At 37.4% G+C, this 246,085-nt stretch overlaps 1 protein-coding gene across 1 annotated transcript; it reads right to left on the bottom strand.

Annotated features, from left to right (window-relative positions):
- Positions 1-4,676: 4,676 nt before the first annotated feature.
- On the bottom strand, positions 4,677-184,902 carry FBN2 (fibrillin 2). The gene is made up of 65 exons (XM_062599002.1): positions 184,670-184,902; positions 183,617-183,699; positions 179,778-179,876; positions 179,332-179,427; positions 176,635-176,730; positions 145,066-145,263; positions 135,574-135,699; positions 121,380-121,505; positions 117,237-117,389; positions 116,240-116,473; positions 114,265-114,402; positions 106,768-106,887; positions 106,024-106,149; positions 105,262-105,384; positions 104,068-104,190; positions 97,585-97,737; positions 96,674-96,727; positions 93,650-93,775; positions 90,393-90,518; positions 81,094-81,213; positions 76,474-76,611; positions 75,219-75,269; positions 74,583-74,708; positions 69,785-70,012; positions 68,254-68,379; positions 65,926-66,054; positions 62,023-62,148; positions 61,165-61,290; positions 60,202-60,324; positions 59,942-60,067; positions 55,934-56,059; positions 55,020-55,142; positions 53,779-53,901; positions 51,625-51,750; positions 48,641-48,763; positions 48,168-48,290; positions 43,354-43,515; positions 42,243-42,311; positions 41,496-41,621; positions 40,197-40,322; positions 39,417-39,569; positions 34,835-34,903; positions 34,174-34,299; positions 33,088-33,213; positions 32,562-32,687; positions 30,739-30,855; positions 28,597-28,725; positions 28,161-28,280; positions 25,008-25,133; positions 24,470-24,622; positions 23,719-23,784; positions 23,297-23,422; positions 23,071-23,190; positions 22,130-22,252; positions 21,572-21,703; positions 20,037-20,162; positions 16,506-16,712; positions 15,575-15,700; positions 14,842-14,964; positions 14,564-14,680; positions 13,801-13,929; positions 12,028-12,147; positions 8,262-8,493; positions 7,402-7,573; positions 4,677-5,051 (listed from the first exon to the last, which is right to left on the bottom strand). Exons 1-65 carry the CDS (start codon positions 184,900-184,902, stop codon positions 4,677-4,679), a joined length of 8,718 nt encoding a protein of 2,905 aa, XP_062454986.1.
- Positions 184,903-246,085: the final 61,183 nt, after the last annotated feature.

Genomic DNA, 246,085 nt, shown 5'->3' with positions numbered 1-246,085 from the left:
TAAAGGTTTTCTAGCTCTTAGTTGTATCCAAGCTCAATTGTGGATGCCATCTGTGGTAGCAGCAATTAGAAGAGAAGGTGAAGATAGCACCTTGCCCAGTGAAACACAAAAGGTAATTTGGGATAATGCAACCAAGTTTGAAAAGGAATTCAAATACTGGTAGTATTTAGTCAATTTTACTTATGACCCCATCAACAATGCTATATATATATGTATGTATATATTTTTTTTTTTAAGAAAACACTATGTAATGCTTTGGTACTTGCTATATAGACCTAGTCATTGTGCTGAGACTGAATCATAGTGGAACAATGTTCTATCTGTTAGAACACAGAGTGTGGGCCCAGCTAACGGAAGCAAATGGCAAATCATTGATATTAATGCGTGTGTTGTATGGGAACAACAAGGATTTATTTGTGAAAATAATACCACCAAAGCTCAAGATACTGGTCTTGACATTGAACAAAGTATTTGTCATTTTGAAATACATCCTAATGAAACTCCTGAAACTGCACTTGTATATAGTGGAAAAGGATGTGTTTATATGAGAAACAATCTGTGATCTTGTATTCATAAATAACATTACTGTAGGCATAAGTAATCGCTCAAATATTTGTGTTTGCAACTTCACTAAAATTATTGAATGTGACTTTAATTATTCAGCTCCTATTATGTCTTATCAATGACTCCAAGATATACGTTGAATCAAGACTTATTGTCTACCCCCACTGGAATGAATCTAGCATTGGTGAAAAAAACTACTGCAATGTGATAACCTAGCAGTATCAACTGCTAGAACGCATCTGGAATAATGGACAAAAAACTGACCAAGGTTCATCATGCTACAGAAGAGATACACCGTGTCTTGGAAAGAGTGAAGAAACGTGGAGAACATCATTGGTAGAAAACTTCTTGAATGGTCACCAACTTCAACAAAGATTTATAATCGCATGTTGCATCTAGTAGTAGTTGTATTAACTATGTTATGCCTCTTTCTTACAATCATATTATATGTAAGATTATGGAGAATGTTAGCATGCCTCAAAAAACTTTGAGAACTCTGGTTCAAATAATAACAGGAATGTTTAATAAAAACAAAGGGAGGACTGTTAAAGAATATAGAACTGAAGCTGTCTAGAGTCAGTCAGTCAGCGTTAGTAGCTAAATTTGCTGAAGCTTTTGGCTGCAAGCTGTGAACTTTTCACCTACTTAAGTAAGAGGAGGGGCCTAAAGGCAGTTAAAGCTGGAAAGATGAGGAAGTCACAACCAACAAGGGAACCTGCAGCTGCACAGATAAGGGAAGAAACAGCCTGCCTAGAGACAATGAAGGGACCCAGTGAAACACAAGAAGACCCCAGACCTAAATTTTACAATTGGTCTGAACCATCTCATGAGGGGCAGGGAACTTAAATTGTAAGGGTATAATTGCCTAGGAATTTCTTTGGAGCCTCTCTTCAGAGGCATCCAGCTTGAGTGGTAATTACCATGTGTGTGCCATTAAAATTTAACCTCACTCTAATTTGGTTTTTATCCTCTGTTTCAGCAGGAACCTGGGGTTGGACCCTGTTATGGTGGTTGGCAAGCCTAATTTTCCAGAATGCTTCAATCCTTTTACCAGAGGCAAGTTTGAACCTTAATGAAGGCACTCAAATGACAGTATCTGAAGGCAGTGTTAGTAACTTGGATTTCAGGTAACTTCATATGGTGTTGTTTAAACTGCTTAAATGTCAGACAAATCTGAATACACGTGTAGGCTTCAAGGAATACCCAAGGCATACAAGTCCATCATTCTGGATGGATAATGTCTAATTGGCAGTCAGTAGTTATGAGAATCATTATAGTGCCATAATTCCTGATTTGTTATTTATTTTCTTTTTGGAATAAAATTTTAAGTGTTATGAGTCCTTAAAAACTTGAGATTATTTTATTTCTTCATGACTATTTTAGGGAAGAGGAGAGAGTGGCAGGCAAATTGTGTTAGTTGTTCTTTGAAAATACAGGGAAGATCAGTTTTATGCTGATACTGATTTAGTTTAAGGTAGTTATTTTGGTGTCACTATGAACACATGCGTTATGAACAGGGACTTTTGGGGTTTTTATGGCTGGTCCTCTAGACCTGATGTTAATGCAAATATACTGTATCCAGTTATTAGACCCTTAGACTTAGAACTTGACTTTTAATGCAATTAAGTTTTAAAGTGCCACCTCTTCAAAAGAGCTGCAGTATGTAGGGCTAATTCTGGCTGGTGCAAAATGTTTTTCTTTTTATTATATTCACTTACAAAGTTAGAAACTAAGGAGTACATTTGAAATGAGACGATTCAGATATTTTGCGTTTTAGTTCAATGCTCTGATGTTTCTGGTTTCCCTTTATCTGGCTATTATTGCTGTGACAAAAATACATATTCAGTAGCAGCTGTTAATTAAACAAACACAACAAAACCCCAGCTTAACCTAGAATGGAACAAAAAGGCTGTGTAACCTTCCCTACTAAGGTCTTTGTGGCAACCCTGAGTGCTTAAGAAGCATTCTTGAAGCATTTCTGCTTTACTAGGCTTGACTGTGTATCTGATGAAGGGCACTCAAACAGCAGACTGCAAGCTAGCAAAAATACCCCCTTTTAAGTCTTTAGGACTTAATTCTATTGTTAGCACTTTCTTCAGTGTTTAGTTAGGATGGAAGTCTTACAGGCTTACACCTAAATGTATGCAGTGACTTTAGAGCTGAAATACTAAGCTTAAATTGAGATGGTGCTACTGCTTATGTTACATGGATGAGCAAAAGCTTTTTGTAAGGTCAAGGCACTTGAACCTAATGTATGATGGCTTTTGATGGAATTGAGGCAGAATGCATAAGGACAGTTCAACACCTATTTTCTCAGCTCTGTGTTGAGGGAGGAAGTAGGTCAGTAAGTGCTGAATAACCTTATTTTTAAGTGGCTGAAGAAAAGTTTGTGCAATACAGCTCCGTTTTCTACAGCTGGATGCTGATTTTTGTGGTTAAAAAAAAAAAAAAAGAAAAAAAGAAAAACGCAAACACAAAACCAAATAATCAATCCCCACTACCCCAAAATAAGCTTTATTGCAAGAAAAGTGTGGTTGTACCTACAAAGTTTTGTTGACCTACAAACAAAACTTTTTCTTTTTTCTTACAAACATTTGATTAAAAATTTACAATGTTTCTTTTTTCCAAAAAACCCAAACTGAACAAAATAAAATAAAAGAAGAACCACTGAGTATAACTTGGTACTAATCTTTGGTCAGCATTGATATGTGACTGAAACAAACCTGGAGTCAGCATGTGCTTTGGCTGTTTTCACATATGAGATTCTGTTGTATGACTAGTTACAGGCACCAGCTGTCAAAAAAGCACCATTGAGACATACACTTAAGACACAACGGTATAACATCTTTTAAAAAAATTACTAAAGTAAACTAAATGTCAACTCATTGTACAAACATCTTTCTTACAAAATAAGCTATGATAAAATGAGGCGTACGGTGTATAACTACAGTATTAATGAAACTTCTAACAAATGGATTTCAAATACACATTTTCTTTGTTTTTGCTGCATAATTAGTTTGCACATATGGCAGTCCTGATACAGCTCTCAATTTTTAGTAAATGCACCATTAATTCAAACCAGCACCAAACAGTATGAAACATCAGGCGTTCCCTTCAAAGAGAGACTTGTTTCTTCAGCTGCCTACAGTAATGCAAGTATGTAGAGCACCTTTTTTGAGAATGAGGTGTTGTGGTGGTGTGTGTGGTTCCTTGAGGTTATTGGAAAGAAGTACAGTACAGTTTGGTTCTGCAATTCTAATGGTATTAAAAGCAGTCAAGGTATTTTGCTACAGTGGTTGTGCCTCAGCTTCCAGTTCATTGTGGCTGATGCAGAATACAATCCTAGTGACTTGCTGTGAAATATGATCTTTGCAGAGATTAATATTGTAATTCTTGTCCTTTAAGACTTTTTTTTTTTTCTGGGAATACTCAAAAGTTTTGCAAGAGCACTTTATCCAGAGGATGAATTACAGTGCTCTTTCAGTTCTGATACCTTTTTAAATTACTTGTACGGTATTTGGATGACTGGCACAATACGAAAGGAAACGTCTTTCAAATCTACTGGAATTTCTCTCTTTTTTTTTTTTTAGAAAGCACCTCTAAAATGTTACAGCTCAAATTTTATAAATCTAAAGAAAAACAACCTAGTTTCCCTTTTGTTTACATAATTTGTTACTTTCTCCATATATTACTGCATTAAAAATAAATAAACATCTATATTTTTTAATTAGGAACTATAGCAAAATACCCAAAGTGTTACAGACTGCTAACAGGAAAGAATAGCTCACATTTTTTTTTGTGCCATTTAGTGCTATATGATGACCCCTTGAACTTTTAGCTTTTTAATATACTTTTAAATTGAGGTTATATAAAAGATACAGTAACCATGGTCGTCATTGTACTCAAACTTTTGGCCATGGCGGAGTCTAAGTTACCCCCTCCTGCAAGGGTGGTTCTGCAGTCTCGGCAGGATGGAAAGAAAGAGGCCTTCCCCTCTTCCCCCTCCCCCCAAAGTCAGTGACTTTCTCAAAGCTTTTGGAAAGCAGACATGCTCAGATGGATAAATAGGTGTACAGAAGGGACTGAAGAAGTGGGCTAAGGCTGGAAGAGGGCTAGTAGAGTTCTATCCACAGCCTCATTCTGAGAGCTTCTCCGAGCTCTCCTAGGAGGTAGTTGTCCTCATTGCTATCTTCCAGTTTCTTTAGCTCCTTTTTCTTATATAGAGGAATGCTAGTGACTTCCAGTGTGTAAGTTCCAGGCACTGACTTTTTCTTGGCTGTGTGCAAATAACTGAGTCCCTCCCTCTGATGGATTCGAAAGACACCATCCTCGTTGCCGTGTGAGATCGTGTAGCGCACGTGGTTGGTAAGGGGCTCTATGGCTGGCATGAGTTCTAGGATGTGCTCTTTGTTATCAAGCTCAGAGATGTTGACTCTCATCTTCAAAGGACTATCCATGTCTAGGCTTTCCAAGCTAATTTGCTCGATCTGAAGGAAAGAAGAAAGCATGTTTAGAGCAAGAGAGAAACACATATTCGCTTGCATTGAGAAAGAAATAATAAATGATTATTAACAGTTTCTGCATTTCTCAAAGACTAGCTGTGAAAGAAGCTGTTGTAAATCCTTTCCAGCTGGGAGAACTGCTTGATCCCATGTAACACAGCCTGTAAATCTTAAAGATTTCTCACAAAGGCTTAACAGGATAATTATAGTATCAAGTCCATGGAGCAGCTCAGATTTCAGTTTCTTCTCAGATTCTGTTTAACTTCATGCTTGCAAAAAGTCTGTGTAAAGAAGAGGCGTATGTTTAGTTGTGCCTCTCTGTAGTCTTTACTGCACTATCTAATTTTAATGAGTAAGTTATGTGCTGCACTGTGGACTAGTACAGAATGGGTCCCTCCCCCCAATACTCTATTGGAATTCCCTGAAACTTCTGGTAAAACCATCTTTGTGAATCATGGCTTCTGCAAACAATTAGGCTCTGCGTTTGGTCATGGCGAGTGCAGTGATTAAAAAGGAAACTGAAGGAAGAAGAGAACTGCTGTACCCTTGCCTCCTATGGCAAGTATGTCCTATTGTCCGGTTGCATCCTATATTGACCACTGAGAGAAGTGCAGAAAAACTTCTTGCAGTTGTTTTGCTGGCAGATCAGTATGTGTTGTCTCTTTATTTATCTTTTTTTATTTAATGGGCACCTCAAAAGAGTTGTGCTGCAGGTGTGAGTCTGTCCTGACATGTTGGCTGTGAACATAGTTGGGGGCCAGGGGCAAGAATGAGTGCATTCCTATGAAAGCCCTAACAAGGAACAGCTTTTGGAGGTGCTTCTGCAGAAAAAAACATAGGCTGAGGCCTTCTTTAGGAGGTTGGACACTATGAGGGCTGTCTATCTAGCTTATTTGTCCAGATCTGTTTGCAGCTGTAAAGATGGGAAAGGATTTCTCTCTAAGGGAATTCCAGTCACATGAGTACGTATGGGTACAGCTATGTAGTATAATTACAAATGCATGGTAAAAGCAGGGAAAATATGCTTTGGTAGCTGCTCCCATCCACAGGTTAAATACTGCACCCCATAGACATTACGGTCACGGGACCTTCTTCATGAGGCTTTTTGGACATGAAAATGTTTGTGAGTTTTGTTTGTTTTAAACTGCTCTGCACTAGAGTGAACAGCTGAATGCTGATGCTTAATGCTACAATTCAAAGTACGTAACAGTTTCTGACTCGTACTTCTTTCCTCTCTCCCAGCCTCTAGCCACATCTATTAAAATACTGTGTGGAATTCAAGCTCTTGCCCTGCTCAGGGGAGGGCTGTAACTACCATGTTCAGGTAAGGTGTGTGAAATACTTAAATTCAGTGTGGAACAGGTCCAGTAGGAGTGAGGGAGAGGAAAGAAAAGAGATGTTTGTGTGGACTGCGGATATGTATGAGGAAATCAAACATTTAGATTCCAAGTGCCAAGACTATATCCTTCAGAGCAGGAATTACAGGATGGCTGGCCTCTTTAGAAATTTTGCCAAGACAAAAACTGTTTTGTTGGCAGCAGCTGTGCATAATAGGTACTGAGGTGGTAACTCTGGATTGTTGCAAGTCCTTATCTTTTCAGAAAGGAGACTTGTTTGCCTGTTTCTTGAATGCAGATCTTGTGGTCAGCGCACCTTGCTATTTTAGCTGATGGTTTGCATGTTTGCCTGAAGAAACTTGATCAATGGTATGATCTGGTAAGAAACAGAATCCTCTTGCTATGTTCTTTAGGCACAGTCTGAAGTCTAATTCTCAAACACCTTCAGCAGTCTTGCAAATATAGGACTTAACTGGAGTCCATGATAACCAATAAACTTCCCTCAGTTGTGAGTAAGCACGGAACAGATGTTAGACTAAAATAGTCTGCTACAAAAAGATCTATTTAGCTGTCTCAGACCATAAGATACTTTCCAACCTCCTAGAAAATAAAACTCAAGATCTAAGGTATCATAAATATGATGCATCACAGGCCAACAGCAGAACAGACTGCAGATATCACCAGTGTCCTGGCCTCTGTTATTACAGGAAACCTATTTCCCTGAATTTGAGATATTTCCAGGAACTAGCCCACATCTCACACTACAAAGGATTCATACAAGCTTTAAAAAGTGCAGTTGTTCCTAACTGTTTATGTCTTTCTGATTGTTTCACTATTCCTGCCAACAGAACGTAAGTGTGAAAATATCAGGAGGACAGGCGAGAAAAAAAGCTTTGTCATTCATTGTGGCCTGTAATAAAACTCCCTCCACTTTCTGACAGTGTTGAGCATGATATCTCTGAACATACACCTCCAAGTACATTATAGTGTTTATCTACCCCAGTACGTACAGTGTCATTAATGCTTCTCTTCTTCCTGTTGTCCTTTTTGGAGTAGCCATTGATTTTGCACTCATAACATGCTTCAGGGGACAAAGCATTCTCTTCATCAGCATTTCCATCCAGGGGCAGGTACTGGCCTTTGTTAAATCCCATCCCTGAGACACAGTGGCTGTGGATTAAATATAACTGTTTTAGTGACTTTTTTTCAGTTTTAAGAACTCATTAGATGGAAAGTGAGTGTGCGTAACCTGTCCCGCAAGATCTGTTTCCCCTCTGTTTCCCTTCCCTCATAAGGAGGTCTGTGAATGAATTTTCTTCTCAGTAGTGTGACATGCTGAACTAAGTACAGCTGTTTGTTAGGCTGAAAGCCTCTCGGCTTTTCTGATTTTCAATTTACAGATATTGTGAAGGAACACCGAAACCAGCTTCCCCCTGACTTCTGAAATACAAGGTATTGGAAGAATCTTGATTTAACTTTTTAGGTTGATCAGTATTGTTTAGAACTAGATATTTGAATGAAGGTTATACCTTTCCTTATGTAGTAACAGTCCTCACTTAGCATAACAACACCTCCTTTACAGATCTGCTAATATTGGAGGGGGGAACAGAAAATTGTTTAGTTTTGGTTGTAGGCTAGATGTAAAATGAGGGCGCTGTGCTGCTTGTACAAACACACTGAAGTTTTTACTACTACAGATACTTCTAGGCGGCTTTTGTAAATTGTGCACAAAAGGAATGGAAAGGATGACTTAGTAGCCTGTCCTTCATTGGCATCTCTGCTCTTCAGTCTGACTACTGCCCAAACTTTGTGGCCCTCTTGTGTAGTCCTCAAAAGAGGTACATTTTAAAATACTCACCCTTGCCCAACTCTGTAATAGCCAGGTGGACAGCCACAAAGATAACCACCTTCAGTGTTGGAACAACCGTAATTGCAGGGGTTCTTGGCAGAAGAACACTCGTTGACGTCATGGCATGCGCTTGAGAACTGGTCATAAGAAAATCCAGATGGGCAGGCACACTTGTAACTTCCAAGTGTGTTGTAGCAAGAAGCAGAGCCACACGCATTAGGATTGGAACATTCATTTTCATCTAGTAAGCAAACAAAAGTATGTTAATTAATATCTTCTGATCTGGACAGACATTAGGAAGGCATAATGTTGCAAAGCGTAAGTTTAACCTGTAAGTAAGTGTAAGCTCTAAGTTCTACAGCTTTAGCACAAATCTTGAGCAGGGCTTGGCCTGTGTGCGCTAAACGTGACTCATCTTAACATGTTAATGTCTTGCGTTTCCTCCCCAGCCCTGTGTGTAGTTTGCAGGAATTCAGGGGAGAATGGCGTGGAAATGGAAAGCTTGCCTCATCTTTGACCTTATCCAGCCTTCACAGCCATATCCCCTGAAGGGAAGGTACATTGCCAGAGGTCCCAAAGACACATAGCTGGGCTGAAGATGTGTTGGAAGTTGCTCAATGCCTCCCCTTCCTCTAGGGCATGTCTCATGTTCTGCTGCTTGGGGCTCCTCGTCAGTAGACTTTTTCCTGGCAGGGTATGCTCCCAGATGAGATCCACAGAGGAGAAACAAGCTAGCACCCCAATCATATTTTGACTGTAAGAGTATTTATAGACATTTAACATGACAGGGTGAAGTTAATACATGCTTGCAGTAGAAAATTACATGCCTTGTGAGGAGGAGGATGATCTAAATAGTCAACCCAAATGATAGAAGAGGAAAAAAGCAAGTGTTATCTTCATCTTATAGGTATTGTACAGAGATGATGACTTTTTCCAGACATCTGGCAAGGAGAAGAAACCAGAGTTCCTGAATATTACTTGGAAGCATTACCTGCAAGGTTACTCAGCTTAATGTGGAAACAGTAGCTGCCAAGGCTACCACCAGATTTGAAATGGGCATTATGGAAGTCTGTTACGCTTCTCTGTTTGAAATGTAGTTTCTTCATTTCCTTTTCCCCCCCCAACCCCGCCCCAACCTCATTTTAGCCATGTTTTTCAGTTACCGCTGCTTACACTGTTCTGACGACTTGCGTTTTATTTCTGTACCATCATAGGACACTTCCAGTCTGCCTCAAAGCTTCAGTCCTTAATGACTGCAGTCTAATGCCCTCCTCAATTTTTTTCAGTGTGTGTGTGTGTGTCTGTGTGTCCCCTGCCTTTAGAAGAGCCTTACCCAGGTACTTGGAAGCTGTACTGATGTCTGTTGTCGCCATCATACTTTCTATGGTATCGTTTTCAAGTGTTTTCTGAAGTTAACAGTTTGTCTAAAGCTGATTATGCTGGACAGTTAAGGATCAAATTCTCCTACCTTTAAGTAAGTGCAGAGAATCTTATAAAAATATACAGAAGTTAACTGAAAAGCAAGATTTAATTTACTTACAAAAGTGATTTCCCTCCCCATCCTTCAAGAATGCTTACAGATACTCGCAGTACTCAGCCTCTTCTAATGTCAGTTGAATAACTTGTGAATTTTGGGAGGGAGTGCTTTATTTTATTTATTTATTTATTTATTTTGTATCTTACAGATCTGTGCTTTGGTCTGAAGGCTTCTGATGGTGGTAGGTATCATTTGCAAAAGCATGATGTCCTGTTGTTCATGAGAGCCATCATCATCTCTCTTAATTGCTACTTGGTATTCTCCCATTGTCATGCTCCTACTGTTACTAAGATCATAGGTGGCATGAGGCTTGTAACTTTGCTCAGTGCAGTCAATCTGCTATTTAGTACCTTCCTGTTTTTAATTTCAAAAAGGGTTTGTGTGCTACTTACAAATTCATATATCATGTAAGGATGTGGCAGCTTACATAGGACTTGGATGCAGTAGACCTCTTATAGGGGAAAGCTGTAAGCGTTCTTCTGTGCATTATTACTTCTTGGGCTGCCATTTTATAACAAATTTCATCAAAATAACTGCAGTATTCATCAAGCCTGCTGTAAAGACTCCAGATGTCTGAACCAGGGGGACTATATTATTCCTAATTTAATGCTAGATCCCAGTGTGAGTCCAGATAATACTTATTTTATGTCTGATGCTATCTGTTTTGCTGGAACTATTGTTCTTGCTTTGATACTAGTTTTGTTTAGCTTCTCTTCTTGTATGTTCTGTCAAATAGTCTGACAGACTAGCATACTTTGAGGATTTTTTTCTTTGAATTCTTGCATTTCTTTAGCTTTTGATGAAAGCTTTTTATGTTTCTACTTGCCTTTAGCTGTTACATGATAATCATCTGCAAATGTTCAAGTCTTAATACTATACTGAGTTTTTTTTGTGTGTCTGTTGTACCATGATGATATATAAAACTTACTTTTTTGAAATGTTATAGTTAATTCCTAGTCTTCAGTTCTCATTTGTACATATTCTGGCATTCCTTCTGTGTGAACTGCAGTGTGACTGGTTTGGGTCCAGGTTTTATTGTGAAAAATGAGTGAGTTTCTTGTACAAAAAATCATACACATTTGGTAACTAGCACGTAAGTTTAATTAATCCCAGCAAGGATGTGTTTCCCTATAGCTGTTTTCCTCACCAATCTCATTAGAGCATGTTTTACCATTCTTGCCTTCAGTTATTAGACGATACATTCTGCTGAAGATTGTCTAGTACGTTCAGAGACTTCAGCTGTTGTGGAATTGTGAGAGCTGAGTGTCGCGTAGCTCCTCACCTCCTGCTGAAATTCTTTTGCTTCCTTTGCTGGAGAGCAGCATTAAGTGAGGAGTGGTGGTAATGGTTGGGACTTCTGGAAATACTGCCTGTTTTAATATAAAATGGTTGTAAGATTGTCCATACATCCTGTAAAGGATCTATGGCAGTGTCTACAGCCATCCTCTGGTGATGACAATGCTAAGAACAAACTGCTAAAAACAAAATTGAAAAGGTAAATATGTTGCTATGGTGCTTAGTGAACAGTATAGGGTAGGGTATTAGTAAGGGGTTTGTTTTAATTTTCCACGTTTGATTTGGTAACTAAGTTAGCTAAGAATTTGAAATGCAGAAATGATAAATTAATCAGCTCAGTAGATTTCTTGCAGGTTTAGCTCATTCATTTTGTTTTTCTTGTAGTCTGCTTAGAGAAAACTAGTATTGAACTTAAGACTGTCTTTTGAAAGTAAGAAGTCCTTCACGTTCATGCTGATATTTTTTCCTTCCCTCTGTTCTGAAGGAAACTGAAAGCAGAATAACTGAAGCTATTCTGTAGTGTTCTAAAAGTGTTAATGGTGGCAGGGGTGATTTTTGCTGAAGGAAGGCGAGATTTTGTGTGTGTTTTCTCCAACAGAAGTGTTTGTATTAATGCTTGTCAGGAACTCAGGAACTTTTCATCTTTCTAAGAAGGGGATTTTTCTGAGAAGTGAGTCAGAACGTAGGGCAGACTAGGAGAAACACCTGGTCACACAGTATTAACAGTAGGAGTGTGTTGCCTTATCTTGTATCATTCATAGGTGATAGGAGTAGTAAGGGAGTGAGGTGGGGCGGGGAGGGCAATTTCTGTGTCCTAACACCTGTAAAAACTTTGCATCATCTTATTCTTGTCCATAGTTGGTATTTGTCACTGACTAGGTCACTGACATGACTATGACACCTTTGCTGTTTTAATGTATTCTAAGCACTTCGTTTCCTTACCAACACATTGATTCCACTGGTAATGCTGAATATATCCCTGTGGGCATCCGCATCTGTATCCACCCAGAATGTTTTGACAGCCGTGCTGGCACCTGTGGTTTCCATCACATTCATCCACATCTTTGCATTGGGAGAGAAGTAGAATGTGAATGAAAACGTGATTATACATGTTGCCAAATATATTACTCTACTGTGATCATAATAATCTAAATAACAGTATTTATGACAGAGAAGTACTGTTCTAAGATGGACATATCATCCAGGTTAGTCTTTTGGAAGGCCTGGAGCTTTTGAACCTTAACTACCTTAGTCAGATTTGGAGAAGAAACACTATTCCTAGTAACTATGTAGGATGTTGCTCTGATACAATATTAAAAATCTGAATGTTTTTAGATCTCTGTTTTCAAATCAACTATGGTGGAAGGTCTTCAGGAACACTTAAAAAGTGTTTGAATGTGAGGAACACATAACTCTGGAGCTGTGCATTTGTTTAATTTGCCAATTAAAAAGAAAAAGCTATTTAAATCAGTACAAATACCCCCCCCCCAAAAAAAAAACCCTCAAACATTACTAAAAACAGTCATCTGAAACAACTTCTGTTATAAGAAATATATACCTACTGTAGGCAGTCTAATGCACCAGGTACAATATGTAGTGCTAGTAGAAAACTAAAAAAATCATGCAGGATGTCACAAATTCCAAGTTACAGTCTGTCTGTCTGTAACTTGAATTCTATGGAATTGGCCTGTCTAAAAGGCTGAGGTCCAGAAAGCCGTGCTGCCAGGAACTGGAAGCTGTCCTTTCATCAGTAATGACAGAGCAGTTGTGATGTTTTACTTGCATATGTGCCTTGGCTTGAGTAATTTAGTATTTTCTTCCACAGGTATTGGGTGAAGTACACAAGAAGGATGAATGTGCTCTACGAAAAACAAGTAACTTGACAGATTATACTATTTTCTAAAGCCTGCTTGTGTTTATTCTGCACTGTTAGTCTAGAAATAGGCTTCAAATATCAACTCTTGCTTTAAATGGTTTGTCAAGGTAGTTAATATTGAGATGCCATACGTTTATACAAATAAACCTTTGCATTTATAAATCTCAGCAGCCAAATGGCCTAACACTGTTTTTTTTTACTTCTTCTTTGTTCAAAATCTGAGACCCACTAAAGATGCTGGAACTTTCACACAGAGCTTTTCTGATTTGGGCTCCCTTTTTTGGCCAGTAAAGAGAGAGAAAAGTATAAGAATACAATTTGTATTTTTAACTATACTGAACTGCCCTTCTCTATGTGTATCTCTATAGTAGAAGGCTTACAGTAGAGAATTTGTTTTTTTTTTTATTTTTAGGTGCCTCAGGTGAATGATAACAATTGGCTGAAATAAAAATTTTAGGGAGAGTCTGTTTAATGCTAGAATATGAGAATGAAAGAGAAAAATAAAAAACAGCTGGACTTCTGGATGCTTAAAACTTCTGTGAAGTTGAAACAACTCTGGAAACAGTTGTTTGAGACGTCAGCTAAATAATCATTTTGTATACTAACCCAGGTTTTAAAAAAATTACTTGGGCAGTCTGTTCTTTATATATATGTGTGTGTGTGGGTGTATATACACATTTATGTTTAAATTTCTGAAGTACATCACTTTTTTTTTGATATTCACTCTTACTATGTCTGCCACTGTTTTATTACTCTAATTTGTCTTTGATATCATAGGATGCACTAGACACAGAAGCAAGGATTTGCACAGTGAAAAGAATTTGACCTTCACTAGTTACCTTCACAGTTTAATCCAGTAGAATCCAGAGAAAATCCCCTTTGACATTCACAGGTAAAACTTCCAGGAGTGTTTTGACAAATTCCTTTTGATCCACAAAGTGATGGTTGAGAACCACATTCATTGTTATCTTAAAAATGTAGAGGACAGAGAAGAAAGTTGGTAGACCTTGGGGTAAGACATTAGGCATGTTCATATAACATTTGTTTAGAGGCTGAAAGCCACAGAGGTGTAAAAGTGTATTTTGAAAATGTAATTACTCAAATGTCAGTTAACTTGATGGCTCATGCAGAGCTATGAACACTTAATGAATTGGAAGTGCAAGTTGTAATTCAGTTGAGTGAGTGCAAAAGACCCAGGTATGCAATTCCTGAAAGGGGGAAGGTTGCACTTCTGTATTAGGTGAACTAGAATGGTTTCAGTTGCTAAGATTCATATATATGCTCAAGGGCTAAAGACATATGTATCTATTAAAGAAGCAACAGTCTGTTTTTGTTTAACTACATTCTAAATCAGATTTTAATTCTTTACCTGTCTCCATATGATTATACTTAGAATATAATAACATACATTAACTATATACAACTATGATGGATAAACTTTTTTTTTGCTATAATTGCTGCTTTCCAAAATTAGTTTTTTTGGACTGCTGATATTTACTGTTCTGTATTAATGCTGTTTATATAATGCAAAAGAAAGGGATGACAATTGAGAATGTCCTTCTTACAGAAAAAGTGATGCAAAATATACCGTGTTTTCCTTACCAATGCAAGCTGTGTGATGTTGAGTAAAACCAGGTGGACATTTGCATGTGAAGCCTCCAAGGGTATTGACACAGAGAAACTGGCAATTGTGTTGTTTGGTTTGACATTCATCAAGATCTGAAAGTAAGAGATGTTGTCATCTTAGGAGAAATCAACAACAAAAGACTTAATCGCATTTAGTTTAACTTGCAAAAATTACTGCATTTTGAAATTATCTCCTGTTAAGCCAAAGCACAACAAAATTAAAGTTTTATAACTGTGTATAACTTTCTTTACACCTTTACATGTCTTCCCATCTTCCTGAAGGATGTAGCCCCGGGGACATGAGCACTGGTAGCTCCCTTCTGAGTTCTTGCAGATAAAATTGCATGGTTTAGGAGATTGGGAACACTCATCAAGATCTAAGGAGAGAAAGTGGTAAGTATTTACTATACTGACTGTCTTTAAAAGAAGTCTCCTAAACAGCACTATTTTCGAGAAAGATTTTAGCAGGAAAAGTCCCTCATCTGATCTTGTGTGTGTGTGTGGTTTCTCTTTCCTTCTGTACAGACCAATACAATTACAGTGGAAAACTGAGTCTCTTCACTGAAGCAATAACATATCAGAAAGAATGATGATGATATTTTTTCTAAGGATTATGCCTTTCTTTTCAGGCATACCATGGTATATTTGTGATAACCAACAGGAAAGTGGCAAATGTAGCTTACGAAGCAATGAAAAAGTTTATCAGTCAAAACAGTTACACATCTAAAAATGTATTTTCTGTCATAATGATACCAATGCTCATTCTGCTGCAGGAATATTGCTAGTATAGCTTGTTTCTGGACTTTGCAAAATTGTATATAAAAGCAGAAAGGTATAGTAGCAGGGAGAGAAGAAGGGGAAGAAAGGGAAAGAGACAAAAAAATTGCTATGACATAAAAGCTTGAAGAGGTTGTCTGAGAGCTGCACTGCATAATTATATACTAATCAAAAAAAAAAAAAATTGAGGATTATGGTGATGAATCTTACCCACGCAAGATGTTCCGCTTATGTCAGTGGTATACCCAACTTTACAAAAGCATCGAAAGGAGCCCATGGTGTTGATACACTGTCCATTTCTACATAAGTTTGGCATGACCTTACATTCATCAATATCTGTACAGAAAATATTAAATGTATCATTTTTAAAAAACAGGCAGAAGTTCATTAGTGTTGGTTTTGAATATGACAGTGAGGTTGAATTCTTCTGAATAAGAAAGTGAATGAAAAAGCAAGTTTAATGCTACAGAAGTGGTACGGGGGTGGGAGAGAGGGTGGGAAGTCCTGCTCTTCAGTTCATCACTGTCATGATTCTGACAGAAACTTGTACCTCTTTTTGAAAAAGGGCCAAACCCAAAAGTCAGACATCCTTCAAATTTTCATGATTGTTTTCTGCACCAAAAGAATTTTCCTGCTACTCTACTGGGTAATCGGGTTTCAGTTTTGCTAACTCAAAATGCAAAACCTGCATAAGTGAATTTTTTTCTGACTTGATTAGATGATGTTTAAAAAGCTGTCACCACAATTAAAAACACATGTTAGCTTCTGCTACCTCTATGGAAATAGTAACTGCAAAGCATTCGGTAAGATTGTTGTCAGACTGACTGATTTTGCCTTTTGCCACGTGTGTAACTTTTCAACATGCAAAAGCTTTGGGATGGCTTCTAGCAGTTGGTTTTTTGTTGATGCCTCCTGTTATAGATCCCACCCCTAAAAATTCTGCATAGCTGTGACTATTTCTGTTGTAGCTACTGTTCAAAGGTGGTGTTAATTTCTCATCATTGAGCAACATTTGAAAAATCAAACTCTGTCATTTTGCAGGAAATTCTTCCAGTATGCTTCAAAGAGGAAAACTGCATTTTCTTAAATATGTGAGAGTATTCTTTTCTCCTTTTCTGCCTCCTTTCATCCCTGCAAATACCTCTTCCATCTGTAGTATAGCCTGGTCCATGTGGACAGAGTTTCTTGTATTGGGTGGTTCCTGGAAGTGGACAGAGCTCACACTGGTTACCCCAGCCTCGGCCTCCATCACAGCAGCACTCGGATTTAGTGACGAGATTTCGGCTGCTTGAAGCCATCTGACACATTGTCTGTAAAACTTCAGCAAAGCAAAACCCTTGGCGATTATCTGCAAAGAAGTGGAGAGGTCAAGAAAGAGTAGAAGTTAAACATCTGATCTATTAAACGTCTAATCAGTTATTCTGGCTCTGTCTCAACATGTGCAAGTACTAGAAGATTATAGCAAACAAGCTGTGAGGTGTATTTTAACTTAGACTTTCAAAAAAAATGTTGTGTTTTTGGATAACTTGTAGTGCTTCTGAGTTTATTCCAGATATCTCAAAAGTTCAAAAACTGCCTAAGTCTGATGGGAGTTTCGCATCTAGGAAGGATGTGCCCTCGGGTATCCCTGGCTAGGTTGCTTGATGGGCAGCTTAAGTGGGAGCTCAGTTTGGCTTGCTATTTACTACGTTTGGTTTGCATTTAAGAGATTTACTTACAGTGGGGTTGGGGTTTTTGTTTGTTTGTTCTACTGGCCAAAACAGCATGTCTGTTCAGCAGTATAATTACACGGTGTGGTTTAAATGACAAAATCCTTAGTGCTCAAGTTTCTGCACAATTCAGTGCCTTTCTAGTGGCACTCCCAGTTTTGGCTATTAAAAAGAAAAATTAGATTTGTATTGTCACAATGTTATCTAACCCTTTTTTATTTCACTTTCTTTAACTTTTGAATCTCTTGTTTAATACCCACCAAACATTAAAGAGGACTGAAACTTCAGAGTCATTAAGGTCCTGTAAGTTTCCTTCAAACAGACAGCTGAAGAAAGGAGAGATGCCAGCTTCTAGTGGATATGGAAACTCTTTGCAGAGACAGTGTCCTCCACCTAAGTAGACCTGTCATCTTTGTTAATTTTAATTGACACAGTGTCAACTATGGGATGACAGAGGTTTGTGTTTACATGGAAAATCTTAGGCTTTTTCTCTTAAAGCCTTCAGAAGCCTCAGATGATGTCTTAGATAAATGATGTTAAAATCTTTTTGCATCCCTCACAACGTGAACATACCTCCACAGCCAGCTGACCTTGTGTTTTAAAAGTGTGAGGGTAGTAAAACCAGTAGATTCCTTAACATGAATCAGGTAAAAATGAGGTCTTTGCCTTTATGCAAAACGTACTTTGCATAGCCAAGTAACAAGAAGGCTGTCTTCGCTGAAGGCGTTGCTTGTGTGAGACCGCATATTTGTGATTGTAGTGATTTGCAAGAGTTGGTGAGATCTGTTTAGTTTATTTGGAAATCTGTTTTACTTCCTGAGGAAATATTCCTGAGTACTTAAAAGCTTTTCACATTTTTTTTTTTAGAAGTCTAGCTAATTCCTATCAGAAGTTACGTAACTAATTTGCTTTAAAATAACTGTAGCAATGCCTGGCTGACTGTATCCATGGTGATAGGACATTTGCATTTATCTCACAGCTAACATAAAAATTTATAAAGAATTTTGAAGTTACCACAATGAATGAGACTTTAGCCACAGTTCCCATGAAGCTACTAGGCTGTAGGATATGGTAAAATGGCAAGGGGCAGGTTTATAATGCAGTATATATAGCTAGAATGTGGGATAGTATGTTGCTGTTTTGTTTTTATTTTTCTCAAAAGTTGTTTATATCCATTGCTTAGCTAAAGGGATCTTTATAAGTAGTTTTTTTTATTATTATTACTATTATTTTAATTTGGCTTTAACAACTTTAAGTATAGGCATAACTTTTCAAAGCTGTTTTAGAAATGCAGTAGCTCTTAGTCTAAATCACTTAAGCACTTCTGAACCTATTTAATTCTGTCTTCTATTTAGAGTTAAGATGTTGACCATTATGTTTGCAGTTGAGTTTCTTTAATTCCTACTATAATGGAGTTTCTCTGCTTCTGAGGATTAACTGTTGTATAAGAGGCATTACACTTGAATGAAACTTACCTGCGTAAGCCTTGAACATCCAAGTTTATTACAGGCAGGTAAGTGATCTTAATTCTGTCAAGCTTTTTTAAGTATCAAAGTATCAACTTAAGTATCAACTGTCACAGGAATTTTGCTCTTATCCTACATGCTAACACTTAGATTTTTTTTCATCTTTTTAAAAGTAATGAATGGAGATCAATTTCTGTTCTCTTAAATAGTGTACTGTGCAGGTCCTCATGTATGTTTTGATCTGAAGACCATAAAATGCTTTGCTCCCCATTTGAGATGTGAAATATATTTTAAGCTAAATAGAATGTAAAGCTTTGCACAATATGTTTAAAACGGTGTGATCTGATGAGACTTTATGCTTCTGCTTTAGTTCTGAAGAAAGACTTTCAGGCAAACTTGATTTCCAGGGTCATTTCTGCCCTGAAGGACCTAAAGGAAAAGCAGAAATCAGCAAACTCCCCCAGAGCATCGGTTTTCTGTTTTTTCCTTTTTTTTTTTTTTTTTTTCTTCTTCATATACTCAATATAAGCAAGCAATAACGAACTCCAAGCAGGGTATTTCCTTGGCATTAATGACAAGCTTGCATTAATGGCCTGTAGCATCCTCTTCCCATCTGGTCATTAATCCTCAGGAAATGCCCTGAACTTTGAATGTTATTGCTTTGCCATGGAATCAGCATGCTACTGATGACAATTTATGAGAAGCTGATTACACAGTACATAGACGAGATAATATCTAAGTATTTTTAATGCAAGAATGCTAACAAATACTCCTACAGTTTCATACGTTGGCATTTTAAAGTTATCTATACTTTAACAATAATTGTGAAAACGTAAGATTCTGCAGCTGCATTCTGTTTGATTTAAAAGGGGAACAAACAGTTTTGTGGTACAAATGGCATTTGGAACATACTGAAAAGGAATTACAGGCGGATGAATACAAAGGCAGGCCTTTGTCAGTGTTTAATGTGTAGGCTTGCCTCAGTAACTTCTTAACATCTCTTACAGTGGGTTTTTTTTTGGGGGGGGGGGGGGGGGAAAGGGGGGCAAATTCCTAGTATTCTGCATTCATATTTGCTGCCTGCATTAAAGGTCCAAAAAATTCAGATGCCCGCTTCCAGTACTGTGATGTTTAAAATGATGTTCTGAATCTGGAAGCCCCTTAGTTTGTCATGCACCTCAGTTTATGATTTACCTAGGGTACCTGAATTCTGCTGCTTCTGCAAAAACACCTGTATTTTGTTTAGATGATGTTGCTCAGCACCATGTTTATGCTTAAACCTCTTTGGGATTAGATGCCCCTAGGTGAGGCACCTGATTGCTAGACCCAGTGGACATTCTCAAGATGCTTCTCATTCCTGTAGAGGATCATTATTTGATTTCTGTAGATAAGAGAACTGTTAGGTACTCAGAAGCCTAATTTATGCTCTGCATCCTTGTATGGGGTTTATACTCTTCTATTTTGCATGGATTACATGTATGCCAAAGAAGCACTTACCGAGACACTCGGTGCCTGATGGGCTTGACTGAAATCCTTCATTACATTCACATCGATAACTCCCAATAATGTTCACGCAGCGACCATTTTCACAGATCCCTGGCTTGGTACGACATTCATTTTCATCTTTGCAAAAATACAGGATGCACAGATGCGTGTCAGGTTATTGTTGCAAGAAAGTGTATGAAACTCCTAGGTATATATTCTGAATATATACCTAATACTTGCATCAAGTGGAAAAAAAAATCTACAGCTGAGTAATTCCTAATAAATGCCTTATATACTATATCCTAGGAAGAAAGTTTTAATCCTTACGCACTTTATGGAAGTATAACAAGAAGCAGAAAAACATTTGCAGAGGAGCAAGTTCTATTTATAACCTTTATGTGATGAGTAAGTTTTTATTTACTTATTTTCCACTCAAACATCTAATCCAGTCTTATTTAACGTAGTAATAATTAAGAAAATGTCTCTGAACGCATTTAACCACTTTTGCATTCGGTCATGTTTCAGTCAATGAACTGTATATAATCCCAGGTTATTTCTCCCATAGCTAATGGAGTAGAAACTCTAAGCAATTACACACCTCCATAGATGCTTAAAATAAAACTGGAAAAAAACTCAGTTGCTTTAAAGGTAGCCCGACATGGGTAAAAAGGTAAAGTTCTTGTTACACAAGCTATTTCCCCTGAGTGAATTAACGAGGATTTGTAAAAGTCATTCTCCTGCTGAGGGAACACTGTTTTTAAAATGTTCTAATTTAAAACATTCAGGAAAGTGGATGATTGATTGATTGATTTATTTTTAAGCTGATGATAGCCTCAATGACTACTGTCCCCAATAACTTTGGAATGTTCATGCGTTTGTTTCTTACTCTGCAGAGAAATGTTTCATTTGCCAAAATGTGGCTACTCACCTCCCCCCATTTAATTGTAGTAACAATATATAACAGCTTCCCTTTTGAATAAGAGAATTATTTTGAACTGTGGCAGTTTTCTACACTGCTTGCTGTTGATGGCCATCATAAGTTGTTTCAGAATCTTGCAGTTTTAATTCTTTAAAGACCTGCCACATTACTTACAAATAGTGTTAATGCTAGAGGAAATTTAACTGTTTTTATTTACTATAATTTTGCTTCTTGCTTAACTCTTATCAAATGAAGTCTCTTTTACTAGATTTAAAGTATTAGGTAACCAGACAAGTTTCTGAACAGCTTTTTGACTTTTTGTTGTACAACAGAAACAGAGTTTTTGCTTTGAAACATTACTATGGACTACTTAATATATTACGATAAGATTCAAACCTTAGAACAAAGAAACACAATTTGATGTCCTGGGCACCATCACCTATCTATCTGATGTGGACTTTATGAATTGCAGTTTTCTTGTTGTACTGCATAGCTATGTAAAAATACACATATGTACTATTTGTATGTGTATATACATATTTCTGTGTGTGTGTGTATATATTTACATATATAATTTTTTTTTCTTTTTGCATTACAGTAGGTGTTGTCCTTCTTTTGTAAGCTTTACCTGTGCAGCCTTCTCCATCAGGTCTGCGAGTCATTCCAGGAGGACAGATGCACATGAAGGTACCAATCAAATTTTTGCACATCATGCCTCTTGATTCACAGTCATGGAGGCCTTCAGCACATTCATCTAGATCTGGAAAAAAAATGTATGTTTTGTTTGAAATCCATTCCAGTAGCTTCAGTTACTGAAGACAACTAGCACTTCCTCAAAAAAAAGTATATCTGGACTGTCCTAACAAGCACGAACAAGTAACCTGTGAACTATGCCTAGTAACAGTTGTCTTAATCTCCGTGAGCTGTAGCATCTCATCATGTTAAAGATGAACTTCAGCATGTTGGCCCACCTTGTCCTTACACTCTCCAGCAAGGGATACTCAGGGCACTAGCTTGCGGTCATTTTCAGGGGAGTTCTGAAAGAGTAAATTCTCATCTGCTTGACTGTTCGCTACTTTTCACTGGGAGGATGAATGCAAGAAAGATGCACAGGAAAACTCCAGATTATGCTTTGACCAGTATAGGGTGACACACATTGGGGAAAAGTTTACATTTCAGTCATTACCTTTGCACATCTTTTGGTCTTCTCTCAGTTCATAGCCAGCTGGGCACGTGCACTCATAGAAACCGTAAGTGTTGATACAGCGAAAAGCACACAGCAAGGGGTTCTGAGCACATTCATTTATATCTGAACAGGAAGGAACAAAAACATTTATGCTCTACTAAATTTTAAAACCATCACCAGGAAATGTTTTAATACCTGCACTTCTCCTGTCAGCTAAAAAGTATCAGAAATGTAGTAATTTAAACCAAACACTTTCCTATGTGTTTTTTGAGCTGCTACAGGAGGCTGGAGGCAGATGGTACCAGCAAATTCAAGACTGAACTAGACAGACCCTTTGACAGCACATCCATAAACAGATACTAAACCCACTCTGCAGCGATGTACCCTCCAGTTTACCTCATATTTCCCCTACATCCACAACTCTTCTGGGAGAGGAGTGAACAGCAGAGAACAGTCATGATTGTGTGCTGTCCTGAAATAGCAGCACTTTGACTGGAGAGGATGTAATACCAATGGACCAGTGGGCTGACTCTGGTTTCTTATGTTAATTAAAATTTGCTTGTTATTAACTTGTGATGAGGGGGGCAGTGTGTAACTGAGTTACTGTATATGGAGCACTCTATAAATTCAGATGTTTTTGCATTGGTTAGCTGTATTATTTATATGGATATTCTGGGGACCTAACAATTATTGTCATCTTTTTCTCTTCAGCAAGCAGCTGAATAGTTTAACATGGTTTACCACAATACATGCAGTTTGGGAAAAAATATGATAAACTAAAAATACTGCTGCTGCCTAAATAAATTCAGGACATTGTTTCACAGTAACACATTTCAGGCAGAGAATTTTTTCTTCTTCCTAGCTATATATTTTAACACCAGCAGTCTGGTTAATAAAATAATGCCTGTACTCAAGATAAAAAGAAACTTGTTACAAGTTACCTTCACAATTCATCATTGGGCCTGGCTCAAATCCATCGTGGCAGTTGCATTCAAAACTGCCGATCACATTAGTGCACGTACCATTTCCACATGGGTTGCCAATTGAACATTCATCAGTATCTGTGAGTAAGTAAGTAAATGAAAACTGAAGAGAACTGGAACACATGCTAATTGTGTTTTATATTCAAGCATTACAGTTCTTAGCATTTATGAAATACGGACATACCGACACAGTGAACTCCAGTGTAATCTAAATTGTATCCCATGGGGCACTCGCAGCGGAATGATCCGTCAGTATTGATGCAGTGACCATTTGAACAAATTCCTGGGCTTTCAAGGCATTCATTAACATCTAAAGAGCGGAAAGTTATTGGCAACCACATCTTATCTCATGCGCATCTGTATCAAGTCTTAGTAAGGCATTTATTAAGAACAAAGAAAGAAAAACCTCGTCCCTAGTCATGCAATTTCAAAGATAATCTAGTCTGTCTATCATTTTTAATAGTTCCACGTTTATTAAAAGTCAGTCTTTTGGCACCTTTTGGCTGCAGGGAATGAGTCATCATAAACACACTGTAATATCCAGGCCTAGTTTTAGGTATAAATAAAAGAAGCAAGGAAATTTCTAATTATCAGGAAAAAGAATACCTTCACGCGTATCATCAATGCCAGGAATAGTTCCATGACCGTATGGACACAAGTCCTGAAAAGCAACTGTAGAAGTACATTAAAAAAGAAAAAAACAAAAACACACACACAGGAAAGAGAGCAAGAACTTTAAATAAATGGTTGAAAATAATTATCCAAAATCAAACATTCTCTGTATCACATTTTTTCTTTTAGCCATAGTTAGTCAGTTGAAACCAATAAATCAGGGTCATATGCCATCATCTTCCCTAATCCAGAAGCAACATTAATTCTAAGCCTGGGTAACAAACGGACAGTGTTGAGCTGCTGTTCTGCAATGTATTTGCTTGATGCTTTCCCCTTTGTTTACTTGGAACTTACTTACTTTTACTTACTTACTTACAGCTAACTACGGACTGACGACTACTGATGACAATTTTAGTGCTTCTGGGCACTGACCCATGTTTCTTTTCTGCTTTGCCTAAAGTGGGATAGATCTACAGCTGGAAGCTACTAGTTTGCTTCCATACTAGGCCAAAAGAATAATTTAGGATTTCCATTTTTCTGTCATTATTTCTTCTATTAATCTTTAATTTATTTTCCTTTTGTTAACTTGTATGGCATTTTGACCTCAAAATGATGCTAAGCTAGCTGTAAGACATAATGCCAAGCAGATCTAGCCTTCTGATGAGCAAAAACGTACAGCACAAAGGTGCTCCTCTTTCTTTTCCCCCACTTAAAAAATAGTTTTATTTTAAATCTTGATCTGTACCTTCTTCTTCCTTTGGACAGAGCTCACAGGGATCACCCCATCCCTCTCCTGGCATCTTACTGCAGCAACACTTTGCCTTGGTGGTGTTAAAAGCCTTTGGCACTGAGCATTTCCCATTCTCAAAGTTTGTGAAACAGAAGCTCTGGCGGGTATCTAAAAAAGAAAATACAGTTATACAGAACTAGCACCTCCTAACCGACTAGACAATGAGTGTCTAATCCTGAAAGAAATGGTGATACAGACCTGTATTTTTTAAATATTTTGAAAGTATTTTCCAGCCCTTGTAAGGACAAAGTTTGGAAGGAATCCCCTAGAGATCCCATACTGCTGCAAGTGGGGGCAGCTACGAGGGCAGATCAAGTTACTACTCAGGGCTTTATCCTGTCTGGCCTTGAAAGCCAGAAACATCTCTACATACTCGCAAGTTTGTCTGCAGAACTGCACTGCCCTTGCGGTCTAGTACAGCTGCAGTGCCACAGCGAACTGCTGCTTTCTTACAGAGCGGCTGTTAGTTAGCATCAGTAACTCGCTCACTCACCAAAGCATCTCCGGCCATTGTCAGACAGCACAAAACCTGTGGGACAGATGCACTGGAAACCACCTGGGGTGTTAGTACAGGAGCCGAAGAGGCAGATGTTGGGATCCTCATTACACTCATTAATATCTGTGCAATAAAGGAGAAAAACATCATCATAATCCCATCTGCTGTGAATTCCTCAGCTAAGAAAGAAAGATTATTCTTCAATTTTACTTCAAACAGAGGAACTCCTCCAATATAAAGGAGCAAAGAAATATGCTTGAAGACACCTTTTTGAAATAGCAATTAAGAGTGTTCCACTGATACTTTACCTTTTTTTCCCCAAACTGATTTTTTTCCAAATTAGTTCTTTGTTGTATTGTTTATAATATAAATGTTAAACAAATGTGTTCAAATTATTGAAACACGAGAAGACACATTCATGAGAAGAAAAATATTTCTCTGTCAAAGAATAATTTTTTAAAAAATTGTATGTTGGTAGCTCTTAGTAATTAAAGGTATGATTTTTCATGCTGATTGACTGTCTGTGAACTGGAACTGTAGATAGTAGAGGGTGGCCTACAAGACACACATTTATATTTACCAAAGTTTTCAACAGCTACTGTTGATACATTATTTTTAAATAATTAATTCCTGTTCTGTCACATAATTTAGAAAATGTTGCTATGACTAAGTGTGAGATTAGTTTTTTTATTACAGTCTTTTTATAATTATTAAAAACATCAAAAGCAAAAATTAAGATTATTTAATATAAATAACAAATGCCTATAAAATTGTGCCTACATGTCCTGCATCTACATAAACAGAGTAAAAAAAGTAATACATTAAATAGACAATTTTTTAATCTACTATTTTAAGCCATTCTTATTCTATTAATTCTACAAATCCTGACAAAAAATACACAGCTTTGCTAAAATAATTCTTAAAGTTTAATAATTTCTAAAGAGTACCCTAAAATCTTTAGAGCTACACCTGCAGTACAAAACTCCTCAAATATTTTAGTAAAGGATATTAAAAGAGACAGCACAGAAGCCTGGGTGTCTCTGTATATTCTGTCAAGAGCATCTACATTGATAATAATGAAATTGTAGGCAGCAACTGACGTTCTCCATGAAAGCAAGCTTCACGGATGTTGAGTTGCAAACTGGTAGCGTCGCCTTTCCTGGTATTTATCAGACTTCAGATTTGTCCATTTAGTGTCCCATCAGTTTTCTAGGATTCAGTATTGCACTTTATAGACCTATATTTAGCAGATACGGAAACAATGGAAATAATAATAAAATCTTCTCACTAGGAAAAGCTAAGTAGAATGAGGAGTCAGGTTGGAGTAGAATTCTGTGACATCATTAGTTTTGAAAAATGTTATCTGCAGTCCCATTTTCAGAAGCTACTGCCCAATATAGTACATAAAGCACAGTAGCTTCCCGTGGACAAGCTCTTACGAAGTGGTAAATCTGAAGCATTCAATTTATTCCAGTAAAAGAAAGGTTATTACTTTCCTAGTTACTGGCAGTTGCTAATATGCAAAGCTTAGCAATTCAGCTGCGTTAAGAGGATGGAAAAACCTGCTCTTTTGAAGTACTGATTATTACTGTAATGAACGGTTTGGGACTAGTGGTAGTAACCAATCCTGTAGCTGTGACAGATCGGCTACTAACCAGATGACAGAAAGGAAACTAGGAGGCCTCTCCTCTCCATACCCTGTAAAACAGAAGGTAATCTGTTAAATGGTAGCTGAAACCTAAGAATTCTTTCCTGGCTCCCAAATGTTTTAGTTTTCTCTTGTATCTAAGTAACCTGAGCTCAAAAAGCAATCTACCTAGTGCACGTCATCCCACTACAGACTTAAGAAATAGCGTCTTACAAAGGTGTTAGCACACAGAAGTAATAGAAAGGGACAAAACAGGTTGCAAAGACTGCAATAATCACGTGTGATTGTACTAATATTTTGATTAATATTACCTAGGCATTTGGGGGGAATTTTATCTACTAATGTTCTGGACACATGGCAGAATGAAGAAAGAAAGAATGTAATTCAGTTCCTTTTCTTCAGTTCTGGCAAAAATCTATTTGGCAGTCACTGAAGTGCTGTCCTCAGTGAGGACAGTGGTACCTCAAGAGATAATGTCAGGACATTGAAAGTGGCTGTAAACAGTGACATTCTTGGAGAACCAAAAGCTTTCATTGTCATTTTACAACTGTAGGTGATTTGGATTAATCTCAAACGCAGCTGCTAATACAAGAACAGCAGTTGCCAAAAGAAACCATAAAGTTGGCAAGCAAGCTGAGTATTGTGGTATGATATACAGGAATGAGAACTTCCAGGCTTGGAAAATACCATTCAAGAAAAAAATCAAAATGATTCCTGAGATCCAGTCTTTGCTGGATTGATTTGGCTTTATTGATTGATACAGATTTGGCAGCTATAGGCCAAATCTTTAAATCCACACTAGTGCTTTCTGGAGTCCATACAGGGACAGACTGTTTCTTTATTACCAGGAGCTTTGGGTACAAGCGTGGGGCAGGGAGCAAAGCGGGGGAGGTATTCACACTAGCTAACTTAAGTCATTTAAGCTGAGAACCAGGTTTCTTCATATAGTCAGTGGAGAGAGACAGGTTCTTACTCCGTCCACTGACCACACAGGAACCTAAGGCTCCTAGGTCAGCTGCCTAAAACCAGTTGCGCGTAGCTTCCTTGCCAAGTGCCCCGCAGAGTTGATTTAAACATAAACTATCTAAGTTCACAGTAAAGCTCTGCTTTGCTCTGCTGAAAAGAGGGTTGTAATTTTGATCTTTTTTCATTATTCCCTGCCACACTGAAGCTTAACTCATTCTTATGCCCCCGATGCAAACAACAGAAAGATCTGTGACATTTAGCTCCTGAACAATATATGCCAGGCTTTAAAAGATACCTCCATGAAAAAAACAAGAACGTGCAAACCAACAAAAGGTCTGCTGTACTCTTCCCCCCGCCCCAGGAATCTCAGTACTTGAGACACATTATACAAAACTCCAAATCAGAAGACGACTGTTACAAGAAACCTATTTAAGCAATTCTTCCCATAAGCTCAATAGCTTTATCAACATTTCTAAAGGTCGTATTTTTCTCTTGTTGATAAATTGTCCAGAAGCAAAAATTACAACTCGCCTTACCAATACAACTTTCACTTTTCACTTCGTATCCTGGTGGACAGATGCATCTGAATGATCCTTCCAAATTTTGACAGGTGCCAGGAGAGCAAGAGCCGGGTAGCGCCACACACTCGTTAGTATCTTAGAAAAGTAGAGGGAATCGGGAAAGGTTCAGAATTACAAAATTCTCATGGCATTGTTCTTGCAGAACATAACAGTGCTGTTCACGAAAAAGATGTTACGGTTCTTTCCTAACTTTCTTTCTCTAAGGCATTTAACTTCATAAGGATCAATAGCAGCATTCTAAAAGCCAGATACTTCTACTGTGTTTTCCTTCAAGTCGCTGACAATTTTTTAAACTCGGAAACGGAGACTGTGATCGTTTCCTTTTAGATAGAGGCTAGCAGTCACATTATTTCAGCTCGGCTTTAGCATCTCCAAGTGGCATCATACATACCAATGCAATTCTTGCCATCTAGAGTAAGTTCATATCCTTCATTACATAAGCATTTGAAGGAACCAATTTCATTGAAACACCGTCCATTTCTGCACACCTGGCCAAAGAAGGAACTGCACTCATCAATATCTGTAAAAAACAAAAAATGAAACTGCAGAAGTGAGAGTCCCTCCAAGAGTTTAACCATTAGAATGTGTAAGCAGGCTCAGTATATACAGTGTGCTATAAACACGCTCAAGTTGCAATTTATATTTCCATGGAAAAGGTAAATCTTGTAGCAACAAGGGAACAGTTGACAGCTTGTGGAAAGTAACTCTCACTCAAGTGCATTAAGGTATATGTTCTATTTAAACAACACTTTTTTATAGGGTATTACAATTTTTAAACTTGCAGCATTACCTCAGCTACTGCATCTGGAGACATTCACTTGCTGCCAAGTGACTGTGTGATACTAACTCCAGACACAGAAAACAAAATGCTACGTAGGGTGTCCTGGATTTTCTCTGCATTTTATATGCGCTCGAATTTCCCCTAGAAGTTGCTTTGTCATTTTTCAAATTTTGGAATGTCATTTGCTTTCCACAGAATGATTTTCTCACTCACAACTGTTCTACAGATGAGGTCTGAAAATGCTTACTAGTTTACAGAGTTAGTCTAATAATGCAAACGGAAAGCAAGACTGTGCAAGCAAAATTCGTATGAGAAAGTGTCAGGACAGATGAACATCAAGAAGGTTGGATGAGTATCATGGCATAAGGACAACTTACACTTTAGTGTTTTGCACTGTTTGAATTTGAAGGTTAACATCGTTTTAACTACAAAGGTTTTTAGTTCTTCATGGAAGCCTTAAGTAACAGCTACTGAACAAGACGTACCTCCTGCCTCAGCCAATACAGCAGTTCCTGTGTTACTGGTTTATTCCATAGTGCATTTCTTCTGTGCTACAGTTACACAACTACAAGTACCTCGAGAGAGTATTACACTGGGATGGGCTGCACTGCCTCTGAGTGACTGGGGTCGCTTGGAAGAAAGCTCTCCAGACTGTCAGGAGCAAGTCTGTGAGCCAGCTTGGCAAGTCTGTGGCCTCCTTGAAGGCAGAGCCTGGAGCACTGAGGTACTAGATGCTCCCAAGATAGACTGGCAGCTGTACTGCTGCACAGAGGAAACCACCCCTTTGGCAAACAGTGCATTCGTTGGGTGCAGCTTGTTTTCCTTCTTGAGCAAGTTTTGCATTTTCTCTTTCCTGGACAAGGAAAGGTCTTAAAATACTTAAGATAATGTTTTAGTTCTCTCCTGAATCAGAAAGAATCGGTGGACTGAATCAGTAGACTTTATTTTGTGTCTCTTTCTGTACCAGAAAGGAATATAATGTCTTTTTTCCTTTTGGCTGAGGCTTCACACAAAGGAGCATGAATCTCCAGAGACTTACAAGTCTGTTCTTCAGTCCAGGAAGATTTTAGTTTTCTTTATTACATGTATCCTGGAATTTAAGTTGTCCAAAACCATCAGTAGTTCTGTTGTTCTCTGCTTTAGGGGAATAGGAAATAGCAACGCCGCTCTGTAAGCAAAGTTCATCTTACGAGAGCAGGAGATTAAGGAGTTTAGTTGAGCCAGCTCTTTTGTTGCCAGTCTGCTTTCTCTGTCGTGCTGTGCATGAATCTCAAGTGATGAGGCGAAATAAATGACTTGGAATGCAGGAGGTGACACTGGCTGGGTGATACAAGGTTATGCTTATTGCCAGTGGCCTCTACAGACCACGCCAGTAGCCAGGGACTGACGGAGCTAATAGTGAGGAGATGCAGCAGTGTCAGAGGGCTCTACTGCTGCATGCTAGAATTCCCCAGGAAATCTGACACGGGTGAGGGCTGCATTAAACCATCAGGGAACAGTAAGGCTGCCCCTGTCACTGAGAGATTTAGGGTTGATACCTTTGCAAGTTGCCCAATCACAAGTATTCTGAAATGTCTACAAAAATTATAAAAATGATTAATCCCTAGGATAGGTAGCTGTATCAGTTAGTGTGCTCAATTACCTTTCTTAGTACCCTGAACTATCTTCTGTTTGAGTTTCAACTTTATATGCATCCTCCCTTGCACACCAAGACAGCAGCAATGAAAGAGAAGTTTAGATTACATCACCTACCCATACAGTCATTATTATGAGTTAATTCAAATCCTGGGTAACACAGACAGTTATATGATCCAACCGTGTTTTTACACGTTCCATTTCCACATGGATGGCGTTCACATTCATCAACATCTGCAAAGAGAAACAAAACTGTATGCTGGATCTGATTTTCCCAGGTGTGTGTTAATGTGATACCTGTGCACATGCAGACAATACTGTAAACCTCCGTCTCTCCTTTCATCTGTCACATTTTAATGCCGACTTTTACAATATTTGTGCATAAGCTCTTAAGTAAGCATAGGAAAACACTGCATATAATATTAATTTTTATCTGTATTTTAATAAAAGGTACTGCTATGTACAAAGATCAAAATAAGTGCAATGTGCAATACTGTGAGGCATTATTTCTTTTCTTTTTATTTTTCCTGCAAACACTCTTTCCCTTTTAAAGGGTGCCATGCAAGGAGTGAGTTAGTAGCAACAAGACTTGCAAATGCGCTATCAGACAACTGAAACCTGAGGGACGTATCTATGATACAGTGGTTAGTACAATGGATTGAGCATCACAGACAGGCTCGGAACTGTCTTGCGTTTTATATACACCTTTTACAATTATGCACATGAAAACCTGTTGAAAATGCATCTGTCAAGGAGTTACATGTCCCTGGTCACAGGTCAGTTCACACATGTAAATACAGTATTTTGTCAGGAGTGTATCCACAAATACAGAAACCACTAACAAGCTCTTGGATTAATCCATTTTTTTAAAAGCACTAGAATTCAGTGTTGTTTCCTGCTGTGTGTTCTAGGAATTTCTGGAGTTTCACAGGGATCTGAAAGGTATTTAGATCCCCTTTTTCCTAATTCTTGTGAACTTCCTGAAATATCTATCTATATTTATTTACAGAAAGTAAATACTTTGTTGCATGGACTGTTTTTCATAACCTATCAAGATTTGTATTTCAGACTAGAAAAACTCAATTTAGAATTATTAGAGATACTATTTTAAGTGACCATGGTCTGGAAATTTTGTACTATTAACACAAGTCACTTTTCCAAGTGTCCTCCTCAGGCAGGATGATGAGTATGATTAAGTTCAAATATGAGAACAACGAAGGCACATATAAATATGTAACAGGATGTGAAGAGGTTTTCAATGTCTGTTTAAAAAGGAAATCGAAACACACCTATATTTCTAGAGAACACTGGACTCCTCTACAGTTTAGAGCTGACATTTGTATGATTGTTATTTCAAAAAGCAAAAACATTTTTTGACTGTTTTGCTCAAACACTATTCAAAGACATTAAGAAAACTGAATTCATATATGCACCACCTTTTCCTTTTTTAAAAAAGCCTTTATAATTAAACATGAAACAGTGAAAGAAAATAACAGTGTCTGCACTTATTTCTCAGTATCATATTTACCATATCATCACTTGACTACAAAATGAGCTTATATTTAAGTTATACGTGGGACTGTTTTCTAAAATGAAAGATGAACTCAGTAAAGCTCTAAATAATTGAAAATTAGTCTTTTCTCTCCAAACTCATCCCTCCATGGTATCACCTATAAATCTCTCCTTCAAATAAGTCACTATCACTTTTTTTGTGAAAACGGAGTTAACATACTCTTTGGTAATTCGGAGCTATTCCCCAGAACACCGTGATTTTTTTCCCCCAACTGACATACTTTCCTCTAAGGACAACTTCACACACTTTCTTCATGGAAGTTCAAGAATGTACAAATCAGCCTCTTAATATCAGTATAGTCTCCTCATAAATTAATAAATTCAGATTCCTTCCACCTTTTTAGCAGAAAAGTTTTTTCTTTCCATACCCATGCACATGGTCTGATCTTGGGATGCCTTAAAACCGTTGTGACATATGCACTGATAACTTCCTTGCATGTCCACACATAAACCATGACTGCAAACATTAGGAATTTCCAGACATTCATTGCGATCTATAAGAAAAATATAAAACAGATGGTACACATTATTGACTTTTATTATTCATTTATTTTACACAAACATGTTTTTACAATCTGTTATTATTATTAAAGCCAGACTCAAAATTATCTGCAGCTAAACCTGAATCATAACAAAACTTCATTTTATAGGAACTTCTTGCCTACACACCTTGAGGTCAAAACTACTGTTAGTATTTGGTTGATACCCTCTCTTTTCTTCCCTTGAACAGAGAAACACAGCTATTAAAAAAAGCTGGTACATAAAACACACAGAAAAATGTGCAAAGCAACAGCAAATAAATGATTCTTTTGCACTTTTAAGAGAGTGAAGTATGTACTGTTGCTTATGTACAAACCAATTCAAACAGACTAGAAAAATCCACTGATTTCTTACCAACACAGGCACCATTGGGTGAAAGCTTGAAACCAGCAGCACATTCACAGCGGTAACTACCAGGACTGTTGATGCAGTCTGCATTTCTCTGACAGAGGTTATCGCCGTTACTGCACTCATCAATATCTGAAATATCCGGAGTCACACATGAATCAGAAACCACAAGATAGCTATTCCTGCCTAGAATTTTGACTGTATTTTCAGTCCTGCGTAGGACTAATCTTTGTGGGCTGTGCTCAACAAAATGAAAAGATTCTGACCTTGAGTTTCCTCTATCACAAGTGCAAACTGAAGCAAAATCAACACAATTTCATCAAAAAACATATTGTTGTTTAGGGTGAAGGAGGAAATCAAATCTTATGAATTCAACCTCCTATGCATAGTAGTCATAAAAACTTTAAAGGTCTGCCTAAAAAAAAATTTTTTTTTAATAAATTCTGTTTCCCTATGCTCTTATATATTTTAAAGAAAATAATGTTTTAAACTAAAATAGTAAGTGCACAACTTGTTAGTGTTCGCACAACTTGTTAGTGTTCTATAGCACAAATGTCAGCGCAGGACCCTTGAATACCAGTGACAAAACTTCTATTAGCTTCAGAGAAGATAAACTACTACCTTGAAATAAATTCAAGATTAGGTCATAAACAGAAAGCTGTATCGGTCAAATTCCAATTCCCCCCCGGAGTATCAAAACAGAAACACAGCACATCTCTGAATATCTGGCAATTCTTTACTTACAAAACCCAGAAGAAGACACAAGAGGCAAAAATCGAAAAAACTTTTTCCTAAAAATCTAAAAATTAAAACCGCCCCCTAAAGTAAATTTGGAGCATAAAATGGGTCCTATTTAAGGTTACCTGAAAGCAAAAGCAGTAACAATACAAAACTTTTCAAAAATCTTGTAATTATGTGTGTACACATATTAAAGATAACATCCCAAACTCATTTATAGACTTGAGCACTTGTAAGAAAACATACAGCCGCTATCTTAGGAGTCTGAAAAACAAGTGAATTAAATGTTCCTGTTCCCTTTAAGATGAACATGCTTATGGGGACTCGATAGAAAATAATGTCACTTTGAATCACCTTCACAGACCAAGAGCAGGTCATTGTAGCTGAATCCCGTGGGGCATTCACAGCGGAAGCTGCCAATCTGATTGATGCAAACACCGTTTGCACAGATTCCTGGGATTTCCTTACACTCGTCGATATCTGAAAGTGAGACGAGTTAGACAAATACACGCCTTTTTGTACTGCCTGGATGCTCAATTTCACAGTACTTAGAACCGAGTTGGAGAAGTTCCATATAACTTACTTAAATTACTTACAGGATATAAAACTAAACATATTCCCGCTATGAGAGAAAATAAATTATGTGCAGTTCAGGAGGTGATCAAAACAGAGTGATACTATATGTTAGACAAGATACAGAACTGTGTCAAGTATGCAGATAATTTCTGCAAAATTGCTAAAGCCAGAATCTTTTATATTATCCATTAAAACTCAATCCCCTGAACGAGAATGGCGGGAGAGCAAAAGTTCATAACAAGATACGGAAATCAAAAAACAAAAATCAGAGAGATTTTGAACAACGTATATTAACTTCGTTCTCACAATGTATGTCATCAATGTTTCTCCACAATGAAGTTAGAATTTTATTATATGAAATATTCATTTTAGCATTATCATACTGCAGCAAAAACTTGGGCAAAATACTTTTTTGGTGAAAATATTTAGCTAAACTTACCAACAGCTTTTCCAGTATGAATGTCAAAAGTAAAGCCAGGAATATTCCCACATATGTTCTTGAATTCCGCTAGAGCGAAACAGAGAAAAATGCATTTTTAATGATCTCCCAAGAATTGCTTGTAAGATTCCTCAGCTTTTCAACATCTACTACAAGCCGAATCTACTCAGAGGAGAAAAGCCACTGCCTCTTGCACAGATGTATTGAAAATTCAGGTTGCCAACAAATGAATGCAAATTGGAACACTAATTTGTACTCTTCTCAAATCTCTGCAGAATTTGACACAAGAGCAAATGTTTTATTTGAAAAGGCAGAACTTGAGTTTTTGTTTTAAACGGGACCCTGTAACTTCTCTTTTAATGTTTATTACTGCTTTCTAGACATCCATAAGGAGAATCTGCTGTGGCAGCTTCAGAACGGAGAACTAAATGTAACTTAACTGTACCCAGCCGCCTTTGGCAACACCGGCTCTGTTCCTGTCTGCCAAGGGCACGGCAGTTCGGGTCTTCTGACACGGGGAGCAGAAGGGAAGCTCAGCTTTAAAAAAGAGGCCTTCAGAAGAGCATTCTGCTTTAGTATCCTCATCTTAATTCTCTTTTCAAGGAAAGGTGTACAACTTCTGCTGCATTATGCGCATGGATTTACAGCACATGGAGAAGAAATCGGCTACTTTTGCACAGGTACCTTTTTCCAGCTATTACGAAATCCATTAATTATTGCAGGTTGTAAGAAATGAATAGCTACTTCTAACTAAACTAAATTGCTACAATATTTCTCATAAAGCATCTCTGTCAGTCTGAGATTTTTCTGGTAGGACAGCGTTTGCAGGAAATGAAAAAAGTGTAACACATTTGAAATACATTGAGAAATTCTGATCCAGGCAGAAATCTGAAAAATAACAGGACTATAATTATTTTTCCCTATGCTGAATTTGCAAAAATATGACTTTTGATAGCATTGTGAATTGAAATCTCACTTGTCTGAGAAGGCAAAATAATTCCAGTATATATGCAGCACCCATATGAACGAGTGGTTTAAGTATGTGCCTGCTAACATTAAACACTAAGTTGCTGTTTAACTTTTTTTTTTTTTTTTTAAAAAAAAAAAAACATACTGGCATTCAAAATCTCCAGAAAAAGTAAGTAAGTAAGTTTCTTCCAATACCAAGTTTCCATACTCTTATTAATGAAAAATTCCAAAGGTATGTGGTAGATATTTTTACCTGCAGGGCACTAAGCCAAGGTAAAATCTCCTTCTAAAGGATACTGATAGAACTTACAGAAACATCCCATTGAGCTACAGTTCCAGAAGGGCTCTGGAAGCGCAGCACCCGGACACTTCTGTGAGTGGCCTGGGTCCACTACCTGGGCTGATGAAGAGCCTGCTGAAAGTCTATATTCTGAGAGCTGCTATCCAGGGGGATGAAGTGTACGGAATCTACACCTTAACCTCACCTCTAAACTTGAAATGTAGACTAATTATTTGGCATCGTTTCCAACGCCAGAAAAAGGGAAAGAAGTTCCTTCTGTCCTCTTGCGAGTAGTTAGGGATCTTGATTAGAGCGGAGATAGCTTATTTCGCTGCTGGCTGTAGTTATGGTTTCTTGATGCTCTGCATTTTAAGGGCAGCTCTTTCAGTAGCTTGTAATTTTGTGAAGCTTAATCACTGGGGTTATAACTTAAGTAATTCTTGTCTCTCTGATACCAAATGTTTTTGTTTATTAACGTTTCAGCAAATTAGATTGATCGTTGCTCTGAATAAGATTTGGGAAAATATTTTTCCACAAGTATCTCTCTTTCTCACATTCAAAAATTCATTGTTATTTTCTATTGAAGTAGAACAAGATCCAAGATACATGAACCTCAACATTTTCTTCTTTTTTCTGTTACCCTGTTTAATGACCTTAGGGTAAGCTAGTCTCTGCCTGCTGATGTTATCCTGCGTTACAGAATATGGAGTCTTAGAGGTTCCTGCTACTGTATCATCCAGCAAGTTTCTGCTGTTTTATGCTAGCACGTGTAAGAGTTAAGGTTTTCTTTTTAGCTGTTCTTTTCTACAGGTAGATTTAAGACATTTCCTGTTGTCAGTAAATACCCACAGAAGACAGATACTAGGTAAAAAGAGGGCCTCAGGTTCTCTCCCCTGTCCCCGTGGACAATGACGATCTGCTCCTGTGATTATGCCTCAGGTCAAGTTTGGGTGGACCAAGAATAAGGTGTGAAAGATCCAGTCCTTCTTTTGACCTATTTCTGTCTCTATGTCATGCTACCTACCTAGTTCATGCATTCCATTTAATGGAGTTCTTTCATTTTCTTTCAATTATACCACACTGAAAAACAACTAAGCATGAATTACATCATAATGCCCTTATACACTGGGCCAAACTAATAATATGCAAACACTTCAGAGATTTGCCTTCTGAAAGTCTGACTTTGCAACCACGACTTAAAAAATATATTTCTAAATACAATGCACTTATCACTGTATCATTTTTACAGCACAAAAGGATGATATAACAGGATCATATAACAGGTCCTATAACAGGAAAAAAACTTCCTGAGAGTTCAAGCACTCCCAAAATAATCAAACCCCAAAGAAGTTCTACAAACATTTGGTCAGTTCTCAGCTGCAAAGTGCGTTTCTCCACTCCTTATGGTGGAAAAAAAATGAAGAAAGAATTATTATTTTTGATTATTTAAGGCTTGTCTGAAAATGAATATGACCTATATAATGTGTAGAACTAAAGTCATCAAACAGTAATTAATTGTTAAACATAGATTTACAAAAGGAAGAGAGAACACTGTTCACAAAGAAGAATGCAAATGCCCAGGCATGTGAAGTTCGTACAGAGGAACAATATACTTCTCATTAGAGCAGAATAATGCTTTTAATGAGCTACGGGGCTCACTCTGGCAAGCTGGTTAAGGTCAGTGTATCATAACCCCTAGTCTGTGATGTGCAGCCTCCATCCAGACTTCAGAACTTACTGCTTATACTATGTAACTGCAGCTATTCAACCATTTACGCTTGGAATTTGTGTTTGATCCCTCACACAATCTCTTCTCATAGTGAAAGAGGTTCAACGATGTTTCCAAATATAGTAAAGGCCTTTAAAAGAGAAGAGCTAACAAGGCAAAACTCAACAGTAAATATTTTAACCCTGTAACTGCTTGCAGATTGCCCAAGTGGAATTGTTTCCACACATTTTTAAGAGTTGCACAAGTTTCTGAGAACTTCAGTACTACCAACTTGAAAGGAGAATTCCACTCAAGAACATTAATTGCGTGAATCCCTGCTATTACATTGCTGTATTTTTCTCAATGAGTTGTCATCATGATGACAATTTCATGGCACAGAGTAAAATGACTGTGAGAAAAGATTCTATGAGCTCTCTGTGACAGCAATCATGTATTTCCTCCCTCAAGCTTATTTCCATCTTCCATTCCTGACTGCCAGCGACATTCCTTCCTTCTCCCTACTCCTACTTAAGGAAAGAAAGGAAAAGGATATTTTCTTTTCAGTCTCATTTTCCTCTTCCTAATTACTTGTAGGGGACACTGTTTCCTAAATTATCTGCCATTTCCCTTACGTCGACAGGATAAATCAGGCAGAACAAAAGGAAGACCTTAGTTACACTAGCAGCACAATGATGCAGCAGCAGAGCTATGGGTTTAGTGGCAATTAGCCTGGGGCAAAGTCAGTTGCACAGTAAAATGTATTTGCACTGAACAGTTATTTCATTTAGGCACCTTTGCTATTTTACAAATGGGCGAGAAATACTGTTGGATTTCAAAGTTCACCAACTTTGTTCCTGATGACGATTCTCCTGAGTTGAGTTTATCGACTCTCTAGGGTGCTTCATTCCAGGCAATACACTCCACAAACACTAACTGACAGATGACTGGTTACCATATTATTTTCTCTTCCCTTACAAAAGGGAAGTTTTACTTTCCTTTACGTGTCTCTGCTTACTGAGCAGTTCATCATCCTGAGCAGAGGAAATGCAAAAGCAACTGAGCAGATCAGTCAGATGTGGGGCATGACTGAAGCTCTAGAGCAGCAACGCACTGGGTAATGAAACAGTCTTTTGCTCTGACAGAGACTGGTTTGCTCTGACACTAGAAACATATCCCCAGCTGAGCACTTACCAAATTATACTTTCCTAAATCAATCATCCTGTAAGACACACCAGCCAGCACACATCTCTTCTCAAGTCTGAATCATCCACTGTTATCACCAGGTGACTGCTTTTCCAAAAACCTCCAGTTGATGGCTTTAGAGATGGGAGTTTTGCAGTCATGTATTCAGAAGACTTGCTTACGGTCCACTGTTAACACTGTAGCGGCTCCTACTTAAACACTGCAGGAGTGGAAGAAACACCTATTCCTAACACTACAATAGCAGAATGTAGCACAGCATGCCAGATTAATCCAGCCAGTGACAGACAGTGAGGTACTGTCACTCTGCTTCGGGACTACAGCAAAGGTATTGTTCTGGGGCTGAAATTTTAGCTTCAGTTAACATGTCAAAGGAGTACATGAGCGAGAAAGTAACCAAATGGGATGATTATGGTAGGTTTTACCTGTTCCTGGAGTTGGACATGGCTCACAAGGCTTGTTCCAGGCTTTGCCAACATTGTACGTGCAGCAACACATTCTCTTGGTGACGTTGAAGGGCAGTTCATTCTCACAGGAGGTTCCATTATAGCTTCTGTAGCAAAAGCTCTTTCTCATGTCTAGATGTGAGGTAAGAATGACTTAAAAAGTAACCAGCACACTCACCTACGTAAATATTAATCCCCTTACTGACCTAGACACTGATTCATTAACTGGCTTCTGAATGCACCCTTGAGCATGTGCACAGATGCATTTAAAAACAATGTAAAGATTGAAGTCATCTACTCTCTTTGTATTAGATCTACGTAAAATATTTGTCATTTTGCATTGAAAGACATAAAGAGGGAAAAAAAATCCCCCCGAAAACAGAGACAAAATGAGGATGCTCACCAGATCCATTTGTCTAACAAGCCAAAGCATTTGAACATGGCTGGTGAAACTGAAAAACTGCTTCTGAGTTCTGTTACAGAGTAAGAGCAATAAACACTGCCCATCAGCCATTGGGATCTCTTCCCCTGACTATGTGGCACAACTGTCTGGAAGTTAAACAACAACAAGAACTTCAACTTATCAAGAATGTGAATATCTGCAAGTCCAATGTTTGGACAACACACTTAAAGTCTTTAAGACTTCAAAATCAGCCTTGTCAGAAGGGAAATCTTAAGCACAGAGTTTGGCCCCAAAACAGTCTATCCAAAGTCTATCTCCAAAGCAGACTAATCTAGCAAATAAAATATTTTGCATACCCATGCAGTTATGTCCTCCGTTCACCTGCATGTATTCAGGTGGACAAATGCAGGTATAGTTCCCCAAGGTATTGTAGCAGGTCCCAGGGCCACAGACACCAGGATGCGCAACACACTCATCAATATCTATAGACCAAGTAAAAGCAGTATAGTTAACAAAATGACAGGAGGACCGACCTCTAGTAAATATTTCTGAGAAGTATACCTCAAGATAACAAAAATGTTTCATTTATTGGATAGTTTGGAATTTACAGCTCAGATTTGAGTTAAGTAGCTACTGTAATAGCTGTTGATAAGTGGTATTAGCCCAAACTGAGTTCAGTCTGTGCAAGAAAACACACCCAATTAAAGTTGCTGAAGGTACCAGCGAAACTGGGGCATCTTGTGGCCCATCAGCTCCAAAGAAGATACTGTCTCAGTAGGGCACTCTTCCCACAGGAATGTCACTGTCACTTTTCAGTTCTGTTAATGTGTTCTCTGCTCCACTAAGAAAATGGTCGGCTTTTCTTTTAAAACTCTCTTAAAAATTCACTAGCACTTCCCATACTAGAAGCAAAATATATGTGTGTTTTAAATACATTACTTAGAAATACTCAAGCTTAGTAACTACATAAACATGCTACTCTAGTCCTGGTCCTTCTTTTTGCAATTTTTTGGCACATGAGCCCCCCTCCCCCAATTTATAAACAATTTAAATGCAAATCCAGTTTTGTCTGTCTTCTTCACCAAAGCTTAGTAAGGCTGCAGAATTCACACACACTGTTTTGAAAGACAAATGGCTTTCCATTCTTAATTCATTTTGGCAGAAAGAAGACTTATGACATTCTAAAATAACTTGTTTACTAGTTCCATTTTCTGGGTCTAACATTCACGACAATTCTCAAAGAGAAGACAGAAATTACACACACTCACTTTAAAGCACACTACGTAACCTAAGCTGCTACTCTGAACTGCCATAGAGAGGACAGCTGCTCTCATTTACAACAGCAGAAGCCTCATGAAACTAGCAGGCAATATTAGGTGTTGAGATGAGAACCCAGAAATCATGAATACCCATCTTAACGTAACTGAATATACCTACTTCAGCTCTAGTATATAGAAATAAATACTAGTATGTTCAAATGTAACTTTTCAAGGTTTATCTAAATCATGCCACTAATGCTAAAGACTAATGATTTTAGAGATAATTTTAGAAAAGAGTGGAGGTACTATATCCATTTTGTGGATTTAAGGCTAAAGAAGTCGTATTTTTCAGAGTAACTGCACTGCGTTAGAGAAGAAATCTTTAAGGCACTCAACCTTCACAGATTCTTGTCTCTTCACTGAGGTAGTAGCCTTTTGGACATTCACACTGGAAGCTGCCAAAAGTATTGATGCAATTTCCACCTTGGCAGAGACCTGGCAACTCCTGACATTCATCAATGTCTGAAAAACAGAGAAAAAGATGTATTTTCATTCCAGAACGAAGAGAAACAAGACACTTTAAGTACTCCCCTGAATTCTTACCAACTAGCATCTTCTGTCACATGTATTTTTTTGCCTCTAAATTGCAGATCATAAAAGTATGGATGAGATGTTCATTCTGTATCATTCAATCTGCTTTTCTTGAGCACATTTCAGCTTGATAAGCACAGAGTTCAACTTCCAGTACTGTTTACAGAAATTTGGCATCTAATTTCTCATTCCTGCACGCTCACTGGAACCAGAGATTTTTTTGTCCAACGAATATTTCCTGAAACTTAAGCCTTCCATTGATAAGCTATAATTTTCATAAATTATTTATTCTTCAGGGGCCAATTTCAAAGGTCAATTCAAGTAAGGAGGCACACAAAAGGTACGCAGCAGCTTATTTTCCTACTGAAATATTTTTGGGCTTTTCAAGGTTCTTCTACAATACTCCTTTTCATCATGTTGTTTAATTCACCTTAATATGGGGGTTTCGCTTTGCAGTAAATGTAACAACATTTTCATAATTTACTTTCTGTGTAGACCTTTCCAAAGATAGCACTTTGTTTATTGCCAATCATCATTTAGGATGGAACTCACCTTCTAAAATAATAGTGATAGGATTTGGTCTAAATCCTTCCCCTCCTGGGCAAAGAGTATTATATTCCGCTGACGTAAAATATAACAAAAGAGAGAATATTAGTTATGTGAAGAATAAAATGCTAATAATAGGAACACATTTTCAGAAATTCAAATTGTGTTTTTAATGCTTCTTTTTTCATACACTCATTGGCTTTCTATGCTCATTAGCCTATTCAAAGTGCATAAAGAAAGTTCATTAACCTCTGCAGAAAATAAAGGTAAGACTGAGAGCCCTGCTTAAAAGAATACCATAACCGGGAATATTCCCATAGGAAAGGGGAATGGTGCTTTCTGCATATTGTGCCTGTATAAAGGCATTTTTATACCCTCCACTTTGGGTTTTGATTACTTTTTTAATATAAAATCTCTTTCTACAATATATGAGCATTAAAATTGGAATTCGTGCTCTTATGACATTATTAAACACAACATGCTTAAAATTTCTGTTGCATTATTCATTCAAAGAACTTCAAATGTCTACAGAGGTGGTAAGTATCACTAGGTGACATTTTTGAAAGTACTTAAGAGTGATTTAGAAATAGTTACCCAAAGATATTAACTCTCCTTTGTGAACTGCTACAGTTCTCTAGATTAAAGGCATGACTCAAGTTTCTAAGCATGATTAATTTATTTCTCTACCAACACAGAGCTGATAAATAAAAATTCCTAACAGATGCATGTGCTCTACTCAGATTCCTAAAGCACATCAGCACTTAAAAAAAAATCAGCATTTTTTTTTAAGAGAGAAAAGTAAAGCCAAGCAAAGTAAAACAACGTGCCGAAGGCTACCCAGAGTGCTGGGCCCCGGTCCGATGGGAAGCACCTTCTAAAGCTCCCACTGGTTTCAATAGTGTGAGAATAGGCTCCAAGTCAGTCACAGAAGACTGAAGTCCATATCCTCTGCATCCCCCTCTAACAGCTGTGCCAGCACACAACCTTGTGAAGTAATTCATCAGTTCCTTTAGCGATAAATTTATAGTAATACAGTAAAAGCTTTCAAATACTTTTTCATTTCTTGTTAGCATTTTCTATATAAGGGAGAAAAAAGGGAAGAGGAACATTTCCTTACTGCTGTTTACAGGGGGACAAGTCTCACAGGGGTTTCCCCATGCCTTTCCCAAAGAGCAGCAGCATGAGGAACGACTGACTCCAACTCCAATTTCTGTATTGCAAGATAGGCTGCCATCTCCTCGTGGGCCATACTTCAGGTAGCAATTGCCAACACGATTATCTACACATAAAAGACACGGGATTACACAGCTGTACTCAATGGTCTGGACACAGGAACATCAAACATTCATACTGAAGTTCCACATCTGAAAGCGGGAAACCAAGATTACATCATTCTTTTTAAGTCACTGGCAAGCTGAAAATGCTCACATATGCTGATGCTTACTGATTTTGAAAAATGTCAGGGTGAAGCCACAGCCTCCGTCTCCTAAGCAGCTAGAAAACAGTTTAAAGCATTTTAAGGAGTCTCACCATACTCTAATGTAGCACTTTTACTCTTCCCAATCTTTTAATCCAAAAAATATCAGATATCTTGCTGTGGCTATCTGTTAGCCATTCTTTTCCATCCTGTTTGTGACTAGGCTATGACTTCCATCAGGAATTTAAAAATATTTTTCTGTAGAATTACAGAATGAAATCCCATCTACCAAGTAACTAGAAGAGTTCTTCCACATTCAAAGAAATTCTCCAAAAATTATCAGTACCAAAACAAATGATCTAAATGACCAAAATGTGCAGTAGCTTTGAGGAAATTTTGTTTATTAGTTCACTCAAACTGTAATTCAGTCATTTAGACAACTGCTGGCATTAGTCGAATGAGCAGGGAATTTACTAAGAGAGGTAAAGCTAGGAATTTCCTGCTGCACAGATTCCCTTCATTCTTTATAAACGGAAAACAACCAGTAGTGAGTTCTAAATGCAAGAAAGGAGATGATAAATAGTCAACTATTATAATATTATACCAGTTAAATAAGAGAAATACTAATTTCTTTAATATTAACTTTTTAATTTTAAAGAGCATGTCTACGAAATAACTTGCTATTGAAGGATGCCTCTGCAGAAGAGTAGAAACTAACTCTAGAAAAACTTGGTATATTTTTTGTTTAAAAGCCTAAGTATTTTTCTGCATATTTTCTTCAAAACTGTTTCTGTTAATGGTATCGCTAGGAAACTTAAAAATGATTTTTTGGATGATTTCACAAGAGGCCAAGAATTATCACATTTTTAACTTATGGCCTGCAGCAAAGACTAGACACTACAACCTTAGAATTTTACACAGAATTTTACACAGAATAAGATGAACAGACTATGATAAATATGGGTATTGCATACTTTTGAAATCCCCAGAGCTTTACAAATGACTAGACATAACATGGCCTTTTAAATTATGCAATTATGCTGATGTTTGGGATATCTCCCTCCCAAAAAAAAAAACCCCACTCTGGATTACTAAGAATTGGTTGTTCTCAAGTTCTACCACTTTAGCTTTAGTTAGTTAAGCAAGTATGGCAAAAAAGCCAACTTCAAATAAATTTTCATACTGAATTTTTGATCTATACACCCTTGAAATCAATCAATAAGAGATCTTGAGAGATCTTCAAACTTCCCCCAAAATTTAAACATATTCAAATTTAAGCACTAATAGACAAGTTTGGGTGAAGTTTTCTGCACCATTTTAAGAGCATATTAGCTCTGTAGTAGAGATTACAAAACAGTAGCACATTCTTCATATTCTATGCCCCAGATGCTCTACAGCAAATTTCAGTATCTCAACATAAATGGTCACTGAGTTAGAGCTAAAACACTCGGTTAAGAATTGAGTGGCAAAGCACGAGTACCTATTTTGTACCTCTGAGCTTCTGATAGAAAAGAAAAAGCTTCAAGCAGGATATCTTACACTCCCTAGAGGCAAGATTTGCCTGACATCATTGACCAGGATATATTAGACTTGTAGTCTTCTTTCTTTTTCTTTTTTTCAGATTACTGGTAATAATTACAAATTTTACAATTTGTTAAGGCTGAAAAATAATACGGTGTTACAAGAAGGTAACACAAACTTTTTGTTTGTTTGTTTTTTAAACAGCCCCCCCCCCCCCCCCCCCGTTCTCATTGGGGACTTCAGCTGAAATAACCCAAATGTGGTTATTCTGCAAATACCCACCTCCTCTTGCTCTCAGAGGAACAGCATGCTCCTCTCCATTTGCGATAGCACAAGACATCTGCCTTTTTAAGAGAAGCCAGGAAGAGATTGGGCTTCATTCTCCTTGAGAAAAGTGAAAACCAATGACCATTTAGGAAGATGGCTTCAGCCTAAGACCTCAGGCCCATTAAAAGCAATAGGAGATGATAGTCATTGGAAAGAAGGCAAAGCATGAAATTCTTGAGCAGAATATTGATACCGAGTCTGTCATGGGTTTTAGGTTTCAGTTTGCTCTTCGCATGAACTGTCCCATGTTCTTCTCTGCCAAGGACAATATTTCTGTTACTTCTGAGAGGAACTGGAATTTAAATTCCTCCTCCTTGTTTGCTCAAGTATGCAAGAGAGAGTGCTGTTGACGAGAACCAGGAGCTGCTGTCCTCTGTGAGAAGTTTCTGGAACATTTTTTTCAGTACAATTTGTGCATCTCAGAAGCAAGAAACTTTCTTTTCTCTTGGTGAGGCCTACTGGCCTCTGCATTTTATTTTCCACGTGACTATAGGCTTACAGTGAAAACTGTGTAAGGTTTTACCATGTTCCCACTGTGTTCATGGGCAAAGGAATGAGTTCCACTAACATTACATTTATACAGCATTGTTGTAGCCAGCTCTAAAAGTACACCTACATTAACGATACAGCGTGTGGGAAGAACTGTTGGTGCTATGAGTTTGCTTTCATGCAAACTGGCTTTGCTTGGAGTCGAAGTACACACTGCATACATCTCCCTCCTGCCAGAAGCAAGGCTGAATTTGCGCTCTGGTGCACCACCTACAGCACCCTGCTTGCCCTGGGAACTGGCACTCAACCTGTCAGCGTTTAGGACCAGCAAGTGGCACAAATTTCATTGCCAGTAAAGATGCAATTTGGACTTGCAGTCCTGAAACTGCAATGGATCATAAGCAAACTGAACGACAGACCTCTTTGGACTGCCTAAGTCAGCAGACACTAACCCATACCACCTCTAGAAATGAGTACAGCTGCATTGGAATGGCATTGGCCTCAGCATGCCCATTTCCCATACTCTCTCTCTCTATTGCTGGTGAAAAACAAAACAGTTTTTTTGTAGAGCAGACAGAGCTCTTTAATGTTTCCTCTGGAGAGAAATGCAGAATGGTCTAAGATGCTTTCCTTTCTTATTAAAGGTCAAACACTATTCTCAATAGTTTGACCCTTTCTCATTAAACATTTTTTTCTTCGAAGAAGGAGCTCCCTCTGTCATTTGGGATTCTAGAGTTGCTAGATTTACCCTTGGGAGGGTTCCCCCTCCACTGTGGGGTGCTTTCTCGAAGAAACCTGGGACCCCTGCCCAAAACGTCTTTAGGGCAGCTGGTCCCAAAGAAGAGTTCCAACTCAAACTCTCATTATTTAGCAGAACAGAAGTCAGCTTCCAGTAGGAAAATCCACTCTCATAAGCTTCTTTCAAGCTAACTTAAAACCTTGGTCGTGGTTCAGGACTTGCAAGACTGAGCAGACACAGCAGCTGGTAGGAAAGAATCAGGATTTGAGCATTACATGATGCCGAAGTGGAGCCCAAGAGGCAGGATTTCAGGCAAAGCGAATGCTTAAGTCAGACTGCAATCATAGGAGAAAGTTATTGAGGCAGGTATTTTCAGAAGAGTCTATGGGAGATAGAAACAGATTTCCAGTTCAATGGGAATCGATTACATAACAACTTCTTTAAAAATTTCAGCTTAAAATTTTAGAATAAATTGCTCAAGACTGTGGAAGTCTGAAAGTCTCAAATGGGACTTTCTTCTAGCATTCATAGAAGCAACAGAGAATATACCAAGACAGAAAACAGAGAAATACAGAAAAGATGAACAGTAAAATCTGTTCTGAAGGATTTTTTTCCCACAAATGCTTTGTTTAGAATATACTTATTTGCCATCACACTATAGTAATATTGTAAACATTTAGAAAATGGACAAAGATCTAAGCACAAACTTAGCAGCACCTGAGCCTTCCAAGACAATAAAATAAAAAGGCTGTTTTCCAAGTAAAGTAACACACAAAGGGTCAAACAAAGCATTATAGTTGAGTCATAGCCCCTCTTCTCAACTCTCCCTTCCCCAAGACAGACCGTCTGCTAGCATATACTGTAATCACATGATAGCCCTTCTACCTCAAGTGACAAGGGTAAAAAAGTAATGAAAATTCATTTTAAGCCTAAGTAAGCCAGAGGGAATTACGTAAACTACAGTGAACTGCATCTTTTGCAGCTCATTTCCAGCCAAACAGCTGCTAGAACAGTTTTAATTCAAGCTTAGATTTAAGCTAAACAGTGAGCAAAACACTGACCATCTATCTCAGGAAAAGTATAAATCAGTCTGGGATTTAAAAATTCAGTTACTAAAATGCAAATTGTTGACTGTCAGGAGAATGGAACCAGTAACACAAATAACATGCTTGGGCAAAGAAAAGAAAGATGTATTTTAAAGGAAATAAAAATGCCATTAAGCAGTTAAAATGACTAAATCCATCTCTCAACAACTATACAACAGCATATGCAGCATGTGGAAATGTAATTCTTGAATCCTGCTATCCTCATTTGCATCAATATGGTCCCCCTGGCTTTGAAAAAAGGCCAAATTATCCATGTCTAATACATCTAGTATCCACCCAACAGGTTTCTTCATGCGATTTCTATAGTAATACCTCAGGTAGCTTTCACTTACCCACACAACCCACTCCAGTGGGATTCAGCTGGAAATCTGGAGGGCAATTACATTCATACCTCCCAGGAGTATTTACACAGAGACCATTAACGCAGTTAATGGGATCAGCACATTCATCGATATCTAAAATAGGAAGACTACATTTATAAATCTGTTCGCTGGACAGGAGAGAGGAATCGTTTTACTTTTCAGGACAAAATGTGCAAGAATATTTCAAATGCAAGTTATTTCTAGTTGAAATTGAAGAAAAGAAGCACTAACAATTTATCAAACATTTAGGAATAACCTTTATACAACTACAAATCTAAGAAACCATTATCTTCATTCCATTCTTTACTCCAAACCATACAATTGCAAACATTGCTTGTTTAGTGGAGAAAGAATGTCGTAAGAGAACAAAAGGTACATTTTTATGAACTAATTACAATTAGCATATTGAAGTCTTGATGTATTTCTGAACAGAAGAAACTTACCTGTACAGTTTCCCCCAGTTCTATCTAGTTCATAGCCATCATCACAGATACAATGAAACATTCCTGGTAGGTTATTGCAGGTACCAAATACACATATATTCTGAAAGGAGCATTCATCGATATCTGAAGGAATATATCAAGAACAGTAAGTTGCATACTGTTACCATAAAATATTATTATAGTGTGTTGTATTGCTAAGTGCAAATAAAGACACGTAACTCTCAAAACCCCCATCAGATGTAACATCTGTGAATAATCACTAGTTTTTGTTTAGAAAGTTGTAGTCGGGGATTTGTGAGGTATTCTTAATGCTATTTATTACATATTCCTGTTTTACCTGATGTAATAAACTTTACCTGATACAAAAAACATTTCATAATTTGTATTTAATATGCAAAGTAACAATAAGAAAACTGAATTCTCAGAACTCCAAATGAAGCTGAAACAAAAAGCCAAGTCCCTTTCAAAACATGCATTAAGCAGAACGAGCATAACAAACTATAACAGTCACTTGCTAGCTCAGTTTGCGATGCTTATTAGTAAAACCATGTAAGATTTTAAAAACACTACTCCTAGGGAAAAGACGTGTATTTAGAAGGAGGAGATGGATTAGGTGTTCTCAGTTACTTGTATCTCCTTGGAAAGGGAATATAGGTGAAGGGAATAGGGAGAATAAGAATTACCTGTGATTTTACCAAGCCTGCATTGAAAGAACTTGTATAAAGAATGGATAAGCTAGGGTAAATCAGTGCTACATTTATGTATATCTTTTGTGGTTTAACTGTATGGGATGCTAAGCAAAAAGTATCCCAGTACAAAAACACAGTGGTGCAACACTGATATGTTGTTTTGTACCGTTGTGCAAAATGCACGTAAAGGACTGGCTGTAGGCTTGTGAAACCCGAAGATGAAATAAAATTGAAAGATGCTGACAGATGGTGACCAAATAATATAAAAAAAATAATTACCTTTTCAACTACAGCGCTAGAGGGGAGGTAAAACATAACAGGACAGAGTGAAAACTCATGCATTCAGAGACAAACTATATATGACTTCAGGTTGAAGGTAAGTAACGTAAGAAGAAAACGGTTTGGAGGTACTATCTGACTGCAAGATCTGTAAGCTGCCAAAATAAAGCAGCCATATAAAAGTCTAATGCAATTTCAGCACGCCTTCATGACCTTTTTTTAGAAGAGACGGGAAAGAATTAGTGCCTTAGTGCCGTTTTACCAAGCACAGATAAAACTTCATTTGAAATACAGTGTACAGCTCTCTGTTCAAGAATGATGAACTAAAATTAGAACAACTGTAGAAAATGGGATATTAAAATGATTAGAGTAATGAAATTCCTGCTGTGAGCTTGGCTTGCTTGCCCTAACCAAAGCTTGTGAAGTGACAAAATGCCTCTTTATAGCAACACTACAAGAATTGGTAACTCTCAGGGAAGGAGGCCAATAATTATTTGAGTAAAGGGAAAATAAAATTTAAGATAAGAGCCAATTGTCCTGAATAAATTTAAAGTGGAAATTAGAGGAAAATTTTTAAGTACCTGTGGAGTACAGCCGTGGAATGACCTCCAAATCAGGTCATCAACATAAATAGTGTTAAGATGATGCTTTATAAATTTATGGAAAGGATTGTACCATTGAGAAGCTAGTGTACTAAAATTCCAAGGACATTTCCAAAGAACCAGATCATTAATTACATTATAATTGTTGTATGAATTCCAAGGTTTGGCTTTTATTCCCTCATTGCAAAAATCAGCCCAGGAGTCATCACTTAATATATTCACTTTTCTTTTTTAAATATATGCTGGTACTCAGCACCTAAGTCTTCTAGTTTTCCTAGAGCACAATTTAATCTACAGAATGCTTTCAGATTTCTGTCAAAATCACAGCAACATACCAAGGTTTTTTCCCCAAATTCTCTAATTTATTTTTCAGAGCATCATGGACCAACTGAAAAACTGAATGTTGGTTCACTGCTGTCCCAAGAATTAGAATCTTTTCTTTTCCCAAAATACTGATTGACTGATATGTTTTGGGGGTTTTTTATTTATTGGCATGATCATAAAATGGCTAAGTGACCTGTACAGAGAAATTCACTAAATCAGACAATTAACCTGATGACTGCAATAGATCTGACTGAAGGACTTGCACAGCTGCTTTTTCAGAAGCTTCTGCAATTCTGCTACTCTTAGAAAGCTGGTTCAAACATGCATGTTTGTTTGAACATGCCAAGTTATAAACTAAATTTTAGAAAATACATTCTGCAATCTGTTTTCAATGTCTCATCAAGAATTTAAATTTCCTAAGAGGTTATGAGGTTTCCATCATTAAAGATGAAGTAAACTAAAAACTGCAATATCAGTTTAAAAAGACTTAGTTTAAAATGCAATTGTCTTTACAAAAATAAGACAATAAGAACATAATAGGAAACAAAACCTGAACTGCACTAAAAAGAGCATCATTCCTTCTCTGCTTCAGATGATCCAGTTAAATAATGAGAGAAAAAGGATGATGATGATAAAAGCTCAAGTATACTTTTTAAGGAGTGTTACAAACTCATTAGATACAGCAGTGATTTGCCTACTTCCAATTTCCTGAAAATATTTATTTAAAAATTAGGTCACTTGATGCAGTTTATATTTCCTAAGTAAACTCATTAAATAAAACAGTGATGAGGACAGTATTTTCCACACACTAGTCACTGGTGACAAAAATAAGAGAAATGGTTAAAAAAACAAAATTATTGAGCCAAACCTCTGCTCTGGGATTTTTGGACCAAGGCCAGGAAAACTTCATAAAGAGATGAAAGCTACCTTCAACATAATTCACACTGCAAAATAATCCTTGCTTGAAGAAATTACTTTTATATGTGAAGCATGTGCTGAGTATTCTGCTTCCAGGTTGACATCCTTCCAACACTTCTTGTGGTTTCCTTTACAGCAGCCAATCCAAACTCAGAAAGTACTGGTGACTTACCTTGGCAAGATTTGCTGTCCGAAGCTGGAGTGAATCCCATCTCACACTCACAACGGTATGCACCAGGGACATTCAAACACTGTCCATTTTCACACAAATTAACATTTTCTGCACACTCATCAACATCTACAAGAGAGAGAAATGTTTTCAACACTATATATTTTACTAGCAAAATATAGTTATCTTTATCCTGCCATTCAAATCAACACTACTGGTAAGTACTGCTGATACAAAACAAAATACAATAAATACTATACACTTGAAGATGGAATAAATTGAAAGAATACAGAAAAACAAATATTATGTCATTTCCAAAATAACTCATTTTACCCTGTTAAGACTCCTTACTTTTTCTTTCCATCAATAGATTACAAAAATTTTGAGTCAATGTCAATGCAAGGTTTTCAGATTCACAAATGTTAGCTTTGATAAATAAATTTGAATATTTTGCTTACAAAGTCAAAACTTTCTTTACGGTACAAACTGCTATGCTGCTCTGATATAAAACATAATAAAAAGGCACATTTTCTGATATAAACCATGTGTAGAAAATTATTTATTATATAATACTGCTTGAGGCTCTTATCAACATTACATGTACAAATACTATTTGCACTCTGCTAGATCTTCTTTTAGTATGACCAAAAGAGATTTTTATTTAATGTATTTCTGAAATCATTTCTTTGAACATAAATTCTTCAAAACGGCGTGGCTTGTTTAGAGTTTTCTAAGTTTTCTGACAGCTATAAAAAGCAGAACGAATAGGGAAGGGATGTTACATTGTGGTCATCAAAAATACTCGTAATTTTGTCAAATATACTTCTAATAGTCCAAAAACAGTATTCAGAAGTAGTATTCAATATGTTTTCTTCATGTCATTACTCAATGCCTACTATACAATCTGACTTTTTTAAAATAGTTTTGAGGGGGGATCTTATCAATGTGTGTAAGTATCTGAAGGGTGGGTGTCAAGGGGATGGGGACAAACTCTTTTCAATAGTTCCATGCGACAGGACTAGAGGCAATAGGCACAAACTGAACCACAGCAAGTTCCACCTGAATGTGAGGAAGAACTTTACTATGAGAGTGACAAAGCCCTGGCACAGGTTGCCCAGAGAGGTTGTGGAGTCTCCTTCTCTGGAGATACTCAAAACCTGCCTGGACGCAATCCTATCTAACACGCTCTAGGTGACCCTGCTTGAGCTGGGAGGTTGGACTAGATGATCTCCAGAGGTCCCTTCTAACCTTACCAAAAAAAAGTAGAAGATGATCTGAAAACAGTGTGTGTCAATAGCAGGGATGAAAGTTCTTGTTTATTAATCTCCCAAAATACATAAGCAAACAATATTTGAAGATCCTATTTCTGCATTAAAATATTGACATTACTAATCAGAGAGAAGATTGTGTCTATTTACGACATAAATTAATTGTGATCTAAAATTTGCTAGTTAGCCAAGTGCAATGAAATTACTCCATAGGTATTTTGATATCACCCCTCCAAACCCTCAAATGTACTGTCTACGTAAGAGAACAAATTAGAAATCAACAGCAGAGATATTGTAGCATCTGTGCTCCACAAGTGATAAAAAAACCCCACTGTAATTCAGTGCACAAGCATTTATGTCTTATATAAACTGGTATAATCCTTTACACTTCAGGTTAATTTGAATTGCTTGCTGTGCGCTAAAGAAAATTCATTCTTAAATAGCGAACAGCTACCACCAAATTTAAGTGCAGAGATAAAGCAAAATATTTTCAACTGTATATTTTTTAAAAATACTATGTTAATGATTAAAATCTGTTCTAAGTAGCATAGTGAGAGGAAAATAGACGCTGACTTCCCCACCAAAACCAGACCTAGTCTACAAGACAAAGAGCTAGACTGAAAGCAGTATATGCACCAGCTGACTGGGGAGAAGAGGAGGAGGAAGGAGCAGACGGGAGCTTTACCAACATACCAACCCAATCTGTCATACAAATCAAAAGAGGTGTCAGGTGCCTTCATTAGTATTTTCATAGCTTATAGGAAGAATCCTTATCTTGAAAGATACTCTGACCATTTTTCTCTTGCACTTTGGAGTTAATCTAACTTTGTGAAGCTTTCTAACAAGAGAAATGATCAGTGAAAAATGAGGTTTCACAGAAACTTCTTACCAGAACAAGTAAATCCATCCCCTGTGAAACCCTCCGCACAGGCGCAGCGGTATGACCCTGGGGTGTTCACACACTGAGCGTTCACACTGCACTGGTGAGTCCCATTGGAGCATTCATCAAGATCTGTACATCGAGGCAAAAGAATGCAAATAGTAACAGAGCAGCTAATATACTTTGCTTACAATGAACTGTCAAGCTAAAAGGCCAAAATGCAAAGGTGATTTATTTCTCCACAGATGCATTAAGTTCTCATTAAAAGATACTTGCTTAGTATATAGTGATTTAGTATTAAAATTTCTTCTTTTAAAATTTCTTTCACATTGTACAGGCTTGGAGAAAATAATTCCAAGCAACAGAGGGCATTCAGTTGACTCATTAAGAGTAAATGCTGATATCATTATTTGAATGATAATATCTTGTTAAAGAACTTGGAATCAAAATTAGTTAAAAATAAACAAAACAAAGAGATATGGTAGTGTGAAAACCTGTCAAACATTTGGTGAGTCTTATCAATTAGTAAAAACATTCACAAGCAGCCTAAATCAAGTTCTATGAAAGTCATTGTAAGCTTCCTCCTTAACTTGAATGGATACTAATTTGGATCAAAACAAAAAAAACAGAAACAAAACAAAACAGAGAGAGAGAGAGGGAGGGAGAGAGAGATTCTCCTTCCCCTAGAGGGCAACTGCAGCTTCATCTATGGAAGTAGCCATGCAGGTACATGGCAAGGTGAATCAGGACCATTTCTCACACTAACTTGTGCTATGGGTTAGCTTATAGTTTCCTTTTACCCTTTGACCAGTAAATTCACACCCACTTTTAAAGAGTCTTATAAATTAACACACTATATCCAGGAACTAGTCTAACCAGGAAGATTCTGCTAGAAACACCTTTCAGATTTTTCCCTTTGAAGTGGGTCTTTTTTTGTAGAACCTCACATCTCTTTAATCAAATAATAATAATAAAGATCATGGAGCCTTTCCTTTTTTTCCTCAGACAGTACTTAAAAATCTTTGGTCGGCAGTGGAATCTCATAATACAGTACACACCTCTGACACAATACGAATTCTTTCTTTAAAAAAAATCCACCCCTCTGAAATATCAGGATCTTATCTACCCCTCTTACCAACACAGCTTAGTAGAAGAACACTATTTTAAGTATAAATTTCTGCATAATCACATGGTCACACTGCATGCTCTGGACTAAAGAAAGAGAAAAAAATAATTTTTTACACACTTACCAATACATTTAATGCCATTTCCAACCCATCCCTCTCTGCAACTACATTTGAAACTTCCAGGTACATTGACACATGAGGCATGCATGTCACAGTTGTGAGCACCGATTTCACACTCATCCACATCTACAATCACAAAATAAACTGATTAGTAAAGCTCAATACCAATACATAGGAGCACTGGAATTTTATGAATGATGTTCTTCTGACATGTTTTACACTCGTTTAAAAAACAAATTACAAGACTGTATAACATTTTAAAGCAAGTTATAACATTTTAAAATAAGTTACTTTCTATCATAAACTGACAAAGTAAAAATTGTATTTCCATTTTTGTTCTTTGTAAACATGTTTACAATTAGTTTGCTTTCTCAGTGTTTCTTAGTGTGAAATTACATTTTTCGCACACATTAATATAGGCTGATCTTGGTACATCTAAAAATGTAATGAGCCTTTGCATACGCAGGCACAACTTCCATCATTTTCCACCACCTTTCACCACCTTTTTTCTTTTTCACGCTTCTGCTTTTTTTCCTTTTGTCCTGTTCTTAGACTATAGGTCAGTTCCTGCAGCTTTGGTTGACAGATGAGTTCTTGCTGAGTTACATTAACACAACTGTATTCATACTTAAAATATGCACGAGAAATGTTTTTTAATTCAGTAATGATAAAAAATTTCTAATACAAATGCAGCTGTACCCACTCAAACTGCATTTGGTACCACAGGTATTCCCCTGTTCTTACTGATAAAAGCTTTACCTGTAAAATCACAGTTACATAAAGGACTTCCAGTATCACATTGATACTGGTCTAGGAGCATACCTCTCATTTGTCTGTGAACATTTGTGGATATATTTTACATTAAGGCCAATGAAGACACATGCACACTATGACATAACACTGGAAAAATGCTTTACCTGTGCATCCAGTGGTTCCTTTCTTGACTGAATATCCTAGCTGACAGTGACAAATGAAGGAGCCTTTAGTGTTTTCACACTCCCCGAACATACAGATGTTGGAATTCAGATCACATTCATTCACATCTGTAAGCACACACAAATTCATTGTTAGCTGAACATTATTGTCTTTTAACAGTACACTTTGTCTTTCTGGAATAACTTTAGTACGGTGAAGACATCAGAAGCGTTCTTCGCCACTCCAATGCATGGCATTATTATTATTCATTGTAATATGCTTCAGCCATTCCATTCTGTATTCTTTTAAATAAAAGGAAAACAAGTAAGGATGAATCTACACAGTCCAATCACCTCAATATTTTCTAACTGGATTGAAATACTATTTATTAGACTATAAAGTCAATTACTTTCTAGAAGATACACTCTATGGTTTTTACTTTATTTATTTTATTTTATTTTTTACAAATCATAATAAGCTACAATTTTCTTCCAAATAGACTTGTATTCACTTAATTGACCACTTTTTCTGTGCTCAAAATATCAACAGGCTTCAGTTCTCAGAATTTGACACATTTGTTTGGTATCTCTGAACACAATTAGATAAAGTTACACAAAAAAATAAAAATATGTAAAGTCAAGCAGTTTTTAATTAAAATTCAATACATAAAAGACAATGAATCTTGGTAACCATGAAGCTGGCAGAAGAACAGATTAAAACCAGATAGCTGTCAAATAACTAACTGAACAATTTTACACGAATGTGTTCTGAGTCATATTACAGTGAGGCCACATGGCTCAATAACTTTTGAAAAACACTATCCAATGTTTTCACAGAGCTCTCAAAATGATATTAAATAATATTACCATGCTATGACAATGAAGAGAGTTGCTGTACTGTGAACAAAAAGGCATTTCTCGTGTTTGCAGTTGTTTGAGTGTGGTAAAATGGCACGTATACAGTAATGTGGCGTAAACAGAGGCTTGGGATACCAATAAATTAAAAGTGTAATCAGGATATAATTAATGTTAGCTTGCCTTAAACCCCCATAAAAGCATATTAAATGGCGTAACTAATAACCGAATGTAAGTATTCAGTAACACTAAGATGTCATGGCTACGTACAATACTGCGTAAGAGTGTGAGCAATGTGACCATCAGAAGTGCAAAGAATGAAGGGTGCAGTTGCACGTACGAGGCAACCAAGTAACAAAATTTGTTGGAGTAAGGATAAGATAAGCATAAGGCACTGCAAATACGCAATAAATCCTCCTGAATACAATAGAATAATGACAGACAAGACAAGAAAATGAGGTAAGTTGTATCATGAGCAGAGAGGACTGCCCTTTTTGGGAAGGGAGCAATAGCATAAAAATAAGCAAGGAAAATCAGAGAAGAAAGATGACAAGCACGCTTCAGTTCTATTCTCATCAACATGCTCTCAAGCTTGATCACCTTGACCTTTGCAACCAAGAACCACCAAAGGCTGCAGACATCAATGCTAACCACATGGGACCATCTCCATTGTACTGTATACTCACAGCTAATTTAGAATATGATTGTTAAAGACTAAGATAATGATCTAAGATAATGTGGCGATAATGATCAATATTTTTTAAGAACTGACCACCAGTAAGGGTGGTATTAATGAATGAATTCAGTAAAATTTAATTTCACAATTTAAAACTAGCCTGATTTGTCAGTCTTCTAAACACATCACAACAATCTCTAATTTCCTAATGCACTGAGCTGTAAGTAGGAGGCAGATGAAAGCTTCCATGTGCTAAATATCCTCAGGTTCTGGGCAGCTGCAGACTTACCCCTGCAGTCTGCTCTGCTGAGACAAGACTGATCTGCTTCTTCCAGCATCTCGCTGCAAACGTCTGAACTACAAAGCAGCCAGACACAGGACTCTTACCACAACTGAAAAACTTCCAAACCCTTCTCTTATTGGAGTGAAAGATCATATTTTGAGAGTATCTATGACGCTTCAATTTAGTTTCTTAGAGTGTTTGCATTTCAACTATAGACAGCTCTTTTGCACAGTAGCTATCATTCTGCTCTGCCTTTGGAAAATGGGTAGCTACAAGATGATTTTTATTAATGATTCCAAGTATGTTATAATTCCTTGCTGACCAAAGAAAAAGAAATCTGACTGTGAAAGGAGGTGAAGGAAATTTCAAGATGGGGGGAAAAAATCAAAATGCTCACACTCTGTCACTCAAAGCTGAGGTGAATGAAAGGACAGGTCAAGAACTGTTGTCCTAATTGTGCTGCTGAAAGTAAATTTGGGAAAGAGGTGAAGAACAGTTGCGTAAGAGTATGCTCTTATGACGAAATGCTCCAAAAACCTGGAGCTCTCACTGGCACATGCAAAGATGGAAGGCCACCACAAGGGCAATATTCAAGGAGAAGTCAGGCTGCAGGGGGAGAAAAAAGACCCTTGCTGAAATAGCAAGTCATAAGCCACAACCATAGAAGTTGTTCTACAACCATAAAAGGAAAAAAATGTGACACGGAAAACCAGACATATCACAACTGCAGAAGCGCTCTTGTGCCAGACTCCCTTCCCAGACACCTGGGACACAGTGTGACTGCTCAGCACTTGCTGCTTTGACGCAGGCTGAAGCTTCAAGAGAGATAAGTTTGCTGTTGATGGCTCTCCCAGTTTCACTGCATGTTGCATATATGATGAGAACTTTCCATGAGAAAGGAAACCACTCCTAAAGCAAGATAACGTAGTTTGTACCAAAGCTGTGATTTAGATTCTTATACTGCACGCTGAATCTTCAGCATAGGCTTGCAATTATATTACAGAGCTTTAACATGATTTCAGCATTTACCTACCTTGAGAGCTAAATGGATTATAATCACAGATCTGATTAAAAACTAGTACTTAAGGCATGGTCTTATTATCAGTTACACCTATGTCAAAGTTTTGACTTTATTAAAAAAAAGCTCAGCTTTTATACCAGTTAAAAAGCAAGGAGCATCTTATTTCACATGCTATTAAATAAATACAAAATATTGCAAATATTTCTACAAAAAACCCACACTTTGATGTTAGTTCCAGCAAGAAACTTAATGAACTCTGAAGGCTTTTTAACAAACTTGATGATACTGTTAGCAAGAAAAACAATTACATATATAAAAGAAATTTACACTTCCTCACTGTAGATTATAACCTTAGATTTTAGTTTTTATTTTCTAAGAAAACAGTTAAAAGTAGTCGTGTATAAAATGAAAACAGTTTATCTCATTTTACAGCTACTAACATGGGTAATGTGAAAAACTCATTGAAAAGGTCCGTTCTAACTTTCAAGTTGATTAGGTAAACACTGGGATATGAGCCCAAACTGAAAGAATCTGGAGTAACTTAAAAGTGAAAGTGAAAGAAAATCTCCAATTCAACTCTGTGGAGGAAGGGAGACACAAACAGGTCAGGACAGCTTTGCTCAGCATTTCCTTTAAGTACTTTCTCCTCAGAGTGCATGCATCTGTGTGCACATGCACATATATAAAACGAGTAATGAAAGCTTTGTCTGACAGATGTTCAAAATATATAAAACTATTTTATTAGTATGTTCAAACTTAAAATAAAAATATATGAAACTGTATAAAATGGAAACACCAAGATAAACTAAACACATCAGATTAATTTGAGGAAACACTTTTCATTTTAACTTCCTTTTGTAATCACTCATGGTAAATTTCAGTAGGTGAGGGAACATACTAAAAAATTTACAAGAGACAGTTTGATTACAGTTATGATTAAATCACTTCTATTTTTGGAATTCCATGAGTTGACTCATCCTTATGGATGAATCTTAACATCCTTTCAGAGTCTTCCTAATATCTATACTGATAGGCAAGGAAAGTCTATGGATCTTTTGTTTTCTGTAATTTACATATATAGTTTAAACCTGCTTTCAGGATTTCAGCATAAAATCCTAAAACATTAGCTGTACAGTTTTTAGGGCTAAACTAGATTTGGTACATACAGCTACTTACCAATACAAGTTTTCATGTCCATAGAAGCCATAAATCCATCGTAACAGAGACAGCGATACTCTCCCGGAATATTAGTACACTGTCCACCATCACAGATATCTGGATTGTTTTCACATTCATCAATATCTGGAACAAAAGCAGGTAATAACAGTGTCACAGTGGTAGGAATTGGCTAAAAGAGTACCATGTTCACATTAGCGAAATGATGATTCTTGAACTTTTATTTTTTAATGAAATCTCATGAAGATATTAAAACCTACCTGCACATGTCCTGACATCCGGCATTAGAGCATAGCCGTCACTGCAGCTACATTCATAGCTGCCTTCTGAGTTAGTGCAGTGGGTGTCACAGCCTCCATTCATTATCATACACTCATCAATATCTGGGAAATAACATTAGTACTAGGTTATTTAGTAATTCTGCTTCTATAAGGGAAATCATTTTCTCTTCTCATTTTACTTAGCAGATGAACCAGTTTATCAGTGATGTGATTTTGAATTTTTATTCTCATTCTACAGTCTCTGATTTATGCTTTTTTCAGCCTTCCCTGCTTCAGCTGAAATTTTATCTATGGGAGCAAGTGGCTACCTTTTTGTTGTTGATTTTGTTGTTATGTATTATTAGCAATGCAAATGAAAGAAAAAAGTACAAGACTACATTTGGAAAGAAAAGCCCTTGAGAAATTAAAGATTCATGAATGTTTGAAACGTAGTACAGATCTACAGTTTTGCAAAAACTAAAAGGAGACACTGTTAAAAAAAAATCTACAAATAAAAAATTGCTCACACCCTCTCTTCTTCTTGGCAATGGGTTTACAACCTTCGTAACTTAGACTAAGTTAGCCTAGGATTTTAGAAAAGTATGCAGCAAGGAGAAAAAGTGAACAAAAAAGTAGCAATGCACTAGCAACTGGACTCTGTTGCTTTGATCAAGAAATGGAACAACATTTTCTGCATATTAGGCTCAAGCTCTTGGTTTTAATGAAGTAGTATCATAAGAGTATTTTCTTCTCAGTGTTCTACAGAGTTCAATAGAACAACAATCTTTTCATCTCTTCCAATACTTTTAAAGAGGGATTCCAGACAGTTCATGATATACCTAATAGTAGAAGGTGGCTCTGTTTCATTTCAGAAGGGAAGTATGAAATGAAAGGAAAACAAAAGATAGATGAAAAAATACATGTTGAAATAAAAACACATAGGTGAAGGTATAAAACACTTGCCAATGCAGCCTTGTCTGTCTGGCGTGGCCTGGTATCCAGAGTTACAGGAACACTGGTATGTTCCAATCATGTTCACACATTTGCCATTTCTGCAGAGATTGTCACTTAATGAGCATTCATTTACATCTGGAAAAGAATCATTCATAACAATTTCTTATCATTCAGAAGGCAGACTCTAACTATACAAATGCCGGAGAAACGAGGATGAGCAATAATATTTTAAACCAGTGGCTTCCATATGGTTAAAATTTCTTGTTCTTAGCATATTCAGTCAAGGTATGGACATCTGAATAGCACACTTAAGCCAGTGACAGTAGGCTTATTCTCTGAGTTTGTGAATATTAGCTTCATAGATTCTCTCAGACACAGCTCATGTAGCTACAGTTCACTATTTTAAACTAACTCTTGCAGTGAATAAGCACCAAACAGAAAACCAAGAGGTGATTTGCTTTTTACATGTTTTTCATCACTTCAATGAAGTACATGCAAAAAGGAGAGCTGCATTACACTGAGCGACAAAACCACTTTTTTGTGCCTGTAGGAACACAGTTCACTTTGTGCTTTTATAAATGCAATTGAAAGTTGCCAACATGAGTGGTATAGTCCTTTGAGCTGCTTAACAGCCCCCAAGAGCCCTGATAAAATATTCTTCTTTGAAGTCAACAGTACTGAGGGCACTGGAGATTTTCCAGGATCTGTTACAAGGTTTTAATTTGAAGGCATTCACATAAAGGAGGAACATTAATTTGTATCGGATATTCCTGAGGCCTCATTCTTGCCAGTGACAGGAAGTTTCCACATCACAAATGACTGCTCTTCTTAGAAAGCTGAAAACTGCTATTCTTACTAGAAACTCACCTATGCATTCCTCACGTGACAGTGACAGCTCATGTCCCAAAGGGCAGTCACATTGAAAACTGCCTTCTGTGTTCACACATGTGCCACCTCTACACAGCAGAGGGTTGCGTTCACATTCATCAATATCTAAAAGAAACCATGATAAACAAAATACAGAACCATTACTAAGTAGCAACAAAGAGAAAAGCAATTCTCATTTTAAGTACCTCAAAACCTAGAGATCACAAACAAAAGGATCGTTTTATTGAAGCAATGCTCCTCCTTTCCTTATGCTGCATAACAATGCAGGCAAAAAAAAAGTATGGTTAGACTCTAAAGATGTTTTTTCTCCTCAAGCAAAACCAGAAATTCATCATTCAGAAGGAAATAGTCTAAGAGAAATAGGAAACCAGAAAAGATATCGTCTATTTATTTGGTTACCATTTAGAACAATGTATTAATATGATGTAATTTTCAAAATAGTGGCTTCTAAAGGCAACCATAAGTCCATTTATGCATGCATTGTCATTGTTTTTTTTTTTTTTTTTTTTTTTTTTTTTTTTTGCAGGTAATAGAGATGAGCATGTAAACTTCTAACCACACAGTTTTTCCATTTGATAACTACCACATCCGCGGATATGTGGTTGAGAAAAATGTTTGCTACAACTTAAAATGGAAATTTGAGTATTTGACTCAAAACAGATAAAAACATCTAACACTATAGCCGTGGATGAACAGAAAATGAAAGACATTCAAAGTTCAAGATACATTCATACTTTCAGAGTCCCAGAAGGCATTATGGACAGCTATCCTTGACATTGGAGGCTTCTGTTTATTTAGACAGGCAAGTATTACTTTTTTCCAGCCTCAGAGATCAGGAAAGATATCATGGAGTCCTGCAGGTTAATCACATTAGAGGAGAAACTGTCTGATGACAGAATCAAACATCTCTCTGATACACTCCTGCTTGCATAATCCTCACAGCTCCAAAATGTTTCTATCCAATGCTGTGCCTTCCTTTCTTAGTTTTTGCAAAAAAATTAAATCACTGAAGAAGTAATTAATTTCTTATCTTCTTATTCTGTTTACTTATTTGACATTGTTTCCCTGTCTCTGTCTCTCAGATGATATATCTCTGACAAACATTGTCTGCATTTGTACTCTGTCCCTCATGAAGGCTATTCAGCTTGCACGGTTTAGCTTCCTTGTTGCATTCACCTGCAATTCAGGCAGTGACTTTTTGAGCCTGCAAGATGTCAGATGATCCATCCCAAAGTGCACGCAATGAAGTAAAGATGGCAAGAAGTCTGCATCACCTTCTGGACCACAGGACTACACGCCTGAGCTCAGACAAGAGCACAGGAAGCTCCTGACTAAGCTCAAACGTAAAAAGAAAGCATAGAAGAGGTCGAGGCAGGGACAGATGACCCAGGAGGAATATAGACACACTGTCTGAGCATGCAGGGATGGGGTTAAAGAAAGCCAAAGCTCACCTGGAGTTGACCGTTACAAGAGACATGAAGGGCAACAAGAACAGCTTCTACAGATACATCAGCAGTCAAAAAAAAGACTAAGGAAAATGCGAGTCTGTTGCTGAATGAGGCAGGAGAAGAAATGACAAAGGACACAGAAGAGACTGAGCCACTTAATGCCATCTTTCTGCTATGATCAGCCTTCAGGTATCCCAGGTCCTTGAGACAAGTGCGAAAGTCTGGAGTAATGAAGACTTACCCTCAGTGGAAAAGGATCAGGTTAGGGAGCATTTAAACAAACTGGACATAAACAAGTCCATGGACCTAAATGGGAAGCCAGGCAATGTCACCATGAGGCCACTCTCAATAATCTTTGAAAGATAAGAGGTAGTGGTGATCAGGTGGTCAGCGGTTCCTAAAGACTGGAAGAAAGCAAATGGCACTCCTGTCTTCAAGAAGGGCAAAAAGGAGGATCTGAGGAACTACAGGCCAGTCAACATCACCTCAATCCCTTGGGAAGGTGATGGAGCAAAGAATTCTGGAAACCATTTCCAAACATATGAAGGACAACAAGATGACTGGGAACAGTCAGCATGGATTTATGAAGGGGAAATCATGCTCAACCAACCTGACAGCCTGCTACCACAAAATGACTAGTGCAGTGGATGAGGAGAGAGCAGTTGCTATTCTTTGTCTCAAGTTTAGTGAGGCTTTTGACACTATTTCCCACCACATCCTTACAGACAAAGCACAGACTAGGTAAGTGAACAACGAGGTAGACTGAAAATTGGCTGAACTGCTGGGCTCAAACAGTTATTATCAGCGTCGTGAAGACCAGTGGGAAGACAGTCACAAATGGTGTATCCAGGGGTTGATACTGGGGCCAGTAAATGTTCAACATCTGTATTAACGACGTGGATGATGGTACTGAGCATACCCTCACAGCAAGTTTGCAGACAATACAAAACCAGGAGGAGTGGTTGATGCACCAGATGGACGTGTCCCTCATTCAGAGGGACCTTGATGGGCTGGATAAATTGATTCACAGGAACCTTGAGAACTTCAACAAAGGGAAATTCAAAGTCCTGCACCTGGGGAAGAATAACCTCATGCACCAGTGCAGGCTGAGGGCTAACCATCTGGAAAGCAGCTTTGCAGAAAAAGACCCAGGCATCCTGTTGGACACCAAGTTGACCATGAGCCACCAACATGTCCCTGCAACAAAGACAGACAATAATATTCCTCAGCTGCATTAGAAAGAGTCATGGTGAGGCCACATCTGGAAGCTGTGTCCAGTTCTGGGTTCCTCAGTACAAAAAAGACATTGACATACTGGAGCAAGTCCAGTGAAGGGCTACAAAGATGATCAAGGGACTGGAATATCTGTTGTATGAGAAGAGGCTGAAATTGTCTGGAAAATAGAAGGTTCAGGTGGGATCCTTTCAAAATGTATAAATGCTTGATGGAATGGGTGGGCAGGGGAGTAAAGAAGATGGAGCCAGACTCTTCCCAGGGGTCCCCAGTGACAGGATGAGAGGCAAACGGCACATATTGAAAAATACAGGAAATTCCATTTCAACAAAGGAAGAAACTTTTTTACTGTGGATGTAGTCAAACCCTCAAACAGGCTGCCCAGAGAGATCTCCATCCTTGGAGAGATTCAAAACTCAACTGAACATGGTCCTGGATGACCTGTTCTAGGTGGCCCTGCTTTGAGCTGGAGGTTGGACTAGATCATCTCTAAAGGTCCCTTCCAGCTTTAGCTATTCTCTGATTCTGTTTCAGTAACTGCTGAGCAAAGATGCATTGCTTTGTTTATATAGCTTTATCACACACACCCTTATCAAAGACATATTTGCATAACAAAAAAAAAAAAAATGGTTTTCAGAGCCATAATAATAAAAGTGATCTTGTAACATAGGGGTAAGAGGATTCATCGAAGAAGAAAATCTCAGACTTCATTTTCATAGTGTAAGCAGAAGACCCTCGTGAGACTTTTAAAGGTAGCCAGTAACTTTTGGTACCTCAAATTCTGCTCTTAAAACTTTAGACACTTTAAAGAGACGCCATTTTCTGAAATATTCTCAGAATATCTTAAGGCCTAAGAAAATCAAGGAAACTTAAATCACTTGTTATTTTTGAAACTCCATTCTTCTTAGTTTTACCAAATGTTTGGATAACTCATTAGCCATTACATGAATGCATAGTTGCTGACATTCTGAAATTACCTAGTATAAAAATGCATAACTGAAATTAGTAGAAATAACAATCAAAGCCTGAGGCAGAGTTCAATTATCTGTCCTATAAGCTGCACATCTCTCTCATTTGTTCATAAAGTCACTATAATTATGCATATAAAGGGTTCAGTGGTGCAGAACCTCAAGTAGTACAGAGTACAGTCCGGCTCTGTAGAACAAATGGAAGGACTCCAGGTCATGCTGGCAACACTTACCCATGCAGTTTTTCATCATCATAAATCCACTTTCGTAACCATCAAAGCACTCACACTCAAAGCTTCCTGGAGTGTTGACACAGGTACCACTTCCACATAAGTCTGGGGAGATCCGGCACTCATCAATGTCTATTTGATAGTAAATGAAGGGAGAAAAATCAAACAGTTTAAAGTAATCCCGTTTTTCACAGAAATGAGATGAGGCTGTGGTAAATGAATTCCATAGAAATTGGATATAGTGTACAGAAAAATAGAGAAATATGTATTTCATTTAAAATTTAAAAGGATGATTATATAAAAAACTGTTTTTGAAAGACTCATAATGCAGTGCCTTCATATCTCTCAGCTAGAGAGTAAACTCTGTGATAAGTAAGCTTCTATTAAGTGCAATTTACAGTTACATTGCTAAGGACAGTAACTGTAATACATTCTGAGTTATCCTTATGCAGGTACCAAATGACTTTGTGACTAAAGTGCCATTGATATTAAATCACTTCTTATAAAGTTATTTCTAAAGAAGTAACATTACAAACTTACATCTACCCTTCCATTTAGGACTTACGAGGTTAAAATAACTCCTTTGAAAGCTATCCTCACAGTTCTTTGCTTCCTTATAGCTTTTATATTTTATATTTGAATGCAACTTACTCTGGAAAGCCACAGCAAGTTTCTAGAAGATGAAAAAGAGAAAAGAAACTGATTCGGAAGGGTTCTTTGTAAGGCACTTTGGTAGTGAGGCAGGAAGCTCAAGATGAATTTGTAGTATGGACATGATCCAGTGAAACAGATCAGGAAGGAGAGGGCTGGAAAGAAGAGTTGGATAACCTCTTCCTCCCTATCTCCTCACACTTTTTCAGCCTTCTCTTTTGCCTGATTCTGTTGCTCATCCAGTGTCTCATCCTAGTTCGATTTCTTTGTTTCATGCTCTCCACTACACCCTCTACCTTCAGCTCCATTCATATCGTGTCATTAACTTTTTTGAAGAAAGTCACAAGGAATAAAAATAGCAGTGCTTAAAACGATGACAAGATTAATCCAGGACAGAGCACAGAATTGCTTCTGACACCCGGCAAGTCCAGAGAGGAGCAAGGAATAACAGTGCACAGAAGGCATCAGTATGTCTGAGGGTGAGGCAATGAGTTGGCCCAGAGACTGACTTGTTGTGCAAGTGGCTCCAGGAAACTAGGAAAGTACAAACAAATACAAGTGCTGTTTTTCACACAGGTGAGAGTCTTTTCTCCCTTCCTCTGTGTTACTCCTCATAGCTAGGTTTCTGCTGGGCAAGACAGTTGAGTCCTCATGTACACATGTGTGGAGGTCTGTGGGATGGCAATCCATGTGGCGGGCCTGGAGAGTCAGAGAATATTCGGCCTCCTGTAGGCTTTATAAAACATTTTGTTGTTAATTTAAAACACAAAAAGGCTCCCATTTAATAAAATCTGAGTCTCTAGGGCTGGTCAGTGGAATGCTTTCATCAGAACAATGTTTCAATGAAAAACAGAACAAAAGAAAAAGAACCTTTGTAGGGAGAAGTTCTCCGACCTACTCTCGTTAATTTAGAAATAAAGTTACTTAAATGCATTTCTCATCAATTCAATCACTATAAAAACAAGGAAATCACCAGTTAGGGCAACATTAACATCCAGACCAACCTCAATTCACATGCCTTACCACCCACACTTCATATTACTCAGACACACTTATAGACTCCTGAGCTGTAGAACAAAACCTCCTTCATTTTCAGCACAGAGCCACCCACAATGCAGGCATCCAGGTTCTCATAACCAGAAAACTATCAAACTTATCTTCAATTCCAGTTTTTCCAGACAGTAAAGAACAAAATATTAAACTTTTATATTGAATGCATGTATCTTGCACACTGAGTGAACATTGCATTGATGTCAGAGTTGCAGTGGTGCGTATGTGTGTGCTTAGTCATCAAGTCTAAATAAAAAATAATTTGCAGTGAAGTCTCTCAGTTCATTTGGTAATACAATGTGTAGAGAGTGAAGAGTATAAGTTAATTAGCATGTTAATATATTGCACTTTACTGCTGGTGATCCTTACGGTTTTTTACAGGTCGTACTGATAGGGCATTATTTGAGCAAGTTTAACAACAGTTCACCAAATTTCTAACGTACATCTATCAGAAGAAAGTTATATTTATTTGAAAACTTTCTGAAAGGGAGACTTATAGAAAGTTGACCATTCTGCACAGGGATAAAGCTTTTAAAAATTGAAGGAAATAAATGACAGTATATTTACAGATCATCAAGCGATGCAACAAGCACAAGTTCTTCTAAAAACTAGGAGAAATAGAAGACTTACCTGTACAGTTTCTTTCCTCCATATCTAAAGCAAATCCACTGTTACATCTACATTTGAAACTTCCAATTGTATTTCTGCATTTACCATTCATGCACATACCAGGGAATACTTTACATTCATTGATATCTATAAAAATAAAGACAAAAGAAAACAGAATTCTTAAATGCTCAACAACAAACTTTATTCAGCGGTAACTTCCTGTTCCTTCTTACCAATGTGTGTTGTGCATCATTTTGCTTTCTAACACAATAACTACACAGAGTTTCTCTGTGCTGGTTTATAAAAGGATAGCTTTTCTCTTGTAGAATTTCAAGTGAAATGTTTCACCTTTCCTAAGTCTGTTGTCCTGGACAGCTGGGATAACACTGATTGTGAAAGAACCTGTACGTCAGCCTCTCTCACATGCCCATAAGAAGATTTACAAAGTTGAACGGGCTTTCTTATACTCAGTGAATATAACTTACTGGATGACTGTTCTTACCCGAGAATAATCTGCCATGAGACAAAAATTATATCTCATGGGTATCAGTGTTAATAAAGTATGGTGCAAATACAAAACCAGAAAGAAACAGAAAACCCCCACAAAAATCACAGAACGGACGAAACTCCTTATCACCACTGAACTTCCACAGTTTGGCCTGAGAAGAATAGTAGCTCTAGAAAATTAGAGCTTATTCATGGTGAAACAGAGTGCCAACCTGCTAAAGTTTACTCAAGCAGCTCAACACATTTCAGACAAACGTTTCCAAAAATATCTTTTTAGAAAAATAAACCAGACATTAAAATATTTCAAGATCACCTTAGCTTCTAAACACCGAGAAATTTAGAGTTTTCTTCTCAGATCTCAGTCCCAAAAAGTATCTCAGATCTGGTTTCTTAGCCATTTTCCAACACATTAAGTTTTGTTTTTCACACCTTTTGGAGTAGGGAAACCAGGAACAACTGGATAGCAGGGACAGATGGTTTTTACTTCTCTGTCATGCAACTCCATTGCCCTCAGAATCTGAGAGCAACCTCAGACATCCTTCCTGTTTAATCTCTTTATTAGTATTAACTCTACAAATTTTACAGTGTCCACAGAAAACATCCATGCCTCTCCAGTTTCACTTCTAGAGAACCCTGGCAAAATCACAGTAATCTTTTATGTTTATATCTTAAACTCCCTAACTTTACACAATTCTTAGCCTCAGTTCACTCTTTGCACAGCACTACTTTAAAAAAGATGCACATTTTCTGTTGTTCTTATCATTTGAGCTCCCTTATCATCAGTCATGTCACTGCCACTTCCTTTTTCTCCTTACCAAATTCAAACTTCATTCATTCTTTCTTTTAAGCTCCTGTAAAACATCTGAACACCATGCAAGTTTTGAATTTTCTACCAGCACTGTTAGCTCTGTAAAGCAAACATCTCTACAACAGCTCCCATCTCAAACAGGTAATAAACATAAAAATTCTGGAATTTCCTTGGAATATACATCAAGATGTACCTGTGAATCATTTTTAGACCCACCAGGCAAGGACGACTTCTTACCTTTATAAAATGGCCTGCCAGTTAGGATATCTCCCCTGTTGGAAAAGCCAGGACCTCTGGGGCACAGAGCCTCATATTCCTTGGTGCCAGGCTTAGGGCACTCCTCGCAGTCGGAGCCCCAGGCAGCACCCACGGCACAGCAGCAGGCATCCATACGGAACTTGCCAGGCACAGACTGAACGCACTCATCTTCATCCCATCTCAGGTAGCATTGCTCCATGCGGATATCTGCTCATTTTACAACAACAAAGGGGAATTTTACTCTTGGCTACACTTTTCTGTTTTTCAAAAGTAGCTACTTCTGATGTACGTGTATGCGTGAGAAGTAGTCTCTGGGAGACGGATTTCTGCTCAAGACTGACGCTTCTTCCCAACACTGAATCATTTGAAGTGGCTAATACTGTTTTGTACTGCTAAGTTTCTAGACCCCTGTTGTATCGCATAAAAGTATTGCTTTTGCAATCTCACAATATCAAGACATACTATTACTCTGATGTAAATGAGCTTTTTAGGCTTCCATGTGTATTTGGTAAGCGAGACATGTATTTCTCTACTGTATTAGGTATTCTCATTGGCAAATTGACCTGCATTTATGGGGAAAAAACACCAAAAAACAACTACCTTATATTTAAAATATTTGATTAATAATACAAGGAATGCAGAAAAGATACATTTCACTGATCATGGTTAGTCTTATTTTAAAACTAAATAGCAGAAATATAGTATGATTTTCAGAAAACTTAATTATGGTTGTACTCTGGGGCCCCATTTGCAAAAGGGCAGGCCCACCACAAGATAGATTAATTTCAGCGTGCCAGTAAAAAATACCACACACTGGTCTGTACATATAGAACATCAGCTTTGCTGTATTCGGCATACAGCCAAAAATGCCAATAACAACCCATTTGATAGCATCAGCATATTTCACAATTTTCACCAATTTGTATACATTTTTCCATCAAAAAAAATAGTTTAAGTTTAAAAAAAATTTAGAAGAACTTTTATATTTGTTAAAATAAAAACTTGATATTAAAAAACACGGTCAACAGGACAGGTCAACATTTCTACAATGCAGGAAAATTTCTATGCCCTAATTCCAAAGTACTACCAATAACGGGAAATTGGCAGTGTTGATTACAGCTACAGAAGATGTCTGTGACATTTACACAGAGATTTTTTGGTAGTTTAATGATTTCCAGGACATTTGCCCATACAGACTACAAAAAACTCCCAGTATTTGTTCAACTCAACAAGTCAAAAAAAAAAATCATAGGAGATGGGTTTGCACTGAAAAAGTAGAGCCATGGCAGGACACGCTAGCTCTCCACTATCAACATCTCTGCTTTTAGTTCACTCAGCATAGGCAGCTGGTTAGGATCAATCATTGCTTAACTTTCTGAAGTCTGTATCAGTGTATTTACTCCAGTTCTCAGTTCTCCTACAAAACTGCTTTACAAGAGGTTTGGTTTATAACTCAACAGTCAAATTAATATTTTTCAGGAAAAAAGACCTTTGGCCACTGATCAGTAAAGGCTCAGCCCAATTCCTGCTGAGGCCAATAGAAAGATTCTCATCCAGACCGTCAGGAACAGAATTCAGACTTTAAGAAAGGGCATGTAGCTCCAGGAAACCATAGTTAATTTTGGTGTGTGCATAAAGACAATGCAGTATCTAATAACATAACATGAAATGCTGTATTTTCAGAATAAATATATGGCATTAATTTTTCATATGATATACTGGACTGCAAGTTAAGCTTTAGCAAACTTAGTAGAAGTATTTTAAATGCTTAGCACAAAAAGCTTTGGAGGAGATGCAAGATCTAAAAATAACACAGATGAGCTGCTGAACTATTTTCCATACAAGTCCTTCAAAGCTATACAGATTTACAATATAAATTTACTCTATGCACATCTTAAGTTAAACAATTTAGAAGCAAGTAAAAGAAGTGGAAATTGTTTAAAGAATACTCATGGTTTCCTGTAAACTATTCCACATTAAGATCATATTTATTTTCATTTCAAGAGATTCAGCAAATACACTGCTAATAAATATTTGTTTTTGCTAAAACCACTGTAGTGGACTCTGCAGGAAATAAACATATTTGAGAAATGTATCACATAGTCCAAAGTGCTTATGTAGCATAAGAGAAGGCATATGTCTTGTAATACAAAAGCACAGTTTTTTTATTAAAATCTGAGCATGGGTTTGAAAGTAAGAGAGTTGTGTACGTTGCTTGAAAATGGCTACCTTGTTCCAGCCTTTTCTTATCTCTATCAAGAACACCTGAATTCACACTTGTTCTTATCAAATTTCTCACTGAGGAGTAATGCAGGGCTGAGGACCACAGACAACAATAGCTAGCAACAGTATTACTAAGTATGGAGAAAAAAATGCTAGTGAAACCTAACATGCACAATGGCTTATGACATGCGCGTACATAAACAGACACACGCACATTGGCAGACTTAGTTTTGAATTATTTCTCTTTTCTATTAGACATTTATATCTATTACACACATCTGCTCCTCTTCAAAGTTCTGGTTATTTTTTAAAAAGTCTCTATAACTATATATTAAGATTAGAATTAACAGTAAAAAAACTGGAAATCCTAGTAACTGCTTGTATCATCTATTCTTAGTCATAGTGCAAAAAAATGAAAACTGCTGGTCTGAACTTGAATCTGATTGGGAATGAGACCATTGTTGCAATAAAGAAAAGGAGGGTTAGAGCAGGCAAATCCTTGGCTGAAACAAAGGAAGGGCTGAAAATTTTAATTGCTCTGTTGTTCGGTTTTCTTAAAATAAATCAAATGTTGCCAGTATCCACATATTTACAGTCCTTAGAACTGATAAACAATATAACAAGAATTCCAAAATCTACTGTAAAAATTCACTTCCTTGTTTGTATTTTTCTTCATCTCTGACCATCATTTTCTGAAGATTTCAAAAAGGCAGTCTGAAAGATGTACTGTAAAACAATGAATTCCTAGATGAAGAAGCTGAGCATGGCACAAAATAATTTCAGTTAAAACATACACTTTTATGTAATGTATTACAAATCATAACAAATCCATGGTTGGTATTTTTCCCAATAAATTTATAAAGAAACATCATTCTAAATTAAGTATTCTGTATTTAATACCACATAAACAAATGGTAGCATCTGAATATGGGTTTTATAGCTTCTCAGCTTTAAAGAATATACAGGTTCTCTAGGAGGGCATCAGTGCAGAATTGCACAGTAAAAAATTTTTGCAACAACATGGCTTTTCATAATACCCAAAACTGTAATAAGCACTAGGACACATTCACTCCTGCACTTCTTTGCTCCAAAAATAGTTACAGAAAAGATACAGGGTTGCCGGGGGAACACTTTCTGCTAAGGGATAGTGTAGGAATTGTGGTGAATCTCTTCTACTTATTGCCCTCATCTTACAACTCTACTCAGCCCTGGTGAGGCCTCATCTCGAGTACTGTGTCCAGTTGTGGGCTCCTGGGTACAAGAGAGACATGGAGCTACTGGAGAGAGTCCAGCGCAGGGCTACAAGGATGATCAGAGGGCTGGAGCATCTGCCCTGTGAGGAACGGCTGCGAGAGCTGGGCCTCTTCAGCCTGGGGAAGAGAAGACTGAGGGGGGATCTTACCAATGTGTGTAAACACCTGAAGGGAGGGTGTCAAGGGGACGAGGACAAACTCTTTTCAGTTGCCCCATGTGACAGGACAAGACGCAATGGGCAGAAATTGAAGCACAGGCAGTTCCGCCTGACCGTGAGGGGGAATTTCTTCCCTGTGAGTGACGGAGCCCTGGACCAGGTTGCCCAGAGAGGTTGTGGAGTCTCCTTCTCTGGAGATCTTCAAGGCCTGCCTGGATGCGACCCTGTCTACCATGCTCTAAGTGACCCTGCTGAGCAGGGAGGTTGAACTAGATGATCTCCGGAGGTCTCTTCCAACCTTACCGATTCAACCTCAGTAATTAAAGTCTTAGCTCATTCCTTATTTCTGTGCCAGCACAAAAAGTTTAACAGATTAATAACACTAACTACACTTGCTACAGGATTTTTTTTCCCTTTAATTTACAAAGGGGTTCAGTATTTTTTATACCTGAAGTCCTTCTGGTAAAGATCACTATTAACAGATTAATAACACTAACTACACTTGCTACAGGATTTTTTTCTCTTTAATTTACAAAGGGGTTCAGTATTTTTTATACCTGAAGTCCTTCTGGTAAAGATCACTATCGCCTTGGCAAACATCATCTTTTGTGGGTGTAAGACATTAATGCACTGTACAACATTGTGCAAGATGGAATCTTATCTTCAGCTACATTCAATTGGATTCCCTTCAAACACAACTTTTTGTGCCAAAACATTTACCAAACGGTACCGAGTTCCACAAAAATGACTGGACTAGCATTAGAGGAGAGTGCAATTTACACTAGGCTCCTGGCTGCCCAGCCAACTGCTTATTAACGAGTTCCCAGTAAGTTAGGCATTTCTGCTTGGGAATGGGAGTCAGAGTAAGGGCAGCACTCCAGCAGTACCCATAGCTCACACTGCAGCGACAACAAGCTGTAACACAAACATTCATATTCCCTCAGGTGATTAACATCTCTGCCCTAACTGGGACAAACTGTTTCATATTTAAGCAGGCATAAATTGAAACCCATACACTTCACAAACAATTTCAAGAAACAGTGCAATTCAGAAACAAACAAAGCATCCTTTCACACTCCTAAAATTATATTAGACAATTGTTTTACACAGCTAAAGAGCTGGCAGAGTTGACTGGGCTCTTACCTAAACACACCCGCCCCGTTCCATCCAATGTCAATCCTTCCGGGCACTCACAGCGAAATGAGCCTCTGCTGTTAACACATCGCCCATTGGGACAAACCCCCGGGAAAACATCACACTCATTTACATCTGTTGGGAAGTGAAGAGTTGAAAGAAGTTTCAGAATGTGTGCTACCTTTACTGAGCAGAGTGCTACAACTTTACTGAGCATTTGAAGTATATGACAGAAAGCAAGATACTCTTACGCATATTGTGTTAGGATCTGAATAGTTCTAAATAAGCTCCCAGTGATCTCAAGGGACTATTTCAAGATCTGCAAGCCATGAGGCATAAAAATGACACATTTCTTTTCTAAGTAAGACTCCTTGCACTATGTTGGAAATGGTTGAGAGGAAGGATTAAACGCATTTTGAAGAAGTAGTTCTAAGTGCTTTGTATCCTCTTGATATCCTCCAAGAAACAGTGTAACATTTAACAATTCCTAACAGTCAATAACTGTCTGTAATAGCAATTACCTCAGGTCAATATGATTATGTCAGAGAGGAAAAAAAAAGAAAAGAAAAAAGAACATAATTAATCCCCTTTATCCCATTTCCAGAGGGGAAAAAATGACATATTGAGTAAGAAGCAACAATTTACCTTCACAAGTAACACCCTTAACTCTGGCAAATCCTCTTGAGCAAGCTGCATCTGGAATCAAGCCAAAAAGATTTATCATTGCTTCAGAATTATAGAAACATAAGAGTAAATAATTTAAAAATAAATGTAGCTTTGCAGTTTTCCTACACTGTTTAATACTTCGTGAACAGTGGCAAGTGCTCTAGACTCAATCAAAACTACTGACTCAGGTGTGTTACTTGAACCAAGTGAATAGCTGAAGAAATTAAATCTCTATTGATTACTTTCTTACGTGCTTTCTTGGAGGGAGACCAGAACACTCAGCATCTAATCAGGTCAATCTTTAAGGCAGATAAGGATATTATAACAACTTCTCATTCTATACAGACACCAGTTATGCAAGATGAATGCTTAGCTCTCCCAGTATTCATTCTAGCCTGTTATGTTTCTTAAGTTTGTGTAGCAGTAAGAATGCAATCACAGTTGCCAGCATATGCAAACTTCTGCAATGCAAAATAATTTCCATTAAGAAAAGCAAGCATTTACTCAAAAATCTGTACTTAAATATTTTTGAAAGATAAAGTTCCTGTAAAGTTCCTTGAAGATTTAGAGCTTTAGTGATGCCAGTTATAACTAAAGGTAGTTTTTCCACTCCCACTTCATAAAGGATCTGAGCAACGACATTATCTTACGGCATGCCTGAAATATAAAATGTCACATGCTGTAAAGATATGAAAGCTTGTTGAAATTTAGCCAATTCTAGAACAGAAAAAAATTATAATTGAATGTACTCAGTCTGAGCTAATTAGCTCTTTATTAATTGTACCAGCCTAACCTGACCAAGCTTGTACCTTTTGCTTGGTGCTGCACTGCACAGCTAGAGCTCTGCTGGATGTTTGCATCATGTTTGTTAGAAAGGATACACACACCTGCAGTTATTGTTCAAATTAAAAACCAAAGGTTAAAATATTCTGATGCTGGTTCAGCTGTAAGTGGCATCATTCAGACCTCATGGGGTCTCTTCCATAAACTACAGTGCACATTTAGCATTCCCACTCCCAATCTCTAGCCCTATCCCCATGATCAGATAATAATGCTACTCTGTAATGAGTAACTGTACGTAATTGTACACAAGCTATGTTTTTGAAAATAGCTCCACAGATGGTGCTAAGATACCCTTATTTCATTTTTTTTTTAATACGTTGAAGGGAATCTACGTACTGATACATACACTCTTCTCCCAAAAGATGTAGGACATGAAAGCACTGCACCATACCTAATTCACATCGCTCACAGGGGCTGCCCCATGCTGCTCCTAAGGTAGCACAGCATTCAGATTTCAGTGTGGCACCATTGATGTTGACTTCACAACGACTGTCCTGAACATTAAGCCAGCACGTCCCCTTCAGGCTATCTGCAGCGGAACAGAAAACAATATTGAACTGTCACAGGAAAAAGAGCTGGCATTTCCTCATGCTCACTGGTAGCCAGAGTACGAAGGGAACATAAGCCACCTTTTAAAGGAAGACATCCATCAAGATCATTTATACGCAGCTTATTTTAGAAGGGGATCACTTAAAAGTCATTAATAGAGAGTGCTACTAGAGGCATTTTATATTCCAAGTTCCACAAGCAGCAGAGGTCCTACAGCAAATACCATGGATTTTTTTTTTCTTTTCATCTAGCAACTGTTCAATCTAAAATACATAAACACCACTGAAAGCAGGGATCAGAACCTGGGACTCCCCCTCACAGCTGACTGGCTAAATCACTAGGTTATGAAATCCAGGTGCCCTTACCTCTCTCTGAGTCAGTTAACCTTGCAAGTTTGTCAGAAAGAAAAAAAATGAGGGACAGGGGAGTGCTATATTCTTTTAAGGGTCCTGTCCTGCTAGTATACTAGGCATGCTTTGAACATGCCTACTGGCTTATCTTCCATTCTTTGCTCCTTAAGACAGACCAGCGTTCAACCAAATCAAGCAGCACTTCCTGACTGTTGCCCAGGCTAAACAGCCACTGAGCAGAAGAGAGCTTTTCACACATTGCCTCTGCTGCCTGAAATCCTCTGAAATTCTCTTTTGGGTACCTAAATCCTCTGGTCTTAGAAGTTGTACTTGCAATGCCTAAGCCACTTTTCAAAACAGAAGTTAGGTCCTAAATCAGGTGGTACTTTTGAAAGTTCTATCTATAGCACTTATGCTCAATACATTTAGTGATTTCCACACATTCAAATGGTAAAATGTACCTTGAAAGCAGGGAACAATCTTTGTGATCACATAGCAAAAGCAGTCTGTAAAGATCTAACCCAGATTTGGAGGTCAGCCTGGAAAAGGTTTAAATGCATGTGCATGCTCAGAGTTCAAAGCTAAGCAAGTGGCCCAGATGAATTTAATGAGATGACTAATGCAAGATGAATAGGATTTAGCTTTTAAGATTTAAGTATAATATATGTTAAAAAGTCAGACCATCTATAAGGTGCTGTTGATTGGTATTACTGATACCTTATGTTTAAGAGCACTCTGCTTAAGACAGAGCCATTTCAGCATACTTTTTTCCAGCAACTTGAACTTGTCTTCAAAATTGGCATGTTATAAAACTGTTCAGATCACAGAGAGTACAACCCTTGTCTGGCTAAAGTAACAGAATGTGGCCCAAGAATGTGACTGGAACCAGTCCTAGAAACTGGGCAATATACTTTGTGAATAGTGAAGTGTAGAACAGTTGTATTTATTTATTAAGATTAATGCTGGTCTCAGACATGTGGAGCAGAACACCACAACTAAACAAGTGTACAAACCAGCAAGGGGCAGAGAAGAATGCAAAAGGCATCTTTCCCAGTCCTCAATCTGCCTTTAGCTAATAGTCTAGATGAAGGTTAACATCCCCAGAGGACACTACTACAAGACTAAATGAAGTCATAACGTGGAAGGTGACTGACAGCATCTGCTCTTGGCTAGTCATGGAACAGACATATGCCCTCGTCAGATGTCCCACATTTGGGGGACCTGCAAGGAGACAGGGAGGAAAGGCCCTTCAACTGCTATTTTAAGCAGAATGTAGGCTGTTGTCCATACATTGGTTCTGCTTTATGTTATCAAAACGTAAATGCTTCCATTGCTTCATTCACTAGAAATGTCTTTAACACAATGTTATCCATTTTTAGTAGCCAACTTTATAGGACCAAAAAGTCAAAATAATATCTCAAAAATGATTTAAACTATACAATTAGCAGGTGACTTTCCTCACACCAGCTGCATCTAGATTATCCTGCCAAAGTCCACTTGTCTTATCTTTGTTCAGGCTATGAGTTAATTTCCTTTATTTTACACAATCTCTTCTTGTCCAGACAAAATTTACAAAGGGCAGTCACTGTGACTTTTTCTTTAGTGAGAAAGTTATTTATTATCCAGCATCAAAGCATTCTTCCTGCTGTTCCTATCCCTTTGATTCTGACTTGAAGAAGAGTACATGCATACTACAGGCAGATGGCAGCCTACTGCATTGTCCACTATGAATTTCACAAATATTGACAAAAAAAAGAGTGCATAAAAAGCAAACATTATGTATATATTTCAAAAAAAATACTAGCAGTATCACTATTGTATGTGCAATTCTCAAAATGACAACACAGTGCTTGTACCACCAACAGTGTGATGCAAATACAATTCTACTCACATATAAGTAGAGTGCAACCTCAGTACTGCAAACACTATCGACGTAAAAGCAAAAGGAATGCAACATAAATCAACATTTTTGTTAAATGCTTTTTTAGTAACTGCTGAACTTAAATTCATATACTTGCTGGAGGTCTGGGCTCAATTTTGAGCCCATATGTTGGGACTTGAACTCCTGCTGTAATTTGAACAAGTCATTTTTCCCTCTACCTATCGAAGGTCACAGAAAGGGTCAATGGCTTGCATTTATGTTTTATTTCTACATGTTGTACGGATGCAAATGGCTCAAGCCACTTGGTTCCACAACCCTGAGGCTGAGCAGACCAAGCAAAGAAACCAGAGGTACTGGCAGATTGAAGTCCTCTGTTCACAAACTGAGTAAATAACATCCGTCAGCCATGCAACTTCTCTATCCAAAATAAGTCTAATGTGCCTCAGACAGGACTTGAATCCGTAAGATAAGAGTGAAAATCAGCAATACGGTTAACCAGCAATAAATTGTAAAAACATAATTCATAGTCATGCTATTTTTTTTTACTACAGTACTGTTATACAATTTTACTGATAAAATTTGTATTATTTTTAAGTTAAACAACTTATATCATCACCAAGAAAGAAAGAAAAGAAAAATTACCCTTATAATGTAGGACTGATTCTGATCTGATACCAAAGCAAATTAGGAATCAAACTAAAACAACAGAGGGGTCAGAAGCAAGCTGACTTTTTTTTATTTTTACATTACTTTGCTCTGACTTACCATTCTTATGAAGAATATAATGCATTTTCATGTTATTTCCGTAACAGAAAACCATTTTAACTGCATACTTGTATGCTGGCACATGCTCTTCATATTTGATGCTACAATAATGCTTTATAGGAGCAAGCAGCTAAGAAAATCTGGGCAAACACATTCAGTAAACAAGCCTTTGCAGAGGTAAAGTGGGGACACAATTTTCTCCATTGCAGAAATTTAAGATAACATACTTTGACGAAAGTGTTTGTAAGTTTTTCATATAATAAACTACTTACATAATAACTTCCAACCACTTACTCATGATTTCCTCCTGCCTTAAGGAAATTTTGGCAAGGCAAGGAAGTTGAACCAAGGACACCAGACAAAAACCAACATCAAATAAAACCAAGATTTAGAAATTAGCAACATCTAGACACCAATGGCAATTCAGTCCAACTTATCCCACAATGACTTAAATTATGCTATATAAATGAGATGAAACAATGGCAGCTTGTGAGAACTTGAGGAGGGCAGATGTCTTCGGTCCTTTAAGATGTCTTGGAAAGGCCAGAAAAAGAAGTCATTAGTCAATACCCCCATTTTTCCTTCCGAAGATAATGCCAATGACATCTTGCGGACAACTGCTGCTGTTAGCTCTAATAAAATTTGCACGGTGCTCTGCTTTTCTTCAATACTATAGAATTCTTAGTAAAGGATGCCCATATTTTATATATATATATATATATATATATATATATATATATATATATACACACATACACATTTTTTAAATTTTATTTTTATATATAGATACACACACATACACACACATACATATACACTCATGTCGCCACTCTAGAAACGGATCCCGATAAATCCAGACCTTTACTCTTCCTTATTTATCATCTTTCCACAAAAGAGGCAAAGTGTGAAATTGTGCTGTAATGCAGAAGCCATAACCATCTACTTATAGCTCAGAAGGCCAGTCTTCACAGTTTATGAAGAACATCCTGAATCCTAGAAGACACATGCTTTCATATCATCTGCTTCATATGACTTGATATTTTTCTGGTTTCACTTGCTTTCTCATCTCAGGTTTAAAAGTGGCTCAGTGCCCAAGAACTGAATCAGCATTTCTCCTTTACAATTTCCAATTCTCAAGTATCAGACTAATCACCTGCACATTAACTCATACTCTATTTTCTGGGAGAGTGATGATAATTCCTATTAGTAATAAAATCTCTCCAATGGTTCTCATCAATCAGTGCTAGCAATTCGCCACTTTCACCATAGTTAGGACATCTACATGTGTTATGTTTGGCTCTCATGGAAACAACCAAACCTTTGTTCAACCTTAACCATGCGACTAGGCATGTTGCAGTCTTCTACAAAGGGGAACTTAGCAGAACACATTATTTTCTTAGGTATTTAACCAATGTGATCAATGTTTTTCAAGTTAGAAAGAAAAAGAAAAAAACAGAAGACCCACCAATGCAGATTAGTCCAGTAGAGTCCAGCTTGCTGCCAGGCGAACACTCACAATTGAAAGAACCAAGATTGTTCCTGCAGGCACCATTGACACACGGGCTGCTTTCACATTCATTTATATCTACAATCCAGAAAGGAAAGATACTTTTAGGACTGCGATGTACTTCTGGAAAATATTATACAGTATATAAACTCTGCTGTGGACCAGAATTTGCCAGAATGTCTGGTATATTTGGCTTTTTGCTTTCTTTTCTTACCTCCCCCCCCCCCTTTTTTTTTTTTTTTTTTTTTTTTTAGGTATGACATACAAAGGATCCACGGACAGCTAGTCAGCATGTACGCGCACGTGTATGGGAACCCATACTTTGAAAGTGCTAATTAAACATCTCTTTTCTACAAAGATAGCAACTTCCAAGAATTTGAACTACAAAGTTTTCCAGCATCAATTATAACTGCCCTGCGAGAAATCAAAACTCTTCTTTCATGGAAAGCAATGCATTGCCAGCCACAACATGCTGTGCACAAACAAAGCCCTTATTGTTTCTGTCATTTATGGCTCCATGAGGCTTTGGAAGAATTAAGAAAACCCTGTCAGAAACAAAATATTACAATGTTGGCTGCGACTCTCTAGTCCTGGAAAGCGTTCAAGAAATAAGAGTTGAAACTGGAATACTGTAAATGGCACTTCTCTCTAGTCCCTAACTCCTCCTACTTTTTACCCCTGTGAGTTTTCTAAGCCTGTTCACATGTAAAAATAGGACCCCTGCTGACAGTATTATTTGCTGATTTTTTTAAAGTGAAATTAGTTTTAAAATTAAAACAATACTAGCAAATTCTTTCAAAGAATAATTGCAGATGCATATCCACCGCTTCTTCCTAAACTCAACCAATTTCATTTTTTGATTTGGGTCCTAAATGAAGTCATACATTCTAATCCAACCAGACAGTTCTTTTGGCGGGCCAGAAATAAAACTGTTTAGTGCATGCTTATGTTCTCTAGTAGTGCTTAAGTAATAATGCCAGATCCATAAACCAAAATAGCCTGATGTAAATTAATTACAAATTAATGCAGCATCTAGTTAAGCATGGGAAACACTAACAGCATCAATGGATCATTTTCAAGACAAACCAAAATACCATCCTCATTTTGAACAGATCATACAAAAGGTACCATCTGCTATCTGGTACATTATGATGCATCAAGCCTTCATTTCACCAGACATTTATTCTTTCATGGAATTTTGAGGTCATAGGAAAAAAATATGTGTTAAAAAACTCATCAAACCTCATATGTATTATAAAAAGAAGATGGAAAATACCTAGAAAACAGAAAACTTAGGAAACTGATTTTTATCTTCATCCCAAAAGCAAGCAATTAATTCAGGGCCAAATTTCACAGACTCACTGGTTAATAGGTTTACTTACCTACACAGACTTGTCCTTGAATGCTACCAGGTTTTTGAACAGTGACAGTTTTATGTCAGTGAAGTCAACTCTAAACTTGTGGATTATCCAGGTTACACATTAATCCTACCACAGATGTAGAGACAGCAAAACTTGGAGAGCTTATTAGGTCAAGGCAGAGTATTATATGAACATATGTACACAGCATTCAGGGCTAGTAGTACTGGGCTAACAGTGTAGCCAGAAGCCAAGCTGATAAGCCCTGACCCACCGTGCTGGCGCTGCATTACTGTAAGCATTAGACCCTGTGTCCTGTAGGGCATTATACAGAGCTTCTGAAGTTCTCTGCAAACAGGCTGTTTAGACAGTTGGTCATATTATCTTGGGTTCAGTCCTTGCTCACCGCAGCCAATTTTAGCTCACTAAGTGAAATGCAGCACTGAATGGGGCTGTATAGGGCCAGAATGGGTCTGGCACTGCTCATGTACTAACCTGATGTGCTGAGAGGCGCAGCACAGAGGTATTCAAGTAGATCCACAAAAGCCATCTTCATTTTGGCAGAGCCTGCTCTAAGCCTCAGTAAATAAGCCCCTGTCTTGCTAAGTTGGCCCTCTGGCAAGCTCGCCAATGTTTCTCTGCTCTGCATCCCTTCTCCTTGCAATAAGTACATTTCACACTTTAATCACCCAAAGTTTTATTATGCAGGGAATGCACTGTGCCTTCCTAGCCTGTCTTTCCCTAGCCAGCAATACCTGGTAATGAAGAGTAGTCTGTGCTGCTTTTACAGAGAAATCATGTATCTGGTTCCCATGATTAGAAACAGATCACACTGAGGCACAGAAGTCATCTTAAATATGTACTATATGTTGAATAAGTCTCAGTATAGAAATGATTTTGGAGAAAGATACATTTTTTTCTTCTTTTCCATCTGCCATCTTGCTTTCAGCACTTTGACTAGCTTTAAAAAACGAGACAAAAAATGAAAAGGATTGGTGAACTACATTAAGACTATATATAGCTTCTCCTTATCAAAGGCATCAAATGTTTACTGTCTCTCATGATACAACAACAGAGAGAGATCAAATGAAGCACATTGGTAACAAAACAACTAAAGAAATGGTTCCTCACATTACAGGTAGTGAAACTGGAAATCCTTACGCTAGAATGCTGAACCTTGCACTAGTAGTCTGGACAAGTTCATGGAAGAGAAATCCACTGAGATTTATCAAATGCAAAGATCCTATTTCTGGCTTAGGAAGTCCCCGAACCACAAACTGTTTGAAATTCCAAAAGTATTTGTGAAAATAATACTGTATGATTGTTCTGTTATTATACTCAACACTGGGACACAAAGGATCTTTGATCAGACCCTATATCGCTGCTTTTATGTACAGCATGATTCTCTGTCCAGCCAATATCAAGTGATCCTCGTTGCTTTCCTCAGTCATAGCCATAGACTCCAGCATTTGGCCATGGTGAAGTCTACCTTCAACAGCTACAGTCTAGCACAGAAGAATGACATCCAAAGCCTCCTCTACTTGCATGCTTCACAATTTCTACAAAGGACGAAGTTCAGCACATTACTGCACTTATTCCCCACAAATATCTACCTTGATTTTCTCCTCTGACTTCCTGCATTAAGGTGAGGATTTCCACAATAGCTTAAGCTAGAATAAATGTTACCGTGGTCCATAGTCCATTCCTTTAATTCTAACTGCCTGTCAGTTCAGCTGCATACCTGCCACTTGCTCACATTAGTTATCAATACTCAACTGATCCCACAGCAAATCAATTCAGCCAACTAAATCAGCTGAAAACCAATTATTTTTAGAGGATTGCTTTCGGTAAGCATATGTTCTTGAACAAGCTCTACGCTGAATCAGATGAGGAGATAGTTGCAGCACCATCAGCTTAGATCTTCTGAAACTATTTGCAACCATAGGTCAGTCAACTTGCCCTGTTATTGCCTCTTCTTCTTAAGTCCAACTTTTCACTTGTCGTAGCATCAGCTTCTACATCTGTACAGTCTTAGTCCATCAGAGGATCCATTTACAACACAGAAAAATGAGATCTCTACTTTCAGTTAAGAGGCAACTACAGGGAAATCACCATGCTGGAGCAGGTGTGATTGCTGGCACAGAATCTTTGGGGGCTCAGTAAGTCTCTACAGAGCACATGTGAACTCAGCCTTACAACCTGGTTAAATTTGAGCAGATTTTTGGATGAATATAGAGGCATCATTCTGACACAAAAACTATTCTGAGAAATTTTAAGCTGCAGCAACATACAGGAATTGCAGCTTTTTAAAGAAAAGGTCACAAGTTTTACAGATTTTTAAATACATAAAACATTCTCTCACCAGCCACCCAGCCTCAGAAATTAAGAAAATGTTTGTTTTTTTTTTAACTGATCAAATAGTTGAAGTCCAGCAAAAATATTTACAATTGAAAGTAAGAGAGTTTCAAGTGTCACACGATTTTAACTGGTAGCCCAACAAGACGCACATACACAACCAATGTGCAAGACCAAACATTATGTAAGCAGATAGCTACCACCATCCCAAACATCACTTCAATCATATTCAGAATATCAAAAATGCATAAAACTTACAATACTTCATACTTATAAATGTAAAATATTTTAGATTATTATGCCTACTTTTAACTCTCCCTGCTCCTTTCGCTAAGTTTACAATTGCAATTTTCTTCTAGTAAAGCACATCTTGTATTTTAGGTTTTCAGAGTTAAAAAGAAACTTGAATCTTACAAAAAATATTTTAAGACACAGTTAAATACCCTTCTATAAATCTATACAGAATAATTTAAATCATTCTTCCCACCATTCACTACAATCCCACAGCTGGAAGTAAGTGTCCCCAAAACTGAGACTAATGATAATTGAACATACGGAAATGCAGGGACCAAAGCATCTAAACTACGACACTCCAGGAAGAGAGAAGCTGATGATACCCTGACTTCATGGGCTGTATATGCTGAATAATGAAAATTCTTGGTCAAAAAGGCAAATAAAGGGGGGAGAAAAGACTCAAATTAAGCATCCACAGCAAAGAAGAATAGAATACATAAAACACAGTCAGATCTGTTCCTTGTGCTTTCTAGACCACGAGAACTTCCATTTCAAAACAAGTCAGACAGCTTGGTCTAAATTCTAGCTAAAGCCTGAACTGAATATGTACCTTGACAATACAGCCAAGTCAATCTATAAGGCTGTTGCCATCCACCAGGGCTATTTCCCTCCACCCCTTCCTCCTCCTTTTCTTCCCAGTCTCAGTTTCAACCATTCCCTACTGCCAGTACCAACCTTTCATGGGTTCCAGAGAAAAAAAAAGTCACTTTTCACTTTCTGTGACGAGAACAGCAGAAGCGTAAAGCCAGGAAAAGCACAAGAAGGGTGAATGGAGGAGGGAGGGAGCTGTATTACAGAACCATACTCTTCCTCATTTCATTTTGCCCTGATGCAGATGAAGGACTGTTCATTCAATTTTTTTTCCTATAGCTAAGAAACAAGGAGAGCTTTCACTGAGGATTGGGATACACACATCTGGAGACATTAACTTCTCAAATCAGTATGGTTATTTCTAAAATGATTGTGTGACTATGCTCTAGGCTCCTAAACCTGAAAAAGCAGCCTATTACTTTCTGCATTTGATATTCTTTGCCACCATCTACCTTAGCCAAAAAAACTACAAAGAGAAAACACATCCCAAAATTCAACCTCTGAAAAAAAGCCCCATACTTTTGGGTATTAACAGGTTGGTAGTACTGCACTGACTATTCCCCAAAATTTCCATTCAGAAAAAAAATACTGAAGGATGAATGCACTCCACCAACAGTGCTTTGCTGAATCAGGGCAAAAGAGTATCATATGCACAATGTAAATAAGCTTCAAAAATTGTTTCCATACATCCTCTTACAACAATATTAATGCTAATTTTAACAACAGTGAGCAAGAAAATAAATTGATTTTAAGTATTGCTTTATATTCAAAATAAAAAGCAACTACATATGAAAATATTTACCAGAAATTTTTCATAAAAACACTTCTTTTCTAAAGTAAGGTTAGTGTATGTTATAAATGCCATAGGAACAAAAACTGAAACAGTCCACTGTACATTCCTGCAAATAAACTTCAAAGCACATCTGGTTTACGTTTAACTAGTTATGTCACTGGAAACACAATCTAAACCACAGAGCTTGTTGTAAAAATTTCAACTTTCACAGACTCTGAAGGCTTGAACAACTCCCCCTTTTATCCTCCCAGCAATGAATTGATAAAAATTTTCAGTTGAACTATAAATGAAAGCAGCAATGGGTTTTGTTGTTTCTTCACGGTTACTGATGACAGTTACATTAATTAAAAATATCCTGGTGAGTAATACACATCAGAGCAATTTCAGAACACAATACAAAGCTACTGTCTACAGCAATCTTTTACAACTAGTGAGCTTGTAACTCCAAAGTAAATTACTTAGTGTTTCTTTGAAAATAGAATTTGGATGGAAAGAGATGGATTTATTCCTCAAACTGCCAAGCCACTCAACTGTATAGATTTTATAGTTTTTATAGACAGTTTTATGCCAAACCATTCCTGAATCTTCTTTTTTGCCCTATCAGCTAAACCTACATTTCAGTCTAACTGCTAGATTAAAGATGGATCCCTCATAACCCATGTATGCAAGTTAATATACATAGCAATGTCTAAAGTAACTGAAAATCCTTCAGATTCTGTTGCAGAGATAACAAACAAAAAGCATTTTATGGTGACTACATTTTAATACTAATGTTCAGAAAGAAAATATTCTTACAATTCTGAAATTTTAGTTATTTATCTTCTTTTTTTCCAAATGAGAAAATAGATTTTTCTTGTCATTGTCAAAACACAGTTTTATTGTTTTAAATATTACTGCAGCATTCATGCCCTACCATGTTATCATCACTCATTGCTCAGCAGACATAGCGGATTCAGAAATGCAGCTCAGAAAAGCACAACTGTGGTTCTATGAAGGAGATAGCAGTGTCTTCTTTTTCAGTAACAAACTAAACCTGATGACCACCATGCAAGGGGGATGAGGCAAGGCCAGAGCTATATTATTCTAGCATTTTTTAGGATACTAGATATTATTTCATTGGTCTTTGTACTAGCCTAGTACAGATATTACAAATATGCACAGATACATGTTCTTTTATGACTATCTAAAAAATGTAAATATTTCTAAGTAAAAAAGAAAACAAGAGATTAAATGCATTAATTAATATCTCCCTCCATAAAACAAACAAAAATCTGAATAGCTTTACTTATGAGCTTGAATGACCATCCAGTAACTATTCATTCATGATGGAATATATTTAAATTTACATAACAACCCACTGAAAGAAGGTTTTGTGTGTATTTTCTACCTTCAGTTCAGGTCTGTTCCAATTGTGAAAAACTGCAGTATCTATTTTATAAGCCAACTGTCACAAGCTCTGTATTGTGTTAGTCTAAACAAAACTGTACTGGTTCACTGACCATATTTTCACATATGATGATAAACTGGTAATATTGGGAATGCACCTGATTAACTTGGATCAAACATGAAAGTGGCCACATTCCTTAGAAAAGTTATCTAAGGTGCCATTAAAAGTGAAGATACTATTGAGATTTCTACTAATATCTTCTCTTGTATATTTTCATGTAAATTCTATTTTATTCCAACTGTTAAAAAAAGGGGGGGGGGAATACTATGGGTTCTATGGCTTTGCAGTCACATTCAGCTGGCAATGCCATCTAAAGAAGTCACCCTCTCCTTAATGAAATGTCATTCAGATGAACTAGTGAATTCATTTCCACTTCAGAATAAGCATCCCTCATGCTCATCCCAACCCACCTCACCACAAAAAAAGAAGAAAAAAAAAAGTGTTCCCCAAGCTGCTTCATTACATCATGATCCATGTATCTGTGCTAGCATAGGGGAAAACACATTGCAATGGTGCAGAAGATCACTTTTTTCTCGTGGCACTTTTTTCTTGTGGTAGCTTAATGTATTCATGAAGCCACAAATTTTTGGTTAAGCCCTTATTTTGAGCCCCTTTATTACTATTATTATTAAAATACAGAGTTACTTGTTCACCTTCTTGAAACTGGAAGCACTATTATTTCTATGATTTGGGCTAGGATGTTTACATTCTGGCATCCTGTTCATTTATCTTTTGGTCAGTGTCATGCTTTGAAGTTGATGGCCTGTTCACCTTGATAATTAAAATTCTTCTTTGTAATTTTATTCCAGTTTCTCTATCTAGAAGATTCCCTGAAACACTTGCACATTGAAGAAATACAGTAAGCAATCTTCACAGCTACAAACCTACAGGCGCACTCTGAACAATGAATTTCATCTGAGCACTGTGCACAAATACTAGGCACTGAGACAACATAACAAGAAGAACACTACAGATCCATGGGGTATGACACAAGAAAAGCCTGAGAAAGTGCTACTAATGTGTAATCTTTAATATATAAGGAGAGAAAAAATTTTAACTTTTACAAGTGGCCTCTGAAACACACATGCTCTAAATATAAAAAAATATAAACATAAAACATAAAGAAAGAAAAAATATATATAGAAATATAAATATAAAGAAACATAATTCCTTTTGAAAGGAAGGAGTGAAGAGGTGAATGATTTGATCCTGTCAGAATTTGAACCATTTTGTGAGATGTTTTGAGTGTATGCACATGTTCACTTTCCAAATAGTTGGAGACATTCAAAACATTATTGCCCCCACGTTGCTTTCTTCAACTCCTATGCTGAAAACTGGTGAAGAACACATGAGCATTCCTCTCCCGCTTCAGTGCAAAGATAGCTTGCTTAGCATACGTTGCTAACAAAGATGGCTTATTTTAACCTGACTGATCTTACACAGCAAGAATGGTTTAAAGAGTGTTTCTACTTTCCATTCTGTTTGTATAGCTGTGGAGCAATAACTTCTGGCTGATCAGTAATAACAAGTAGCTCAGGATAGTAATGTCTTCTGCTTCTCCAGACAAATCTGGAAGATGACATTTGTTCATACAAAAGGTATTCCAAAACCAAGAATTTTAAGTTCCAAATCATTTACTAGGCATAAGACTACTGACTATGGAAACTTTCTTACCATAGTAATATGGAGACTTACATACCACAGAATAAAATCAAAATAATGTAGAAGACTAGCAAAAACCTACTAATCCGAATGCTATTTAAAAAAATAACACAAAAGCTAATGCATGCTTCAACTTCTTTTTGACCCAGCCTTTCTTAAAATTGTTTTGTAATCCAAACTTCTCACTAGTTTCTGTAGCGTAACATTTTCTTTGATCTAGCATCTGAGTCCTCTAGTAAATTAGGAAAGCAACTTTGCTAATAAAATATGTATTATGAAAATAAAGGACAATTTTAGTATCAGCAGGCAGTAGTATCAAGATTCCAGACTCAACAATCTCCTAAATATCACAACTACTAGAATCTGATCTATCACTACATAGCGAGAATAGAAAACAGGGTATCTGATCAAAATAGACATATTTCCTTGAATGATAAACCAGGTCTTCCTATTCCATGTTCAAAGGTAAGCTCATATTTTCTTTTACACTCACTTCAAAAAGTTTTGTCCAAAGAAAGTAAAATATTTCAAATAAAAATGAACTCATTACTTGAGTAGAAATTCAATGTCGAGACTCAGCATACTAAAAAAAATACCATAGAGAAATCACAAGAGGAATGCAGTGACTTATGCTATATTTTATCCCAGTCTTCTCTAGCTTTTGCTATCTCTCTGAATCTTTCTTGATCATTTAATTTTAATCTTATATATGAGTAATAAAGTTGCTATTGCAAGTTGCAACTAACAAATTTCTCACCTTCACATGTGTCTGTCTCAGTGCTGAACACGTAACCCTTTGGACAAGTGCAGCTGTAACTTCCAGGGGTGTTTCGACAGAGCCCATTATCACACAGCAGTCCATTCACTGAACATTCATCAATATCTGGAAAAAAGATCAGTTGGATGCATCAATGGAAGCAAATGCCATGGGCTGCTTTCTCCTCCCCAAACAGCCCCTGTTGCTTTCAGCAGCAACAATTATGTTGCCAGATACTGTCTACTATAGTAGTAGCTGAGCAAGCAAAGAAACACCAAATCTTAGCTTCAAAAGGCTAATTCACTTCAAATTCAATTTTGTTATTACCAAAAATTTTATTTTAAAGTTTTTCACTAGCACGCTGTAAATATACTTCATGTCCAATCTTACAATAACTACTTCTTTTTTTCTTGGAATGACTTTGAGATTTTTGTTAATTATATGACTTTATCAGCAAGATTATTTCATTGTCTATTTTGTTTTGAAATCCGCAATGTGTTCAATGTGTTTAAGGGTTTTTAAAATATTTTTTTAGCAAATTACAATGCATTAGATTACTGCTCTAATCCTGTTTTCTGTGCAAAAATGAGTTTCATTATCCATGAAGGGAATACAGCTGTGCTATTCTAAATTATATACTCCATATACTGCAAATGTCTCAAAATAGTACACATGTATACCTAAATTCCAGACGTATAATAAACTTAAAAAAAAAAAAAAAAAGAAAGAAAAAAAAGATAGGATTAAAGATATCAAGCAGACTGAACAGGAAAAACACAGAAGTTAACAACCTCTCTGAAATTTTTTCAGACTAGCTGCAAATGTTGGTAATAAAACACTTCCAATATTGTTCATTATCACTTTTTTTTCCAATGAAAATGAAAATATTAAACCATGACTTTAACTGTCTTTCATTTGATTCCTACTGCACGTCATAAATTTGTAGGCATATAGAAGAATACTGACAGAATAATGATGCTTTATCCTGCTTCATAGTATCTCCTATCTTTTGACCACTTGACTGCCTAAATTCAACATTAACATCTGAAATTGTTCCCTTCAAAGTAATTCTTTTAAGAGAGCTTAAATTTAAAAATAAAAAAGAAAAATAAGAAAGTAGTAGTATTACAATTTGAAGGCTGTTGATGTGAGATCTACCAATCTTGCTAGATTTTGCAAGCTATATTTATAAATTCCTTTAAGATTCAGACAATAAAGTCTGAAGTTCCCCAGACAATGACTCTGAAATTTAAGTTTGGCAGCTGTAATGGAGCTCTTCTCAACTGAGCTCTCCTTAATCTAACTTCATTTAATTTTAAATAAATAAAGGGGAATAGATTTGGAATTTCGTATTTTGATGAACAATAGAATAATGTTTATTTTCAGCTTGCTGTTTTGCGATCCTTTGACTTAAATTTATGGTGTTATGAAGATACTATTCCATTCAGCGTTGCAGTCAAACTTCAGATTTGCACTGTGATCTATAATATGCATAGAATGATAAAAGCTTAGAGTGATGCAATTCATGCTCCAAAACCACTTAAAAGCAACAAAAATATGATCTGCGTTTTGTTTGACTGATTTGTTATTAGCTCTTTACCTGCATCTTTACACAAAATATTTCAGCCCTATATCCCCAAACACTATTAAAATTAACAAGACACTTTCAATACTTGTTTTCAAAACAATTAAGAGTGGTAAGAGTTAAATTGAGTAAAATTCTCATATCTAAGAAAAAATGCATTCTCACAGTCAGTATACTGTATGTTTACTTACATAATAAAATAGATCTATATCAATACTAGCCCTTACATAACCCCAAGTGTAACTAGATAAATAAAATCTCATGCCATAAAAATCATTTTGAAAAGGGAATATTATGCAAACTACTTTAAAAAAAACAAAAAACAAAAAAAAACACTGATAGTTTTCTGCAGCAGAGCATTTCCTGCCAAAAGGTCATATTTAGGCCTTTAGAAAGTAACTAGCTGTAAAATTCCTGAAGTAAAGCAGATGAAAAGAAACACTTCTATTACTTTATGTTTTCTTTGCATCATGAGGTAGGAATGTTTGGTATTAAAATTATACCATAATTAATAGCCTAAGTTTTCCCAACCAAGAATGGTGTAGTTTTGTTGACCAAAGACCAACGGTTAAGTCAGTAAACCTTAAAGTGTCAAGAGCAATAATTCTCAGAAATAAACAGGTTAGATGGTATGATGATACTTAAAGCTTTCTAATATGTTTGGATATGTTTCTGTTGGTTACTTACACAAATACACTCATAACTTTAGTTTTCTGTTAAAAATTATACCAATTCTATAAGCTATACTATTCTACAATGTGTCTATAGTATAACATACTTATTGTTTTGATAAAGAATTCAAATGAAATAAAATACTGAATTGTACATATGACACAAAATAGGTGAATAATAAAGTTAATTATATAAAGAGTGAAATGTACAACATACTCAGGGTATTCCTGAAAACTAACAGAAAACATATCCAGATATTCTAAGTCTGGTATGAACCTAACCCAAACTCTAAACAACTTGACAACTAAAAGGCTTTTAAGTGAATTGCTCCTGTATGTTGGCGATCTGAGAGAGCATTCTGAGGAATAAAGGAGTAGTTGTTATGCTTGAGCCCCGTGTTCAGCTATGACTTGGGAAATTCAAACAGCAGGTCACTGCTTTCTTCACTAACCGAAACATTTGGAAATTACAGGATTCGACACGCAGCAATCCATTCCACCGTACTCGTGGAACTTGGGGACATTACGAATCACTGCCTACTGCAGAGATTGTGTACATGGGCCATCAGCTGTCATTAGTTACAATAATGGTAGCCACCTGTTACATTTTATTATGTTAAATTGTGACCTTCAGATGTCAGCAAATTATCATCCAACTTTGAAACAAACACACATTGGGAGCTCTTAACAATTAGTTTGTCTTAAAAGGTACACAAACACACCCATGCGTATGAGAAAATTAATTTCTAACTTGCATTTCCTGCCTACTTTTTGTAGACAAACAGTAATTATAAACACAAGCAAATTAACAGGGAAATATATCAGTAAAAATATTGGCTATACAATGACCAGGAAAAGTAATTTAACCAAAGATTTTGTACATTTTCATTGTAGCTATAAGAAGTAAACGTTTTCCTTGCAACCTAAAGTTCTACCCTTTCAAATTAGCATGAATATTGCAATGAGTTATTCAACAATAATAAAGTAAGCAAGCAACTTACCCATACAGTTCCTTCCAGAAGGATCAGGCTCATAGCCACTGTTACAGTTACAACGATAACTACCACGTAAGTTTTCACAAATTCCATTGGAGCAAATATCAGGATCCAGTGCACACTCATTAATATCTGTATTTATACAACACGATAGACAAAAGAATAAATAACCATATACCAAAAGGTATCAAAAGTCTGATCCAGTGATAGCTGTGGATAAACTGATTGGAGCATCCGACACGTTGGAGGTCAGGACTGCCATTCAGAGCAAAGTTATTGGAGTGGGACAGCGAGAAGGTTGAGGGAAGTGATTACTCCTCTCCACTGGACACTAGTGAGGCCACACCTGGAATACTGCGCCCAGTTTTGTGCCATTCAATCCAAGAAAGACACCAAGGAATTGGAAAGGGTCCTGTAAAGGTTCACTAAGATGATTAAGGGGCTGGAGCACATGATGTATGTAAGAAGAGATTGAGGGAACTGGGTTTGTTTAGCCAGCAAAGGAGAAGACTAGAAGGAGATGTAATAACAGTTCTCTAATATTTAACAGGCGGTCACAGAGAAGATGGAGTCAGATTCTTCTTTGAGAACAGGACAGGAGACAAATTAGTAATCAAAACAAGGAAAATCTACTTGGACATAAGGAAAAAAATCTTCCCCATGACAGTGGTTAAGCATTTGAGTAGGCTGCCTGAAGAGACTGTGGTACCTCCTCATCTTGAAGATCTTCCCAAATCAGCGGGGCAAGGCTTTAAGAAACCAGACTAAACTTTGAAGTTAGCCCTGCTCTGAGCTGGAGGTTGGTTTGGATGACCTACAGACATACTTTCCAATCTAAATCTATAGACCATGTGTATTTAAGAAAACTAGCATGCAAAATATCTAGTTTTGCACCCAGTGCCCATGGTTTAATGGTCTAGGTAAGAAGTTAGAATTTATTAGGTGATACATATATTCAGTGATGCATAGGTCAATACCACAAAATATTCAGTCCAGTGTTATAGAAATTACAGCGTTCACTGGAAACTTGAAATTTCTCTTGGATGAACAGAATAGGATGATGAATGAGATATATTCCCTAAATTTACAGTCCCATATAGAACTTCTGCTATAGTTGGAAAATTCCAAAATATATACATGAACCAAAAGAGCATGAATGCTATTCTTACTTAAAAAAAAAAAAAAAAATGAGGAAAAGAGGGTTTTTCAATATTAAGTTATTTTTTCCAATATGGTAGGCCCGTTACTTTAAATAGTTCCCTTCACAAACACTGGAAAAAACAGTAGGCAGGCCGGCCTAGTTTTAACTTCATAAAATGCTTGTTTTACACTTGTACTGCTCATTTTTTTTTTATAAAGCGTTTTATCGGGATCTTCCCTATGATTTACATGAACTCAGATACATACATGAAAAATCATGCTATCTTCGAATTAAACTCAAAAGCTATAAACATCTGAAAATTTCTGAAGAAAATATAAATTAGTGTAATAGTTTCAGCTTTAAGTTTTCCTTTGAACACAAACTTTTCTACAGTTTACAAAGCTTGTTTGTATCCTGGGGACAAATCAGGCAATTTTACGACACAATCTCTTCTTATCACTTTAATGCTTTACTTTCTATATTGAAGCAGAGAACAAGATCTCTATTCTTATCTATGTAGGAGCAGCAGCAAGAAAACCATCTGCAAGGTTGCCATGCAAGACCCACAGAAAATACTAGTTTCCTTTAAAAAACGAAAAAAGGGGGGCTCGCTTAGTTTGGACATGAATCCCAGAAAGATTATAGTCTTCATCGGGCACTTTGCGGAGAAGAAAATTGGTTTAATGTGCTTAGTGAGAAATTATGTTTTTGAGGTACCCAACAGAAATATAACCTCCCTACCAGATTTCATGCAAATTCTCATAGTCAGATGCTGCTGGTACAACAATATTACAGCGCACTACCATTAGCTCTCCATGAGATTTAAAGACTCTCCAAAAGAATCTAGTGGACCTTGTATAATTCATTGAAACAAAAGCTGAGAGAATTTACAAGCTTGATGCACTTCAAATTACTTATAAGCTTGGCAAGACTTGAAAGAACGAGCTCATAAAAAGGATAAAACTATGCCTATGCACTCACAATACCAAACAGAAACAGAATCTCTTTGGTTACAGCACTATCCTTAAAAGTTATGTAGGTTTTTACTAAGTATAGTACCAATGGGTCTCATTCAATTCATACTGTACTGAATAAGGGCCTTAATACTAACATGGATGAGTACAATTGTGTTAAAAAAAACTACATACACGCATGCAAAAATATAGTACATATTTTAATTTAACTACAACTTTATTAACTCATTAGAGAATGAACTGACAATAAACCGTAACACTGTGTGTCACTATTCCTTCTTCAAATCACTCTACTTATTTAGCAGCTGCTGCATGCGCAGCCCACTACTTCAGAACCTGGCTCAGCTAGTATTTGCAAAATCTCCCTCTCCCTGCAGCTAGAAAAAGGACCTGGTGCTTCACAGTTCCCAACTCTATAATTGTGCTAAATATAATTATTACTAAATACTGATTAGTTCCTAAAACTAAATCACTTTCAGGACTTATCTTAGGAGGATCTTTTTATTTAATAATATTATAATTAAGCTCCCTTCCAACTCCAGTTCACCAGAAAAATGATGCCTCAGTGGAAAGGGTCCATATATTGAAAACTGGGTAAAAATTGTTGCAATATAAGTGACTTTTACCATTCCCAAAATAAGGGAGATCTGTTTTGTGCCTATTCTAAATAAACGTCTAAATAAATTTAAAATGCCCATGACACATTTTCTTTATGGAATCAGAAAAAAAATGAAAGGTTGCAGAGAATTAATTTGAGCTTTTTCCTTAGACATCCTTTAATTATTTTATTTTTAAAAACTAATGAAAGTATTAAAAGCAACAAGCTAATCTTGAAGGAGAAAAAATTAGTCTCTTAATTCTGAGCATTTGTTTTTAACCTTGACTAGTATAACTACATGAAAACATGCAACATACCTCGTCCATCCACAGTAATACCTATTCCACTGCTACACAGGCCATGAAATTCAGCTACTCAGTTGAAGCAAGAGAGGTAGAAAAAAAGAAAATGTTATTTGCAGTGTTTGACCTAAGCCAAATCCACCTCATCTTTTTTTCTAAAATAATTTTTGCACTATGTAACTAATGAAATGCCAAAATTTACATGAAATAAGTAACTATTAGTAGATAACAGTTACATGTATAGTACCATTCCACCCTGAACTTTCACATACATAAAAATGAAATTTGTTAAGAAAGAAACCCTACTGTAATTCCATTCTAGTCTTGACAATAGTGTCTCAAATTACTGTTTTCAACCCTAATATCCAGTTCTACTTCACTTACTCAAAACAGCTTCTACAATTTCAGAAAGTGACTCTGAATAGACTATTATCCAAAACGTGATCTAAGTTCTGTTTTCAAGTCTTTTTTTAATTGATCTCTGCATTTGTTTGGAGAACTGATTCTTATAAAACAAAATACAGATCTGTAAAGTGAATATGGCCTGCCCTTTTAACTGGATTGATTTGACTAGGAAATCTCCAGATATCTTTGTCAGTGAATCTGTATTAATTCCTTATAGTCAATACTTAATTCAGGGATCCAGTTTCATCCACATCATACTCATGTGCTTTCATCTTAACTTTTGCCAAATCTGGCCAGCTCTAAACTTGTTTCACCTCAAACGTTACAATATACAAAAAAAACATAAATACTCAACATCAAATACCAGAGAGATTTTTTTTTTAATGAGAAATCATTTCCAGAAAGAATGGGCAGTTTCATTAAGTACACTATCCATTTCTCTCAAAGGCACTAAATAAAAGAGTAACCCGCTTTTTTAAAGCTATGCTCACTGTTTTATTATAAGAAATACGAAATATTACCTGAGTTTTTGGCAGGGCAAGGGTGACATGGCTCCCCAAAACCATAGTCAGGATTGGCACAGCAACATTCTGATTTTGTCACAGCACCAGGAAATGGACGGACACATACTCCTTTTTTGATGCCTCCATAGCATGTGCTGCGCATATGAGTATCTAAGGGCAAGCAAAGAAATAACTTATGTCCTTAGGCTCCAAGTGAAATGAATGCATACCATTGCAACGGGAGCTAGAATGCAAAACCTTGTTCAATGAAAGGATTGTATTGGCTACATCTGTATTACTTTGCTACAGCAATTCTGATGGCATCCTCAAGGCCCATTCTCACAAAGGTGAGAAACAAAGAAGAGCTTGCACCACCATGCCGTGACTCCGTATTCCCTTTAGGAAGTACTACAATCGTAACCCGGACACACAGATCTCTTAATTACTTCCAAAATGCTTCTTCATGTAGAATAAATCACCAATAACCAGGCACTGGTAATCTGGAATGCTATCCATTTCCAAAAGCAGGACTATAGCCTCTTACTGTATACACAGATTGTGAACCGAAATGCAATCTTGGCAGGCTCTTCAGATCAGCACTTTGTGATGATCAGCACTTACGTGAGATTGCTAGTCCGAAAAGAGTTAAAGGTAATCTGGTCGTAACACTGGATTAGGGGTAGGATATCAAACACGTCCCGCCATGTGCCCACCGATAGCAACTCAGCAATTCTCACCCTATGACCAAGTGGAGTGGGGAGAGCAGCATCATTTTGGGTATGAGAAATCTCAGAAGGTTTGTCATAGAAAAAGCCACTGTTGCAATTACAGTGCCAGCCTTTGGAAGAGGACTGCAAATGATGGCCAGAACACACCACTACTCTTACACAAAGGAAACATACTGCCATAAAAAGCAGCATAGAACCAGAGCTGTGAGACTCTCTTCACCATGTACATACTGCCAGTCTGACAGTTAATTTAGGCAGGTAAATTAATTTGTCTGGCTTCAGCACCAAGTAGTAGTGAGATGCATCCTCCAACATCAGGTCTTTAGCCCTACCTTTAAAGGTTATGACCGTTTGCTGCTGTGCTATGGTTACTCAGGACTTGCAAGAATATCTCTCTGTGTGTGTTTTTAGGTTGTTTTTTTAAAAAATTATTTTGGTCATTCCAGAGTTAAATGCCTTTTGCATTTTTATTCACAGAATAATACTGGACAATTTTTAACATGTGAGCTGGTAGTTCATCTAAAATTGTGTTTGAGAACTGCAGGATACCAAGGATACCAAGGACTTACTTTTGGTTCCTATACTTCTACAAGCACTTGCAGGAGCTACAGAAATACTCTGTGTTTCAGGTTTCTTTCAGGACCAGGCCAAAACATGGCTTGTCTTTAAGACTCCTGTCTATCCCCCAGTAAAACTACTATGCACTGTGGCTTGAACATGAGCCTGGGTGCACTTAAACTGAGAGGGCTCTGGCAGAATCCAGATAAATGCTTACTTAAAGCTGGCCCCAAAACACCAAGGAGAGGTTGCATAAAAAGCTTATTACAGTGGATGAATATCCTGTGCCAATCCCAATAAGAACTGGCAATTCCGTATGTGTTCTGCCTGCTCTTTGACGCTAAAGGCAGGCTCCTATAAAACAGGAGAGCCCGTACATAAATATTTTCTTTTGCATTTGGTCTCCCATGGAACAGACAGTTCTGCAGCACAGTTAAACAGGGCCCAGATTTCAAGGCTCGTTTCTTGCCAAGAGCTTTTGTGAAGCCAATGCAATTTGCTTTCACTTGACAGCAGGAAAAGATTTTTATGCTTGACAACAATCAATTATTTTTGCACAATAAATGCCATTCAAGTACTCTGCAAAATCATTAGTTGTACCACACCCTTTCTCTCCACCTCTAGAAAGCCCAGATACCACTCTGCCATGAATAAAGTGGCTTGGTTCACTGTCCTCTCACAGAAGAGAGGACATCTCCCTACCTACACGCCTGGGAGAGAATGGAGAAGGAATTCAAGTGAAGGATATGGCACCACAGGAAACTGCTGGGGGAGAAAGAGCGTAAAGTATAAAAGGCAGCCTTTAAAGATGAGAAGTTTGGGAAGCAGCTGGGGGAAGCCACAGATGTACTAAATATAAGAAGGTAGCAAGTGCTTTTTCATATAAAATGTTTCTTTAAAAAGAAGCATAGGGAGATGGGGTAGGGTTGCCTAACTGATTATGAAAAAAAGAGTACACAGACCAGTGGAAGAAAATGAGCTGATTATCATGGGGGGGAATGGTAGGGGGCAAGAGCGAGGGAAGGACTTGCTTGTGATGAAGAGAAGTAGAGACTGTCTAGCTCTCAGACTGGCTTCCCTCTGTGCTGGAGCACCCTGTTTTCAGAGAACACAGAAAGGGCTTATTTGTGATCTTTGCAATTGGGCCTCCTAAGGCATTTTTAAGTGTTGCAATGGCTTTCATTGAGAAGAGGTCAACCATTGCATGGTGTTACAGATCTTAAGCAGAAATTATGGTGCTGAGAGATTTGCTCATGTTGAAGTGCTACAATCACAAAAAATAAGGGTTTAGAAACACCATCTTCCAAAAGCAAAAACCCAGATCAGGTATCTTGTTACTCCAGCACCAAACAACACTGGATGGTGTAACTGAATTAACATTAGATGGGTATCTTCAGCCCCACAAGTCCCAACAGATCCCCATCTAGACCTCTCTGCCAACTCACTTGCTTCAGCGTGCATCCAACGACTCCTCAAGCAGCCCTCTAAAAAGGGGCATGGCCACAAGTATCCACTACAGCCTCGCTATCATCACAGTGACAGCCATGTTACAAACAGCAGTGATTCACAAAGCCCATGCAGAATGAAAAATTGGTTCCTCCAGAACCTGCAGTTCTCCCTGGACTGCACTCTCTCCACTGATACCAAGGATGAGAAGGACAGCCATTGCTCTGTCCATGGCTAAGTTACTGAAAGCACCTTGGCCACGCTCAATTTCCCTGTGTCTTGATGGTTCTGAGCATGCACTGACAGACCTTCATTGCTCTCCTCATGTAGTTTGATCACCCCTGGCCTACCAGTTTCAGAATGCTGGAGATTTTATATCATGCCCTGGGCCAAAATTTAGAATTGATGCTGGTGTAGCTGCATGCTCATTTCTGGGGTTCTACTCCACTGTTTCCTAGAGCATCCTCTAGTCATGTGTTTCTAGACTCTTAAAATTTTGTTGTGCAGTACTTCAGCATGAGCAACTCTACCAGCACAGTACCTGTGGCCAAGATCTATAAGGCCACAGAGTGGTTGACATATACTCAGTGAGAGCCATTGTATCCTATCCTTCAAGATGCTTTAGAGGGTGAAATTGTGCAATGCTCATGACAGCATTTTGAGGCATAGTTCTGCAAAATAATCAGAGTAGCCGAAGACTCAGGTATTTTGTCCTGGATGGCTACGGCTCTGAGCAGAAATGAGAACTGCAGACTAAATTATAATTAAAAATACTTCAGGAGAGAATAAACAACATTGCACAGAGCTACAGCAATAGCTCAGTTGAATTTCTGAGGTGATACACAGACATACACAGCTGAGGTATCTGAGCATGAAGCTGCAGACTAGCTTGGCTCTAAGCATTTATCTAACTGGCCTTTTCCAAGCATATGTTTCCCCTTTGCTGTACATATTTTTTCCAAACTTGTATAATGTCTTGTGGCTGGTTTTGCCATACGTATCAATGTTAAATTACAAAGCAGTTTATTCTATGAACAATCTCACCAGAATCGATCGTACTATTCATGAAATAAAATATTGTTCAAACTAAGAGTGACAGAATTGGATTGTAGGTTCTTTGAGTTTACATTTTTGCTGATTGCCTAGCACATATGTGGGAACACTATTAAAATGAAGTCCCATGTAACTTACAAACTTTCAGACTACAGATATTTCTATTGTAGGACAGTATCTGAAAAATATTATTTAGCTCATGTAATATATGAGACAGAATAGCCAGACAGAGAACTCCTGTAGCTAACACAGCATATATAAAAAAAAAGAATTCTGAACAGCAGACTGGCTCTGAAATAGTGTTTTGAAGGTCATATATAAGGACGTTTTTGTTATGCAATATTTGAAATTTCCTATGTTGCTTTATGCCTGGAATAATTACATCATCTTTGTAAAGTGAATTTTCCAAATAATTTTTGATTCTGCCTCATGGTTTTTGTCATATTAAGGATAATATTTTCTACTGAAAATGTAAGGATTTACGGTAAATCTTAAAGCTATGTGACATGTGGAGTTGAACATTTTCAAATAAAAATACTTTACACAGCTGACAGAAAACTATAGCTAAGTCCTTAGCTACTACAATTGTGGAAGCAATAGGTAAATGGAAACACAGCAAACAACACCTAACTGATTTTTTACAGCTGTATCACTTATAGAGGTAAAGATGAGGCCAACTTGGACCACAAAAGGTACTGAACAACTTGTACTGAAACCTAGTTTTGCTGCTGTGCCATTAAGGAGTGAAATTCCTCTATTAAAAACAGTACACCAATGCTTTTCACATTGTGTATGATTTTTTCACTACTGTTCTCCAAACATTTAATAAATCAGGAAAATAAAAACCCTCACAATGTGGCTAATACATCTGAGAAAGCAATCCTTGTTTTTGTTGGTTCAATCCTTAGTACAGTTTTGCTTACTGAAAAAATGTATTTATTTAAAACAACAAAAACCCCACCAGATATCTGGGTTACTATTGAGAAGCTATGAAGGTGATTGGCTATAACTTTTTTTTTTTAAGCCACGAGTTAAAGCTTTAATAGTGAGCTTATTAAACTGAACTAATAACAGAAAGAGTCAGCCTACACAATTACTTCTGTGCTAGATTATAATTTAAAGAGTGATGAACTTCTGCAGAATTTAAGATTTTATTTCAAACGGAATGGTACAGTAATACAAGGACACAGTATCCTGCACCCCTTTCTTGTAAGATAATCTCCAAATATTAGGATGAAGTATGATTTTCCTTGACCTAGATAGAGGCAGATAGGACATCTGTGCTAAGTCTCATACATGAGCAGTAACAGTCCTGTAACTGGTTAACATATCTGACTACTGCTCAGTCAAATAGTTTGCTCACTTGCAGTGCTGTGTGGGACTTCTTTATTGCTCTAAGAACCTGTTGGACATCATGGCATAACCAGCTGGCCTGATCCAATACCAGCTCCAATTACAGCTCAGTTACTAGCAGCATCTAGCACATAAGGTCGGTACCAAAAGAGAAGCTAATATGCTGTGCTGGTGCTAAAGATGCATCCTTCACTCAAGAATGCCACATTACAAACACGTTCCTCTACTGAAACCAAACATCAGTGCACCATGCTTATCCCTGGACTCAGTCTTGGGTCACCAAAATGATGAGATGACAGACAAGTTCATAAGCGAAGAGAGCAGAAACGTAAGAAACAGTAGAAGTGATCTTCTGATATGCAGGAGAAGGGGAAGATGGAATACTCTGTGGATAAGTCAAAGTTGGTTTAAAAACTTAGCAGTATCACAGTCCCTAGTGCATACAGTCCCACTGCTCTCAGAGATGTTTTTAGTAAGTATAACCCTCTGTATCCTCATTAACAGTAATCAGCACAAAATAACGGATTGAATACCTCTTGCCCTCTAGCTGTCTCTATCTTTCATTTGGTTGAAAATGCTCCGTTTTTCTTGGAGGAGTTCTAGCACAGAAGCTATGCTATAGCTTGCAAACACTCGTAATGAGATTTGGGTGAAGAACCTGTTAACTATCAACTAGTGATATGTGAGGGGATAAGAGGTTGCAGCTCAGATTCTATGACAAAAGGTTATTCATCAGCAGACTAGTGAGGAATTGCCTCACAAAACAATTCTCTAAACAAAAAGAAAGGCCAGAAAGAGTGAAGCTACATATTGTAAGTTTAATTTATATGAAAAATAAGCAAGCAAGAGGTGGTGCCAGACTGATTTCACAGAAAAATGTAAGCTTCTAGCCTTTTAACATTAAAAATAGAGTACAGCATAATGTAAGATTTTCTAATAATTACTATTAATAATATTTGAGTTCAGAGAAACAAGACCATTTAGTTCTTACTATTTTCCCTCCTAGTTTTGAACATTATGGTACAGAAAGAATAAAATGTTTTCCCACCAGGAAAAACAAAAAGAAAAAGGGAGTGCAAGTCTCAATCAAAAGATGTACTTGCTTTAGTGATTTGGAGTGAATGATGTAGAATTGAAATAAACATACACATAGATACATGAACAAAAATACATGACAGAACAAAAGCCAACCACAGTAGTTTTATGGGAGAACAGTTCCTCTGTGATTAATCATTTTAGTTCTACAACTGATTTTAGCATAAACAAAAAAGATGCCATTTAATGTGTTTCGTTCATTTAACAACCTGTTACTTTCTTTGATTTGACAATACCTGCTTTTCAATGAGAAAAGAATCTCCCTTACCGACACACACACGACCATCAACTCCAACAGCCAGACCAGGTGGACATTCACATCGAAAAGATCCTTCAGTATTTATGCAGTGACCATTCATGCAAATTCCTGATGTCTGGCATTCATCAATATCTGTCAAGAGGAACACAATTCAACAATCTATTTGCAGCTTTTAAGCTTAAGTTGACAATTAATGTTTTTAATGCATTACTTAATATCTTTGTGATACCTGAGGAATCATTAATGTATCCTTATTTTGTTTCTAATGAATTTTCATCTTAAAATTAAGATAAATAATCAAAATTCCAGCTGTACGTTAAAACAATTTTGAGAAAAACTGTACGGAGTGGAAAGGTACTTCACACTCCACAACAAGCAAAATAAGTGACAAATTTTCTCGCTTGTCTTCCTCCATCTCATGGTACTATAACTTCGTTTTAAAGTCTAGTTAAGGAAGCATTAATGATAGCATAACTTTACAATGGTAAACTTCAATTTCAAAGAGCTTTTTAATGGTCAATTTTTATTAATTGCACCATTAATTGCATATTAAGAATTCACAATTGATATACACTGTATCAGCTTTAAAGCAAACGTCCAATGTATTTAGATGATTTTGCACCTATTAAAAAAGACAAGTCCAAACCTACTTCTAGTGGTGGCAATACGTATCTTCTACTAGGTCACTTCAATTGAAGCGAAAATCTGACTCCACTCTTAAAACGTTTAAAGTAACATTTTAATGACCTCACTTTAAAAAGTTTGTAATGCTGTATGGTTGATATGTTGTCTTAAGTGTTATGGACTCTGGACTGCCAGAATAGTGATGTGGAAAACGTATTTGTGTATGCTTATCAATGTAGTATCTTTCAAATCTTTTAAACTTCCAATATTGCTGCTCATTTTGCCATTTCATGAAGGTATTTAGATTTTGCGAAGCTGTGATGACTCCAAGATGTTTCAAAAGCTAATTTATCTTCTATTGCTGCTTTCAAACTACTATTAAATAATTCAAGTTTTTTTCCTGGAATTGAAAGATTTATATCTATGCAGTTTAAGATATTTACTGTAATAACTTAGCAAGGTATTTGTATGATATTAAATCCATATGAAAAAAGATTGCCATTCTTGCATGAATGAATGACAGGAAAAGCTGGTTTCAATCAAGGCTGTCTTAATGTGTTACCCCACAATACTACATACCAGTACAGTAACGCCCATTTGGAGCCAAGACAAATCCTGGTTTGCAGATGCATTTAAAACTCCCATCCTCGTTTATGCACATCCCATTTAAACACATATTAGTAGTGGTACACTCATCATGGTCTGCAAAAAGACACAGAATATGTATGACAGAGTATAAACACACACTCTGGACAGATGTGGCAAAGATTCTCTAATCTGCAGATTAATTTTTAGTAACTCTGATCAGCTGACAAGCTCTCAGTCTACAGACAAAGCAGCAAGATTCTTCACCCATCTCGATCAGAATTACTGTGCATATTTCAACAGACGGAGTATAGAAGAACCAGGTGCATTTTTCTTTCTTAGTTGAAAGGATAAAAAATTTCAATCACATGAAGGATTTCAGAACTTATTGCAACAGGTTGTTTATCTAGGAAGCTTCTGCGACATAATACAGCCAAAATTAAAAGCACACAGTTCTTCAGCAGTGCTGACATATGAAACGCTTTCTATGAAGTGTTAGGGAAAAATGCTGTTCCTGGGATGGGACATTACCTGGGTCTCTTGATGAGAGATGTGGCATCAGAAACAGAAATCACTTCAGGCTGTCTTTGGAATTGTGAAGTTCCATATAACGTCTATTTGACTGCAGAGGCTGTAAGTTCACCTCATGCCAGATCTTATTTCACTAAATGTAATCCTTAATGACCAAAAGCACTATGAAGTACAATTTCTAGAATCATAAAGCTAGTCCCTGCCAGTATGAACAAGAATTCTTACCCACACAATTTTTTCCATCTGTAGTTAGTTCAAAGCCAGCATTGCAAATACACTGGAAACTTCCATCTGTGTTTACACACCGGCCATTTTTACAAAGAACACCATTCTGGATGCACTCATCTATATCTAAGTTAAAGAAATGAAAACACACAATCAGATAATTACCACTGATAAGATAAAAATTCATACAGTGACAATTGCTCCTTTGAAAAATGCTAGTACATTTTCATGTATTTTTCATGTATATTCAAGTATACTATCTAAATATTACTTAGAAAAAAACTCTCTAAAGATGGTAAGAAATCATTCTTATTCCACGTGAGATGTAACAAATATTACTTTAGACTTGTACAATAAATGCTACTTTCCAATGATGCTCAATAATTACATGATAAATACCTCTAAAAAGCTACCCACATATTCATCTGCACATATATAGATATATAGAGAGTATGAGTATGACAGGTGTGCATTTCCTTAATTTTTTGTAGAATTCCCAACTGCAATATGCTGGCAAGTAACAGATATTCCAGAATGGAATGGACAACAAATTGTCAAAGGCAACAAATTAAATGATTATTTTTATCAACAAAACAAATGCAATGGTAGTCCAGAATTAGAACTTCATTAATATAACTGTTGAGATTTACTGAAATAACATTACTATTTTTTAATTCCAATAGAATCTGACATAAGAGGTGAGACCATTTGTAAAGTCAGTAAACATGAAGCAAATTTTCTTACCAATGCAAGCTTGCTTGGTAGGAGTTCTCTGGAAACCTGCATGGCATTTGCAGTAATAGGAACCAGGTGTATTGACACAGTCTCCATTAGAGCATGGGTTTGATGTGCATTCATCAACATCTGTTGGAAGCACAGAAGAACATTAGGGACTTCACAATTTATACAACAATTTCTTTTTCATTTTCAACTAGAATTTTCTAATTGTAAGAGTAATTAACAGTCAAATGCTAAATCCTACAACTTGTTCTTGGTGCAAAATCACTTCTAATTTCCTATTAGAATACAGCTGTTCTTAGTATAAATAGGTAGCCATATTTTAAAGAAATGACATGCTACTGCATCATTTATGAGTATCTTTCAAGACAGAACAAAAAATACCTGTGAGGATTTTGAGGTACGAAATCTGACAGTTGCCTAGTAGAAGGGAACAATTTTTTATTCAACATAGTATTCATTTAACTGAACAATTAATCATTCTTCTTTGGAATAATACCAATACAAGAAAAAAATGGCTTTTAAAAGCAGATATCACAGCACTTAAAATTAAAAAAAAACTATTAAATTGAGAGTTTACTGTAGAAATGTAAGGAGGGGCCACAAATCAGCAGGAGGTATTCTTAATGAGACCACAGACTGTAAAACACATCTCAGTTATTTATGCCCCACTGCATCCTCAACCTCAGTCTTTGCATTTCACTGGTGCCAGATTTCATCTAGCCTTTCCCTATAATGTACCTTATTCCACTTTTCAAATGTTTTTAGTATTTGGGTACAGCCAAACACACTTTAACCATCTTAAGTCTTACATAACTGCTCAGAAATTTCATCCATTTGACACACAGCTCTGAAATCTTTACTCCTTTCAAGAAGCCTTCCCAGATTTGATCCCCACTGGCTTGCAATGAGTCAGCTGTTACTTTGGCCCGGCTTAGCTATTCCCAACCCTAAAATAACACTGATTGTTACTTCCAATTATATTCCCCTAAACTCGTCTGTAAAGCTCTTGGAGGACCCTATTCCCTGCCTTTCTTAATCCTAACTGCCTCTCTGGGAGCGGAGTAAATGCAGCCCTCAGTTCTGGCAGAGCGGACTGCCTGCTCAGCAGGCTGTCCTGCAGCTACCAGAGGATGGCCTGAGCAGCTTCTCTGTTACGGATACACTCACAGGCTACAAACCGAGTGGAGCCCGTGATGAAATCTGCCTGTACTTTTGTACTTTCTCTACCACTCACCTTTTCCCCCAGCTAGGCCCTCCATTTCACGCGTAGGTCCAAAATAGTCTAATCTCTTCATTTACGTGGGTTTTAATATCACAAAGCCAATGCTGATTTGTGGGGGTTCTTGGAAACCATTCTACTGACGAGTGGTCATAGGAAGCAACTTTTAAGGCCACATTTGGTTAGTTCCCAGTAATGACAAGTTTACCCTGCATTTTGTAGTGTAAGCCATCAAAAATTCAGGAAAACCAATAGGAAGTTTTCCCCAGGATTAGCTTTGCTGATGATCTGTATTCAACCCTCATCAGGTCTAGTTTGAAAACTTACTTCATTAGCTCTTCAAAATAATTGGATAGAATGAAAAATTGTACCTATAAGCAGTCCTACTTAACTGTTAAATAAATGTGTACCAAAAGTGTTATAACATGAAGGACCTGAATCTAAAAATGGCAAAAGACAATGGCAAAAGGTTAGTTTTGCTCTAACTAAAGCATAAAGAAGACCATATATTTCACAGGATTTAATGTGTGAATTACACAGTTAAAACCAACAGCATTCATATACATGTCAAGGAGATTTGGTGTTACCCAAATCAATCATTTAATGAGCACCTTTACAGTACTACTGGTGCCTAGATATAATCAGACCTTCTTGGGTAAACAGTTAAATGAATAAAGGCAAGCGAAATGGAAGAATCAAATACCTCCTCTCATGCAAAAGCCTATTCAGCTCATTCACATTTGCATTCGCAGCTGATAACACCACTCCAGTAAAACCACAAGAATGAAGCAAGATAAAGAAAAGAGAAACGCAGAGTGTTAAATACAATGAAGAAACCAGTAACTGTATCTGTTTTTCATCTTGGCTACCTGCACATATTTGAGTAAGCTTTACTACTCTTTATACTGCAGGAGATCGTATGCATTTATAAGTAGCTTCTTGCTGTCACACTTCTCTGCAGCTCCCAGCCACTAAGATGCTTTGTTTTCATGAGTGCTACACTGGATATTGTGGCTTAGTGCTCAGCCAGTATAGGGAGCTGAAGACAATCCCACATAATTCCTTCGGAACAGAGTCCTCAACTGTAGATCTACTAACAGCATGTCAAACTCTAAATCACACTTTTGCAGGAGTATTCCATCAAATGTCTTAATCCCAGTGACTTCTGCTGTACATTTATCTTGCTTTAATATGAGGGAGGACAGAAGGAACTTACAAATAATAGATATGTCACTCGTCCATTTTGTTTAGCTTTCCTACGGAGGGTGACACTTACGACTTTTTTAGGGCTCCAACTTGCTTAAACTGTTAAAGAAAATCTGTGCATGCTAGAAATAGATCTCACTGCAAATTAATTTATAAATTCTACAGTAGGAATGCAGCATTCCTCTACGAAATAGCTGACTTAAGCTTAGAAAAACCTCAGATCCTTGTGCATCAGACAACTTCTATATAAAATACGAACCCTAGGATGTTCTCTTTTTTATACAAGCTGTTGATAAAAGAGGGAAACGACAAATACGTGTTAATATAAAGAAGTTGTTGGCCTTGAATTGGTTTTGCAAGCATGCATATCCCAGCAGGGTAAACAGGAAATATCTGAGACAGATATATTTAACCGATTTCATTCAGTCTCACAATACACTCCTATTTGGTGTCAAGTATTTCCTTTTCACCACTTACATCATATGTATCTCCACTTTTCAATGTTGCATCTGCAACACATGTCAAAATTCCACTAGACACAGTATGGAACTTTCAAAAGTCCCCTTTAGACTGACTGTGCTGAGTTTGAAGACAAATGTCAGAATCTGAAACACGGAATTCTAGTTGTTTTGCAAATACAAAACCCACAACAACACAGTTATGGGCTTGCTGCTGCTTTCAAAGTCTTACAGTTCTACCCAGAGTTTTTATGAACAGAATCAAATAAGGAAAGGTAATAATAATAATAATAATAATAACAACACAGTTGCCTATCAGTCTGGGAGGAGAGATTAACCATTCTGCATCAGATCACTTAGGACTGCTTATGGTTCCTAGGCTAGGCAATCTTCCATCCTGAAAGCAGCAGAATACAAGCTTGAGGTCAGAAAGCAGCACATAACTCTGTTCTTTTTTGTTTTGGCAGTATCATTTTGTAGTAAGATTTTTCTTTAACTCCATTAAAAAAAATCATGTAATAAATCTCTAGCTTCCTCCTTCGGATGTAAGGAGCCAGAGAGACAGAGTAGCATGGAAGGAGTGTTCATTTCTCTAATACTAACCTCATCTCACACAGTGAAATGCAACTGTTTCCAAAACCTCATGACTGTTCTTTCATAAATGAGTATCAAAATTAGATTTGAGCAAGCCTTTAACGTAATAGACATCATTACACGAAGAAATGTCATAGTTAAGTTCCTGCTTAAAGTCCCAAGGCAAATTTTTGTGTGATTTACAGCAATTACCATTCACAAATCAGCAGTTCAATGTGACATTTAAGATATTTCAACTATTTCTCTAGAATTCAATTAGGTAATAACTGTGAAACAAGGTTGAGTTATCTAAGATAAATATTGGTAAAAGTTTACTTTGTAATGGCAATAGCAACATATATTACAAAATGTCTTCTGAATGCCAGCAGCTACTCAAAATGCAAATCACTTCAGAGTCAAAATAATTACTAATGAGAGATTTGTTTCACCTAAAAAAAAAAATAGGCCAAGTAACACTCAAACTACATGGAAGCCATTCTTTTGTTTCTGGGTTTTTTTTCCCCCCGTTTCAATCTAGGACATTGCTACAGGTGGCACAGCATCTTCTGCTTTCGTTAAAACAGATGAAATCTTTTTTTTCGTCCTACAGCACCTAGAACTGTCTCAGTTTTTGGACTACTGTTTCCCGTTGAGGTGGCCCATCATGAAGCCTAAACTAACTTTCCTAAGCAAATACACTTCTTCCTCAGTGCTGTAACTATGCATTAGAGAATCAAGAAGGACAATTTTTATTTCCACATACCCATCCAGGTATTTTTACAGCTTTTATTAATTCTAACCTCAACTGAAAATCAGATATAACTTTTACTGTTCTCTGTGGTCTGAAGTGGAAGGTGAATGGCAGGCTAGTAATCTCCAGCGACCCTATGGAAGGGCGAAGGAGGAAAAGAGAGGGATCGAATGGCCAGCTGGCTGTTATACACGTTACATTCTTTTGTCAATCATCTTTATCAATCAGACATGTAGACTGGACTGGCCTCCCAAATCACAGACAGCCACCCTACTGATTCTTTCCTGCACAATTTCTTCCAATGAGAACTGAAAAAGAGCTTAAATCAAAGAAGAAATCCACATAGCTTTACCTGCTGCAAGCTTACTATCAAGGGGCACAAAGTAATAGAGCATTTTGCAATGAACCCAACTATGGAGTTTAAATTCTTTTCTGGATTAAAACCAAGAGCCACTCCCAGATTACATTGGTAAGTGAATATCTGGCTGTTCAGGCTGGGAAGCCAAAACAGACTGTATCATTTATTTTGTGCCACTGGCGACAGAAGCTGGTGTTCTAACGTTTTAATAAACATCGGGTTAAAGAGCTATCCCCCTTCCTAAAATTTTACAGATTATTAGGTTGTATTTTATTTGGAATTACCTCTAGGTCTTTGAGGGTTAATCTTACTTCTTGCTTCAAGACTTCCTTTGGTTTGTTTTTCCCAATTTATTATTCCTTACTTAACTTAACCTACTGCATTATCAACATGTGCATTTGTTTCATTACTCCCATTTATATTCTATGCCTTGCAAATTAAAAAAAGGCTTTGCAAGTTTAACAGCATTCGTATCTCACATGCCCTAGTCAAGTACTATTCAACCACTATTTGTTTCATGTCATCTTTATACTAGCTGCTCATATGAAGTACAAAGTAGCCCAGTCAAAAGTTTTTCTTGCCTTAATAGGAAAGGATTTTAAAGCCAGGTGAAACTTTGGCTCTCCACGGTACTCAGCCTCAGTTTCCACATCTTTTTCTCTTGCTATTTGGGAGTATTTCTTCATGCAGAATAGTTTGTTAGAGGTATAAAGCGTTTATAATCACACTCTACTGCAGCGCTATTTATCCCAACTCCCTAATAATCTGAACACAGAATGGTTGCCTAAAAGAGTAGTTTAGAAAGACCTTCTGTTTTGTTCAGTTGCTACCTTTGTAACAGCAGTAATTTCAGATTATTGACAGCAATCATCTATATTTCTTCATTTAAAGTTAGAAAGCAAAAATTATAAAAATGTAATAAATACCCTGAATGTTAACAAACAGTTAATGAACTCCTGTATACTTTGTTAGACAAAAGATCAAACTAGATAGTCTCCCAAGGTTTTCTGAGATCTTAGAACACATTATTTCAAGACATCAGCTTTCAGAAGATGCTCAACACATTTCAAGACAGTTCCCCAAAAGTCAGAGTCTGCCATAGTTAAAAATATTATTTATTTCAGTGATGCAGAATATAGTGCTGGGAACAAAAGGGTCAGGACTCTCCAAATACGATAAATAAAGGATACCCATACTCTTAGCAAGGCAGACTAATGGTAAAATGCCTACTTCTCACTGACAATATTGCCTGAGGCCCACGGATGTGGAACAAGAATAAACTTCCTTAATTTCCCAGCTAGGAGTCAGAGACCTAGGAAAGTTTTACCTGAAAAAAAAAGGCTGAAGAAGTTAGGCTTCTTACACTGAAGAGGACACTCAGAAAAGGAACCATAACAGTCTTCAAATGCACAAAAGGTATATACAAAGAAATAGGCTAATAAGCTGCTTTCCTCTTACTCTGTGGATAGGACAAGAAATAAGAGTTGATGTTTTTGCCAAGTTATATTTAAACTAGACTGGAAGTTCAAAAATATTATCTGACAGTGTGGCTAGTGGCGCACTCAAACTGGCAGCGCAACTGTCCAAGCAAGCAGTGGAGTTTCCATCACTGACAGTTTTTAAGAACAAGTTATACAAACAGTTGCCAGGAATGATGCAAGTATAACTGATCACCCTGTGGCTCAATGGACTAGCGAAGGGGAGAGCTAACTTTTGGGTTGGTGTATCAAGTTCATTTGAGAAAGGAAAACAGAGAGGTTAAACGTGGTAATAAACACTGGCATCCACAGAAAAGCACTAGCAGCAGTTGTCACATTTCACCTTGGCAGAAGGCAGGACACCTAGCCAGGGAGGCCCTCATGCTAAACTTGTAATTCAGCAGGAGGTAGAAGAATTTGCAACTCATGGAGGTTCTAGTGCTGGCTGATACCCGCTCTGTTGCATGCAATTCAAAATCTGCTGTTGTATTCTGAGTTACATACTGTATGTTGCCTCACTTTGGATTAAAAGATTTTTTTAAGGTCTCTGCTAGCTGTAATTTCTGCCCTCCCTTCTTTCTGTGCTTTTCCTTAATCCACAGCCATGCTAGAACACAAGTTCATTTTCAGCCAGAAAAGCCTATAGCTAATAAGCTTTTGTATAATATTTTTCATTCATAGATCTCAAATCTCTTATGAAGAATCAGTAGGCTAATGCTAAATCACAAATAAACCAGAGCTTTCTATTTAGGATCCTAGATGGTTACAAAAATATATCCTACATACAAAATTCTTCACCATACAACTCCCACACAAACACTCCCACATCCTGTTTTTTCTCTGAAATCCCTGATGACCCTTTGACACTATAAGACCGAAGTCATTAGTAACTGGAGAAAATCACAGAATCCCAAATTCAGCTCTTGTTATAAGAAGGTAGTGTTCAGTATTTAATAAGCAATACAAATGTAAGAAAAAGTGAATACATTCTATTAATGATCTGACATCTTTTAAATGTCATTGATCTTTATGAATAGGTAAAACAAATTCTGTCCTTTGTTATCCTGGATAAATTTGATACTAATTCCTTTGACAGCAAGGGACTTACGCAAGCATAACGTATGAGTAAAGGAGAGCAGAATTTAACTCACTAAAGGTAAAGACAAAAATGGACCATACTCATCAAGTACAATAATACTCAATACCCAAATTTGTGAGTGAAGATTTTTTAGACAGCAGACAAATATGAAAAGCTCTTTTAGGAAGATCTTACATTATTCCAATATAAGTAATCTCATCATGATCCCTGTACTTTCCTTCACAAGATCAGTATTATTAGAATTAATATATATGGACGAAGAATAATAGGCACACAGTTTTTTTTGGATCAAAGCCATAAAACTGAAGAATATTAGTATTCAAAAAGTGAACAAAGTGTTTTAGAAATGTGCACTTACCAATACAATCCCCATTTGCATCCTGCTTATATCCCATGTTGCACTCACATCGGTAACTGGAAATAGTTGGTATACAGCGTCCATTTAAACAAAGATTGGGATGGTGCTTACAGATGTCTATTGTCTGATTGAGTATTGCTAATGCCAAAAAAAAAAAAAAAAAAAAAAAAAAACAGAACATGAGAGATACTCATATGTTAAAATAGAAGTAAATATGAAGATTACATTAGGCTTCAAAACGTATGTTCTCAAGTGCATAAATAAATCCATGAAATCAACCATTTTTCCAAGCACCATCCACTGACTTTACTGTAAACTAACAAATGCAAGTAGCTATCAGAAACAAAACAAAACAAAACAACATGAGACAGAACAGTCTTGATTATAGTTTACCATTTATACTTATAGTCTGGTGAGATCATTAGTGGTCTCATGAATAGACCACCATCTGGATGTAAACTGAAGCAATCTGTTTTATGAGTTTATCATTTTTGGTGTACCTGTCTTAATACTCCTCGCATTTTATTGAAAATGGTTCTGATCCTGCAGACACACAACACATGTTGTACATGTGAGACATCCTTCTGAATATTATTCATCTTGGGCTTTGAGCCAAGACAATATTTCTGCAGAAGGGGTAAGTTTTACCCTTGGAAGAAAAGCAAACAGCTTATTTTAAATGCTGTTGGCTTTTTGAAAATACTTCAAAATCTGTAGTTTTATTAGTGCTGACTAAGACAGACCAGTAGGCACAGCACAAGCAAAAATTCAGAGGTTCATGGTGAAATAGGAAACCAATGCGTGATGTGGATATTATCCGTAGATAAACTGAGATAAAGGTAACGTATAGTTCAATATACAGATCTTACCATTAGGAGACTGTGCTAAACACAAAACTTAAAGGTGTCACATGCAGGGGGATTAATAAAACATTTTAATCATGCCACCTTCATTGGTGGCATGACAATATTGTCTCTATATAACTAAAAACTATATTGTAAGATTTCACTTAAGAGAAGTCGGATGAGTTCTCTGAAAAACATGAGGCAACACAATTGTGCAAGGTTCAGGGGAAAACAAAATTAAACGCAGTAAAGGTTTAAAATAAGTATTAAATCCAAAAATAAATAATCTTTTCCAAGTTAAAATATTTAGATATGATACATATACACAAATACTCACACACTCCTATGTAAAAATGTGCATGTACACACAGACACACACACACACAGGAGTTTCAACGCCTTCTGTGTTAGACTTCTCAGGTCTTATAAGTAAGCGTTAGGTATACACTGGGAAGCAAGAAGATACTACTCTATTAAGATCCTATATTGAAAATGAATAGGTAGATTGGCTTTTTGTTGACAACAGAAGGAAGGAAAGAGGATGATCCTAAAAAATAAGGAAAATCTTAGACTTGAATCTTTTGATTATCTGCCTGATAGTCTAAGCTCTTGTAGATTCGGAACATTAGAATAAAACCTATGTGTACAAGTACATAGAATAAACACATACTACATTCTTGGCTGTTGTACTGCATAAACATCAACTGAACACATATCTTTTATTGAACGAAGGGAATTACAGACTTTTAGTCAGACTTTCTTAGAAACTTTTACAGACTTTCAGTCAGTTTTTAGAGCAGTCACGCAAGACTGAGGTCACAGCAGGCGCACAATTTCATGGGAAAATCACTAAACAGAGATTATTAAGTGAAATTAACTCATAAAAAGAGACACTGAAAGTGGCTAAATGTTCAAGGAAACTACTCTACAGCTGAAAAGAAGAAGAATAAAAGTGGAAAGGGGGTCTCAAACTTCCTAAAGTATCAACTCTCCTTCTTAAAAGTGTGTATGTTTTAAATATATTTTTATGTGTTAAGGACACTGTATCATTTCCAGAGTAGAAACTGAACAGAAAAAAAGGAAAAAAATAGGAAGAATGGGAAAAAAGATCTCAAAACATGAATACTTACTTAGTCCAGTAATTATTGGGCCATTTCCAGTGGGACTCTGACCACCTGTTCCTACCCCGGCTCCCCCTACACCTGGGGAAAAACCATTGCTACCAGGGATGGGAATGAATCCTGCTCCCCCTGGGCCGTAACCGTTTCCATTGCCACCGGGAAGGAATCCATTTCCTCCAGTCCCACCACCCCTGGAACCACCTCCAGCAGGAACTCCATCTATGCAAAGTCTGCGATATTCATCTGTAAACAACAAAGCATAGAAAGGCATAAAGCAAATCAAGCCTTCACCAAAGCCAGCTTATAAGGAAGATATAGATCTTTGTACTCCAAAAACACAGTACTGGCTTCTCATTTCTTTAATGTTATATATTCCCTCTCCCACTCTTAAACTCCAGGGATTCCAGAATTGTGACAGGTATTATTTAAGGAAGAGCGCTCAGCATAATAATAGGAAATATTATAATTTACGCCTAGTTATTTGCTGAAATCTTTTTGTTGGTGCACAGCCAAAAGCACTGTAACTCCCGGGTCCCTCAGAGATCTTGGGATAGATAGACTGAAAGTACATTTCACCAGGGATGTGGAATATTGTTATGTGAGTACAGTGTTGAAAGAATAAATGAAATACTGATGCATTTCTAGTTCAAAGTAACATGAAATTTTATGGAGAGAGCAGCTGTTCCTTTAAATCGAAATGAACTATGGACCCTCAGAGTCATTTCCTCTTCAAGCTTGACCACAAAATCTTCCCTATTTCCCAAGAACTATTTCCAATGTCAACAAAAGGAGGTTAAAGAAACTAGTCCCAAATAATAATGGACTAGAAAAAAATGGTTCACAGATGGAAACATTTGCATTAAAAACACTAGTATGAATGATAATGTAATTCTTGACTTTCTTTTTCCCTTTAGCCTACATTTTAAAGCCATTTAAAATATTCCAGTGACCTCTACCCCAACTTGAATGGGCAGCAAGAAGCAGCGGAACAAAACAAGGCACTCACCAGATCCTCTAACAGGACACATCTCTGGAACAGATCCAACAGCCCAGCACCGGCCAGACTCACAGCAGCACTGCATTTTGGTGAACCTGCCAGGAAGTTCCTGTGCACAGCGACCATTTACCAAGCTGGAGAAACATGTACTTGCCCTCTGATCTGGACAATAATTTAAAAAGAAAATCAAAAACAGTAAAAAGAAGTCTCTGTATGTCTTTCCCTTACTCACTTCCCCTAAGTACCAACATGTTTAAAAAGCTGTATTAAAAAACCACCAACGACTATGTGAGTTGATCAGCACCAACTCACTCCATGTTTGGTTTACTGCACGATCACGTATTTTCAGTGGCGTTAACCTTTCATTAATCCAGAATGTAGCTGTCAAACTCATCTATTTCCAGTCGTGACAAACTCTTAATTCCCTTCATAATCTGCTTTGTGGAATAGACTATGTATTTTTATCTTTAACGGCCTGGTAAAAGACCAGTGTGGCAACACTGGAAGGAATAAAAATCCCTCAGATGCCACGCACAGCTATGTCAGACCTTGTGGATTAGTACTTAGAGGAAAGCAAAAATCCCCTTCTTCAGAAAAACTGTTCAGTAAGGAATCTCCAGACCTGGGAGACAAGGACCTAGGGCAATTATCCATTCTTCTTCACTAAAACTATACTGCAATCTAATTCATATCTATCCTTAATCATAGGGGATAGCACCTGCTAATAGCATCACTGGAATCAGCAAAGAATTATTCAGCTTGTGCAAAAACAAGGCTAAGTCGATTTAAAAAAAACTAAAAAATGATCAACAACTAAGTATTGCATGCCATAGCCCACTCTGCTATTGAGCGATCAAAAATAGGTGGAAAGTACATGTTTCAGTGTGACTACAATAAAACAATTAATATATTTTCAGTTGGCTAAACAAAATACTCAAAAGAAATTGTGTTGATCACTAGTGTTATACTATGATAAACTTCTGCTCTTTTTAAAAAAAAAAAAAAAAAAAAGATACCAAATTGATCTATTTATAATTTTTGGCTCATATTATAGCTTAAAAACCATATCTCAGAATGGCTATAGTAAGTACCCAGAACTAGGCACCTGGAAAAAAATGTATCAAGTCCCCTTTGCTTCATTCACCTCAAAAAGCTGAACAGCTTAACAAAATCAACTTAGTATAAAAGACAAATATATACAGGCAATTGTATACATGAAAAAATAAATAAAATCAAGCAGTTCATTCCAGTGGAATTCATATCAAGTGTAGCCTCATGCTGATGTCATCGTACTCTCTATGAAAAAAATAGTCAGATTTTCTGAAGAGCACCTTTTCCCGTAAGTCATTTCACTGAAGTTAACAATATTTGAAGAAAAAAAATGTGTAAGGGCAACAGAAATCAGCTATTAATTTCAAAGTCTTTTCAAAGTTTAATAAGAGAATAAAACAACAGAGTACAGAAGAGGTAGAAGATAAGAAACCCTGAAATATGATCTAAATCCAAATAAGCAACACAGACAATCATTAAGGTCAAAAATGTAAATCTTAAGGACTAATATTTTTGAGACCATGAGCTCTCACTTCACTCTAAGAACTCTAAGATATTTTTTGAACAATTCAGCTGAAAACAGGAAGTTTTTTTTTTTAGTTAAAAAAGGAAAAAGAAAAATAAAGGCCAAAAGATTTGACTGAAAAGGGCTCTAGAATGTAAACCTAGGAGCACAGCACTCCAGAATGTGCGTTGTGAAAGGCATAGGAGACACTAAAAAGTTCCTTTCCAGCCGCTTATTTCAGCAAGTTAAATGATTATTCATTCAATCGCAAACTTTTAACCAGCAAGAGTTGAAAAATTGCTCTGACTGTCTAATCTTAGGTTAGAGAGATGTGACAGTGCTTAATACAAATGCTTGAAGAGCAGGGGCTGAGCGGGCCAAGGAGCAGTAGTTGGCTTTGCCAGTGAGGCACACATCTTAAACTTCAGGAAGGCAGGGCCAGGGGTCCCCCTGCAATACCTATGCTCACTTTTAAAGGCTTCTTCCACTCAAGTCACCTTGTTAGGACAGAGCTGAGGCAAAAAACACTGATCTCCCTTCCGCACATGTAAGCAATTGAGTTGTTCGAGTACTGCAGACAAATCAACGGCTTCCCCCAGGCCATATCCTCAGTGTATTAGCAATACACGTAACATCTCAAGATCACTCAAGCTAATGGGAAATAGGGCTGATACAAAAGATACAAATAAATACAAATAGAAGCTAGATATAAATACATAAAAAGCCTACTGTAACAAAAATTGAGACATTTAACATAACACGAACATCAGTAATTTTTTCATTAATGCATTTTTCCTCGGTGTATCTGCATCCAACTGAAGAAATGGCATCCAGTCTTCCCTTAAAAGTCTAATCCTAGCAGAATATTTTCAGTATTGGTATGAGTTCTATTGAGCGCTTGCAAGTGGCTAACTATCATTCATAGAGACTCTAAGTGACAGTATGTTTACTTGGTAATTTTCACAACTAAATGAAGGAACGTGGAATTTTAATATGCCAGAAAGAATTCAGTCCACTTGCATTTCCCTTTGAGTACATCTTCAGCTCTGATAAGTTTCAATGGGAACCATATATGTGCTAAGAATAGACTGAATGTACAACCAAATTTTTATTGGTGCAATTTTTCTTTATAAGTATGTCAGTATTCATCATCTCCTAGTTCCTCCAAGGGCGCATCCTACATCTTTTACCGCCAGACTCCTGAGTGCTGACTGGGAAAAGAAACCTCAGCAAATTTAGAAAGATATGAAACTAATCATAATAACTAATTGTATCTCAGTATTTTAACTAAAAGCAAATATTTGTCTTAAATTGGGAAGAAAGTAATTCATATTAATAAGGATTTCATTCTGCCTTATTTTCCTAAGTAATGCAAACAGATTTTATTCCAACAGTGTAAACATTTGAGAGCACAGGAACTTTCACACACATGTTCATTTAACAGAAGGATTCTGTGTGACACAAGGGTCTCCCTAAGCAGATGAGGGCATGTGATTTGTGTGCAGTTGGTTTTGTGAGCTAACTTTAGGAACTGTGTTGTAAAACATGCCAAAGCCCCCACAAATTTTGAAGATATTGGAAATAATAGGTTCTCAGTATCTCTGAGGCTAGACGCAATACATTTGCAACTTGGTACTCCTAAAATGAACCTGGGTAACAAAAACTGACTACACTGTGCAAAAAATTATTAATGTGAAATCACGTTTTTGGCAAATCATATTAGTTCTTTATAATTCAGATTTTCCATTCTATAACATGAGAACAAAGTGCTTTGAGAAATCTGAAATAAGAAGAACCATACGAGAGCTACAAAACCCACTATTATTAGGGCATCATAAAGGACATTAACTCATCAGTATGGTTTATACCATCACACATGCAGCTGTAAAAGAGAAGCATATTGAAAAGATCCATAATATGCATTACCACATGTTAAAATAACCACATAGGTTTTTTTATAAGATAAAAACTGGTTTTAAATAAACTGTCTTGTAGAAGCTGCAATCTACTGAAATTTAGTATATGCTTTGTTATATTATCCATTCTACCCAAATTAGCAGCAACACAGTATACTCTATTCAATGCCTTTTAAGCTTATACACACACCCAATACTGGTCTTTAATTTAAACTATGTAAGATGGAACTTGAAATACCAAATAAGAAAGGGAAGATATTTGCTCATTTAGAATCAAAGTGAGCTTAGTCTTCGATTTCATCAAATGCAGGTTTGCAAAACAAATGTGATTAACATTTCTTATGCTTGCCCATACAACAGAGATATTCATTGCTTCTTTTCTACAAAAAAAGAAAAAAAAGAAAAGGAAAAAAAAAAGAAAAACACATCTAAGGCAGGAATTTACAGGCTACAGTACAGTCTACATGTAGGCATCTGCAAGCCAGATAAAGGTCTCTGCAGCAGCAATCACCATCAGAGGAAGATGTTACGAATCGTAAGTAGTTGAGGAATAGATGCCAGGGAATCAGAACACAACAGTCCTGGGGAAATGGTAGACTGGGACAGAAGCTCTGCTGCTGCCTGTAAAATTCCCCTACTAATCTTGAGAGCTTTCAGATGGATACTAGATGGAATTCTTACCAATACAGCGGGAGCCATCTGGGGATGTGACATATCCTCGTGGGCAGATGCAGAAATAACTTCCAACAGTGTTGGAACACTCGCCACCTTCACAGATTCCTGGGATGATGCTGCACTCATCAATATCTATCCAATAAAGGAAAAGAGATAGCATAATTATAAGACATTTGCATATATTGCTTTAAAAATAAGGAGGGAAGGTTTTTTTGAAATTAATTTTTCATTCAGCTCAGATTTAATAATGCATTGCAGTTGTTTGGAAGCTGCTGTCAGTGAAGCATTTGCAAGTCATTTAGTCTGCCAGCTAATAAAGGCTTTCCTTACATGTTCAAGCTGCACACTACACCAAGTCCTAGAGTATGTTAGAGCAGTCTGGGACTTCCTCTGAATGACACATACTGAGCAGGATCACTAGGAAACATGCAGCAGCTACAATATGATACCAAAATATCCATCCTGCTTTTGAGCTGAATGAAGGAAGATGGTACAGCAGCCAAGCATGACAGCTCTGCATCTGCTCAGAGCTTCTGTGACCACAAAAATTTTGCTCATCAGATCTAACTGCTTTCTAGCCTTCTTGTAACATTCTAACTGTAGAGATTATTTTGGTCAGTCTCTTCAGAAGTACAGATTGAATGTCTTATTAGTACTTTTTTCAGTTATTTTTAATCCATTCAAATGCCTCCAGTAACTGAAAGTGGGGGTCTCATTTAAACACTCCATTTTGCATATAAATATATATAAAGTAAGATATCATCAAGTTCATGAATGAGCTTCATGTACGTGACAAGAGGCTGCTAGGGCACCCAGCAACAGAACTGAGAGCACACGGTGGAGTGGCACTCAGTACCCGTTCGAATCACTGGGAGGTGCTGGGGCAATAAGAGGCAACAGGAAGAGGCAGTCTGACTATAAAGTTAAAAGTGAGAAGCATAGTGGAGCAAGTTGGAATAGAAGAAATGCCAATGGGAATTGTTATAAGTGTCATAATCATACATAAAAAAGGAATTATTTTAAGTAACCACTTCATTTTACTGCTTTAACAATCTTTAGACATTTGAAGATTTTTAGAGTCATTTTAGGAACCTGATTTGTTTTTAAGTGACTTCTGTACATTTGCTTTTTGAGCGACTTTCAATAAATGTGAAGTGTGGCCTGGGTTTAACCTGGCAGGAACTTTAAGAAAATATAGAAAAGCATGGACCTATTTTCCAACTAGTTTGAGATGAATTATGTTTTCCAGTTGGAATGTATGACAACATAGGTTTTGTATGGTTTAATCCCAAAGGTAGTCATAGACATACAGTTTTTGCTCAATTTGTTTCTAAGCTTCTGGGTGCAAAATTAATTTAAGCCTCTTCCATGCTGCAAAACAAAAATTTTTTAAAAAGTCAGCATTTTGAACCCAGATTATCTGTCTCACGGCAAACAATGCAGGAGAAGCACCAGAAAAAGTATATGTCAGAAATATTCTTGTGATGACACTGAGAAGGTCTTTAGATTCTCTATAAGGAAGTCCTGGGATCTCACAGACCATTCACTGCACTTCTACAAAGACCTAGCCTTTCTTTGGCCCTGGTACTCCAGAAAATCTCTTGAGATGAATGACAGTCTGAGGAAATTTAGTCTATGCTGTTCCTTAGCAGTCTTTTATACGATGAATACTGTGCTTCCACCCCCACTACACTATCCACACCAAAAACTCCAAACAAAGGAGGCACCAGAAAGATCTGGCGTGTACAGGGTCTATATTAAAAAGTAACTCCCCACCGTAGAAAGGTCCACACAAGAACTCGCTTTAGATACGAATCTACAGATGACATTCAAGTACTGGAAAGGATAACTAGGTTTTGCGCAATGCCACTTTGTGTGGAAAAGTACATTTTGTTATTAAAGCAAATGTATGAATAGAGCACATACTAAAAAAAAATTGAAAACTGTCATATAATTTTGAGTGTCACTGTAGCAAAGACCGTTTGTCTTACATATAACTGCTTCAAACTATGCAAGTACTTTATACATTTAAGTACTTTGTGACTTTCGTTGTTTGTTTTACATTCTGAAGAGCAATCAGAGGAAGTGAAAAATTACTTTTTAATGAGACTGTTTAAGCATTTTGGAGGACTCAAGAAGTTCAGAATTTTACATTAAAATAGTTAAGAAATGGTAATAATTATTGCGCACATTTTAGAGATCTGTACTTTTTAAGCATGTACAAAACAAAGGGTCATTTTTGGTAAATTAAAACAAATAATGCTTTCACAATAAGACCTCATAGCTAACTGCAGCAGAGATTCCAGAATTCCAAATGATAGTATAAATCAAAACCAAATAATCCCCCAGGAAATCTCTGAAATCTTGCATTAATTTACTATATTAAAGACAATATATATAATGTGGTGAACTGCTTACCATCTAATTTAATCCCATGAAATGAAACCATGTGTGTAAATCAAAACAGAACCAGAACCTGGTGCATGCCTTGTTGAGATCTTTCAAGCAGTGCATATTTTTCACAAGCTAAAACTCTTTTAAACAAGAGCATCATCTTTTGTACACACACGCACACATACACACACAGTCTGAAACAACGTGTCAGAAAGGCAAGAAAATTAGACTAAAGGAGGATTCTGTAGGAACAGCTTACTTTTTCTGGAAAGCAACACCTTCATGTTGGCAAAGTCACTGGAAGCTCATGCAAAAATACTCCCTTATTCTTCCATCTCTTGAAGTATACCTTCCATCTCAAGAAAGTACTACACTATTCGTCTTCCTTACTACTGTAGTGATTCCAAATATATATTCAAGAGCAACTCTAAAGTTCAGAGGCACCCAAACTTTGACAAAGTTATCAACCACCACAGAAATACTGTCTGAATGAAAGAGATGGCACAAAGGTGGTAGCAGCTGCCACTAGTGATACTTGAGCAAATTAAATGCAAGAATTTCTGTGCTAGCAACTAATCATATTTTTAAAGCTTGTTTCACTCATTTACCTCACCAGAGACTGGATCTTAATCTTGCAGTTTTAATAGCATTTGTTTTGTTTTTTATAATTGACATGCAACAGCAATTCTTATACAGAAGAAAACAAATAGCAAAACCAAGAAAAAATATATCTATGAAAATCTGACTACTCAAAACAGTGGGCTCTTAAAAACTGTTTCTCATTCATTTTCACTCTGGCACAGACACATGAGCAGAACGCTTGGTCTTCTATTACAGGAAACTGAAACTCAAACTAGTTGGTTATAGAGTACAAAGCCCACTTAGGTAATGAGTAGCTGGAGTTGTAGCACTGGCAAGTGAAAGACGTAGGAAGGAAGCAGTTAGCCACTTCTGCAGAGCTGCAGAGCCATAGGTCAGCCCTCTCATCTGGCTACAGGCGCAGAAGTTGAAGGCAGTCTGGGGCTCTCTCCTGCAAGTACTGTCCAAGAACGGCAGGGAGCTGGAAACAGAGGAAGCACCTTCCTGAAGTCTCGGCTCCTTAGACTAGAAGACTGATTCCACAGTCTTCTCCCGATGAGGATCGCGTTTTTGTAACCAGTTAATATGGAGAACCCTCGTGAAAGAATAACATTCCTATTTGCTGGAGCAACATCAAGTTGGTGGATTTTTTCTTTTTCTTTTTTCCTTTTTTTTTTGAGCTAAACCTCTGTCTCTTTCCCCTTTTCTGATTCATTGCATATGCAATTCTTTTAACAAGATCTTTGTCAACTCTGACTGGAATTTCTGAGACTTTACCTCAGGAAGAGCTATTTTTAGGACAGCTGATCAAAAAAATTACTCAACTTCCTCTCCTTCCCCCTCCAAAATAGGCAAATTAACAGTCTTGGGGAAAATGCTCCAAAGATCCGATGCCACGCTTAAGATGGGAAACCTGGTCACATTCAGTGTGCAAACTAATTTTAAATGTATGGAATAAATTTTGCAGGTGTGAGTATTAAGAGATGAGCTGTCTGCCAAAAAACCTAGTCTGGCTATTTGTCAGTGAGAATTCATTATTTTTACTGCAACAGTAAGCAAGATTTTATGAATAACTAAATTAAAACTACCAGAAAAGGGGGTCTCAACTTCTGAATTGCAAAAAAGTGTTCCTTGAAAATGTTCTCAGTCTATACTTACACCATGTAGTATAGAATCTGAATTATACTTACACAGTATAATTAAATGTTGTGAAAGGAGGAAAACCAGAAATAGAATGGTATTTTTTTAAAAAGCTTCCTTGCATTTTGATAACAAATAAAGATCCTGTGTCATAGAGACTGAGAGCTCTGGTGTCAACAGCACAGCGCCAACACCTCTGTGGGAGAGAGCGCGAGGGATCCTAGCTCCTAGAGTGCCTTGCACTACAAAGGGTATCTATACCTAATTAGTCAAGGAGCATGGCATATTTTCAATTTGAGAGGAATAATTAGGGCACTTTTATTAAATCTCTGAGGTGCAAACAAGCAACAGACCATCTCACATGTAAACCAGACAAGCACAGTGGAAAGCCTATTTCTCATCTCTGTTTCTCTATGTAATTCTCTGAGCAATGCACACACATAAGTTCCATTAATATTGGAAGGCAACATACTAAAAATAGGCAGTATTCCATTCCTAAAAAGGAGAACTCAATATATTGTAGATGAAAACTCCTAGGACAAAAAGGGAGAGAAAGGGGTATTTTTGCTAATTAAGATATCAGTCTAATGCTTGGGTGATCTGGAATCTAGTACAAGCCTAGTCATAGTCTTTTCCAAAATCTTTCATTCTGTGTCTGTTCCTTGGATCCTTCCCTGACTTGCCCAGTAGTGGAAAGACTTGTCCTTAATACTGGGGAAAGTTTATAAATCAGTAATATAAAAAAGCTTATAAATAAAAGCAGTAATGTCAATAATGTCAGTAGCAAAAGCAGTAATGTCAATCGTAATTAATCCTGAAGTGGATTAGATTTCAAGGTCATATTTTCCCAAGTAGCTATCTATTGACATTTCTACCTATGAGGGCATATACACGTATTTGCACACACAAGTTGGTCTCACATGCTTTGGAAATCCTTTAAATACTTTTAACTGATGTAAAATTGATTTCTGTCATTCTAGTGTCAGTAAACTGTAATCTGAGGCTCAAAATTTATCTGATAAACAGAATACATCTCTTTTTACTGATCTCTACTGAAAAATGGGAATATAATGCAAGCAAATAGTCTAGCAAAACAAAAATTATTTACTGCTTGGCACAGTTCTAACAATATCCATTATGGCACAAAAAGCATGACACGAACACTCCTACTTATTCTAGTTATTGTTTCCAGGAGAAAAAAAAAGTAAGAGAAAAAATCTAACCCACAAAAGTACATCTGGATGTTTAAGGTTATAGCAGGGAATCTGAAATCCCTCCCTATTAAGTAGAAGACTTACTGTTAAATAAAAAAGGCCTACAGAGTCAATGCAAGATTCCAATCTCTCCCTCTGAAAACTGGAGCCTTGCCTGGTAACTGACTCCAGCTTGGATTTTGTCCTTTGTAACCAGCAAATTGAATTTGATCTTGTTTTCCATACTTAAGGAAGGGAAAGGAGTGGGCAGAATACTCGGTAGCACAATCAGTTCTGTATAGTATTTTACATCAAAATCACCATTAAAACAACGAAGTTTCTATTAAATCAGTTTCGTGTACACAGGTTCTAACTCATAGCAGACCAATTCTTTGTATCTTTCCCAAAGGCCCAGTCCACATACACAAAACCCGTAACTTCACTCACTCAATTTAAAGTGTAATCTTCTGAAGAACTAGGTCTTGTTTTATCCTATAAATCTCACATTGACAGATTATGAACTATCAAAGCCTTTCTTTTTTTTTTAAAAAAAGGGAAGACCAAATAGAACTATGGCTTGGCTTTTACTTTCTGCTGCAGCTTTCTTGGAAATATCTAAGCATGGCATTACCCTGGTATTTTCATGGTATTATCTTGGCATTACCATCTTGGCTGTGAAGCATTGGGAAAGGGAAAAGTAACAGTTTCTCTAGTGTTATGTAAAAAATAGTACAACCTGGATACAGTGTTCTTTTTTTTCTCTTCTTTTTTTCTTTCTACATAGACCTCGGTGGGGAAGTTGTGCCCTGGGACTAATTAGTATCAAACTTCTGCAAGAGAGTAAAATGGCAGAGGCTTACATGGAATAAAGCCAAGGCACATGACCTGTTCTGCAGTAAGATGCCAGCCAAGCAGGAAATCAGACACCATTGATTACCCAAATATGAAATAACAGCAAATGGTTCTGACTGCGAATGATTCACTTCTACCATGTCCTTTAAGCATCACAAAGCTTTAACCAGATACACGTTAAAGAGATATTTGCCTTTCCCTGTGGGTGCTCTCAGAGAGAACTGTTAAATATCATTTTTAACAGTTAAGTAGAGCTTCAGATGAGTTAAGAAAGGAGAATGCAAAGAATACTTTAATTACTCTTTCTAGAAGGAGACATATTCTTTGAGTAAGTTCTCCTGGCACTCAAACAGAATGCTGATGCCAGGCAGACATGTAACGTGTACAAAATTCTGATCCACAACCAGCCAATATAAACACCTGCAATTACTTGTATACAGAGCCATCCAGAGTAACTAATAATACGCCAACATCCAGCCACACACACCAAACCAGGCTGAAAATCTGCCTCTCTAAAACATCAATTAAAAAAGTAAGCAAAAAGACACCAATTTTGTATTTTTAAAGGATTAAACAAATAAAAATTACCTAATTTGTTTTAAAATGCTTTTTATGTTCAGAATGGATGGTTTTAATTTATTCTCTTTTGGAAAAAAGTTACTTTAAATGTATTTTGAACAGAGAACTTTTGAAGTATTATTTTCTATGAACATATTAATTTTCTTTTAGTTTCCTAACTTTGCCGGGAGAAGAGTACAATATGGTTGTCCTTACAGTTTGGATCTTATCTGAATCAATCCAGAAGTTTACTACTAGATATAGTCCTCAAAGGCTGAACTCAGTGGTTAAGTTTATTTTCATTTCTATTATACATATCACGCAAAAAGAAAGAAAAATAATACATATCTTTAATTAAAAACAAAACCTCAAGCATTAGCATACAACCTACCTTGGACAATTCAGCTGACACTAATTAGGTGTCTAAAGTGAATTCTATTCTCAAGTGCAGTATCAAAAAAAAAAAAAAGAAAAAAAAAACAACAATTAAAACACAAAACCAGAAAGTTTGGAAGGGAGCTCAGGAAGTCCTCCAAGCCAAAGATCCTGCTCAAAGCAGGGACAATACTCAATTCAGATCAAGTTGCTTATGGCTTTCTCTGTTCAGGTCTTGAATACCCTTATAGTCTTTCCGGGTGACCAATTCCAGTGCTTAATTATCAATATACTGCATTTTTTCCCTTTATCCGGTCAAAAACTTTCTGGTTTCAACTTATGCCCCTTGTTTCTCCTTCCTCCTACCGTGCACCACTGAGAAGAGCCTGGCTCCATCTTCTTGATCATCTCCTTGGGAAAGCTGCTGTTAGGACCTCCCCCCCACACCCAGCCATCGCTTTGCTCAACTGAACGAACCTGTTCAACCTCTCCTCAGAGGGCAAGTGCCCCAGCCCACTGACCATTTTGGTGGCTCTGCACTGAATTTGCTTTAATTTATCAATATCTTCCTCCTACTGGGGGCCCCAAGCTTGATACTGCATTCCAGATGTGGTCAAATGAGTGCTGAGCAAAGGGGAATAATCGTTTTCCCCAGCCTAGCCTCCCACTGCAGAAAGTCACACTGTCCCAGATGTGGGACCTGGTGTTTGTCCAGTTGAACTCCCTGAGGTTCCTGTCATCCCATTTCTCCAGCCTGCCTAGGTTCCTCTCGACAGCAGCCCTGCCCAAGAGCACATTCACTGTTCCCCCTCACCACACACACAGTTTGGTGTCATTGGCAAAACTGATGTAAGGGCAATTCTACCTCCTCCTCCAAGACACTAATAAATGTGTTAAAACAGGCTAGATCCAGGAACAGACCCTTGAGAAACTCCACTAGCAACCTCTAGGAAGAATACAAACCTTTAATCACTATCCTTTGAGCCAGACAATCCAGACCGTTTTTCATCCTTCTAGCAGTCCACACATCTAGACTCTAACAATCCAGCTCACATACAAGGATGCTGTGGGAGACCACGTTTAAAGCCTTTATAAAGTCAAGGTGGATGACATTTCACCATAGAAGGCAATTAGGTTTCATCATAGAAGGCAACCAGGCTGTTGGATTTACCTGTGATAGAATCATGCTGGCTACTCCTAGTCACCTCTTTCTTTTTCTTCACCTGACCAAAAATGGCTTCCTGGGGGACCTGCTCCATGATTTTCTCAGGGACTTTAAGCGGGCCTAAAAAGTTTAATGGTCCCCAGATCATCCTTCCCGCACTTTCCGAGAAAGGATTCAGTGTTTGCCTTTCTCCAGCTACTACCTTCATGACCTTTCAAAGGTGATAGAGAGCAGCCTCACAATGATTTCAGAGAGTGCTCTCAGCACCCTCAGATGCAGCTTGTGACTTCTATGGGTCAACTTCTCACATAAGATCTCTGACTCCATCCTCAGCTACTACTGGTAGTTCCTCTCCTCCTTGAACCCTGTCTATAGGCAAAAAGGCATGGAAGATTATCAGTGAAGACTGAGGCAAAGAAAGCAATGAATACCCCAAGTCTTATCTGCATCCACTGCCACTAAATCATCCACCCCATTCAGCAGCGGGCCCACATTTTCCTTTTTCACTCTTATTACTGCTAAGGCAGTAGGAGTAGCTGTTCTTGATACTCTTGTTGTTCCTTACCAGCTTCAAATCTAGTTGAGCTTTGGCTTTTCTAACATCATCCCTGCGTGTTTCCAATTTCCTCCTTAGTAGTCTGTAGTTTCCCCCTCCAATACACATTTCTGCATTGGAGTTCAGTCATGAGTTCCCTCTTTAGCCAGACTGATCTCCTGGTAAGTCTCCTCATTTTCATGAGTGTTGGGATGGACCACCCTTGTGCTAGGAGGAGGTTATTCTTAAAGAACTACCAACTCTCTTCAGAGCTGCTTCCCACAGAATCCCAACTACCAGTTCCCAGAATATGTCAAGGTCTGCTCTCCCAAAGTCCTGAATCTTCACTCTGATACTCTCCTTCCTCACTTTCCTCAGGAACTTGAACTCCATTATTTCATGGTCACTACAGTCAAGGCTGCCATACCACATCTTCAACCAGTTCTTTCTCGTTTGTTGAGTAGCAGCTCCAGGAGACTGTCATCTCTGCTAGAGCCATCTAGTATCTGCATCAAGAAGTTGGCCCCAATACCATCCAAAAAAACTCTTGACTGCTCATGTCCCACTATGCTGTCATTCCAGCAGACTTCAGGGAGGTTGGTCTCCCATAAAAACAAACAACTGTGATCTAAATTGCTTAAGGTTCATCTGCTTTCTCATCCTGATCAGGTGGTCTATAGCAAACTCTCACTGAAACATTACCCTTTTTTTGCCATCTCTCTGATCCTGACTCACAAGCTGTTGATCAGCCTCGAGCCTGTTTTGTAGAACTCTGCATTCAACCTGCTCTTTTGTGTAAAAGGCAAACCCCTCCTCCTCTTCTCTGCCTGTCTTTGCTAAAAGACCACCAGTCCATCACAGAACTCTGGCCATATATGCCAGTCATCTCCACATCTCATCTATTCCAATGATGTCAGAGTTTTATCGTAATATTCTATCTGCAAATGAAGGGAGATGAATTTGTGTTCTGGTTTTTGAGTTAGGATGAAGAAAATGGGTGTTTGTAGACTCTGGTTTAGTTACACCTAAGGTAATGGCAGTTTTTACTTCCTACTCTATTTCTAAACTCTGAAACTCTCCTTGGGAGGAGGGTTTGGTCCTTGGGAGGACACCTTGGCAGATTAAGAGAAGCATTCACTCTCTCCACCAGGTAGATCAACAGAAAATAAGAAGGAAATGAATTTTTCAGACCAATAAATCTTGTTGAAGACTTGCCCACTTTGGAATATATTCAATATTTGCCTGTATTATTCTAATACTGATTTATTTTGCTGATGGTTTTTTTAGCACAATGTATTTAAGATCCAGCTGACATACCATATTAGAGTTACCACTTTAGAACAGTGTCTGGATCTGACAAGCATCATGGAAGACCTACATTTTTTGGACCTCCATCAATACATCTATTTGGTGTATTTAACTCCATCCCTGCCTGGAAGGAGGAGGCAACATATCTCCTTCCTATGGAGCTCTTCTAGGGTTAACATCAAAAAAACACGAGCACAGCCATAGGCTGATTACAGACATCATCTGAACAGGCATTTAATTTACTGATTTGAGAACAAGCAGAACATCGTAATAGACATCTGTGCTGTCATTGCTCTGATGCTCACTTTATCATATTAGAAATATATAGATGTTTTAGAACTAACACCACAGCGCTTGCTTTGGGTAAAAACTCTATTGCCTTTCTCCTGTTGTACAAGTTTCATGGAATAAAAATGCATGTACCATGATTAAGAGACTCAAAAAAGTAAGTCCACCTCTAATGAACCATGACAAGTAAGTATTCATCACAAAAGGTAAAAGGTACTCTGTAGAATCACTTAAAATTAATACTCTAAGAAGTTCTAAACATCCTGAAACTGAGAGAACATTGCTAAAATTAACAACTGCAATTCAAAGAATTCCAGTTTGAACAAAAGCCTTCCAATGAAAAGCGCTGCAATTGAAAACATGGAGCCAAGATAAGTAATAACAACAAAACATACATATCTAAGGTATACATTGCCAATACAATCAAATACACTACAAATTTGTTTAGCAATTACAGCTGTCTTTGCTTCCACTTTGAAATGAAGAGTTTGTTCTAATAACTTCAAATCCTCTCTTTGAATGAGACATCACAGTTGCACTTTAGAAAATATTCAATATTTGTTTTCCCTTACATTAGAATACCTTTGGTGGTATGATTAAAAGTAAATATATCTGAGTTTTGTGGAGTTTATGTTCTGATATTCATCAAACGCAGGCTAGAATTGTACTAAGAATTGTAGAAAGATAAACTGTACCGCCAGAATTTTTCAAAACCACAGTAACAGGATTTGTAGTTGCATATCCCATATAACACAAAAATTATGGTTAAAAATAGCCAGTTATACAAAGAAAATATCAAGCAGTGAATGTTTATTCACTTGCTAAATGCTGTGTAGCCACTGTTACAGAAGTGAATTGCTTAGGAGCTAATGATAGTATTAAGATACTTACTAAATGAATTATGTAAGACACATGCCACATTTAAGGGAACCCCTAAGTTCACTAGGCCTGTGCTTTGAGCTAGTGGGATGCAACTTAGTTCTGGTCTGTAAGTTGCATATCTGTACAGCACCCTGTCTGAACTAGTATGCAGTGCCTGTGCAGACATATTGTTATAAATCTTTAAAGCCATAAACTAAGTCATACATAGTGGTTAAAAATAATTTTCAGTTTACCTTTCCAAATAATTAGAACCCATTATCAGAGAAAAAGTACATAGAAACAAGTGTTGGATTATTACTATTTTGTGCTCTGATTCAGCTACTAGTAACGTTTCCTCTAAATACATTCTACAACATCCTGAGCAATGAAAACATTGACTTAAAAGAAAACCATTGTGAAACTTTTGACAATTCACCTTGAAAAGAAAGAGAATTTACCATGACAAGCTGCTCTAGCTCAGCTCCAGCCTTGACAGAATTTTCGTATGCTGATACGCAACAGCTTTTAAAGCCACCCTGCCCTGATCACACAAAGCAGGAGCAAGACAATACAGAGCATCTACGAACCGATGGCACCGAAGGAACCCTTCAGAGGAATAGCAGGCAACAATTTCTCAAAAGCAGTGGTTCTTATCCTTTCCCCTCACCTGGTTTCCAATTACCACAGAAGAGTGGTAATCACAGTTTGGGGCCTCTCTTGCTTTCTGTACTGCAAGCTTCATCAGTTCTGCTGGAGTTAAACATATCATGGATGGCAAGTGATATGCAGACACAGAAATGGTAGCTGCTACCTCTGCCAATACCACTCAACAAGGAAACAAAAAGGAAGTTGTGAATTAGAGTCAGTAACCCAGGTGCAAGCAACCGAACAGCAACTGAGGTTTTAGCAGTTAGAGAAGGACGGAGAGGGATGCTCGGTCCTCCGACTTCTTTCCACACAGATGAAGAGGAGAAAGAAACCAAGCCAAGAGTCACAGGCTCATAACTATGATGTTCTTTTCTTGAACCAGCAGCAGCAGCTGAGACTCTCAGTTACCTCCTTTCTGCTTTTCCCAACACATGCAATCCCAAAGGAGAGATTGTGAGGGGAAAACAAAGTCCCCTTCTGTCTTCCTTTTTCTCTAATTACAGTTCTCCTTCCTGTATGCTGATGCCTCAGGGAAGGCCTACAAATCTCTTGTATCCTACCCAGGTCTTTATTATTGTTCTGTTCCCTGGCAAGAAAAATCCTGTTACATCTCGCCTATGATTCCATTCCCATTCTGTCTGCCTCAGAAAAATTAAAGATTTTTCTAAGATGTGCTGTCTGTTCTATTCCTAGCCCTTTTCCTAACAGGTTGTCATTTAGCACCAGGTTGGTAGGATGTCCTGGATTTAATTCTACCAATGGAAATGGGTCTAATTACAGCTTCACATTTTAGGCATCTTTTGGAGAATTCCTCCTCCTACCTGGTGCCTTCTGGTTTCTCCCTAGACTGTACAGAAGGTTCTGGACATGGGGTCATATCGTTCTACTGCTCTACATAGGTCTTCACAGCAGGAAAGATTCTCTCTCCCAGTCTCAGAAAGGTTCCTGGTATTCCCTGACTTCTAATATGGTTCAAATTGACCTGCATATACCCTGATGCATCCCTCTTGTACCTGTGTACCCTGGTTGCAGTGCCCTCAACCTTTGTGCATATGCTTGACATCGATCAGCATACTCATGTACAAATACATGTGCCCAGGCATGCACACAAGCTGCTTCTATTTCTCTTCAGCTGTAATAAGAAAAGCCTTCACAGCTCTATTTCTATGACAGCAGCTCTATTTTCTGTAAAAAGCTTTGTAAACAAGAGTATTTAGAAGAGGACCTACACGCATTTCCCCTAAAACATGACAAAAGTCTGCACTGTATGCAAAACTAAAGAAAATTCTGAGACAACTTCAGAAATAACCTACAAGCCACATGTTTGTTTGAAACTGAATCCAACTATAATACAATTTGGTAGCATATTTAAATTGCTGCTTAATCACAAGCCAAAAACCCTGAACAAGCAGTCTTCTTATCCATGTAATTTAAATATGAAGGGATCTTCACTGACTGGTTTGGATAAACTTCCACAGTTTTAGTTTCTTTTGAAGGTGTGGCAAGTTGACTCAAATCATGAAACAATGATGTACATCAGAAGGTAATAGGTAGTTCTGGCAAATTTCATTGCCATAAATATCTAACTTATACAAACTACTGCAGTATCTCTCAGATGAACAGCTCAAATTACCACAGCGTAGTCTTCATCAAAACCACAAGTACTTACCGTTTTTCTATTACATTGCTTTAAACTACATAGGATTTCTGCTGTTAGTTAAATCAAAACTTGCCCTATTTGAAGTGTTTCAGCCTCAATTTAATCTGTAAAATGAAGCACAAACCCCTGCCTGTATCTCAGAAAGGACATTTGCTATGTACTTATTAACTTAAGCTCCTCTTCAACACAAATTGCATGTAGGAGTAGTTGCTTAAACCTGTTACCAAATCAGCCATATTTGCTTTTCATACTTCAGTCAATAAGCTGACTCTATCTATCCATATTAGAATATTTTGGACATTTTTGAAAAAACAAAATCCAAATAGCCCAATTACTGTAACATACTGTCTGCAGATTCACTTTATCTATGCTTTTAAATTTAAAAATCGGATAAATACTATCTTTACCCAATCGGACAAGTCAGACTGAAAAATCTCTAAAACAAAGTATGGACAACAAAACAGAAACAGATGATGAACATGAAGAAACATAAAGTATAGAACAATGTTGTTATGGCTATCCAGACATTGCAACTGTTCAGAATTTTTTCTTTCACTACCAAAGAGCTTTAATGATGACTCTAAACTACTACTGACTGATGCTTTTTTTTATTTTGTATAAGTGCTCTAATAATGTTCACTCACCATCACATTTCTGAGTTGCTTCATTCTGTTTGTGACCAGCAGGACACTTGCACTCGTAAGAACCAACTGTATTAACACAATTTCCTCCTTGGCAGACTCCTGGGATAGCTTGGCATTCATCAACATCTACAAAGATAAAGAAGAAAATTACTTTACATAAAATACATAATCTTATCATGGCTCTTAACTGATAAATAAACAGCTCTATCTCTGAAATTATTCTTAAAAATAACCAGAACAAGCCCCAGCAGATTTTTCCAGTTCACCACTACCATATATGACGTGGTAATAACAGCACTAATATGACTTCGACCTTCATATATGTATTATTCCACTCCAATGAAGCTCTAAACTTCTTTGTATTGATTCATGACTTACATGGTTTTAAATATTTAATAAGTTCATTTAAGTCAATTTTAATTCAAATTTATACTGCTTATTCTTGGTATTCTTTGCCCTCAGATTGCTCCTCATGTATAGTCATCAGCATATGCAGGTTCTTATTTTGAAAGCACCTCTATCCATACTATAGCCCCTATTCGGGCTACCCTAATATCTACCTTAACTATATGTGATGCTTCCTGCAGAATATTCTTTCTGGACAAAAATCAAACTATTGAAGTCGACAGAAAATATGTGCTATCCGATCAGGTAAGCTGTACTGCAAACAATCTGCACAGACTGTATTTACTGAAATAATAAGAAGGAACAGAATTTCACAGATATTTTTCAGGCTGAATTTTCAACAGACTTTCAATAAATGCTCTTAGAAAATATATTTGCCATTCTTGCTTTACAGTTTACTTTCAGTAATTTCTGGTTGTATTTTAATATGTGCTATTTCTACTTCAAATTGTGTTTTCTCCCCATTCTCATTTGTTTATACATAAAACATCTCATATTTCTGTAGATTTTTATACAAAACTATCACATGACTCAATGTGTAAGTGCTAATGGGTAGTTAAAATAGTATAGAGCATCTAAAAGTACTCTGTGAAATAACCAATGCTAAAGCAGACAGTGAAACTCTTTTTATACACAGAAAGGGAGAACAGGCTTTCAGACTAATGTAGCTTTCATATACATACATACAGACGTATTTATACCTAGATATTTAGCTTCTCAGTAGACCTAGCTACTATTCTCTTAAAAGTTTAATTTATCTACAGCTATCAGAGAACTCAGAACTAAACATCTGTAGCAATTCTTTCACAACAAAATTTAATATGCTTCTAAATACTCATAGGCAAGTGGAAGCTTAGAGGTTTTATTCCAAAAGCTGTAGAAGTTTTTCTGTGAGAAAGATTTTTAGTAATTTTTCCTGTCAAACATTTTACCCTTTCACAGAAGAAGTAAAAATCAAAAAAAGAAACAAAGAGAATGTCCTTTATAAGTCATAGAAAAAGAGGCCACAGAGCTTCACTCCACGAAGTTCCTTCTGCGTTGAGGTCAATTTCCTATCATTTTCTCTTCTCGGATTACAATTAAATATGGAATTCAATTATAATGTTAAAGTAATACACTGCCTTTTTAAAAAGCACGCTTTTATTTTATGCCTTTCTCTCTTTAGATTAAAATATCTATTTCGGATTATTATACTTTAAAAGCACTTAGGAAAAATATTTTTCATCATTTCTTCTGATGTTTTACATGTGCATTTAAAGTCTTCAGGTTCAAATAAATGAACAATTTCAACTGTTATGCTATTTTTCATTTTCAGTCGGCTTTCCTATTAGCTTGCCTGCACTATTAAATGAAGTAGCTGATAAAGCATTATTTAAAATGGGGAAAAAAGCATAGTTTTCCTCTTTGCTTCCATCTTTGTTTTGTCTACCCTTTTCTTACCACAGCCAGTTCTTTACCACTGTGAATGTATGGAAAGAAGAGGAGGAAAGAAGAGGAGGAAAGAAGAGGAGGAAAGAAGAGGAGGAAAGAAGAGGAGGAAAGAAGAGGAGGAAAGAAGAGGAGGAAAGAAGAGGAGGAAAGAAGAGGAGGAAAGAAGAGGAGGAAAGAAGAGGAGGAAAGAAGAGGAGGAAAGAAGAGGAGGAAAGAAGAGGAGGAAAGAAGAGGAGGAAAGAAGAGGAGGAAAGAAGAGGAGGAAAGAAGAGGAGGAAAGAAGAGGAGGAAAGAAGAGGAGGAAAGAAGAGGAGGAAAGAAGAGGAGGAAAGAAGAGGAGGAAAGAAGAGGAGGAAAGAAGAGGAGGAAAGAAGAGGAGGAAAGAAGAGGAGGAAAGAAGAGGAGGAAAGAAGAGGAGGAAAGAAGAGGAGGAAAGAAGAGGAGGAAAGAAGAGGAGGAAAGAAGAGGAGGAAAGAAGAGGAGGAAAGAAGAGGAGGAAAGAAGAGGAGGAAAGAAGAGGAGGAAAGAAGAGGAGGAAAGAAGAGGAGGAAAGAAGAGGAGGAAAGAAGAGGAGGAAAGAAGAGGAGGAAAGAAGAGGAGGAAAGAAGAGGAGGAAAGAAGAGGAGGAAAGAAGAGGAGGAAAGAAGAGGAGGAAAGAAGAGGAGGAAAGAAGAGGAGGAAAGAAGAGGAGGAAAGAAGAGGAGGAAAGAAGAGGATCAGAGAGATACTCATTATCTGAAGCTCTTAAAGACACTGAAATTCCACCCGTGTTAGTAGACATTAGCATTTCCTCAGTCTTGTTACTACAAGTGTTTGTACTATAGATAAAGCATAACATATATGCTTGCCTAGTCACCAGCTTTCCCATTTAAGTAGACAGAATTTCTTACAGTAAGGAAGAAGGCAACTTTTTTTTTTTTTTTTTTTTTTTTTAATCAATGGGCTTATTTTTACGTATATTTGCTGGAAATGCTCAGTTTTGTTCCTGAAGCTGTGCTGATTTAGTTAGCACAGCAGTGTCTAAATGCATCAGTTAGACTGTGAATGAATTAAGAACTTTATTGGAGCCATAAACTTTCTGGAGCCAGTTTTCTTTTCGGTAACTAGTGTTTGGTGTGATGTAATTTACATAGAATGCAAACTTTTCATCTCTAAAGTACTTTAATGAATTTGGACATCATTTAGCAACATCTAAATAGAAGATAACTTTCATCATTTAATCACACCCAGCCCACCTGTAGCTTCCATGTACAGCTAATATGGTGTTTTTGTCTTTTGAGTCTTGGACATCAAAACACTGTCAAGATATGCAGCATGCCTGTGCCTCATGTCACTTACTAATGCTTATTTAAATTAAGCCAACTGTGTCAGCAGATCAGTGGTTAAAAATAACTTGTTGCCAATAGCAGCAGCTATCTGAAATAGCAGTATCCGCGCTCACTTGTGGCCTTTACTTCAACAAAGAAGGATCTGTTTGATCCTGTTCTCACAGGTGTATCCTTCACTGTTCTGTAAGTCAAAGATATCAAATAATAATAAATTAAATTGGAGTAACAGCTGGAAATGAATATTTCCAGAAACAGAAAAGGTGTCAGTGAAGTCTTGAAATTAACGAATTTTTAAGATTTAATGATTTCATTCACTTCTTTTTATTTAAAATCCTATGGCTTTAAAAGAACAAATAAAAATCAACAAGCTCTACTGACGCCTGAAATGCCAATCGCACTTACGCAACAGAGTGTGTTGCTTGTCCAGCAAAGAAAACACAAATGGTCTCACTATATAAGGTGAGATCTTGCAAATCCTTGGATCACATGAGCTATCTTGCTCTTCTCTGCTAAAAATCAGTCTTAGTTTGCAGGCGCTTGTGCTTTAGCTTTAATGGAAAATTTTGTAAGCCATATTTAAATGTAAAGGGAATTAATACATTCAAACCCAGTATTAACTTACAAAATAACCATACCAACAAGCACGACGTCTTCCCATGTTGAATCAAGTTTGTTATAACATACCCTAGCCTTTTGGAATTGAGAAAATCTAGACAGGACAAAACATTTTCTTAAAAGGCATATTTTTGAAGGACTTCCTAAACGTCATTTTAAGACACAAAAGCAATTTGCCTGAAAACAAATTTGAAATCAATGTTTTTTTTTATTTACTGTTTTCACATTTGACAGCCAGGCTTAGCCATGCAGCAGTTTTAGAATTATTAATTACCCATTTACTCACACTTCTAAATCCTAGCCAAATTAAAACAATAAACTTTTTGCCATAAGCACAAAATTAGATGAATAACTCTTTAGATACAGTTCTGTACACCAAGAGGTTCAATATGCTACAGATTAGGTAGAATGTTTCCATGTGTTCACGGGTTTGATATTATCTGGCAAGTGAAAAAAGGTTCTTTGCTTTTGCAAAGAGTTTTCTCAGTAAATGGTAACTGCCTGCAGGATTTGCACAGCTAACTTTAAACATGTACCTTTGAAAACACAGCCAAATTCAGCTTCCCTTTCTGATGAGTGGACAGTTTCTCAGAAAACTGTGAAGAACAGAAAAGCTCAGGAAAAAAAAAATCCTGTCAGGTTTTATACTCAAATTTAGGGGAGATAGCATATTTTATTTAAAATAAAAATAACAACCCCAATATCAATGCTTTCTTGAATTCTAACTATAAATATGCATGGAGAGTTTTTCTGCAATGGATTTGGCAGCACATAGGAACTCAAAATCAAAATGGTCATCAAAACAGTGTAAAACTGTTGCTTCTGCCTCTACATCCTAGATAAGAGAAATACCATAAATATAAATATACAACAGAAATAATAAGCTTACTTGATATTCTTCTATTGCAGTATTGATTTTCAGGACAGCAGGATGGCGTCCTAGATGTGGCTGTCAATACTGTCACTAAATTTGACATATTAATTCTAAACACCAGGTTATCTGAGAATCACCATCTACTGCTCCACATTATCAATTATGAAATTTTACCTGTCTTCTCACTTCTGCCCAGTCTATAGCCAGTGCCTATAGCATCCAGGGCACACTATTCTTACTATAGCACAGATTTCTTTGTGATATTATCTCCTGTAATAGCTTTATTTTCTTAACAGTATCAGTAATGCTAACAGAGAGAACCACCTTCTTATTTTTGAAAGCTATTCAGCCACGGACTATTTTTCTCCCCTTAGTGCAAAAAATTAACTGTCTGAAGGGAAAGGGTGTAGCTGAGAAATGGACTGTTGAGGAATGCAGGGAGGAACTGAGCAAATGTCCCGCATAGGATTTCTGCCATCACACTATTCCTACAGCAGCGCAGCAATGGCAATAAAGCATTTTAAAGTGGAACACTTAAGTTCCTCTTGCCTGAATTCACGGGAAGAGGGATGTCTGAACAGTTACAAATCCTATTTTTTAAGTAATGGATGATTAGAAACTGTTGAAAAGAAAACCTAAATTTTGTTTGGTTTTGCTTCTTTATTAATTATTTCAGGTAATAGTAAAATAACAATAACAACAGTCTATACAAGCATAGTACTCAGTGAATATAATTAATTCTGAAAGAAACATTCATTTGGGAAGTTCAACATTGCAATTTATGATGGGTAAGCTAGAAATGAAATAAACTGACTACAAAGAAAGGAAAGCTGGTTTATCATTCACATTTTCACTTATTCTCCTGTTAAAAGAGCCATTTAAAATACACCAGGATAGCAACATGCAATATACGCATCCTGAGAAGAATAGGATCAACTTCATAACGTGTAGTTAAACCTTGTCAAATCTCTACTGTTTTATGGATACTGAAATTATGCTCATTTCTCCAACAATAAGGCTTGCAAATTCTATTGATTTTAGCTTGTTCATATCGACTCCCAAGCTTGACTCCGTGCAGATATGAGCAGCCACTTCAAATATGCCAAAGAACTGTATTGACTAAACTACACACTGAACAGGTCTGGTCTAATCAATATGCATCAAAGAGACAGTCTTACTGAATGCCGACTCTTCTGCGGTCCTTTAATAGCAGTCTCTGTAAACCTGATGTTACGTCAGTGCGTTTCATTCTGCTGATGTACTGATGACATTAGTCAGATCTCTGTATTCGTTTCTACAATCCTTAGAAGAAATGAATTAATGCCACTCTCTTCTGACTTTTCTATCTCATTAAATGAAGCCTCCTCAGATAGCAGTTTTCGCATCTGGAGAACCACTGTTTCCTGAATTGCTGATACTCCACATCCGTAAAAAATTTTGCAGTACTCCCCAAGTTCCATTCCTGACACCTTTCTTTTCTTCTTTGCAGTTTATCTCCAAGTAATCTCACCCCTTAACGTTACTGAAACTTCCGTTTATGCACAAGTCACAGATCTACCTGTTTCTCCTTCTATTCAGATTAATCTCTTTGCTTGCCTTTCTGATATTTCCTTGCCGTAAGGCAGAAAGTGCCCCAGGCCCAGTTTGGCTCTTTGGCATATCCTTTAACTCCCTCAAGATTCTACTTCACCCAGCTGCTGTGGCTTTTTGCCCCCCCCCCCCCCCCCCCCCGTGAACAACACTGTATTGCCTCTCCTTAAATTCTCATACCTAACTGTAGATAAATCTTTCGGTTTATTTCCACGGACAATACCTCCTAATAAGGAGTCCGGAAAGGTAAACAGCCTCTACAGTGTCAAGTGCTACTTCCACTAGAGTGCTCTGACAATTCAAGACAGAGTCTATAACATACTATCAACCTGCAAACATGACATAATTTACGTCAGTGGAAATTACAGCTACTCAGAGCTTCCAAGAGATTGTCTTGACTGTTGGAAGTTAAAGTAGCAGTTTCTTGGAACAAAGAAACTCTTCCTCTCTCTTCCCCTCAGAAGACTTAACTTTTATTCATCTGTTCATGCCATATCATCATCTTGTAACATCACACGCTAACTCCCGCTGACTTAAATACAATGAAATCTTCCTAGATAGTAGTAATATGTCAAAAGTGTAGTAAAAACAATGGCTGTTCAAACTTCTTTTGTTCATCCACAGCATAAAGCAGACTACCACACTGTTTTTATGCTTCCCAGAGGAATTCAGCAATGATGTCAACTGCGTAGCTTAAAAATATTTGCTGCACACAATAAGCTGGCAGAAAAAGAAAACAGTATTAAAAACATTCTTGAGGGCACGGATGCTAAAGAGCTCTTTTGATCTCTCATGTAATTGCAATGAAGTCCCAGAAGCTATGCCAGGCCCAGTTTGGCACGGAAGTTTTAAGAGTTCATTATATCTGGCCAATGTTTTCACCAGCCAAAGGAGTTTAATTTTGACACTGTAGCCAACATCCATGCCTTCACTATGTTGTTCCTACTTATGATAGCGTTAGAAAAAGAACGTTTGAAACATATTAATCATTTCAAGATGAACAGTAACGCATAAGTTTTAATACCAGACAGAGGTCTATTTCTGACATATAAGGAAAAATGCATTTTTCCTCCTTAGTACCATATGGATGCTTAGAGCAGTACAGTCAGAGAAAGAGGAAAGCAGACATGTGAAATGAGGAAAACTGAAGGGATTTCTAGTTGTTCTAAACTAATCTAAGTATTTTAAATAACATTGATGCATTTGCTAAAGTAGCACTGAAGAAGTTCTATAGAACTGAACTGGAACTGGTAGCTTCAATTGTAGTTTCAGATCCACCATAACACTCTGTGAATGAAAACTGAAGAAAGAATCAAAGCAGGTAATTTTTTTCCAGTTCTAATTTGGAAAAATTAAAAACTTTACATCATCCTGATTTTCTCTTCGTTTTTCAACTCAGGTTAGTACACAACTCTTACCAGGAAGGAACTCAAGCAGGAGCCCTGAGGTAGAATTCCAGACAAATAGCTGTTTGGTCAATTTTGTTTGATCTGTGCAATTTTAAGCCACTGAACTATGATGTGATGTTGGAGAAAGTCGCATTAAAAATAGTGCGATACACAAGGCAGGGAGGGGGGGACACTGGAAGAGAAGGCATGGGGAAATAAAGATGAGAAAAGAAGGAAGTTATTTATCCTTTCTTGAAGTAGTAAAAGGTCAGCTCTCTTGAAAGTTGTTATACTATGTTGAAGCTGTTGTACTATGAAGTACAAAATCTGCCTGAATCAGTATATGTTTCTGAATTATATAATAGAAATCTTTGGTTATACACACATACAAACCATGATATTGCATACTTTTTATTCTTTTGTGAATATGGAATCTGAATACAAAGTTCTCTAGTGCTGTATGAGACAATAAGTATTATATTTAGAGCAAATCATTCTAGTCAGCTTCATTACTCCCCTTGCATTACATTAAGAATTATCTCAGCTATATTATAGAGATCTGCTTATGTATATAATGTCTGCAATAATCTGGATGTGCTTCCTCAAACAAATTTTGAAAGGCATAAGCTACTGGTACACAGAGACAGAGCAGTATATTTATGATTTGTCAAATTAAAAAAATGAAACTCCAGAGATCCCTTCCAAACCCAACTATTTTGTGTGATTCTGTGAAAAGCAAACAAAAAAAATACATCTTCACAAATGATTTGAACTTCCATTAACTTATTCCAAAATTAGCCACCACGAATGATCTAGTCCTCTTTATTTATTTGTATCCTTATACTGATTATAATCGGAACTCAAAGAACCGTGTTGATTTACAATGTCTGGTTTTAGCCCTAATACTAAGCTTATTTTGCACTGTTGATAGATGTCTCATGAAAAGCGTCTGAGAACTCAGTCAAGAAACTGATTGCCAATGGTGTCCTAGGGCCAAGTTACAGAAAATGCAAATGCATTCTAGCAGTTTTGCCAGCTTGCTTTCTATTGCTTGCACAAGGAAGGTTCTAAGGCAACACAGCCTATGAATTGACCTCATGACTTAATCCATAATGAGAGAAGTAGCACATTCTCCTTTGGAATTTCTACTATCCATTGTTATTGCATTCTTCATGCAGTTTGTTCTAAAGTTTACTCAATCGGCAACAGCAGTACAGGTGTCTATTTTTCAGGATAGCTATATTGGAGTAACGACATATGGGAGGAACAGTAAGTCTCTTATCACCATAGTGGATAATGAATAAGGCGAGTAGGTTTTCCCGTTTCTCAAACTACGCTTTATGAATCCAAACCCAGGGAACTGCAGCCCTTCCTACTTCATTCTTTTTTCTAGTCCTGTTTCAATAATCCAAACAGTATCCAACAGAAGGTTCACTGCGTACCTCATCAAAGCTCTGGGATTAAAAAAATTCTACATTGTAAGTGCCAATGTCTTATACAAGGAACGCTACTCAGTAAAAAGAAATAATAAATTTATCCTTACAGTCAAGCACATAGTTCTTTTTTTAGTTAAGGGTTAGAGCAACACAATCCAGTTGTCTAATCGGTGCTCTGTTGCACTAGCCGATAGCTATGCTCAACAGACATACTGTGCCTTTCATACTCCGTATTTATGACTTGACTGGCATTCATTTTTTCTAGGCACTTTAGATCTAAAATTCAGAAGCATCAGAATTTTATGAAAAGTTAAATATAGAATGTACACAAGGAAAACAGTGATTTTGTTTCAAGTGGACATAAGGCTTTCAAGATGCATATCAGCAACACAATATGAATGCACAACTTGAACCAGAAGGCTTACCTTGACATGCTCCAGTACGAATATTAGGGATAAAACCACGACGACATGGCTGAGGCTGAGCAGGGCACATTTCACAAGGGTGACCCCATGCACGTCCAATGGTTGCACAACAGAGGGTTTTTGTGCAAACAATTCCAGTTAGCTGGCCCTGACACATTTGGTTGTTAACTTGAGTGAAACACGGGCCTGTTCTGTAATCTGGAAAAGAGGAAAAAACACTGCATTAAGAGTCACTACACTAGCAATTACAGAAGGACTCCATTTTTAATCCAGTATATAGCAGTGTTAAGAAAATACCAAGAGAATCTGGACACGCAAGGTATGTTTACTGCATATAGAAACAGCGTGACACCTTCCACTGAAGGTAACCATTTTTGGAAGGGTATCTTAGTCTTTCAGTTTATTTCTTTCTGACAGATGCCAGTAGTGAAAGGAAGCTGGATCCCAAAACTGATCTGTGCAGTGACAGTATACACAGTAAAATCCATTATTGAAAGAGTAAAAAATAATAACAATAAAGGCAAATTAAGCAAGCCAGGGCAGGGAACTGGAGTTACTTGTTTCTACGTAAATTTTATGGCAACTCATGAGAGGGAACTCCAGACTGCTGAAGCCACAGGTTTGTTCACTTCACATTAATCAGGTTCACGCCAAAAAACTGCCACAGAATCAACATTCTTACTGGAATGCTTAGTGAAAAATTAATACTACTTAGAGAGGACTAATTGGTGTATCATTTATTTTAAAGAGGAATAACATGAAATAATATAGCCCATTCAAGCTGTATTGAATGTACTGCATACAGTATACAACCTATAAATATATATATGTGTATATATATATATACACACACACATACATATGTATAAAAAAAGAAAAACCTAACTTCTGTAAATGGTTAATTCATTGAAGTTCAACCTGTAGAAAGAGAGGGAGATTTTGACTTTGTGAGGCAACACAAACAGGAGACAACAATTAGCTGAAATTCTCTAGGAACAAATGAGAAACAGATGGCTGCTCTGAGCCAGATTTCATATCCTTATGGAAACTTTAGGAGGGGAAAAATGAAGAAAGAACGTGCAAAGCTTCCACTCAGACTCAGTCATGTGAAAGAAGGCATAACAGTGGGGTTATGGCTGTTCTCCCTGTTGTCCTTTCCAATTTTTTCCTGCTGAAGAGAGACCCCAACACCAAGCAGCGGTTCACATGCTGCCTTCTGTCCTTTCATGAGTGTGCAGTTGGGCTCACAACTGACTTATAAATGGGACAATATATGTTTTCAATAATCTGATACTTTTATCCTGAAAAGCAAAAATAAAGAGTTTGACACCATAAGAAAGGGAGAAAATTATCTTTCCAATGAGATCTCTTACCAACTTCGACACCTGTAAAAAAGGCTGGAATCCAGATCATTTTGAAACTGGAATATTTCATGTAGCAAAAAGCTGTATAAGGTAATTGTTGCAGGTCATCAATAGTTCCCTTCAAGAGAGCTCCATTTCAGCTAACTTAAGCCTCCTGCAGTGAAATTTTGTATGTTCTGCAGTCAAGAGCAGAATTCCCATCAGCTTCAGTGAAGTCTGAATTCAAGGTTGGTTCAGCATTTGAAAATAATTATTTACAATAATTTTATGCAATATATATGTGAATTCCAGTATTCAGTGGATGTCATAAAAAACCCTTTATGTGATTTATACTTTCCAAAAAATTCATCACAAATAATATCATCCCACATTGCTGTGGATAAAATTGTCATAAGCTATATTGCAGCCAGAACTATAATTTAGCAAGTGGCATATTCCTCACAGGACAATATTTTTACCATTATCTTAAAATCTTACTATTTGCCCGCTTACAATTTTACATTTTCTTTGCACTAAGAGATAATGTTCTTAAAGCTGAAACTGAAGAGAAGTAAGTGTTCTGCTACCTATTTTTATTGAGGTTCATCCAGATAGCATTCCTGGAAAGACTTCTGCACAAAGTTATTTCTACACACTGTGAGTTGATCGTAACAGGACTGTTTGCATTACATAAAGTTAAACACACACATAATGTAGGAAAAGGAGATTAGACGTTTCCAAAAGCTTTGTAAAGACTGTGTATTTTAATCTTTCTAAACTTTCATTAGTAAATAATCTTCAAGGTTATGCCTCTGAGTTTCCCCCGTGTTCATCAGGTAACAGAAACAGTTCTTTTGGTAAAACGTGTGTGTTTTAAAAAGGAAGTGCTGTACACCAAAAAAGATTTCAGTGATCTTTCCTCCAAGATGCTGGAACACTAACTGGTTCACAGTGGTTTAACCAACTCCAAGGGCCTTGCCAAATCAGAAATAGCTATACTTTTAACATAAAATATAGATCCTGACAACTGATAACAGAAGACAGTGATCTCATCGTGCTATAGCCTCACATAAGAATGACAAATATTTGAAATAACCAAAATAAAAAATCCATCCATAAAAGGTTTAAATTCCATGAGCTCACAGTAATCTTGTCTGGATTTCAGTTAAGGGGTAAGGGTTAGGAAAAAACTCCATCATAGATTATGACTGTATACTTCTTTCATATAAAGTTTACTCAGGTGTCACAAAGATCGAGGGAAATACATGATATATAGCATTTGACCTGCAGATCATCAGCAGTAATCAGACTGCTACCAGAAGAAAAACAGAACTGTTCAGATTTTAAGAACTGAAAGAAATGAAATGAAATCCGATCCCAGTAAAAGCAAATGGGAATCTGACTACAGAAATCAATGACAACAATATTGCACCCATTCACAAATAGCTGTATGATAATTTATTACTTACCGTCATCTGTAAAAATATTCTCTATGTCACACTGAAAAAATAATATCACATGCACAGAAAAAGCTTTTACTACTAACTGTTCAATGAGCAGATTTACATTCTAATATCAAATAAGTTACATACACTGGTAATGTTACACTAATACAAATGATTAAAGAACTTCACTTATTTCAGTTTTTCATTAATGACCAAAGCATAAATAATGCCCAGATTCTGGAAAAGTCCATAGTCTATACTGTGTACTGAAAACTGCTTGTCTGTAACCTGCCCATTGCAGGTTGCCTACTTCATCATTTTTGCCTAAGTGATGATTGCAGTCAGATCAATAAAGATTGAATTCTTTCCTAAAATTTTAGATTTATTTTAGACTGCTCGTAAGAAAGATTCTCAAAAACATGAAGGGGAAATGACAAATGGGATGTGCATGGAAAAACTTTAAAAGACCATTTATGAGTCATTAGCAACAATAAAGGCCTTACGATAAAAAATAAAAACTGTCAAAAGAGAAGTAAGACTTCCACTTGCGCAAGGCACCACAATCTCAGGATCCATACCTATCTTCATGGGGACACCAAGCCCCGTCCTGCAACTGAACTGGTATTCTGCATCAGTATATACGCATGGATCTATTCCTGGAGGGCTACTCAACATGCAATCTGTCTGCAGGACTTAGGCTTAGTGGCTGGTTAGGCACTAAGAACATGGCTCCACGCACTAAAAACAGACTGCTGTCTTCATGGGAGAACGCCAACTATAATGAATTCAAGTAGTAATTTATTATGCATCTCTAAAATTTCCAAAACCTGTATTTACCAAGTCTCCTAAACTTAACTACCTAGATGACTTCGAAATTCTTTGAAATTCACATTCAGAGAAAAACAGTTCTGGACATTCCTGCATCTTTATAGCGTCTGTTCTTTGAGGCATACTTTTATATAGGACCAATCCTGCCTAACATGGAACAACTGGAATAGAAATATAAATTATGTGTGTGTCTTTAAATATTCGTGTATCACAGAAATATTTTGGACAAAGACCATTCATACTAAGTTTGGAATTCTATCTGACAGGATTCAACCTACAGCTTAAATTTAGGTGTGAAGTGTACTTGCCTCCATTACCTTCCTGCAAGACTTCAAATGATTATGTGTATATTCTATCTACTCCGATAATGAAGAGTTTATTTTGGAAGGTGTGACTAAAAGACACATGAGAGAATAAAACCAGACCATAGAGGAAAAAGCACCCGTGCAGGAGAACAAGCAATGAGTTAGATGCAAGGAGGGAGGATACCAATAAACTGATTGCTCAGTATTTTCTATTAAGTATGAAATACAGGCTCTAGACACCTACATATATGTACCTACTCATGCCTTAATAAAGAGAGGAGGCATAAGCCCTAACATTCAAGTTCTATAACCAAGCAACTTCCATCAGTGGAAATCTGCAGGATGACATCTGGAAGTCTGACTATTGCAGCACAAGTTGTAGAACAGCAAATTGAACTATTATTTAACTTCCAGTTAGGTTTATAAATAAAAATTGACTTGACTACACTCGGAGTGTGAAAGAGTCCCAGTAGAGGTTAGTTTTCCAATCTAAGAGGAAATAATAAATGAGATCTTAAAATAAAAGCTGTCCGAAGGAATATCCTGACTAAAAATAAAATATAACTATTTACATTAAAGCAATTAGTCACATAATACATTTTTGCTTATGTGAAGCAGATACATCAAGATTAGATGCCCTTCTAGAAAATACTCTGTAGTTTTAAAGGAACTATTTTAAATGAAGCTCAGAAATTACTGGGTGAGATTCTACAATCTTGTTCTATGTAATTAATCAGACTAGATTATCCTAATGGCTCAATTTAAAATCACCTTAAAATCCCTGAGTTTATGAATCCATCATTCTTTCTGTACCAATTATCTCACTATTAGAGGTTCCTTCACTGGCTCCTTCCCAAACATTGCTGCCTTGCAGAATAATTTTGCCGAGAACATATGCTAGAACATGTTCCTGTAGAGCACTGATGATAACTTTTTGACACAGGCGGTGGAGGAGTCAATGAGGAGAGGTGCGCTGCTGGACAAATACCTTAAGGGAGGGTTTCAAGAGGATGGGGACAGACTCTTTTCAGTGGTGCCTAGTGATGGGACAAGAGGCAATGGGCACAAACCGAACCACAGGAAGTTCCACTGGAATATAAGGAAAAAATTTCTTTACTATAAAAGTGACAGAGCCCTGGAACAGGTTGCCCAGAGAAGCTGTGGAGTCTCCTTCTCTGGAGATATTCAAAACCTGCCTGGGAGCAATCCTGTCCAACATGCTCTTGGTGACCCTGCTTGAGCAGGGGGAACTGGACTAGATTATCTCCAGAGGTTCCTTCCAACCACTCTGTAATATGTTATAAATCATTCGTTGCTTAGAAAGAGTAACTGTCTTGGTGAAAGAAGTGATTTTCAGCACATGCTATGTATTTCTTTTTAAACTTCAGAAAACTATCTTCAACATGCACTATAACTTACACAATAGCAACCTTTATCAGCAATCACAGTTGCAAATATAATTAAATTTTAAAAGAGTTAATATTTCTTGGCTTTGACATTCAAAGCGGAAATAGCATACCATATCTGTAAATTAATTCTGAACTACACTATAACATTCTATCTTTCATATAAGTGTGCATTCTGTATTCACACAGACTACACGGGAGATGTATCAGTGTTCTCAGGATCTTCTTTTTATCAATTCTTTTTTTAAAAAATTCTAAGTTAATTTAATTCTAACTGTAATTTTTAAAAGGCTACTTTACAGGGAGGCTGCTACAAGGATTAGAAATGTAAGCATTCTAGTATTGGATATGATCCAAGATCCACCTACTTTGTTTTTCTTCCTGTACCTCTGGCCAAAATCAGATGATTCAGCTGAAGGTGTAAAAAGCCTGCTATAAGTAGACACAGGATAATCTGTCTGCCACACTAAGTTTCCCCCTGACGTCTAACATCCACTAACTCAAGCCCTGAAACACAATGTTTAACATCCCAATTTATATTTATTATTGTTAAGGACAAGAAGTTAAGATATTTGAATACACATACACAGATTCAATTTCTATTTGGTTTTGTCAGTCCCAACCTCCACAGTTTCATATGGTGAAAACAACCTAATTACTCTTGACTATGACATCTTTACTTCTTTCTCAGGTAACCAGCAAGTAAAAACAAGAAACAGAAGGAAAAAGGAAAGGAAAAAGATACCTAGACATTTTGGAATGTCCGTTACAAGTTACCTCGAAGAATATTGAACAGTGAAGTTTCTTTTCATAGTAAATCACAGAATAAAATCTTAGCTAAAGGCTCCTTAAACCAAAATATTGTTTCTGCATAAAGCCCTGTTGGCTGTACACACAAATACTACTGGTTGTTCAATAATAGTTTTCCCATGCCTACATAAAGCCTAGACAAAAGTTCCACAAGGCTAAAAGGACAGTCTGCAGTATTAGAGCAATATATTTTGATAAAACATATATTTCATATCTATTAGTGCTAGAAAGATTAGCAGGAAGGAACTATCAAATCTCTTCCATCACTTTCATTTAAACAAAACTCTGCATAACCATAACAAAATAAGGAAGCAATGCGTCTTTGCAAGTAAATATTTTTTTACCATAAGCTATTTGGGATATTGATACTTTTTCTCCTAAAAATAAGATACTGAAAACATGAAGTATATTTATCAGTCTGAGTCACGTGAGGAGTGAATAAAGGATTTAATGAAGAAGTCTAACACATCCTCCCTTCCCAGTAATTAAAGAACAAGATCTGGTATTTGGTAAATCGGTTTCACTTCGATACAAAACAAATTTGCCCTTCAGAAGGGCTTTTTACAGAGCCTCTCTCTCACAAGTATGATTATGCAATAATTAATGAAGAGATGAGAAAATAAACCATTTCAACCTCTGCCCCCCTTCACTTTTGCCGAAACATAGTGAACAGCTTTTTATTACTGATACCTCAAAAATCCATTTCATATATATTAGCATTATTAGGTAACTAATTTAATATATGGCAAATCTTGGACCTGAAGACTGAAAAAGTAGTATCTGTCATTGGAGTTCATAGGGAAATTTACTCCATTCCAAAAGAAAAATGATCACAGCTGATGAAATTCAGGAAGTCCAAGAAACTGGACTTGGTTTAAGGGAATCTCCAAGGTACAGTGATTAAGTCTATGTTGGAAAAGGTATGAAGTTAAAATACACCCTGCTAGTAGATACACCAACAGGAAGGAAACAAGCTGGAGCAGCAACTGTCTTTATTATACTTTTGATAGGATGCAGCAAATTTCCCAACACTTTCCACCAACATTCAAATAGCTCCAGGAGTCATGTCTACCCTTGCTGCCTGTTGTAAAACCTCTTCCTTTATTACTGATTTTTCCAAGAGACAGGATCTGAGTTGAAACTTTTGCAATGGGAACCTAGATGCTTTGATACTTAAAAGCACTATCATGCTCTACCTTCCTACAATGGCGACTCTACTGCACAATCAGCAAGATTGGCAAAGCAAGGTATGCCTCATTCTCTCACTCATCCTGCATAGATAACAGCCCTGCCAGAAACTTTATGCTTCTGAAAAATGGGAGATCTGGGCTTTTGCTGGTTTAATTTTTATCTCAGGATGAAAGAAAAGGTTGGTAATACTCATAGCTGTACTTGAGTTCAGACCATAAATCTGAAACGTATGCATATGCAAATATTATCCTTCGTGTTTAACTCTGCTTCACCATCTGCAGATCATAAGCCACAGTATGCAAGAAGAAATTTAAACATTACAAATGTACATGTGTTTGTTTTATTAAAGATTATCTAAAATTGTTTTTCCTTCAATATTTTAATCATGCTAATATGGAAAATTATTCTTTTTGCAGTAATGCTTAGCTGCCAATGCTGAGGGTCTGCCATACGGGATGTTTCAAACATTTAGAACAAGAAGTTAGATGGATCGTACTGATTCAGGTTTGATATAAATAAAAAGCATTTTTTTAAAAGGTGATATCCAACAAGTTGCGGAGAAAAGATTGTTGGCTGAAAATGAGAGCTAGTCTCTTGGAAAATGAAAGAGACTTGGCAGGGCTATTAATTTCTCTTGGAAAAAAAAGTCTCTGGGCAGCACAGCTATTTAGACTAAGAAGTTCATATAAACCAAAGGCTGAATAGTAAAGCCTGCCCCTCCTCCACTTTTGTTCAAGAAAATTTGTCTCAAGTCTTTAATTATTTAGTACAATTACGGATATAATTTGCATAAAAAATATGATAATTACCACAAAAGTCTTTTAAATACCTTAAACTGTAGATAACACAACAAAGTTTAGACAAATCCCTAACAGAATTCCTAAAGGTTCTTTGGTCATCATCTGAAACAAGGATTTTTATAAAATTTATTTGATATGTAATATTCACTAAGAGTGGTTTAGTTGAAAAAGCTGTCGAATATGTATGCTAAATATATTCTGAAGGCTTGAACATTTTTGTACAGTTGACAGCTGTGATTTTCAGACTGAATTTTTACTACTATTCTACTGGTCCCACATGACCATTTCTGACTCCTATGATGCAACACTTTCCATCACACAAACTCTTGCGATTGATTAGGCAACTTAATGTACACATGGCAATTAAAAAGCAGGTGGAGGGCAGCTTTAAATTAAAGAAAAAAAGCATATTTAATGCAGCAATCCATGTGGGCTTTGTCGCTTTTAGCAAAATTCCAATTTCCACCACTACTGCTGTCATGTCCATTCTAAGCACATTCTCATTTTCCTCTTGCTGGAACACACAAAAAACTGTTTTCCAAAAACAACATTCCACAGGTTGCACACCCGTTTTAACATAATTGATATTATGTCAGCTTAAGCAGACAAAGGGTAGTAGAAGTTTCATATCATCTGCAGATCAGAAAGCTCGTATTTTTTGAAATTAAGATACACATGGGAAAAGACAGAAAAAACACCAATTATTCAACATTATTTCTGAAATAAAGTGCAATTTTCTCCAATTTACAAAATTTGAACAACATTAAAGAAAGTATTTCCAATATTTTAGATAGGCACAGTTCAAAAAGTGTTTTATATATCTACATACAAAAAGCAGAAAAAAAATAGATACATGGAAATATTTCACTTCTGAGAGCAAATAAAATCTGTAAGAAAAAAAAAAACAGTGAGAGGATTTGGAAGAAACTTTTTGCCATATGCAACTGCAGTACTGCACACTGTTACTGTGTAGAATAAAAACTGGGAAATAACAATCTCTAAATCTTGATTCCAGCAAAGACTTCAGTTCTGGTTTGTTTGTATAAACTTACACAATGAAATACAGATTTTGTTAAAACTCTGCAACCACTGTTACTATACAAAGTTTGCATCTGAGTTTGAATCTCGGACTCCAATGCAGTACCTCTATGAGCAAATACTTGATGCACAAGCTGATACGTAAGAAAATAGTCATCACCCGCTATGACAGCAAGTTATAGATTAAATTACCTTAGCAAGGTTCCCTATTCAGCAATTCTTATCTACCATCTTAATATCAATCTCTTTATCTTTGCAGAGATGTCTAGTAAATTCAAAGCAGCTAAGGAATTCTGTGCATCATGCTGCCTATTACTTTCCCCTCCTTTTTTTTTTTTTTTTTTTTATTTTTTTTTTTTTTTAGTGTTTCTCCTTTGAGGTAGAGAAATTCCCGGAACGCTGACACTCTTGTCCACAACAAAAGGTTCTTCAAAGCAACTGCACAACATATAATAACTAATTTCTCCTATCCCATTTCCCACTCCCACCACCATCCCAGGCAAAACAAAAAGAAAACAAATACAATTCTAATGGAAGGGGAATCAGGGATTCCTACCTATCATGCAGTCTCCAGGAGAAGACTTAAGTTCAGAAAATACTAAAAATACAAAATAATAAGACCACTTATGTCAATTTTGTATCTGTACTGGAGCAAATGCCAGCAGTACTGTGCTGCATCTACAACAAAACTGCAACAAAACCAGAATCTTCCTGTCTGTTATTAACATGAGGGTCTTTAGAAAGATATCTCCACAGCACAGACAAAGCAATTCTAGACTTTGTCTTTTCTTAAAACAATTTTCACCTTATCACCATTTCTTTCCTGCAAACTGGAAAGGAAAATGCCCATTAGCATATTCAGGTATAATCTTGGCTCAGGTTCTGTAGTTTACCTAAAAAAATCCAGGTTTATTTCACTGTGAGAGCATGCTATACTGCCAACAGTTTCATAGGTGTACCATGGGAAGGCAGAAAGACTCTTCATTACAGCCTGGTAGCTGGACATCCGACCATCTATAACACAAAGGAATATCCTTAACTCTGCTGAAACTCTGTTCCTTGCACAAAATCCTGTATTCATATTTCATTGACAAGTTTTCTCATATGATAAGAAGATACCGCTTCTTAAAACGTGGACTCAGGAAAGCCAGGCAAATGCATATCATACCTTTGAATTCTTTCATATCTCAACAACTGAGTAAGGCAATGCCTTGGCTGTATTTCTGCAAAGAGAAAAGCAAGTTTTCTGGATCATAATTTTTAAACTTGAATTGAACCCCTTATACAGTCTTTTTTTTTTTTTTTTTTTTTCCAGAAAATCAGTGCCATTCAGTCCAGTTCAACCTCAAAAGAACAGAATTCCTTGTCGGCAATGAGGAAATTTAGAGATTCGGTTTGCAAGTGTGATAAACTTTTAAGAGCATTCAGTAAGTGTAAAACACCCACTTTGGAGTTCAGTGTCATTATTTGTGCCAGTAATCAATCCCACTAATGAAAGTGAGGCACATTATACCAGTTAAGAATATCCACATGGAGAATGGTTTGCAGAAAATGTCCATGGGAATATTTAATTATTCTCAGGAACTCTGATCTCATCATGGCATATTGGGACATTTTTCAGGTAGCTAAATGCAAAATAGCAATCAGGACAATTTACAGTTGCAAATGTACATTTTTTTTTCCTACTGTGGTGAAACTTAGAAGCAGCTAAATGTAACTTAAACTTTTGTAGTAGGTTGCAAAGCAGCTTATGTTTTCAAAAACCTCAAGTAACTAGCATATTACTTTGTCATGTAAAAAAACAAAGACAAAAAAGGAGATTATATTTACATGTTAGCCCCAAGTCAGCCTTAATGCAGAGGCAGAATGAAGTTACACACCATTATGCACAACGGAGTCTCTACTCAAGTCAAGTGTAAGACCTAAATAGAAGGACTAAAAGTGAAGTAACGCACTAATGCAGCCACTGAGTCCCTTCCATTGAATGTATTCTTTTCACTAAGCCTTTAGAAAGGCCTTCAAAATGTATCTGTATTCAAAAAAAAAAAAAAAAAAAAAAAAAGAGGGAAATTATTTCTGAAGCAATTCTTAGCAGATCAGAAGCCCTAAAAAACCACAGACATGCAGCTGAATTCTTTTGTTAATGTAATGAAAAACAAAGAAAAAGTAACTGTTTCATACATAGCTCTTAAAAAACAGTATTTAGCTTACAAGACATTTCCCCAGATGACTGTCTAGACTATCCCGATACTTTGCTGCAGTTGATAATACACTAAAACCCCAGGCAGTTACTATTTACTACAGTTCCTTCTGTGGACTGGCATAAAGCATAGTTCCCTATTCTTCAGAGCTCTTGTTTTAGTTCAACAAAACAAAAGAAACTTCTACTTCAGATATACCACTTTGGCCTCCACGGTATTTTCTGGGGGATGCCACAAGGCAGGGTAACTTTTAACAACCAAAAAATACAGCAAAAGTTAATTCAGAGGATTCAGCTCTATCTTGATGAAGAAATACCTTACACTCTTCTCATATACTGATTTACTACTTTCCAGTGGAAGAAACCATATTTCTTATAGTACTCCTGTATCTTTCAAGCCTTGGAGCTATGTTCTATTGATTGGCTTCAGAAAGCTACAGCCCTGATGATACTCGGATAACTCTTCTCCACCTAATTTTATTAGAGTATTTATAGCTTTCAAGACATTGCCAAGCCAATGCTAACGAGGACAGATACAGTTGAGAACTTAAAGCAGATAAAGTTCAAAGAACTTAAAACTGCATATTTAATTCATTTTGAATTGAAGAATAGTTTCAAATTAAAAGTTTTCTTTCTAATGTATAATTGCCATGCCATACTTCACTGTCAAAATTATTGAAACTTAAATTCTGAAATCCAACAGACTTTTCACCAATTATACTAGGCTTACTTTTTGACTGTTACAAGCTGATCTCCTAGCCTCTACTTTTCAATTCCCCTTTTTTTCAGTTCTTACACACTGGTGCAATGCTACAGCATTAAGGTAGCAAAAGCAGAAGATCTGTATTTAAACTCAAAGAGTGGCCCTAAATCTGCATTCTGTTCTTAATCAAAACTCCCAACAGTTTCCCTGTGATTTCTGCCAGATTTAGTAGTGCAGAAATGGACCCCAAAAGTCTATTTTCAGTGGCTGTAATTATTCCCTGGGAACCTGCAGGGAGAGAAGTCCCTCATCTCTCAGGCAACATAACAGCAAGTGATGACTGCAACACTATCTGCCTTATGAAGGGCATTCTGTGGAGGGGGAAAGCTGTACAGTGGCACAGGCAAGGAAATTATGGCAAAGAGGAAGGACATTTGCACTATGCACTTCGTCCTCCCCAGAAGTAAGTGGGAAAGATACTCCAAAGTTAATACTTCCTCAGACTAGATCAACTGGTTGCTACAAGCCCCTGCATTTTGTAAAACCTCATCTTTAAGAGAGAATTTGCCAGGTAGAATACAATTTGTTAGTAGAATGTACATAGTGAGAAATACGAGTGAGTGCAGAACACACAGGAGAAAATAGAAAAAGAAAATTATTTCCAAGTATCTGACATTTGGCAGATCTAAGGCAATCTGCAGGTTCTGGATGCAAAACTTTCTGTCTAGTACCCAACTACAGAAATTCATTAGAGCCACACATAGTTTTATGTCCTCCACGCTGATCCTGTGGGCTTAACATATAGACATTTTTATTAAACTCCTTTTTTATTACTCAAAACAAATATGAGGTTTATACTGAATGACTGTGCCCTTTAAGGGAAAAATAAACAAACTGAAAAAGATCTTCCCTATTCTTACTTCTCAAACTCAGATTTCCATAATTATTTCCTACTTTACAAAGCTGTTCAAGCATTATTAAACTGTATTCATATATTTTATCTTTTAATTCTTGCTCAAATGTTGAACCCTAGTACAATGTTTCAAAAGAAAACAGAAAGGAATATTCAAAATTCTCTTTTAACCTTCTTGATCTGGTATCCACACATACATGGAATACGCACATATATCCTAACTAAAACAACAATTCTACAATTGGGTTGTATGATGATTTTCTTCATGGACTCTAGAAGAGTAATTTAGACCATTCTGTGTGATGTGATGGCAGTGACATAGAATACGTCTGTCTTTCTGTTTCTCTCTCAGTAAAAGCACATATAAATATACCTATTTATATATAAATACATATAAAATGTTTTCCATATATACACGTGTAAACAGATATAGTTACACAATTATCAACTGTACAGCAGATTAGTGTACCTATAATATTCTTGCTTGAACAGTCTTGTAGAAGATTTTGAGAATAATTATACAGAAACTACAGTCTGAAAATAACCAGAATGATCACATAATTAATGCTCCCAACAAACCCTGCAAGTCTGAGTAGTTTGACAATAAAATTCTCTCTAAGTCTGTTGACAATGTGTCCCTTTTTCATTTGGCTCTAAGTCTAAATTTCCCATCTGTTCCAAAGTCTGGCAGGATAATTTTTTCAATATGAGACAATTGAACTTTGCACATTACAAGAAACCTGCTACCAATAATAGAAAAAACACAATGAGAATTCGAAAGTCTACCCAAAGTGTGAAGTTAGCTACTGCTATATTATTTGAAATTGTAATTGCCTGGACACTAGTAACAAAGGCCTGTGTTTGCCTTTTTTGATTCATATTTTCTGCTATGACATCATCTTCGATGATGCAATTTCACCTTAACAATATATCTATGTAACATGGTTCAAAATTTCCTGCTGTTTTTTTAAACATTAACAATATGACTACAATGCATAAATTAAGCCTTCACTTACAGCTAAAAAAGTATGGGAAAAACATATACCCTTCACATCTCTTTAGTCTTTATAAGGTTTCCAACTTTCAAAGCAGAATTAGCTCTGCTCATGGTGATACGTTGGTTGGTCTGTTGGTATGATCAGTGCAGTATATTTAAAGAATTACTTCTTAATTAACAATTACATAATTAGTAAGTAAGAATTAGCAAAGAATTAGTAGAATAAGTCATCAGACAAAGCTGACATGGTTGAAGAAAACTGGACTAGGAAAAATGGTCCTTCTCTGTAGGGAAGGACTTGGGAGTTTTGGTGGACAAGAAGTTGACCATGAGCCAGCAATGTGCCCTTGTGGCCAGGAAGCCCAATGGTCTCCTGGGATGCATTAGGAAGAGTGTTGCCAGCAGGTCAAGGGAGGTGATCCTGCCCCTCTACTCAGCCCTGGGGAGGCCTCATCTCAAGTACTGTGTCCAGTTGTGGGCTCCCCAGTATAAGAGAGACATGGAGCTACTGGAGAGAGCTCAGCATAGGGCTACAAAGATGATTAAGGGACTATAGCATCTCTCCTATGAGGAAAGGCTGTGAGAGCTGGGCCTGTTTAGCCTGCAGAAGAGAAGACTGAAAGGGGATCTTATCACTCTCATGCTATAGGTGATGCTGCCTGAGCGGGGGGGGGGGGGGCACACTAGATGATCTCCAGAGGTTCCTTCCAGCCTCAACCATTCTGTGCTTCTGTGAAAAGCAGCTGGGACGTGGGTTCCCTTACTACATCTAAAAAGGCTCAGGCATTGTCAAATCACATAAACCAGTCTAGTAAGAGGTATCTTTCTCTCCAACTCTTCCTTCAGAAAGCATCTCTGTAAGTAGGCTTAAGTCAGTGTCTATATGCCAGATGTTAAGATGTTAAAAAATAACATAGAAGAATGTTCTATGAATTGAGCATCTCATATGTTCAAAGGCTTTTCCTTTCCTCCTCAGGATGCTTAATTAACCCCACAGAAATTACCAAAAATCTGCCTATTAGATTTTAATATAACTAGACTGGGTTCAAATTTCTGTCAGGTTTCTTCCATTTCTTTTATCACATTTTTTCCTCTCCTAAACTATTTTATGCATTTTCTTGTATTTGTTTTTTCTTATTAATATGTAAAGCATGAGGAGAGATAAAGAGCAGCACATGGCATAGCTGTATTTTTAAAGCACCCATGAAATCTTAAAAATGTAAGAAAGTATTAAAAAAATTACTGCTTATTACAGTGTTAAATATTTTACAAAAAAGCACGTATCATTTAAGTATCTACGCTTACAGTTCTGTTCATTATAATTTTGAACCTTATATTTAGACAAAAAGCAGACTAACTTAGGCAGAGGACGGGCAATAGAGAAAATAGAAATTCTGAAAAGTACACAGTAGAGTAATAGAATGACATCTTTGGAGGACATTTTCTGACACTAGTAAATGAAAAAATGTATTGAAATATAATTCCATCAGAAAAAAACTACCCTATCAATTTAAAAAGCTGTTGGCTCAGAAAATGAAACAAAAGAAAGCTCTTTGATTAGCAAAGTTTTTGTCCACCTAATGAGAAGATAATGTAGTTTAAAGGCTGTTATATTTTACACCTTATAAGACAGTCATCAAATTATAAATGTTTTCATTATCTAAGATACGCTAACAGAAATTAAGTGAAATGATCCTGTATGCAAAAAAGAATAAAGAACTCCAGCTATTCACAGTGCCATACTCAAACTGTGTTTTGGATACTTTGCCAAGGGGACATAAAAAGATAGCTTTATATTGCTTATGATCCTGGTTCATCTGTGAGCAAGCTAATGTCTAACAAAGTTAAAACAACATTAATCATCTTACCTATACCTGTTTATGATTGTGAAAGGTTGCCCCAGCAACTGTCAGAAATCATAAGCATCACTTACTCAAGCCTCTTCTTCTACCTCAATCAAATGTCTTTTTTGTGGGCTAGAGGCAGGGATATATAGGACCAATTTAAGTCACTTTACAGTAATAAAACAGTAATTGCAGCTTGCTGTGAAAATTCTTCCACTGGCAAGACTCCAGTGGCCTTAGGGATCATTATAACTCTACAGCGGTACAAAATAGCACAGCACAATCTGAATTTAAAATAAGCAAATAAAAGGGTCTGGAAAAGGGGATTAAAAGTGGAAACATTCATTCCTGCTCTACAAAATCATAAAAAAGTGAAAATTTTAGGAAAATACATTGAAATTAAATTTAATCTATCAAGAACTTTGCATTATACATCTTAACTCCAAAATGGAGAAGGAACACCTTTTTATGCACATGCCTAAAATGTCACATTTGTATAAAGCAGTCAAATAGCTGAAGGATCCTTTACATAGTGAATGCAAGATCAGATCCTAGAAGTGTACAGTCTGAGACTTAATTTTGTATTTCTGACCTCCAACTTTTCAGTCAGCCAGGCTTTCAAACAGACTTCTCAGAAAAGAAAATATTGTATAGTTTCAAATGATATAATTTTAATACTGGAAAAAGGCTCTTCCATTGTTACATTTTATTATTTTCAGATGTTTTTGGTTTAGTTGGGAGGCCTTTCTTAAACTTTCCATTTACTGTAGATACTCCAGATTAAACTTGCATTATACAAATACTCAGAAGCAACGAACATTTCTGGGCAACAGACTGCTAAGTGTGAGGTAGGTACATGATGTATCAGTTAGTACAATGTCTAGAAAGCCACATTACACTATGATCCATCACTTAAAATAGCAAAAATTAGGTCAAACATTAACAAGGACTCTCTTTGTCTCTTTTTCCTGTATTTCATGCTGCAAGGAATGAAGGTCGGAAAAATAATAATAAAAAAAAAAAGTACTCCCTATACGTAGCACATGAACAGGTTTCAAACATATCAAGAGTAGCTACAGCTCAAAGTCTTGAAGCAGATGAAGAGCAAAATTTTAGCTTAAAGGCAAAGATCATCTACTGTCAGTCCTAAGAAAAAAACGAACAAAACCACAGCTTCAGAGTAATGCAGGGGGAGCTGAAGAATGGCACACTCATCCTGGAATTATTCAGCTGCACAGAAAGTACAGCGGAAAGAACAGGAACAGCCTACTGCGCCCCACCCCAACATGAGGGAAAACATTAGGGAGGAAATGGCAGAGCAGCAAGGAAGAAGCAGGCTACTGGGCTGCGTTATCTTGACACTACGAAGATGCTTGATTTTAGGCATGGATGGTATGGGTTTTTCAGAAGCCAGGGGATTACAGCTACCTAGATTCCTACAAGAGGAAAAGTCTTAGTTTCATTTGACAGTTTTAAGGCATGAAGGGAAGGCCTGGAGACCAGCTGTACATATATTTTTCCTTGTCAATTTGCACCCTTTGAAAGGGCAAAAGAATCAGATATACTCTACAAGCCTGTTAGTTATATTAGAGCCTGAATTTTAAAAAGCACCTGGAGCTCCTATTACAGTCAGTAAGAGATGCGGATGTTTATCACCTTTTAAAAATAAGGACGCTTAATCTTACTTAATTCTCACAGACTAAGAATCCATAAAATGCGAGACAGATGCAAAATAGCTTTTCTAAGCAGCCAATATTAGCTACTCTAATGCTGTACTCATACTAAAATGGCATTACGCACCTCTTTCCCAAGAGGAAAAAACAAACAGAGACTAGATCATATATCGTTACAGAGAATAGATCATATATTGAAATAGATCACTACATTCTCTATCCTTCCTCAAACCTGAGGAAGTGTAGTGGACCATATTTATTAAGCCACTGGTCAGAGCAACACAATTTTTGTCATCAATCATTTTTTTAGGACACAATGTATACCACACCCTATTTAAAAATCAGCTGAAAGCTAACATAAGATACAAAACTGTGAACATACAGAAAAAGTCCGTATCATGTATTAAGCTGCACAGTAAAAATACAGCCATAAGGAAATGTTTACTTAAATGTAAAGATGAGGAAATAGCCATAGCACTGATTTGCCCACTATCCTACAACACAAATAGTGAACACCTTATTTTTTGGAAAATAAATTCCATACCTCAATTTCAAAACTGCTGAATAACCTCACTGCCTCTTACAGCCTGCTCCTATATAACATGCAGCTGTGGTGCTAATGGCAAAATTGCTCCAGTCCTCAGTGAGGCCTGCCCTTACCTTATAGATGTTCAGTAGCAGTACCTGCAAGTTAAAGTGACATCTAACCTTTAGGATCATCAGTTTCTTCAGAAGCTTCATCTTTCTTCTAGGCTCAAAAGGTGAGCCTCATTCTTTATGCCACAGCGTATTAACACTGTGTGCTGGAAAACTTGTAGTAAATGATACACACAGGAGAAAAAAAACCAAATAGAACACAAGAGTATCACAGGACTGGTAAGTTGCACGCTGAAGGCAGTACGTGTCCTTAATGTGGCGCACACAACAGCTAAAGATTCAGAGTGGAGCAGGTAGGCCTGTGCCATACATTTCTAATATTTCTTTTTAAGGATGATTATTACACGTTCTTTTTTTTTTTCCACTTTCAATTTAAGACCAACAGGAACCTATTTCACTAGCCACCCTTCGGCTTTCTCTGAAATGAAGAAAAAAAAAAAAACATTATTGTACTGCTTTTAACAGATCATTGAGTTTAGCAGCACGTCCAGACTTCCAGCCAGTATTTTTACTGCAGCTTTTTCAAACATGCCAGTAGTGTTATGGCAGACTTGTAGTGTCCTACTACTGTGAAATGACATGAGGCTGACACTTGATTATAAACTAACCTTAGACATTAATATCTTCATTTTCCATGGGACTGGACAAGACGCTTTCTGTCAATTCCTGTCTGGCACAGGTTTTACCCTTTATCCAAACTAATTCTATTCTATTCAGTTTCATCCTTGATCATGTTTTGCTTCCTCTGTTTTCAACGGCTCATTGCTTCACAATGAATATTTCAAATCCCACTTTATTACTACCACTGACCTTTTCTTTGTTGTTCTTTAGGGCTTTTCATCCTTTGAACATTTCACATATCATTGGCTACTAGAAGGCTAATTTAAGGTAGTGATTTAAGAATGAAAAACCATAGAATCATAGAATCAGTAAGGTTGGAAGGGACATCTGCAGATATCTAGTCCAACCTCCCTGCTCAGCAGGGTCACCTACAGCACGTTAGACAGGGTTGCATCCAGGCGGGCCTTGAAGATCTCCAGAGAAGGAGACTCCACAACCTCTCTGGGCAACCTGGTCCAGGGCTCCGTCAGTCTCACAGTGAAGAAATTCCCCCTCACGGTCAGGCAGAACTGCCTGTGCTTCAATTTCTGCCCATTGCCTCTTGTCCTGTCACACGGGACAACTGAAAAGAGTTTGTCCTCGTCCCCTTGACACCCTCCCTTCAGGTACTTGTACACATCGATAAGATCCCCCCTCAGTCTGCTCTTCCCCAGGCTAAACAGGCCCAGCTCTTGCAGCCGTTCCTTACAAGGCAGATTCTCCAGCCCTCTGATCATCTTTGAAGCCCTCTGCTGAGCTCTCTCCAGTAGCTCCATGACTCTCTTGGACTGGGGAGCCCACAACTGGACACAGTACTCGAGATGAGGCCTCCCCAGGGCTGAGTAGAGGGGCAGGATCACCTCCCTCCACCTGCTGGCAACACTCTTCCTAATGCATCCCAGGAGACCATTGGGCTTCCTGGCCACAAGGGCACATTGCTGGCTCATGGTCAATCTGTCATCCACCAGCACTCCCAGGTCCTTCTCTGCACAGCTGCTCTCCAGAAGGTCAGTCCCCAGCTTGTACTCGTGCCAAGGGTTATTCCTCCCTAGGTGCAGGACCCTGCACTTGCCCTTGTTGAACCTCATGAGGTTCCTCTCCGCCCAGCTCTACAGCCTGTCCAGGTCTCCCTGAATGGCAGCACAGCCCTCTGGTGTGTCAGCCAGTCCTCCCAGCTTGGGATCATCAGCAAACTTGCTGACGAGGCACTCTGTCCCCTCATCCAGGTCGTTGATGAGTAAGTTGAACAAGACTGGAGCCAGTACTGAGCCCTGGGAGACGCCACCAGCCACAGGCCTCCAACTAGACTCCGCGACACTGATGATGACCCTCTGAGCTCTGCCTTTCAGCCAGTTGTCAGTCCACCTCGCTGTCCACTCATCTAATCCACACTTCCGGAGCTTATCTAGGAGGATGTTATGGGAGACAGTGTCCAAACCCTTGCTGAAGTCAAGGTACACAACGTCCACTGCTCTCCCCTCAGCTACCCAGCCAGTCACTCCATCATAGAAGGCTATCAGATTGGCTAAGCAGGATTTCCCCTTTGGGAATCCATGCTGGCTACTCCTGATCACCTTCTTTTCCTCCATATGCCTGGAGATGACATCCAGAATGAGCTGTTCCATCACCTTTCCAGGGTGGAGGTGAGGCTGATGGGCCTATAGTTGCCTGGGTCCTCCTTCTTGCCCTTCTTGAAGACTAGAGTGACATTGGCTTTTCCAGTCCTCAGGCACCTCTCCAGTTCTCCATGACTTTTCAAAGATGATGGAGAGTGGCCTGGCAACAACATCTGCCAGCTCCCTCAGTACCCGTGGGTGCATCCCATCCGGGCTCATGCATTTGCGGATGTCTAGCTTGCCCAGAAGACCTCTAATCCTATCCTCCTCAGCCAAAGGAAAGTCTTCCCTTCTCCAGACCTTCTCCCTTGTCCCCAGGCTCTGGGATTCTTGAGGGCTGCCCTTAGCAGTGAAGACTGAAGCAAAGAAGGCATTCAGTAGTTCTGCCTTCTCTGTATCCTTTGTTACCAGGGCCCCCGCCCTATTGAATAGTGGGCCCACATTTTCCCTAGTCCTCCTCTTGCTGCTGATGTATCTGAAGAAGCCCTTCCTGTTGTCCTTAACATCCCTTGCAAGACTCAATTCCAACTGGGCCTTAGCCTTCCTCGTAGCATCTCTACACAGTCTGACATCATTCCTGTAATCCTCCCAAGTAGCCTGTCCCCTCTTCCACATTCTTTCTTCTTCTGTCTGAATTTGGCCAAGAGCTCCTTGCTCTACCAGGCAGGTCTCCTGCCCCTTTTGCTCCACTTCTTACTCATGGGGACGCACCACTCTTGAGCTTGGAGGTAGTGATGTCTGAATACTAGCCAGCTCTCTGGGACCCCCCTTCCTTCTAGGGCCTTAACCCTTGAGACTCCACCAAGTAGGTCTCTGAAGAGCCCAAAGTCTGCTCTCCTGAAGTCCCGAGTTTCAATCCTGCTTGTTGCCTTAGTTCTTTCCTGCAGGATCCTGAATTCTACCATGTCATCTTCCTCATGAAGAGTGAAAAGTTCAGCAAAAGGCAATATTTGTCCAAAAATATCATCTTTTTTCTTCTAGGTTTAATAGACAATGAAAAGTCTTAACTACAGAAGAAATGAATATATTGGTTCAATATTACATATAATACTGTTCCAAAAGAACAGTGAGAAGGTTTATGATAGTTGTTCCTCAATACCTAAAGGAACAGGTAAATGCATTGACATCGTACTACAGAGGTCATAGAACAATCAACTATTTAACTGTGGAAGATGAACAACATTATAATAAATGTTCATCAGATCATTTAGAAGAATATTTTAGATCTCTAGGTAGGGCAAAGCCCAGGCAGAACATTACAGAGCTCTGGCAGTTAGAGCAAAAAGGAGCAGGCCCAGCATCACCTCACTTAACCTTGAAAAGGTACAGTAATTAGGAGAACACCATTACTTCATTATTATCAGAATAGCAGTACTTTTCACTATTGAAACTTCCTGGTTTTATACAAGCATTTAGATATGCACTATCGTGTGGTTACAACTGAAATAACAAAGCTTAACTCCCCCTTTGGTAGTTCATTAGGCATACAAATGTATGTCAAGTCACATACACAACACTACAGGATTTGTCGTTATGAGACAATCTGAAACTGTGAATGTAGAAGAAACTCAGAACACCAATGCTTAACATTGCTGGAGTCGTACAAAAGTGTTGCGTAAGACTTAAGATTAGATACATCCAATAGTGATGACACTGTCATTTGTTTTCAACTTGCCATGCTACACCAATAATTCAATTGCATTTTTAATTTTGTTAATTTGAATTTAATTAATTTACTTTTCAGGTTGTTGTAAATGAATTCATTTCCATTCCTTCCCCTTCTTAAATAAAAAGTCACATATAAATATATATTGTCTGGGGAACTCTGTAGGAGCTATTTGGTTTGTTTTCACAATTTGTATATTCTGATGCTACAACATAAGGCACTGATCTTTGGACTGACAGCCTCTATCCAGTTTCCATATTTGCAACAACTGCTTCTTGTGGATACTCCCAGCACACTGGTCAATGACTAATTAAGGATGGGAGAATAAATTACTTTTTGATTTTACGCAATTACAACCTGAAAGTTCTACAAAAAATGTAGACTGGAAAATATTGAAAATCACATTCTGGCAGTTCCATGCTGCATTCTATGGACAGATAAAAGCTCTCCATATAAAAACAAAAACATCCCTTAAAAATGTGATATTAACAATAAAAGCATATTCACACAGAAGAGCTGGAAAAGGTGCCACCTTCCCCCAAAATATTATTTATTTCTATATGAACACTTTGCTACTGTAATCTACAAACAAGATTAATACAATCTGACAAAGCAGATGAAGCCAAAAGGTTACGGGAAGACATAGCCTGCCCATCCCACCAGAGTCAGATTACACTGAGTTCACAGAAATTCATGATCATGTATTTTCATATGTAAAAGATAGGCAAGAAAATACAGAATTCCTGTAGCTTCCTTTTTATTCCACCCATGCACCCATCCATATTAGGAAAAAAAAAAAAAATCAGAGTCAAGAAGCCAGCCCTAAGTCTGCTTTTTTCAACAGTCAGGTTTTTACCTGATACAGAACTATAATACCCTTCGTAAAAGAAAATTACACTCTACATACCTACTGGAGTCCTTTAATGAATCAACAAGCCTACAAAGCAGGAGGCTGACAAAATCAAATGGATCTCAATCAAAAGTTCCCCAAGAGAACACAGTCACATGAAACAAAAGAAAAGTTCCTTACATGGGAAAGTAACAGGAAGCAGGAATAAGGAGTGTGTGATTAGCTTTCACACTGGAAGGCACGGGATGAAATTCTGCAGGGATCTGTGCCGGAACCCATGCTGCTTAACGTCTTCTTTAATGGGGTAGAAAATGGGCCAAAGGGACAAACTAAGCTGATGTCAACCACAGGAGAAAAATGAATGGCAAAGAAAAACGAATGGCAAAGTTTTAGAAACATTTAAAATATCGCTTGCTCCAAAAATATCCTGGAACACAAAACTAATAGACTCTGGGAAAGCATTCTGGGGAAACATCACTAACTACTGCTGTCAAACATCGACAGCCGTCCGCTGTCAGTAACAGGAGCCAAGGTTTGACTGCCCTTTGGTTTGACTCTATCTCACAGTTCTTACGCACGCTATGTCTTCCTGCTCAGTCATCTGCAAGAGCTTCTTTTCACTCACCTTATGTTCTTACATAACATCAACCTGCATACAGCATAGAAAGTGTTCCCGACTATTTCTCAACTAGGATTCTCCAAAAGTAGAGTTTTTCTCGCTTTTCTCCCAAACCAAACACAACAACTACTGATAGGCAATATAAATGTCAAACAATTTCAAACATTTATAACCATTGTAGTAAATAAATAACCAACTTCCAAAGTTCCCAGCTTCCCCAGTGGATCTCTCACGCCTCCTTTGACACACTGTTAGTAAATTTATAAGCACATCCCTTTGTCTTAATTTGTTCTAACATACTCTAAATACCAAACAACTAAGAACTTATTTCTGTATTCCTTTTTACAGTACTTCAGAATTTAGCTCTTTAAATTACATACTTCAGTTTTTCCTGTTCTTAAATCTGCATACACTGTCCTTATAAACAATACTAAACCTTAGCACTTGCTGGATTAAATGACTTTTCCTGTTCACTTGAGTATTTCAGGGGGCTTTGCACCTTTTCTGTTAAAGACTGCCCTCTTGGCAATTGCCTCAATTTTGTAGTGATCTAGTTGTACATTTTCATTTTTTTCTCTCTCTTAGGTATGCAGCTGCTGCTAAGCGAATTAATTTTTTTTTTTCAGTTGGAAAGCTCTCCTTGCAAAGCTGCGCAGGAACTGACGTTCTTCCCCACCTCCAGAACTCGTCTACTTAGAGCCCTTTATATCCTCTGTAACAGCAGTTCCCAAACATTTTAGATTGCCTTTCTGCACTCTAGTCGCAGACAACGCCTTTCACATCCACATTTTGTATACATTTTTCTGAAGGAACAGTAACCTCCAAAGTAACCATCTTTGAAATCATCAAAGAAAGGAAAAGAGGGAAGCAGGAGGAAGATACTGTGCTCACGTTACTTTCTTAATCATTACTGCCAACACAATCTTCGGCATTTCTCTTTCTTTCCTCTTTCTTTAAAACTGCAAAATGTTAAATCTTCTGTATAGCTAAAAGACAGAATTTTTCAGCCACCTGCTAACAGGACATAAAGATATACTTTGCAGACATCTTGTTGGGGCTTTACTGCTTTAGGTAGTTATTTGTCAGCTTGTGAAATGAGAGAGAAGGAAATAAAACTGGCCCTGGGGCAAGAAGGAAAGAACAACTCTGGTTGATATTTGGCCTGGATGGATAACTCGATGGCAGTGTTCAGTAAAAATTTTTTGAAACTTTCCTATTGACTTACTTTTCTTCTTGCCTTCTCATAAAATGTCATACATTTTTAGTTATCCTCACTTCTGAAGTATGCAAATCTCTATAGCCTTACCCTACCTAAATAAAGTGAGAAGGATGACACCCCCCCCCCCGATAAAAACATCAGACTGAGCCTCAGGAAATTTGCTCGACTGCTAAGCCTGCAGAAGCCTTCCTGCTCAGCCTTCAACAAGCAACAATCTTGCTGTGCCTCTGCCTTCTGGGGGCAGGCGAAAGATGGCAATAATGCTCCCTTTGTCTAGTTAGCTCTTCAGAGCAGGGACCCGCCTGCACCCCCCCACACACATCCAGTCCCACATAATGAACCTCTATTTCAGTGGTCCGTTTCTTTGGTCTCTTCTGTTTTACCTCATCTACTACATATTTTAACACTTTTCACGAACATGCTTTTTGCTTCCCCCCATCTCTTTCTCTTCACTACTGATTAACTTCTCCATCCTATTATATTCTTGAAGAAAATCTTTTTTTTTTTTTTTCTTTCTTCTTCTACTGAACTTAGATCTAAGATCACCGATATTTCGCCTGCAAGGGGAGGGTCAGATGAAGGCAACAGATCTTGAATTTAAGGTGATGCTGCATGTCTATTTTCCTACATCAGATAATGAACCTCTGTTTCAGTTACATTCTCTGTCCCTCACCGAGTCACGTCAGGCTTCCCTCCACATTCACTATCCTCTGCAACATCCTGTTTCTCCAGCCACAGGGCCCCTTCACTTACTTTGTCTGGGTCTCTCCTAGGAACATTTAAATTGCACAGGCCAAGTTCCTGTAGGCACTGCAGAGCAGGTGTAAGAAATACTGCCTTGTACAGAGAAAGGTCACTACCTACTGGTTAACTGCACCTGCAGAAATTCTTACCTATCCGCCCTGTAAGAATCCCGTCAGAGGCAAGTACCCCAATCACTGATTTCCTTCATCTGTTACAACAGATGAGCTGAGCTTCTTCGATGGGCAGAAATGCCAAAATTCTGACAGCCCAGACAGGGTGGCCAGACTCTTTTACTGGGAATACCAACCAAAATGTTGGGGCAAGACAGATTAACAGCTGTTTTCCTGAGAACAGCCAAAAGCTCCCCCCATTTCAAAAGTTCCTGCCTTTTATTCAATTATTGTATTTCTAATTTTAACTCTTTTCTCACCTGCCCAAACTTATATCTTTGTGTTCCTCTAATGTCCTTTCCCTTCTTCTAAAGGATGTTCTTCCCAAGCTCGGCAGGCATTTCTGCTCAGTCCAAAACCTTTTGCTTGCCACCATATTATAAGCCAACCGACCAAACACTCCTGCACAGAGCAAGTAGCACTGTTCTTTCCCCTTCTACATAGGAGGAAGGCAAATTTAAAATAGCGATAGGATTCTCCTTCCCCCCAGCGTCTTCCTCCCATGACAATGAGTGAAGCACCCCACAAACTACAGCTCGTGTGCAGAAATACAAACATCATTTGCTCATACAGACAGTTTTGAGAAAGTCAAAGGAACTGGTTATGTTAGAAAAGACTACCCTTATGCACACGTAGGAGATGAGGGCTCATTACAATCAATGTTTTTCTTTTTTCTTCAAATATTTTTCAGTGTGTAAGTGGGAAAAATTTCAGCATCTACATTTTTCATTCTTTTAAACAAAATAGACAAAATCAAATGCTTAAATCTTGTGTGTTCACAAAGCAAAGAAGCTGACCACAAGATCAGGTTTTGATAGGAAATGTAAGAAATTTTTAATAAATATATATATATACACACACACACATATATACACACATACTTATGTACGTATATATCAGAAAAAGGCACGCAGGCACTCCAAAACAGGTTCTGCTTCCCTGTTAAACCAGCAGCAAGTCTCAAGTTAAATACTGTAATCATGCCAGTCATTAGTTACTGCTCAGCCTCCTGTCTCCAGCCCGGAAATTAGTCTGCTACGAGCCCAGATAGCTGAACAAGCAGTCACGTTTTATCACATAACTGAGTCTGGGAGGCCAATCTGAAGGAAAGCTACATATGTTCTATATTAGAGAGAAAACACCTAATTTAAAGGAACTTAATTTACAGAACAATAAAAAGTATGCATTTAAAACATAGCAATGTAAAAAAAAAACAAAACATAATCTCTTGTAACTGTAACATGGTTTGCAAGGGAAGTTCACATAGCCTTTAACTATAAAATTTTAGTTCAAAAGTTATGAACCATTGCTAAACTCAGTTTAAAATTAAATTATAGAGGCCCCTTTTACTGTCAAGTATAATGAGGCACCTATTGCTGTCAAAAGATGAAGAAATCAATGCCTTTTGCATCTTGTTGTAAAACAAACTTACTAAGCTAAACGTATATATTACAAGCTACTATTGAACATTTAAGGTATCTTTTACAGATTTTTCATGTACTTCAGCTCATGTAAAGCATATAAAATTAACATTTCCAATTATTATAAAAGAAATGTTTTACAGTGATATGTAAGAACTCATAACCTTTTTTTCTTAGATATTTATGGCTTGCTATTTATATTTGGAAAGATACAGAAAACACTGTCGCTGGCAGTCACCTCTGTAAAAAGACAGTAAGAGAACTGATTATATAGCAAGGATTAGAAGACTGACCATAAGGAAAGAAGTGAAGCCTTATAAATTCTTGTAATCTGATGGTCTATTGAGCAATTTCCACAACAAAAAAAAAAAAAAAAAAAAAATGGGACTTAGGTATCTGTAAAAAACAGAGATGCTGCTTATTTATTTTGAAAATATTTTCATTAGTGGAGAAACTAATTCTACTAAACCTAACTACAAGATTATCACACTGCAACACCAATGTCTCAGTGAGGTGCACTTTTTCCATTAAACCTGAAAAGGACATTATTAAATATGTATATATTATTCAAAGTAAAGCACAGAACCTTACCCACAATTGGCTTCTTCATTATTCTAAAAATGTCTAGTAAGCTAAAACCACACATGAATAATTTGCCACTGTATATTACTAATTCATGCCATGATGTTTTATTGCCAAGCAAGCATGAGTTACGACTGTGTAACTGAAGTTGTATAAAGATCATAAAGCCAGAACTTTACTGACCTCGTACATCCTTCTTCATTCATTTGATTCAGCTTTATTATCCTGATATCAGGATCAAGCTGAGACAGTCTATATAACATGTAGCATAAAAGACTAGGCAAAACTTTGCTTAGTTCTGTCCACTGATGTAAAAGCAGTTGTATTTCTGTGATGATAACAGAAGCAATCTGGCCTACCACCTCCATTTTCAATAACTGAACTTGAGACTTCTAATTAAAATAACTCAGTTTCCAAATAATCATATAATGTAACTTAAATCTCGTATTACTGTAACATTTTATACATGTTTCGGTAAAAAGTCTAAGACTTTCAAAGACAAATAAGGAATACAGATGCCAAAATACAGGTGTTCAAATCCATTATGTGGCTTGAATTCCAGCTTAAAGTTTTGTAATGAACTGCAAGAAAGAATTGAATGTTTTTATCTGTAACACAGCAAAAATGCAGTTGCAGTACTAGAACCTTTTAAAGAAATAAAAATATTTTGAATATAACCATCCTTATTAAAAATTAAATCATCACCACAGCCAGAGTCTGTGCTCTCCATCAGAACTAAGGTACAAACTGTAAAGCAGTCTAACATTATCCAGCATATTCAGGATCCTCTTAAAATCAATCCTAATTGCAAAGACCAGGTGGTCATTCATTTCAGTTAGAGGGCAGGTATGCATTTTACCAGGAAGACACAGATTTCTCAAAATAGCTGTAAATATTACTGAAGTTCTTAACAGAACGGTATTTCTTATTTTCTCCACCCTCATCAGAATATATCAGAACTGACCCATGAGTTCAGCTTACAAGAAGGTATTACAAAGATGATCTGCTGGATGACAGCAAAAATTAACCTAACAGTGATGAACAGAGCTCCAAATCTGGTTTTAAGAATGAAAGCTTGAATACAAGCAATTAGAGACAAAGAATCAAATTCATCTTTTACATTTCTCTGATGCTTGTGACATCTAGTGGGTATTCAAAACAAGCCTGAAATAGCAAATAGGAATTCCTGTTTTCCCAGGAGCTGGTTAATTTACTTATTTCCTTCGTCACTATGGAAATTTGTTTCCATTTTTACAGTCAACAAATGTCTAGAACGAATGGTGCAAGATACTTTTACTACTTGTATGTTATTTTGAACACTCTATCTCAAAGCTGAATTTGAAACACAGAAGTTACATAGGATTCACTTCAGAAGCCATTTCTAAACACGTAAGTGTTTGGGAGCAACCACCATGGGCTTATCAAGGGCAAATCATATCTTGTCAACCTCTCTGCTTTCCAGTCACTGAGGTGACTTGTGCTGTGCACAAGGAGAGAGCAAGTGGATGTTGAATACCTTGACTTTAACAAGGCTTTTGACAGAGTCTCACATAGAGAGACTGTGATTGGTGACAAGTGGGCTGAATAAGTGAGCAAGGTGGGTGAAAAGCTGGCTGGACTGCTGGGCTCAAAGAGTTGCGAGCAGTGGTGTGAAGTCCAGCTAGTGCAGCCCCTTCAGGGATTAAGACAGTGCCAATGACTGTTTGTCTTCATTAACAATGTGGACATGTGGACGACGGGACAGAGTGCACTCTCAGCAAGCTTGCTGAGGACACCGTATTGGGGGTAGCAGTCAATGCACTGGAAGGTAGGGCTGCTATTCAGAGCAACAAGGTTAGGTTACAGAAATGGGCTGACAGGACCCTCCTAAGGTTTAACGAAAGCAAATGCAACGTGTTGCATCTAGAATGGGATAACTCCATGCAACAATACAGGCTAAGGGCCCACCACCTAGGAAGGAATTCTGCAGGAAAGGATTATGGAGGTCTTCTTAAACAACATGCTAAACACAAATCAGCAATGTGTCCTTGCAGCAAAGGCAGCCAACTGCATCCTGTACTGGATCAGTGAGAGGACAGGCAGCAGGTCCAGAGAAATTATCCTTCCCCTCTAATTGGCACTTTCAAGACTGCATCTGGAGTACTGAGTCCAGTTTTGGACTCTTCAGCCAAAAAAAAAGACATGGATATACAGAAGCGAGTTTAGAGGAGGGCCACCACGCTGTTCTGGGGACTGGAGCAGTTGACCTATGAGGAGAAGCTGACAGAACTGAGTTTGTCCAGCCTTAAAAAGAGTTGACCTTTTTTGCTGTCTATAGCAATGGAAAATGGAGCCAGATTCTTCCTGCAGGTTCACAACAATAGGACGAAAGACAACAGGGACAAGTATGTACATGCAAGATTCTGATTAGATATTAGGGAAGAAGTTTGACCATGAAGATGGTCAAATGCAGGAGCAGGTTGTCCAGGGAGGCTGCAGAATCTCCATTTGTGAAACAGTTCAAGACTCAAATGGAGATGGCCCTCAGCAACCTGATCTGATTAGACCTGTTTTGAGCAGGAGTTGGACTAGATGGTTTCTGGAGGTCCCCTCCAATCTAAATTATTTTATGACTCTAAGAAGTCTTTTTCTACTCTGAGTGGCTATCTTTTCCACTGCTGATGTGAATCAAGAATGTGATGTTAGACAAGGATTTTACATTTTCTATTAATGAAAATGAGCCCAATTTTTTAAATACTAACAATCTTTTGAACATTTTAATGGAGTAAGATAACAATGTACGCTTGTATTCTGCATTTCACACCCCTGTCACTCAGTTCTTCAGAATCCTTTTTGATGAGAACTCATACTTGCGAATACGCCAAACTGGAGAAAGACAAAGAACACTATTTCTGTTAAACTCTCAGAATCAGCTTTGATTATGGTTGACAGCTTCACGTCCAAGGACATACAATTCTTATTATTGTTTTGAAAAGCAATCTGCAGTATATCCATTCATTAAAAAATTCTAATTAGACAGTAATTTGGGTTTCATTCATCTGCTGCACACAGAATACCTTCTATAATTATATCTAAAGTTGAGCAGCTCTACGTTGCTATTTTTCAGAAGTCTCCTTGGCTTCAAACTACAACCAGTGTTCCCCTTTATTAAAAAGCCACAAGCAAAAACATTTTTTGTGAGTGAAATCAGATTTATTCTAAATCATTACATATAGACTTTGTACCTTAAATATTTGTATGCTAACCACGTACCACTGTCAACAATAAAAATTATTCAGAATCATTAAAACTGGCTCTGTCAGTATCTCTATGCTCATTAAAGAAGGCTGACAGCTTTCCCAATATAATCTTAAAATCATATACTAATTTAGCCCTTAGTTCATAAAAGTAGTTTAAGTTAAGCCATGCTTAAGATTTTTTCATTAATAGGAACGGTTTTAGGAACTGATCTCAGGAATTATGTAACTGGTTCTTTTTTCCCCCTTCTCCTACCTCCTCCTCTAAGATACAATTACCTAGAACAAGTAACTTCACAAGATTCTCCTGAGAAAGCAAAATTGTGTGAAAAATCAACTCTTCATTTAGTTACGCTTAAAGAATTCTAGCACAATCAGTAATTTTGTCCTAACATCACTTCACATAGCTGAGAGCAAAACGTAGCATTTTCACACACACTAAGTATCATATGAACAGAATTCACAGCCTAAATTAGTTCAAGTTCCTATCAACTGTGGCATCTCTTTACTTGTCAATCTGAACTGCTGCTGCCAGACTCCAAAGGAAGACACTCTCTAAAATTTTAAATAATAAATGGCTTGTTGGAAGCTTACTGGCTCAGCAAGAAAACACAGTACACAAAACACCTATGTGGAACATACACTATTGTACCATATACCTATCATAATTTTCTTTCTTTGTCTTTCTCTTACCTCTTTCACATTGAGGACCGGTAAATCCATAAACACATGCGCAGCGATTAGGACCAATGCATCGTCCTCCATTCTGGCAGCCATTTTCACAGACAGCTGTCAGTGGGGGAAGGAAGGAGAAAAAAAAAGAAAAAGTTAATGACATTTCAAAGATTCCCACGTGTGGTATTCACACGTTTTTCCTCAACTGCTCTAACTCCTCTAACTCCTTCTGGACACTAAGACTCAACTGATCTTCTTATCCACCACCAACATCTATCAGCAATAGTAATGATTCTTCACGTCAAATTCCAGTAGTACTTGCACCTGTTTAAAAATATACTTAAGTAGAGCATCTGCTAAGAAGCTTTGGTGAATACGAAGAATTAAACAGCTGCTTGCAATAAAGATCAGACAGTTGTACACACTAGTCACAATCATAAGCACTTGTATCTATCAGTGAAGTCAACAGATAGAAACTCAAGTACTTCATGCCTGATATACATTAATTTGTGTCAAAGCTACTCAGTCACAACAGTGGCAAAGCATTCAAGAAGGGAGAACAAAAATGGCATAAGCTTTAGAGGAATTTTCATACAAACAGTAAGCAGGGAGACACATAATTCAGGTCTCAGAATAGAAATTGCTGGCCAGGAGAAGGGGTGCTTAAAGCAAGGCAGAAGAATCACTAGCTTAACATACCTTAAAGTACCTACAAGAGCTGTCCTTCCTAAAAGATCCCAACCAGAGCTAAAACTATTTTCTTCTTGATATAAATGCACAGTGTACACAGATAGAGAAGATATTTGTCTCTTACAGTTCTGTGCATCAACACACACTATTTACCAGTGGTCTGCATTAAGCACAAAGTCTTCTTCCAAACCACTGAAATCTTCTGAATTTATATACTATAAAGGATTCCTAATTATCTTGCAAAACAGAGATGATACTGCAGGTACGTAGCTTTCCTTAAAGCAAAATTTCACTTTTTGTGTCAAAAAGAATTTTCACAGCACCTCCAACAAAGACAGAGGAAGACACTTCATCAGCTACTTTGAAAAATACCATTATTAAAAGTTCTTTAATCAATCCCATCTATTCTGGGGCTCTTTGCTTCCAGGACATATAGCTTTGTTCAGAATTAGCACACATTCCAAATAAACATGCTTCACTGAAAGATGGTTCAATGTCTTTCAGTGGGCCTTAAAAACAGCAAAGAGAGGTTTTGGTGCAAAACTTTCTAGGCTGCTTTCCTGCTCAGGTCTCTCCAGATTACAGATAGGGTTTACAAAGTATTTGAGGACTTAGCATGAAAGAAACTCAGGAATCTAGAGATGCTAAATCTTTCAAACTGGAAATCCACGCATGCCTCCATATAGGGCAGTGGGAAACATAAAAACGTACTGTTATCTGGAAATATGATAAAGCTTTACTTCTTATCAAGAACTATAAAACTGAATTACTTTCTTCCGAGAATGCAAGTCTTATGTATGAAAAATGAAGATACTTCTGTGCATGCGTTACATTACTTAATTGACAATGACATTTAAATTTTTTAAAGTATTAGCTACAGTAGATTTAAGAAAAATAAACATTTTAGTAAAATAAATATAGATTTACATTTTTTTCAGATGCTCAAATTCATACTGTGTCTAGAAGTGAAACTCTCAATCTTACTTGAAATTTTAACTATCCTATACTCTAAGACAAATCACCACAGTTTGAACAGATTTTCTGGATTGCTTTAAAGTTTTAAGAAGCTTACAGGTTCAAACCTCTTTTCATTTACTCACTGGAAATGTGCCCCGGCTGAGAGAATTCTGGTTTTGACCTTAAACTTTAAAATGAGCAGGGAGGGACCAGCAACACTTAAAAGTAAAAATGTGACTCAAGTGACAATCAGATTAGGATTACAACTATTATTTAAAATTTCAGAGAATTTCATCCAAACAGAAATGAAGTCCAAACAAGATTGCTGTCCCTCCAGCACTTGCGAAAATGACTCAGACCAAAGGATGTTCTCCTGTCTACTCAGTTCTTTGCATAGCTGCATTTATTTGTCTGTATTTCTTTCAATCTATTACCAGCAATTAATTTCTCAGCTAATTAGCAACCAGCTACCCTCAGAATACACTAGGTCTTTGAGTCTTTCGTCATCTTCCTACCTTTCGTCCTTTTTATTGTTCACTAAATTTGCATACCTTGTCAACACTATCCTGCGATAGGTAGAGCTGTGCAAATAACTGACTTCTTAGCTTGCCTGCCAAACCAGAAAGCATCCAAAAGCTTGAACTGAACCACATTCTTTTTTTCTTCATTCAAATAGAAAACAGAAACATGCTATGAGCTGGTAGTTAGGCTGCTCTTCTGACATGTAAAAGCTATACTGTAAAGCAAATGAAAAATGACTGAGCTTCTAGGAGAAAAAGAGAGTGGGATGTATACTGCCACTGCCCCCAAAGGATTTTTCCAGCCAAAGTTATTTGGTGAATTCAATTCCTAACTTGAATTTTGAAGAATCCAAACGCACTTTATGAATGACCTTTCTTAGACTTTCAGCTGAACACAGTGCCCAAAAACAGCACTACACCTCTCTCATTTTTTTTTATGTTTCTGCATATTGACTTTTTTACCTTCCTACCTACCTAAAATAACAAAGCTAATTTGCAGGATTTCCATCTATTTATTAACTTTATATGTGATAAGGAAGTTACTTACGCTGTCCACAGTAAGTTCCAATGTAGCCCTTCTGGCACTGACACTGATCTTCTGAGCAAGTACCACCATTCATGCATCTGATACTGCACTGTTGCACTATGGTGGAACGCAGACAGGCATATGTGTTAAAGTGTTAGTAACATATCAGGAAACAAATTGGGATTGAAAAATCATGCATATATTATTACATTATATATAGATTTGTATTTAAATATGCTTATTTCCTTAAACATATAATTTTTTGTCACACAGCGCAGACATGCACATATGAATATCAATCTCTACCTGCAAAACTACTGACATACTAAAGCACAGATTACGTATATTTATGCAATAATGATAAGTTATTTTTGAAGGTTTTTACATAGTAGTTATTTTTAATTGGAAACATACAGAAATTACTTAAAAAGAAATCTCTCATGAAAATAAACACAGTAAGTCATTACCTGATTTTGATCCGCAAGTAGGTGATATTTGTCCACTTGCACAAGTACACATGTTAGGTCGGGAACAAAATCCATCACCACAGCTATTTCTACAAATTGCTGAGGAAGAATACATTTAAAAAGACAGTGATTAACAATGCCCTTAATCATAAATTACAGGAAAAAAAAAAACCAAAATGCGTTAATGTCTTCTCTTCAGAAAAGAATATACAACTCAAAGAATTCTCAGTTCACTGAGACAGCTAGTAGATATGTGTAGAAGCAGTAAGTTAGGTAAAGGGAACTGATACAACTGGTATCTGTGATACATACATTTAAAGACAAACAGAAGGTGGCCTAATCAAATAGTAGTCTGACCAGACCATCAACTCCATTCCCAATTAGAAATGTCAGTTATTAAAAAAGCAATGTAAAAGGATTAAAATCACAAATTTTAGACTGTAAGACCTGCAGAAAACATTAGCAGGGATCTGAGTTTTGAATGAATATAAACAGTATGGCTCATAAATCCCAGTTTACAGCATAGCCCTTTTTTTTTTTAATTGCTCTTTTTAAAGGATCTTAACATTTTTTGTAAGATTATCCACCCTTTACACAAAACTGTCCTGTGGTAAGTCAATGCCCAAACGCAGGGCTTGCTAGATCTTCTGTAGTTTCCCTAAATATGGCTTAATATTTCCACATTATCATTGAAATGCTAATTTTATCAAGTTCTCAGGGAAGCCTCTCCACGCTATGTAATGTGTGCATAATGTGCATGCTGTTCTGCTACCCCTCTGATGCATCAGTTGCACCTTCCCTGCCCACTCACCTGTCAAGGGAGGTCCACTGCACAAAGCAACTACAGGACCAGGAAAGAGGTGAGGGCTAAATCCAGACTCTGAATGACATCCAAATGAACACAGCTAAATAATCTGGTGGATTAGCAGACACACCAAGAGAGAGCCTGAAAACGTTAAGAGCCAGTACCGTACAGGGGAGTCTCTAGAGTATGCATCTTGCAGGAGACACTTTGAAAAGCAAATGGCAAGCAAGAAGCACACTTCCTCTGTAAATAACTCTGGAGTTTGGAGAGAATTAAATAATCCTGAAGCACATCTCCTCAAGTTCCGGGGGTTACAAGAGGAACAATTTCCTCCTGTAGAAAAGTTGCCAAGAAAACGCTGAGTGCCTAAAATACCTGTCTATACACATTAAACAAGCAGAGCTGACACCACTCCCATAATGCTTGCACCCCACCTCTGATTCAAGAAAAGGTAAGTAAATGAGATCCACTTCTCATAGGGAAGCAACCATTCTGTTGTTCCATTACAGAAATTTAAATATGCTCCCTGCAAAATTTACATGTTCCCTTTTACCCTTTTCTCACCAAACCAGAACCTCTGTATTTACACTGAACATGATAAAACTACACAAAATGTTGTAAACTTGTGTCCTCCCTGAAGTTAAATGTCACATTTCTTTACCAAAGAGGTGCAGACAAACCCGTGTTAGCGGTCCACTGACACTACTCTTCTGGCAATTATCACGAGCATCAAAAACACGCAATGCGGATCATCTGCATTTGTCATTAAATTTCTCAACAACTACATCTTAAATGTGAAGGCAAAAGAAGTGGAAGTTTGTGTGGTTTCATTATTTAGCTGAAATTAGAGACATACCACTGACTGATGTGAAATGCTTTTTCCATTAGCTGACTTAAAAGCGAGAAGCTGGAATCTGATTTAGAGCTCTTGACAAACATAGGGAACCAGTGTTGTTTTCCTTAAATCACTATTCAGTCCATCTTAAGACAGCTCAATCTCCTGATTTATGCAAGGTCTACACTACACATTTTTGTCAGTTTACTATCTGTTGAGGGCATAACTCTTTATCAACAGAAAGTCCTACAACAGACGTATGCTTAAAATATGCTTCCTTCAATATAGTTTATTTTGTTTAAGGAAAAAGTAAACCTAGACAGACCTTGGCTTTTTAGATAACTAATTACTTGTAATCATAAATATCTCACAGACCACCAGCAATCATTATCATTTTATCAGCTGAAAACACTACAAAGTCGGAATGGTTTCCTATCGACCTACTACTAGTTCATTGACCTCACGCCATGAAATAATGCTTTAAAATCACCAATTACACTCAACACTAATTATAATTAACTCATCTCTACTAAGAAGTTTCTTAGCTTGTCTGTTACCCTGTGCAGGAAGCTTTAGGTAGTGAAACAGCTTAACTAGAGGAACCATCATCTCAACAAAAGTTTCACATGACTGTAGAATTTCATGCTCTTACACCTTCACCAGAAACAAACTGAAAAGTGCCTAAGCCAATCTCACTGCTGGTCTGGCCAAATTATTCACCCTTCAAGCAGTTTAGAGAGCTGCTATTGAACTCCACTATGTTAAAAGGGAGCTAGATGCTGTCCTTTGGGCATACACATTAACAGTAAGTTTAAGGTTATTCTGGATGAGAAGTCACCTGAGTCCAAGGTCTTTAATAGGCATTATGAGACACTTTTAGGATGATTAGCAGGATTTTCAAAAGCCCCTAAATCACTCTCTCCCCTGATTTCAATCAAGTTAGATATCGCGCTGAATTTGAAAATCTCATTACATACTAATGGCATATTTAGGCAACACAAATCCATTCAGAAACTCACTTTTACATTAAAGTAAGGCAATACGTAAAAGATAAATACTGAATTAAACAGCCTGAGGACTTCCTGCTATTCCACATAAGTTTTGATATTCCCATCTTCCTCACTCTGAACTACACAGCTAAACTTTACTTAGAAATACTAAGGTCAACCTCAGATGAAAAGCCGTGATACCTAGCACAGATAAAAGGAATATTAGCAAGGCTTACTTTGCCATGTAAAAGGAAGAGATGTGAAGTCAATAGTCACCTTTAGGTTAAACAGATCTTGGTTTTCCTCCCATTCCTTCCCTAGTTTAGTCCTGGATGTCTGTAATACTCTTTCAAACAAACTACAAAGAACTTAATTGCTTACACAAAGGGCAATATAATCCAGAATCTAAATTCCCAACTTGAACATACTCACTGGAAAAGAAACGAAGAAAGAATAAAATAAATAGGTACAGTCTTGCACTAAGATTCAAAGAATATAAAAAGCATGCATCCAATAACAGCTTTTATCTAACAGAGAGAAACTCTAACTTAATTTTATATTTCCTTTCTAGGTAGACAAAATTTCCTAAGCAGGGTATTCAGTAGATTTCCCTTTCTTGCCAAACCATCTCAACAGCCAGATCTGTCAGCACAGTATTTATTATGACCAGGCAGTAATCACAGTCTACATGCTTTATAGCTATTAAAACACAACTAAAAATGACAGGCAAGAGAATAAGCACCCCAGATGTAGAAAAGTTTTCCATCTGATTGTAGTTCCAAGCCTACCACAGAAGTTTCATAAAACTTCAGGTCTCATTTGCTTTAGATCAGGACGTTTTAGCTTTTTAGCTTTTTTCCTGTTATTGTTGTTGATTATTTGATTGATGGAAAGATTTTCTTTTTTTTTAATCTCTACTTCCCCCTTTTTCTTTTTTCTTTTTTTAATAACTAAATGGAAACATACCTCTTAGGAACACACCAAACAAAATACAACAATTTGCCAATCCTTCTATTACAGGAAATGTGGGCCAGTAAATCCATCATTTCTTTTTCTTTCTTTTTTTAATATAAGCCAAAAGACTGAACTGGCCAAATTAATTACAAGATGAATTCTCTTTTCTCATCCTAAACAGAGCAGTAGCTCAAAGAAGAGTATTTGCTTCTATTAATACCCACGGGGCAGTAAAAACTTAAAGTCAGACACTTACGAACAATACATTGATTTCCTCCAGGGAGCGTTTTCCATCCAGGGCAACAGTACGAATGGAATCTAGAGCCGCACACGTTTGGCCTGTCACATAGACACACAAATAAATACATATACTAAAATATAAATCAATGGAAACAGAATCCAAAGTTTTATGTAGGGAAGAAATCTACTGGTCACATGAAACAGAAACAGTATGGCAAAGAGGTCTAAAAAAACCCTCCTCCCCAAAGGTACAAAATCTTCCTCTGCTCTAAGTTCCAGGCCATTTTATTTTATATTAGTTCAACTGTTTAGAATAGAGAAGAGGCAGAACAGGCAACAACAGGTCTGGTGGAACTAATGAAGATACACAGATGAGTCTGGCTCCACTTTCATATATAGTCTTGAAAGCCATACTTGAAGAATTCGCTTTATACTGCTATGACACAAGACAAGAGGGATGACTAGCCATAAAAATGAGTAATTTAAATCACCTAGAACTCCCCAGCCATTAGGGAAACAAGTTTTCTGCATAGTTTCTCAGCAGAAAACAATTATGCACAATGCTTAACATGCAAAGCAAAATCTATGTTAGCCTCTTCACGTTATAGCATCCTTGAATAGGAAACTGATGTGCAGTATTCGTTATTTGCAATTTATGCCCACACTCCACTAGACGCAAACAAATGACTGCTTTTACAATAGTCACACTATCAAAAAGACCGTGTTTCATAGCTGCAGACAAAATATGGAACTTAACTAATTACATTTCCTTAGTCATAAACTGGCTGAAAAGATAACAAGACCAAAACGCAAACCAGGGTACAGTTTTGCAGTGGAGACAGGTTATGTGGTTGCAGGGAAGCTGCTACCAAGAGATTGCGTAGCTAGGGAGCGGGCTCCGCAGAGGTGCCTAGAAGGGTGCCCGGGGCCCGCCAGCCTGGAAGGGCAGCGTGGAAGCAGCTGCGGGCAGGAGTTAAAGAGGTTCAGAGCTGCTTAGGAGTGGCGGCGCGGGCCGGGCAGGCGCCGGCGGGTTGCGTGGGGGTGCGGGCGCAGCGCGGTGCTTTCCTACCCCCGGAGCACATCCTGCTGTCCTCGCCGGCGGACGCGGCCGGCGGCGGCGGCGGCGCTGCCTGCCCCTTCCTCCCGGTATTCCGCGGCGGGGTAGATGCCGCCCGCTCCTCCCGCAGGGCGGACCTGCTGCTGCTGCTGCTTTTGTTGCCCGGCTGCTCCCTGCGCCCAGAGCGCTACGCAGCCCAGCCATAGGAAACAGGGCTGCACGCAAAGCCACCGCTGTCTCCCCATCCTGCAGCTGGCCAGATGGAAAGCGGAGGACGAGGAGGGGGAGGTGGACGGGGAGAAGGGAAAAGGGCTGCTACTCCTGCCCGCCTTCAGCAAGCAACGCTCGGCGGCCGGGGGCGGCCGTCCGTCTGCTCCGCTCCCTCTTCTTGGGCAGACTTCAGCAGATCAGACTCTTTCTTCTCTCTTCCCCAGCCCGCCCTGCCGCGAAAGCCTTCAGCGGGACACGGTGATACCAACAGCGGGGTCCACGTTGCATCCCCCCCCTCCTCTCTCTCCAAAGAGAGGAGAGGAAAAAAAAAAGGGTGATTTGGGATTTTCTCCCCCCTCTGCGAAAAAAAGGAAACCCAACAGAACCACGCTGAATTTCGCGATTAAAAAAAAAAGAATAAAATAATTAATAATTAACAATAACTACGGCCAAAAGAAGAACTGTGCCGAGAAGGACTAAGAGGAGAGCAAAAATCCCTGCCAAGTACGAGGAGGCGGTTTTACAGCTGGCTCGCGGTGCGGGAGAAGCGCGGCGGCGGAGGCGGGCCGGTGCCTGCTGGCCGGTGCCGCGGCAGCGCCGCGAGCCGGGGGGAGGGGGCTAAGGGCGCGAGGCGGCGCCGCCGCCGCCGCCTCTGTCACCGCGGGGCCGCGCCGCGCCGAGCCGGGCGGAGCGGGCGCCGCTGCCGGCGCGCACGTGGGGCGGGAGGAGGGGGCGGCGGGGGGGGGGCACGGAGCACACCCAGGTAGAGCCGGCCCCGGGCGAGGGCGGCCTGCTCCCTCCCGCTCGCCCGCCGCTTCGGAGCCGTACAATGAGCGACAGAAAGACCCGCCTTTTCGGAGAGCCTCCTCCCCCCCCCCGCCCCGGCCCGGGCCCTCCCGCGAGCGGGGCCGGCGCCCGGCGGCAGCGGGGCTTCAAAAGAAAAGCCGGGAGCGCGGCCCGCGCGGCGCAGCCCTGCGGCGGCGGCAGCGCCGGGGGCCCGCAGCGGCGCCCCGCACGCCTCGCCGAGCAGAAAGTCATGCCTGGGTGCTGTGGGCAGTTGTGCTTTTTTCTTTAAAGTCACTGCAGACCGTGCGTTGACCGCTTTCTTCAAAACACCTCGGTAACACCCAGAGCTGAGCGCTTGAAGTGTAGCTGCTTGCAGCCTGCTAACCACGTTGTTCTGAAAAGTTCACACTCTTAAGCTCTGCTTGTTTTTGTTCTGCCCTTTCTCTCTGAATATACATCTTAGGAACAACAACAACAACAACAACAGTAGTTCAGCTGATTTCATCTTTTTTTTTTTTTTTTTTTTTTTTTTTTTTTTTTGGCCTCCAGTTCAATCCATCAATCCAATGCATTTACCTAGATGTGAGGAATAATTAGCCACTGGTAAAAAAGCAAAGCAAAGCAACGAAGACACCTCTGTACCCGAGAGTCCCGGCATGCTCCCTGCAGTCATTCTGATAACACCAGCATACAATCTGTTTTCATCATCTAAGATGATTTATCACTTTGAATTACAACTCTGCTCTTGAGCACCTCATCATACTGTGGCAGACATAAGACTTTTAAGCAGCAGAGGTTTTTTGCTTGTTTTTTTAAGCTTTGCATGCATATTATCTGGCACTTCTAATTCTGGAATGAGAAGCAAGAGCCAAGTTTTGTTATCTCTGTAATAAACCCCACTAGCTAGGAGGTCAGGAAACTATTTTATTCAACTCACCTTCCTGCTTTAATGGTCTAGTGGCCCCAGCAGAGGCTCTCTAGATATCTGTATGCTGACTGATCAAAATTTGATTTTGTTTAAATCTGGAAGGATGAACAAAAGCAAGACTGGATGTGAGGATCCATAAAACCTTGAGAAATTAAGGGAACTATTTAATGAACACAACTGGATTGAAGTGTTCAGAAATCTCATGAATATTGGTGAGGTTTGGAATTTCTTCAGACGCAAAGCTATAAAAGCTATTGTGAAGAAGATGCTCCTAACAGAGAGATAGGGAGAAGCAGAAGGATTCCAAGCATATTTGGATGAATATCTTAAAAAGAACACAAAGAATAAGCAGATAGCCCACAAAGAATAAAAAGGGACTGATCAGAGTAAAAGTCTAGGGCCTCAGATATCAGGAAGCACAGAGATAAAGAAATTCCCACAAGTTAAACAGAGCCTTGAAAGGGAAACCAACATGTGCATATGAAAGACTTTCAGCAAAAATAAATAAGTAAGATGAGAACAACAAATGAAAGAGATTGAACCAGTTATGCAGTAGGGATAAATTAGCAATTAGGGAAAAATAGGTATGGTCCAAAATTAGGCTATTTATTTCTTAGTTTGTAGTATGAAACTGAAATATAGGCAGCTAGTCAGTAGGATTGAAGGTGTCAAAACAGAAACCACCACAATTGAGGTGTAAATGAGACTCAAAAACCTGTGTGCAGTCAGACCAGAAGAGGACTAGATGCACTTTTCTCAAAACATGAAAGGAACTAGCACATTGAACTAAACAATATTCAATTGCAAGGAGTCCTAATAATTCTGGTAAGGTGATATAAAAGGACCACGTAAATATAGGTACAAATGAAATACCAGCAGAGCTGTTTTCATCAGAAAGAAAAACATTTTTTTTATAGATACAAGAGATCAATGAGACAATATCTGAAACAGTACTTATGTTCTGATTATCCATGTTAGAATAAGATGTATTAACATTGGAACAGTTGCAGATAAAGGCCATTAGCATAGTCAAGGGAAGAAAACTACTGGTGAAAGTTTGGCTTCTTTACCTAGCAACAATTCTCTTAGGGAAGAAAAAAAGGATTAGCAAGGGGAAATAAATATGAAAAATAAATATTGCAAGTATAGATTAGTGCTACTATTAGCATATTTTCTTACCTAAGACAAGGATATAGCTTTTCTTTAGAATATAAAACTGAAAATACTTGTAGAATGAAACTGGATTACTTTTAGGAAAGTTCTCGTAGGACGCGTTTGCCAAGTGTTAATAAGGGCTTGAATCTGACGATCCCAGAGCTTTCCACCCATCCTACATCCTAGCTAAGAAAGAAAAGCTTCTTTCATGGAGAACACCATAACATATTGACATCACGTAACTGATACAGAAAGATGAATATCTAACTTGCTCTAGCTGAAGTTGCACTTCAAGTCTCACCAATTCCAATAAAAATAGTTCCTAACATTATATTTAGTGTAACATGCAAGGGTACATTTAAATACAGAAAATACTCCCTGAGAAAAACTCTTATTTTAATGCTGATTATTTTAGAACCCACATTTTTCCCATGTAGCTGGGGCGTTTTTTCTTCCCAAAGAAGAGTGGGAGTTTATTTTTAAGTGGGGGCTCTCCTACTATTTTGGTATTTGGAAACAAAATAAAAATGTGAATTGTAAGGCTTCACCTTGCTAAAACAGGATCCAAGTAAACCAGATCCCTTGGCTGTACAATAATTTCTTTCAGTCTGTGAAGTCTCTCAATGGCCACATTTCATTTGTCAGTTAAAAACACTCTCTCCTATTCGTGACCCTGAATAATTAAAAGCAACTAATGGAGAATGCCTAAATCAGTACAAGTATTAACAGTACAAGTGACAAGAGGCTGTAAGGATTAAGAAAACACATTTTTTTCTTCCAAGTGCTGCTAATCAAACTACCGTGATGTTATTTTCACACAGCTGAATGGCGGTTTCCTACAGAAAAGTTTCTCTCAAATCAAAGGAATGACTGTAGTAAAGGATCCATCTTTTTGCCCAAGACCATGTATTGGAAGTGTAAGTCATAAATTACAATACACATTTGACACAAAAGAATTTACTTAGCTAACAAGATTTTTCAACAGGTTAGAAACCATAGCATCTTTCTGCACAAGTAAGACATTATAGTGAAAGTGATTAAACAAGCTTATGCTCTGTGTATTACAGCAGCTAAAGGCCAGATACCAGTTTTAGGACCTTAGTGTGTGGTATGGTACAGCCATCAGCCTACAGAACTAAGCATTTGGGTACGTACAGGGCCAGGATGGGTTCAGCCTGTCCTTTCACAGGGATAGGCTAGCAGCAACTGACAGATCTCAGTGCCCGGCCGTATCAAGCACAGCAAGAAGCATTCAGTTTTTAGACATCGTTAGCAGTCCTTCCTACTTCCTCCTAGGAAAAACTGCTCAAAATTACTCTTTCAACATGATCTGGTTTTACTCTAGAAAAAAGTGGTTCAAATGATAAAAATTGGATGGAAGGGACCAGCATCAACTAAGAAACTCAAGTCATTCAAGAACAGGCAAGTATTTTGCTTTTTCTTTCTCCTTTTCCAATTATATCTCAGGTTCCACCTACATAACTGACTTGTTCTGTAAAAAAAGGTTCCCTACTTGTAAAACAAATTCATCTTTTCAATAATATTTCAGTATACCTTATTTTGACCAGAGTGTAAATATTCTCACCTTACTTCTTACCACCAGTATTTTGGACCACTCCAAACTTAAACATTTTTTAAATGTGGCAGAGCACATGGAGAAATAGGAAAATACTGGAAAGTGGTAAATCATAAAGTTATAAACATGCCAAGTAGAATGCCTGTGAAATGCAGTCTGTTCTTCCCTCTTTTCGTTGGGCTGTGTCCACTTTTAAGTAAAGCAAATTATGAAATGTCTATTGATTCACAATGAAGTCTAGGCTTCCAGATACTACAACATACTGAAAATGTTTCACAGTGGTACTCAGATTTCAGAAGAACTAAGACACCTAAGTATACAAGACAGGCCTTTGCACTACTAGCTGTATGCTGCTGACTCACAAACACCGCTCGTTTCTGATGAACTCTTCCCCCCAACCCCTTCAGCTGGAAATGTCATCCTGCCTCTATGACATCTCCTTGTGAGAACGTAGAGTTGTCATGTTAAAATAAATGTTGCCAAAATTGAGGAACTGAAATTGTTCTACCCAGACAGCCCTCCTTTTCCAATGAAAAATACCACAAAGCCAAAAAACTTCGTACAAACTTTCTGTTGCTCATTTCTGTAACCATCATATCATCTTTGACTTAGCCCTCTCTCTCCCTTCAGAATCACATATTCAAGCTATAGTATCTACAAAGATAAAAATGAATCTGCAGGTATAATTTCACATCTACATTATTGCAACAGCATTCCTTCTGGCCTTGCCTTATATAAATCTGTTCAAAACACTACTGACATTATCTCTAACTACAGAAGCCTTCCATTTGACTCCTTTCAGCTGTTCCCTCTTCCGCATAGCATCTAACGCATGCTATTTATCCTCGCCTTTCTCAATTTTTTTTCTCTTGCAATGGTCTTGTAAGACTTAGAGAAATAAAAGTCATAAAAATAGAAATAGGAAAGAAAGTGTTGGCAGAAAACGCAGGTTAAGAAAAGAAATGAAAACTATGAAGCAAACAAATATGAAAATAAGGGGAAAACGAGACATTTTCAGGCAGGAGCCAATCTTCAACTGGTGTCTTTCTTTGGCATCCTTACCATAGAAACTATAGAAACTCTGCTGTAAAGAAAAAAACCCAACTTGATCCATTTCATAGAAATGGCCATCTAACCTGTGCTGCAGGTGAGGAGATTCCGCAGGGCTGTGGACAATCTACCCCAGTGTTCCACTGCCTAATTAAAAAAAAAAAAAAGAAGAGAAAAATTCAAATTCTAACATTCAATCTGAATCTGACAGATTCAGTCTGGCTCTTTAGATATATATATGTGTGTGTGTGTGTGTATGTATATTATATATATACATATGTATACACACACACAGGTATACACACAAGTGTTGGCCAAAAATATCCCTCTGAAAACCCACACATATTTCCTTCTTGACAATGAACTGTTGATAGCTACTCCACTAGGTTTTCTTTAGCCAACTATACACTTGATGTATAATTTAATCTAGACTGTATGGGTTTTTTCCCCTCCATTGGATGAAATGGTATCAAAAGTATTACTAGAATCAGGAAGATTAAATCTATTTCTTTTTGTACTTGACCACCCTAGTATCTGCAACATAAAATTAGTTTTGAGCAAACTAGCCTTGACAAGTCTAAAAAGAAAAATTCAAATTCCTAACATCCGATCTGAATCTGACTTTCATTATTTTAACCTCCAACTCTCATCTCTTTGAATTCACTTTCTCTTTCCAGCTTCTTTTTACATGTTTGAAGATCCCTTTGTCTCCTTTTGAACTTCTCTAGACTGAACCTGTTCTTTCCTCCTTCCAGCAGGCTTTTCTAGGTCTTTACTCATTCTTGCTGCTCTGACTCCTTCTGTTGGGCCTTTGGTCAAGGCCCAAAGTTCAACACAGTTCTCTAGCTAAAGACTGTGCCAAAGTTGATCAGAAAGGGGGGATCATTTACCTTCCACTCCTAAGCCTATACGGGGTGCTTCTCTCTCTCTCACTCTCTTCCCTCCACCCCCAACACAGTACTGATGTTATTGCATCACTTTAGCATACAGTATTCCATACTCCTTTGATCATTTGCTATAGAAAACTTGCTACCAAAAACTTGAATTTCCCTTTATTGCACTGCATTCTACTCCCCCTCTTCGTCCCCCTCTTTTTAAAAGGCCCCCTATCTAACTTATTAAACCATTTTGTATTCCAATCTTGTCCTCCAGGACAGTTGTGCTCCCTCCAAGTTAGCATTAGTTTGCAAGAGGAACACACACACACATATATATGTGTATGTGTGTACATATATATATACACACACATATATGTGTGTGTGTGTGTGTGTGTTTATATAAATGTGTTGGTCAAAAACATCCATCTGAAAACCCACACACGTATTTCCTTCTTGGCAATGAACTGTTGATAGCTACTCCACTAGGTTTTCTTTAACCAATTACATACTTTATGTATGATGATTTAATCTAGACTGTATGGTTTTTTTCCCCCATTGGATGAAATGGTATCAAAAGCATTACCAGAATCAGGAAGATTAAATCTATTTCTTTTTGTACTTGACCACCCTGGTATCTGCAACATAAAATTAGTTTTCTGACTAAACTAATCTTGACAAGTCTATCTCAGTTGTTTTTGATATTGTTTTAACACAGAAACTTGCTCAGAGTTAAACAATTTTTCAGTTTCTCTGAGAGCCCAGTAAGAAAAAAAGGGAGAATACTAATTAATTCTAAATTTATTTTCAATTAAAAACAAAACCCCAGTTAGGAGTAATGATCTCTTTCACAGCTACATCATCTGTAAAGTTTCACTGCACATAAAGGATATTATTGCCATTTAAAATGTAATTATGATTCACATTTATGATTAATTTGCTCACAATTGCTCTATAGTTAGGATCTGACAGTTTTACTGAAAAGGAAAACGCCCCTCACATATACATCAATCATCCCGCAGAACTGCAGGTTAACTATTTCTAAGATTAAAAATTATTTCAGCAGTGGTTTTGAACTAATGCTTGCACTGCAGATGTTAAAAAAAGAGTATTGTCTAAGATATATTGAAAAGATTAAATCAAAACATTATATGGGGATAAAATAAAAACAAAGATATTTAAGAGAGAAGATTACAACTTGAACCAACCCCAAAACGTCTTAACTGTAATAATAATGAAATGCTTCATAAGAGAACTGTTCAATGTAATTAATGATTCAGTGCTACAAAAAGGTTTAATTTTGCAGTATCTGATTCTTCAGAACATTAGTCTTAACTTTAACATGGCAACCATCTACCTTTCCAATACAGATGAGAATGTAAACAAGGAAGAGCATCTTAGCATACCCTTTCAGCATAGGGCAACTAATTTGTTCTGCCCATGAAATCCCATTCTGTTTCTTTTAGAAGGGGAGTGGTGTGGCTCTCTTGACATTGATTTTTAAGTGAAAAGGAAAATGAAATGTTCCTAATTTAGAAATCTTAGCTATTAGAAATGAATCCTACTTCAAAATTCTGAAATCCATCATTAGATGCAAGAATCTGAGGGAGAAAAAAGTAGTTGAAGTGAAGCAGTTTCTCTTTTTCTCCTCTAGATGCAGAAAAAGTTAACCAGGTTTTACATGCAAAAAACAGCAGTGGAAATAAGATCTCTACATATGTCTTAGATGAAGCAGGAGGTTGAAGTCATCCCCTTCCTAGAGCTCAAATATTTCAGTGACTGTTTTAAAATGAGTCAAGTTAAATAAAATCTAAGAAACAAAGGATATTCTTGAATACTGTTTTGTCTAGAGAAAAGCTTGTAGCTGATTCAGTACTTCCCAGAATTCAGGAAGGGGTCTACAGTCCTCGTTATTTTGATTAGTCTTCATTCTAGAAACTCCTCTACCCTGGGGAGTTTGTAGGTGGAACACATAAAAGAGTTCAGTTATTCAAGAGAAGTTTCATCTGGCACTGAACGGTAGACTACATGCTTTTAATTATTTAAATACTTTATTAATTTTATAGTTCTATGATTTAAAATAGTTGTTCTTTCATAAGTTTTTGAGCATCATTTTCTGAATCAGCTTCTCTAATGTCTTCAAGAAGGAAAGATTTGAGTATTCTAAATCTCACTGAGATGACACCATGTAGTCTAACCCACATTCTTCTTGCTATTTTTCTACCTAAAAGCATACATTCATATACAGCATTTTAAGATGTGCTCCACAGTTATTTTATGCCTTAAGGTGCAGTTTTTCTTTCTTTAAATCATGGTGAAGTTCTAGGAGCTGTTGCTACAAGTATGACAAATTAGGAATCTGGAAGAAAGGGAAAAAAAAAAAAAGCTCTCATCTGATGGGATCCATTCTACATTTAAGGGCTTCTGCATGCCCTTGTAAAGGTGAAGAAAATTTTAACTGAAGACAACATAGGAAATTCTGTATACCCAATGTTAGATGAACTGGGAGAATGCTGAAGACTTGCAGCCTAGAAACAGCCCATCTGGATTCCACCGTTCTTGTAAATAGTGCCATTTTGTATCAACTATTACTGTAGCTGTATTACTCCTTAAACCCTATGTTCTTTCTTTTTAATAAATGTTGCTGCAACTGAGGAATCACAACAGTGAAACAATCTTGGCAGCAGTCTCAAGGATCTCTGGTAAGCCCCAAACTAAGAAGTAGCATTACGGAAACAAAAATTGTTCTTAACAAAAAACAAACTAAAAAAAAGTTTTCAGTTGTATTTTTTTTTGCACATTTCTTTTTGATAGATGAGATCACTTTTTTGCATGTTATAAGCAAACTTATTTTGACTAAATTCAGAAAGGTTTATAGACTATAAATGAAAGTAGCTTTTGATTGTTGTAAGACAATTCAAAGTTAAGTTGGCCAACTACTACCATGGCAGTTTCTTTATATAGGCACATACCTAAGAAAAACTAGCTGATTAAATTTACAGAAGCAAGCAAAAGCTAACAGACAGAAGCAAATTTATGTATGGGGTTCAAGTCAACAAAATTGTGACATACCTAATCTCTTGACCACTGATGGGAGTTAACAGATGTGTTCTCAAAACACATGCAGGAAATAAATATTTATTATATTTTCCAATCATTATGGAATGCTTCAATAATTCATAACAGCACTACACATACTAAGACCAAATCAATTCTTACATTAAAATTACTTCAGAGGACTATGGACAGGATATTGTAATTGCGACATCTTTTATTATACTTTTCATACTTTTCACATACAGCAATGGAATTAAAAACAGGCTTACACCAATGCAAATTCCGGAAGAAAGCTGTCAGGCAGCATAAATGTTTCTGATTTGATTTACAGAAGAAGCTAAGAATATTTTTAAGGACATTGATGGTCTCAAATCCATCTGTAGCACCTGCAATTATAAGTACTTGGTTTGGTACACAGACTGCTAAACAAAGACTCTGAAATGTGAATTTAAAGATGCAGGGCTGGAAAATACTATGAAGCTGTCTGCTTTTGTTTTGATTTTTCTTAAGAATATCATTTTAGCTTTTTTAATTATTGGACCCTTAGGTACAATCAGTCCTGATATTTTTATTAGGTAAAACAAATGTGGACTCAAGATTATAGACTCTAGTTGTGCAGTCACATGAATCTAAATGTATTAGGGAGAGAAGCCATGCTAATTCCATACAGATGTGCTATTGCATTCCTGTAAATTTTCAGACTAAAAAGGAAATGCTAGTTACACCCCTTTCCTCTACAGCCTACGGTAGAATGTTTCACAGATTGTATGTGTGTTTTGCATTCAAAGGAAAAAAAATCATGCATCTGTTGGCTAAGATACTGTTTTTAGCATGCCACTGGCACTTTAAAATGAAAATACTTTAATTGGCAAATATGTAGGTTCATATCAATAATATATATGTATTTTTAAAACAATCTAAAAAAAAAGAGGCCCAAGGGCTGGTTTCCTAAAAAAAAAAAAAGATACAGAAACAGGAACAGCTTTATTCAGATGTTCTCCTTTGCTTAGGAAGAAATCATGTTAACACTTTTATACACATATAACTATATATTCACATACAAACACAACCTTTTAAAAAAAAACAAACAAAAGAAAAAAACCAAGGACTTACTATCAACTTCTCAGAGCTAAGATGACTGAGCAAAGAGAATGTAGTAATACTTAACTTAGCCTAAAAACTGCTTTGCACAGAATAAGGGCAAAGACTTTTAAGACCACCACGTAAGAGTTCTTCAAACCAGCAGCTAAAACTAAGTCATGTCCTCTACTGATTTCCATCAGCACAGACCTTAAAAGACTTTCAGTGGTGGAAAACATTTGTGGATGTGACAGCAGAAAACATCCAATATCCATCTTTTCAGCCTGAGAAAATTCCTTCTCTGGCCAAGTCTCTGAAATGGCTAGAGGAATGGCAGAATATGCAGAGTTGGGTCAACGTGGCACAGACTTTTCAAGCTAAAGTTATCATTGCACATCACATTCTAGTTTTGACAGAATAAGGATTTTGACACAGTTTGCTTGCTCAGAATGCTCACCTTCCCATGCTGTGTATTGGATCTCACTAGTGATGTCTATGCTTCAACAGCTGGGAATACAATTCCCTATTTGTAAGCAAAGTGCAGACAAATCCCTTAAGTCACTACTCAAGTGACTCACAAAAGTCAGCTGCCAAACAGAAGTGGTCTTTTAGGCCAAACAAAATTTGTACTTGAAACCATGAGGATACTTTCGATCACTCAGACCATGGTTGTGGTCAGAAAGGCCACCTTTGTGTGCAAAAATTCTTTGTCTTTATAGCCTAACTTGCACTGCTGTGAAATACTATTTTACTGTTTGTAGTTCAGTTACCTTTACTAAAGCACTGCACTTGTGGAAATGTTTTATGGATTCTTGGGTGGGGGGAGGAAGGAGTAGGGAAGGGTGGTCTCATACAGCAAAATATTTATTAAGATAATGCAAAGGCAGAAAGAACACAGCCTCTATCTATTCTCAGAAAACAACTTACAAAACATCTTTTTCTCTCCTTAATCTGCTGATTGATATCTGTTTATCAAGTTATTTGAGACTCATTCAATGTCTTAACTGTAAACTACTATTACGATTATTTTTGGTTTTGATATTACTATTATTATAGTGACATCTAGGGGCTTTATTAATGGATCAAGACTCTGTTCTGCAAGCATGGTATGAATACATGAATTAAGGTTCTGACCCAGAAAACATTACAACCAATTCAAGAGGCACGGTTTGTCTAGGAGAGACTACACAGAAGAAATATTGATAAGCTTGACAGGTGGATTAGTTATGCAAGTGGCATAGCTATTTATTAGAAAAATAAATCCAGAGGATATGGAAGCAGTGAAGCAATGCAAGATCTTGTCTTTGTATTACTTTTCTAGATGTCTATGAGCTGACAGCCTTAAGTTTTAGCTGTGCAGACAGAACATCATCTACAGTGCAAACAACAAACTGCAAGCGACCGTGAGGGTCTGGGCCTGAACAACAGGCAGAACAGTCCTCCTACTAAACACACTTCAAGAAAAGAAGTGGGAGAAAGAGGCATTTTGTTTTACCCTTGCTGACTTCGCACTAACAGCCTGGCCTCCAAAACCATAAGTCAAAGAAATGGATCAGACTTAAGTTAAGAGGACAGAGAGTTGCATGAAATGAGGAGACTAGGACAAAAAGGAAAATGATGGCTACATTTCTTTGGTGAAGAGACAATCTATAGACAAAGCGCAGGAAATAAAGAGACCCAGAAAGAAAGGTTTTACATAAAGTTGGAAGGCTGAGAGTGACATTTTCTTTATCTCAGAACATTTAAGATTCATCTTTACCGATCTTTTTACAAGGCAGGTTTTTTTTTTTTTTGGTAAATGAAAACCAAAATTTTTGAACAATCTCAAGATTATAAGAGGTGACTCCCGACCATTCCTATGGCCAACTCTCTACAGCTGAGAGCAAGTTATTTTCACAACAAGAATATCTGGCATTTGCATATCTGGTATTTCAGCATAGTCTTAACTGGACAAATGTATCACCAGATTCTTTTGTAGTGCTTTGACAACAGTATTAGGAAATTAACATTAGGAAGGAAACAGAGCCTTCAGCTGTTATTAGAAAACTTATAGTCTATAACTGAACTTCAGTGATAGAAGATACTTGAAGGATAAAATACAATACATATTTCTATTTTAAGTTTAGCTATCTGGCTAACAGTCAGATGCCCAGCTTAAGCTAGTCCCTTAGGGTCTCTCTTCAGTGTCATCAGAAACCCACCTCAGGAAACAAAGTCATGGCTCTAATCTGAGATACTTCTCGTAGGAAAGTACATCTCCTCCTTTGCTTCTCTCTACTAGCTAACTTAGGACAGATACAAATTTTCCATCCATAGGATTGCATCCAAAAAATATATGGCTATGGCAGAAACAGTTGTATTCCTCAGTATGAAAGTATCAGAAAAATTGTAAAACATCACCTCATATTTTTTCATTCATTTGGGAAGAATCTCAAACTAATTTAAAGTTTATTCTTCAAACATTTCATTAAATGAGCAAGAAAAGATAAATTACTTTCATTTCTTTTCATAACTGCAATACGACATGTTTCTTTGGAAGGCCTCATTAATTTAATTTCCAGGTTTTTCTGATGTTTTAAAAGCATGATGCCAGCACCTACTAAATTCCCCTCAAGTGTGGTGTACTTAAAATGTGTAATATGAAACTTCAGAGAACAAATGCTGTACCTCACCAAGCAGCAGCAGCTAAATGCTAATGCAAAAACAATAAACAGCCCACAGTCATGAACACAGTCTGGCTGGCAAATTTGCATTGATCTCCAAAATCAGATGTTATAATGACCTGCCACAGAAGATGGTAGCGATACTGTGCTTACAGCTTACCAGTGAAAGCAACTGCATGAGGCTTTTTGGTAGAGGGATATTTTCATTCAGAACGCTCTCTCTTGAACGACTGGTTTGAAATAAAGAGAAGGAAAATAGCCAGAATTTGGACTTCCCACTATTAAAGGTGGATGCATTTCCCATTAAATGTTAAATCCATTAAATCATACTCTGCACAAAGAACATTAAATTTCTTTCTACACACATTCATCAAATTTAAAGTGACTAAAAATTTTAACTACTCTAGAGCCCCACTCAGTTAAAGGAGCACAAATCCAGCTAATTCAACCTTCTCTTTTTTTTTTTTTTTGTTTTTTTGTTTTTGTTTTTTTGGTTAAATTTGCCAGCAGTATTCATACTGCTAAGGGGCGTACATACAATGCACCAACAGAAGTCAATACACATTGAATTCATATTAATGGGAAAAAAGATAATGTGGATGAGCTATAAATTGTTTTACCTAGAAAAAACCTGCCTTTAATACTAGGGTTACTCTAGCTTCAACCTTGGAAAAAATGAGAGCAGAAATTAGCGCATGTGTCATTGCATGGACTTACTTCTCATTAATGTTAATGGAATTATTTAATCTACAGAGTCAAGGAAAAGTAGTTTAAAGCCTTTTTCATTTGCTGATGTAATGACACCCAAGTCCAAAGTTCCTCATCCCCTTACCCTACTATTAACATTTCCTATGTCACTGACAACATAGCAACATGAACTAGATACAAAAACTAAAATGTCTTACTAACCATTGCAAATGTAATTTGTTATTTCAAAACAGTTTAATCTTAGCTAACAACATGAGAAGACACAAGTATGCAGTCTTTTTCTTAGTTTTCCCCTTGGGTAAAATCGTATTTTTTCTGGGTAAAGACTTCTATATTTAAACTACATTAGGGAACGGGTAATTAATTAATTCCTGGCAACAATGTTTTTCAGAAGAAGAATGCGTTGAAACCAAGATGTATTTGCTTCCATAAAAGCGTATGGGATTTTCATTAGAATGTAAGCATGTAGCATTTTATAGAATTTAGGTGGGATTCTCCCTACTTATTTTAACTGTTCAAAACCTAGATGATCAGTCTCATCAAGTTAGAGGCCTCTGCAGCTGAGGGAAAGAGATGGGCACCTTCAGAAAGCGATTCATCCCCCCTAAGACGCTGTTTGTCTGAAATACTTGCTACACAACTTTCAGAGATTAGTCACAATAGTGAGGTTTTATATTTCTTCCCCTAACTTGACATGTCTTTACTATGTGAAAGTCTTCCCCTAATATAAAGGAAATATATTCAGTCAAATGACATGAAGAGAATATTTTATGAAGGACCAGTCATACAAATAAGCAGAACCCGCTGATGAGAATATGTGAAAGCCATTCAGCCACATCTGGGTGGCTGCTTACAGAATAGTATTCCCAGCCTACAGACCAAAAGGTAAGCCTATTCGTTACGGTGCAATCATGATAGAATAATACTTTTTGTTTGAGAGCTGAGAAGCAAAGATCTATCTATTAATGATTTGCCTTTGTGTGGACTTGCAGGGAAGTCTCAGCTCATGTAATTTGAAGCAGCAATGTTAACAGCTGTGAGTATGGTCTAGTAGATTCTGGTAGATTTCATCATGATTCTAGTAACATCACATTGATAAAATGAAAAAGCCTATCTTAATTTTAGGTCTCTAAGACATAGATAAGATGCCAGATCCATATACTAAAGGTAGAGAATCAATGCTACACAGAAGTCCTGCTTTAAATACTGTGGCCATTTTCTCCCGCTCTCATCATGTCCTGTCTCAGACACTGGCTCACTGAAGTATTTATTATACAGAATTACTAATTAAATTATAAATTTAGTATTTTAATATTTTTAAATTATAAATCCCCTACTCTATGTCCAACTTGAACTCAGATTGCTAAAATTAATAAGGCAGCAACTGAAAACAGCGATGCCTAAGATGCTATTCATCATGCACAAAAAAAGTAGTAAAGAAACTTTGTTGGCTAGGGAAGGTAAGATCTTTTTAGCCTGTCATAACTTTCCTAAGCAGAGGGATGCTGTTCATCAGCTGCTAGATGGATTCAGAATCACATTCCAACTATGAGAAAGAACAAGTTTTTTCAAACTTCTAGTGGGGGAATACAAATCTACTTATGATCAGACTGCAACTTTTTTTTTTTTTTTTTTTTAAAAAAAAAGTTAATGCATCATCTGCTCTCCACCTGTTCTCCTCACATTTAGTCTACACTGAAAAGATTTGGTAGTTGCATTCTTTTATTGAGACTTAACATATTTTTGAAAAATGAATTTAAAGTAATTTCAGACATTACAGTTACTCCTGAATCACTGCCATTTTCTTCTGTGATTTTACAAATATCCCTATATTTTTGCTTTGTCTAGGATTTTCCTGTGCTTCATCTAAATAGAATTTATATAATCTCTTAGAACTGTTAAAAATGCTCTTTCCTAGAAAACCAGTACAATGCAGAGAGAAATTCAAACGGCAGTATGATCCTTCTCTCTCTTTCTATTAATCTTTTCATTGAAATATCCTGAAATGTCACAGTTAGCTCACTTTCAGACTCAGCAACAGGGTTTAACTGATCATTCTTGAAGTGCTTGATGATGATCTTGGCTGAAACTGAGGGTAAGGGTGAAGAACGAGTCTCCTTTTCAATGTGAGAAGTCTGCCACTGAATGCCCTTATCTAAGTCTAATCTTCAGGAAGGGTTTATTTATTACCCAACTGTGTTTTCAGCAGGTGTTCTTATATTGGATGCAGATTGCTTGCATTTATTTTGTATGCATTTTAAGTAACTTTGTATTATTTTCCTTACTACGTTTTTGTATGTCAGTCTTACTTCTGTAGCTTCCAAAACCTCTTCACAATAATCTTATTTTCCAGGATTACTGCCACCAGTCTACATTCTTCTCTCTTAGTATCTTTTAACAACCCTGGATAAAACCCATCTGGACCTCAGGATTTATTGGTTTTGAATCACTGTAACTCATTTATCACTTCTGTCTTACTGACCCCAAAATCATCCAAGATAGTGAGTGCACAGCCAGTTCAGATGAGATTTCATTAGTGCACTGTCTCCAGTGACTGAATTCAGGAACTATGAATAACTGTCCTGAATATATAAACTTAAGTAGAGAAATATGCATACACAGAGGAGAATCCCAACTCAAAACAGTTGTGCAGGGGTTCCTTCTGAGCAGCAATTTCTAACAGCAGCAAGTTACTTGTTATATTAAACTAAATATTCATAAAGTTTTGAACTCTTACATCTACTGGGTGTTAAAAACCCTGAGAGTTTAACTTATCTTCTGTGTTAGAAGGATAACCCTGCATAACATTGTCATCTCTGTCCTCCAGAATCACAGAATACATTTTCTTGAAGTTCAGTCAGCTAAAATTTTGGAGAAATACGAAGAGTTAAAAATGTGAAAGACAACTTTTGTGAGAAGTTGGGAGTGAGGGTAATAGGGTAACACTGCACTATGCTCCGACTTCGGATGGCGCTGAGAACCTTCATCTCCTGTTCCAATGGTGCACTCGACAACTAGCCTGTGACCACTGACGGAACAACCGTGTATTACTGCTGGGCTATGATCTACGCGCTAACGATTTTAAAACACAAAAACTATTTCTATAGCAGTCAATTTTAAATTAAGTATATGCTACAAAAGTATTCGTTCTGCATATTACCACAAAGTTGCATGCTGTTAACTTATGGTATCACCTAGTTTTTATCTGTGCTTGTAAGGGGTCAAGATGACAGCTCTGAAGACCACAGTCCTTCATTTAGCCTAAGCAAGGGTAAGACTCAGCGCAAGTTTCTGCACTTTAGTTCATTCATATGACTCGACCTTCTTCCAGAGGAACCATTTTTGCTATTGAGAAAGTAGCTTAGTCCCATTCAAAAAATAGAGAAGTAACACCAGCTAGGGGTAGGGGGAAACAAAATGAAAGATTATGTCATCTATTCTAATGCCAACAAAGAATTGCTCCTTACTAAGTGTTTTCTACTACTCTGTGAAGTCTGGTTTTCATGTCTTTACTCTTTGCTATTTCCACTGTGACTGCAAACATAAAGGTGTATTAATGCCAAATCTAGTGGTAGTTTTCTGTGCTCTGTGAATAGTGGACTACAACAGATTACACCAGAAAAAAAGCATAGTTTAAAGACCTCATTAGAGAACGTGCTATACAGATAACATACCTTCCCCTTTTCCCTCACTTTGAGGCAGATACTACTGGCTTCAGTTTTCTACAAGATCTGCTAGCCATAATCAGAACTTGCACTGTATCTACTCCATAGCCAAATTTAAATCCTGTTAAGAAAGGATCTTGTGTACCAACTTCAGCATACTCAGATGTAGAGCTTTTCATACTTCTGCAGAAACCAAGACAAAGCTATGGCTAGATTGCAGATATGTATACTCAGTCCTTGTTTAAGAGAACATTACTGTAGTATTCTTAATGGTTACAGAAAGCTTGCTCTTCCTATAAGAATCATCAATATCTGGAAACAATCAACCCCAAAACTACGCTTTGCTTATAGCAGCCACTAAGAGGAAAGCTCCCTCCAGGACAATCTCCACTTGCAAGACAGGCAGATATAGACAGAGATACAATTAACCCTTTTTACTGTGACTTAAAAAAGAAGAGACCCACAGATGAGTAGTATTACAATGATTTCTTTTTGTCCTTCCTAATGAAGTAAGGTGAGAGATTACAACATCAGACTTGGAAAGGATATTATCTAAAGCAAATAGATAAAGTAATACACCATTTTGCTACAACAAACTAGAGAAACATGCATCTTTTTTGAGCAGAAAACTCACAAATAAGAACAAAAATATTCCCAGTTTTTCCAGAAGATAACTACTTGTGGAAAAGTCCTAAAAGGCGGCACCTATTTAATGGAGTAATACAAGTCTATCACATTATTTAAATCATTCATTTTTCTGTCACATACTGATCACCTGTCCCAAAAAATGAACAGCTTTTACCATCTTAAACCCACAACTGGGCTGATTTCTTTACCTTGCTGTAATAAACTACTTAGAGTAATTCACTCATCATTGTACCTTTTAAAAGGCAAGATTTCATTGTTTTATATTCAACGTTTAGCCAAATAGTATTAAAATTGTAGAATTATAAATACCTTGACTTTCTCTCTGAGAATCTTCATGACAGTACTGCATCATGCTTTGGATAGCTCGTTTCCTTTTGCTTTTGCTACAACACTGACTCATCACCAAGTGAATGCAAAAGAAAATAAAGACTGAAAACAGCATAGATCAAGGAGAATAAAGAAATTAATAAAATAAAACCAAATTAAAAAAAAAAGTAAGAAGTGGTCGATGAAGCAAAGAGCAAAACAAGTGTTCAAAGAAGTGAAAAATAATTATGTGCTTAAAATGGAAGAAGGAAGTAATTAGTGTGAAAACTGTAGTCTCTTGGTCAAGCAAAAGTTATTGAAAAATATACTGGCTTTTGTATCAGTATTTTTTCTTATTTGCATATATCTTAACTTCCTGTCATATATCTCCCACTCCTAGCCCATTTTAAGGGCACATTATTTTTTATATAGGAAATATGCTATTTTGCAGACCCTCTCAAAGAGGGTTAGATGAAACCTGGTTAAACGGACATGAAACAAGATGGGAGAGATGCATGAAGTTTTGTGAGCCAGTTAAAATACTGAATATTTCTCTCGCACATGGCAGTGCTATGTAAGGAGACCTGGAAATGCTGCACATGCACAGCAAATGACTAAACAGCTCTGCCGTGACACACTCATGGTACCTGCCTTAGAGAAACGCAGGAATCATCCTCTCCCATCCTCTTAACCTCTCTATTCCTAAATTTAAGACCCAGCACAAAATGGGAGAAACAGCACTTTTTAAACAGGTTCTAGCAGATGAGAGGAAGATATGCTGCAAGAGATTAAGCATTCCCAAACTGCCCTTCTGGGTTCAGCACGGCTTCACAGCACTGACCAAATAGGTCCAATCTAACTATGAAGCAGCACACCACCTACACTTGTAGATGATATACAACAAAAAACACAAGTCCTCAATACTTCTTGTGAAATAAGAGCTAATACAAAAACTTACAGAACGTTATCTTGCTGTATATCACTGATAAGTTTGAGTGAATCTATAATACATATGTAAGTTAATAGCTCCCTAGACAGCATGTTGGCTAACTCCTTAATTCCACCATTCATTCTTCAGGAACTCATTAATTCAACCTCTTTATTCAGTCTTTCTTTGTGAATTCCACTTTCTTATTCCAACTATAATAGGGAATTCTTTGTCCCATTGTAGCAAGATATTTTTGATATTTGCCCTGGATTAGGTCAGGCAGATCCTTTTACTAAAATAAGGCCCATACGCATGTTCTCGGTACTTGATTTGGACTCAGAATGCTTCAGCCTCTTGACTGTATGACTTTTTTTGATCCACTGTTATTTTGAACAAGGAACAATGTAACTCGCATTGAGTCCTCAGAGGGACCCAGTTTTCACCATCTTGGGTTTGGAACTAAGTTGCTTTTTCAACAGTATCTCCAAGGTCATCTTACTATTTATCTTTTAGTTAATAAATCACTTTCATTCTAATTTTTGTGAGTGCTCTTAACAGAGTGATAAGTCAGATCAATATGAAAGCCTCATTTCAAGATTTTGTTTGCCTGAAAGGAATCTTCAGATGTTTTCAAAGCTTCAACATTGTTTGTTTCTCTTGCTTCAACAGCAAGCTAGTTTTAGCTGACAGACTGCAACGTCCACATAGCTTCCATAAAGGTAAGATATGGAAGACAACCTGAGAGAAACCAGTTCACAGCCATCCCAGAGACATCAAATGGAAAAGCTGTGAAGTAGGCCAGAAGACAGGGTTATGCAGTAAATGGGGAACTCATGGGCCACTAGATTAAAATGATGGAAGAATATCACAGAATTTAGAAGAGACCAAAACAACTGAGCTTAGAGACTTGCCACTTGGCTGTTTAGATGAATCCACATACACAGAAGTTATTGAAATGCATTCAGTTACACATGTAGCTTACATCCTTCAATGGCTAGGGTAAGATATATCACGCACTTAAAGTTTGCAAATTTATTTAACCAACTACTGACTTTAACATGTGGTCAGGAATTTTCTGTGAAGTTCTTCCATTACAGGGAGAGAGCTTAATAAGACTGACAGACTCTGGATGGGACTAATTCTTTTGCTTGTTTGTTGCAATCCAAAGCCTAGGTTTCTCCCTTCTGGCAAGAAATAAAAACCTAGCCAGTAAGTGTTCTTTAGGCTAGCAGTTAGCAGTCTGCTATCTTCCCCACAAATACAAATAAATTATGTTCTGAAATGGTAGAAGATGAGATATGAAATATTTATTCTAAGTTCAGTGTACTTTTACTGCAAATCCATATGACGTTTTTCTTGGTTTTCTGAAACTAAAGGAACAAACAAAAGACACTGAGCAAACAATGCATGGTCATACAAAGCCACATTTTCCCCTCGTGGATAAAAATTCTGAAAATCTGATGTGTTCAAAAGAAATTAATGGATGTGTTGTGCAATGTGACTGTTGCTCTTGCTGTCTTCATTGAAATCAGCATTTGAAATATTCTAGAGTCAGCAACACTGGGTACTTTTCATCACGCTCACATATTCTAAGTGCATGGGAATGCACTGTTGGACATTGAGAAATACACTGTGAACAAAGACAACTGGCACCTCTAGCATGGATGAAACGCACACATGGTAGCAGATATTCAAGTCAGTTTTGCAACTGATTACCGATCTCATATTGCCTAGTTTGGTAACCTTAAAGTCACACTAGACTGGCATAAGCATTAGGACAGAAGGAAACCAGTCACCAGCAAAAGGCAACCAGAATCCACCAATACTTTTGCCTTGCCACTTCCCCTAAATTTCTTATGTCTTCAAGCCTGGTGTGTACAAGTGCCAGCTAAGCCCCATTACACAATATAAGCACTTCTTCGATCCAGTATCAAAATACCAATCTCTATGAAGTGAAAGGGGATATGTCTAACAGCGGCCTGTGAATTTATGGCAGCAGATCTGGACACTTACATGTTTGCCAATTAAATCTTAATTCAAGAAGAAAACTAAAGCTCCCCCCTAAATGTCATTCTATATTTCTTTGTGTTACATTTGCAATCATGCGGACAAATTGAGCTGCTTCTACAGCTGCTTGGCAAAAATGCTCTGACAAAGACAGATAAAGTAATAGCCTGAAAAGGGTTTTGAGAAGAATTGTTAGCAATTTGTCCTGAGCATTATCTGAGAATTCTGGAGCAGGAAAGTATTTATCCCAAAGAACAAGTTTTACCAATTCCTGAACCAGCAGCTGAGAGAACTATGAAAGTCAGGCAGGCAGACTGCCTTCTGTTAGACAAATCAGAGTCTGGCTCACTAGGAATATGGACTAAAAGAAGCATCTGGAAATCATGCTTCATTTAATGCCACTAAGCAAAGCTCCCTAAGAATTCAATCCCCGTTCCAGCTCATGTTTGGTCACTGTTACTTCTTTGCCCCTCATTACATGCTATTTGTTCCAAGTCTTCCAGCAAAAAGAGCTTGTGTGCATGTAAAAAGCACCAATTATGTTGCTACAGGTATTGCCAAACAGTTATTATCACTGGATGGAAAGCTTCATCATATATGTAAGTTCAAAATCAGCCTATTATGAGATTAAATTGATGATGCACTGCCTTAAGTGAAGCTCTGTTTCCAGAAAAGCCTGGGGAATTTTCCCCAATGAGACCATAATTTAATCTCCTGTATTAATAAACTCTGATATGCATCAATTCTATATGTATGACTAAATATTGCATAAAGTAACATCACTGTCTTTGGGACCTACAATAGAAATGTTGAGAAGCAGCATATAGAAGATAAAACGAATTCTATAAAGCCTAGTCATATGAAGAGAAATTTTTCCACAAATTTCTGTCTCATTTAATTGTTGAAGAGAATCTACTGAGCTGATTCAGTACATTATTGGGGAAAAGAAATATTTCACCTTCACAGTGACTTTGTGGTTTGGGCTTTTTTAATCTGAAAGGAAATAGTTCAGACAAAGTATATTGTTGTACTACAAGTACAACACATTTATTCCAAAAGAATGTAATAAGAATGAATTCTGTCCATCTCTTCCACAGCTAAACAATTTAAGGGAAAAGAATTGGCTTTCCATGGGGGCAGGCAGATTTACCCACTTAAGCACGATTTTATATATCAGTGTTGTATATAAAGGGAGTATTGGAGCAACTCAAAGAAACAGGGTGATGTAGCACTTGTTCTGGATCTAAAAGGTGACTGCGCATTGTAATATAAATACATCTTATATGGCATTACCTAACTTCCAGGTGGAACACAATTTTAGGTAAAGACTTTTGCAAAAATAAAAGTATGCATTTATAAGAATACAATATTCTTGAATATCATGAATAAGAATACAATGTAGAATACAGTAAGTGTTAAAATCTAGGTTGGCCTAGAACTGCAATTCCCAAATTTGGTCTGTGAGGCCATGGCAACTAGTTTGCAGCTGGCCTACAAAACTGTTTTAAACAGCAAAACCTACAGGACTTTATTGATGTGTTGTAGCAAAGTCAGACAGTGACACATGAAAAATGTTGATGTTTAAGAATGATTTTGATGCAAAACATTTAAGAGCCATTGGTCCAGCAACTAAGTTAACAATACAGCTTAAGTGAAGTTTCAGCACTGCTGGCTAATAAATCTGAAGAGTATAACTAATTCTACGACATTTCAGTTTCATAAGCATTGTTCTGAAAGCAGCATGTTATTTAGAGATTTTGAAAGAATTTATGGACTAGTCCTGAATTTTGTTTTAGCTTACTTTGTACGTTCAGTTTTGAAACTGGACAAGATCTCTTTACTAAAAGAAAACCAATCTGGCTTTAGTGACATGATGATACAGGCAAATGCAAATCCCTCAGTATTTGTGCAATTTGCATCTTGTATTGATACATGGATTTACATTTTAGTCATATTTCACCTTTTAAAGTTAAAATCTCCAAACTTCATTCATTTTGTTATACTTCTTACATATTGCAGTTTTTGGTCACGCTCTTTCAAAACTTTGTTTTCCAAAAAGAGATAAAAATTCTGACCAAAATAGAGAAATTCAGATACAAGATAATTGGATCTAAATGTTCACTTCAAGTTCTATACTCCCTACCACCCTTGCTCTCACAGATGGGTAAAAATTACAGGAATTCATTTATCTGTTTCCAGCACAAGAAGTTGCCTACACAAAACTGAATAGTTGTACCTGTAAGAAGGCCTTTCTGCTCAATATTTGTAATCTCTCTGCACCACACACTATAGAATACTTGCATAACCTCAGATATTTATTATTGCTTTCTGTAGATGCTTTTGGTAAGAGTTTTAAATAAAAATCCTTGCTAAAACATAGAAGCTATGCACGTAGATATCATAGACCAAAGTAATTTCTTATCTTTAACCATCCTGGATATATCATTTTAACAGGCAGCTATCAAATATTGACCACATACAAGCTCTCACAAGCTCTCATATCAAAATTCTCTTCTATACACTTAATATTAATGCACTGTAGTTTGCCTATTGCAACTGAAGCATAAGATGTGCATTAGCACAGCATTATGACTTCCAGGAATTTCAGGTCTCAACTAACTGTAATAGAGCTGGTAAAACTTCCTGTAGGACAAAAAAAAAAAAAAAAAAAAAGAGAGAGAGAGAATACTGTTTTTATTTACAAATTATGCCCCTATTTTTCTTTACTGGTAAGTTCAAATTTTCAGCAGAAATTAAAACATCGAACAGTTTGCTAAACTTTAATTATTTCATCTGGATACTATGCAATGATGTTCCAATACTCTTCTTGTCCCTCTGTACTCCTTAATAGGAAAGCAGACACCAAAGGCCCTGACCATAGCATAGCACCTGTGGCTGATAGATAGCCACATCTATACCCAGAACTCTAATAAAAAGCAAAATAGACATATGAAATGAGGAACTACATCCTTCCTTTACAAGAAAGCATACTAGTATTCTTAAATCAGTGCATTTATTATTGTAATAGAAAGTATCAGTTTTTCAGTAACACTCAAATATCTAAATTTTTAATTTTCATACACACAGGTTTTTGTTTTTGAAGGGAAAAGTTCTAAATGAAAATAAGTTACCATCCTTGGATACTTCTCTACTCTAGGAGGACTGGAAAAAAAACAAAACAAAATAAAAACATGTCAATGTGTCAAAAAACACAGTTTCTTAAAGTATATCTGTTCAGATGAGAAATAAGTAAAAACTTTAAACAAATAATTTAAGTATTGAAGATGTAAAAAATTGCCCTGAGACAATCATTTCAAAAATTAAAGCAGAAAACCTCCTGAAAGCTTTTATTTCAGATTCTAAAGCCCAATACAGTAAGTGAATATCTATTATGAATAGAAAAAAAAAAACATAAGTAAGTTTTTTGCTTCTGACAAATCCACTTAACTTTTTTCAAATTATCACTAATTTGTTTGCACATAACAAGTAGATGTTGGAGATTTTTAAAAAGAAAAAAAAATCATGTGTTTTTCCCCTCAAGTCACCGTAATTTTAAAAAAGCAAGGAAAAGTGTTTTAAGAAAGAATAGAGTCTGTCCCATCTGATACTTGTATAGGGTCTGTCCAGTTCACTGCACGAGACAAGGACTCAGCCCTCATCAGGCAAAAAGGAACAATATTCTTAAATACTTTACTGGCAGTCCTTACACTGTTCTAACAGCGAGACCCACCCTTCTTCCTCATTACTGGAAGGAAAAGTGTCTCATTGACGTTTTTCTGTTTTCTCCAGGCCAGATACTGGCACACTGACACAAGCTGACATATAATCGTATGAAGAGTCATAATGATTTCAACAGGTTTACTCTTGGAATACACTAATAGTTAGTGGGAGGAAGAGTAGCAAGGTACAAACCTTTCTGGGTAGTAAAAGCCACCACTTTATGACTTCAACTATGCATCACCCTCTTGTTCATTCACCACTCAAGCATACCCTGTAATGGCCTCCTAAACCCTGAATGAGGCCAAGCATATGTGGCTTCTAGTTACTCCCAGGTGAATTAATGCACCAGAACTAGAGCAGCTTGGATTCAGTTCCCCCTCTCCCCTAGCAGCACAACAGTGCAATTAAGCTGAAGAAGGGTTTTCATAGCTTGTTGCAGGACTGCAGCAACAAGCTACAACCCTTTCACAATTAACCCTTTGCTAAGTCAAAGGAACTGCACCTTAGAGCAGTGTCAGCAGTACGTTACCTTCCGGTATCCTTATTCAGACTTTGGCCTGAAGCACCAAAGTGTGCCAAGAGCTACTAAATACAGCTGCTTAGTGACCTCACAGCTGAAGTCTAGACATACAACTAAGAATCATCTTTAAAGGAGTTCTTTGACCATCATCCAAGCCAACACAGTTTAGTTGGTTACAAAACATATTAAGCCAAAATCTTATACTATGCAACTTCGCCCGAAACAGGTGCTTCAGTAATAGAGATATTCAAAGCCGATTTTTTTTCCTTTCTGTAAACTGAGTGAAGCCAGTTTTCCATCTCTAAGTGCTGCTTAGATTCATATGAGTATTTTAGCCAAAAAAGGCAGTTACGTGAATGAAGTTTTCTGAAAAGCCTTTAATTCTGGCAAATAAATCCACTGAATTTCCCAAGTGATTTCAACATGCCATGAGAATCGCCATCTCCTTAAACAAAGGTTCATTTATGCATGTGATGTCCCTTTTATGCATCTCCCCCTCAGTCTTCCTTTATTCACCCCAGTTTGAGGCTGGCACAAGCATGACTTTTGAATGAAGCAGACATTCCTTAGGATGTACTGCCAAAAATAATGGAAAGCTTGATACAATGGAATGGTATAAAATGGTACCTGAAATGCTTAGAAACCCATAAAATTTAATGTTGCACAGCTCTCATAGTCAGTGCCAACTACTGCAGCTGCTAAGACGTACTTGAGGAATCTGAGGGAATTTTTCTTTTTCTGTGGAGTCCCTCAGACATCTGTCTTAAAGAAACTTTGTTTATAGTATCAACATTTACAGCCTATGAAATGAGCCAGAAAGTCTTCCGTACATTCACAAAAGGAGCGAAGACGATGACAAAGTGCTCCTAATAAATTTTCTTACAAGAATTTATTCTGGAATGAAGCGTATCATCTTAAATGCCCTTCAGTAACTCTTCTAAATGTAATTTGTAATGCTGATTTGTTGATAGTCACGAAACAGTACAGCAGAATGCACAAGAGGACCACAACCCCCTGTATGACGGGGGTCTAAAATGCCACACTATGGCTCCGGACTCAGCAGTTCCAGCCTCCACTAGAGCTGCACAACACGCTGTGTGTGAAGAACAGACCCACAGTCAATCTGCCAATAGCATCCCTTCCTCTTAGCATCACCATAAGAGACAAGAAGCCACAGCTCAGTCGGAGCATGGACTTCAGACAGCAAATATCTCCCACTCCCATAACCAGAGAGTGTCCTTAGCATACTGCCTGGGAACATTTGGAAGACTTGTAAAGATTTCAGGAAAAATCTTTATCTAGGAATGAAATTGCAAGAAGTGTACCACTCTGCTTCAGACAAAGGAGGAATAATCAGGACCAGATGGGAAAACAAGAAAGGATATATTTAGAGAAACAAAGAGAGAGAAAAAGCAAGTACAGGATTCTAACTGAATGTACTGGGGGCAGGTTCCTTCTCTCTCTCACAAAGTGAAATTAGCAGATATCTGTGGACACTCAATTTTGACAATACAATATATTAAATGAAACTTTCATATGGTTTCTTGTCTCTCACTGTCATACTGTTCATATGCAGTTCATAATAGCCCAAGTAGAGAAGCCAGTAGCAGAGAGTTTTGATAAATCAGGGTGAGGACATACATAGGAGGTCTACGAGAAGTTAAAAATTCACACTATCGTTATGGATATCCATATGGAATTCGTAATATCCATGCAGAATTCCAGCAATAAGACAGGTTTCCAATCTTAAGAATATAGATATTATGTTAAATTGCTGTTTCAGCAGCTGATGAACAATTCAAACTAAGTTTATTGGTATACAACTTTAAAAGAATAACCAGCAAACTAGCTCCCTTTCTAATAATGCCTTTAATTATAATACACAAAATAGCTCATGAACTCAAAACAAATTTGTGAAATTTGTAAATATTATAACCCAGAAATTTAAGCAGCTCTTCAGGTTTGATAATAGTTTGAGATACAACCCCCATTCCTAGCAGTATTTGAAACCTTAAGAGACTGCTTCCTTTTAGAAATATAATGTTAATTCATTGTGAATTCATAATTCATTTTAGCTAGCTAGCCTGAGCTCAAATGTACATTTGAATTGAATTGCACTCTAGGAGAGCTGTACTCCTGAAGCCTTCATTAGCACGAGTTTAGAACCTCACACGGCTAGAGTCTGAAAGAGTGCTGCCTTTTTTCCATCTCCTAAAATAAATAAAAGATACATTCCTCAGATACGTTTGCAGGCATGCTACGAGGTACACAAATTATTACATAGCTGTCACCTGCAGTCATACATGAAACCAGTTGACAATTGCGCTGTGCAGCTGATTTGCCTATTTTGTTCCCATAGCCTCCCCCCTCAGTGAGCGATAATAAGCTTCTAAACCCATAGAGAGCTTCAGCAGTTGTCAGTTAAAACATACAACCTGACAGTAATGCTTCTCAACTCCCAGTTTGCAGACCTAGAATAGGAAACTCTGCATCGTTAGAAGGTTGCCAGATCCCTTTCAGACACACATGCGGTTACTTCTAAACAAAGATGACTACTGATAGACATCAAGTAACTCATTCTTACAAGTAAAATATCTGGTGTTACTTTAAAGATGGTCAACACACTTTTATGAGCTTGCACTCATGGCAACTAAGACAGGTTCCTTTTATAGGTGGAAGGAAAGAAAGAAAGAAAAAAGTACCAATAATTTAAAATAAACTCCATAGAATAGTCCTCAATTAGTTTTTCATACTAAACATGCAACAGGGTAAGGTTGAATTCATCCCAAAAGACCTTCATAACAGATTGACTTCTTTGCTTGTAGATTAGGGAACCACTTTAACCACAAGCTAGTAAACATGTCATGTGTTTCTCCATTTCCCTCAGAAATGGAAATGATGGGAATACAGAAGCTTTTCACTCCACCAACTCTGACAGTTGCCTAATCTTATGTGGTTAGAATAAATGAGCACCCCTAAAACTTTTAGCTTACATTAATCTCTTGAGGTTGCATTTCACGGAAAATTCTTTTACAGAGTTGCAAAAGATGTATTGTTATTTTCCATATTTCTCCTGTAGAAAAGCCAAATTCCTTAATACCACATGGGCCTTATTACCTTATCACTAAGGTCACTACATGGAGACTGATTTATTATCTTGTACCTCAAATGTTTCGTTCTAAGACTGCTGGGAACTATAAGGTACTCCTGAGATTCTGCACCTTTCATCCATATTATCCAAAAGGATACGATCCAGAGTTGCAGATCCAAGAAACTCTGAGCAGAACCAACTCAAAAGGATCGCTCAATGCAGTAGAGATATGAGTGGTGTAATGATCTGGGTATACTCTTTGCCTCATTTTCACACTGATACACCTTTGCATTTTCTTAGACAGACCTAAGAAAACAGTACCACAAACAAGCAGCACATCTTTCCTCAAATCTGATTAAAAAAAAAAATGTAAAAATTGCTTGCACAAAGCCAGTAATATAATATCAGCTATAACATAAAAGAAAATGGTTCTTGTAGAATGGATTAACAGAGTAACAACAACAATTCTCTCCTTGCCACATCTCCAAAAAAATATTGCTTCTGGCAGGACAGCTCAGCAACAAAAATAAGGGGGAGGGGGTTTGCTCCAACCTACTACTTGCAATAGTTTTTCTATATATGAGAAGTTTATTTTTAAAGACTTTACAATTTCAGGTGAAGGAAATGCATTGTTAGACTTCTGGTGCTACATTAAAGCTGTCAAAGACTTCAGGCTGTGGTTGATACCATGATTCACAATAGCATTATATTTATTGAAAGACACCACAAAAATCCAAACAAGTTATATAATTTATTTTCTATACAATTTATTGGTTATTACTACTTTCATTACTTTAAATTTGATTTTAATAGTACCTACTGGTACTGTAGAGCATAAGGTCAGGGAAACAGGACACACTGCTATCTACCAGTTTCAGCTTGTGTTTTTTTTTTTTTTTTTTTTTTGAGTATGGTCAGCTAGAAATATTATTACAGCACCTGTTTTTTTTTCTTGCTGAGCAATCTTCAAGTGAAAGTGTTTATTTTCACAGTAATCCAGTTCCATTAAATTAAAAAGCATAGGTGAACCTGGATATCATACCAAAGAGGTGACTGTGACTGCTTTTCACTAACGCCATCTAATCCTTAGCAAACTTTTCCTATCAGTGACCTCTATCACTGTAAATACTGTTAGCAATTGATATTAATATACAATTTAGGGTGCACACAGAGGAAAATCTTATGTTTTTCTATAGTCTAAAATCATTAATTTAAAATTCATTACACATCTGATGACCTGTTAAAATCTAGGAAAAAGAAAAGGTTGAGCATTAACTTTCAATAAAGCAAAATGCTGGCATACCGGTTTGGTGGTCAAAACTATCAATTTTCTAGGCTGTAATTACAAAGAATTGAATCCTACTGTTCATTTAGTTGTCTCCTTTTTTAGTATTTCCCTTTGCCAACAAGCAGAACATCTGGCTTACAAGTTCATTAGCCTCTCTGGAAACTACAACATCCAGTTTGCTTTGGGTCTACAGCATAGTAACAGAACACTGGGCCTGGCTCTTTTTGAAGGGGCCTTTATAGCTTATGCTAAAACTTCATTAACCTTTTGTGTTACTTGTTCCCCAGGGTGTCCAGCTACACATTCTGCTGTAATAAAATAGTGATAATATTATATCACTGAATGTTTTATTACAGCAAAATATGTAACAGGATCTCTCACAAGAAATGAGCAATAAAATTTAATTTAGCCGTATGAAACTTAAAATTACAAGTGTTCTTTCATTCTCAAGAGGCATAGTAAAAATCTATACTGCACTATACATTCAGCAACTCTGAATCCCTAACTACTTTGATTTATAACTTGCAATTTGCTTTTCACTCCAAGGGCACGTTTACATTATATGTAGCGCAGAGACAGTTAGTTCTGGCTTTGGCCACTTTGTCCACACAGTGCAGTATTGAATCATGCAGACACAAATTCAAGTCATGAAAGCAGTTAGTAATGCAAATAAACTGCATCTCATTCTTGAACAGACTCATTCAGCTCCAGTTTGTGGCTGGAATGGACAAAAACCTGATGTCAGGCATAAGAGAAGCTTAAAAAAACTCCTCTAACTTAAGAGTATTCTTTACAGAGGTTAAAAAAACCCCTCTTTTTAACTTAAAGATGAACAAAATGTGCTAATGCTGCAGAGACACAGTATGTGGTGAATTTGGAGAGACACTTCAGAACACAGCCCTGGAAATTCTGTCACTCTAACATCAAGGGGAGACTGCTTAGTTTGCATCAAACCAACTTACAGTAGAGATTAGCAGATGGTCACAACATTAGTTTTGATCTGTTATTCTGGAATAGGAAGAAGGAAGATTGAGAAGGATTATCCGTACACTGGAAAAAGCAGTGTAATAAGTACTAATAGAATTCTCTAGTTTTGAGCCTGCCCAAAGCTTTAGCTGGTAACCTGTGAATCCTGAAAAGAGTCTTGCAGTAGACTCCACAGTCTTCTAGTAGAGTGGTTTTACAGGTTGAAAGTGAGGAATACTAGCAGCAATACCACACAGGTCCTTAAGAACTGAGCAGCTGGTACAGTGAAGGTTTTGGGGGTGCTGAACCTACAGAATCTGCCAAAGACTTGCCTTTTCCCAAAGCACACCTATTTGGTACAAGCAACAGAAACCAAATGCATGCTCACAATCTCCACCTTCAGTATTAGCATGTTAATAGAATGCTTTCTTTTTGCTGAAAAGAGTAATTTGGCAGAAGTTAATTAACTATTTCATTGTATTTAGCTTATCCATGTAAGCAAGTCAGCAGCTTGGTAATAAGGACAAGTGAAACTACAATTTGCATTTGAAAAGGTTTTACCACAGGACTGCTATTTATACTTTTAAAATGTTCCCCCCATGTCCCACAAAGCCCCTCCTGGTGTACACCTGCCATCTACACCAATGTATATTTGATCTCACAGTGCATTATTAGGCTTGCCTCCCCCACTTAAAATTTTCCAGTAGAATAAGCAAGTAAGTCACCAGCCACTGAGGATGCTACATTTACATTTCTGTCTCTAAAAGATTACATCTATATGGCTTTAAAAAAAAAGAAAAAAAAGCAGCTGAGAGTTTGTTATCTAGCTTACACTGAAGTGCTTCCTGAAATTATATTGGTTTATATAAAATAAAGGCAAAATTGAAATAACCCTGAAGTTTCACAGACAAAAAACAGTATACAAAATATACTCTGAGCTATGGTCTTAGCTCTGTCCAGATAGTCTTTTGCCATTTAACAAGCTACCTGAAGAGAACTGCATATGCTATTGTATTTATTCTTACATTGCAGTAGCAAAGTAAGAGTGATATGGAGCTGATTTGAATTATTTTCCTATTTATATGGTTTACATTTTTCCTTTATAGTTGCAGCTTAGCAATGAAACCATTACATCACTTAAGAAAATAAAACAAACAGGGAAATGTTAGTATGGTAAAGGTTATTTTAAGTTAAAACCAGCAAGTATTGCAGAAAAAGCTCTAAAACATGCTATGTAGTAGTAGAAATGCTTCTATTATTAGAAGAATAAGTTACACAACATAATTTGTGAACATTTTTATGATCATTGGTGAAAAGTGATGTTCACTTCTCACTTACAGGCAGGAAGTAGAAGCTTGCAAAAGAGTTTCACAATCAGATACGTTTCTGGAAAGTGATAAAACAGGAACTCCAAACTGCATATTATTTTTTAATAGATAAGTTTAATATCGAAATCTTTACAAAATGTGGTATTATTTTTAAATGGATATAGACCATTCCTAACTCAAATATATTTCTGCTTGATCTAATTGATAGCCCCTGAGAAAAGCATACTAAGAAAATACCGTAAGTTGAAGATTGTTCCAGAGGCACAACTTACAGGCTTTAACTTAAAAGTGTTTTGATCAACTGCGTTACAGGAAAAATACACTCCTTACCAATTGATTCCTACGGACACTTGGAATAATGACAGTGGTTATTACTGTGCTTAAGCTTCTCATGGAACATACACAAGTTACAGATAGCCAAAGCAGTGCACACCCCAAACACTCCAGTCTTACTTGTCACAAAAATGGAGATACAGTAGTAAGCGGCTGCTTTGCACAAGAGGTATCCAGAAAAGGAATACTGCACATGCTCTCTATTCACAGTATGCTACTCAACAGAAGAATTCCACACAAACATGAATTCTAGATCTTAGCCCCTTCTGAAATGGGCTAACAGCAACCACGTTTTCAGCTTACATAATAAAAACCAACGTACAGACGTCTTATCCAGTAGCTACCTATAAATCAAAGAGTCAGATGCCAAAGCTTCATCAGAACACTGAGTTTTTTGTTTTGTTTAAGTGCAGACTGGCTCCATAATAAATAGCATTGGAGTATGTCACATAAGCCAGGGAAACCCTTTGTTAAAATTCTCTACTCTACTCTTCCAATGAGCAGCACTTTGACTTGGGCATGCCTTGCAAAACAGCAGAACAGGACGTTCCTGTGTTGTGAATTTAGATAATACAGAGACACATGATTTAAGAATATACACAGAATTTAACTGGGAAAAACCTATCTGAAGGGCCAGAGGGAGTTTCAACAGGCATCTAATCTTTGTGATATTTCTTAAAGGTTAGTCTTTAGTCTCCACTAAAGAAAGGATCACTTGAAAAGATTAAAGTGGCCTTAAAGATTTTCTGTATTTAGGATTAAAGTACAGCACATGCCAAAGACAGTATCATGTTTTAACTCGACTCCATCACGGTACTTTCAGGAGCAAAAAATGGTGTCAAATATTTTGTTAAGATTGCTTGACTGAACTTGAACTACTTTGCAAATCATCTGCAAATTTTCAAATACATATGTCTACTGAGACTAATTTAGGAAGGATATATGTATACATAGTGAAAAGGTATTAAAAAAAAAGAAAGCCTAACATACATACAGAGGTCAGCCAATCCTTAGGTGTAGAGCCTGCTACCTGCACAATATATTAGACAAGCTGGCTTCCCACATTTTTGCTTCCTTATATCCTGAAGTTTATATTAAACTGGAAGACAGCAATATAATCCCACATAATCCAAAAATATAAAGCACTGTGATTTATAAAGTATTTATTATAAAAATAAATTTCCTAATTGAGATATAGTATCACATACGTGTCAAACAGAACCACACAGCAGAATTACTGTTTCTTTAATATTTCACAAGCAACATATTCAACCATTAATAGTTCTGGAAATCAATGTTCCCTTGGATAAAATATTCCAGGATTTCTAAATAAGTCTGGAATTGAACATTACTGTATATACAGAACATTCAATAATGTTTGTAGAGAATAGATACATTAAAATAAATGTAGTTTGCTTTCTTCCTACTAAAGAAATCCTGGAATCATTTTTTAAAGTGCAAAATCAATAAAAACACGCAAACCAAGGCTCCGACCTCCCAACAAACTCTAGGCTTAGCCTCAGTTGCTTCATGGAGACTTTGCCTCACTACAGAAATCATTTTTGTTTTTAAAATCATCATCATCGTCAAGAAAAACATTGAACGAGTGAGCCAGAAAGAAATGAGCTACTATAACACAAGTAGCGATAGAGTGTAAATACGTATATGGTTATGATTTCTTCACAAAAGTTGTTGCATGTTATGCATGCATACTAAGTACTATCATAGTGAAACAAATTTAAGTAGAGGAATATGAACAGCACTTTAAAAAATTTAAAGAACTTATCTAAAAGCTGGATTAAAAGTTATGTTATTTTACTTTGTACATTCTTGGAATGCATCTTATTCATTCTTTCCTGAAATGCAATAATAGGTTATAAATTCTGGGGAGCAGGACCCAAGTTTATTGCCCATTAGCCTTTTTACTGTATTAAGTGAAACCACTAACCCATATTATATGTATCAGCTTAGATCATAGTTGTCCCTATGGAATTCAAAATCTCTATATAATACTGAGAAAGCTGTTAGAATGTGATTTTCCTGGCATCCTCTGCTCTTGATTTACACCATTTCCTAGTGCTGGATTTGATCTTGACATTTTGTACTTAAAACATGTAAGCTTTTTGCTTTAAAGATGCATGTAAGATTAATCTATCTTGTACTGAATGCCTTCAAATATGAAGGAAATTTTATCCACAGTATGCTTATTCAAGTTCATCTTATGCTTTATTGGATACAGAACATATCTATTGAAGAATCCAACTACTTTTTCCTTGGGAAAATCTTCCTATCAATACTTCTGCGAGGAGGTGTTTGGTTGTGAGAACAGTAGACGGTATTTATAATGGCATTTAAAAAGCAAGTGCCAAGCCTGTTAATGTAACGTATAACCTAAAGAAATCAACTATAGTGACATCTCAGAAGCTTGCTCCTATCTGAGCATGCTCATTACCTGGAGCTTTGAAAGTACTATCAAGATTCTGATAAAAACCCTCACAAAACTTATCTATTTTTACTTGTATAAAGTACCAGAATAAATAGATCATCATTCATTCGACAGTGTTATTTCTAGAAGATCATGAGCTGATGATTTCTTAAGAGAGCATGCAAGATTTCACCCTCACTTGATTATAGCAAAACATTAGAAGATTTTCAATTAGAGCAAGGAATACAGTTTCTTTAGAGCAAAAGAAGTAATGGCAATAAGAGTTATTTAGCTACCACATTCCTAGAAGACACCTCAGATGAGCAGAAATCATATAAACCTTACAGATTGCAAGTGGTGCAGAAAGTCACCAACTTGGAGCATGCAGGAAGTAAAATGAATAAATTGCTCGTGTTACATGTAGATAAGCCTAATCTATTTGCATTTACTCTTGAGTATACCAGCACGTACAAGCATACCTGAATGTTATAATCTCATGGTTTATTAGCCTATGAAGTTTAAACTGGTTCTCCCAGTTCTCTAAGAGAATAAGGGAGGCAGGGGAAACCGCTTCCCCAAACATTTATCACTCACAGAAGAACACAGCTGTCAATACTACCAAATATATTTCTGCATGTTAGCACTATTCTACGATGTTAAATATGCACGAAGTGTAATACACTTGCCTTCTGCTTACCACATAATACAGTTCAGTAGATTGACATTTACCTAGAAATGTGGAAGGTTGAGATAAAGTTGAGTAAAGATAAATCATTGCTAACATCCAAAACAAGTAAAAAAACCACAGAAAAATAATTACAATAAATTAAGGAATGTGCAGAAAAAGCATGCTGCAGGGCAAGGAATTTTCACAAACCTTTACATGAAACATAAGCATCACCTCTTTCTCTGCTAAAGTACACCAATATTAATGATAACACCAATGAAAGTCCGCTTAAACAAACAAACAAACCAACCAAGAAACACAACTAAGGAAGAGTTGAGACAATGCTGATGAGAGAAGAAATTTACTCAAAAACAACTTGTTTAATTCACATCAGATTCTGCCATTCCAAGCTGCTTTACACCACTATTTTTAATATTACTGGACCTGATGTTTCACTTTGTCACTCCATGGAAGCAAATCAAGAACATTTCAATTCCTTGCAGCAGGCAGAAAACCACACTCTGTTCCAATGGATTCAGATGTTGAAAAGGGACTCTATTTAGTTCTTTCTCCTAAATTTCTCATTAAGGATTTTGTTAATTATGGCATATAATATAAGAACAAAATATCCCTCTGATCATCACAAGATGCAATCTGGCTACTCAGCAGCCTAAATTATCAAACACTGGCTCTTAACAAAAGCAGCTTACATTCAGAAAGTTAAGAATTGTATGTGGCACATCCCTCACAATTACCAGAGCTTTTATACACAGAATTTTATTTTTTTCTTCTGGGTACCTTTTATGCATCTCTCAACAGCTATCAACAGACATTCAGGAAGAAAAACCACTGAGTAAGCCTATCACTACAGCACCCTGGGAGCTGATGGGATGTATTCAAGTGCAGAGGGTGCTGGCTGATATCACTGCACGGTTACTCTCAAACTTTGAATGGCCTCAGCAATCAGAGGTTCCTGAGGACTAGAGGAAAGCAAATGTCACTACCATCTTCAAGAAGAGTAAAAAGGAACATCTGGGAAATTACAGGCCAGTCAGCCTCACCTCAATCCTTTGGAAGGTGATGGAGCAAATAATCCTGGAAACCATTTCCAAACATATGAAGGACAAGAAGATGACTGAGAGCAGTCAGCATGGATTTATGAAGAGCACAGTTGATGTTGTTTAGCATGAATTTAGCAAGGCCTCGGACACATCCTCACAAACAAACTGAAATAGTATAGGCTAGATAAGGACAGAGTGAGGCAGACTGAAAAGTATCTGAACCACTAGGCTCAAAGGGTTGTGATTAGCATCATGAAGTCCACCTGGCCAGTCACTAGTGATGGACCAAGGGGTTGATACTGGGGCCAATATTTAGCATCTTCATTAATGCTGTGGGTGGTGGGACTGAACACACCTTCAGCAAGTCTGCAGAAGAAGGTGGTGCAAAATTCAAAGGGAACGCAAAGCACCTGGGGAGGAATAATCCCACACAACAGTATGGGCTGGGAGCTGACTGGCTCGAAAGCAGCATGGCAGAAAAGGACGGGGGCATCCTGCTGGACAAGATGAACATGAGCCAGCAGTGTGCCCTCATAGTAAAGAAGGTCAATGGCACCCTGGGCTGCATTTTAGGAAAACAGTCAGCAAAACATCAAAGGAAGTGATCCTTCCCCTCTTTCTCAGCACTGCCCAAACCACATCTGGAGTGCTAATGTCCAGTTCTGCACACACCCCCCCTCCCAGTACAAAAGACTTTAACCTCAAGAGAGAGTACAGGTGTATAAATGTGTACAAATACCCGATGGAGGAGGGTACAACAAAGACAGGTTGGTCAAACACTGAAACAGGTTGCCTAGAGAGTCTGTGGCATCTCCATCTTTGGAAGTGCTCAAAACCAAATCGGACACACTGTCCTGAGCAATCTGCTTTAACCAGCTCTGCTTTGAGCAAGGTGCTTGACTAGACGATCTCCAAAGGTCCCTTCCAACCTCAACAATTTTATGACTCACGGTCTCCATGCTGAATATAACATCTATTTCAGAGTTCTTTACTGTATCTATTCAGGGTTCTCTATAATGGTGGTCTGACTTTCTCAAGAAATCTTTTTCACATGGGAAGTTCTCTCTGGTGAAAATTATTCCTTGACCAATAGGTGGAGACTTTTGAGCAGAGGAACAATTTATGGATTACAATCTCACAAGAGATAAGAATATTAAACTTAAAAGGATACTTGCTACTACACCCACAATCACATTTCTGTACAGGGCAACATATAGGGCAATGTTCACCTCCAATCTTTTAATCCTGCAAAGTGAGAGGGATCATCACCTTCTGCAACATTCACAGATACATGCAAGTACTTGAAGGCACTTGATTACAGATACAGCACATGTATGTAATTTCACTGCTATTATTGTTGGAGACCTATCTGGTTAGAATAGGGATGGTCTAGAATTTCCAAAGTGGTTTGCAGTACTGATAGAAACAAAGATATTTAACTGGCAAAAAGGAAAATCCTTCAGCTACAGCAGGTGATAAAGGTGAGCACTTGCTCTTAGCACATCATAATAAACAAATCATGTGAGCTTTCAGAAAAAGAAAAACTATGCATAAGTCATCCAAAACTTAAAAATGAATAAATAAAAATACATCACACTAAATAGCAGAGTAATAGCAGTCATTTTTATAGAACTAAGTATCTTAAAGTGTATATATTATGATCCATTTTCATTAGTCTTTAATAAATGCTTTCATTTTTAATCACTGTGATAGAAGGAATAAAAATAGATAAAATTAGATTAAGGATGACCCCCAAACCAGAAAACCCAACTTTTATTCAATTCTTTAAAAAAAAAAGAATATCTTTTTAAGTTTCAATTATTCCATAAAAAATTGATCAAGAGAATGAACGCAGCAGCAATGTTTCAGATATTATTCTATAGGAAAATCTGTGTTTTCATAAAAACATATTCTCACACTGTGGAATTACAGAATAAACCTTTTGCCTTTTGGTACTTCGGAAGAGAAGACTGGTAAGCATAATCATCATAATAATAAAAGGCTCTAAGGAAGAGCAGATACAGAACTACTACTATTTGAATCACTGGTTTTATTCCATTTTAAGTTAGCACAGAGCTGGGTGAATCAGCTGATTTCAGTTTGTAGATCCATTTCAGAAACAGCAAGAGAAAGATACTAACAAACTTGCTTACTTCTCTCAGTGAAAGATGGGCAGCAAGAGAAGGACATGTTAGATGAGTCAACAGTCAGGTGGATTGACTGGCTAAAAGGCAGAGCTCAGAGGGTCATCAGCAGCAGCACAGAGTATAATTGGAGGGCTCTAGCTAGCAGCGTCCCCCCAGAGCTCAGTACTGGCTCCAGTCTTGTTCAACTTACTCATCAACGACCTGGATGAGGAGACAGAGTGCCTCGTCAGCAAGTTTGCTGATGATCCCAAGCTCAGAGGAGTGGCTGACACACCAGAGGACTGTGCTGCCATTTAGAGAGACCTGGACAGGCTGGAGAGCTGGGCGGAGAGGAACCTCATGAGGTTCAACAAGGGCAAATGCAGGGTCCTGCACCTAGGGAGGAATAACCCCATGCACCTCTACAGGCTGGGGGTTGAACTGCTGGAAATCAGCTTTGCAGAGAAGATAATAACGTGGGAAAGTCTGTATACAAAGTCTTCAACTAATAGACTCCAAAGTCCTCATTTTCTGGCTTGAACACTTTTAAATAGCTTGGAATTTTAACAATAGCTTTCAGAGTATCCAGCTATGAACATTACCCCCATAGGGGGAACATTTTGATTCTAAAATTGCTTAAGCCTGTATGTTCTCACAAACAGAATTCTTCCTTTGTTTTTTGCTTAGTGGGCTTGCCACTTGCTTTTGCAGAAAAACTCCACAGAACAGGTAAGTCAAACTAAATCAGACCTACTACTGACATCAGTGCAAAACACTTCACCGGAAGTAGCATTCAAACAGTATGTTCCATCATTTCCTTCTGCATGCTTATGTAGCCAATGCACACATCGCAATAGACATGAGAATATCTAAGGAAATCAGTGTTGGCCCAGCACATCAAGTTGTACATTAGCATCTCAATCAAGTTTTATGTATTACAATTGTGGAAAGCCAAAAAGGTTAAAGTCACAAAGATAAATGTCATAGTGATTCACAAACACTTTATTAGTCAGTCTGCTGACTCTATTCCTTTTTGGACTAGTTAATGGAGTCACAGAGAACACGAGCAAGAAAGCTCTGCAGAATGGTTTGCATAGTACTCCAGAAAAATAGTGGGATCTCAATTTATAGCTGCTTTGGTGCTGCATTAGAACTCATAACCCTGTCAACAAGCACTCAGATATCACTCAGCATACCAGAAAAGTTAAGAACCTCAGAATGGGATGCATCTCAACTTGAGTGTCAGATAAAAAGCCTTCTAACATAGTTTACAGGAAATGCTGCAAAGATTAGAGAGAGAAGATGACAGATCTCTCCCTTCTCTATCTGAATTCAGGTGAGGTTGGAGTAAGCTATCTTCTCATTTTATCATGCTTCTCATTTAAAAAGAGGGCAAGGATCACACCTTTCTACCAATACAGAGAAAGGCCACTGTTCCTGAACAAGCATGCTAATCTAAAATACTGCATGACAGAGGATCTACTTCAGTTCTTTGCTGTGCTTAGGAAGACTGAACTCATATCGGTACAGAACAATTAGGATATTTACTGCAAAAGAGGGTATTATTTTAGACCCAACTCGCACGCAAGTATCTAACAAAAGGTAGTGCCATACATTTAGTAAGTTACTGGGATAAGAACAGAAAAAGACTAATGGAATAGCATACTGGAATGTGTACTTTTCCTGTCCTAACTTCTGTTCAATATTCTTTTTATTATTCTTGATTAATAACCAAGGATTGTTTTGAAGAATCTTGCAGTCTCATTTTCCCCTCCTCAAACTCCTGCTGTAGTAACTACTAAATGTAGCCAGGGTAGCAAGGTGAGGTGCTACACAGTCAGAGATTAGATTATCAAATAAGTGATAAGAAGAGAAACAATCTGATTTTCATTCCTTTAAAAACATAATAGGTGTTTTGGAGATACATTCTCAGAAAAGTCTCATTTCATCCACAGAGATTCAAGCAATATATTGCAGTGGTTCTTTCTCTCTCCCCCCTTCTCCCTTCTACTGTTTTCTTTTCTTTCTTTTTAAGTTATTCCTCATGCCTTATCTAGACATTCCCAATTCAAGCCTCTTTTTACCTTGTATTTGCATTCCAGCCTTCTGCATACTCAGAAATGTAATCAACATCTTTTTTCCTCATGCAGAAAAGTGTTTGATGCAATTGTTTAAAAATCATAATTAAATTCTAGAAAAGTATTATACTGCTAACCTTTTATTCCATGTGGTTGTTCTCATTCCATGGGTTCCATTATACTCAGAAGGCAGCCAATAAACACAGTGCTTCTTCCATACCCTAAACCAGAAAACAAGACATTCAGTTAAATAGTAACCTCTAGGAAGAGAATATGAACTCATATGATGAGGAAGATTGAACAAGATGTAAAATTTAGAGTTTCACTTGGAAAAACAACAAGTATGACAATATAGCTCCTATATTCTTTTATCAACTTTGTCTCAGGTTAACTGTTGGGTCAACTCAGCTGTGGATAAAGGAACAAACCTTCTATTTTTACTAGCATATTTATTACACAATGGCTGCTCTATGAAAATAGCAACAGTGGTAGCTATCACCAGTTTTCTTCCTTGCCCATAAAATGGTGGCATTGGTTTGATCAGATGTGATCTTTCATTCTTTTCAGTGACTTAATCCAGTTACGTACAAACAAGCGTTAATTTGCAAGACACTCTTCACTAGTTCTTACTGCTAACTGAAGGGCTTTGTGGATGTCAAGAAATGCATATTGTTTCATAAACAAAGAAGGTATTTGTTGCTTTGTAGATGATCATCGCCATTAGATAATACTTCCATATCACCTATCCAGTGGCAATAGAATAATAGTCCATAATAGTCAGATTTTGTGTTGCCTTTCCAACATTGCTTTTAAAGTGAAACCAATGTCTGCTCCAAACATTAACTAGAGTAATTTTAAAAGCTTCACTGGAGATACTCCAAATGTATAGAGCTGTGACAAAGTATAATTTAATATCTGACATTTTTCATTGCTTGGAGCGTATCAAGTTAGTTCAAAAGGGTGACAAGCTCATGCAAATATTGCTCAACAAGCAAGAAGAATACATTAGACTTTGCCTACTAAGACACTTAGCCAACCAAGAGCATTGAGATGTTTTCTATGCGAGATACTCTGAACTCGCAACAACTTCCTTCTAATCTCCAATTTTAAGATTTTTTTGATTCCATAATTGAACCAGAGATAAAACCACTCTGCCAGAGCAACAGAACTTCAGAATAAATGAGATCTAGCTTGACTCACAGTAAGGATAACTTGCCTTAACTATACTGACACAGCACGATGTTGAAGGGGAGGGGGGGGAGAAGAAATGAACAAGTGAGGCAAAGTGGATAAATTGAGGCAGTATCTCCTACTGGCTAAGTCTTTGTTTGCCTTGACTGGTTCTTCCCCCTACTACTTAATGTCAACTAATATGACAGAATACCTCTTCATTCACATTTTACCCCACCTAAAACCTTCTAAGCAGTATAAACTTTACCAATGACTTTTTGCAAGTGGACAAGAAATATTTCATTCTCAAGAATCCAAGCTAAAACTTATCATACAAATTTCAAAATTGCATATATTTAGAAAATGAGGAAAGTGATAGATTGGTTGGTACTGTTATTCCACTAATAAGAGTGCCCTTTTTAAGGGTATTTTATTATAGCACTGTTGCCATACGTAGGTTTTTGTCTTCCATGTGACTAGAGATGTTTTTTTTCCTCTAGGCACATAAGTTGTAGAGTTTACTTACTGAATTTTTGCTCTAACATAACTGTGTACGTATGACTTGACTTTTTTTTAATTTTAACCATGTTTGACAATTAAAAAAAAACACACAGACACAACTTTAGACCCTCTTTCACTTAACTATAGCCCTCTTTTTATTAGAAGAGGTCAGAATAGCAGTGTTTGTCTGGAAAACTACAGGAAAAAGAGTCAACTGAACAAAAACAACTCCCCAAAACAAGAACGCCCCATTTGAACCCCAGCTCCTCCTCTTTCTGTACATAGGGAGCATACTGAATTCTAATTTTATTCAGACATTAATAGATACTGACTTCAGCGGGAGTACTTTTGACTTGCATTGACATCACTAACATCAGAACCAGTTTCGGGGAATACTTTTTCCTCATGTTCTGTTCCAATCACTAACATCTCATCCACTTTCCATTTTAAGATTAAATTATTATTTTTAAATGTTCCTACTTCTGACCTTGGGATATAATTTTTTTTTTTTTTTTATGCAAGAGTTCCATGGCTTGGGTATGATTCTTTCTCTCTTTATAGCTTAAGACATTCTTCCATTGTTGCTATATTCCTTTTTATTTTGTAGTTACATTGAACACAGATATGCAAAGGCATACACAACATTTAAACAACACCTCAAAATAAATATGGTCTGGGAGCATAAATTAAGCCAGTGACAACCAGTTCATATTGCTTGTGTCTATAATACCTTAAATTTTTCTGTTTCTTTTTGGAGTTGCAGCAGTTCCTTAATATGTTAGTTACAGTTTTCAAATATTCTACCAGCAGGCTGGGAGAATTACTTGTGCAAAGAAGTAGGGAAGCTGACAAACCATAACCCTCTACAGCTACTTCACAAGCAACAGATATATAGCATCTTCTTTGTTAAGAGTTAGAAGACTTATTTTAGGGATAGACAGCAGGCTGATTATAGAGTCCACAATTAAAATGATTGCCTCCCCTCCATACAAGAAACACAGTTCTCACTGCTGACCTAAAGAAGTCTTAGAGCACAAGCACTTAAGCATTACTAGCTCCAATTACACAAAAATGTTTGTAACTGGGACTGACAAAAGTCTAAAAAGCTGAAGCTACCAGTGAAAAAGCAACCATTGTGTTTAGTCATGGATTACAGGGTTGCATGCCTGAAGTAAAGTCATAGCTGTATTTATCTTTTAGAACTTTGCTTATCCATACATGACATTATATCATGCTTTTGCACTTGAAGCAATTGAAAGAAATTCATTAATAGCTATATAAACAGAAAAAAGTTCACTTTACTGCAGAGTCAGTGAGGAGTCCTTGTAAGGTACTGCTTAGAAACACCTGGCTCTTTGTGGCAGGCCCCAGAGACTTTTGAGTGGAGAGGAAGAAAAGAAAAAGGAAGCCTACCAGAGTTCTTCATTGAGGCTTAATGGTCTGTGAGTAGAAAAAGTCCAGCCTCTGCAGAGATTAACTGTGCTGTACTTCTGATTTGTTTTGAACCTCAGAATACAGAAAGCAAGTTTAAGACCTGGATAGAAAAATGGCCCTCTTAAAATTAAATAAAAAGCTGAAAAGATGTTTCATAGTGAAACTTGAGCGAAAGACAGCTCTCCACTAGGAAGTATACTATTTACATGTAAGTCTCTGTCATATCGGTAAAAATATTCCTCTGCTACAAGAGATTTTCCTTATATTTTACACATTACCTACTGCTCAAGAAGTGCAGGATTTGACCAATATCAGAGCATATGTTACCATATAATAGAAGAGGAACAACCCATTACCAGTCAGACTGGTTTCAATAAGCTGTGTGAGGATATTAACAGATTACACTGTGATAACTACTTATTGAAAGCACAACCACCACACTTTTGAGAGTTTATCACCATAAATTTTCAGAGACAGCACACTATTAAAAAAAAAAAAACTCAGTAGCTAGCTAGATTTTTTTTAAAAACGAATGTACTACATACTGCTCCATAGGGGAATCATTGCTTGATAAAAATTGTTACTTGATCGTTCTTATGACATTCCCTCCTCACTTGCCAAATGAGTTGCAGAAAACAGGTAGTGTTTCATTTTGCCGCTCTTGGTTACACAAAGCACTGAGGTGTTTGAAGAGAACAGAAGAGGTTTTCCAGACATTGTTCAGCTACAGTTTTTAATTTGAGTAAGACAAAGATGGCATCACTAAAGAGACTCATACAGGTTCTTCTAAAAGACACTGGCAATTAATTTCAGTTTCATATAAATTATAAATAGTGAAGCTCAACATGATTTATTCTTCCATTAAGAACTGGTTTAATAAAATTGTTTAGCCTAAGAAACTATGGTGGAAGAAGAAAATAAAAACTAGATTTTATTCATAGGGAGAACTAAGTTGCTTTATTTTTCAAATTTAGATGCTAACAGAAAGAAGAAGGTGAAGAGTTAATACTTTAAGAAGCTTCCCAATTTGGCTGTATACCATTTGCCCTTTCACACATGCTAGGATAGAGAGCTATGTTTTATTTCCATGTAGAAAAGGTGGTTAATCAAAGCACAGGTTCACTACAAAAACCTGGAAATCTCTTCCTGCTTGGGAAGATAGAGCAGACAAAAACAGCAAAGCAAAGACCCAAAGCATTCCCTAAAAACAACTTAGTCACCTTGCTACTGATACCCCACACCCAGCAAGGGGGAATTTGTTGGTCCTCAGCCCACCCAGGGGGATGGGAAAGGGAACTCAACTGCTCACTGCAAGTCCTGCCTATACCCATCCTAGCTACAGGCAGAAAGGAAGAGCTAATGCAATGAACAACACCAACACACCACCTACCTCCTCTGAGCACCTCTCCCTTACACTTCCCCTCCACGGTGAGGCCAGGGTTTTGCTGCTGCTGCTCTTCAGGCTAACAGCCACCACCTGCTCCAACTGCCACCCCCGGGCCAGCTGGGCAGGAGGCAGTTCTGTGCCCCCCCCCCCCCCCAACACCACCACAAGCCATTTAAAAACACATGTGCATGAAAAGAAACTGGGAACAGCTTGAGTTTCTCCTTGTAGAGCAGCTATTTTTGGTCATCTTGCATGCTGACCCTAGCACTAAGAAAACATAAGTGGAGCCTGAAGCTCTGTGGCTTTTTGGCCTGTCTCAGAGAGGTACCGCGGGGCGGGGGGGGGGGAGCTGCGTGTGCTCTCCAGGCGTTCTAGAAGGTTCTCGCGGCCTGCGGCAGCCATTTCAGCCACCACATGGTGCAGGTGGGAAACCAGGGGAAATCACGAAATCACCTGGGCACGGAGCACTGCGAGGTTCAGCTGGGCAAGCTCTAATTATTTATTTATTTTTATTAATTTAATAAATTAGTAAAGATTGAAGTTTCTCCTTTTGGTTACATTGGAACAGCCTGTTGCTCAGCGCACGGCTGGATGCCTCCCTACCAAAGCAGGGTTTGAAGGCGTTGTCAGTAGGGGTGCTTCAGAAGCGCTCTTCCGAAAAAAAAGCGATCTGGAACAACGCTACAGCAAGGAAAGGGGATTTTTTTTCCCCCCCTTTTGATGGGATGCTAAAGTAGTGGAGCTGGTTTACTGAGCCAAGCAGCAGAAATACAGGCTTCCAAGCAAGAATTACACACAGGGTCCTAAATTATACTGGAAAAAAGTAACTTTGACTACTTTCATTTTGCTGAAGGCTCATTATGTGTCTTTGCACATCCCAGGGGAAAATAAGCCGCCTGCAGGTCTCACACCAACCTTCAGGTCCGGCAGGCCTTCCCCTTGGCTGCTCATAGTGCCTCAGACTAGCAAATAATAAAACTGGGGCCAGTCCTGCCCCAGTTTTGAGGCAAGGTGACGCAGCATGAAAAAGCAACGGGAAAGGGACAAGAGCCATTCATGACCGCTCACTGCAGCTGTTGCTGGATAAGCGCCATGCTTCTCACAAACCAGCTGCAGGTGCCCTGACCCTCACTATTTTGCTGTAGCAACAGGGCTATTTAAAAAATTTCAACATATAAATTGTACTATTTATTTTACATCTCTCCCCTTTTCTATCTGAATATTTCTTGTTATGGGTCAGAAGTGGAGGATACGGGCAGCATGGTGTGAGTGGGCACGGAACAGTGCATCAGAGGAGGCAAAACTTTGTATGATTTGCCCCCAAAATACAGAGCCTGCTCATGTTCTCATTACAAGACAGTGATATCTCATTTTTTCTCAGAAAAACCTGAACCAAGCCTTTGTGATGTATGCATAAAACGGGGGGGGGGGAGGGAGAGAAATTTATTCTTTTTTTTTTAAAAAAAGTCTGTACGCTATGACACCTGCATACACACGTTGCAAGGCAGAAAAATTTGTGACGACTCTTATGTCATAGCAGAGCTTACTGAAGTTTTCAAGTAACTGTAAGTCTACAGAGCCTTCCTAAATACATTAATTCTGCATTTGAAAGCTGTTTTGAGCAGCCAGAATTTTTAAATTTGAACAGAACAGTTCTTTAATCATAGTACTATTCAAATTTTTGCTTTATACCACAGAGCATAATGTTTAATGAAACATTTGACTCGTTACTGTTTTTTAATACTGTCTTCTTTACTAACCTGTTTCCTGAAATGACTCCCTAAATGGATCAGTCCTGAGATGGTGGAGTTCAGGATCCTGCAGGAAAGAACTAAGGCAACAAGCAGGATTGCAACCTTGGACTTCAGGAGAGCAGACTTTGGGCTCTTCAGAGACCTACTTGGTGGAGTCTCATGGGTTAAGGCCCTAGAAGGAAGGGGAGGTCCAGGAGAGCTAGCTAGTATTCAGACATCACTACCTCCAAGCTCAAGAGCGGTGCGTTCCCATGAGTAAGAAGTGGAGCAAAAGGGGCAGGAGACCTGCCTGGGAGAGCAAGGAGCTCTTGGCCAAATTCAGACAGAAGAAGAAAGTACACAAAATGTGGAAGAGGGGACAGGCTGCTTGGGAGGATTACAGGAATGATGTCAGACTGTGTAGAGATGCTACGAGGAAGGCTAAGGCCCAGTTGGAATTGAGTCTTGCAAGGGATGTTAAGGACAACAGGAAGGGCTTCTTCAAATACATCAGCAGCAAGAGGAGGACTAGGGAAAATGTGGGCCTGCTACTGAATGGGGTGGGGGCCCTGGTAACAAAGGATACAGAGAAGGCAGAATTACTGAATACCTTCTTTGCTTCAGTCTTCACTGCTAAGGGCAGCCCTCAAGAATCCCAGAGCCTGGGGACAAGGGAGAAAGTCTGGAGAAGAGAAGACTTTCCTTTGGCTGAGGAGGATAGGATTAGAGGTCTTCTGGGCAGGCTAGACATCCACAAATGCATGAGCCCGGATGGGATGCACCCACGGGTACTGAGGGAGCTGGCAGATGTTGTTGCCAGGCCACTCTCCATCATCTTTGAAAAGTCATGGAGAACTGGAGAGGTGCCTGAGGGCTGGAAGAAAGCCAATGTCACTCCAGTCTTCAAGAAGGGCAAGGAGGACCCAGGCAACTATAGGCCCATCAGCCTCACCTCCACCCTGGAAAGGTGATGGAACAGCTCATTCTGGATGTCATCTCCAGAGAGATGGAGGAAAAGAAGGTGATCAGGAGTAGCCAGCATGGATTCCCCAAGGGGAAATCCTGCTTAACCAATCTGATAGCCTTCTATGATGGAGTGACTGGCTGGGTAGCTGAGGGGAGAGCAGTGGACGTTGTGTACCTTGACTTCAGCAAGGGTTTGACACTGTCTCCCATAACATCCTCCTAGATAAGCTCCGGAAGTGTGGATTAGATGAGTGGACAGCGAGGTGGACTGACAACTGGCTGAAAGGCAGAGCTCAGAGGGTCATCATCAGTGTCGCGGAGTCTAGTTGGAGGCCTGTGGCTGGTGGCATCTCCCAGGGCTCAGTACTGGCTCCAGTCTTGTTCAACTTACTCATCAACGACCTGGATGAGGGGACAGAGTGCCTCGTCAGCAAGTTTGCTGATGATCCCAAGCTGGGAGGACTGGCTGACACACCAGAGGGCTGTGCTGCCATTCAGGGAGACCTGGACAGGCTGGAGAGCTGGGCGGAGAGGAACCTCATGAGGTTCAACAAGGGCAAGTGCAGGGTCCTGCACCTAGGGAGGAATAACCCTTGGCACCAGTACAAGCTGGGGGCTGACCTTCTGGAGAGCAGCTCTGCAGAGAAGGACCTGGGAGTGCTGGTGGATGACAGATTGACCATGAGCCAGCAATGTGCCCTTGTGGCCAGGAAGCCCAATGGTCTCCTGGGGTGCATTGGGAAGAGTGTTGCCAGCAGGTCAAGGGAGGTGATCCTGCCCCTCTACTCAGCCCTGGGGAGGCCTCATCTCGAGTACTGTGTCCAGTTGTGGGCTCCTGGGTACAAGAGACACATGGAGCTCCTGGAGAGAGTCCAGTGTAGGTCTACGAAGATGATCAGAGGGCTGGAGAATCTGCCTTGTAAGGAATGGCTGCAAGAGCTGGGCCTGTTTAGCCTGGGGAAGAGCAGACTGAGGGGGGATCTTATTGATGTGTACAAGTACCTGAAGGGAGGGTGTCAAGGGGACGAGGACAAACTCTTTTCAGTTGTCCCGTGTGACAGGACAAGAGGCAATGGGCAGAAATTGAAGCTCAGGAAGTTCCACCTGACCGTGAGGGGGAATTTCTTCCGTGTGAGACTGACGGAGTCCTGGACCAGGTTGCCCAGAGAGGTTGTGGAGTCTCCTTCTCTGGAGGTATTCAAGGCCTGCCTGGATGTCACCCTGTCTAACATGCCTAGGTGACCCTGCTGAGCAGGAGGGTTGATCGAAGGTTGACTAGGTGATCTCCAGAGGTCCCTTCCAAACTTACTGATTCTATGATTCCTTTTTGAATATATTTAAATATATTTAATATATATATTAAATATATATATTTAAAGAAATACGGACAGGATGACTCAGAGAGGGAAGTGGAACAGATAGTAGTGTTTGATCGAACCTTTTGTAGGAAAAAAAATATATATATACACACATATATATAAAACAATAATAATAATAAAAAAAATAAAAAATCAGGGTGCATATTCTTGGCATTGAATGTGGCTTTCTGGCTTAGTGTCATTGCTGAACTGTGTATTGAGTCAGAACTCTGACACATTTTATTTTGTAAGTGCTGGAGAGATATTGCCATGCTCAGAGAAACTAAGTTACAGGTGGGTAGTTTCTCATTTTTCAATTTTTCAAAATCCAGAGACTTCTCAGGATACGACCCCTGTCTCTTAATCTGTGTGGGAATATCCCTCAGGTCGACAGAATCAGAAAAAGATACAGTCTTCCTTTAACAAGTGGTGTTAATTTAATTGCGGTTCTGAAGAGGACCAAAGCTCTAGGCAGTTCCTACCTCCTCTTTTCCTTTTTCAATGCCCAGGGCCATACGCATGAGGGACTGCTGATATCTTTCCAATAGCAGCATCTGTTTTTTTGGCAGACTGATCCACTCCCTGCTCTGACCTACTGACAGCTCCAGCACTGCTAATGAACGCTGTGTAGACTGGCTGGAATACAGATGGGTCATCTCTTAATTCTTCCTCTGTGGAGCTACTTTTATGTCAGTACCTTTTGATTCTGAGGAATTTAATCAAGTGACTTTAGTCTATTGGAAAACAAACAGACAAATTATAATTCATTCTATATTTTTATATATCAAAGGCAAAAAAGTATTCGCAGCTTCTTTGGTACCTCTTACGTGTTAATACTGCTGGTTAGAATCTGCCATTATATTTCTGTTTCCATACATAAGACTTGTGCTGTAGCTGAGTAAGAAATGGGAAAGTTTGCAGAATTAGAAGTTTTGACCAATAAAAATTTAAAGCTTTAGGATTTCATTTAAAAAGTCAATACTTGCTATTCTTACTTAATATAGGTATGAACAAATAGAAGAAACCTAGATAACCTGTCCCTTGTATTAAAAAGGGAGGACTGTGTACAGATTTCTGATTTCCTGACAGCATCCTCTACAATGCATAACATTTACATCTTTCTCAGAAGCCACCAAAGTGTTCTTTTTGATCCAGTTTGGTACGCATGTCCCATGTTCCTGCAGTTTGACTGCATGAGGTATGTTCAGCATCCAGTGAATGTCCCTGGACCCCAACAGATAAACCAGAAAATCTGTGACAAGAGCATTAGTATACATATCAGAAGCTTTTGTTGATTTTTTTATGTTTTGATGTCTATTTGAAACCTAAATGCAACATGTCTACTCTCATTCACATTAATGCTGTTGCTGTGCTTTCCCATTGTAATTTTTATTGTAAGGAGAGAAAATAATAGACAAATAGTAACAATAGTATTGTCTATGCAGTGCATAGTATGAATTATCTCCTGAAAGCACAGAGTCATGCCATTTCTTTGGAAAAGATCACTTCTCAGAAATCATGGTGAAAACTCCTCCCTGGAGAAATCATCTTTACTGATTCAAAAGACATTTTACATCTATGTAGAAATCTAATCTAATTGCTTATTTGTTTTATGGTTTGATTGCAGTTCAATAATGTTACTAATAATTTTATTTATAATGTATAATACATTAATGTTATTAATATAGTTCTAGAATAAGAGATTAAAAATAAATTGATTTTAATACATTTTAAAATTGATTTATTAAGCTGCATTGTATGAATGTATATTCCAATGCTTCCCAGGAATTAAATAAATTACTGAAAAAACTAACAGTACTGATACTATTCATCTGAAGTCCTGACATCTCAGTGTAATTGAGACAATTATGTATTTTCTGAATTTCCACTATGCAGCATTTATGTAACACAACACAATACAGTATGGCTAGGGACTAATAAAGTCTGTGAGGAATATTAATCTGAATTTGTTACATTTTAGGGTAGTCTATAAATATTTCCACATAGGTGCTGCCAAAAATCTTGCATTTAATGAATGATTTAAATCTTTTCCATATATCTTGTTGCACTGTCTTTGAATGAATATCATAAATCCCTAATATCTGAACAAAAACAAGGCACATAAAGTCTGTGATTTCAAGTCAAAATCTCTTCACAAAAAGATCTAGGAAATTTGAAAGTTTTTATTATTATTTAGTGAGACACCAAACATTATATTACTGTACCTACTCTAGCTAACAGATTTATAGAGCAGTGATCATCTGCTTTTCTGTAATACCTGTGTCTAAGGAAATAATTTAGTAATATAGAAATGTGAACATTTTTAGGTTATAATTTCCTAACAGACTCTTTCTTACCTCTCATTTGAAATTTGTTTGTTTGACCATCTAGGACTACATTCATAAATGGAAGGAAATGTTATTCTTCCAGAACTTGCCTCAACAGCAGAAACCCATTCTTTAATTAAAAAAAAAAATCCCAAACCACGTAATCTAAATCTCGTAGTGCTTTACAGAAGAAAATATCTCGTAAAGATAAGTGGAGGAATCAAGGTCTTCACTTTGAAATATGATGTATTATTTTATCAAAAAAATAGAATTTATCCTGAATATTTTGGGTCATACGTATTTATTTTTTGCAAAGATTTCCCAAAATCTGGAATGAATTTTGAAATGCAGATTTTTAACACACATTTATTAAAAATATTTCTTGCTATTAAGGCAAATGAAAACTAATGTGGCGCTTTATCAAATTTTATGATGGATGTTTTTTGTTATGATTTGAGGTTTCAGAAAGCACTTTTATTATTTTTCTAAAAGGAATAATTTCTTTCAGGAATAAAAATCTGAGAACACAAATTTGCTGAATCCTGCTTTATAAAAATATAACAGAAGTCAGCATCCTAGTTTTCCAAAAAACACTGCAGGTGGGAACATTTACTAGACATGCTGCTAAGGCCAATATCCTGTCAGTAGCCCTGTTTTACTGACAGTAAAACATCACTGAGCTTGTGTAGGGATTGTGAGTCATGTGGCTTTCTGGGCTGCCCTCTAAACAGATAAGTGTCTGAATTCTGAACTTTGAGTTTTCTCCTTTACTTCATTTTTGTGATTTTTTTTTTTTTTTTTTTTTTTTAAGACTGGCTTATGTGTAGTTTTCTTAGGCTGAGCTTGTTAAATGTAGTATAGCTGCATTACTGCTATAATTAGCACCTTTGCACCTCTCTTTTGAATAATCAGTAGGAGAATGTTTATGTTACGGGGCTCCAGAGGAGATGGAAACCTCAGTATCACTGAGCCAGGGTGAACGTTTTGATCAAGTTTGATGATGCTTTCTCTATTTTCACCATGTACTTAAAATAACCAATTGATGTAATTGCTGCTCAGAAACCACTGCCCTTATTTTCTTTGCTTGGGTTCCCAGACTACTTTTTTACTTCTACAACTGTGCAGTACATATGTTACAATTAAATTTTATAGAGGGGAAGAAAAAGAAAGAGTGTTTGTGTAAGAGTGCAGAGGTTGTAAGAATGGGAGAGATTCCAACAGGTTAGCTTTTTAGCTTACAGTCAATTTTCCTACATGGAAAGTATGGAAAGGATATCAAGAAATATATTAAATGTAGATTGGTTCCTCTGGACTAGCAAAATTATTACCATCATGGGGAGGTAGTGGGAAGGTGTCTGATAAACTCTTCAAAATTTAGAAAATTTGTTCTGAAATTTTACTTTAAAGCAAAGTAAGTTTAATGATGGCCAGTTGACTAAAAGAAGGTGTACATTTTTTCATAGACCAGATATAGAATGTAGAATGAATTTTCTTACGCTATCCTGTTGTCATGCGTTATCCTTGACTTGGAACAGCTCTATGTATTTGGATTGCCATTAAGCTGTCAAAGATTGTCAACTATGTTAAAATTTTGATGTGTTCCACTCTGAACATAACTGAACATGCATCAGAGAGTGATAATTTTTCATCCTTCTTTATGTAAGCACAGCTGATGTGTAGCAGGTAGATAGTAACATCTACAGTCATCTCATTTAAAAAGCATGTTCAGCATTTGACTGCTACTTCCAGGGATGTAAGTGAACTGTGAAGTGTTGATACATCAAAGATTAAAAGACCGAGACAAGGAAATTGGTAAATAAGAAAACATCTTTTTAGAGTAAATTCTTACACCCTTTTTCCTTAGATATACATCACCAACCTGCAGCTTTAACTACTACAGTCTCTTTTCCTAAGCCCTACCACTAAAGGGTGTGCAAGTAATATCTTCTACAACATGCAAAGAGTAGGCAGCCAAGTTGTGTAGTCCCCATGAATGTCTCAAGCATTATGAAGAACATTTTCCTGAAAAAAACTAATAGATTAATTTTACTCAAATGAATCAGCATTATGAAAAATATTATGATAACATTTTAAAAGGGGTTATACACTCAGAGTTGCTTTATAATTTGACAGACAGAAGTTTACAAAAGCTCATTGCATTATGGTGCGAGGCAGACGATCCTTTAAAAATTATGCAGTTACTACAAGGTTACTATGGAGTTATGTAATGAAATTCATCAAACAGAATTAAATCTAAACATCAAGTAATATTTCCTGGAAAATGTATTAGACAGTGGAATAGTTTATTAAGGGAAACTCCTTTGCTTGAGTAATTTAGAACTAGACCAGAGAAATGACTGACAGGATAGTGGAAAAGCTGATCTAACTTCTGTGATTCTGTGATCATATTAACTGGAAAGTTTTTGTTTTTGTTTTGTTAGGGCTCCTTTCCTTCATGGTGAGGCCTTAAAAACCTTGTACAGCTGTTGTCTGGTTTTCTCCTGTCTGGCACTCTATAACTTAAGTAACACCTAACACATGGCAGTTGGAACATTCAGTGTTGGTGTAGCTGTTCTGCTCTTTTCAGCTGTTTCAACTCTACTAACAACACTGTAACCAACTTTAGTCCTAGAGAACAAAAAGGAAAAGAAACTGTACCTGTTTGCCACTTCTTGCTACCCTGCTTTAAAATATTGTCTAAAAATAAATATATTTGGTATCTCAGAGTAGGAATGAATTAAGATTTAGGGCCAAATTTTTAACATTGGCCTCCTTTCAGTGCCAGCCATCTGCTTCACATTGACTTTACAAAAAGACCACTGTATTACTTTTATACTAATAGTCAAACATAAATGAAGGTAGCAGGAGAGATTTTCAAAAGTACCCAGTAAAAGTTCTCTTCACTTCAACAGCAACAAAGCTAAGCCAATACTGGATGCTTTTGAAAGTCCTAGCCAGTAAGTTTTGCGAGTATAGAACAATATACAATACTAGCTGTATTGTTGCTATTTAGTGGAAAAACATGTAATTTGTATGGTAACTTAATCACATGCATGTGTTTGCAGAATTCTTTGGAGCAGGCACATTGCAGTTTGTCATGCCAAAGCCTGGAAAGCGCTGTTAAATGTAATCCGCACTACCATGTTCCTTTGATTTCAACTGCACTGATGTTACAATTTCCAGGATCAGGCCCTTGTTTTGGAATAGTTAGCTAAGAGTAAGTACAAGAAACTGTCAACATCAACAGCTCATTTTTCCATTAGGTCTACCCGCTGTGCCCCAGCCTTCTATATTCCTAGGCTATCCTTCATTCTCTTGAAATTTCTCCACCCCAGAACCTTGTCAATATGCTAGATGGATATTTCAACAAAACTAATCGAACTAGTCAATGAAGTCTTTGTCCTCAAATGTGAAGGCAGCACACTACAAAACAAGTACGATTATGTTCTCTCAACACAGTTAGCATAACCACACTTGAAGAAGCAATTCTGTTCACATACGAGATGAAAGCTATTAAGGAATTGATGAGCAGAAGAGAGAGGAAAACATCTAGAGAACTGAAATCATGAATTAGGAAGTCATATATGACATAAAAATATGAGATATGTAGGCATTATATTAACTGATGGCTATATAGAGAATATGAGAAGAGTTTGTAAATAGCTGAAGCATGTGAGTATCAAGAGTTTCATGGAAACACTAGTGCCATAGATAAAGGCGGAACTGCAAGTAAAAGGATGTAACTAAAAGGAGAAGAGGTAGGCTGAACTTCAGGAAAGGACTCACTAGCCAGGGAGACGACCAGAACAATTAAATACATCTTTTTATTTTTTAACTTCTAGGACCCAAATAGGTAGATTGTCTTTAGGTACTTGCCTGTTCTGATTTAGGGAGTACAGACTGGCAGTGACCCAACTATATCTGTAAATAATAGTTCGGCTCTAGAAAGAAAGTGACAGACTCTGCAATTTATTACATTTGTAGTTTTCTATTAGCCATTATTATAAGTAGACCTTTATGTTAAAGACATTGTTCCAGCTATCCTTTGCTCTTCCAACTAGACAGTTGGTTCATTTTATTACTCTTTTATGGCTGTGTGTGCTTTGCATTTGCGCTTTACATTTTTGGAAGATTTTGTCTGTTTTGTGTGGGCTGTAGGATAGAAGGAGAAATCATCTGTTCCATGTTCAGAACAAGAGATTTGGGTTAATTGTAAAAACTCTGTTTACTAACAATATTTATGTCATTTAAATGTTACATTAATAAACATGCAGAGACTATTTATGTCTCTACTCAGTTTTATTATGAGAGAGCGAAGCAAGGAAGAACAATACTATATTTAAGTTTTGTACTACAGTAAAGCTAGGATGTTGGCAAAGTGATTCTGAGGTAAGCAAAGCTGTGTATGCCAAGAGAGTTACCTAATTAAAATATTGTTTTAGCACCATCGGACCAGTGCCAAAGCAAAAATTAATTTTAAGTAAAATGGGATGATACTATAAAACCGGAAGCTGACTGCATATCTCAAAAATGAAATAGATACTTCTGGGTTTCCCCAGATCTGCCTACAGTGCACTGTTGCCCGAATAGTTAAGTAACCTCCATCTAACATATGTAGAAAGCAAATGCTCTGCATCTTTTCCTCCTAGAGATCCTCCTTTCTTCATTCTGCATGTTTATGGAATGATTTTCTATTGCTTGCTGACACACCGCTAGCAGTCTGTGGGATCCACAAAAGGTAACTAAGAAAAGTTTATTGTTTCCAGGCTTAAATTCACCTGGAAAATTGCAGGGAACTAGAAAATGAAAAAGGCTGAAAACAAATGATGAATGAATAAGATCTGAAGGGCAGGAGGTTAAGAGAAGAAAAATTGTGCTTTTGTTACCAGATTAGCCTGTCTATCCCTATTTTTATATCACTGTCCGTCACTCTGTTTAACTAACAACCTATTACTAGTACTAACAGCTAATTGATAAATGCACAAATGGAAACAAAAATTGCTAGATGCTGGTGAATGTCTAAAGGATTCTCATACCAGGCTTGCAAGCCTCATATCTACTACAATGGTAGGCTACCATAATTAAGCCATGATGGTGAAACTCTGATCTATCATCTGAGCTATTTTTTATATAACTATGATAACTTTTATCAAAAATACTTTAAATGGTAGATTGTTTCACTGTTGGGGAATTTCCCAGAATATATCAAAAAAACAAGGTAGTCTTGCAAGAACTATTTTGCTTCATATGCTTAATGCCTATATTAATTAGAAGAGGTAAGATATGTACAGCCTTTTCTTATAGGGAAGGAAAAGAATACTATATTCATTCACAGTTTGTGCAGTCTCCCTTTAGTTGTCAGACACAGCTGCTAGAAACATTTCCAGGAGGGTTCACATTGAAAGTGAGGCTGTTTTGGCTGGTGGCATTTATTTTTATATATAAGCAATTATTTCATGCCAAGGGGAAAAAAAAAGAAAAAAACATCTATTCTAGTGAACACCACCTTTTAATTTGTGGAGGGTCAGGATTCTATTCATGAGAAAATTTTAAATGAATTTTGGTAGTTCTTCTGACCACGAGGTATAGATAACCTTGACTCATTTCTTGTACGCAGGCATGGCCTATGGAAGCCACCGTAGTTGTGCTTTCATATTCTGACCTGCAATAGCCTAATTGTTTTAGTCTTCAGCTGAGGCCAAACTGCTTGGTGGGTCTATGACATAGCCAGCCAAGCGTGCACTCAGGCACGTACAGGAACCGCTCACACCATTTTCACTTGCAAGATTAATTGGACTTGACATTTGCTTCATTCTTCATCTTGGACCAAGGCAATTTCAACTACTGGAGTTATTATTTTCAAATCAGTATAGTGCATTCACAGTGTTGCACTATAATGTAAAGGCCAATAATTTCGTATCTCTACTAGTATTGCACTTGCTCCAATTTGAGTTTTGCAATTTGGAAACAAGAGCTTTAGTGAGCTATGAGTTTTAGTGTAATTCCTACTTTACCTTCTTTTAATCTTCTCTGGCTGTTGAATCTTAATCTGCTAACAATCAAAATCCATAATACTACCCTGTAAATATATACTAAAGTTTAAAATAGTAACTGACTACAATTGCAGCCGCAGAGAGATGCTAACATTCTTTTTGAAATAATTTACATTCGCATAGCTTCAAATTTACATGGTCTCTTTCTTGGTCAGCTCAAGATAAACTGATGTTCTCCTGAAGGCAGAAAATAAGCATTCTATTTCTTACAGACATCGGAACAGGCCATAAACATTTTTATTTTTTTAAATTGCCTTAGTTGTAATCAAAACATATGGGAAGATAATTTATATCCTAGGAGAATTTTAAAATCAAGTGCAAAATCCTATATAACACCTTTTTTCATACTAATCTGTCACAGCTCTTTGTAGTGAGACATGCTGTGCCAGATCCCATTGTTAAAACATCTAAACATGCTCAGCTACCTCCAAAAGTATCAAGACTCTAAAAGTATGTCTACACTATATACATTACATTATTTTTATAAGGTACAGTGGTATTAAAAAGCACATATAAATCCCTCTAAGAATGAATAGGATAGAAAATGTGTCTCTTATTTGTATTGCTACCATGCAATGTTTGAATCCAAACTCGTCTGGTCATCTGCCAAAGCAAAAACCAAAAGCATTAAAACTAAAGCCAGTTCTTCTTGCTTGTAAACCTCTCATTGCTGCAGTGGCTTCTTGTTAGTTCCTTTACCCTATATAGAAAAGCCTTTTACTCTTAATCTTATATAGTATTTGTGTATGTTACTGATCAGGACTATAAAATAGCAGGTGGATTCTGAAAATGACTGGTTGCTAATGTCAAAACACTTCTATGTCATTTATATCATAAAACAAAGCTTCAGGCTTTTTAGTAATTTAAAATGTATTTTCCTTAGCAAACTGGAATGTAGATATATCAACTATATCATTGTAAAAGGTTGATTAAATCATATTTGCTATAGTCCAGCAATTTTAAGTACTAGACTCTATATGTTTAATGAAAAGTGTATCCAGGATACAGAGACTTAAATAGTTTTACACTGAAACCACAAAGCAAGAACATATTTTCACTGCTAGGCATTTTCATGGACTATGTGTGGAGAATGGACGCTCGCCAAGACTAGCTGGAAGAACACAAAAAAATAAAGCACTCAAGACAGACTATTACTGCCACTTAACAACAGACAATTTTTTATTCCTGGAAAGGTGTCTGAGAAGTTGATGAATAAGCACATCTAATACCACCTGCCATCTGCCAGCAGACAAGAGTCCACACAATAATTTCAACTTTGTAGGGGCACTAGCTGGTTTTAGTGATTACTGCCTTCCCTCTGCCTTTAAGAAAGGGGAAAGCACTGTGCTTTTGCTCTTTCTCTCTCTTAAAGTAGTTGTATTTCTTTATAACTGTAGTATTTACTTCCAGATTACGCTTACCAGATGATCATATGCTGCTCTCTAAGCAATTTGAAAGTTGCTTTTTAATGTATAGGTCGTTCAAAACTAACCCTCTGAAATCTGCATTCCACCCATCAATGTGTTCTATTTTTTTTGTTGACAATTTTATATATAAATCACAACTTACTGTCAGTATCATACATGAAAAACATTTGATGTCAATTCAGTCTTACATTTCTTAAAAGTACTGCACATCGGAATAATGTTATTTATCTTTCATATGCCACATGCAATAGTTTATAAGAGAAACTGATTGGACTGTTAGATAGCTTTGACACTAACCTGCAGCAAGTAACAAACTTCTGGATTTTCCTTGTAGGTCAGCAATTTGCAACCATCTTTCACAACTTGATTAAAATGTTCTGTTTCCCCATTAGCCTGAGGAAAGTAAATAGAAGTATGTCTGTATTTAATATTTCTTCAGAAATTCTCCAGATTCCATGAATGTGAGTTGATGTCTGTTGTCAGGGACTAATTCTCTGGCTTTCTTCATGACTGAAAAGGATTAACGAGAACTTGATTAGTCTTGTAGAAAAATCCTGGAAAACAAAAATTAGTTTTGGCTTTTTGCTGAGGTAATCAGTTCTACTGAAATGTTCTCACCAGTATTTGTAGAGCAATCTCCTGAACTTGCACATAAAGTAATTTGATGAAAAGCCACTATAGCTGTTTTGACACGTATTATACAAGTGACAGGGTATACTGTTCTAAACTTGAAGGGCTATCCCTAGATATGAGTGAAGATTTGTATGACTGCTTACATGTATTATACTTACTATGTATTACACTGCTTACAGTATGACAAACCAGATAGGCTTGTGGCTTTATGGGAGCAATACGACAACAGGTGTCCTCAATTAAACATACTGGTGTCAATTAAAGGCAGATACTATTAGTAAACAACATATGCCTTCTCTACAGAGTTGCATGGTAAAGCAGATTCACATTTCCTTTAAGGATGCGTTCAACATCGTAATGTATATTGACACTGTCCTATATGGTAGTAATCATTTCAATATCATCTCCCAGACAGATGTTGTATTTGACAAAAGTATCTGAAGCACACCTCCTTACTATGTTGACCTATCTCTTAAGATGCTCAAAATTAATATGTAGGTGACGGTGCACAAATCAGCACTCAAGGGAAATATTGCCTGCCAGCGTGTTTTTGTATGGGTATCAGTGAAAAATGTATTACAGTAGGTTAAATCTCTGGATCGATTTCCCTAGATGAATACAAGGGTTTCATTTCCGATAATAAAAATATTTACTTCAGTCCTATAGTGTTGCTGACAGAAAAGTATGTTTGCAGTTCATCCTGGTGGAGCTGCAGGATTCTGCACCAAATGTACGCTGATGTATACCTGTAGTTATGACTGCATGAGAGAGTTGAAGTGAGACTGCATTCCTGATGGTTCACTTTGTAACATTTCAGAACAGAAGAGATGTTTTTGTTCACAAAAGTCAAGCTTACTGCAGCTACTAAATAACTGAAAATAAGTTTGATGTAAAAAACAAATTCAGCCCCAGGAAATGGTCACATTTCTTGGACTGCATGTCTGAGTATCTGATATAAAATCTATTCTTTGAGATTACATAGACCCTATCAAAGGTTTTCAATTTGAATTTGTATCAGAACTTCTACCAATCAATAACAACAGTGATTAGTCCCTGAACATCCTTTATACATGAAGCAAAGGCAGTCACAGACTTCATGAACTGTAGTGCAACATCTCTGCAATCCTCAGGTAATGCTGAAGTCTAAGGTTGCCAACATTTTACTTCCTAAAACCTCTGAACCCACTTTTTCAT

Source organism: Rhea pennata, chromosome Z (assembly GCF_028389875.1).
Source record: "Rhea pennata isolate bPtePen1 chromosome Z, bPtePen1.pri, whole genome shotgun sequence".
Classification (NCBI taxonomy): Eukaryota; Metazoa; Chordata; class Aves; order Rheiformes; family Rheidae; genus Rhea; species Rhea pennata.
The sequence above is the reverse complement of the archived record's forward strand: the minus strand, read 5'-3'. Positions and strand labels throughout refer to the sequence as shown.

Bases quoted from the DNA above. Each gene is read 5' to 3' on its own strand.
- FBN2 (XM_062599002.1), bottom strand. From the start codon at position 184,902: ATGGGGAGACAGCGGTGGCTTTGCGTGCAGCCCTGTTTCCTATGGCTG. The intron at 179,877-183,616 runs GTAAGTGTCTGA...ATTCTTCCTCAG, and splicing joins AGGAAATCAATGTATTGTTC to CAATTTGTAGAAATAGCTGT. The intron at 60,068-60,201 runs GTAGGTTTTAAT...CTTTTGTTCCAG, and splicing joins GGATGTCAGGACATGTGCAG to ATATTGATGAATGTGAAAAC.